The sequence below is a fragment of the Gymnogyps californianus genome, chromosome 1 (assembly GCF_018139145.2).
Source record: "Gymnogyps californianus isolate 813 chromosome 1, ASM1813914v2, whole genome shotgun sequence".
Taxonomy (NCBI): domain Eukaryota; kingdom Metazoa; phylum Chordata; class Aves; order Accipitriformes; family Cathartidae; genus Gymnogyps; species Gymnogyps californianus.
This window is the reverse complement of record NC_059471.1, coordinates 78,669,815-78,958,172: the sequence shown is the minus strand read 5'-3', so window position 1 is coordinate 78,958,172 and position 288,358 is coordinate 78,669,815. Positions and strand designations below refer to the sequence as shown.

The 288,358-nt window shown below is 36.5% G+C and overlaps 1 protein-coding gene across 4 annotated transcripts; it reads left to right on the top strand.

Annotated features, from left to right (window-relative positions):
• Positions 1–136,481: 136,481 nt before the first annotated feature.
• NLGN4X (neuroligin 4 X-linked) lies at positions 136,482–268,416 on the top strand. Of its 4 annotated transcripts, none has more exons than XM_050897745.1 (7): positions 136,482–136,953; positions 180,995–181,054; positions 184,648–184,800; positions 256,478–256,663; positions 258,522–259,311; positions 267,198–267,484; positions 267,515–268,416. In XM_050897745.1, exons 1-7 carry the CDS (start codon positions 136,482–136,484, stop codon positions 268,045–268,047), a joined length of 2,481 nt encoding a protein of 826 aa, XP_050753702.1. In that variant the 3' UTR covers positions 268,048–268,416. The 4 variants fall into 4 exon arrangements, with proteins under 4 accessions (XP_050753702.1, XP_050753684.1, XP_050753676.1 ...); XM_050897727.1 differs by having other exon boundaries at positions 256,478–256,669; positions 258,507–259,311; XM_050897719.1 differs by having other exon boundaries at positions 267,198–268,416.
• Positions 268,417–288,358: the final 19,942 nt, after the last annotated feature.

Here is a 288,358-nt window from a genome sequence, read left to right as displayed (position 1 = left end):
CTCAGAACTGTGAAATGTTCAGATGTCATCACCTACTGTAGTGCCTGTCTGTGTCTCAGAAAGAGTCTGGTTGCAACCTAACTTCAGAGATGCTTTGTGATCACAGCTCATTTCCTGGAGGAGAGCATATATATCACAGAAAGACTTGTCCCTGTATCACAGTATATTCAAAATGAGACTCAGACTGAAGTCAATCTGTTAACTACAGCAAAATTAGAACATTGGGGGAGGAAGAAATTAAGCAGTAAAGCAACTTGGTAAAGACTTCTCAAGGTGGTCATGAAATTACGTTTTATAATCAGTAGTGGCAGTAGATCAAAAAGGAAAAGAAATGCCTGGTCACTTTGGCACAACATGAGTAAATAGATACTTGCACATTTTACAAAGGTGACTAACCAACCTGCAAATCTTTCTGAATATTACTTAGCAACAAACAGGCAAAAAGATGGAACAGAAGCTGGACAGCAGTTTTCTCTTTCTAAATTTCTTTAAAAAGAATAAAAATGGAGCGTGAATAAAGCATCTTGGATAGCAGTCTTCATATACTGCTGAGAAATGCATTGGTTATGAGATCTGAACAGTAGTTTGCAATCATGGAGTTGTCCATCTGAAGCCTTTGTAAGCTCAAGCCCACAGTGTTTTTATCACCCTTAAATGTTGAATAAATCCCAAACATGAAAGGAGTTGGATGCATTTTGTTGGCTATTTATGCGCTTACATTCATTAAACACCAGTTTGCTTACTGCTTTTGAGACAGAAACATAAGAATATGAAAAAAAGAAGCATCTCTCACCCTACATATGACTTCATCAACTACTTCTACTTGTAGGTGTTCCTACATTGTCAGCTTGGACCTTATTTTTCTTGTCCTCTCACTCCATTGCCTACAGCGCTTTCATGCTAGATGACTTCAGGATCCCTTCTGGAATGGGATAACTGTCTCTGAGAAAACCAAGCAATTGCTCCTGCAGGCAGTAAGAACCAGACGATGCCAGGTCTCAGTCCCTCTACCTAACTCAGTCTTCAGGCTTTCTTCCAGCATTTCTTACGGCCTAACATATGGCATGCATCGTGTGCTAGGAGCATGATGTAAGTAGCCACAAAGACCTCCAGTCATTTACCCAGCTAGAAACTGTTCCAAGTGCTTTGCAGTGTGGGCACAAGTCAATGCCCAGGAAACTGCACAGGCCACAGGCTTTTCTCAAAAGGAGTTTGAACCCTGGCACCCTGCTCTGAGAGGGCAGAAACCTTAGCCATATGGACACAAGCTGGATCATGCCACCTAGTCTTGGCAGCACAGGAAAGTCCCTGGACTGTTTTATTTACTTGTATTTATTATGCAGACATAGTATTAGTGACAACTTAACAGGGATGATGATAGTCAAATTATTCTTTTTTAACATATTTTTGTCATTATCCTTATTAACATTCTGATATGATCTGGCAACAAATAACAAATGAAAAAATACAATGAAAGAGTAAAATCATTCCAACTGCTGTAGGTAATGTAGGAAATAATGATATAGACTTGAAAATAGAGCACTTCCTTAGCAAAGGGAAGGGTAATTACCCTGCAGAGATGTCATTCTCCTCTGCTACTCATCGTCACCTACCACCTTTACAAAGGTATCATGAGCAGAAAGATGATACCTAATTTTTTTCCACAATGACATTAAGTTTGATTTGTTAGTTACTGGAATACATGTGAGGAAAGGAGCCACTCATGAGCTGCTTTCAAGTTATGCTGTTTAACGCAAGATCAGAGGGCTAATTATTTTAGTATTATCTTCCATTATTCAAGCATGGCTAAGGCTCTGAACTTGGTGTATAGATATTGCTAAGGGATAATACAAGGCAATTATGGCTGTAGCTTTCTGTCTCATAAACATAGCACAAGATTGTATTCAAGAGCACGCTAATTATGCAGACTTAAAGCCCATAATCACAGCAACAGGACTATCTGGAGCATATGCTTTCAGACTCACAGGACCTTGTATAACCCTACATACTCAACATGGCAACTAGCAAGCACTTTCAGACAGGAATCTGCAAGTAGTCCACTTTGCATGACAACGTAGGCCTTCATAGCTCATAGGAAGAGAGCTGGAGCAGACGCATGTTCTGTTAACAACATGCTATGGTAACGTCTATATATAAACATCTTCTCACACATGATCTTAAGAAATTTTAGCAGGAGCTGTGACTGTGTTTCATCTATATTTAAATGAAGGTATTCTCTTGTTCTGGAAAAAAAAGAAAGTGGAAAAGGATTTATGTCTGTCATACTTGAATGTAAGATGTGGTTAAACACACTTTCTGTATACGTAAGAGCTACTCTGCAAAGTTTCTCAGCCAGTATTTTCCTCGCTGCCTGCTAACGCCAGTATCTGTACAAGCATTCTTCTATGCGAGTTCCAGTGGCCTCTTCTCAGTCAGCGTTAAATCATGGTATTGGTAGTGATATTATTCCATGTTTTTAATATGTATTATGGCAGAACCCATGACACAGCATAGTCAGTGAACTGGCAGGCTAAATGAGAGCTTAATGACTTGTCCTTGTAATGCAATGCAAAGCACATCAACATTATATACCTAAAGTGCAGGTATTCCTACTAAATTAGAAGTTCACAGTCATGTAATGGGATGCACAGCAACACGTAATGTATATGTTCATTACCATTATCATATGAACAAGTAGAGGTCTGGCTTCATGTTTGTCAAGTGACCTCAAATGCTGCATGGGGGCCACAGGGATACTGAGAAATAGAAGCTGTCTATGGCAGCCAGAACAATTTTTGGGCCCACAGTGTGCTGCCCAATGTTTGAAAGTCCTGACAAAAGTCTTTTTGTAACATCCCTGCAAAAACATTTTCATACGTAATTTTTTTTTAATGCAAGTTATCTACCCCAAATGATGTATTTTAGACTTACATTTAAAAAAAAAAAATTAAAATGTCTTGGACAGATTGCAGTGCAGATGCAATGCTGTAACTCAAGTTGTTTAAATAACTTGTTTGTTTTTTCCATTGGCAGAACGAAAGAAACTATCTGGGAATTGCTTCACTTTGAACAAAATATATTACTTTATGCACAGAGGGGTTTAATTAATTCTTGAAATTTTATGGTTTTGTTAGGTTTCTTTTAGTTTTAAGTAAATTTCAGAATGCCATTTACTCCACTACATTTGAAAAAAGTAAAATGTGTCATCTTTTATTTTACTTTTTCAGATTTCCTCTCCCTCCAGGCCTTTTCATTATATTCAGCAATAATTCAGGAAGTCATCATTTGGTTAATGTAATGCTACACTATTTGATGAATGAACCTCAGACCATAAATTTCATCCACCTGTAGTCGTAATCTAAGGAACAATAAAAAGCTAGAGTGGTCAGGTTCTGTTGCAGTATGTAGGGGAGTGTGGTACACAGACTCCATGATTCATAGACAAATAGATTATTTGCACCTGGATACAAAATTTCAAACTTCTTACTTCACTGGGCTATATGATATCTATTTTGTACAGCAGTGTGGTTGGATGCAGTACTGACCACAAGGTGTCCAGGAAACTGCATCTGTGAGAATTTCAGATCTTTAAGTAGTAATTATTTTTTTCATTCCCATCACCTCCTTTTTTTGTTGTTATCTGTTTAATTCTAGTGGGTCAGTAACAGACTATAATTTCTTTTGCCAAATCTCAAATAGCATAACAAAGCTGTGCTAAAGGAACCTCTTCAACAGTATGATGCTACTTTGCAACTTGGAACCATCCATGAAAGAAAAAGGTATACGATAACAGTCAGCTCCAGGCAGTTCTTATTTTTCCACCCCTAGCCACTCTTTTCTGCCATGCTATTCTCATTTAAAAAAAAAAATTATACATCATATCTGAATTGTAGATAAAAACTGGAAAATTGTAGATAAAACAAGAGAACTGGAAAGATGCTGATTTCCTGACATTACTGTGGCCAGGCATTGAATGGCTTTTATTCTGACTGCCCCTCCACATTTTGTCTTCTAAAATACAAAATTCTAATTTCCTTTTCTCCGTAAATTGTCTTGATGCTGCACAAGTTATTTTGCCTATTCTATTTAAAAACTGAGCCTTTTGACTTTTTTTTCTAAACCAAACTTTTTTGATGATGCAGATGTTTGTTAATACTAGGTATAGATCCTAAATAAAGTCCCCTAGGAGAAATGAAACTAGGTAGCTGGTATTTTATTGTGCTTGGAATATTTACAAGCAGTCATGTTTGTATTTGAAAATATCACTTTTACTTGTCATTTCATTTTCAGCATGCAAGAATCAATTAATATGCAAAGTTATTTGCTGGATATGATGGGGGGAAGCTTGTAAAGAATATCTGTTTTGGATTTTTAGACACAAAAAGACATGAACAATAAATCCTAACTCTTTTATTATCATATAATTTAAGTGTTTCTGACACAGATGTTTGTATTTATAATTGAAAATTTAATTTGGCTTCAGATTTCCCAGGAGAATGTACACAATGCTTAGACACTTGGAAAAAGAGAAATTATGTTTGAAAGTGATTATAAAAGAGAAGCACAAGCAATTAAAATATCCAAAACTTTGTTAAATTTTTTATGATTCTTTTAGACCTCTAATTGATTACTGGCTCTCATTTAGTGGTGCAACTTACTTATTAAGCAGAGGATTCCTTCTTTCCTGTTGAATAAAGATTCTAAAATGACATAACAAATATAATTTGACTACAGTGGATTCAATTGCTCGTATTGTGCTTTTACTTTATTTAATTTAACATCTTAATCCTGTTAGAGATTTCTAATCAATTCTGTTTCCTTATGTATGACATAAGCTTCTTTCACTTTATGGTGAGGCCAGTAACATCAACATCAAGTCCTTCTGAACTGAAAGCTACCCAGTCTAACTCTCATCAGTATTCTTTCCATCAAGATCTTTTGTTCTTAAATTGGACCGTAACAGAGAAGAAGCATGGCCAGCAGGTCAAGGGAGGTGATTCTCCCCCTCTGCTCTGCTCTCGTGAGATCCCACCTGGAGTACTGCTGGGCCCCCAGCACAAGACAAGACATGGACCTGTTAGAGCAGGTCCAGAGGAGGGCCACAAAACTGATCAAAGGGCTGGAAGACCTCTCCTTTGAATAGAGGCTGAGAGAGTTAGGATTGTTCAGGCTGGAGAAGAGAAGGCTCCAGGGAGACCTTACTGCAGCCTTTCAATATATAAAGGGGACTTATAAGAAAGATGGAGAGAGCCTTTTTACCAGGTCCTGTAGTGACAGGACAAGGGGCAATAGTCTTAAAGTGAAAGAGGGTAGATTTAGATTGGATATAAGCAAGAAATTTTTTTACTATGAGGATGGTGAGACACAGGAATAGGTTACCCAGAGAAGATGTGGATGCCCCATCCCTGGAAGTGTTCAAGGCCAGGCTGGATGGGGCTTTGAGGAACCTGATCTAGTGAAAGATATCCCTGCCCACAGCACGGGGGTTGGACTAGATGATTTTTGAAAGTCCCTTCCAACCCAAACCATTCCATGATTCTATGACACAGTTCATTATTTTCTTATTTTTCTGCGCATGAAATGGCACAGAAACTCTTGTCACTTTGGCCTAATTGGTGAATTATAAACAGCTGAAGTAATCTTCTACCTCTGCCACAAATGTCCTACTGGCTTGCAGCAAGCGCATTAGACCTGAGTCCTCAAAATGATGTTATGTGTTGCAATACTTATTAAATAACTATCTTTGTGGCCTACTGCATTGTGGATTCCTCAGTTGAACAGTTACACCGTGCCAATGGAGAATTAGATACCTAAGTATCAAATTCACAAAAGCTGCAAGTTAGGAAGACAACTTGTGATGGAAAATTCTGACATAAGTTACTACTTAGAGACAGAGGCGGAGGAGGAAGAGCGTAGTTCTGTTCATAATTCTCAGCAATTCCCTCCAACTGCTGGACCAGGAATAAAGTTTGCCTATCTTTACCTCTATTTGACCTCCACATGTACCATTAAGGTACCTGTATAATTCCTGGTTCTTTTTCTAATCTTTCAGTAACTGTTATGATAACATTATAGAGAGGAAAAGGAAAGGTGTTCTTTTGTTGCTTTGTTGTTTTGTTGTTCTTGGTTTTTATAATTCACAATCATTTTACAATTTAAGAAGTTATGAATTCCAGTTCTGTTTAGGTAATATTCACCCAATTTGTTTCCTTTTTTTCCATTTCACATATTTCTAAGCAGTTGTTAATAAAGCATGGACACAGCCCTGAAATGTAAGCAGCATTCACCACTTAGGATTCAAGATCTACTTCATTTATTATACAGAAAAGCCTATCTTCCATTACAGTCTGAAGATATTCTGTCTCAAGCTTTTTTTTGAAGGAAGGATGTGATAATAAGACATGTTGGATATTTCCCTGTACTCAGATTTTGGTTGAATTTCAGTCTGAAACCCATTACCACAGTGTCTTTTGGCAGTATGAGCCATGGACTGAGAGACTGAGAAATGGTCTCACATGTAATTAACACTGAAGCTAGTCAAGGGTTTTGAAGATTGATATCAAGATATAAAGTAGTTCTACAATCAAGTAAATCATCAGGAACTGAACAAAGTGTTGTGAAATGTTCCCATAAACCATTTTTGTTTAACTACAGGTTACTATGTGCAGTAAACCAAAGACATACTAATTTATACTATTTATACAAATGATAAACTAAAGATATGTACTTCATTTTAGAGTGAAATAAGTTGCAATCATTTTGAAGGAGGGGGCTGATAAGTTATTAAGCAGTGAATCACTCCCAAGCAAAATGGGTAAATTCTCTAGGATAATCAAATAGGAGAAAGGAAATATTTTTTACCTTTATTATTTCTACTCTAAAGAATATCACTATCCCAGAATCTTTTATTCAACTGACAATCAGAGGAGGTAAGATATTTGAAGATAATGCTCTTTTATTACTGATACTCAGTTAATGTTTCATTATGAAGACTTTTATCTCAAAGATTCTTTCAATTCTTTCAAAGATGCTTTCTTTCAAAGATATTTCAGTTTAAGCTTTGAATGATGAGGTTTCTGAAGGTTTATAGATGATGCATTGATTGAAATAAAATGCAGACTAGAGGTTCTATTTTAGGTGCTTCTCAAACATTATAATGTACAAAATGAAAAAAAAAAAAGGGAAAATATATATAGCTTGAGAAAATAGAGGCCCTAAGACCTAAGCAGGTTCTTGCAGGCCAAAAAGCTAGCCTGTTTTCCCAGGTATATCGGGTGGTCTATTGATTTCCCCCCCAAACCTTGCATTGCTAATTAATTCTTTGAATTACAGGCAGTAAGAATTTAACAATCTAGATAAGCTCATGAAGACTGGATAGAGTTAGGTTCTCCTGAGAAAATTCAGTAAAGACATAAGGACATTCAGATTCTGAAGATTTGAAAAGGATTTCAGTGGACAAGACTTAGGAAAAAAAGTAGCATAACAGTGATAGTATTTTTCAGCATCTGGAAAATAACTATGTTACACACTTGCTGGTGTGAGGGCTACTAGACATTTAAACCAGCAAAAAAATCTAAGGTGCCCTCCCTTCCTGTGATAAATTTAAGACACTGAATTTTTTCGTTTATGAAATTGGCAATCTTTCTCATTGTCCTCTGATAAACCCATGACTGGATAGACTGATCTGCCAGGGCAAGAAATTTTAGGTGACATGAATATTTCTGTAAATTTTATGTAACAATCTTTAGTCTTTCTATGATGGTGCTAATGAGTCAGAGAGGTCTGTGAGGTCTGCATTACAGGTTTCTGAGAGGAAAAAGTGTCATTTTTAGTTTAAGATACCACTTTGAATAAGGTTAAACTTGAAATGGAGAAGAAATCCCATCTTTTGCTTGCCAAGGGCAATATTTTAGCAATCTAGATGGCTGCTGCCAGTCATGCAGCTGTATGGGAACAAAATGACAGCCTAATCACACATTTGACTGCATGCTGAATTTTTTTTCTGCCAGGACTTTAATCTCTGAACCAGGAGCAAGGTGGTAAATGTACTACTGATGCCAATCCCCTAAATGCATTTATATCTAATTTGGAGCAAGGGTACATTTCTGATTATGTCTTTAATCCATCAACTGCAGTTGTACTTTCTGGTGCTTGTCTTTGCTAATTAAGTTAGAATTCTTTTAAATTTAATAAAATATTTTCCAATCTAGCAATTAACATAGAGTTCCAATCTGGGAGTAGTACTAGATAAGCTTCTTGAGTGTGTACATAGTAATGTATAATAGTGCATCCCCTAAAATATTTGTCTGTGTGTGTATGCATAGCATATTGGTAATCAAACACTTTTTTAGGGAAGGGGAAGCTTTTTTATGGAAAATTTCTCTGTCTTTGTTAGAGTCCAAAAAGACATATTTAATGCTAATATTGAGCATAATGACAGATTAATAAGTGTCAACATCCGCAATGTTAGAAGATTTTGGAGCCCTAAACCAACCCTCTGCTAACTTTCATAATCCTTCTGAGAACCTCTTTTTGTATTTTGCACCTTCACAGTGTCCAGTAACAATTATCATGAGTTAGATATGACTTAGATTAACTAACAAACATCTTTGTTTCTTTAAAAAAAAAAAATCTGCCTAATAATTTATTTCCTTCTACTTCATGTATTTTATAATTAGCAAATGAGTATTTCCTGTAAACTTTTTACACACGTGATTTTAGAAATATTTACCGTATTTCCCCAACTCCCCATTTCCAAGCAGCAAACATCTCATCATAAGACCATCAGTTTCACCCTACATCCTCCTGGGACATGGTAACCCAAGCTAAAAGCATAGATACACGATGAATGGCAAGTGGCATGATTATATTTTCTTTTTGTTCTCTGTTCCTCTGTTCCCTTCTTACAGCTTTTTTTTCTTCCCCCCCCCCCCCCCCCCCCCCCCCCCCCCCCCCCCCCCATTACTGAGCATTCAACTGTTGTAGTCAGTGCTCTGTATGCAACGGCTCCTGGATCTCTTTCCCAAGTAGTAAAAGCTGATTTACAGCCTGTCACTGTGTGTGAATAGTCAGAGGTGCATTATTTTGTACTTACTGAATTTTATCTGCCACTCATCTTTAGATATGGTTATCCTAAACAAGTTTGTGACATTTGCTCTGTTGTTTCATTTTTATCCTTCTTTTCCAGATAATGTAGGGCTATGTTGAACTGCACAAGTTCCAGTCCAAATATTCAGGTGATCCCTGTAGTACCTGCCTTCCACAGTTGGTAATGGATCACTTACTTCTATACTTTTTTTCCTGTCTTAACCAGCTGCTACTCTGAAAGAAAACCATATCTCTTACTGCAGGGATCCATTGTTGCTTTAATACTTCAGGTAATAAATAAATAAAGGCTTGTCAATTCAAATATGTCATACCAAGTATATTATCTTCGCCCACAACAATCTTAGCCACTTCAAATACTCTTCTGTTAGGTCAGTCTATAGAAACATTTTTGTGTGTGATATTTGACCATCTGTTTAATAATTATGCTTATCATATTTTATATTAATTTCCTTGGTACAAATGACAGATATAATTCTTAGAGTTATTCTAGGAGACATCTTAAAGCTAGATGCTACATTTCTCTTAATTTATTCTTCTGGGACCAACACCAGGTTGAGCCCTGGGCTATCCCACAGTTGTGTTTAGGGGATGTTGCGTGACTTTCCTTTGGAGCTACTTGTTCTGTGTTCTGGCTCCTGACAATCCATTAGCACCCAGTTTATCACTGTGTTTTTAAAACTCTTTCTGTATTGGCACATTATTCCCTATTTACTGGAATACTGCTAAAAGTGCTGCTTACGGGCACTTTGTATTTCTATTTAATTTCATACTTTAAAAATATTACATAATAGTGTATTTAGAGATCATGATATGTTAAGGTTGCAGGTGAATGAAGAGGCCACTGGCTGGGCTCTAAGGCAAAGTAACTGAACGGGACGTGGGAAATGACAGGAGAGGAGAGGAGAGGAGAGGAAAGGAGAGGAGAGGAGAGGAGAGGAGAGGAGAGGAGAGGAGAGGAGAGGAGAGGAGAGGAGAGGAGAGGAGAGGAGAGGAGAGGAGAGGAGAGGAGAGGAGAGGAGAGGAGAGGAGAGGAGAGGAGAGGAGAGGAGAGGAGAGGAGAGGAGAGGAGAGAAGCTACAGGGTCGATGGCTGATAAAGGTGTCAGAGTTGCACAGAGTTACAAGGAATGTCCAGATTTCACAGCTGGTAAAGGAGGGGGTCATGCAAGAGATGGATGAAATCTGTAACTGGAGGGGATGGGGGGAGGGCTCCTTTTGGGGGTGCAGAGCCTTGCAGAACCAGCAGGGACCTGTTTAACCTTGTGAGTAAAACCACATAAGGCCGAGACTGCCTAGGTAGTGGTGTCAAGCTTAACAAATCTGGGTATGGGTGTAGCAAAATGGAGACCAAAGAGGGAGAAGTAATTGTTGATGGGTTATTTGGGAGGAGATTGGGGCAGAGAAAGGGAAATAGAAGACTGGTAAAAAGGAGGGTCAAGGAACGGGCAAAGGGGATAAGAAGTTATTCAAATCAAGTGATGAGTGATGTCCAGGGCTTCCTCACAATCTCTTCCTAACAAAGATTTAGGTGAGTTTTCTGCAATGAGTCATCTAACATTTGAGGGCAGGTCGTGTCCCGTTACTGATGACATTTGTGCAAAGAGATGAATCTCCAGAAAATGAAAAAGGACTATTAAGCAGGCTCTTCAAAGCAACTCATCAGGATAGAGCATCCTGGTATCACTGTGCTAGTGTCCATTCCGGGCCTGAAGACATTGGCATCTCCTCACCTCTTCTTAACATACCAATTTATATAGTCAGTTTATCTTTGTCAATAGTGAGGGAGCAGTGGTATTTTTTTCAATATCTCCCCACCTCTTTAGGAAAAAAAGCAACCAAAATACTTTAACTCAAGCTATTCAGTCATGTGCATATTTTCATAGAATCATAGAAACATGAAATCATTTATGTTGGAAAAGACCTTTAAGATAATCCACTCCAACCGTAAACTTAACACTGCTAACTCCACAACAAAACCATGTCCCTAAGCACCATGTCTACACATCTTTTAAGTACTTCCAGGGATGGTGACTCCACCACTTACCTGGACAGCCTGTTCCAGTGCTTGATAACCCTTTCAGTGAAGAAATTTTTCCTAATATCCAATCTAAACCTCCCCTGGTGCAACTTGAGGCCATTTCCTCTTGTCCTATCACTTGTTACGTGGGAAAAGAGACCGACACCCACCTTGCTACAACCTCCTTTCAGGTAGTTGTAGAGAGCAATAAGGTCTCCCCTGAGCCTTCTTTTCTCCAGGCTAAACAAGCCCAGTTCCCTCAGCTGCTCCTCATAAGACTTGCTCTCTAGACCCTTCACCAGCTTCATTGTTTTTCTTTGGACACACTCCAGCACCTCAATGTCTTTCCTGTAGCGAAGGGCCCAAAACTGAGCACAGCATTCGAGGTGCGGCCTCACCAGTGCTGAGTACAAAGGGATGATCACTTCCCTAGTCCTGCTGGCCACACTATCTCTGATACAAGCCAGGATGCTATTGGTCACCTTCTTGGCCACCTGGGCACACTGCCAGCTCATATTCAGCCGGCTGTCGACCGCTGGCCACACTATCTCTGATACAAGCCAGGATGCTATTGGTCACCTTCTTGGCCACCTGGGCACACTGCCAGCTCATATTCAGCCGGCTGTCGACCAACACTCCCAGGTCCTTTTCCGCCAGGCAGCTTTCCAGCCACTCTTCCCCAAGCCTGTAGCGCTGCATGGGGTTGTTGTGACCCAAGTGCAGGACCCGGCACCTAGCCTTGTTGAATCTCATACAATTGACCTCAGCCCATCAATCCAGCCTGTCCACATCCCTTTGTAGAGCCTTTCTACCCTCAAGCAGATCAACAGTCCTGCCCAACTTGGTGTCATCTGCAAATTTACTGAGGGTGCACTCGATCCCCTCGTCCAGATCATTGATAAAGATATTAAACAGAACTGGCCCCAGTACTGAGCCCTAAGGAACACCACTTGTGACAGGCCACCAACTGGATTTAACTCCACTCACCACCTCTCTTTGGGCTCAGCCATCCAGCCAGTTTTTTGCCATGTGAAGACTATGCCCATCCAAGCCATAAGCAGCCAGTTTCTCCAGGAGAATGCTGTGGGAAATGGTGTCAAAGGCTTTACTAAAGTCTAGGTAGACAACATCCACAACCTTTCCCTCATCCACTAAGTGGGCCATCTTGTCACAGAAGGAGATCAAGTTAGTCAAGCAGGACTTGCCTTTCAAAAACCCATGCTGACTGGGCCCGATCACCTGGTTGTCCTGGACGTGCCATGTGATGGCACTCAAGATGATCTGCTCCATAACCTTCCTCGGCACCGAGGTCAGACTGACAAGCCTGTAGTTCCCCAGATCCTCCTTCCGGCCCTTCTTGTAGATGGGCGTCACATTTGCTAACCTCCAATCAACTGGGACCTCCCCAGTTAACCAAGACTGCTGATAAATGATTGAAAAAGGCTTGGTGAGCACTTCTGCCAGGTCCCTCAGTGCCCTTGGCTGGATCCCATTCAGCCCCATAGACGTGTGTATGTTTAAGTGGTGTAGCAGGTCACTAACCATTTCTGCTTGGATTATGGGGGCTTCATTCTGCTCCCTGTCCCTGTCTTTCACCTCTGGGGGCTGGGTACCCCGAGAACAACTGGTCTTACTATTAAAGACTGAGGCAAAGAAGGCATTAAGTACCTCAGCCTTTTCCTCAGCCTTTGTCCCTATGTTTCCCCCCACATCCAATAAAGGAGGGACATTCTCCTTAGCCCTCCTTTTGTTGCTAATGTATTTATAGAAACATTTTTTATGTTTTTTATATTTACAGCAGTAGCCAGATTAAGTTCTAGTTGGGCTTTGGCCCCTCTAATTTTCTCCCTGTATAAACTCACGACATCCTTGTAGTCCTCCTGAGTGGCCTGCCCCTTCTTCCAAAGGTCATAAACTCTTCTTTTTTCCTGAGTTCCAGCTAAAAGTCTATGTTCAGCCAGGCCAGTCTTCTTCCCCACCAGCTCGTCTTTTGGCACATGGGGATGGCCTGCTCCTGCGCCTTTAAGATTTCCTTCTTGAAGAATGTCCAGCCTTCCTGGACTCCTTTGTCCTTCAGGACTGCTTCCCAAGGGACTCTGTCAACCAGGCTCCTAAACAGGCCAAAGTCTGCCCTCTGGAAGTCCAAGGTAGCAGTTCTGCCAACCCCTCTCCTTACTTCTCCAAGAATTGAAAACCCTATCGTTTCATGATCACTATGCCCGAGATGGCCTCCAACCATCTCATCACCCACAAGTCCTTCTCTGTTCACAAACAACACGTCCAGCGGGGCACCTTCCCTAGTTGGCTCCCTCACCAACTGTGTCAGGAAGTTATCTTCCACACACTCCAGAAACCTCCTAGACTGTTTCCTCTCTGTTGTATTGTATTTCCAGCAGACATCTGGTAAGTGCCCCATGAGAACAAAGGCTAGTGATTGTGAGACTTCTTGCAGCTGCTTATAGAATATTTCATCTGCCTCTTCATCCTGGTTGGGTGGTCTATAACAGACTCACACCATGATATCTGCCTTGTTGGCCTTCCTCCTGATTCTTACCTGTAAACACTCGACTCTTTCATCACTGTCAAGCTCTAGACAGTCAAAACATTCCCTAACATCCAGGGCTACCCCACCACCTCTCCTTCCTTGCCTATCCCTTCTGAAGAGTTTATAACCATCCATTGCAGCACTCCAGTTGTGCGAGTCATCCCACCATGTTTCCGTGATGGCAACTATGTCATAGTTTTCCAGCTGCACAATGGCTTCCAGCTCCTTCTGTTTGTTGCCCATGCTGTGTGCATTGGTGTAGATGCACTTCGGTTGGGCTATTGATCCCACCACCTTTTTTGGGGGGAGAAGCCCTAATTCCGATATGACTGTTCTCAGGTGCTTCTGTGGTTTCTGACACATCAATAATCCTTGCATCTTTGCTGCCACGTGGATCTCTATCCCCTACCTCCACTGAGATGGCAGACTGAAGGACCTTGCTAGCACACTGTCCCTCAAACATTGGCATGCCGCCCCCAGGCTTATCTCTAGCAAGCCTGGTTTTATCCCTTTCCCCCTTCAAATCTAGTTTAAAGCTCTTTCAAAGAGCCCTGTTAACTCCTGCACAGATCCTTTTCCTCCTTTGAGACAGACGTACCCCATCTGTCTCCAGCAGGCTTGGTGTTGTGTAGACCGACCCATGACCAAAAAACCCAAAATTCTGCCGGTGACTCCAGGCTCGGAGCCAGGTATTGATCTGCTGGATCTTCCTGTTTCTTTCCTCATCATTCCCTGCAACTGGAAGGATAGAGGAGAACACTACTTGTGCTCCTGATTCTGAGCCTTTCCATACCCTATACCATTTGCATGTCAGATCCAAGCATAGAAACACATTGCTACTGATTTCAAAAACATTCTCAAGCCTTTAGATTAAGGTGATGTGCTAGTTTTGGCTGGGATGATAGTTAATTTTCTTTGTAGTAGCTAGTACGGGGCGATGTTTTGGATTTGTGCTGGAAACAGTGTTGATGATACAGGGATGTTTTTGTTATTGCTAAGCAGTGCTTACACAGAGTCAAGGCCTTTTCTGCTTCTCACACAGCCCCATCAACATATAGGCTGGGAGTGCACAAGTAGCTGAGAGAGGACACAGATGGGACAGCTGACCCCAACTGACCAAAGGGGTATTCCATACCATATGATGTCATGCTCAGCAAATAAAAGCTGGGGGAAGAAGAAGGAAGAGGGGGACATTTGGAGTGATGGCATTTGTCTTCCCAAGTAACCATTACACGTGATGGAGCCCTGCTTTCCTGGAGATGGCTGAACACCTGCCTGCTGATGGGAAGCAGTGAATGAATTCCTTGTTTTGCTTTGCTTGCGTGTGCAGCTTTTGCTTTACCTATTAAACTGTCTTTATCTCAACCCACGAGTTTTCTTACTTTCAGCCTCCTGATTCTCTCCTCCATCCCACCGGGGGGGAATGAGCAAGCGGCTGTGTGGTGCTTAGTTGCTGACTGGGGTTAAACCACGACAGATGATAAGAACTCTTGATAAACAATTAGTATGTTTGGGAAATAACAACCAGTACAGGCCAGCTTGGTGGGGAAAACCAACAGTAAATCGAGAGCCACATTTCCTGTCAGATTGCTAATACTTGCTGTTTGTATTTCATTGGTTACAATTTGAATTGTTTAGACATAGTGTCGTGGTTTAACCCCAGCCAGCAGCTAAGCACCACACAGCCGCTTCCCCTCCCCCCTCCCAGTGGGGGGAGGAGGAAGAGGGGAAAAAATAAAACTCGTGGGTTGAGATAAGAACAGTTTAATAACTAAAGTAAAGTAAAATACACTACTAACTACTACTACTACTAATATAATAATAATAATAGTAATGAAAAGGAATATAGCAAAAAAAAGAAATAACACCCAAGAAAAGACAAGTGATGCACAATGCAATTGCTCACCACCTGCTGACCGATGCCCAAGCAGCGATCAGCCCCTCCTGGCCAACTCCCCTGTTTATATACTAGGCATGATGTTCCATGGTATGGAATACCCCTTTGGCTAGTTCGGGTCAGCTGCCCCGGCTATGCTCCCTCCCAGCTTCTTGCACACCTGCTTGCTGGCAGAGCATGGGAAACTGAAAAGTCCTTGGCTTAAGATAAGCGCTACTTAGCAACAACTAAACGATCAGCGTGTTATATCAACATTATTCTCACACTAAATCCAAAACACAGCACTGTACCAGCTACTAAGAAGAAAATTAGCTCTATCCCAGACAAAACCAGGACACATGGTAACATTTTTTTCCCCTTTTTAAAATGGTGTGCCACTGGTGTATATTTTGGTCATGAGCCACTTCTGACTTTGGGAAAACAATTCAGCTTTCAGATTAAGACATGTAAATCTCCACATTTGTAATTAAAGAAAACTTTTTGTAAAATCCATGCTCCTGTAAGTCAATGGAGGGGATGCTCCTGTCAGTCAACACTTGAAGGGAGAAGATTTGTCAGGTGGGTAAGAAAATTAAATATTTTGTTTTCTTTCTTTTTCTTTGTCTCCCCCCCCCCCCCCCCCCCCCCCCCTTATGCTTTACATATTTGTTTTGGTTGTTTTGTCATCAAATTTTAAACTTGATGTTTTTGATTTTTCAGATCCTGACCATCATCAGTCCAAGTATATCACTGCACTATGTCTGCAACCCTGGAAGCACAACTGGCAGCTAAGAGCAGAAACAGCATGGTCTAATTTAGCACCGCAGAGAAGAAGAAGGTTGACAGCACAATTAAGAGAGACCAAAGGAAGCTTTAGAAGTCTATCAATATTAATTGATAATGGCTGAAAGCTCATTTAAGAATAAAAGAAAAAAAGCATGGAGGAAGATTAAAATGATTTATCACGTTATTGGCCTAAAAAAGTGTATGTACGAGTTTCTGTGTTCTGTGCCAGTCTTGCTGTTGTTGAGAGTATTCAAGTCCTCACACTCTAAAGAACCTGAAGTAAACCCAAGCTTTTAAAATGTTGTTAGGATATTTTTTGACTGCAGAAAGAGGGGAAAACATGTTGTTTTATTCATGCTTTCAGATATCACAAGCCTCACCTTCCATTTGCTGAAACTTGTTTAGTAGGCCCTTTTAAAGAAACAAAACAGTTGGTGTTATATATTGCTGCATGCCAGAAATTCCATTAGCAATGGGCTTATTGTTGAAATAATGATTGGTCCATTACAGTACTTCTGGGTTGCAATACAACAGCTTTGTGCTGTCTGTCATTCAAACACATGCATAGGAAAAAAAAAAAAATGTCCAACCCTATAGTACTATCTTCTGCTTTCACTACTCATACTGATATGATTATCTGGAAAACAGTTTTATTTTATGTAAGCTTCAAAATACCACCTGATACTTCAGGTTAGTGGCCAACATTTTCAAAGTATCCTGGAGACTTGCATGCTTCATGAGGACTCCTGAAAATATCAAATATCTTGGTTAGGGAATCTGACAAAACACTCAACAAATTAAAACCAGAGACCTAGCAAGCATCAGAGGAGCAATGATAGGTGGCTGAACCCTAATAACTTTATTAGTTAAAACTTTGTCAGTGAAAATTAGGGCACACTGACTTAGCTGCTCCAAAGACTGTTGAAGGGGACCAATTATCTCTTTGCAAGTAACCCACCAAGAGGAGTCAACCAAAAAACTCCCCAGAACACATGCCAGACTGAAGGGGGTTAACACCTAAAGAGATTTAGGGCTTATTATGGGATGCAGAAGGAAGTGCATTTTGGGATTGAGTAAATCTTATTATGGGATGTTTAGGGGAAGGACCAAAGGCAGGGAAAGGGAGGCAACAAGATGGATCAGGGAGGAACAAGTGTGGAAAAACAGAGGGAAAAGGGGATAAAAGGGACCAGATGTATCTGAACAGGTGCTGGTCAGTACAGTTGAGTGAGAGCCCTGCATCTGGTCCCACTTTCTTATCAAATCCTAGTCCTACCTCTCTTCTGTGTGGATGCCCTGTCTATTGTGAGTATGTGTGAACACTCATGAACCTCAAGATGGACAAGCCAGCAAGCAGGAACAGAGGACTGAGCACCGGCTACTGGAGTAGGACCATGAAATACCCACGGTTTGAAGGTCCAGGTGCCAGCAACTGGAAGAGAGAGGTACCTGGGGCTGGGTACTAGATAGACTGCGTGTTGAAGACCAGCTCCTGGAGAAATGTGTGCGTGTGCGTATGCGTGTGTGTGTGTCTGTGTGTGTGTGAGAGTGGACTTCAGTCCTGATCATCTGGAGAGGAAAAACAGGACTAGAGCATCTGTGCTGCTTCTGTTTATGTAGATGCCTGTAAAAGCACTGTTCTCCGCCTGTGTTAACTTTGTGGTCAGCTGTGCTATTGCAGTGCGTGTGGGTGTGCATGTGAGTGTGTGTGTTGAGACTGTGCTCACCCTTGCTGCTGGGTGGACCTGGGGACATGGAACTGCAGCAGATGTAACATTTGGCCAGGGATAGGTAAGCCTACCTTTGCCCCCAGCCCCATAACAATTGGCAACCCTTAAGACTTTACAACTGTATTACATTACTTATTATGATTATTATACACACAATATAAGGCTTCACTAAAAAAAGTAAATTACAACATAAGTTGCTGTTTTGCAAGACTAAATGCTTGCATAGTGTTATTTAATACGTTGATTAAAGAAGAGGAAGAAATACTAAAAATTGTAAAATCATTTCCATTTTCAGTGCTGTTTCAGTATTATTTTGGTTGCAAAAATAGAGGTAACTGGTTACACTAACAACATAGTTACCTGTAGAGATTGGAAGAGTATGTGCAGGAGATAACAAAATGAGAGTTAGCCAGGAAAATGCAAAACAGTAGAAGAGAGATAACAAAAAGGGAGATATGCAAAAGGCAAAAGAGTCTAAAAAATTATCTAGCAATAGTGAAAAACACTGTAGCATACATATTCAAGCAGCTGCAGCAGTGTATGAGACATCAGCCAAAAATGCCCATGGAACTTTGGGTTGCAAATGAGGAATCACACAACAGTTGAAGCACCGCAAAGAAAAGAGGGTTTCTCTCTTTACTGAACAAAACATGTAATGTACAAGATTGGGCAGCTGAATATACAAAATATTCCTAAGAAATGAATTAAATTCAGAGGGCAGCAACTCAGAAACAAAAAGACATCTACGATATTAGCCTAATATGATCTTTCAGTTATCAGTCGTTCAGAACAGAAAACAGTTTTCCGTAACTATATTGTCAAAGATCTATTTCCTATATACCTTGTTCTTCCCAAGACAATGCTTTCATCACACATGAGGAAAGACAGGGATTATTACAAAGTTAAATCATTTTGACTGCAAAATGTATTCTCTTGTTTATAGGTCACTCTAGACATAAAAAGGTAGTTTTCATGTCTTGTCATATTTCTAAACTACTCTGATACAAATATACCAGCTGCATTTTCTGCTATTATGATTGCTATATGCTTCAATATGTGTAAGAATTTTACAGTATACACAAGGGATAGAAATGAAGGGAAATATTTTTCCATACCAAAGTGTCATAAGAGATTCCTATAGATGATGTCTTTTTACCTAATCCTTTTAATTTAAATACATAAAAATTAAGTTCTTCTATTCCACAAGAGCATTAATTTTTGAATGGCAAGGTTGGAAAATCACCAAAGTATTTATAAAAATAATAACATTTTATAATACATGTTTATTACCATATTCTACATGCATTTGGGTAGTGGCTAAAGGCCACATCCAAATCATAATGCCACTATGACAAGTATTATACAGGGAACTAGTATGGTATCCCTATTTTAATCAAAATCCTGATCTCTCATCTGTGAGAGTTCCTTAAGGAGCTTCTTAAGGAGTGATTATTAAGAAGTTAAGAAAAATAGCTATGCCCCAATTAAATTCTGCTAACATCTTCGATATAATTCAAAAGTATTTGAGTAAGATTTTGCAAAGGAAAAGGATGGAATTTAATTTTCAGACTTTTGAAATTACTATGTCAATAGAATAGACTTTTTTTGGGAAGGAGGGGGAAACTCAAGACATAAAGAACACATTCTCTCTCATTTTATCACATAAACTTCATTTGCTTACAGTCTTTGGATATTTTTTTACAATCTACAATAATTCATAATGCGCAGTTTGCTAACCTTGAACTTATGTGACATTTTGTGTGCTCTAGGCTCCTAAAGATGTCTTGGATATCTGGATGGGACTGATAGAAAAAGTTATACTCCTTCTGTGGTTTGTTAACCATATATAATAAACAGTAAATTTCAAAATCTATTAATTTTTTTATTTGCCTATTTCTCAAAATTCAAAATATTCCATAAAATCATGTCTGAAAAAAGAAGTTGTAAGCATATGTGGAAGATGAGAATGTCCGCTTCACAGAGGTGATCCCATCAACGACCTCTTCAGTACAAAGGAGATAATAACTAAAGGGTGAAGTGATAAACAAGAAGACACAGAGACATGAAGACGATAGACAAGGGACAGCAGAGACAGTGGCAAGGATGAAAAGTCGCCAGCCACCAACTGATGGGCCATTGAGAAACTCCAGGCACAGCTTTGGAGAGGAACAGCCTGGGCTTTGTCACTTATAAGAAGGGGGAAACAAGAGCAAGGAAATTTGGGATGTTCGAGGGGAGCATCAGTGGGACTATACAAAACTTAGGATTTTAGCATGTAGGGGAAGGGGATGGAGAGGAGCAAAGGGAGAACAGGCGGACAGGGTTATGTATAAAAGAGTCTGGCGGTGTGCAGACTGTGGCCGGTCAACAAGCTTGTCTGACCCATCCCTGCGCTTCATGTCCCCAGCCTGGCCTGTCTTCTCCTTAAATCCTGTGGTAGCTCTTCCTACACCTCCTCACTCGCTGTTCCTTGCAGGTGTGAGTGCTGTAAGGACAAGGTGCCGGCTGCTGGGGGGGCATGAGAGGATTTGGGGTCAGAGATCAGCAGCAGATGAGGGTGCAGGTGCCCCGGGCCGGTAGTGTCAGCAGACCGGAGTGAGGGAGGTGAGTGAGGGTCTCCATGCTGGCAGCTGGAGCAGGGCAGCAGAGACAGCCTGAGTGCCTGGTGCTGACTGCTGACAAGGTATGAGTGTCTGTATCTCCCCAAAACCAGGAGTGTGGGGGGTACACATGTGTCAATTGCAGCAAACTCCACGCTGGACCTGCCGGTGAGCAGGAAGTCCCAGGTCTGGGCAGGGGCACCAGGCAGGTAGAGGATCAGCTGCTTACAACATCCCTTAGCAGAAAATGTGGCCATAGTTGCCTCTTTATTATTAGTTGTATCTATTATTATTACCTTTAAAAATGATCATTTGTAGGAGTGTGAGCAAAAAACTTAGTCCACATAAAATATTAATGTTAAGCCCTTTAATTCTAGCACTTTAGGGGAATTCTTTCAGCCTTTTTTGTTTTTGAAGTAATCTATTATAAGATTTATTAGATCATATTCCAAATATTTTTAACACTAGTTGATTTCACAAGCTCAAATGCATTACTAATTTTAGTTTTTCATTTCCTCAGGTAATTTTAGATATTTCAAGGTCAGTAACCAGCTTCATTTATTCCAAAAGTCTCATCACCCAGGATATTTTTCTAACATTATTTTACTCTTATATACTAGCTTTTTACAGAGGAATTAATTTCATTTTCTAGCCATAAAAAATCAAAGCAGGAGTCCAGGGACCATTCAAGTTTATTCTAGAACAACTAGCAGGAATTTGCCACATTTGCCAAATGTTCTGGCAGCAATTACATCCTAATCTTGCATTGTTTGAGTAAATCACTGTAATTCTCTGACTGAGCCTTTCCTCACATGAATCTGTTCAATACCCATAGGCACTGAAGGGCAGATGGTTTGCCAGTAATTTTATATTGTTTCATAAGGAATTATGAAGTTATAATGATTTGCTCTGCTGTAGTGTCAAGGAATCTTAGTCTCGAATGATAAATTATTCCTGCTAAATGCTACACAAATATAACAGGTAAAGATAGTCCTTGTCTAAGAGACTACAATATTGGTATAAACTGAAGTTGCAATGGGTTGATGCACACTGATCAAGAAAAGCAAGAAAACATTAAGATCATTGATGTAATTTTATTACACTGGTAGTCAGCTAGTTGTCAAGTTTAAGGGGCATCATAGCAACACAGAACTATTACATTTAAGTAAATTATAGGAGGAACAATCCAGTGAATGTTTCTTAATGAGAATTATAGCTTAGTAGAGTCTTCAGATCCTCCCCATCTCAAGTAACACTAAATAAAACTTTGAGTGATCTAATGAATTATTCCTTACTGAAGTCTTACCATTTCAGCAAAGAAGCATGTCTAAAGCCATATCGATTTTCATCCTGGCACAGATTCCAAGACCAGAACTGCACAGATGTAATTCCTTCTAATGTTTCCTATTCCGACATTTGTTTCTACAAAGAACCATAACAGGAAACCAAAACATACACATATCCCTGCATGACCTATTTTATTTACTAGATCAAACAGATCTGGGTGCTTTTTATCCACCTCTTATTTCTCCTCAATCTATTCTTTCTGCAAAGGTCCACAGATGTCTTGATTCCCACAACATGCACACATATAAATAACTGTAAGTATATAAATCTAAATAAAGATCTTGTGCTTAATTATGACTTTTTTTTTCAAGGTACTGACCTTTTGGTGGAAAAAATGAAAGGCTTAGAATGCAAGTTTTTGATCCAGGTATGCATGAGATCTGAGATACAGGCAAGATTGCTGTGTGCACAGATTGATTTTTTTTTGACAAAAGTAGGTTTCTATCTTGTAGCTGGATTCAAAATCCAATGATTTATCTGTGCTTTCTAAATTTATCTCAGAAATGAATCAAGATGAATATATAGATATCTTGAATTTGGAAGAGGAGAGATAAACCAATTTGTTTTGAGAGGCTTATGTCTGTGTCAATAAAATTATTAAAAGTGTTTGAAATATTAGTGTTGTACTGAAGAACACGGAGAATTGGGTTATTTAATTCATGTAGCTATCTTTAAAAAACTGGGGGTTTTTTTGTTTGTTTTTTTGTTTGTTTTTTTTTTAAATCTGTGCCTCTATCTGTCTTTAGATTTCCAAAAATTAGATGGTCATCTTAGACTCCCTATAAAGTCAGCATGAGGAACTAAAAATTTATTAAGGGAATTAATCTCCACAGTTATATGCACATATTCTAGGATGAGAAGAATGGCTTCCTGGAAGTGGTCACTTCTTTCTACTAACTACTAAGGGAGTCTATAATGATTAACATACATACATCATGTTTAGCCTCCCAGGTTAGGGGTAATGAATCCCATCATTATTTTTCTGTATATTTTCAAAGGAATTTATAGGAGTTTTAGCCTTTAGTATATTATCTTAAATTATTAATTATAATTTCTGTATTCTCTAGTGTTCACATTCTTTATTGCCATGAACTCTGTAATTTTTCTTATGGTTATCTTATTCAAAAACCTTAACTTTAAGTAGGTAAAGGATGTATTTTTTATTGTTTGAAAAGATATTTAGTATAAAATATATACAAAATTATATTTAGTAGACTTTCCTTCAGTAGACTTCTCTAAATAACATTTGTTCATCCACCATCTCAAGGAATGAATTGCTTCTCTCCTTTCCAGTCTCAAAAATACCTCTGTAAAACTACTTCACTCCTTATGAACCCAAAGGTATGTAAGGCTCACAATATATTTACATTTCGTTCTCTTAATGTAATTAAAATGTTAATAAAATCTCACTCAAAACAATCTGTCAGAGAAAGAAACACTGATTTAATTTTCATGGAGCACTCTGTAGGCTGCTAATCTTCCATTCTAGCAATAAAGCAAAGGATATGCATTAGGAGGCTGAAACATTGGTGGATTTATCCACCCACAAAAACCTCAAACACCTTCTGGTGCGCATTTTAATAAGTCTTTCTATATGCCCTTTGATTTTGCTTCTTTTATTATAATATCACATTTTTGAGGTAGAGGCAAATATGCTACTTAGTAACAATGTTGTTGTTAACAGAAATACATAGAGAAAATAAATAGTGAGCATGAGGCATTATGATTTGATATTTTTTCGTTAACAATACAATAGAATGAAGAATTTACCAGACTGCTCATGTTTTTTCTGTTGGGTTGGTTGGTTGGTTTTGGGGTGGGTTTTTTTGGGTTTGTTTTGGGTCTTTTTTGTCTCCTGGATTCAAAGTGATTAATAACTAAGTTCTTGATCTCCTGATGTGGGATTCTCATCTCCTAGTGGCTTTAAAGCTGACCACATGGCCACATAAAAAAGGGCAGGAAGTTAAAAAAGGAACAGGGTTTGCTTTTAATAAGAAACTTACCAGGCAAAACAGAGGACAATGATGTGGAACAAGGAGGAAAGAAAAGAGACAAGGTCATCAGACACAGAAAGTGACTTTGTAACTCTCACAGTAGTTTCCAGTCTTAAAGTGAGGAAAGTTAAGTGTCAGGTTAACACTTCAGCCTCATGACAAATAAACAATTCACTAAAGGAAGAAAAATTGAAAAGTCCTGAACAAAGTAAGGCAATTTTTTTTTCCATGTTGTTGTATACTTCTTGGGTTTGATCTGTATCTAGTCATACCAAGAATAAACAATGTTTTGATAGGAGCTCCTATTCTCGAGATAGACATCCTCCAGCTTGTTATTTGATTAAACTGTATTACATCTGCAGAAGACATATTGTAATTACCAATACCTAAATGTGGGAAGTTAGCCTAATGTTTGAGCTGGAGACCTCAGGGCAGCTTGCGTCTAGAAGTAGTACCAAAAAAGGACTCTAGAGGTAGTAGCTGGATACTGTTCAGAATCAATATTGGGGTTTTGTTTTGCTTTGTTTTTTGAATGAACATTTAGGATCAAGAGGTTTAAGCCAAGCAAAGTAACCCAGTGTGCATCCAGCAAAAGGCTGTGTCAAATAGGCAATTCTTTACTGCCCTCAAGAAAAGTCAGATATCAATTTAACTGCTATATTCTTTGTTGAATTTTTGAAAAAAATTTTCAGTTTCCCTGAAAACACCCCATGTCTTTTCTTTACCTTTTTTTTTTTTTTTTTTTTAGTGTTATTACCCATCTCTCTTGTGCATAAGTGTCTTCCAAGGAAAATCAATATCCTTATCTGTGTTCGTGGCATCTATGACAATTTTGTTTTCCAGGTGAAAATTCATGTGGAATTTTTTGGCTGCCTGGGTTCAGAGATGGGAATATCATCATTGTTAGGATTGTTTTTCAACATTTCTAGGAACTATACTGAAAAAAATAAGATCTTTCTTTATAAGCTTTGCTTTACTGATAGCTTTAGCCTATCACAGCTGCAAAAAAACCCCAGCACAAATTGGAGGACTCTTATGACAACAATACTGCTTTTAAAGAATGCATTTTTAAACTAATTTCTGAAAGCAAGTCAGGTTTCTGTCTACTGATACTGATGCTTGAGCAGTTAATCTTTGTGGCAATAATAAAATAATCTAGACTATTTGTAAAAAGATGGTCACTTGACCCTGTACCATGCATTCTGGTTGAACTTTTTGATTCAGTGCCTCCTCATTTTTCATTGTAAAACTTGGGTACATAGAAGAAAACAAATACTGTCTTTGTAAGCACACATAATCCTTTCTATGTAAATGTTATGCAGTACTCCTACTATTCTTAGCTTATTTCTTCAGGGAAGTGTGGTAAGACCCAAGAAGGTGTGGACTGCTTTAACAGCATGGATTTGAAGAGCTTCACATTTCTGACTCTCTAGGTATAACTGAGATGGCACTTCAGAAAAAAAAAAAACAGAGTTTTTGATTTTTCTACATTGTCATTGTTTTCATATGTATATTCCAGCATTCTACAATTTTTTCTTCACCTTGAGAGTGGCAAAAAACAAAGCAAAAGTTTTTCCACCAATGATTGTCATCAGAATTTCCCAAAGGAGTCTAAGTGAGAAATTTTTTTATAGGCATACCACACAAATTTGCAAGGGAGTCCTGTATGAGACTTGTCTTTTCTGTAAGTTTAGAAGACAGAACAAATTTGATGTATTTTAGAGCTGTTGGCAAGTTATGTGCTGGGTTCAGCATCTCTGTATTTGCTGTTCCTTCAGCTCTGCAAGAGATCTTGCCACACCCAAAACAAATTATCCTTAAAGGCATGACAAACAGTTGATTTATTGACTACTTGCATTTCTGCTTTTTCCTTTAAGCCTTTTTACAGAAATTTGCTAGGACCTGCCATCCTTATTCATAACTTATTTAGTACCTCTTTCTGTACAATAGGGATGATTAGAAAATAATTAGGCCCCAACCAATGGAAAACGGAAGTGGAAATGGAAAATCCCTCTTTCACATGAAAAAAAAAGGAGTTTGGGGAAACCCTTCACATTCTATTTTCCATTCCAGTGACCGACGACTGAAATTCCTTGGCCAAGAATGCCTGAACTCCAAGTCACAGAATAAGATAAGTTGTAAGGGACCCGTCACCAAGCACCTTCCTTGGTTGCCATAATTGCCAACCTTCAGAGATGATAGATGGTACCTTTCCAAAGTCATTATCCAGACCACCCAGCACCTTGAGTGTCCCACTTCAGGTCCCATGAACTTATATATGGCTTGTGACTTGTGATGTATGCCTTGTAATTGCTTAAATACTCATCCATGTCTTCCTCCACAGTGGATTGTTGTATTTTTATTTGCTTCATTAAAAGTCCTGCTTCTACATATATAACTCATATATCCATATGGGAGGAAATACATTTCTATTACTGACTACAACCCATTTTTTTCAGTGTCATATTTGCTGAATCAGGTATCATTAACTCTTTTCGATTAAGCTGACAGAAGACAACTGAATATTCTTAATAACCTGATATGCTAAACTATTTGATAGAAGATCATTAATTTTGGGGTTTGCTTGTTCCAGCAGTGAGGGTATCGTGTTCTATCTGGAAATCCAGATTTTGTTCTTCTTACCCCTCTTTATGTGTTTTAGACTCTTAAGAAGCCTTGGTGACTAATTATTTATAAAGTGACAGGTGCTTATTCTGTAATATTGGATGCCTTTCTTTTAGAAAATTATATCTTTTTTATTAAATCTTAATATATTGCCTACCCTTATTATATTCAGCAGGTTCTGAGTCTTAAAAAATGTTATTTCACACTATTAACACATTTTTACAACAAAATACTTACTTATTAATGTAATAAATGGAGAATGCGAAAATACATGAGAGGATAATTAAACTGATTTGCTCATATTGCTCTGTTTATTTTTAGTAGAATAATGGTGGATTTGGTCATATTTTCAGTTCAGAAAATCAGAAGATTTAGCTGCTTATAGACAAAGTGGTTTGGACTTTCAATTATAAAATTGAAAGGAATTTTTATGTGCTAGAGGATATTTTTATTAATTAAACATGTCCAGTAATTAATGATTAGTCTCTAAAGGGCTAACCTTTGAGAATAATCATTATCCATTGCTACCAATCTTTGCTTTTAGTTGTCTTAGCTTTTGCGATCACATGACCTTCAACTTTAACTTCTCTGTATTTTCCCCAAGAGCCCTTCTGTAGTTATGTGTTCCTTTTCTTCAGCTCTTTATGTCACCTGGCATCTATCCTTTACTTTTGTTCATTTAGGAAGTGACGACTCTATAGCGAAGTGCTGGATTCTCTGGAGAACTAGCTACACAGCTGTTTCTCTATAAACACACAGTGTAAAAGGTGGGAGGTTTTTTGGGTGTGTTTTGGGGTTTTTTTGGGGGGTGTGTGTTTGTTTGTTTTGTTTTGTTTCCTCAGAATTGAACCTGTACTGGATTTTGTGTTGTTTTTTAAAAAAAGTTCTTTCACCGTGTCTCTAACACTGGTAGCATTCCCATTTGTTTGAATTTTTTTAAAGAAATATTTACTAGCCTGGGAAATGAGCCTCAAATATGTTAATCTTAAACTGTTTAAATTGCTTTTGAATCTGTTTGTGCTTACGGTACTTTTCTTCTCTTGTCGTTGGTTATTACTCACAGATTTATTATTTAAGTGGGATTTGAAATCATTTGCTTAGGAAGATGTCATTTTACTTTTCTTTTATGTGGTTTACCACACACACGATTTATACTTGCTCTGATGATAGAAAGAAAGCCTTCAAATTACCAGTATTGCATTATTTTTCTTGGGAAAAGAGATGTCATGACTGCCTCTCAGCACACCCCCAGGAAACACACTAACTTTTATGCCTCTGTTAAGGTCAGCAATACCATGGATCTGCAAGGATTATTAATAAACCTACAATTGGCTTTAAACCTACAAAGTGCTGTATATATCACAGCTCACCATCACTGTACTCATGGGAATAGGTTGATGATCTGGAGAAAATGGCTACCCATCTCAAAAAACAAAAATCAGGGAAAAAAGAAAAGCCTTCCAGTCAAAATTTATGAAGTTACTGTTTTCTGAAACTAATTTCTGTTGTCTACTGTATATTTCTATAACAAATGTTTATTTAAAATCTAAGCAGAACAAGCAAAACTTTGGGAGATAAAGGTTTGCAAATAGTATGAGTGTATTTTTCACTCTTCCAGCTATTATATCATCTTGGGTGAGTTGGACTGAAGCTGGGTGATATACACAGATCACAGGCTGGGAAACCACTGCCTGGAAAGGACCTGAATTCAGGAGACATTTTTATTTAGTAAAACACTGGGACACATGCTTAAGAATTCATACTGTGCTAAACTGAAATGGCCTAAGAATTTGTCCAGTGGTTTCCCTAATCTATGTTCCAGTAAATTTCACTTTCCAAATGCTAATAAACTGCAGCCTCCTGGTATTACATATTAGTTAAGGTGCTAAGGTGCCTTGGTGTGGAAGACTCTATACTGAAATATCATCAGTCTGCTTACATTCAGGAAATACATATTGTTGTGCAACTCTCTAGATTCATATCTGAATATGTCTTGTGTGACAAAGCCTAAATATTCTATGCAACAAAGAGAAGAAAAGAAAAAAAGAAAAAAAGACCACCCTCTACCCCCAAAAAACTGAGATTTAGAAATGTTGCTGATATCTAACTTTTCATACAGTGTGCAGATATCTAAAGCTATTAGCATGTTATTTTTTTTCTTGCACCTCTATAAAGCATTGTACAATGTCATCAACTTCTTTACAGACTCCTAGAAGCAAATTTTGTGTTTTTTCTACAATGCATATATAAAAGAACAAATCAATTGAAATACAACCTTCAACAATTATATTCTGGCAGAGCTATTTTGTGAAGATCAATATGTTGCTCTTCCTTGATAATTTTGAAACAGGACAGATTCAGACTTGAAATACAGTAAAGATTTAAAAAAATGACAGCTATTAACCATGGCAGATATACATTGCCAATGTTGCATTATCAGATTTTGTGGTGCATTCTCTATCAATGGTAAATTTAACATAATGAATAAATATTTTTCTGGTGTATTCTCACTGAAGGGAATTTTAATTTAGGGAAGTCTTTTTGCTTCTGTTATATAGATCAGACAATCACAGTAAACACAGGTAAATTACATATCAACAGATAAGAAAATGCATGCAGCTGTTTCTCAGAATACAGTGCATATTCCATTGTTAGAGTCAATGAAAGGCTTGTTCCAACACGTATGTAGTAAATAGATACAATGGGGTTTTTTAAAGATATTTTGGTTGTAATTATCACACTGATTTAGGTGAGTCAAAAGATATGTAAATGAAAAAGAAAAAAACCACAAACCTCATTCTTTGGTAAAAATAAATTCCCTATCTGCAACCTTTTATAAAAATATCTGTGTGTTATATCTAGTGGAAGGTGGCATTAAATAAACAATGATAAAAATGGGGTCAGTGCACCCATATCAAAGTGCAAATTTTTACATAATGGTTACAGCAACACATCATTATAATTTTAAACATAGAATATTCAGAGTTCCCCAAAGTAATTAGAAATTATGCTGTAATTGACTATTTCATATCTTTAGAAAATATTAGTCTGACTGTTTAATAAAATCTGCATAAATTATATTGCAAGAACATCCTAAACTGCATGTTGTGATTTTAAAAATATAATCATAATTTATATAATAAAACTTATGACCACTAATTATTCTTGTAAGAAATTATCCGTACACCAAAATTGTGTATTGTTTGAACTAGAAAAGAAATAATTCTGTATCTGGAAAAGCTGTGTTATTCAGGTGTTTGTTTTCCTGTTTTAAATGCAAGCAATCAATGGAATTTGACCTTTTTCAGAACTCCTTAAAGAATTAATTTTATAAATGACCTCTGACAAAGAGGATAATGTAAAAACCTATTACTTGCCATGGTTCACTGGCAGATATTCTGCTGCCAAGCCATAATTTAAGAGTACAAAAAGAAATCATAAGGAAGGTTTTTATAAGACACTAGTGGTAGTAGCCAGCTCCCACTTGTGCATTTGAAAAATTTCTTTCAATCCATTTTCCACTTAAGTCATTGATGCATCTATATTTTTACTATTTCTGATACTAAGGATAAAATTTCATGTGAGACAGATGTGTGCCCTAATGACCCTAATCACACAGCCTCTCATCAGTGACTGATGTAAGGACCCATCGCACTGTGGTTGCATCTGATTCAGAACTACGGGGAGGATTCAGTTCCTGCTGCAGCTCAGATATGTCACAGAACAGCTGTTTTTCTGAGATTTTTTTTTACATGTTGGGCTCAAAAGTTTTATGAATACTGCTTACGAGTTTTGGGCCCATATATTTATCTACAAGATCTGGCTAATGAGATGTTATCACTGAAAGGGAAATTTGACTCTGTGCATTATGAACATATACCATAAACTCTGGATTTGTTCCAAAGTTTGCTGTAGTTGGTGGAAAATTTTCAGTTTATTGCAGTCAGTCTTGGACGAGGCCTTCTCCTGTACTGATAGTCCTGCTAAAGAAAGCAACGGAACTCAGAAACTTCAAAAACTCTTCTAAACTAAAATATTTTTTGGAAGCATGGTCTAAGATCTGTTGTCACAGACTAATCTCATTTTGTTTCTTTTCTGTTGCCTGAGAAGGTTTCTACCTCCCTTTCCATTTATCTGATAAATATCAGCTTTGTTCTCTAAGGATTGGGTTGTATTTCCTGTATTTGTATTTTCTTGCCTTACTCAGTAAGTTGGTCCCCCTCTGTACACTATATAAAGCACTACTTAGGATACAAAATAAAGAAGTCATCTCTACCTGGGTGCGACCAGAATCTTTATCCTCTTTGTCTCAATGAGGAACAGTAGATGGGCAATAAGGAGACACACTTTTAATAAACTTTTTACAGGCATTTCTTTTCATGAGAAAAGTACTCCAGGCCCTACCAACTTGAATGGGTAAGAGAGTTGGACATATAAGTCAAATCAAATAAATACATAGTGTAGTGTGGTGTGGTATGGTATGGAGTGGTGTGGTATGGTATAGTGTTATTTGTACAAATCCTGTCACTAGACTCCCAAACTGCTGGGAGCCTTTGATAGCTTGTAGCAGATCAAGGGGAAAACAAGGGAATTTGAGATGATAAGGAAAATTAAAGACCAAATCAGACACGGCTGACCAGAATTTCATCTCAGCCTAGTCCAAAACTAAGCCTGGTCCAGAGAGAGAGTTATCCTCAAACAATATAGTTATTGAACTATGACCAGCACAACTCTGATCTAGAATTGAAGTGTGCTATCAACATAGGTAAATCATATCAACTCCAAATACTTGTGCACTGATCTAAAATCAGTGCCTCAGATTGTTGAAAACTATCTGCCTGCTTCTTGAAGAAAATTGTACATATCTGAGTTAATATTTTTGGAAAACAGTCACCAAATATCATTCTGTGAGGAATAAGTCTTAAGTTCTCCAAGACAAAAGGCCGTTAAAGTGACAAAAGCAACAGAAACCATGTGTTATTGAGAAACTTATTCCTTATGGTTAGTAGAAGAAATCTGTGACATATCTAACTTTTTCCAACAGAAACTGTGAAGGCATTTTTTAGAACAGCATGTAGTAAATTACAGTGGTTTGAAAATCACTTAACAAACTGTCTAGAGCCTCTAAAACTAGTGAATGTCCAACCTTCTTTCAAGATAAAGTAATTGTTAAGCTATCTGTTTTTCTTCCTTCCCTCATGTGTTATATGACTCCTAAGGAAGCTTCTGTTTATGTCAGAGAAAGTAAAGAGTATTAGTGACATTGGATAATGATCTCGTTTAGATGACCAACAGGAAGAGGACATTAGTATTTCTGAAGTAGTCAACAGCAGTCAGTATCATGAACAAATTATTTCATAGAAGTGGTAAGGGCTACTGTTTGATTAACATGTTGAATGAATATCTCATCTGATTACTTCTTTTGCAGTGACAGTAGGGATGAGTTGCTTCCCCTCCAATGTAATTTCTTCTCCTTGCAGTGAAGACTCTTCAGGTTCTGCTGTAACATACTCTCTTCACAAGCAAGCAAAAGGCAGTAGGTTGTTCTGTAGCCAGGGTATCACCATCAGCTACTAATCTTCACTGGAGGCTGAAATCAACAAACGGAAGACAAGCAATGAGAAAGTTTTAATCCAAAGAAGGGGACAGTAGTGATTGATTCTAGTGGTACGACAAACCTTGAAATCTGTTGTTAATGACTAATCTGCTGTACTTTTTGAGGAATACTGGTAATCAAAGAGAGCTTCTGAAGTTCTCTGCTTTTGGACAGTATAGGATATCAAAATTACCTTCTTTCACTGGTGTTTGCTGGAAATGCTATTTATCCTTTAGTAGTTTAATAACTGGGTGTCTGCTTCTTAATGATTTCCTTGCTGAGCTATTGCAAGTCTTTGTACTTTATGTATGAGTACAAAGTTACTTAAAAGTCTGTATTGATTAGTGGCCCTGATTTCCTTCAAGAGATGCATTTTACAAAAATGAAAAAATTAACTGTAACATTTTAGTGACAACAGGACAAGTCCCAGATGTCATGATTGTTAGAACAGAATCTAAAATATACTTATTTATTCTTTCCAGAATACAGCAACAGCAGCAAAAGGAGAAGCTCAAAACAGAAATACACACTAAATGAAAAAAAAGAAAAAAGAAAAAAAAAGAAGGAAAAATGCATCTCAATAACATTTTGGAGAGTAGGGGTAAATACAGTTCACTTGTTCAGCCATATCTTAAATTAAAGTTCCTTTTTATAAGGCACTCAAATACAATAGTGATGTTCACTTGAATAGAACCCACATAGAGAGACCTGAACTTTTCTTGAAGTGGAAATGATTGATGATGTCTGCTATTACAAGCAGGATGGGTAAGTGGCTGTGAATGCTGTTTTATTGACAGTGCTTGAACCTTGACTGATCTCAGAGGAAAAACAATGGATATATAATGTCACTTCATCACACAAGGAGCTTTCAAGAGGCTTCATAAATGATTTGTAACAATGTTTTACCACATGAATTTCAGATACTACTTTACTATTATTTATTTCTTGTATTCAAATGTAGATAAATGTAATTAAGCCTTGATTGACTATTCATGTTTATTGCCTAGAAAACCAACGCCTTTTGAGAACAAATACCATATATTATTATTTTAATATGTACTTCAGAGATTGAACTTTTGATGTATGCTTTGCAGCAATGACCACTACCAGGACTCAATTGCTTTTTACACAAAAGCCCTTTGATACATTTCTCACAACATAAAAAATGGATTAAAGTGAAAATTACTTTAACTTCTTCTTAGATGAAGATATTACCTCACCAGTGGTACAAATGTTACTGCAATAAAAAGAAGACAGTTGTTTTATTAAGGTGGCCATGCTGGTTTTTGCAGTACTATTTTGGCTATTAGTCATGACTGAAAAAAATGATTAGAAAGTTACAGGAGCCTTTGTTAGGTAAGAACTAGGCTGTCCAAAATTAAGTAGCATATCTTGGAGCTTCTGACAAAGTCACGCACTAAGTTTATGCCCTCCACCCATGCTAAGCTTCATTTGAATCAAATGCTAAGCTGTTTAAATTTCTCTTATAATTTTCAAAGGTCAGTTTGATTTTTCTTTGTCTTAATTTTTTTGTCTTAATTTGTCTTTAGTCCATGCAGTGGACTTTAGTCATCAGAAGCTTATCTACAACCAAGTCAGCTGTCCGCGAACAAGAGGATGGAGCAGATGACTGGTAGAGGAGGTAACCTTCTCAATGCACTTGAGCAAAATCATCTTCACTCACCAGCCAGACTCTTAACTGCATGTACAAACACTGGACATAAAATGGTAGTTCCTGCTCCATATCATAAATACAATATCTTGCACTTCTGAACTAGTGAAGTGCTGTTCCTAATGTAGTCACTGCACCTAAAAGTTCATCCACAGAAGGAAAACTTGTTTCAGTTAGTTATCTTAAATTTTTTAATGTTATTGGTTAGGATTTTTATTTTAGCCAGTCAGAGTTAATTTTGATGAGAAAATTCTTAGTATTTTGTCAGGAAGTCTTTCTTTTTCTTTGCTTCCTAATTCCTTTCACCGATGGACATTGATCTCCAATAATTTGAGGTATCTGGTGGACTTTTTATTGAATAAGAGGTTTTGCTTCAGTTTTAAATAAAGTTTTCAGAAGATTTTAATCTTTTGATGTCACTAAGATTTAATCTGCAGACAAAAATGCTTCAGTTTAATTTAATTTAACATTTGTTAAAGTTGTAGATATAGATTCCTACCTCACTCCTCTCCATCTAAGCTCTGGCACAGTTTTGGCTCATGCCGATGAACTCTCTGCCAGACACTACATGAGCATAGTCTGGAGGTTATTATGGGCCAAATGCCATTCTTACTAGGTAGTACGGATGACACCACCTTTTTTTTTCCTGGTTAGGAAGCATGGTGAGAGGGAGAATGTAGTGCATTTTATGAAAACAGGTAACTCTGGCTCATTTCTAGTAATGTAGATGTAACCTATAGAAGAAATTAGGGATTTAACATTGGGGAATTTAGATAGAACATTCTTAACCTTATTTTGACCTTGAAATGAGACTGTGTTCTAGATAGTGACTGTTTTTACAGTGTGTGAGAATGTAGGGTTCTTTCCCTGACTCTCACTCAGCCTTTTCTATTGGATTTTGGTCAGTATCAAAGTGATCAGTTTTCAGGTTTTTTTGGTTTGGTTTAGTTTTTTTCCTGCTTGTCAGACCTATGAATTCAATCTGAGATTAGAAAATCGGTCTATTCTGTCTCCTTTTTCCTGGACTCTCATAATCTGTAATAAGGATTCTTGAATCAGAGTCAAATCTAATATCAACAAAAATAACATCTACATGAAATGGAGTAAAAACCAACATCTTCTGTAGTTGAATTAGTACTCTAGTGTTAGCTATTGTAAAAGCCTACTTTAGACAGGAAAGTAGTCATGGTTTACACAAAGAATAGCCAATATGTTAACGAGCTCCACATTGACAGCCACTTTTCTGACTATAACCACAGCTTTCAGCAGTCCTTTCTAACACTTCTGACAGAAAATTCACCTAGCAGATTGAATTTAATAAGGCAAGAACACTCATCTTATTCTGAAAATACCACTTGCAGTGCCACCAGCATTCATGTTGAGGAGAGAACAGAATTCTGCCTCTGATAGCAATTCATTGTATTTCATAGTACATAAAATACCCCAGAGGCAGGAAAGATTCTGCGAGGTTTGCTGACATAGGTATAGGTGATCAACAGAACCCAACTTATTCATGAACACCTGTATGAAAAGGACACAGGTTTTACCTTTGTACTTTCCTGTCCCTGCTGTAGTCCCTGGATAGTCCTAGTACCTGAGACTGAAGCAGGTGAGCAGCTACTCTCAGTGACCCAGAAAGCACAATGAGAAAGAAATTGGATGGCTAACTAACTTACAGAAGTTTCTGTTTGTAACCTCTTTGCTGTTTGTTACATGACAGGGATAGCACCTGACACAGCCTTTCTCCCCCAGTATGTATGATTCTGAAGTGACACAGTTTTGTCATCCTCAATCTATTAACCCAGATTTAGAACAAAGAGAATGGAAGAAGTGCAGCACCATATCATATAATTCAAGGCAGGGTACATGGTGGTTGCCACAGTTGGATTGTTCAACAGACAATTTCTGTACCTGAGCAACAGCTAGAATCACGGCTTCTCCATTGTACCCTATATTCTGCGAAACCTATTTCTTTTGCAGCTTGAATATCCACTGAGGGCTGGGAGAGTGCCGTTTAAAATTCATTGTATACTAAGAAGTTTTTCATGCTCTCAGCTTTCTAAAACACTGCAGGTTTGAAAGGAAATAATTCAGTGTTGTAAGTGGGTTTATGTCTCATGTTATGTATACAGAGTGTTGTTAGAGTGCTCACCTGAAATACAGGTGCTTTTTTAAAGTGTCTGTTTTAAAGTGTCTTACTGTGTGAGTCCTGTTACATAGTATCAAACAGATACTTTTTTTGGAATGTCAGCCTCAAATTAGATAAGAGTTTATAATGCTGATCTTAACTGAACAGCTTTCAAGACCCGATTTATAAATTTGTCATTTGTATCCCAAGTGCAAGGAAGATTTGTAAATCAAAACCTTGCATTTAGGATTTATTAACATGATTTAAAAATGTATAGTCAAAAATGCATTTTACTGACTTATGGAGCTAGGTTTTATCTAAAGATTATGTTTAAAATAATAATTTATAAATCAAATTCTTCTGTGGGTTTTAGCACAAGGTTTTTATAAAACCTACGGGAAATATATTATTCAAACACTTTAAAGTGTCTACTTTGGGTATACAAACAAAAAATCAACAGGAAAAAAATTCTAGTGGCTATGATGTCCATTTTCCCCTTTATCTGGCCAATTTCTAGGAATAGTTTTTCATATATTTTAAAATCTTTCACATGAGAACTAACTAGCACTGCAAACACTGGCCAAGTTATGGTTGTCTGAATCAGGGTGTTTAAGAGCAATCTTATAAAAGCTATATTTCAAAGACATCCGCGTGGTTACCAGTTTTGCTGTTCAGCAACCTAACAAACTAAAAAAAAAAACCCAAAAGATTAAAGATTCAAATTCTGTTTCAAAATGGTATGCCTTTCTATCCTAATTAAATAATAAAGTTAACAAAGTAGTAAGAAGCTGCTATCTTAATTACTGCTTTCAGTTTATCTTAATTTAAGAATACAAGGATGTTACACTTCTGTTATACTTTCTGATACCAACGACAAAGGACTGATGAAACTATGTTTTTCTAAGAACATTATACAACGACTTGAATGGTACACTAGGAATTCACATTTTCTAAATGCATGTAGCAAAACTCCCACATATACAGAAAAGCAATATAAAGTTATGTCCTACTTAAATCTTCCTCTGCTTTAATATATTTGCATAGGACTATATAATTGTAAAGTTGTTAAATCTCAGCAGTATCAGAATGAATTTATGAAATAAATATTGTCTCTTATTTAAAAAAAAATAAATCATTGCTGTAGTCAATGACTAAATATTCCCAGATCCCAAATCAAGTATACAGTAGTCTTTGCCTTCTGTATACTATCTGAATACCAGCATTAAAAGAGTTTTTTTCCCTGGCTGTAGAACTATATCTAGTATATAGTAAAATCTGGAAGATTAGCAAAAGAGGTCTTTAACTACTTCAACACTTGTTTGTTCTTAGGATTTCCCACCTGTCTTGCGCTGTGATTTTGTCTCTCTACAAAGTTTTCTATTAGTAGAAGGTTAACTTCTACTTATTTCAAATAGTAAGTCGTAGTGTCATGGAATCACAGAATGGTTTGGGTTGGAAGGGACCTTCAAAGATCATCTAGTCCAACTCCCATGCCATGGGCAAAGGCATCTTTCACTAGATCAGATTGCTCAAAGCCCTGTCCAGCATGACTTTAGATACTTCTAGGGATGGGGCATCCACATCTTCTCTGGGTAACCTGTTCTGGTGTCTCACTACACTCATCATAAATAATTTCTTCCTTATATTCGATCTAAATCTACCCTCTTTCAGTTTAAAACTGCTGTCCCTTGTCCTGTCACTACAAGACCTGGTAAAAAGGCTCTCTCCATCTTTCTTATAAGTCCCCTTTATACATTGAAAGGCTGCAGTAAGGTCTTCCTGGAGCCTTCTCTTCTCCAGCCTGAACAACCCCAACTCTCTCAGCCTTTCTTCAGAGGAGAGGTGTTCCAGTCCTCCGACCATTTTTGTGGCCCTCCTCTGGACCTGCTCTAACAGGTCCATGTCTTTCTTGTGATGGGGACCCCAGAGCTGGATGCAGTACTCCAGGTGGGCTCTCACAAGAGCGGAGCAGAGGGGGAGAATCACCTCCCTTGACCTGCTGGCCACGCTTCCTTTTATATAGCCCAGAATATGATTGGCTTTCTGGGCTGCAAGTGCACTTTGCTGGCTGATATCCAATTTTTCATCCACCAGTATGGTGGACATCAAGTCTTTCTCTGCAGGGCTTCTCTCAGTCCATTCATCCCCCAGTCTGTACTGATATTGGGGATTACCATGGTGCAGGACCTTGCACTTGGCCTTGTTGAACATCATGAAGTTCACATGATCCCACTCCTCAAGTCTGTCAAGGTCCCTCTGGATGGCATCCCTTCCCTCTAGTGTATCGACTGTACCACTCATCTTGGTGTCGTTCACAAACTTGTTGAGAGTGCACTCAATCCCACTGTCTGTGTCATTGATGAAGATATTAAATAGTTTTGGTCCCAGTATGGACCCTTGAGGGACACCACTGGTTACTGGTTTCCACTTGGACATTGAATTGTTGACTGTAACTCTTTGAATGTGGCCATCCAGCCAATTCCTTATCAATCTAACAGTCCATCCATCAAACCCATATCTCTCCAATTTTGTGGCAAGAATGTTATGGGAGACCATACCAAATGCTTTAAAAACGTCCAGGTAGATAACATCAATTTCTCTTTCCTTGTTGTGCTGGTTTGGGTTGGGATAGAGTTAATTTTCTTCATAGTAGCTAGTATGGGGCTATGTTTTGTATTTGTGCTGGAAACAGTGTTGATGATACAGGGATGTTTTTGTTACTGCTGAGCAGTGCTTACACAGAGTCAAGGCCTTTTCTGCTTCTCACACCACCCCACCAACAAGTAGGCTGGGGGTGCACAAGAAGTTGGGAGGGGACACAGCCAGGACAGCTGACCCCAACTGACCAAAGGGATATCCCGTACCATATAACATCATGCTCAACATATAAAGCTGGGGGAAGAAGAAAGAAGGGGGTGACGCGTTCAGAGTGATGGCATTTGTCTTCCCAAGTAACCATTACATGTGATGGAGCCCTGCTTTCCTGGAGATGGCTGAACACCTGCCTGCCGATGGGAAGTGGTGAATGAATTCCTTTTTTTGCTTTGCTTGTGCGCACAGCTTTTGCTTTACCTATTAAACTGTCTTTATCTCAACCCATGAGTTTTCTTACCTTTACTCTTCTGACTTTCTCCCCCATCCCACTGGGAGTGGGAGTGAGTGAGCGACTGGGTGGTGCTTAGTTGCTGGCTGGGTTTAAACCATGAGACTTGTCTTCTGATGAAATCACTTCATCATGGAAGGCCACCAGATTAGTCAGGCATGATTTGCCCTTGGTGAAGCCATGTTGCTGTCTCTAATCACCTATCTTCCATATGTTTCAGTATAACTTCCATGAGGATCTATTCCATGATCTTACCAGGCACTGAGGTGAGGCTGACTGGTCAGTAGTTTCTAGGGTCCTTCTTTTTACCTTTTTTAAAAATTGATGCGGTATTCCCTTTTCTTCAGTCACAGGGGACTTTGTCTGACTGCCATGACTTTTCAAATATGAAGGAGAGTGGCTTAGCAACTGCATCAGCCAATTCCCTCAGGACCCTAGGATGCATCTCATCGGGTCCCATGGACTTGTGTATGTTCAGCCTTCTCAGGTGGTCTTGAACCTGATCTTCTCCTGGTCCTAGTAAAGGCCCTCTATCCTTGCTGTCCGTAGTATTTGCAAACTAGAACAGATTATGATTCTGGAGAGAAAAAAAAAAATGCCAAAGTACTTGCAGTATTCCATGCATTCAGTGATCATTTTTTCGGCTTTTTTTTCTGTTTCCCCCCCCGCCCTTGGATATTTCCACTACTGGCAAAGATGACAGCAATTCAGAAAAATGAAACATGGTTAATTTCTAATTGTGTTTATCACACTAGCTCCTAAATAGCAACCAAGAATGAGTACACGCTGTGGTAGAAACTGAACAAATACTTCAGTAGTTTCAAAGAGATGACATGTTGAATAGACAGAACAGACCGAAATATGGGAAGACATATAATACTCAAGTAGGAACCATAGTGTTTGATGGCAGCAATGTTGTGGTTAGGTCATTCATTCTTGTTTCATTATTTGTGCAGTGTAGGGAATTAGTTAGGAGGGGAGTGGTTACATAGAAAGGAAAGGGAAAAGGACATTCTAGGGTAGAGGAATATGCCAAGGAATTACACCTTGGCATGAAGCAAAAATTCTGTTAGAAATATGGTATTAGGAAGGCACTGGGTTGAAAGCAAAACCAGAATTCTCACACTTCTGTGTTTCCACTGATTGGAATACCTTTTTGACCCTTTTAAATCTCCTTCCAAGACCATGTGATATGAGGAGGGGAAGTTGTTATTTGTGGGATTCTAGAGTTAGAGAAGTCTTGGTAGGGAAGGTTTTAAATAAAGTATTGATAATTAGTTTTTAAGGTATACTGTGAATATAGACAACTCTGGGCATTTAACTAGCAAAGAACATTGAATTTAATTTACTCATGTAATAATAGCCAGAGAGGCAATTAAAGACAGAATTCCATTTCAATATCCACATATAGTATCCATGAATATCCAGAGCAGACAATGCGTGGCCAGGTTTATGTCACAGCGAAAAGAACAGGTGCAAAAGCGAGCCAAGAAAATTTCATCAGCTTTACTTTAGTTCCAACAGGAATACTGAAATGATAACCAATTGATTTGTAAGCATAGCAATACAACCAATGAAAGCTGACATGGATTTATTAGGACCTCTAACAAATCTTTTGAATAAAGGAGAAATCGTAAATCTAGAGTTCATCTGACAAAGCACAGCTGATTCTAGGTTCCTTACCCAGTCAATATAGAGAACTAGGAATTTGGGGGGCAAAGTTTACAACATCCTAAGTGTCCAGTTCTGGGCATGAAACTTCACAAAAGATGGTGCTGATATGTGGTCCAGAGTACAGCAGGGAGAATGATCATAGGTTTATAAATGATTGCCTGTGAAAAGAAAATGAAAGACTTATGTCTCTTCAGTTTACAGATGGACACAGGAGATGAGATAAAAAATGAGACAACTATGCAGACATGTAAAAGGCTACTGACATAAGGAAGGGAATAATCAAAGGTAATGAAAACAAAGACTGAGAGGTTTAATTCACAGTCAGAGAGATTTGATTTAATTTGAGAAAATCTTTCTAGTAAGAAGAACAGTGAATTATTAGAGTGGATTGCCTGAAGAAGTTGTGGAAACATTCTCATCATTTACGAAGAGGCTGCACAAACTTTTGTCAGGTATCACATAGATATTTAAGTCATGCCCAGAAGCAGAAGACCAAAGTGGATGATCTTCTGATGTCAGCCCTAGTATTCCATGTTTCTACATTTCTCTATTACCTAATGATGAAACCAACTGTTCTGATAATATTATATATTGAATTAGAGATATTCCAATACATATTGATTTAGGGATGTATATCTATAGAATGCTTCCACCAGTGAGAGAGTGAGTTATTTACATTCAGCTATGCAAGTTGGAATGCTTAGGTATATCTGAGCCAAACTGAACTGAATCTCCTATATCCCACACTGATCTGGTCAAGTCATCTGTTGCCTGCATTTTTCTCTCCCCCTCATCTCTTTTTATTCTGACTATCAATTAAACCTTCAGTGGAAGAAAATACTCCTGATTAAATTTCTGTTAGAGAAGTTTTGATTTAGATTGATCCATACTTCCTTTTTAAAAATCTTATATTAAAAAATTCCTAGCCATTTCTGTCTACAGGATAATGTAATCAGCTTCTGCTGTTTGATTTCTGTAGGAACATTTTGGTTGTGCACTTTCTTGAAGGAAAAAATACATAGAAGAGGAAAGAAAAATACCTTGTTATAACAAATGTCTATAAACCTTGTTTCATCTTTAAAGCTCTCTGAATTATTTAAAAAATATGTCTCTAGTCTTGAAGTTATTAATGTATTTCCTAAGTCTTGTACTTTTTGTGTTTAATGAGGATAACCATACATGTAATGCTAAAGCTATGTAAAGATTTATGGTTCTGATATCTACCTGTACAGTTTTATCTCTAGAACTAAAACACTGAAAGTTGCTTAAGATTGTTTACTTGAAATATAAGAAATGACACTGTAATTTCAGTGGAGAGCTTGAATTTCTTACTACTGCTTCTAGACTTAAGGGTTTTTCTTAAGTTTATTTGGAGAACGAAATGTAGAATCCACTTGTAGACTACAAACAGGCATCACACACTTTTTTTTCTTTTTTTTTCCTCCTATAAAACTTCCCACATAATTTAACAGATGGAGTGTCAATATTGCAGATTATAATATGGTTATGACACTGCAAAGGTTAAAAAGGCAAATATTCCCTCTTAAAAAAGGTCAAAGGAAAAATATAATCATATAGCCTGCATGGGGTAAGATGTTTCCATGATGAAAAGCAACAAGTGTCAGATTTCTGCCTTGAATTATCTGTAGAGAATTCTGTTACAGCTGTGATTTCTGTTAGTTTAAAAAAAAAAAAAAAAAAAAATCTTCAAGATCTCTAAGTCTGAAAAATCTGTTTTTCAATCTGTTTGGTAAATAACAAAAAATATTTCTAATTTGTGAAAATAAACATATAAATTTAACAGTGTTTTTTATCAACACTTGTTATAATTTTATAGGAGAACGCCAGAATTTGCTGTTACCAAAACACTGTAAACCAAATGATAGTTGCAATATTCTTTTACTTTGAAAACTGCTTACTTGGTCTGTTCTGATCCTTTCGCACATTTTATACCACTGCCAAAGTAGGGTGACTAGTTGCTCTTTCTCTGCAGATATTTTTAGTATATTTTTAAAGTTTTCCTTTGCAATACATTATCTACCCAGAAGGTGATAAGAAAATACAATTTTCTTCTATCAATCTGCAAACCAAATGCTTCCAGTTAAGTTGCACTATTATGAGAAAAAAACACAGCTTACACCTACCCACTTAGTTCTTGGATATTGGAAAGAAGAACTGTAGAACCATAAGGGCTTATAAAATTTTAAGTTGCCTCAAAACCTTTAACTTCTCAGCAACGACCTAAGAAAAGTTTTCTGACCTTGTTTTAAGGCAAAAGATATTATTAACCTTTCAGAAAACAAATAGTATTCCTTTCATTTTCTCTGTAGGAAATAAGTTTAGCTGTTAATAAGACTTTCCTGAAAGGAAAAGACGTTAAGAGTTGAAAAGTCTTTAGATTTTAACTGATAGGAGTTTCTCTCAAGGAAAAAAAAAAATTAAAAAAGATAGTATTTTGTTAATGACTAAAAATCTTATTAATCAATACCAGCCTCCAGGTAGGAGAATTGCAGCTAATTTATATTTACAATTATAATAATTGAATATGTAAATTAATTTATCACTTCAGTTAACAAAGTAGGGCAGTTCACAAAGTGGTATTGCATTTACATCTCATTACGTTGAAGATTATATATGATTTTAGGAAACTCAGGTTAAGGCAACAATCATAAAATATTCAGGAGAGTCTAACAACATACATAGAACCAATTTAGTTTCCTTTTTTCATTGTAATTCAGTTGTACTTTTCTTTCATAAAAGCAGATATATCTACCATTCATCATACTTTCTTGACAAGTATTCTGATTTTACCCCCAAAACAGGTAACACTTGTCCAAATGTTCACCTTGTAATTGCAGGAACCTTTGTTACTGTCCACACAAACTGAATTTTGAACATCATAGGCTCCATAGAGGGAGTGGAGGGGAGAAAGTAGCTAAATGACCTTGCATTCAGCTGACACAGCACAAATTCAGGAAGGTTTTATTCCAAACATTGCATAAGTCATCTAGCACAATTTTACGTGTTTGCACCTATTCATGAATACAGCAAGACCATGGTGGAAGCAGGTCAGCCAGTATCATTTTCCCCAATCAAAGATATCACATAGTTAGTATGTTCAGAAACTAGCAAGGTAAAAGCCCATCTCAAAATACCCATTGACTAGAAGTGTACCTTTAGCCAAAATGGATGTGGCCAAGGTTTTTACAAACAAAGTTTACTCTCTTATCCATCTCTCTGAAACAGAGAAGTCTCTCTATTAATAACTCGATTTTGAAGTTTAAAAAACAAGGGCATAGAAAGTTCAAAGGGCTTGTCCCAAATTACTTTAGGATTCTCTGTTATATCCCAGGAATTAAATCAGAACTTGGCATTGAAGTTCACTTCCATAACTACAAATCTAGTCTTCTATTTTTGCTCTTAAGAAGGAAAGAAATTTCTCCCTTATCCTATTGTTATCTTCTATGAATGCCTTGTCAACTTTTCCATTTTTGCTATATTTTTATTACCTATTCTTTTACATCTAGGAGAAAAGACTGCTGCCATGACCCTAAGGGCCATCTTGTCTTTAGGAGTCACAGGTGGAACGGTCTCTCTCTCCTCTTGCTGGTGACTATTTTAGCTGTTGCTGAATTTTCTGTTTCTTCCCTTCCAGAAGAAAAGTAGCTTATCCTTACTAAGGCATCCTTGAAATAATGCGAACACATTATTCACAGCTTTAATTTTCTACAGATAGTAAATGCATCATTTTGGAAATAACCTAATGGCACAATAAAAATGCTTAATTTTAATGGCTACCTATCTCTAGGTATCTGATTATCCTCTGTAAAGTATATGGTAAAACACACAGAGCACATGACAGTTATAAGCCCTCAGTAATTGCTGCAAATGAATTTGCTCTATTTTAAGCGTTAGGAACTTTATTAAATATGGCCTAGGTAAGCCTCAGCAAATTATTTATTGGGCAATAATCCTTAAAATGAATTTACTTTTGCTGGTGGTTGACCAGTTACAGCTGTTTAACAAACCATTCATAATAAAATAAGTGCAGGCATAAATGCTGCATAAACATCAACCAAGCCATATGAAATTAACGTAATCGTCTGTTTATAATACTTGGTTTGATTCAGTGATTATAGCAGCCCGTTACAAGAAAAGAAAACCAGCCAGGGTTATTTTGTTTGGGTTTATTTTGTATATGTACTTCTTGTAGGTTTGTGGGGAAAATATTGAGATAATAATAAGGTCATTGTCTTGGTTTCGGCTAGGATAGAGTTAATTTTCTTCTTAGTAGCTAGTACAGTGCTTTGTTTTGGATTTAGTGTGAGAATGATGTTGATAACACGCTGATGGTTTAGTTGTTGCTAAGTAGCGCTTATCTTAAGCCAAGGACTTTTCAGTTTCCCATGCTCTGCCAGCAAGCAGGTGTGCAAGAAGCTGGGAGGGAGCACAGCCGGGGCAGCTGACCTGAACTAGCCAAAGGGGTATTCCATACCATGGAACGTCATGCCCAGTATATAAACAGGGGGGAGCTGGCTGGGAGGGGCTGATCGCTGCTTGGGCATTGGTCAGCAGGTGGTGAGTAATTGCATTGTGCATCACTTGTCTTTTCTTGGATTTTATTTCTCTTTTTTTTGTTATATTCCTTTTCATTACAATTATTATTAGTAGTAGTATTTTTTATTTTAATTTAGTTATTAAACTGTTCTTATCTCAACCCATGAGTTTTACCTTTTTTTTCCTGATCCTCTTCCCCATCCCACTGGGAGGGGGGAGGGGGAAGCAGCTGCGTGGTGCTTAGTTGCTGGCTGGGGTTAAACCACAACAGTCATGCAACAAACTTGTAAGCCACAGTTTTGATGGGTGCATATTTTTGCCCAAGATAAATGTATGTAACAGCTGTTATCGGCTACTCTTTTGAAAAATGTTTTTGCAAGGAAGACCTTTTCTTGGCTTACAAGAGTTAGCTCTTCTCAACTTTCACATGACCACTGTGGACAGTGAATCCCCAGCAGCTGTGTTGATTCACTTACCTGATACAAATCTTAAAAGGTAGAATACTACTATATTAACTGGTTTTAGTTGCAGTCTATTAGAAGATCCACTGAATTTTCAATTTGTGTTAGAAAATGTCAAATGACAAAATAATGTTCCACAACACTCTTTGAAATCCTGAATTTTAACCATTTTGATGGATATTTTCCATGGCAAACCTCTGCCTCAGGTTGAAATTTTCTTTTGAAAAGTTCTGCTAAAAATAATTAGTTTGTGGATCTATTGCTGATGTTAAGTGTTTTCTCTATATTACCCTTGAATTTTGGAGCAGGGATTTGGATTTTTTAAATGGATTTTTCCCTTTAGAAATTTGGGGTATTTTGTCTATTAATATCTATCACAAAATCCTCTAAAACTTTGTACTTGCTCATATAATTACCTTTTGTGTTCAAGAAAGACTAACTGGAGCAACATGTCATGGCTAGATGCATCCATTAAAACACCTCATCTGCCCCTCTTCCGTACTTCCTGACACTCCTCTTTCAAGAATACAAGGCTCTGTAGTTTCCAATTGCGCGTCCATTTATGAATCAGCATATACTGTTAAATTGCAGGAATTGCATGTCACTTGATTAATGTTAGGTCAATTATTAAGATTGCTTGCACTTTCTGGCACATGTCAGAGGATATCTCTAGTTTGGTCCTGTGATTCTGTCCCTGTTAGTTGTACTACTGGCTGCAGCATACTGCTGTTACCAGCTTCCACAAGACATTTTTGCCCCAGTTTGTGCATCACATGTTTTCAGTTTCAAAATAACTCAGTATTTTGCTTTCTACAGCTTGCATTTACAGTAAAAATAAATGCAAATATAGACCACCAGTTAAAAAGTACATAATCACAGATCTAGCTTTACTTCAGTTTCATGGGGATTTCTCATATCCTTACGTAAGTATTTAAATACTTTCTGCATCACAGCTCTTTAGGATGATTGTCTAGAAATGCTTATATCACTCTTCAGTTTCAAAAGCAATGTTTTAGCAAGTCTATTCATCTGGGAGTTAAGTGCCCTTTGGACTATATATTTTTAAAAAAGAAAACTTCAGGAAAAAATATACTTTGAAGGCAGAAAAGGGGCTCTTTCTTTTGCTATTAGATGAAGTGAAAGGTGTTAGAACTTGACAAAGTTAATCTGGCATCTCAATCATGAAAATTAATAGAAACATTTTCACTTCAATACCAAGTGGCACTTCAAAGGCTTGACTCAGGTAAAGACTTAAAAACAAAACAACAAGGCAGCATTAAGTGAATTTATCCAAAAAGAGGTGGGAATAGTCAGATCTCTCTTACAGATCTAACTTGTGATTAAAATGACATTACTGAAGCACCTCAAGGACTCACTGTATTCACTGCCTTCTTACTTTTATCCCAAATCTTTTTCAGTGTTTGCATGTTGGCTTAAAGAAATGCTCATGGTCATACTGTGTATTGTTTTCTTCCTAGAAAGCTGTCCAGAGGGAAAACGTGATTCTTCTTTGGCTTCTATCTTCAGTAATCATTTGTGCCTCTAATAAAGTGATGTAATATTAGGAGATTAAAAAAAGTCTGCTTTTATCAGCTTTGCAATGTTTTCTGTGCATGTATTTATTTTAAAGCAAGTAATTAAGTCTTTGTATGAGTATAGTCTGTGAGTGTATTATTAGGAAAAACCCTGGAATGCTGTAGAATTAAATGTCTAAGTCTTATGGTTAATTTCATTTAATTCATTTATTTACATGAATTAGCTGAGTTTTATCCAGTCTCCTAAGATTTTATCTGGGATCTTGCAGTACTTTTCACAGTGAGAAAAATGGCCAAAGCAAGCAGGAGATGACCATGCCCACTAGCACTGGAAGATCCTTGCAGCGAACAATTCTGTGTCCCATTTCATTTATTTCCATCACCAGTTTAGAAGCATCTGTAAGGAAGTCAACAGAGTTTTGCTCTTGTAAGTTAGAGCACAATTGGATAGCAGTTAGTTTTTCTAGCTGTTAGCACTGTGTGTAGAGTGCAGAGTACAGTATAGTGTTTTGTCTCACTGTCAGATAAGTTGCCCATGAAGCATACAGAAATCCTGGAGCAAAGCATGATCTCTCGCAGAACAATCTCTAATGCAACAAGCGAGGAGACTCCCACTCATCCTTTTTTGACCCTATTTTCTTATTCTTAACAAGCTTACCTTCTTGACAGAGCATGCTTCCCCCTTCCCACTTGCTCATGCATCTTCTGGGCCCAAGGAAGGAAAACTTTAGTTCATTATCTATATAATAACCTTTGAAGTTAAAAAGGAAACTGTTGCAGTAATGTAAAACTATAATATGTTGTCTTCTTTTTTTTAAAAAAAGATACAGTTAATTTATTTTAATATCGACTTACTGTAATTTCTATTTATATTTTATTTATAAGTTTATATTGATATTGTATATATAACATTTGTTTCATACTACATTTTAAACCAAAGGAGATGCCATGAAAATATGTATCAAAAGATGAAATTTAAAGTTGAATTTCCTAAGTTAATACTATAGTTCTGATACTAATGAATATACTCTGTTAGTTACATGGAAGCTTCAGAAATTTTCTAGCCTGCCTACCCTGTTTATATAAAGCTGCCAAAATCTCATGCTCCTTCTAGAACTGCACGATGGGAAGATGGTGCAGACATGTGAGCTGGCTCTGCCTTAGGTCTGGAAACAGAATGGCCGCATTCAGACAGTACTCAACCTGATCTAATAAATGCTACCTAGAGAGACTATGAAGAGGCTTATAATAAATAAGTGGAATTATGCGTATATTGGATTAGATCAATAAAAGCTTACGGAGACTTACAAGTATGATCCAAAGTGTTAACAAACCCATATGTATATGTGTAAGTGTATATTCAGTCCTAACTAAAAAGGTGTCAGGTCGGTGAAGCAGTACTAAAAGTACATTCATTTTATAAAGTTCTAAGACCAATCCTGCTGCCACTAGAAGTAATGAGTTTTTTCATTGCATCAAGTACAACCATGTTTAGAAACTTTATACAAAAATTGTATGGAAGTTAATTTACATGCTCAACACTAACAGACAGACCATCAAATTTAAGAGTGGGGGGGAAGCCCAGTGAGAAAACAGAACAAGATTAAATTTCTTGTGGTGTGGAATTGGATGAATGTAACTAATTTAGAAGAAACATTGATATTTCAAGAGGAAAAAAATAAAGAAGATAGTCCTAAGTTATTGTAAATGTAAGTAATTTATAATGGCTATACTCTTGACATGCTTCAAACACTAATCAAAGACTGAAGGTGTATAAATATAGCAGAAGTCTTCCTTGACTGAGTTCCAGTGGCCACCACCTGGACGGAATATTTGATGAAATGATAAAGGAGTTACACAGTTTGAGTTTTGTAATGTTTTATTAAATATGGGTAATTCAGAGTCCTATATGTTAGTGTGCAACATTAATTATACAATGGCAACTGGACAAAAAAAAGGAAAAAAAAAGTAAAAGAAGCAATTTTTCTGTGACATCAGTCTTTGCAGAAAATTACAGTGAACAATTACTATAATGCAGATTTCTTGCAAATTCCTCACAGCAGGGAGTTAGTTTCTGAAAGAATACCAAAGTGGATAATAGAAACAAGGCTGTGGAGAAAGAACTGCACTGTATAGTTTTACAGTTATCCCTTTTTATTTTGGCTTTTTTCCTAGCGCCTAACTATAGACAGGTTTAGCTTGCGACAAACTTTTTCCCTACAGTGACTGCTCTGGTTGATCACAATATTCCATTTTCTTTCCTGAAGACAAATTTGTCATCTATCTGAGGCAGGAACTTTTAACATAAAATGAATCCTACCATAGAAATTGCCTTTTTATATTTCTGTTTGACATTTAACATCCTCACTGTAGATAACTGTGAAATCCATCCATCCTTCACCATGGTCAGTATACTGTTCTTCTGTCCACTAAAAGTTTTCCCTGATGTTAATGATTGTTTCAGCTTGTGTTCATTTGCCTGATGGTGAATAAAGATAGATCTCCATTTCTGTTGTTTTCACAGGGTAATTAACTTCAATTCCACGTTGAAAGGGAAAATCACACTAAATTGGTGTCTTCACTATAAATAGTCCCCATGCAGTCAAAAGAGCAGGAACATGCTCTTAAAATTCGGGGGGGGGGGGCAGAGGGGGAATGTAGGGGGGAAGAGCCCTTCAATTTACCTATGATTTACAGTAAAACCCTATTCTATTTACAGGATCACATTCTGGAAGTTAGAAGGGCTTAGGAATATTTTTTGTTTGCTTTCCTATACAAGCCATCAAGCCTCTGCTACCCAATATACTAAAGAAAAGTACTAAAACCTGCTCTTATCATTCCTAGTGTTTCTTCAAATTCTGTCAAAAAGTCTAGGACTGCTTTTGCAGTTTCTACCAGTGCTATTGATAAACCCCTAAAAATTTGTGGGCTGGTGTTTTATCTTCTTGAAGAGCAAGTTTTCAATGAGATTAACTATCAGAAACCTCTAAGAAGAGTTTTTGAAAACTCTTGTTGTGAGGACAGAATTCTGTTCACTTGTGATCTGTGTTTGTGTCACTCACATTTTGCCTTTCTAGCTCAGATTTCTCAGGAAGGTGACTATAGATGGTGAACAGAAGTTGGCTTCCCTCCCCCTATATCATATAGTAATTTTGGTGTGCATATTTATGTGCATAAAAATAAACCAAAATATATATTATACTAATATACACTTCTCTATTTTCTTGCTGTATACACAGAAGTATAAAAAGAAAGAAAATATAGGGTTATTCACTTTTATGACACTGTTGTCTATAATTGCTTATCTTGGTTCTCTGCCATGGTTTAACTGCATTATTGGTTTAACATCCCAAAAGAGAATATTCCCTAGTTGCTTAGTTGTGTTTGCATAACATTTTAATTTAAGTTACTATTTAAGCACACAATGAGCTCTGCATGTTTTAAGATAAAAAATATAACAATGTGCCCATTTTGAATGCTTTGCACAAGAAAGGAGGGTATGTACTTTGAGTTAATTTCCACAAGGTATACAGAGTATAAGACATACTAAAGTGACCCTATTGGTCTATTTGAAAAAGCCATTGTTTTCTTGAAAATGCAGTAACCTCAAGCAAGTCTCCAAACCTTTTAAAGGTCTCTTGTAGAATATAGGCATGAAAAAATTGCATTTATATTGCATGTTCAAAGTTATCTTTGCTACAGAGACAATTGCAAATGGGTGAGTTGTTTTATTTCTAAATTGAAAGAGTAATTTTAGCTCCTTTTATGTATTGAAACAACTAGAGACAATAACAAATAAAAATAGCAGTGGCTAACACCCATAACTTTGCACTGCCCAACAAGGCCTGATCAGAAGAGAAATTGTGAGGGATGTGAGGTCTGCTCTTTGCAAAAAAATAGGAGTTTGGAGCTGTTTGGCAAACTGGGTGAAGATGTGCAGCAGAATTGCTTAGGTACAGAATATTCTGGAGAGATAGACTCAAAAGTACGAATGAGGGAAGTGCCTGCTTTTGATAATTGCATATCTAGGGAAACAGGGTTTATGTGTATGGGTTTTGCACGAGGTACTTCATCAATTTCCCCTCTTAGAACAATCCTGCTAGATGCCATATATTGCTAATCATTATGGACAAAGGAACAGTCATATGCAAAGGGTAAGTTAAAAAGGGCGTTGATAGTGGATGCCTTTTACTGCCCACTTTGCCATGCTAGCAGTGACATTAAACTGTTACAATAACAAACGTGATACATTTGCATTGTAATCTGCCATTAGACAGAGACTGATTTCCTTACCCCTCTATGTATATAGCTTCTAGTGGAATAGAGTCCAAGCACTAGGAAGCACCTCTGTGAAAAGAATAACTATTGTCAATCTGTAGCTGACCTGAATGGCTGTTCAGGAGCCTGATCCAGAACTCTTGTATATAATGGAGGCTGCCAGCTTCTCCTGTATTCATGTGAATAAGGAATCCAGGGTTCTTCTTGCATTTTCAACCTGTAATACAGGTAACACTTTGATCTTCTCAGATATTAGTTTTTTCTAGTTCTTGTACTATTTAGGAAAGAAAGGAAAGTATTTTAAATGTTATAAGTATATTTTAGAATATGCATGTTGACAAACAGGCAGATTTAAAGCCTCTGGGTATGCTTGGGAACATAGTTGGAGCATTGTCTCCATGTTCTCCTTTTAGGAGCCTTTAAAACTAGGGCTGCTTACACATCATAAGACATTCATTCAGAGCAAATCCTCTTTATGTGTGGCTGATCAAGAATATACTGTATGGCATTAATAATAAACTTGTGTAGGAATACTGTTCCTGGGCTTGTGAATCTGGTTCTCTCCAGCAAAAATTAGGGGAATATAAATTATGACTTTCTTTAAGCACAGTTTTCATCTGAGACTTAGGTCAGATAAACCAGCTGATCTTTCTTTACTGAAGAAAATCGAGTGGTTTATTTACTCTTTCTTCAAGGATTTTATATGATTTAATATAGCTCTTAGGATAAAAGGAAACTTGCATGCTGTATCACACAGAGTGGCAAACTCTTTGAGCAATGCTTGATAACTTAGCAAATGCTTCATAATAAGTTATAAACCTCATCCTAAAATAGTAACGGAGAAAGAATTAATAACTCTCTGCTTATCTCACTTTTCAATGAAAAAGAAGAAAAAAGATTGTGGGTCATTGCAGAACGTTTAATGTATGTGGCATTATTAACAAGTATTCTGTTAGCTCCACACTATAGAAACATAAAAAGGTTCAGAATTTATGGGGAGGGGGGGAGGGGAGTGAAGTTGTAGAGCAAATACCTGCAAAAAGCATGAAGAATGGGAATGAACTTTCAGAATGAGAATGAACTTTCAGAAGAAGCTGACTTGTATGCAGACTTCCCTTTGGCAGGATTTACAGATGAGCAGGAAGACAAAATCAATCTGATTCCCGAAGAAAGCTCTACATAAAAAAATATCATTTGCTCAAAAAAGTAAAGGGAGAGAGTGAAGGGGAGGGGTGAGGAGGAAAGCACTCTGCTATTCCTATCAGTATCTCAAAAATAGGCTTTTATTTCTTGATTGTACCTCATGCTGACATGGATAAAGGAAGCAAAAATCATCAAGGCAAAGATTTCAAGAAACAGTCTACATCATTCAGCCTTCCTGTGAACAGGAACATGGACAGAATATTAAGAAGAAAAAATGCTGTCATTAATAAGCTACAAGGAAGTACATGCATACAGAGTACTTCTACATTCACTCTCTGACCATGAGGATGTAAAGGCTTAAGTTACAATATTACAGACCAAAGAATCTGTCCATAGATGTTGCTCAGGAAGCATGACACTGAATGGGGGAGGGAAGAGAACAGAGGGTTATTTCTCCTGGGCAGGGGGGCAGTGATGGGGGTGATAGAGAGCGTAAGTTTTTGAAGCTGTTGCAGCTAAGTAACTGTGCTCAGCGCTTTGAAAACATACCTGCTAATAACACAGTGTAATGCTCAGGTGGATCTATGGTGTCCCTAAGCTAATTGGTATGAAAAATAATACGCATTTTGAGCCTGGAAGAATGAAGAAGTAATGAAATGGCATAAATCATGCCACAGCAAGCCACCGAAATTGTCTACTGTGAGCACACTTTGGAGTTTATTAACTTGAATGTGAGTTTCATTTGATTCCTGTATCTGACTCCAAACACTAAGGAAAAACAGTCTTAAAAAGAAAAAAACAAAACAGCTTTTGGGCAGAGTTTGTCTGGAAGTACTTGGTTTGACAGTCTTAGCACCAGGTGACAACAGAGGAGCTACCTTGTAGCCGTATGAACACCTAAACAAAGCTTACAGTAGCATGCCCCTGAGAGGAAGAAAATGGAGTTGCCTTGGTTCTTCTCCTGATTTTTTTTTCCCTGTTTTGCTACATCTAGCTAAAAGATTAAATAAAAGACGGTTTAATATACCAAGGCCAATCATTGCAGTTTTAGCAACATGGTCATCTGCATATGAAGATGAAGATCTTTGAAAGATCTTCACAGACTTTTTTGAGATGAGTTCTCAGAAATCTATTCTTTCTTATTTTCCGAAGAAATAACACTAGGGTTAAGCATCTGGAGTGCTTTAGATTTTGGAGTAAAAATTATGTGACCTTAAATGTGTTCCCTCACTGTATTAGAAAAGTGATAGCCTTTTCCCCAGGGGAGACTCTTTTCATTCACATGCAATTATTCTTATACTTGTTTATGTTACAGACTTAAAATGTTCACTGTGAAATCTGTGTCAGCAAGGAAACCATTCTGGATTCCCTGAACAGACACTAGTAATCCCACACTGCTTGTAATATTGCCCTATCTGGCCAAAATGTTACAGCTGGCAAGATCAATGAATAGCATTTAGGCCAGACATAACTTAAGACTTTTTAAAGTAATAAATCACTACTGTGTTTTCTAGCAGAGAAATCCAGGTCTATTGTTAAAGAAAAATCTGATGTATTTCTTATGTTTCTTCAATAGAGACATTAGTCTATGTGTTTAAGTGTTTGTAAGCACTATTCTCTGCTCTATTGTGGTATGTCACTTAATTTTCTTTGCACTCTTTTGCTTCAGTTCTCATAGGAGACAATTCTCCTATTGAAGAGAGCTGAATGAACTGCCTTGGTATGGCTTTTTGCTGATATTGATACTTTAATAGCCTAAAAGATGCTTTCCCTGCATTATCACAGCTAGTGACAGGGCAGGGACTTGCCTTGCTTTTTGCTGCTTTCAACAGAAGTCGAAGGCTGTCTCCAACCTGTCTTTTCCATTTTCCTGTATTTCTTACATTCCAGTAAGAATGAGATTTATTTATTTTTTTATTTATCTACTTATTTATTTATTTTGCCATGAGCAGCAAGAACCTGCCCTACATTCAGAACAAGTCTTGCATTTTGTGTTTGTATTGGTGATTGGGGGTGGGAGGCAAAAGGAGCATTTGTTGTGGAAGGAAAAAAAGTTTGGCCTTGAAGATCTGTCTGTTTCACACTTCTCTCATGAACGCTCCTTGAATGAAGAGCAATAGATCCACGAAACATTAATAGTTATTCTGGGGGCTTTGTTTCATCCCAGCCAAGCTGACGTGGAAAGACTTGAAGTGGAAATAATTCAGAGTTGTTTTTTAGATGTATTTGTTGGGCTTTCATATGTAAGAGAAATGAAAAGAGATACTGCGGTAGGAGCTTAATGATATTTAGTGTACCTGTTGATGAATACAACTCTTAAGGGAAAATATTTTATCCTCTCTCTTCCTAGTGGAAAAAAATTAATTCAGGTTTTGTGGTTGCTAAAGAGGAAGTTTAGACAGACATTTTGTATTGAAAGGAGACAGGAGAAGTATGTATAAAATGCTGTCTTGTATGGCCGTGTTTTTAAACTTCATTTTCTCAGCCTAAGCAAGAGTAGGAAGGCAAAAAAGTGTGGTAAACAATATTTATGTTATTAATTTCACACATTTAAGGGGTAATCTTTACTTGAAACCAAGGAAGGAGTAGCATATGGTAAAAACTGTATTGATTTCCTTTGGCACTATTATATTGATATCCAATGTGTCTGTTTAAATAACCACGCTCCTTGTACCTGTACGTTTGTTGTAAAGAAATTCAATAATGAAAGTTTTGTAATCAGTGTTTTGCATATCTTATGAAACAAAATGTGCTTTAATGCAAATTAATTTTATACTTCACATAATGAGTTTCAAAGATATTAAGAAATTAACATGGTTGGAGGAGTCGATGAGATTTACTTGACAGTTAGAGTTTTCTGAATTTGCCTTATCATGGCATGGACTGGATGTAAAAACAGTTTAGAAAACCCTGCCTGGATAACATTGGGTTGTTTCTAGATTTTCTTTCTATTAAAAGTCTGTGAATAGGAAACATGACTTTAAAGTAAAACAAAGTACTTTGAGAATCTCAGAGCATCCATTGTCACTATAAACTCTTAACTTTTAGGGTCTAGCACTGGGTTGTAGGAAAAGTCTGGATTTAAATAGCATTTTAGTCATAAAAATGTACTTTTCCAGATGTTTATTATCATCTCAGGACTATGAAATGAAGTAGCAGAGGCTCTGTTAAGTCTTGCTTTGTGTCCGTTTAGATGAGGAAGCTGATGATCTCAATTGGGAGACAGAGTTAGTTCATTTTGCTAACTATAGGCTACGTAGCAAAGACAAAGTGCTGTAAACCTAGAAGGAATAAGCAACGAAAAAAGAATGCATATCAAAGGTAGCTTTTGTTATTTATATATGGAAAATATCTCCATGGACATAACTGATGTTTATACTGTGATTTGTCTCTTAACTGCTGCTAAGAGCAGAGAAGTGACATTGAACATAAGGGAACCTCCAAATTTTTTTTTTTCTTTTTTTCTTCAGTTTTATTTCAAAGATTCATTACACAATCCTAGGTAAGGTGTAACAGAAAGGAGTATCTTATTTCTTAGTGCTGTAAATAACAAATTAAAATGGTGTGTTATGTGTGTCATCATCTGTTTGGAACTAAACACTCAAAAGAAACCATTGAACATATAAAGGTAACATCAGAAAACTAAATATAATTGTATCGTAAATTGTTTGAAAGAAGGAAGAACGAGTAGTGAATGTCTTCATCCAGAAAGTCTGTCACTTAGACTAAAACAAATAAAAATGAAACCCCTACTTCCCAAAACAACCAAACACAAACTGACACATCTTTTATTTTGCTCTGTCTGAAATTGCTGACCAGGAGGCACTGTGGTGACCTCTGCTCTCAGCCATGATCATGGCATCGAAAAGTGTCATTGTGAGAAATTGGAAAAGCACAGAAATTCCATCAATGACTGAGTGGACACACACAATACAGGATGTGCTTGTTATGGAAAAAATTGACACATTACTTATAAGATAAATGCAACAACAAGGCTGCCACCTGGTATCCTGCTTTTTTAGTTTTATCTTTTTTTTTTTCTTTTTTTCTTCTCTTCAGATGTTGTATACCTTTTAGTCACCAAAATCTGAACAGTTTTAAACACTGAAAAGTATACATACATATATATAAGCTAACACATATGAAGAAGCTAGCTGTATGTGCTCTGCTAAGACAATGGCTTCTGGGCTGCACTGGGGCTGTCTAGCACTGTTGTTCATTTATTATTGGATAGTGTGCTGTAACAACAATTAATTTATACAGAATAACATATCAGGGACAGCCAGTGGTGGTACTGATAGTGGTGCACAAAGATTTTGTTTACAACATTAAGACACAGTATAAATTGTTTGTGTATTCCAGGAAAAAGCGTTGTACAAATTCTTGTTTAAAACCACCTAAGAAAACCCAAGGGTTTTGAAATGGCATTTTTAAGTACACATTATGCTAATATTTGTCTTTTATTTGTGTTATACAACCACAACATTTTTAGGTGTTACCTGACATCCTATTCCTTTCATCATTCATGTCTTGAATATTCTCTCTCAAAATGATAAATATGTTTGCGGTAGTGGTCTTTAATGGTAATTACACAAGACAGATATTAAGTTTTTGAGACAGGATAGTAAAATATGCTTTTCTGAAGAATGAAAGTGTGACAAAACACTTAAAGCACTCTAATCCCTATTAGAAGTAGTTTTCCCTGCATCTCTACCTCTTATGGTCTGACACTACTTTGTTCTGTAACCTTGTCAGAAGCATAAGCTGACTTTCTTTTTTACTAGTAGTGCACCTGAGGTATGTAAGTACATTAAAAACATGTACATCTCAGAAAAGTGCTAGATGAGCTCACTTGTCACTCACTGGTGAAACTCTTGTTCTGCAGCTTAAACCAGTGCTTAAGTAGCATTGCCAAGACTGGAACTCTCCAGTCACACATAAAACAGAAGGAAATGCTGAGGTCTACTTTTTGCAGATGTACCTCAGGCTGCTGTCGCTCTGACTACCAGTAAAACCACAGTAATTATGGTAGACTGAATAACAAACTCAAAGTTGTTCAAAACATTTTTCAGTTTATAAAAATGTATGAAAATACATTTTCCAGTGTATGGAAAGTCCTTAAAGAAAGCATCAGGGGTATTGATATAATGAATAATCTTTATCTGCCTTCTTTTATAGAACTGTATTACATGGAAATACTTGGAGAGCAGCATACCACATCACGTACATGAGACAAATTTGGACCTTTAGTCATATTTGCAGGTCATCACAATACAAGTGTGACTCACGTGGCATAGAAATGGCTTCGATTAATACAATGTTGTGACTATAGTCACTGTGCTCAGTTTCTAGATGGAAGATGAATTGGACAGGGTTTGCTATTATTTGATATATTTAGTAGTATGAGAGAAATAGAAATACTTACCAATGGAGGCACCATCCAGTCTAAGTGTATCATAACGTATCCTTTGCATTTGGATTCAGGATACCCTGTCTGTAATAACTTCAAATATCAGCTTCATGTTCCTATTCAATTTACTTCTACTTTCTATCGTCCTACACACTTGGGAGGGTCATGAAATTCTCTTGGTGGAGAAGATACAGTTTAACTTGTCAGATTTCTGATAGGACATTAGTTGGAGGGGTATCTCCAAGGAATTTTCTGATCTTGTTAACTCTGATCTTGCAGAAATATTATTCCATCTAAAGAGAGGGAAAAGTTCCGACTGACTTGACTGATATTTCATTTCCAAATTGTTCCATTCAAGAGAATATAATTACTAAAGATTACTTTCAGAGTAAAATATTACTCATTGTAGATTACAGCATGGGAATTTTGCCTATATTCTTAATATTTCTCCCTTTTGATGGGAGGGAGGGAAAGGCCATAAAAATGGCAAATTTGACCACACCATTGTGATATTTCTCATGGGAAATACTTTCTACAGATATTAATGTCTAAATGGTGAATCTAAAAAATTTCATTTTTCCTACCCAAACTTTTCAGCATTTGAGTGAGATATGATGCTGTTTGTCATATTTTGGTGTATAATGTGACTTATTAAACTCTTAAGTATCTACATAGTCTGCCTTCAGGGCTGTATTTCACTCACATCAGGTGTTATGTCAGGTGATTCCAGAAGCAGTGAAATAAAAAGTACTAGAAAAAAGCAAAAAGCTAGTGTGTTCCTCTGTTTTTTTTATAATCATGCACTAAATCTTTTTTGTAGTTAGATATACAAGAGAGCTATTGCTTCCATAGAAAAGCAGTGGAAGCTGAAGTATACACTGGGAGAAGTGAGTGCTAGTCATCCACTCTTATCACTCACTTGCTCTGTGACCTGAGGAACCCCCGTTCTGTACTTTTAATCTGCTGAATGAAAACCTGTTAACAGCTGACGACAGCTGTTGTGCGCTTCATGCTTGCACTTAAACAGTGAGAAATGCAACACTGCCATCATGGTTGTGTGTTCTGGATATGAGCGTATTAAACAAAACAAACCAAAGCAAAACAAAACAAAACAAAAAGTTTAAAAAGTCTCTGAGTGAACTGACAAGAACTGATTATATTGTAAAACTGAAGTTTTCCTGCAAACCAAATTTAACTGTACTGGGAACTTCCATCACAAGATTAAGTGATCCCTGAAAAGATAAAACCGGAATTAATCTGGGGTGAGCTAGTCAGATGGTTAGGCAGTAGCTTATTAAAGTTGTCAAATGACTAGAGATCAACAAGTTGTGATGTCACACTGGGAAATACAGCAGAACATGCAGCATTGGAAGTAATAATTTATTCCCAAATTTGTTGATATTTACCTTTAAGTAACATTGATTTTGAAGTGGGATGGTAGTTTCAGGACAGACGTAACTTATTGTTCCCCTCAGAGCTTCATATGCATAAATACTACCCCGCTTGCCAGCCCAAATGGAGGTTCATTTTTTAATAACACTGATTTGTTGCAAACGCAGGTTTCTGGAGAGACTTGCATTGAAACTCCACAAAATTGGGGATAAGGATATTCCCTTTAGTGAGCAAAGAAATTCCAGTATTGAAGGTTCTGGACTCTTGATGTTGACGCTTGCTAGTATTGCCAGTGTAAACAGTTTGTCAGGCATTATCTTGTGTTACAAGTGTGTCAAATATCTGACTAAGAGATCTTAGTAGCAAACAAACTAGGAAGCTTCTAAACAGGAAAGTACAGGCATCTGGGATAGGATAGGTCACCAACATCCTTATAAGTGTGCAACTGCAATTCTCAATCTTTTCAAACTATGATTAGTCATCTAATTGTGCGTCCAAATTTAGTTGGTGCATTTTGCATGCATAATTAATTGATTTCCTGAAGATCTCTCCTAATTTTTAATTACTGCTGAAGCTAGCGTTAAATATGGAGTGAGCCAGTCTGCACACCAATTTGCTTTAGAAACTGGATGCAGACAGCTTGTGACAAGCGTGAGTATTCGTGGAATACGGAAACTGGCTGCTGTCTAGGCTGGGATACGTGAAATTGACCACGGGTTCAGGTTAATTCACTTACTGCCTCACTGAAGTGAAGTCATTCGGTCTTAATTAGTTACTGAGGCATTGCTCAAGTATTGGCATAGGAGGAAAACTTTTTACATTTAAAGAAACTCTTCTGAAGCTCTTGCTGTTTACACCTGTAATTATATGAAAATGTAAAAGCATAATACAGAGTGACAGAAACTCTTATCTAATCTGATTTTCAGTGCTGAAATCAGAAACTGGATGACAGTGTATCTGCCTTGTTCTGGTGCATATTTCCCTACCTTATTAATCAGGTGAAAATCTCTGCATGCAACAATTATCTGAGCAGCAACACTACTGAGACAAACAGGAGCTTTGACCAAGTAAGGACTTAATGATTTGGCCCACCTCTTTCCTCTAATCCATGCTGCTTTGTGAATATGAGGAATTTTTCCTTTAGGTGTGCATCCCAAAGCTCCACAGTTCAGTCAACATACACTGAAAACAGTAATAGCACTTAACTGATGCTCTTTGTGACAGAGCTTTGCATTTTGTTAACAAAAAAGTCACAAATTTGCTGAATATGTCCCTATTAGCAACACCCTATTTCATTCCCCTTTCTCCATCATCTAACAACAAATGGCTTTAATAATAGCTTTGCTGCTGTGTTCCAATTTTCATCTCAGTCTCTACTCTTCTTCTGTAGAGCAAATCTTAACAAACCAAAAATGGAGGTCCTAGCTCCATTTTCCATTTGTTCTTTCTTGCCTTGTTAAGTTAAACTCTTAGTGTGTAAATTAACTTGAATATGCTCCACTGGCTTTTTCTAAAGCAAAGGGGTAGTGTTGGTCAAACAGGAGATCACAGGAAATAATGTTTTTCACTTGTACCGCCTCTTCTTCCTTAACATCCCAAAGCACTTCACAAAGTTTGACGGCATTAAACCTCTTTCATTGTAGGGGGGAATGTTCAAATCCCAAGGAAGTAAAAATATGGAGAAGGAATAACTGATCCCATCGTCTGCAGGAGAGCTGTAGGTAAAGTTTAATTCATATAATTACCAAATGATTTACATGTATTGCATATTCCCAAGACTGAGATTTCTGTACTGGGATGTATTTAAAACAGACTTTTCTGCTATGCATTTTCTCACTATAATCAAACATGCATTTTATTTTATCGCAGCTGTGGTGGTAGATGTTATCAGTAGGGACATAAAGGGGCTAGACAAATTCGCATGCAACAGATCAATAAATGGACATTGAAAGGACCAGTCTGGAGTGTCCTGTCTAGCTTTTCTAATATAACAGGCACAGCTATTGGGTGAGTACAAAGGGAACGAAACACAGAAAGTGACCAAGCTCGTGTTTAAATAGGGTTTCCTACTGGTACTGCCAGACACAAACATTTGGCCACAGAGACTATTGGGCTGCCCAGTAAGGCATTTCCTCTGTTTTTATGTATAGTTTCTTCCTGTTGATATGCCCAGCACCAATCCTTCTGTTCTAAGTAAAAAATCTGACTTAGGAATTAAAAGAAGTATTAAAGGAATTTTCTTTCCTTCTCCTTTCATGAATGTACTACATATGCTTGTCACTTAAACTTATTAAATATTCTAATTTGAATTTTATTTTTAAAGAAACTGTGAAAAGTGTTTAAACAAAAAGTTCAGTAAAGGCTTACAGGTTTTATTTTGTTGTGGTTTTTGTTTTTTAAACTACATCAGGTCTTTGACTGAAAGAAAAACCCAAGCTTTAAACTGAAAACTGATTCTGTTTTTTAGTTGAATGCCTCATCATGGCTCAAAATGGTTTTCTGTTCATACATATGTGGTTAGTAAGTTTTTCCTCCCACTCATCTCTTGTGCTGGTCTACGTTCTTTTCACTCTGCACCTCACTTGTACACTCTCCTGTCTTTAAAGAAAATTATATCCATTCACAGTTAATTGTATTCTTCTATTAGAAGCTAACCTTTAAAAGAAATGGAGACGTCCTTTGAGTCACTTTTAACTTGTTCTTCACACTGTAAAATCTCCTTTGTCCTCCCATGGAGTTTCAAAATTGCAATAACAATTAATGATTATTAACATACTCTTCTATAATTCAACCCTTACTCATGCGCACATTATTATACTTTTCTTTTTGATCTTTATTTTGTTGATTATTTACTGTATTCAGCTACCATATTTATGCATTGGTTTATAATTTAGCAGAAAACACATGCAGGGTGTTATGTGCCCTCATAACTCCATTAATGAAATATATACCATATAAAAAAGCAGTATCTTGTACTGATATTCTTCAGTCTTCCAGTACAACCAAGAATATTTACTATGTTATTAAGACCTGCAGTTTCAATTCTAACTGATGTAAGAGTAAGACTGTTAATATATCTAGAGGATATCATAATAGTAGCTCCACTAGAAGAAGCTCTGTTAGTTCAAAGGCAATAGATTATTTAATAAATGCCTTAAATAATAAAAGTGTAAAAAGTCAGTTTCCTTGTGTCAAAAAACAATAGTATGACATGATTTTCGTTGAACTTTCCAAATATTGTAGTAGAACGAACTTGGGAAAAGTTCATACTTAAAGGCAAACTTTGCCTGCAAGGCTTGAAAGCTTTTCCACATGTATAATAGATATAGCTATATTAATTTCATCATTGGCTTTAGATATTTGACTTTAACTATGTAAGAATAGGGACTTGTCCAGGTGTTTTATGTGACTGTGAGGTTTTGTGCTACAGACAATAAAGTTTGTCTTACTGTCTTGTCTGACTTGCTCTCTTAAATTCCAGACAAATTCTAGTGCCATTTTTCACAGGAAATAATACAATTTTACACCCAGCAGCATGTGGAATTTAAGCTGATGGGTCCATTTGGCCTTCCACTCAGTGCAATTATGAGATTTGGGATGTAATTCTCTATGATGACCAAAGAAGGGATACTGTATAAGAACCACCATTCTTGTACATAACTATCTTTATTACAATTCTCAAATACATCACCCTTCTTCTGAGTTTGCAGAGAATCCTTCTGGAATGAGATCGTGTCTGACTGATACTTCTGCTGCAATAAATACCATGCATAAAAAGTATACCATTTCCATAAAAAAGTATGGAATTGTGATCTTTTTTAAAGGCTTTTGGAGACTTTAGCAATGTTTTCAGTTATAATTTTTCTTTGTTGTGTCTTCTAATTTCTGTTTCTAGCATATAAATCCATTAGTGTAGCATCATGGAAATGTTACTGAAGGGAAGTTTCAGAAACTAATTGCAAGATTTTCTTAACAGCTGCTGCTGGTTACACAACTCTGATTCTGCTAGATTAGGAGAGGCTTATATGCCCTGCTCATAATGCATCCCCAACCAGCTCTTTCCACATAGATTGGACCACCAGTTGCACACTGTGGTTGTGACAGGGTAAGGCATGAGGAGAGATTTATTTGGATACATTCCATGTCATATAGGAATCTATAGTATATTTCAAAGATTTCTGAAGTCAGATTCTGAAATCCTTCTTAAAGTTTCTTAAATCACATTATTCTTCCCCCTCACTCAAACACATCCATGAACAGATATTTCATGTCCTTAAGAAAAAATGCTGTATTGTACAACTGGGATGGCACATTTTGGACCCCCTGAAATTCTTTACTAGATATAAAATATAATTTCAGAATGAAAACCAATAGACATCGTGCAAAATTGGTATTCAAAAGAAAAGATATTTAAAAACTGAAAGAAAAATACTTCTCTTGCTATAGCTACTATTTGTTGTTTGTTTTTTTGGTCTGAAAAATGTAAACTTAAGTGATCAATGCCAAACATATACCCACTGTTCAGGGTGAAACTATTAGTCCACTTCCTAGACCCTCTCTCTTCTCAGCCAATAAGCATTAATTGGTTTTTTGTCTGGTTGATTTTCTGCAGCCATTTCTTACCCTTGAACACCGGGTAATCGAATTAAGTGACACAGACGCAACATTGTAAGAACTGATTCAGAATAGTTAGATTACCTTACATTCAAAAATTAAAACAAAATTTGGTGTGATTGTGAGCTTGTGTACATGTCCATACACACTCTTGCATATCTGTAACATGTATGTAATTGCTTTTAATTACAGGACAATATGCCATTAAAAAAAACTTTAAAATATTTTCATTTGATTTTCCTACCTTAATATTACTAAAATGTTAGATCTTTTCTTCACATGAGATAGAACAGCGACAACAGGGACCACGAGTGTCCGTAATATTACTGACACATAAGATACATCAACAAGTATATGTGTGTATGTGTATATACATACATATTTGTCTACACTTTTGCTTGTTCAATTCAGTAATAGATAGAGCATCTTTACAGGCAGAATCTGCTTGTTCTTAACCTAGTGTGTTAAGGATCTCATTTTTGATCTGGGAGCTCCTTGTGATAATGTAATATAACTAGGTTCAGTCTTGTCCCAAATAATGTTTCTCTTTACTTTTCACAATATTCTATTCATTATTTTGAGGGCTGGGCAATATCAAGCCAGCCTATGCTGAACAAATGTGACTGAGAGAGAAGCCTCTGCTCTAAAGAGCTAGCTTATAATGTAAATAGAGAAACAAAGAACATGTTCTATTATCAAATAATGCAATGACTCACAGACTTAGTATTTATTTCAGAGGCATGACCTTAAAGAAGTCATTTGACTTCACAAAGATGTTTCCATGTATTTAAGCTGACGTGTCAGAGTGGAGGATTCACACTGACAGGAGGTTGCTGACAACTTTTGGTTGATATTTCTGAACTAGGAATCAGAAATGTGTTACAGATTCTCTAATCCATTTGGCAAATTGAAAAGTCAGCATTTTATCTTCTGATACAGCTGTAAAAGAGAGAGAATGGGAACTGTCTTGTGTTTGCTTTTCATTTCTGCACAGTCTAAACATTAACAATGTCCTGTACACTCTATGTAATAGGGAAGTATTGCAGTAAATGAGATTCTTTCATTGGTGAAAAACATCTGTATTCGTCAAACAACTTCTGAAAGCTTCTAAGTGTTATGAGTAGAAATGCAAAAATTTCAGAGGATTTTATTTTTAATATAGTGTAAATATTTTTACACACACACAATTGTATACCTATATATGATGCCGGATAATCATACACAAACAGTGCAACATTTTAATTTTATGAAGAAATAGAGTACAACCCTCCGATACTGAGCAGGCCAAATAACTGGAATTTTATTTTGTCTCAGTGTTTTAGTGACATGCACTGTACTTTCATCTGGAATGCCAGGGGTACTACACAGATTGAAATTCTCCATATCTACTCATGTAAAAAGGTCATTCGTATTTGCTTCAAGACTCAGATTAGATGATGAAATATGTTTATTGGTTAAATATGGACTCCAGGAACATTTAGAGAAGGACATCACAAAATTTCCCATGGGTATATTTTGGCAATGAAAACCTGCAGTATCAGAAACGGATGTTGAATACTATTAACTGCCATGAACCTTTCTCTATAATTTCCTCAATTTTAAGTATGATGGCCAATTAGCAGAGACCAATGGCCAAAATTAAAGAAAAAAAGAAAAAAGTATGTTTCTACAGCAGAAGTCAGTGAAAGACGGTACTTCATGATTTTTGATATTCGGTTCGTGACAATCATTAGCCACAGTTGGGACCTACTAATGGATCTGACCATGCTATTGTTTATCTTCCTTTGTCAATACTTTATCTGAGCTTTTGTAAACTTCTCAGAAAGGAAAAGAGTACAGCTGAAAACTAAAAGACTAAACTTGCTTTACATGAGCAACAACTACAGAATTACCTTAGACTGATTAGGTGAGCATCCCAGAGAAAAGACCTACAGATCTGGGGACATATTTAGTTTTTGTATCACCGAATCCTTATCGTAAATATCAGTTGGTCATTATTGTTTTTAATTTTTATAAAATGAGTGATTCCTATAATAAAATTTTTTTTCAAAAGGTATGAAAATATGCCTGGTGGAAAATCATCTATTATATCCAGAGTGACTGATAGTATGTTACAGATACTCATTTGTATTCTCTCTCCCTTTTTTTTTTTTTTATTTTGGTGTAAAGAACTATTATATTTTTTGACAGTCACAACAAAAGAACAAGTGACAATATTTGAAGTGTTATAATTATTCATGACTTAGGAGGAAGAAAGCCCTCTTTCTCTCTCCACGTTCGCAGGCCCTCCAAAGCATGCACTGTTAAATGATCAAACATTCCAGTCATACTTAGGGGACAATTTAATGTGTGCTAAAGTCAATGGGAATCTTTCCACTACTCTTTGCATTAGCTTGTTAGATCATAGAGTTTTTAGGACAGGGATTGTCTTTTCATTAGCCACAAACCATGCAAAGCAAATATGATCTCAATCTTGATTACTTAGTACAGATACAATTATCATAGAAAATAGTAGTGGGTTTTCAATCCAATGTGTCAATGTGTGGCCTATGTGAGGAAAAAAAAAAGAAATAGTAATCCTTTAAAATATTTCCCTTTTTTCTTCCTCTTTTCAGTGCTAGGTAAAATCCCAGCCTCCTTTACACTAACTTGCCTTAGGTACTGGCTTTAATAGTGCCAAGATTTTTCCCAAAATATCAGTTTAACAGATAATTTAACTTAATTTTATTTAAGGTAATTTGATACTATAACATTTTGCATTCTTTGCTAATTGATTCCCATTGGCTACTTTCTAACAAATATTTGACTAAAACAAAATAAAATAAATGTTAAATATTGAAAGATAGATAAAAGTAGATAAATTATTTTACAGTACTTCAGATTTGCAAATAATCCATAGGATTCCTATAGGTTGGAGCCTGTTTACCGGCTAGCTCCAAATGTTTACTGTAAGATATATCGTTAGTTTTCTTTTTTTTTCCATACTCAGAAGAAGTATAACCTATCAAAAGAATATACCTTTTGCCTGGAAGTCTAAATATTTTTAGGTCAATTGATTCACATCTATTGCTTACTGTGTGTTATTAGGTTAGTCAGCTACTGACAAATGTAACACAGATTCCAAATAAGATTATTTTTATATCACTGTTTACAAATCTGAGTTCTCAGATGGGATTAGGGAGATTAGAAAGCACAAACCATTAAAAAAAAATCATGAAGATGTGTTACCTTGTGGCAAACCAGCAAATCTGTTATCATCTTTGATTATCTTGTCTGTGTTTTGAACAGAAAAGTTGCCTATGGCTGAAATTACTCAGTAGAGACAAACAGTAGACACACACGGCACGTCCATACCATGCACAATGTTCAACATACAAATTGGATTTTGGGTGCTGGCTGGATCCAGCTGGCCTCTAGCAGAGCCTTAGGGCTTATGTCATCTGCACTGACAGACAGAAATGCCCAAGGGGCTGCTCTGCCAGAAAGAATCATTCTGTGCCCAGTGTTCAAGCCCCTTCCACCTCTGACATACCATCATGACGTCTGGAGTTGGCAAAAACTCAATGTTTGCTTGCATCAAGGCATTCCTGCCTGAAGATATCGTTCACTTCCTCTACATTGCCAGACTCACACAAGTTGTATTTGTGAGGGGCAAAGCCTGCATTCCAAAAGATATAAAACGTGTCTGCAATAAGAACGTAATGCTCCCACAGCAGATCGAGTCAAGTCCAAAGTGATCCATAAATGGGAGGTTTTTGCCTTATTCACTCACAGCCCAATGTATAAAGGTAAACTGTTGTAAACTGTTGTTCTAACAAAATTTGCCACTTACAATAGTGAATGTTAGTCTCAGTTAACAGAAAAATGGTAAACTCTGAAAACTGAGGAGCAGACATGCTACCCATTCTGTTGACCTTGCTATGATATGGCAGCATCTCACAGAGCAGCAGGACAGACACCTGTATGTAATAACCTCCTGAATAATCAGATCTTGTAAGCCAGAACAGTTAGAAACCACCTTCTGTATAGACCTGAACAGCCGCTTGTATTATTCAAAAGTATTGGCTACTATTTGAAAATTTGCTTCCTCCAAACCAAACTTGCAAGTGAACACATATTCTTTTCAATTTTCTGTGACCTTATCAAGTCACACTTCACTTCATGTAACCTCAGGGCTTCAACTTGATTGGTTTTGCTTATTTATTTATTTATTACTACTGTAGATACCTAAACCCCCAGCTACGCTGACTTCATTCTGTGGGTTAAGTAGGAGTAACAATATAGTTCACTGAGAGCTAAGCCACGGCTTTCTTTGGAGTTCTCTCAAATTATTTGACGATAATACCCATTGCTAACACAGAGTGCCACTACAGTATCACCGTATTCACTATGATCTCCCAAACTGCAAAGGTCAACCCATGTGGAGACACAGCAGCAACAGCGTCAGTGCTAGCTGTTATTTTACATTTCAAGGAATCCAAGTTTAAGCAATTATTTATGTAAGTTATCATCTTTAAAAATAGCCATCCAAAAAAGCAGGAGACAAGCTTTTTTAAAGTATTGAACCAACAATTATTCAAAATGTGTAGGAAAATTATATGCACACTCTGTTAACATTTGCCAGAATACAGCATTTCTTTCCCAGCTTCCTAGCTTAACTGATTTAGTTGAAGTAAAGAGGCAAACTGCAATTTTTTCCAACTTTGGTCTTGACAGGTGCACTTTTAGAGGTGGGTTACAAAGTGTTTTGTGCGTCATGTTAAATAGCGATAGAAATCCACCACCTTCACCTTGCTCTCTTGAGTCCAGTGAGTGATCAAGGGGTGCTGAGAGACAGTAAATGCATTTGATCATAGCAGATTGTTTTCACTCACCCTGCCAGCTGCATGGAATGACTGACAACCATATCAGGAAATAATAAGTGCTAAAAGGGGCAATGATATGTTGGGAGAAAGGAAAAGAGAGAACCATAAATCACTCTTTTGTTAAAAATAAATTTGTAGGTGATGGTTGTGATAGTTGCTTACCACTTTTCGAAAGTGTTTTTATTGTAATCTTATGTAACTCCGCTTCTGCCTGCTGCACCCACCTCTTGCCTCCCATGTTAAATACATGCAATAAGGGCTTCAGGGTAGACATTGCCTTTTTTATGTGATTGTACTAAGCCTCAAGGGATGGAACTGCAATAACTATAATTGTTAATGCAAATAAGATATCAATTAATATTACAATTTTGTTAATAGTATGAGGTCAGGAGGGGCAGGTGATGACCAGTTAAGCCTGTCGTTAAGGATGGCATTTTTGCGCAGGTCACCTTTTTTAACAGGATAATACAATGCATCTTTTTTTTACAGTCCTGTAGAGCACACTCTCTGTGTTGCTGTTTGACAAAGAATTAGGAGATTTTTTCAGATTGTCTAGTCTTAGATGTATCCTTCCTCCTCCCTTTCCCAGGCTGTCACGTGTGTAGACATGTAAGACAAAGAAACTAAGCAAGCCTGACTTTTCATTACTTGGCATGAATTTAACACAGCTTTAAGTCAAAGCAAGCAGCAGAGCCATAAAACTAATGCAACATATGGTTAAATAAGTGTGCTTAGTTACATTTATTACATATAGCCATATTAGTTTTAAACATGTGTACTGTGATGGTGTCCAAAGACCCCTATCAAAGTTAGGACCTGAGTGGAGATAGATAAGAAAATATCTCTCCCAGAGAGTTTATATTCTAAATGTCACACAAGAAGATGAAGTCTGAGAAGGATATGACCTACAAATAAATGAACATGATGATGACTGACACAGTTTTATTTATTAAATATGTTTGTTATTGCTGCTTTTCCCTAGATAACTTATCCTGAGGAATTATCTTACAAACTTACTGAAAATAATTAGCAGAAAAAATATCCATGGCAGATGAGGCTTTGAAAGCTTTTGATAGATCCTGTCTAGGTCAGTGGAATATTTTGCCAATGAGGACTTTGATAGCGCTAATGGAAGTCCACCTGAGCCCCTACTGATGATAATACTACCAGCAGACAGACTGATAAATTATAATGGGCACAGCGGCAGCAGCAGCCATTCCAGAAAAATCCTTAAAGTGAATTTCCTTTAATGGCTAGGAAGACAAATGGCTCACATTTTATCATTGGATTCTTCCTCTTTCAGAAAATTGCCAATAAACTTCCTGTTCTTAGCTGAAGATTTGGCAGTGACTTGGACATAACAAATTTAACCCATTCAGTGGCTTTCATCTTTTTATTTATGTCAGTTATTTGTTCAAACTGTCCTTCTTAAGGCAACCGATCTTATGTCTTTTCATATCTGAAATGAAGATAATTTGTTTTTTAAATGGCTCACAAACTGAAGTAGTGTTTCTGAGGAGGTCAGACTCCTGTAGAGTTGTTATTCAGAACTGATTGCCTGTGCCGTAAATACCTAAATGCATGAGGTACTTCCCATTTAGATTTGGGAGTTTCTCTCTGGTCTTTCCAGACCCACTCGGCATGAACAGCTTGTACCTAACTCTTCCTAAATCCAGCCAGAACCCCAGAGCATTAACTGGGGGCACACAAATGTCACCAAATTTCTGTGGCTTAATGAGCTACCTCACATTGGCCGAGCTTGTGTGCTCTGTTAGCACTCCGATTTCTTTCACTTAGCAAAGAGTTGCAACAGCCACAGTTTGAGACATTATTCCCCCATCCTAAGGTTTTTGCTCTTGTTCTGCTGCTGAAGCCCATCCTGGCAGCCAGCGTGGCAGAACAAATACTCCTTTTCTCTTACAGGTTAGTTTAAACTGCTATTCACTGCTCATTTAATCTAGTCTGTTGCCTTATACTAAGTGGTTAACATATACGCAGACTTTTCTTCTGCTGATTTAATTTCAGGGAATGATGATCTCTGGCACAGGTATGGCGCTAAAGCTGGAGCTAGTTTCACTAGTGCTTGTCTATAAATGCCTTTAGCTCTTTTAATTACAAAGTAAAACACATTACTTGAAATCTGTGTGAAGGAAATTGCCCCACATTTGGGATGAATAGGTGGCTCAGCTGACAGGCAGAACTTGATAGTGTTCTCGTAGCTTGGGGATCTCACACCCAGGTCTGGTAAGTGGCTTGATACTTGAGGCATTTCAAAGAATATTTATGCATACCTAGATCTTATGAAAGTCACTGTCAGAGTCGTTAATGCTTCCAGAATTGCCTGGTCACTTTATAATAGCTCTTTTTGCTCAAGCATTCAGTGAGAGAAGTTAGGAGACTTGGATTCAATGCCTTCATCAGTCTGCAGAGTTTCAAAAATACATTCTCAAAAGACTGCAGTACAATAGAGATTAGATTAGGTAGAAAGCACTCTCAACATTCCAGTTGAAACTGTACTTTGGGTAGCAAAAGAAACAGGATTATTTTGGCGAGGAAAAGCATGAATGATATAATCCAGTGAGAAGGGCATTTGGAAACAGATATCACTACCTACTACTGAGACCGTCTTTTATGTAATTGTTTTGCAAAGAGGAAACTAATTCCAACACTTCTGATCTTCTAATTGTCTCTCTTTGTAGTCCAAAAGCAGGAGATTTTCTACTAACTTCCAAGAAATATTTTTGCAGAAAATGAGGTTTGCAGCTATAGTGTTCTTTTGAAGTCCACAGGTCTGTGAGCAACGTCTTACAGACCACCAGTTGTCAAAGGAGTTACCTGCAGAGCTATTATGTTTGGTTTTGAACATCCAGATCCTTAACATTGTGGCTGTAGATGAAACCTGAGTTGCTGAAGAGAGCTGACTTGTGAATGAATGTGAGCTGTGACATTAGTCTTAGGTATTTAGGGACTGCATTTCATTTCTCTTTGCTTTCATTTAATGATATTTCTGCTCTCCTTCCTGTGCTATTCAAGTGCAGTTAAAGTTTAAGATGCCCATACATACTGGTAAATGGGTTTTTGTTTCTTATACAGTGTTAGGCATATGCTTTTCTGTAATCCTTAAATTATACTATAAATAATTCTTTCTAATATTAATAACTTATCAGTCTGCATAGCACTTTAAAACTAAAAAGGTTACACAGAGCTTGTGAGATCTGACTCGAAGGCACTTTGTATCTGTTTCTAATCTAAAAGAGAATGGAAGCAGGGGCGGATAACTAGCCTCTGGTTACCTCAATCTTTCATATCAATGAAAGTTACAGACCACATTTGTCAAGATCACATCAAGATTTCTATGGGTATGTAGGGCAAACTGCACTTTCAGCGTTTATGTGAATGGTACATGGAATTCCCCCAAAATTATTAATCTGAATCAAAATCTAACCATATAAACCCTTAAAAAATGGGCTGATGATATAGCACAGGGAATAATTAGGCTTATTATTGAAGGAGACACAGTTTTGTCTGTTCGCCTGCGGTAGGAGCTTTTTTAATGCTGTTAATCTTATTAACTACTGTAGCACTCGAGCCTGATTGCACTGTACCTGTATAGTGCCTAATACAGAAGATATAAGGGTCCCTCCTCCAAAACCGCAGACCTAAATGGCAATAGGGATGTAGGCTGTGAGTATGCATAGGGATTGTCTTGACTCACTATAGTTATAAATATGACTTCAGGCCTTGTGCTCTGTTGATTAGATGCTGTGGTTTCTGGGCAAACTGCATGGGTAGAGCAAGTTTTCAACCGTCCAGAATATATTAAACAGAAATATGCTGTATATCCTTTTTGCATGTTTCCAAACATGCAAAATGAAAATAACTGTTAAATTAATCTCATGATTAATTTATTTGTGTCTGAGTGATATTTTGAAGATTAAAGACACTACGCTATAGAAATGCTGCTATTGTGGTGTTGTCAGATATTGATCAGGAGTTTGACTCCTTAATTAGGTCTAGTTTCAGATAAAAGGAAAAACCTTGTTTTGAATGATCATGACTCATGAATGATCATGAGAGGATATGCAAGAACAGGAGTCAGTTTCCAGTTCAGACAAGCACATTGATAACTGAGGGAGGGTCTTCACACAACAGGTATTAGTTTTTTTCATTATTATTCTCTTTTTCTGATAGAAAAAATCAGCAAAGGCTAAGCATGTAAGATCTTACTCAGGATCTCAATGAAAACATTAAATGATTGCAGGAAAAGTTTGCAAATTCTATCTATAGTGAAAAATATCAATGACAACCAAACAATTTTCCATAGATGTTAGGAAACTTCTATGCATTATAAATTATCTCTTTATAGAATGATATCTGTATTAAAACTAAGAACACAGGTCACTAAGATGAGAGAATGCGTTTTTGTAAATCAGGGAAAAACATGTTGAAATCATGCTTAGTAACCAGGAACACGAGTTCTCAGCTCACATAGAGGCCAAGACCAAATGTGATCCTTGTAAAAGTAAAAATGAGAGTTTGAAGTAAAATACTGCATTAATACGACTCCGGTGACAATTCCATATCCTATTCCAGAGTTTACACTTATAAAAGGATATTAATAAATGGTGAAGGTTGAGAAAAGCCTTGCAAGGATGAATCATAGTCTGGAAAGCCTGCCTTGTAGTAAGAGACTAACGAAACAGAATCTAATTATCTCAACAATAAGAAGGTTAGAAGGTTGACTAATCATGATCTGTAAAGTATGTAAGTTGAAAAAAGAAGTTAATACTAAAAGGCTCTTTAATTTAATAGACAAAGCCAAAGTGAAGTTCAATTTTGTAAGACTACAAGTCAGGAACGTGACTTTGACAGTGAGAGTAATTATGTACTGTTAAAATTTACTCAGATGTTGTAGAATGTGCACAACTTGAAATATTTACCTTTTTTTTTTAAAGAAAAACTCGCGTACTTTAGTTCAACAGTAACTAGATAGCTTTATGAAAAAAAAAACAAAACCAAAAAACCAAACCCAACAAAAAACTAAACTGATGAAGCACTTCACCTAAATGATGTGAAAGATCTCTGTAGATAATTATAATGATTTCTTCTAGCTTTTACTTTACACAAGGAAGTCCAGAGCTCAGCAACTGTTTCCACTCTTCCAGGATTGAAACATTGGCTCTGTTAAAGTCAATGTTTGTACCCTCCTCATAAAGTTTAAGGTTGCATCTCAGAAATTGTATAAATTCAAATTCCTGTATTTTGCTGTCTAAGAAAGACCTAAATAGGTAAAGTGATCTTTCTGTGCTATTATCTATGTCTACAATATTTTGGGTTTCGACCTTTCTCAGAAGGAGAAAACAACACTAAAATTTTTAGTAAAAAATGCTAACGAGAATGCAATTAGAATGTAACTAAAAAGTCAGGCACATATGACAAACATCGTATCTTTGGGAAGCTCTAGTGAGTATTAGTTCTCACAGTACACTGCTCTGAAATTATCGTATTGGCCATGCAGGTGGGACTCTACAGTATGTTTCTGATTTATCTGGCACGTAACATAAACAGCAGTATAGTGAGCATTTCAGTTTACTATAAATGAAAGATTTTGAATTTGAAAATATACATGTGATTTTTCTGGGTGGTATTTTTGTTAATCTGTGTAATGTTCTGTGAAAATAGTTGCAGATCAACTTTTCCTTTTATCAGCAAACTGTAACAAGATAACCCACATAGGAAACAAATTTCTTTCTTGAAATTCAGTAAACAGCATTTTGGAGCTACTCAACTAGGAAACATTTACTATTTCCCCCAAATCTTAATTTTCTGCATATTAATTTCAAAATAATCTCTGGATTTTTCCTGTTTACTTGGTGGACCTGGTGGACTCATTCTGTTTCCTTTTAATTCCTTTCTGTTCTGCAGTTTGGCATGAATTTCTTCTGCAATTCTCATTTACTTTAAGTCTTACAAAGGACTATACCTGCTATGTATTATCACCCTTGTACCCAGCAAGTGAGCTCATCCAGTGACCTGAGTAAGGATTTCAGTCCACTGAAGAAGAGCCTTTTGCACCATGAAGCTAGTGAAATATCCCATTCCAGCTGCATTAAGTGTATTAGGACCATGCTGGCTCATCCTTGCATAAAAGGGAATGGAAGTCCACTGGCATTATGAATATTTGAGTAAGAAGACCAAGCAGACAACAGGGAGGGGTAAAGAGTCAATTGCTGTTCATGCAATTGTAGAAACCCCTTCTTGTCCTGCTTCAAGTTTGCATTTTGAATATTAATTGTTTGGAATGAATAACTAACCAATCAAAATTTGAGAGGCACCTTTTCCTTTTTTCTTTTTTCTTTTCTTTTCTTTTCTTTTCTTTTCTTTTCTTTTCTTTTCTTTTCTCTTTTCTTTTCTCTTTTCTTTTCTTTTCTTTTCTTTTCTCTTTTCTTTTCTCTTTTCTTTTCTTTTCTTTTCTTTTCTTTTCTTTTCTTTTCTTTTCTTTTCTTTTCTTTTCTTTTCTTTTCTTTTCTTTTCTTTTTTCTTCTCTTCTCTTCTCTTCTCTTCTCTTCTCTCCTCTTCTCTGCTCTTTTCTCCTTTCCTTTCCTTTTCCTTTCCTTTCCTTTCCTTTCCTTTCCTTTCCTTTCCTTTCCTTTCCTTTCCTTTCCTTTCCTTTCCTTTCCTTTCCTTTCCTTTCCTTTCCTTTCCTTTCCTTTCCTTTCCTTTCCTTTCCTTTCCTTTCCTTTCCTTTCCTTTCCTTTCCTTTCCTTTCCTTTCCTTTCCTTTCTTTCCTTTCCTTTCCTTTCCTTTCCTTTCCTTTCCTTTCCTTTCCTTTTCCTTTCCTTTCCTTTCCTTTCCTTTCCTTTCCTTTCCTTTCCTTTCCTTTCCTTTCCTTTCCTTTCCTTTCCTTTCCTTTCCTTTCCTTTCCTTTCCTTTCCTTTCCTTTCCTTTCCTTTCCTTTCCTTTCCTTTCCTTTCCTTTCCTTTCCTTTCCTTTCCTTTTTTTTTGAACAGTTATACTTTCTTGCTAGTAATTCGAGCATCAGTATGCAACATACTATATCTGATTTAGAAATGAACTCGTGGAAATTTTACAGTGATTGGACATGGGAGACCAAATCATGCCTTGGTTTGACTGACACAAAAAGAGGTTGCATGGGATGGAACCCAGCAGAGTTTGGCCTGTCTTCAGTCAGACTGTCATGTACTCTGATTTCTTTAGATTTCACTGTTTACAAGTAGAGTCAAGTTGGGTTAATACTAGAACACAATGCCTCCTTGTAAGAAGTGATGGTGTTACTTAGCAAGTGGCATTCTTCTCTCTGAATGATTGCTCCTGGACTCCTGCTTGCTGTTATAAATATGCAGTGGATTGCTGCAGATACTCTCCCAAATAACCCACAGCTTCCAATTGTACATTTAGCTTTTTGAAAGTTGTAAGAGCAGAAAAGTGCATTCCAGTGTTCTGACCAAACGCCTTTTACTTAAATCCTTTGATCATACAGTTGTGTAGAGTCTATGGAAAGTTTAGCTTTATCACTGTGTTCGAGAATATTTGGGTCATAGTTGCAAACATTAGTTGCAAACATTAGAGATGATCCTTTGGTAACCTGTAATAAATTGTCTCCTGATATTACAATACAGGTGGGAGATCATTATTCAGATTAACTAGTGCATACTTTAATATCCTCCAAATTTATCTTGTAAAATGCATGACATACTCATCAAAATAAAGACTGTCCTGCAAAATTTGGGACAGATGGCTGTGCAAGATGACATCTTTTCTAAATGTGTCAAAATGTTCACTCAGTCAAGCAACATGATTGGTTGCACATTCTGGGTGCGTTATTAAAATAACAAAAGCAGTAAAATTCACTTGCATGAACACCTGCTGCTAGAGTCACTTAAAATTAGTAAGGCAAAACACATAATTAAGTAATATAAAAATAATTATTTCACTGACAAATAGTTTAACAGTTTAATGTAGCTATTGCATTGCTTGAAATGTTTTAAGTCAGTGAATTACACCTGTACTTTGATTTACAACATTCAAAACCCAAACATGCCTTCCTAAGTGATACTGAAGGAAGAAGTATCCTTCATACCGTATAACAAAACACTATGTAAGAACAGACACACAACAGGCCTACTGTTGTCTGCTAGATGGTATCTTTAAATCAGTGTATATTTCTTTACCACTTGAAACAGGAGAGCATAGAAGTGATTGATAAGCCTGATATCACAGCCAGAATTCAGATTTGAGAAAACAAAGCACTATCTGCTCTCTTCTGAGGATCTGACATGGTGGTAGAAACAAAGCATCTAGAAAAGAAGAGCTGCTGATTTATTTTTTTCTTTTTTTCAGCATTTGAAAATGTCAAAGACTCACCTTATGAAGTCTAATCTAAATCTTGTGGCAGGAAGTCTCATCAAGGCATGAATATGATTTTTGTTGCAAATTACAGAAAGATCTTCAAGACATCTTTATTTTGTTCTCTGCTTTGTTCTCGGAGAACTCGGCCAGTCCTCACCTGTTCTCAGTACAGGGTCTCATGCTCTGGGTAATGTTAAGTGCTGTTATTAAGCTGATCAAAGGCATATGCTATGGACTGAAACAAGGCATATCTGTTGGAGGCCTGAGCATGTATTTGCTACACCATCCTCAGTCTGAAATTACACATAGGAAGTGAACCAGGGACCCTGTGTTGTAGTACTTAGCAATAAACACAGGGCCCCCTCTTCAGCCCTTACACTCGACCTTCACAACAATGGTTAGCTAACTAAGATATGGACATTAAATACCTGGTCTGCTTGGGGCGGGGGGGGGGGGAATCCGTTTAAAATGACTGGGCATGGGACAAAAGTCTACTTTGCTATTTTTGTATGGGAGGAAGGGGAACAGGAACAAAATGCTTCAACGGTTGGTATGCAATTATGCTGTTAGCTCCGTGTAAATGCGTATGGGTGAACACGGTAACAACAGGCTGGTACTGTAGAAACTGCGGCTTTAAAGGGTTACAAAGACTGCACTTGCTGTGTACGATCATGGAGCAGGGAGAGCGACAGTCTGAATTGTGTGATCCCCCCGACACACACACACACACACACACACACACACACACGCACACGCACGCACGCACGTTTACTTCTCCGTGTGCGAGGTGCCCACCTGTTCAGCCCCACGGGCCTCCGGCCGGGCTCTGCCACCGCCGCTTCGCGCGGGGATGCGACGCTCCTCGCAAGGGGCTGTGGATGGAGATACGGTTTCTGTAGTGATGGGGCTGAGTGCGGAGAGCTATTGGCTGCCGGCTTCGTAAATTTCATTCAGTTTGGTCCAATAGCAGGAGGAGAGCGCCTGGTACAGCCTGGACCTCTCCCCCCCCCCCCCCCCCCCCCCCCCCCCCCCCCCCCCCCCCCCCCGCTCTCTCTCTCTTCCTCCCCTCTCCCTCTCTCTCCCAGCTCGCCTTGCCTTGCAGATCAGTCTCTCCGCGGCTCGGTCTCTCTGCATAGGCAATCACAGCTCCTACTCGCAGACCCAACTCTCCCTCTCGCACTGATTGCAATGAATTTTCTGCCTGAATGTAGGTCGCTTACAACCGAGAACACGAGTTTCCTTCAAATCCAGTGTTGTTGTCTTTCTTGTTGTTATTTTTAATTCTCCCCCCCCCCCCCCCCCGCCCCCCGCTTCGTGGTCGTTGCATTCCTTTGGAGAAGCGAATCGCGTTGGATTCCAAAAAGGAGAGCAGGAACCGTGTGTGAATAATCCCGGCTGCATGATAGCCCGAGAGGATTTCCTGAAAGAATCTGGCTGTGTAAAAAAGACCCCTATGCTTCTGCAGCTATTCCAGTGTTAAGGTAGGAGTACTGGATTTGCCGTTTGAGTGTTCATTTTCATTTTTTCTGTTGCTTCCCCCCCCCCCTTTTTTTTTTTGGTGAGGGTGGGGGAGAGAGGGAGAGGTGTTGCAGTTGGTACTCTGGCAAAGGGCGAGCAGTTTGCTGCAGTCGTCTGTGCTTTTACTTTTCCCATCATGATAAAGCGATACTTTCTTTCTGCCATCTCCACCATCATATGCGATCTCGTTGTCACATGCATATTTATGCAAATTTATTTCTTTTTTATCCGCTTCGGTCTCGTCCCCTATATCCCCCTTGCACCATAATTTGTTTGGAGGCATTTTGCTGCAATCAGCTATTTGGAAAGGCTCTGGGGTTCTGTGTGAGATGTTTACAAAGTAGCTCTGCCTTACAGCCAAATAAACAGAAGAGTGTGGAAGAGAGGAGGGAAAAATATCTGCAGTACAGGCAGAGAGAGAAAGAGCGAAGCCACAGTTTCCTGCAAGCGCGGAGAGGGGCAGGAGCGGTACCTCATGCTCTGTGTGCGCCTGTGGTTTTCAGGGAAGCACAAAACCAACACGTAGGTTTTTGGTTAACCACTTCCCTCGCCACTACCACAACCACAAAAAAGCAAAAGGGGACGGGGGTGGGGGGGAGAACAAGGGAGGCGGCTGTTCAGAGGAAATCTTGGCTCTTCTTGGATTAAGCGGTTCACCCGCTTTGGCTTTAGCTATTCCGTGATGGGTTTTTCTTCTTCCCTCCCCCCCCCTTTTTTCTTGGTTTTTTTTTTTCTTTCTTTCTTTCTTTCTTTCCTTCCTTTTCTGGGATCGAGTAAAATGCCCGCTTTTGTGATGGGCATGGGTTTCCGCACGTGATGGAGCGGGGACTGGCACTGGGGAGAGCCAGCGTGCGCGGAGCGGTGGCGGGGGGTGGGGGACAGGGCAAGAAAAGAAAAGAAAGAAAAAAAAAAAAGACACGCATCACCACCACTCCCCCCCCACCCCCCCCCCCCCCCCCCCCCCCCCCCCCCGCCCCCCAGCTCGACAGTAAATCGGCTTCTCTGCAAAGCTGGGGCGGGGGCGGGAGAGGCGAGGGCGGGCGGCGTGAGGCGCCCCCGCGGCCCCCGCGGCTTTGCCCCTTCCCCAGGGGAAAGGCTGCCGCCAGCCCCCACCGCCCCGGGGAGCGGGGGCGGCCCCGATGCAGCGGCCCTGATGGACGCCCGTCAGACGGGGGGGGGGGGGGGGGGAGCGGGGGCGCCAGCAGCCGCCGTTCAACCCGCCCACCCACACGCACATTTCCGCGGGCGCGCAGGGTCGGGGCGGGCAGGGCGCGCCCCCGCGCAGCCTCTGCGGAGGGGTGCGGGGGCGCAGGGAGCGGGAGTGGGTCCGGAGAGGGGGGGGCGGTGGTGTCCCGCCGTCGTGCCTTGAGCGGGGCTAAGAATAGATGGCGGCGCGGCCGGGAAACTTGGCCGGTTTGGGAGCTCGGCGCGGAGCGGGGGGGGAAGAGAAGTTTGCGGGGGACGCGGGGGCGGCAGTGGCGGGGCGCGGCCGCCAGGTGGCGGTGCGGGCCCTTCCAGCCGCGCCGCCCGCCGCCTCCCGCGCCGCAGCGCCGCGCGCCCCGCCGCCGCGGGGCCGTCCCGCGCCCGCCGGCGCTCGGCGGCCGTGCGGAGCCCCCCTCGGAGCGCGTGCGAGAGCCCGGCGGGCCAACATCGGGGTTTGAAAGGGAAGTTTGGGGTTTTTTGTTTCTGGGTTGGTGTTTTTTTTTCTTTTTTTTTTAATCCGGATTGGGGTGGGGGTGAGAGCGGGGAGGTGGGAAAACGTGCGGGATTGGAGGTGGGGGGCGCAAAACTCCGTCAAAGGCAGACTCGGATGCGAAGGAGCACCTCGGTGCTTGGTTGGGCAGGTCGAGTGTGCCAGTGTGGACTGTAACAGCCTTGGTAATGCGGTGAGCAGAGGCGGATGCTAGCCATTTAAACTGTGGTGCAAGGTGCCTGGGTTCAGCTTTTTGCATCTGTAGGCTTTGTGGAGGCACTGCTTGTCATAAGGATGGCCGAAACGCATACGCAAGTTTAGATGTTTTGTATCTAAAAACAAACCACCACAAAAAAAAAAAAAAAAAAAGACAAAAGAGCTTTAGCCGTGTTTGATCAGTGCTGAAAGCAAATGCCTGTAAAATTCTAGACCGATTTTTGTTTTTAATGGTTAATAATGTTAAGGGCATATATGCATATATTTAGAAGTACGTGATCAGAAAGCAAAGATTAATTGGATGAATTTACAAGCAGTTAATGGAAATCTCTGATATTTTTTTCCTCCTAAAACATAACTATAACTGCCAATTTAGAGATCTCATACAAATGGAAGGGCAATAGTCCACATCCCATGGGACATAAATTAAGTTTGTTAATTATTAGATGTATAAATCCTCTGTTGGCACTAAAGAAATAAACTATTTTTCTGTAACCCTAAGTAAAGAAGTAATTATTTCCACTAATTTTAAATCCTAGATAAGAACACAACTTTGCTTTGTAGAAGTGAGCTGATTCCATATGTCAAATGAACCCTGCATTTTATTTTCATTTTACTTACAAAATATGCATTTGATATTATAGTATTAATATCACCTACGTAGACCTCTATATAGGTAACACCCGTATAGATGTGCGTTAAGGCAGGACATTTCAAATATTTTTTGCTTATACTGCTGAGTAGAAGGTTACATGTATTGTCTTATGAATCATATTCCAATGAATCATTAAAGGCTAAGAACATGAAAACATGGCACGCAGTTTCTGGTAACTCAAACCAGCAAGATCTATGATGACACGTAATTTTCTAAGAATAATATAAAATGAAATTTAATTTTGACCTACTCATTTTTTATCATCTTGAAATTATTACCCTTTTGTGTATAAATACAGCTGTTATTGCTCTCTCTCTTCTCTATTCATATGCCTGTATATCATATAGGTGCAATTATTGTTGGTATGCTGTGTGCAAGTACAACCTATTAAGTTGTACCAGATACTAAAACTGAAATTGAGTTTGGCATCCAAAACGCCTTGGTCCTCAAGAGGATTCTAATTCAAAGCTAATTTAAATCCTTTTTTATTATTTTATTTTTTTTTTCATTGATTTTAATGGCCCTTAGGTTTGGTCTCTACTGGAAAATATTCGTGTAGCCAAGAAAATACATTTTCTTCCTTCTGCATTGCTGGAGTGAGTGATTACTTGCCTAGTATTATTTTAAAATGCAGTGCTGCATCACAAACATGTAGACTGTAAATTCAAAAATTCCTGATGTTTTTTCTTGATCAGCAAAGTGCAGTGGTCAGTGATGAAGTATCATTTCTTTTAAAGACGTCACAATGCAAGCAAACAAAAGCAAGCCCCATAGCGTGAATGAAACAGGCCAACTGGATTAAATTAAGACAAGTGACAAAACTGGTAGGTTTACTGGAGACGCCGTGGTATCCTATATATTTTTTATTCTTACAAAGACTTTATCTTTTTAGCTGATCCCATGTTCTTGGGCAGATCATTCACCTGACAATTTTTACATTTGATAAAAATGTCAATCTTAATAGGCATCCTTCAGCTGAAGACCTGTCATGTAGAGATGAAGGCAAGAGCCAGAAAGCAAAGATGTTTAACTGAAGCTTTGTATTAAAGATATCTTATAGAAACAAGGATTTGTTTGGCTTTTTTTTGACAAAAGAGTGATTCAAGGAACATTTACTGACTGCTGCATAGAGGTTTGCACGTTTGTTTTTGACAGGTTCTCAATGCAGCCTCCTCTTGGCCTTTCAAACACGCATGCTGCTATTTGATGGCTGAATCACATAGTGTAAAGAACAGCTCCACCTGGGTAGGACAGGAATAAGCATCATGCTATAACCAGCATATAATTTAGTCATTCTGTCACTTGAAGACTTGTCATCGAGATTCAAGATCTCTTCTGCATGAGTAAGATTGGTCAGTTATGTGCACTGAAATAAGGCTGTGAGTCTTTAAAAAAAGGATTAAGAAGTCTAATAAAACCAAAACATAAGCATGAGCTGCACAAATCAATATAAGTCTCTCATGTCCAACTGCAGCTATCCTCTGTCATAGTTCAAGTCAGGTGCTCTCTGGCAATATTTGTAAAGCATTTATGCTGTGAGCCATTTCGATCCTCACACCTGACAGTGTTATGTACTCAACTTTGTCACCTTTTAATAGTTCTCTACTTCTCATTGTATTTGTTTTAGTAGTCCCCAGATTGGATTTGAAAGAAAAAATAAAAAAAGCACCAATAAAAAACCCCCAAACACCAAAGAAAAAAACAACCTTGCTGTCTAGTGGAGGAAAAACAAGTTTTATAGACAACACTCTCGGAAAATTTTTTTGCAATGAGATAGGGCACAATGCTAATCAACTTTTTACAACTTGAAAATGGATGTAAGGGTAGAGAAGAGAAAATTGAAGAATATAATTTATAGACAGTTTGCAGTGATTGAATTTAAAAGGTAGGAAATTATTCTGGAGATGTTACAGGCAAACTCATCCCTCTTTAACCCATGTAAACTAATGGGGATGAATTTTGACATTAAAAATAAGCTGTATATGAAACAGGGTTACTTTATGGCTCGCATGCATAGCTCGCATGAGGATCTGAATAGAAGCAGCCCTTGTAGAACTCCGGCTTTTCCTGTGAGATCTGCAGTGGGGCTTTACCAGTGGCACAGCTAATTCAAACCAAATGCATGACCACATGCTGGAACGATCCCTAGCTAGGAATGCTCAGATTTGTACTGTAATAATCTAAAAATAAATTGTAGTCACTGATGTCACAATGTATGATTCTTTCTTTCGGCTGTCTTCTGTGCTGAGCCCACACACCACTCAGTGTCGTAGGACATATTTCGGTAAGTGTATGCCACTGACTAGCTTCAGTAGAGGGTTAGGATTTTCCATGCTTGTCTTTCTTCTGTTATTTATGTGCTCACTGAGATTTGCAACTTGATGGGGAGGCTGAGCCTTTCAAGAGAGGTAAGCTTTGAAAATGAATGGCACTCTTATTAGAAAAAAATATTTGAGACAGTATCACAGTGGACTGATTCAGTTCACTCTGAAAACTAGAGGAGTGCTTAGCTGTCATAATTTAATGTTATTCAAATAGCTTCCTTTAAAATAATTCTTTTTCATTGCTTATAGAGGGACTATTTTTAAATATTGCATAGATTGAGACAGAATCATACTAAAGAATGATTCTTTTGTTAGATAGAATGTAATATTTTCATAATAATGTAACTACATAAGAGATTTGTAGACTAAAATGTTTGGTTTTCTTCCTAGATTAGCCAGTAGTCAATTATAGCTAATTCTGCAGTGGCTGTTATGATTTCATATATAGAATGAATTAGCTCATTTTTATTTACTTGTATATGAATTTATTGTTAAATAAACAAAAAAATAATTCTGAGATTTAGTTACAAAAATCATTGAGACTAAGCCAGTTCAATATTTCACCATAATAGATGACAGATGAAATAGTAGTGGCATGATTTGAGGGTAGCAAACTTCCATCTAACAGTCTCTTTCAGGTGCGCATCTGTTGAATGCAGTAGACAAAAATATACAGCCTACTGCTTCTCAGTGCAAATAAGTTCAGAGGTAAGACCTTTCCTTTGTCCTCCAAGTGGAGGTAGCCACTGTCATTTAGGAGAGGTCTAGTACAACCAGAAATGGAAGAGGACAGTCATGAATAGGATTTCTGTCCCAAAGTGTTGCTTGAAGTGGTCTAATGGCTTGATTATTTTGAAAATGCCTATTGCTGTAGTGTCTGGGTCGGTTACAGGCCCAGTACAGACCTGGAAGGAACAGATTTTCAAACTCTTGGGACCATGCTCTGTAGTGTTGCTGTCAAGTTAATGGTCTTTTCAAGTAAGACTGACCGGCCATGTTGATCAGTGCCATCATGTCGTGATCTTGTGATATTGTTGCCAGACATCTCTCAGTTGGTGATCAAGCTTCTTTATGTTTTAAAGTCAGTTTGGACACTTAGTGAAAAAAAGTCAGTTTAATGGCAACAAGTCTTCTTTCAAAAAAACTGTTTAGAAATACTATGGAGAGGGCTCAGATAAATTAGTTATATTTTCTATAACAGGATTTCTTTTATGCTTTTGAACTCTGGTGGAAAGTAAGTGGACGAACTTCAATAACGCTTCTGTTTGGTGTTTTTTTATTCCAAAACAGACTGTGCAGTAATCAGCTCCAAATACCTATTTGTTCTATTACAATAAACAAATACTACATTATATGTCATACTTTTGACATCTGATATATAAAAGCTGTACTTCCTATCCATCCAAATGTAATGAAACAAGGACAAAGCTGATAGCCTCATTTTGAAATAAAGAATTTGGAATGGAACCAGATTCTTGGTGTTTCTTTCTATATCTTCATTTCGTACTGATTTTTGTAGTCCTGATTTTAGACTTAATTTTTAAGATTTCCATAAATCTTAAGCTTGCCAAGTAGAAGTGCTGGCGAGTTTTTCTTCTGTTAAATAAAGTTGTTTGCAGACACTACATAGAACTCTGCTATTAAAAAGAGCAGCGAATTGCTCAAAATTTATCAATAGTATAATTATACATCTAAAAATTATTTTTCTGAAAATAAATAAAACTTTTTTTCCTTTCTCTCTACTGCTTTACTTACTTTACTCCACCAATCTATATCACTTATCCATGAAATATCTCTTTCGAGCACTTGGGCATATACAGAACAAATTACCTGAAAATTATATAGGGAATATATTTATGCTTTGAGATATGATTCTACCTTTTCTGATCTACTGTGAATGATTTCCAGATCTGTCTTTTCAAACAAACAAAATAAGTTTATTATTCATATGGGACCATGTAAGATATAAGCCATATGCTGTTTAACGCACAATAAATTTTTACTCATTTTCTTACTGAATATATCATAAATCATTAATATTAACAGACTTGTGTAATAGGACTGAGACTAACAGACTTTGACAGATTAGTGTCATGGGACCAGGTCTTGTTGGATTCAGTGCAAAGATTCCTGTTAATTTCAAAAGGCTTTTGGTCAGGTCCTATGAGTAAGTAGTATTTGGATTGAATTGTATGGGGTATTTGCATAGAACTGGCAATGTCATACAGCTTAAAAGTTTTCTCCCAACTACCTGTTAAGTTCTGCTAATGAAAATGCCTTCAAACCTTTGTTTGAAAAGTAAAAAAGAAAGCAGTAGGCTCTGAAAAATAATGCATCTCCATCCCTTCCTTGAAGAGCTTGTTATAGGTGTGGATGATTAGGTACACTAGAAAAGTATCCTAGATGATACAGGAGCACGTACTGTCTCAACTCATGCTCTGTTGGTGACTGTTTATAAAGACAAATGGTTGTACAAACTTGTTACTATCTGTGATTTCTTCCTGAAGTTTCTTGGATTTGCTTTTCAACAGAAGCTGCGTAAGTGTTAGTAACCAAACTGATGGAGTACTCACATTCAGTTCATACACCTTTCCATGCAGTCATCTCGTTAGCTGTGGTTGTGCTGAAGAGCCAGTTTTTGCCTTATCTCCAAACTAGCTCTGTAGTACTGTTATGTTATCTCCCTGGATGTTCAGTGGTACTGTTTTTGGATCATAGACTTCAATATTATTTTATAGGCGATTATGACAAAAAAGGGCAAAAATCCTCTCCTGGATGCCAGAGGAATTGTGGAAGAAGATGTGAATCTTTGGTACATCATCTGCCATTACCAAACCTCGCTGAAGTTTGTGAAGTAATAGGACTGTATCTGGATTTCATGGGATGTCTCAGGCAAATAAAGAAAAAATATTCCAGCAACAACCAGAGGAAGCAGCTAGTGAGTTATTGTTGTGTGAAATGTACTCTTCACCCAAACTTTAGAGCAGATAGTTCAATGCAGTACTTCAAGACAACCTTCATCAGTCAGAGTGTTGCTTCCCAGTCAGGTACATAGTCACTGATTTGTTGGCTGGAGTCTCCCAAGCCAAATGTATCTCTATCACTAATGTAATTATTATAATGTCTGCCTACTGCATTTTACATCATCTACATGAAAGCAAAGATAAGTTCTCAGGACACAATGGTGTGAGGGGAAGTAGAACTTTCTGCAAATTATGCACAGCTGGACAGATGGGCATTGGTGCATGAGGCTGTGAATTTGTATTAACACAGCCAGCAGTAGGTCTGCTGCCCGAATTAGAAATATTCAGTGTGTGTATTTTCCACTGTGCAAGTGGTGAATTGGGGGACAGATGATGTAGATCCATTGGTTTTGACAGATTAAATAATAGCAATTGGCATAACTGGAAATTAATCATGGGGCTGGAGGAGATCTCCTTAGGGAAGAGCTAGCATATTAATTTCATGCTTATTGTGATAATACTTTGCTTTGGTTCAGGTGCACAAGCTATAGTGCTGGATAGGTGGACTTATTGCTTCAATCTAAACAGGTTAACAGTTGTTAAGAAAATACATTATTTTGTTTAATCTTAAATTTGTTATGTCTTTTTTTCTCAAGAAAAAGTAACTGAACTGTTTGAATTATGGTTTTTGAAGATAAATGCTTAGTGTTTATATTGGTTTGATGTCATCTTTACATATAGATAATGTTTCAGATACAGTGCCTTAGGAATTTGATAATGCAGGCCAGCTGGCACTTATATTTAAAGAACAGAGTAAATTAGAAGGGCCAGTAAGATTTTGATACTACTGGACTTTGAAAGGCATGCTGCATTGATTTGTCTGCCCTGATCTGGTACAGAGGTGAGATGTTACTGAAATGCCGTGGGTTAATGGTGCAGTTAGCATGTACCATTATCTTACATTGAGTTGTTATAGTCACGGAGTGACGTGCAAGCACAAGCAAAAGTAGCTCCCCACTAGAAGAGCTGGCCTATCTTAATTTGCGCTATAGTGTAGCAAATAAATATTTCTCCTTGAAATTGTCAGTCTGTATTTTGCTCTCCCTGTTTGCTTTGGAAATAAGATGTTCTAGTGAACTGTCCTCCTGCCCAAATCTGTCTTGTCTGAGAGTTTTGGCTTCAGAAAACTGAAATTAGAACATGTAGTTAGGATCTTTCATTTTCTCTATTTCTGCCTTTCCTGCAAGTTTTTTTTGTTTGTTTGTCTGTTTGTTTTTTCTTTTCCTGTAACTTTGTAATTTGTCTTAGCATCCCAGGTCCTGTGAAGTGCTTTCTTCCATTCATGACTTATTAAAGGTGTAATACTGGTCAATATGATGACGATGGCTTCAATAGCTAAAGCAAAAACCCCATTATTTCTTGGGTAATTTACATTACAGGTTTTGTTATGCTGAATTTGAGTACCTTTTTGTGAAGGATTTCTTGTTCTGGCAATAAAAATTATATCAGCAATGTAGAAGTTATATTAGCAATGCTGTAGAAAGGACAGGAGATAGGAGCAGTTGTAATAGTGGTAGTGTGTTGAATTCTCTTATCTATTAGCTAGGTAAGAATGGAAAGCTAAATAAATCTTGCATTTGGTATATGAGTAAATGATCACTGGACCATAACACTTCACAGAAACATCCTTCTGTGGTAGATTTCAGTTTCTGTTTGCCCCTGGAGGGTGGTCATTTGGTTAGGCTTGATACTTCACTACTTTCTGAAACCAGTTAGAGCTGGTTTATTCAAGAGGAACCAAAATGTGTAAAGTTGGAGAAGATACTGTCTGAAGCCAGAGGCATCAATAAGGGTGATGGAGAGATGGTCCAGTTCCATTTTGGAAGAAAATTCATGAGTTTCTTAACAGCAATGATAGCATTTGTAACACCACTTCTGCCTCTTAAGGCCTGAAAGCTAAGCACTGGGCATAATTATGTCTAAGATAAGGAGACTGCATATTCCAGTTCTTACCTTCTCCTCTATGCAAGATGAGGATGCTTCTTAAATGATCCAACCCCTCCTTCTCTTATTCATCATCCCTAACTCAGTGCGGTGTTTTCCTTCTCTTACTTCTCATCGCCTCAAGATGGCCATCCTAGTCAGAGACCGTAAACAGGCAATGAGTTGCAGACAGATCACCAGTTTCAAAGAAAGGTTAACACGATTAGCTTTCACAGAAAAAGAATGATAATAGAGAAGAGTGAGTGGGATGAGGTAAGAAGTCAGTTGCAGTTTTGGTAGAGTCTCAAAACAAACACAGGGTGCTCACTAAAGAAACAATACGAGAATGTAAGAAAAGGGATAGGAATGTGGGGATGACACATAGGGACAGTAGACATACTAGAGCATAGAAAGTAGACTAGTAAGAGGAGTGGCAGTTCAAATACTGGATTCTGGAGAGCTTGTAATAGTGGGATATGAGTCAAGGCAGACTTACAAGAGGAGGTGATGCTTTTGGACATGAGAGTGGCTTAGTCTGAGGAGATACAATATATTAGAAGAAAGTTCACTGTATGGATCAAGGCAAAAAAATGATTCTTAGTATCATCATCACTCTGTAGGGATCTAGATTGTACTCTTTGAAATTGAGTCTGTTTTCTTCTGAATAACCTTTTAAAATATTTTTTGTCCAAATAAGGCATTTATTATTAAAATATCACCATTTCATTTTAAGGAAACCATATCCAGTGGTGTCATCACTGAATATATTTCTATTTAGGATTGTTTGTTTGTTTGCTTTGTTTTTATCCCATTTTTCCCAAGAATCAAAATAAATCATCTTTTCTGTTTCATTTCAAATACATGGCTTTTTTGGGTGTTGGATTTTTTTCTTTTTTAGTTTGTTGGTTTTGTTTGGGTTTTTTTAATTATTTTTCCCAGTATGGCAAATTTTACTATTAACCTGTGGTTCATCAGAGAAATTAGTCTTGCAGAGAAGTGCATGCAGAATGTGGAGAAATTTACCTGGGATTATATAAAGGCAGGCTTAACAATCTATGCGGGTTTTTGATGGTTCTGTCACTGGTACATGGGGGGAGGGAGGAAGAAAATTAGAGTAAAATGTATCTTCATCCTACTCATACACATCATTCAAAGACGTTAATGTAATAGTTGATGAAGAGTCTGTGAAGAGGCTGCTGTATCATTACTTCACATCTAAGTTATATTCCATAGTTACAAATCTTTTCTCTGATCAATTTTTAAAACAAAATAGAATTGATGTACCTCTGCCTAGCCCAAAATGTCGTCTTTTAAAATAGTAGATCTTTGGTGAGAAATAAAGCAGCCAGAAGAAATGAGTTTTTCCTCAGAGTATGCAGAGTACTAGCTTTCCTTTCATGTCCTTAATAAATAAGCTTCCCCTATACACATAATGCATACATCATCACTTTTAAGAGATATTTTTCTTCACTTACTGTGAGCTGTATATTTAAAAGATTACCAGCATGACTAAGATCTCATTAACGCTGTTTTTACATTGGTTTATACCATTGTCTTCAGTGGCACAGTGCCTAATATTTGTCTAGAAGTATTAATTTAGTGCTTAAAAAAAGATAGTCAGGTTCCAGGACTTTTCTCCTCCTTTCACAGCTAACATCTCGTAATTTAATGTATTAATTTGGCAGAGGTGTCTTTTCAGCTAAAAAGAACTTGTTCTCTGTGGAGTAAATTGTTTACCAGCCAGCCATATATGTTTGCCCTAGTGAATGTGAGTAAAATGGTCCATCACAAATTCATGTAACTGCATTAACCTTCTTGATGCTGTGACTCTGAAAAGTTAAGACAAAGATAGAGGTGAATGACAGGAGGTGGTGAAAATGAGATTCTTGAATATGACACATTTTACTATGTGTAAATAGGCTTAGAACTTAAGCAAGTGATTTTTAGAGATAAAATTATCTTTCAAATGTATTTGTCCCCTTTAGATGATTCTTGTTAAACAGGAGGATTTTGTTTTATCAGAATTTAAAGTCAGGTGGAAATATTTTAAATTCAAAATCCATGCTAACTTCTAGTATGTGCTCAGATTTTGTGTTTAGACAGGTAAAGTTTCATGTACAGGAGGATGAAAAATCAAACGGAGGAGGAAAAAAAATCCACTACAATCTACTTTATTACCTTATACCAATTTCTTTTTCTGCTCTGACATGCACCAGGATTGATTATTTATAGTATATACTTTCTATGAATAAATAAGCACTGAATTTTATGTAAGGAGATATCTCAGCCCAGAAGTAGTTTTCTAAAGAAGATTGATAAAAAGTTTGGCTGAAGAACTCCATTTTTTGTAGAACAATATTTTGTCTTTATTTGCAAAAACATAAACATTTTTCCACAAAAAATAAATAGAATACATTAGAAAAAGATAAAGGATCTGGACTTTGTCTAGACTGTTACATGCTTTCCAGAGTCTTTCATATATCTTTGAGAATAGGTTTTTTTGGGGGGGGTGGGATAGAGGCACAAAGGAATGAATTTCTTGTTGGGTTTTTTTGGTTTTTTTTTTGTTTATTTAGTTTTGATTTGGTTTATGTTCTGTAGGAGGGGAAATGGTTTTCAGGTATCTAGACTGAGAAAAGCCCAAACCTGCAACACCACTCAATCCTGCTTCAGAAACGCACAAGATGGCTACTTTGGAAAGGAGAGGAGAAGGTGAGAATATGAGCCTTGCCCAAATACAGAATCAGGATATAGCTCCAGCACTCAGACTGGGAAATGCTTCTGGGTTCTCTGATCTGGGTGTAACTAAATTCATGCCAGGAGTCACTCTGGCCTACCCACCATGATTTTGAAGGTAGTAAATTGACTTCAGCTCTTTTCTTTTTCCTGGGCTGGCAGCCTAGAGATATAGCAAAGAATTCTCATTCTAGATTTTCGTAAGTATTGTTACACAAAGGGTGTTGGGACAGGCTTACATACACAGAGTTTTATTAGTGTGGTCTAACGAGGAATGTTACTTTAGGCAGAAAATACAAGAAAAATAGGAACCGAATGGGAGAGAGGAAAGAAAAGGGCAGACTCTCCCCAGCAGCAGGCCAGGAAAAGCAGTGGCAATGGTGGGGAGCCCCTGATGAGCACCTTTCTCTGGGGTTTTTCCCTGGTGCAGCAGGTGGAAACAATGGAGATGAAAAGTTTGATGATATTTTTTGTCATGCTTCTCCTCTCACACTGTATACTCAAGACCATGTGAAAATTCCCACTGGTTGTTTCAATTCTTGATGCTATTAGTGCTGATTGGAGTACCGTAATTTTTAGGTTCAAGTGTTGCACATTGGTTATTAAAATTTATTATTGGACAATATTTACTAAGTATTTAAATGGCTATTACCTGTTTTGCTGTGCACTATATTTTGATTTTCTCTATTATAAATTAAAATCTACAAAACAAAAAGTAAGGAAAGCTGATGTGGGAGGGTGGGCAAAAGAGGGACCATTCTCACTGTAGTGGTAGTTGTTTCCAAGAGTGCCTACCATAGCAAAACTATTGGGATTTGCAGTTGCAAGACTGTGAGAATAACAATACAAGAACTAGAGTTTGAGAACATCAAGGGAAAAAGAAAAATACTGCTATGGAGGCTCTGGAAAACACTGCCTCAATGGCTTGGGGAAAGCTTACAGAGCTGCAAATTGCAGACCCCTGGCATTACTAAGGCTGAGGTGCTAGCATACTCAAGGCAAAACATGCCTTAACAGCACTCAGGAATCAAAAATTCCTGTTAGATCACTTAGGCTTAACATCAGAAGTGTGAAAATTAGGATCTTGTAGGCATAGCTTAAAACTTTCTCCTGAATATTGCTTTTTCCTCAAAAAGGGAGAGTAGAGAGAATTCCAAGGGTCTTTTTGTTTGTTTAGCTTGCTCTAGGCAAAGGCATAGCATATCAGTAAATACCTTTATTTTTAAACTATTTAATGAACTTTTAAGACAAAAAAAGTGGATTTACCTTACATTTTGCTCTATTCATGTAACTAGAACCAGCACTTTTTTGTACACTGTTTCGAAGTATGAGATGACTTTGTATCCCCTTATAACTTCTAGTATTTCATAATGTATCCTTTGGAAGGAAGGGTGTCCTCTCTTCCTAAGACTACATCATTTATCAAACAATAATTGCCATGGTACATTTAGATGCACTGTGACTTTGTAAATCACCACAAGAATTGCCCAATATCCACATTACCTAATGCCTCAAGGTATTCCAAAATACAAAATCTAGCTACAGGCATTAACAACACATACAAAGACTGCTGTCACATCTTGGTGCTATTCCCAGAAATGCCACATTCAGAAGGCTGTACTTTGAGGAATGATGTTGCAGGATCAGATGGCTAAATTCATTAGAAGCTGAGGTACCACAACAACAGGGAGTACAGAGCTATCCTTGATGATCTTGGCTTTTGTAGTGGCAAACAGCAATGCCCACAGAATTTCTTGAGCTGGATACCAACTGACTCAGTCTTCCAAACTAATCCCAACAGTGGCAGATTTTTTTCATCACATCTTTAAGCCTAGCTGCAGTTTTCTTTCCTGAAAAAGCTATGCATTGAAGGAATGCAAAAGTTTCTTAATAGTCCAAGTAACTACTTCAGCTCATGAGATCAGTTGTCCAGTGGCTGATGTCTCAGACTAATTATTCTTAGAGGTTGGCTGGTGCAAACTGAAGAAGCTGAGAAATTGTGACTGTGTAGACATAAGAACTGGGGAAAAACCCACCATCACCCTCCCAAAAAGAACCAACCCCCCAAAAAAGCAACAAAAAAACCCCTTTATTTTACCATATGCCTCACTCACTTATTAGAGGTTGATGAAAGATCCTTGCAGGCCTGCTACTCTGTTTCCCACTGTGAGCTGTATACGTGTTCAGTAAGGCTGTGTTTAAAAATTTTTATCAAATACTTATTAAATGTATTACACAAACTAGGAGAGCTAGGAAGGAATACATTATATTTTTAGGTCCACATATTTTAGATAATCAATTCATTCTCACATGTGCTGAGCTGTATGACAAAAATTTCACGCTCACTTTTTTTTTCTACACCTGGTTCAGTGAAAATGACTTTGGCGTGAGACACCAACAGTCTCTGGATTTCACTGATTTCCCTACTGGTGAATGAGCATCTCTCTCTCAAAAATGTCTCTGTCAGATCAGTGAGAGCTCTATCTGTCTGCCAGTGCCCTTTACTTCCTAAATCAGGCTATTATACCACTAGTTGAGCTCAGATGCCACTGAAAACCAGTACCATAGTTCTGAATCTCTTGGAAATGCAGTGGGTTTTGGTTGTAACTAAGAAAAACTATAACTAAACTTAACTTGTTTTACACTTCCTTCAGTCTAGATACTATCAGATGCTGACCAGATTAACTGTCTAGTAGGATCATTAAAAGTATATGCAGATGATTGGAAAGCAAGAAAAGACCTTGCTTGAGTCCCCTGTGGGATGGTTCATCTTGCATAACACAGAGGTCTGCTTTCAAACTGTAGACAGTTGTGTGCAAACTAGCTATTCTAGGCTCTCATTGCAATTTCTGGGAAGAAATAAGAATTTTGGGATGTAATTTACCTTTTTTGAGGTCTTCTTTAGAATGAGATAAGCACTTGTGATTAATGTTTGTAAGTAATAAATTCATTTGATCAGGTGAAACCTGATCAATGAATGTAAATGTGAATTTGGTCAGTTTATGTTGTTCCACAGATTATATGCTGTTGGCTTTCCTGTTCTAAGGCCTTGTCTGAGACACCCATGTTATTTCTGCAGCAAAGGTCCCTTACAATTGTGCTTTACCATTATTTCTGTTATGTAAAGTTATGGGTCTCCTTTTAACATAAAGGACTGCTCTTTTCATGGCAATACAGTTCTTGACATTTGACCATTTGTGTCATTTTCAAACACGTTTTCCGTGTGAAGGTGTGGGATTGTTGGATGTCTGATATGCTTGAATGCCATTGATAGTTTAGGCTCTAGCCTTAATTTGAGGTTATTACTGCACATATCAGAGGCCTGAATGATCAGACTATTGTCCTTTTTGAACTTTTGCATGTTAGCAGGTTTTTCACAGTTTGTTGTGGGTTATTGGTGTCAAGAAACTTCATTCTTCCATCCAACATTGTCATTCAGTTGTTTTAGTCATATGTGAAAAATAGAAGCTACTCAGTTATGATGGATGCAGATCATTATGGATGCAGATCATTATGGATGAAAGAAAGAGGGTATTTTATATACTGGTTATCTACAAGTACATTCCGTGTGAGACATACTCTTCAAAAAATGTGTGGAGGTGTTTCATAGGGTTTTCAATTATTCTGAATTTAAAAGGCGTGAAAAAAAAATTATAGTAGGCATAGCATCTATTGGAAATAATTATAATGGATATGTTTTACTGTGGTTGAGGTTTAAGGACTCAGACTGCCAACTCTTACTCCTTTGCAAGTTTTGCTAAGCAGAAAACAGTGGAGATGGCTGAATTTTTGGGGGCTGGTGAAGTGCAATGTAGAACACTTACATTTAGAGTTCACAATATAGTCACTGGAAATTTCATAGGTGTTTCAGAAGGAAAATCCCCACGAGTTGCCTGCCTAGATGTTTTTAACTCAAGACATAAAATTTAAACTTCCAAAAGCAGCAATAAAAACAGCAGTTTCCATTTCTAGACAATCCTGAACGTTCTAAACCCCAAACTTTTTTTGCAATTATTAATTGCAATATGAAAATTTGGAAGCAGAAGACTAGCTTCATTATTTACAATGATGGTTGAGCATATTATATAACTCTAATTAATGACAAATATTTCAATTTTATTTTAAAACTTTACCAAAGGGTACCAATCAAGGGAACAGCGAATATAGTGGTTGTTGCAGCACAGATCTCTCAATTCAGCAGCAAGAGTTAATATTTCTCACATGAAAAGGACTAAAGGATTAGACATGTTGGGATTTTTTTTAATTGAAACTCATGTTAAAAAAATATTTTTCAAATAAAAAATGTTCAAGTTCTAATAAAAAAATAATATATATATGTATATGTATACTTATATGTATTCTTCAGCTCTTTTAAATGTTTGGTGGTTTTTGTTGTCAAACAAAAGATTGCATGTATCCACTTGATAATTTTGAACGGCTTTTGTGAATAACCATTTTTTTTTTTAAATGAGTGATTTTAAAAAAAAAAAATTGAAACAAATGCAAAGTCAAATTCTAAAAAAAAATTACCATCTGTAGTGGTTCATTTACTGTGAACATCTGTCTCCTGAATACCAGCTAGGGAGGTTTGTTTTTGTGAAGGCATACATTCCAGTTGGATTCTTGAGTGAAACAGTAGCATTTCCTTGTGCATAGATTATCAGACAGTGACAATTTCTGTTTATGTGTTTGGAAGTGATTACTTAACAAGAATCTCATTTCAAAAGAATATGATCTGTGTTTTCTATAGGTAGGATTTTCTCTCAATATCTCAAGTTCAGTTTCAACTTCTGAGAATATTAGCAAAAAAATTTAAGGCCCTCCCTAAAATACTGCAAAGCTAAGAGGTCTATTAAAAAACAACAACAACAAGAAGCTTTTGCCGTGATGGTCTATTCTTTACTGAGGGGATTTAATAACTGAATTATTAACTGAAACCAGATGATGACTACAACAAATGTAGTTATCACTTGTCCGTCTATGAGTGTCAACTGCATCTTAGACACGTTAGTAGAAAAAAAGAATGAAAAAGAACTGCAAACTGCAATGCTTTTATGTGTTTGTAATATAGATTATGTATTAGTAGAAAACCTAGTGTATTTGTAAAAACTTCAAATGGTTACTTGCATGCAGAATATCTTTGTTAGCATAGTTCCCTATGGTGAGAAAATTTTCTACAAATAGGCAATTATTTTTTGAAAAATAACATACACAATATTTGGAGTTTGCAGTTCTTAAGAAAGACAAGAATTTTATTGCTGCAGTGGTTTGACACCAGAGGGGTCTTTTGAAGTATTAGTTTTTCAAAGGTTTTGAAAATCAGGCCACTTAGCTGCCTGATGTGAACTTACACTTTATCATTATCCTCCACATTAATATTGACCGCACATGTATGTTTCTGGAGTCTGCGTGTACTCAGAGTAGTACTTCTACAAATGTTTTACAGCACTATGCAATGCGTAACTCCGAGTTACTTGGAGAGCTGGATTCAGTACACATATCAGCACAGTGACATGGCAGTGCTGTTCAGCCCTCCAGATGCTGGATGCTTTGCTTGGGCAGAAAGTCCTCTGACATTCAGCTTCTGGGACCTGAACTGTTGTCTTCGCATAGCACTACAATGTAATATGTGATATATCAGTTTGGTAAGAGTTAGATTTGTTTCTCTATATAACCCAGGGTATATCATCAGTTCTTACAGCTTTTTGAGGTAAAATTTGTCTTGTGGTTTGCAAAATGGCAGCAGTTTTGCTTTTGTGCAAGAGACTTCTAAAATGGGTTTCTCTTCAATGCTGTACTTGAGACCTTGTGATAGTTATTGTTGTCACAACCATGCTCTTAGGGGTGATTTATAATTTTCCAGTAGCAGCTACCACTGAGTAGAGTTACCTATGTCCTGTCAGAATTTCCTCCCAAAATTATGTGTCCAATAGGCTGCAGCCAAGTATGAGACAGCAAATATGAGACATGGATACTTGGACCAACTTCTGCAGTCTACTGATCTCATGAGGACTTTCATTGACTTCAAAGGGCTCTGGATCAATCCTTTAGTTTCTACTTAAAGCAACTGTAGCCTTTCTTCGATTTTGGGAACTAAAATACTAAAAGAACAACATATTCATAACTCATTCACTCCTGAATATCTCTATTCTTCCAAGTAACAGCAGGGCAGAGAAAAGCAATTGGCTTCTCAACCAGGTAAGTGGAAAGAGAGTGGAGATATTGGACTCATGACAATCATAAATTTGTTTTTCTTATGACCTGTAATCAACAGCATATGATATAACCTATTGCTATTGCAGGCAGGAGATCTAAGGATGACTGACTGCCTTGAGCAAGCAAGGTCTAGCCGAAAACAGAATATTCTAAATACAGAACAATGACTTTATATATAGCCCTACAGTGAGAGAAATCTTTTCATTTCTCACTCTGATGGGAGACAAGAGAGGATTTATTAGACTTTTGGGAAGCTTTAGAATCTTCAGCAAATATTCCAAGACACTGGAAACATTTTAGGCAACTTAGTTCATGTAATGGAGTTTAAATAAATTTACCAACATATTGATTTCCTGCCCTGGGGAAATTTAAGGGCTTTTATTATTACTTTGTTTGTTATTAGCTTGTTCAATTAATTATTCTGCACTGTCTGGTGCTAATTTTGGAGAATTCTAAATCTAATAGATTCAGTTAGTATATGGAGTGGTTGATTAGCTGAGGATTGAGATAATCCAGCATCAGGGGCTCATGCTTCTCTTGTGGTTGTTCCAGGATTCTATTATCACTCTTAACCTTTATCTAATATTTGCTACATGGTTCATTCAACACAATAAAATTATAATGAATGATTAAGTTATAATTAATGAATTTAACTTTCTGCATTTGACTTAATTCTTAATAGAAACATTAAACAAAATGCATTTTTTGCATAAATATATTTTGAATATGTCAAACTTATCAAAAGGATTTAGGGCCACATTCTTACCTATTATATATGGTTTGAAGACAGCCTCAAGTCATCAAGTGCAAGGGAGGCACATAGAGTTCTCTACTAAATTCTTGCCTTGGTGGTTACTTGTCTAAGATTTGTTTAAAGAACTTGTGAATCAGTTTGCTACAATGAGAATATATAAGCGGGTATACGTAAGTATAGATAGGGAGACATTAGTTTTAAAAGAGAAGATAATATTCAAAAAAAGGAAAGGGATGAAGGGAAAGCTCTTACACCATTGCATATGTTCAGAATGTTGATAGGCATATAGTAAACCTTTTTCGGGTTTGGGTTTTTTTTTGGCTCTAGCACATCCAGCAAATTAAGAAGATGAGGTGAGAGAGAAATTATCAAAATAATTTGCACTGTAGAAGATGTACAGCAAATGACAATAATGAGTTGAATGGTGATAGGCTTTGTTATTCATGTTATATTAGTCTGCAAGTATAATTCAGATGAAAAACATAAAGCACTCAGCAGCTAAAAGGTAGCATATTTAAGGTTGCTTAGGAAAACCACAAATTCTTCCAATTTGTGCATCCAGAAGGTTAAGTTTAAAAAAATGTAATTTAATTTCAAATTATGTCTTTTAATAACATCAAATCATAAGGGGATCAAATTAAGATTTCTTTGGTACATTCAGTTCAACTTTTGAATTCAAAACTGTGCAAAAATGAATAATGTTCTTTAAACTTTATGACTTGGGGTTTCGGTTTATTTTTTGTATAGTCTTCACAGAATATTGTAAGTTATAGGAAAAGAAAACCAAAACTCATCCGATGCTGTTGTGGTTTAACGCCGGTCAGCAGCCAAGTACCATGCAGCCACTCCCTCACTCCCCCCCCCCCCGACTCCCAGTGGGATGGGGAGGAGAATAGGGAAAGAAGGCAGAACTTGTGGGTTGAGATACGAACAGTTTAATATATAAACTAAAATATAATACTAACAATAATAATAATGAAATACAATAATAATAATAATAGTAATGAAAGGGAATATAACAAAAAAAAGGAGGCGAGGGGGAGAAAAAACCCCAGTGATGCACAATGCAATTGCTCACCACCCGCTGACCAATGCCAGAGCCACGATCCGCCCCTCCTGGCCAACTCCCCCCTGTTTATATACTGGGCATGACGTTCCATGGTATGGAATATCCCTTTGGCTAGTTCAGGTCAGCTGCCCCGGCTTGCTGGCAGAGCATGGGAAACTGAAAAGTCCTTGGCTTAAGATAAGTGCTACTTAGCAACAACTAAAACATCAGCATGTTATCAACATTATTGTCACACTAAATCCAAAACACAGCACTGTACCAGCTACTAAGAAGAGAGTTAACTCTGTCCCAGCCGAAACCAGGACAGGTGCTAAGTACAACATTTACCACACCTTCTGCAAAACACCTTAAAGTCAAACTTTCAAGACTCAACATGGCCTGTTGCCACTTGAGCTGCAGGACTTCATATTGTTCAGCTGACAGCAGAGTAATCTGGTAATGAAGAGGGAGGTGGGGCTGCAGGTGCCAAGACCCAGTTGTAGAGGGAACCTAGTTTAGTTTTCTGTCCCAAAAAATCCATCTCACCCCCTGTCCCTGCCTCATTTGTCTCTTGAGATCAGGCAATGGGGTTGGTCATGAGGTTCCTGTCAAGACAGGATCCCTTCTCTTTTAGTCTCCTCATGCACTCCCAGTGTAATAGTAACACTGGTAGCAGCTGCCATCATTGCTGTTATGTCACATTTTGGCTGTAAAAAAGGATACACATTTTAAAATATTTGCTTTTTTATATACTATGATTTTGGTAAACTGCCAAAACTTTCCTGAAAACAGATAGCGAGAGAAGGGAAAACTGATAGTTTCAAGTACAGCCCAGATAAGCCAGAACGGAATTTAATTAGAGGAAGGTTTCCAGGAAAAGACTTTTCTCCTCATTGAATTTGAAGGAAGAGAAATTAGAACCTTAGATATAAAATCTCCGTAATTTTCTGTTGTTGTTCTTTTTTACCACAGTAAATTCTGGCTCTATTCAGATTGCAAGCTGGGATAGGATTTGGAACAGTTGGTGCAGACTGGGCTATGGGCTGGTTGAGCCATGATCTGGAACTCCTCTGTAGTCCCTTTTACTCCTCTCTTCCTGTTTAGTCCTACTTACAGATATTTTATCTGTTGGAAGGAAATCCCACATACGTAAAAAGGAAAGGAATTGTGATTTTACTAGGAGGCCTTGTGATGCGGACAACTGTGGGAATGAGGCCTAGGAGAAGGCAACAGAGACAGAGCCATTAAGCTGCAAACTTAGAGGAGCTCTCATAACAGTCATGTGAAACACAGTCTTACGGGTTTCAAATGTGTTTTTGTTTGCTCACAAGGCTATGGTAGCCAGATAGAGACTTGAGGTAGGGAGGCTAAAAGAGGTGTAAGGGTTCCTACATCCCATTTCATGTCACTGAGTTCTTTGTAGTGCTGGAAGAAGATGGAACTGTTTCTTTCCCCTTGTTCTGACTCTGTGACTTTCCATTGATAGGCAGGTGATTCTGTATCATGATTTAAATAAAGTGGGAAAGAGTTAAAATATGTTTCTTCCCTTGTCTCTTTTGAGGACAGAACAACCTCTGGAGATACAGGACTGTAGCAATCCCTGTTCTATTTGACTTGTATCAGGCTTTTACTCGGTTTTACACTCGGTTTCACTTGAGATGTGGGAGACTATAGTTCAAGCTGGTCTTCAGTTGCTAATACCAAATGACACTGCTCCATAAGGAGAAATAATGATCTGAGTAATTGATGAAGTGATTCACTGGCATGAATTAGACATAACCAAACACTGAACATCTTCTATAACCTTTGCAACAGGAGTCTGGCTTCTTTGAGTCAGGCAAGACTCTCATTTTGATGGCATATTCTGTCTTTCTCGAAAAAGGTACATATATTTACAGATCACAGAAGCACAGAATGACTGACTGGTTGAGGTTGGAAGGGACCTCTGGAGATCATCTTGTCCAACCCCGTTGCTCAAGCAGGGACACCTACAGCTGGTTGCCCGACTATGTCCAGTCAACGTTTGAATATCTCCAAGGAGGAAGACTCTACCACCTCTCAGAGCAACCTGTGCCAGTGCTCGGTCACCCTCACAGTAAAAAAGTGGTTCCTGATGTTCAGAGGGAACCTCCTGTGTTTCAGCTTGTGCCCATTGCCTCTGGTCCTGTCACTGGGCATCACTGAAAAGAGCCTGGCCCCGTCCTCTTTGCATCCTCCCTTCAGGTATTTATAAACATTAATAAGATCCCCTTTAGCCTTTGTCTGCTCATCCAGCCCAGACGTCATCAGCTTCTCTATGAGGATCTTATGGGAAACAGTGTGGAAAGCCTTACTGAAGTCCAGGTGGACCATATCCACTGCTTTCCCCTTATCTACCAAGCCAGTTCTTTCATCATAGTTTATCAAGTTGATCAAGCATGACTTGCTCTTGGTGAATCCATGCTGATGGCTCCTGATAACTACGTTGTCCTCCATGTGCCTGGAAATAGATTCCAGGATTAGTTGCTCCATCACGTAAAGTTTTGAATTAAGAAAAGAAATCTAGAGAAATCTATTTAATCAATACTTGAATGCTTCTAGCCACACTGGTTGTTTTTAAAGACTGCTAAGATGATCTTATCAGATTGCTGTTGTACCTAGGATTTGTTGCTCTCTACTCCCCAACTCCCTCACAAGTTATTTTTGTGATAATATTGTTCATTCTTCTTCACCAAATATTTTGAGACAAGTAAGGAGGCTGAAAAAACACATTCCTTGCAGTTTAAATTGTGTGGGTTTTAGTCCATAGGCCTATGTAGGATGTGATTATGTCTGCCCCTAGCTTGTGATGACAATCTTTACACAGGTAAAACTACTTAGAAGAAATAAATTATTAAATACTTTTGGAAGGGGAAGGGACAAGTGACAGGGAAGGAGATAAAATGTCAAGGTAAATGAAATGTCTAAATAGTCTGAGGCTGTAGTCCAGTGATGACCACCTCTATATATTTATTGCAGTTTGAGACATTTATTTTCACCTGATGATTTAATGCAAAATGCAGAGAGATGGAACCAGTAACCTCATTGTCCCTTCTTAATATGATGCTTTCTACTAGGATGAAAGCCATCCTTATTTCATTTTTGATTGCTCAATTTTAAGGCAAGTTCTTGTGTTAAAATTTCAGTTAGGTAATCTCAAAGTTTAGCAAGGTTTGTAAAGAGAGTTAATATCACTCATTTTACCAACAGATATACTCGGAAAAAATGATGAGGTTCTGGATGCAGAAGACCATCTCCTAAGGGGCTGAAACCAAAGCAGCAAACTTTACACTGAACACTTGCTAGCAACAAATGTTCTAAGCATTACCTCCTAAGGAAATGTAGATACAACCCCTTTCACAACATGATTAATCTATCACCTAGACAATTTGAGAGGCAGCACCTCTGTAGCAGGTAAAGGTGTTAAGTAGGTGGCCCAGTCATCTAAAAAACCGTGAAGACAGGCTATAACAAAAAATGAGGGCTTCTCCAGAGAAAAGACATAGAGACAATAGCAAGATTCCTGTCTCTGTGGAGTCTGTAATTTTGAGTACTCATTGGAGTTAAGGAATATAGTGCTTAGGTTTATCTTGGAGGTTTTAGTTAGTCTGGGTGGAGAAACAGGAAAAGTTTCAGTAACAGAGGAATGATATAAAAAATTCAATGGTAACTAGTTGTTTCCATTCTTGATTGATTGTGTGAGTTTATTCTGCTGCAGTGTTTGGTGTGGGTTTTTGTTTGTTTGTGTGTTTTTTTGCTCTTAATCCACACAGTTTCCATGAAGATGACTGGGGAAAAATATATCACAGGCTTAGGAGATGTGGATTTTGGTGATTCTGTTAAGGGTGGAATGACAACTGCTGCAAGAAGGATGTGCTCCTCATTTGTTTCTCATCATGGGTCTGGTTAAAGTTGGATTTTTTTGCTGCATGAACATTTTACTTGCAGTTCTGAACGTGGTAATGTTGTGTCATGGCATCACAGCGGCCAGGAGTGTTGGGGGCTCCCCATGGTAGGTCAGGGCAGGGCCTGGCAGCCAGGGCCTGTCCCACCCCCAGCCGGGAGCAGGGCAGCCTGGGGCACCGGGGCAGCCCCAGCCCCGGGCATCGGGCACCTCCCTGGGGATGGGCCAAGGCCCAGCCAGGACGTGGGCCTGTGGATGGGCCCAGTTCGGCTGAGGCCCATGGCTGGGCAGGGCAGGGCTGTGGGGAGCTGGAGATCGGCCCTGCTGTGGCATCTCTGGGGCAGGGGCTGACAGCCCGGGGGGCTGCCATGGGGTTCTGGGCCCTGGGCAAGGTGGGGGGAGCCCCAGGGGGCTGGGCAGGGACAGTCAGGGCTGGTGGTGCCCTTAGGGACATGCTAGGCTGAAAGGTTTTCTGCAAATATTTGTTTTGGAGATGCAATATAGGTGGGTCGCATTCTATGATTTGGTTTACTAACATTTTAATTTCATTCTGGAGAACTTGGAAACACCGTGAACATGAAAATGAGTAAGAGCTCAGTTTTCAAGAGAAGAAAGTCTCAGAACTTCTGGCGATGTTGCTGTCAGTTGGGGCCCTCTGCCTTGTATCCCTCGCAACTTCTCAGTTGTATCGACACTGAACTGGAATAGCCTCCCTGTGCGTGTCCTATCCATCGGAAAGATGTTTAGACAGTATAGGAATGGAAATTTATGCAGCTAGATAGGTAAAGATCTAAGTGCAGACAGATTTTGATGTGCTGATTTCAGTTTGATGGCTGGGATTGCAATTTCTCTCACCTTACACTACATTTTTGGGGGGAAGTTGTGTGAAAAACAGCTCAGTGGCTTATATTTTGACTGTGCATTAACCAACAATGATAGTATCTGACACATCATTTGTGTAAAGATAAAAGCTTTTTCACTTACGAGAGGATTTTCATGTATGAATTTTCACTGAATGAATTTTCAGTCATTCCAGTCTTTCTGACTATGAAAATTTTAAGAGAATTTCTTCCTGAATTACCTAGGCTCTTAAAAAAAATCATATGGGAGAAAGGCAGATATATTTATCAGAGCTTGCCTGTGCACAGAGAGGCATATATGATTTCATCAAATGTAACTGCTTTACAAGTAATAACTTGGAATTGACACAGATAGTCAACGTTACCTTAAGCATAGCAAGATCCTTGCTGTAATAGCTGTTTAAGTGCCTTTTGGTACATTTCTTGCTGTTAGTTTCAGAAACACAGAAATAATATTAAAAGGCCCAAGGAGACTTAACTATATACTTGAAGTGAGGACTGAATAGATGATCTGAACTTCATGCCACTGGGTGGATTATTTTGTCTTCTATTCATCTGATTCCCTATCTACGTTCTCTGAAAGCTGTACCTTGACAGGCTTGAGGGTTATTATGTGGAGCTCTTGCTGTTCCAACTGATCTTTAATTTCAGTATGCCTCAGCATGGTCTTGAAGCTCTCTTTGGATTCTGTTCCTTTGACTTTAGGTTTGTCCTTAATCTTTTTTTTTTTTTTTTTTTTTAAATTCTGATTGGTCTTTTCCCTTCCCCTTTCTGCTGTCTTTCTCCTTTAGCTGTATCTTGCCCTCCTTTTCCTCCTCCTCCTTAATCGCAGGCTTGGCCTTTCTCTTATCCCTGACTTGAGAATCAACCTTTTCTTTTGACACAGGACTGGCACTCTCTCCCCTTCTCTTTGACCTCAGACTTAGCCTTTCTTACATCCTTCGGTTTTACTATGTCTTATTCTACATGCTTTCTTGGCATTGCTACTTTCTGGCCTGGAGTTCCCCTGAGGGGATTTATCGTTCCATTTACCATTCAGAATTTCTTAACACAGCAAATCACTCTCTTCTGCATCATCAGCATTTCTCTTGTGTGTGTTGCTGTTTTGGGCTCAGGCTTCATGAGTTTAATTCTTCCTGACTTCTCATAGCAGTTTGCAAATTCTTCAGAAGGTTTCTTTTGTTTTGTTTTGTTTTGATTCAAACTGAGTCTAACATCTTTGTTTTCAGCCTGCTTGTTATGTTTTGGGGGTTTTTTTTGTTTTGTTTTGGGGGTTTTGTTTTTTTTTTCCCCTCAGCATATTTTTTTTTTCTGGAGCTTTTCAGATTTTTGACTTGCAGTATTAATTATTAGGTTTGTTTGGAACCTCATTGTACTGATATTGTCATCCTTTCATCCTTTAGATTTCCATTTATTGGTGTTGCAAAAATCTTCAAATTTTCTAATGAAATGTGTATTACATGCTATTCAAATATTTACCCTCATTCATTCTTCTGATGAGGAGTTTTTAATCTGTCTGATCTGCTGTATCACACATGATATCTTTGTTTTGATAGGTAGTTCATGGTGATTCTGAGGTAGCCCACATGAGAAATAAACTTGTTTTGCCAGTCTTATTAGCAAAGATTCATATCTAAATACTTTTGAAGGCAAGAAGATTTTTCAAGAAATGTTAGTACTTTTTGGAAAAAATAGGGACCTTTGCAAATTCACTTCACTTGTTCCTAGCTGCCATCGTGCCTTACAAACAAACAGCTTCATTCCTCCTCCCCAGTCTGCATCCTGTGGAGATGGTCTCAGCCTTTCCATTTCTGTGTTATCGTTCCTCTGCTGCTGCAGTTGTATGTTTGGTAGCAGCCCATTTTCTCTGAAGAGCAGTCTCTGGTTGTCGTTTGTGTTAGGCTGTTCTGCCTGCTTTCTCTGTTCATCTCTGGTCTCTGCTAGGGTTTTTCCTGACCTTGTAGACCTTGCCACAGATTCATACATTCCTATTCTTTCTTTTTCTTGTAGTTTCTCTCTGAAGCCACCCACCTGTTCTGTGGGAAATTCTAGTTGCTTGTGGCTGACGATACAGTCCCTCACCTCTGACTTCAGAGGAGTGTCAGTCTCTTTTTCCTGCTTTCTCTGAGTATGCTACCACAAGGGGATCCTTATGGGACAGGCAGGAATCAAGACCAGAGGCACAGGTAAGTTCATAGGTTTAACTATTTAAAGCAGAAAGAGATGAGCAGAGAATCATGAGGAAACTACTATGTCAGAGGGAGAAAGAAGCAACACAGGTTCCACCATATCTTTCTGATCTGCTTGAAGACAAGGAATACAACTCAGAATATATTCATTTAGAGGGAGTGTGTGGATGAGAGGCTTCCTGTCTTCTTGTGGTGTGCTGCTTTTGATTAAAGTTGAAAAATGGGTCCCCAAAATGGGAGTTTTTTCTTGTTGGTGAATTTCCTGCCTCTAGGCAAAGAGAGAATTACTGCACATTTAGCAAAGCAGAAGTTATATTTCACTGCCTTAGCATTATTTGATACTTACTTTTGTTTTAAGTAAAGAAAATAAGATATCACCACTCATTTCTTAGGTATCTGTAAGTCAACATTACCTCAGTTGGTCTATGTGAAGAGTGGGTTTTTTGTTTTCTTACTTAAAGCCCACACCCTTTGACTCATGGAGATAAATAAGCCTTCTACCATCCGTGATGCCTATTTTTTCCCACTAAATACAAAGGAAGCCTGAGGTCAGATTTAGTTATTTAGCTTTCAAATACCTAAATTAGGGAAAAAGTTGATTTCATTTGCATATCTCTGATACTTCTCTAGCTGGTCTGTGTCCATTTCCTGCTGTGAGATCTACTTCTAGCTGGCTTTCCTGTTCTGAACACCCCCCTCCTCCTAAACTGTCCAGGCAATAAACAGTTGAAATAACATCATCTGCTTATCTAATATTCTGACTTCTGGTCCATTGATGCTGAGAGAACATCACAGAACTGCCCAGATGCATTTACCCATAGTTCAAAAAATTTGTAAATTTAACTGCTATGGAAAGTGTCGCTACGTATGAAATTCTTGAATTTAGCAGTGGGGAGAGCTTATTATTAAAATGTTCAAAAGAAAGAACTTGATATGAATCTGAATCAATGGGGAAAAGTATGTAAACACTGTAAAAGATACAGATTTAAAGATGTATTTAAAGATGCTAAGATTGCATTTAAAATGGTACATTTTCTCAGAGAGACTTTGTGAACCTATCTGCTCAAACTGAAGTTAATTACAATAGTCCAGTCATTGTGATGAATAAAAATGAACATCAAAGAATAAATGAATATTTTTAGCCTATATCTGGCTATTGCCAAGAGCTGTCAGAGGTTTTCGGGATAGCTGGAGAGAGTGGGTCATCATGTTCAAAACAAAACGAAACAAAATTTTTGTGAGACAGAGATTTTATTTCTCAGGTAAAGACTAAGATAACTGTGTAAATATGATGACAGAACATCAGTCTTAGTTGCTTGTTGTTGTACCACCTATAAAATCAGAGACTGTTGTGATAATTCTGAGAAACAAGCCAATTAAGTAAGCTTAAACTGAGTAACATTAAAACTAGGGTCACTATAGCACCATCAGATTTAAGTTACCTGTGAGTCTGTGGACTGGCGAGAAAATCTGTTTTAGACTTCAGGAAAGTATGCTTAGAAGGACTGCTAGATTCCCTTAATATTTTTATTAAAATTTTATAATTATGAGGAAATCAGTTGTCACAAGTACGGAGATAAAATGACACTTTAAAAAAGAAAAATATATGTAGAGGACGTCTATATTTTGTCTTAGAATTTGACTGCTAGTCTTTTAACATGTGTGCCCATGCTTCCTGGTACAAAGTGCAGTATTTGCAGTTGGTTTTTTGAGAGCAGTTGCCTATTACAGAGATAAAGTCTAAACATGATCCGTAAATGGACAAGAGAGAACAGTGTGGTTTACTAGAATATATAAAGTCTAAACTATGACCTAGTCATCTACAATTAAAATCAGTCTGGCAAGGACAATTAGAAGATCTGTAAGACAAACTGAAGATGAAAAGGATAAACACATAGGTACAAAGATAAACTTGGAAAACCTAGTTCATCAATAGCACTTCATTCATTTTTACGCTTTAAAGCTAGACACTGCTTTGATGCTATGGAGGGACACTAAATGCAATCCCCGTGTTTACCAGTAAAGCCAAGGTGAGTTTTGTTCTCTTCCTGTAGCAGAAATAAAGCTATAAAGGATGCCAAAATAAAGAAATGCAAGTTTAAAATAACCGAGAAGGGAAGCTGTGTTAGCCTTAGTGGATTTTCACTGTCCAGCCATTCCTTAAATCCTTCCTTATTTCTTATGTCCTAGGTTTAATCACCTACTACTGTTGGAGAATTGGAATGGCTGTCAAAGTCTACGTGAGCAGTGAAATCTCCAGTAAAAGTGCCACTGTCATGTGGAGAGATTTAAGACATTACCATAGCTTGGAATAAAGATTGCCCTAAACTTCAACATCTGATTCCTCAACGGGTGTGTATGAAAAGTTGCAGTGTTGCCAGGCTTCCCCTGCAGCAAGTGTCCAGATGGACACTTTCACAGTTTAGCTAAAGTGTTTCACACGTTCCTTATTCATAAGGCATTTTGCTTTGCTTCCATATTCCTGAATTTCTCCTTTTCAGACGTATATTCAGATAGCCATCCGCTGGTATTTATTTCCAATTTATAAAGATAACCACTGTCTTTACACAGAATTGAGGCCTGTGTTTGCAGCTGTTACAATGAATTGCACTTATAGGGAGTGGTTTGGCTCTAGTGAGTCAAAACATTCATGAGAAAGAGTTATTCAGTGTGGTTAAGATTGAAGAATCTGCCAGTAGCAAGTGTTAAAGCCTGATTTCTTTTACACCACTGATTTTGGTCAAAAGTCTAAAATCTGATGTTTTTTTCTTTAAATAGTATGAGAAAATTTTCTGAAATACAAGATGGAAACACAATGCCATGATCCTTAGGATCCTTATTGCTAAAAATGCATTTATTTCTTAAAATACAGCATAAATGCATACACATACTTATAGAAAATGTGTTTTTATGCACGTGTGTGTATAGATAAATTGTTTGTGATGATATTCCATACTTTATCAGTTATCTAGAAGTCATGTCTGTTCCTACTGATGAATAACATGCAGATGGACCCCGAAAGCAATATAAGCTTGTGGAACATATTTGTCAGCTTATTGCAGAAGTGTTTCTAGCATTCATAGGCGCTATACTGTGGCCAAATGCATTGTGTGATTTTTCAGAAACGATAAGTTTGCTTGACGTATTTGCAAGCTAATAGGAATACTTGATGACCTCACCCTTGCTCCTGTAATTTGTTTTGAAATGGCATTTTTCACACGAAGTGCTTCTCTGTGTTGATCAACTTATTGAAAATAAGAACAAATTATATGAAGTGCCTTGGTACTTTAAGACAGATACAGAAAAAAATATACCAGCAATGCATGAATTTCCCCTGCAAAATGTGTGCACCTATAAATGCCATAAAATCAAGTCTGCTGGCCTTTCAGGGAAGAGAAGTATTTCAGCTAATACAGTCTTGGAACCTATGCAAATTACCTGAAATAACTTTCTTAACACTATTAAGGTTTGAGTTTTAAATTGCAGTGTCTCAAGATAGTCCTGACAGAAGAGACTGGTGGTAAATATTGGTATTTAGTCTATCTAAATAGTCTATCTAAAATGGATAGACTATTGGTAAATAGTCTATCCATTGAAATGTCATTTGAAGTATAAGCTACAGTTTTGAATTACCCATAGGAAAGAATAAATAATAGTCAAATGGCTTTTAAAAAATATTTGAATATTAATATTTTAATAGATTTTAATATTTGAATTTTTATATTTTATATATGAATACGTATTATAGATGTTTACAGAAATATTTAAAACCTAAGGGTTTTGTGGTGATTCTTTTTTTTCTTCTTTTATTTTGAAGTACTTGCCTTAGCTTTTTTCCCCAAAGTATATACTTTTGTGGTATATAGGTTTAAAGACAATTCTATTTTTGTAGCAGTGATCAATCTGCAAAGAAAAAATATTGCTAATAATTTTTATGACAGAAGTCAATACACTATGATCAAAGTATTTATTCTCTGGGTATCAGTATTATGATTTTTCTTTTTTTTTTAATCTTGAGAAACAACATTACAGGTGGTTTAATAAGTAACTTTTTTTCACCATTTGTGACTCATAAGCATGCATTTTCTTTGTTCATTTACTGAAGAGCACTATATATTTCTTCCTAACAGGAAAAACTTCTGCTGTAACTAAAATGACATCATGCTACCTCCTATGGGGGAATTCTGAAGCCTTCTCAAAAATACGACACAGTGGTAAGTACTAAAAATATGTTCAGAACAATTCTGTTTTCTGTAAAAATATATAAAAGAAATGAGAGCAAGTGTCTGTTGCTGGTGTTCTTAAATGTGTTTGAAATATATCTTTGCAATGTATACATCCAGTTAAAATGCTTGTTTGCCGTGTGTTCATACAATGAGACATGGAATACAATCCATTCTAAACATTAGTGCTGTTTATGTGCTTATTCATGATAAGCATGAATTTTTATTATTTTTCAGTTCTGTAAATATTGACTGATAACTCAATCAGTTTGTAGGTAAAAGACATGGGATTAAACCTGGCTATTGTGACACTGCTACTCAGTAAGGTTTGGGGTTTCCAGGCCACACTGTACCAGATAGAGCTGACAGTCTTCAGTTTGCAAAACAAGGTTGGGTTCCAAAGTTCTTATGGGGCCGTATAAATAACAGGGCTTGCTTGCTGTTTCATATTGTTACCATAAAGATCTATCTTTTCCTCTCATTTTGTTAGCAAAATATGAGATAGCATACTTTAATATATACTGTACACACAGACACACACATAGATAGATGTATGTATATGTATATGTATACACACATGTATAAACAGTCTTATGATATCAATATGAAATATGTGACAAGGATTTAGTTTAGAAATCTAGGCGTAGAATATATACTATTTATAAAACACCTTAGATATTAATTTAATTACCATTCTTTCATATTGTGCCTGACACGTTGATTAATGAGAAGGGAAAGACATATACAAATGACCAGAAAAGTTTCTCTGATGCATAGTTCTTCCTTCTCATTTTATATGGTCTATGAACTTTGAAGTAGATGTGACTTCTTCTGTAATCATTGCGCTAGCTGCGGTACAATGACGTTTCAATTTAGTGTTATCATTGGATCCTAAATTCAAGGAGAAGGAATAGTAATATATCTGATGTGATAATAAAGTTGTGAATAAGCACTAATTCAAAGTATGACGGGTTAGTTATAAGATCCAAGGGTACTATTATGTGAAGTGTAAAAATCAGACAAAGAAAATAACAGCTTTGAAAACTCCTGTGATTTTTGCATCACTGAATCATGTTTATTCCAATTGGTAGCAATTTAAACGTAATTGAGTAAAAAACACTTTAAGAACAGGAGCCTGTTTAATAGTTTAGCATCCATGATCATAGCTGAACTCTTATTGGTTATTATAATGAATAGTACACATACGCATGAATACCATACATAGGATTCAAGTACTTACTCTCCTCAGAGAACTAATGACTTTTCTTCAGGAAAAAGGCAAGTAACTGATATAAAGAATACAAGGCTGATATAAAGAACACAGAGCTGAAGTCAAAGTTGAAATAATCACTTAATTTGTTTGGAACTAACAATTTGTGGTAGATTTACATTGTCTTGCACTAGAATTAGCCTTGCTCCAAGAAGGGAGAGAAAGTCTCATCTCAAAAGCTATCACAGTACACTGAGATAAACCACAGAAGCTGGGAGAGTAGTCTGAAGGGGAAACAGGGATGGTGTGATTTTAGTTTTCACTGTTTTCTCAACATTTTGTTTGTTCTTCTTCATAACACACAGAGGGAAAGTTAGGGAGAAGGAGAAGGGAAGCAAACAACATTAAAACAGAAAAGTGAGATAGAGCCTATTGATGTCTGGTTTTTAATTCCCACTGCAAGTTAGTGGACATCAGAAGTCAGCTGTGTCTTTGAAAATTTCCTTGTTCATGTGAAGTGATAATTGGACTATACATAAAAAACCCCAGGAGAGTAGAAAATAAAGTTGTAAATCTGCATCAAATTTATTTAAGCTTCTCTGCGTGCTAATTTCCTGAAGTATATGTAGCCATAAGAATATATATTTAACCGCCAACCTCAAGGTATTAAAAAAATACACAACAGAAATATGGCAATATATGTTAAGGAATTTGTTCTTTTGTCTGGAAAAAGGTTATATTCTTATGAGAAGTTTTTCAAGAGACAAATTGAAATGGCTCTGAAGGCTTTCAGAAAAATGTACATCCCAAGCCAAACTAACTTTTAAGATGTGTTTGCAGCGGACAATAGGGATACATTTGGATGAACAGAAGAACTCTGAGAGTAGTGTGTATAATTATCAGTGTTGGTTTAAAAAAATAACCAGATATGGTAGCTCGTGCAGATTGTAACTGTGACTTTGCTATATTGTACTCTTATATTTAAGATAAATACAGAAAGAAATCCCCAAACGTTGATCACTTTTACTTTTTTCTTTCTATCATTCTCATCTAGAACTCCAGCTAAAATTCTTCAACATAAATCAATGATCTTTCTCAAGAAGAGAAAACTGCAATTTATGTTTAGAATATGCAAGAAGTACCTGCTGGCAATGCAGAATATAGTAATAAAAATGAAAGCAAACAAATGGCCCATGCTTTGTCCTCAGATTTTGATCTTACATCACCGGTGTAAGCTAGTTTAAATGGTGGGATTTCGTTCTAAAATCCCGACCTGACAGCTGAGTGTGCAGATGGAGCCCTGTGGTAGTCCGTGGGGTGCTGTGTAGTTTCTTTGATGTAGCCACATACTGTCAGATTCTTGATCATGTTCTCAGACTCTGATCAAGCCTTCTGTCTTGTATCATTTATGATAACAAATGTGAAGGAATGATAAAGCCTTCATATTAGAAGGCAGGAATAAATCGTTCCAGCTCCAGTCTTCGGAGTTTTAGGAAATGGATCAGCTTTTAATTCTCTGACGAAAATCAGGGCACAACATAACTCTCATTCTTAGAGCTGTCAGCTCTCCTCAGCCTACTTTTCAGCTCTCAGGATTCAGTCTTCTTGATCAGAATCTTTACTTTGCCTCCTCTTGTCAGGGTTTATGGCTGTAAATGGAAGTGTGCTCAGCTGAGCGGTCCAACTTCTGGTTAAGCAGTGTCTTCAACTGTTATTTCTAGTTTTCTTTTTGCGTTCTCACTGTATTTTACACTCTTAGATAGAAGAAAAATACTCCCCAAATTTTTTCTCTCTTGGTGAAGTATTAGCATAATTTTAGCATGGAAATCCATCAATTAAGTAGGCTCCTAAGACCTGTACTGTGATATAGAGGCTGTGCTGACATTATCTATAGTGTACACTCTTTCCACCAATTCTCTTAATTTTGAAACAGAAAGAACTCAATTTTAAGTTCTTCCTTTTATAAAGAGAGCAGGTGAGTTTTCCACACTGAAACATAATGATAAGCAGGAGCAACTAATGAAGTTATCAGCTGAACATCCCAGAACTGATGGTCTGGTCATGTTAATTAATTGAGGCTGATACTCAACATGTCAGTAGGTTTCCAAATTGGAAACTGCATCTTCTTCAAGAAATTCAGTTAGTGTAAATTGAGTTGATCGCCTACTGTCTGGGAATTTAACCAGGATTTAACCAGAGTCTGTCTAGATGTGGTTGCGGGATATTCCACGTCTGTCTATGCAGCTATAAATTTATGTCCAAGGAGAATATTCTGTGAAATCCTAAATCCAATGTAGTTAACTGTGACGCAGTTGATCTAGAAAAAATAAAGTGGCATCAGCTGTTTTGTTCTGAGATATTACTGGTAAATCAAACCTTAGCAAATTCATTACATCACTGATATTGTGGTGTGTTTGCCATTAAAGGTAGAGACCTTCTGTGAATACTGGAATCAACACGTTGAGATTCATTAACGAATATTAAAGATTCCTTATCTCCATTTGAATTCGAAGTGATGTTTCCATTCATTTTTTATTGCAATATTTAGTTATGTGTTTCAGTATGACTGACCTAAAGTACTTAAACGTAGGTAAACTCTAATGATCTCCACCAATATGTGGATTTCTGAAGAACCCAAGTGAGAAATAGAAATGTGAAGCATTTGCAAATATTATTGAAATATGAAATAACAAACACCAAAACTTCCCAGGTTCTTAAATTTATTTTCAGATGGCAGTGTAATTGAATAATTTTAACACTTTTACCTAAAATCATTAACTTTACTAAAAGTTTTTGGGAGATAGTTTAACAGTATTTTAGTGATTTTTTTGTTCAAGTACAATTTCACTGGTGAGGTCCATTGGAAAATAAAAGTATGAGTCATGACGGCCTTTAGTCTTTAAGAAGCATAAACTATTCTTATCTAAGTAACAATTCCATAAATACAATTGATTTTGCAGAAAATTAATTTGAACATTACATTACATAAAGCATTGTACAACAATAACGAAGAACTGTTAAAATTGTGTAATTTCAACATTATGCAGACTGGATGGCTAACGGGAGTTCACTGAATCATAACATCGTGAATAAGCAAGTGAAAGCTAAATAGAAAATAATCGCACTGTGTTTTGCATAGGCAGCTCATTTGACTGATTAGAGGCGTTTTTTAAAGTTGAGTCATGTTCAATTCAAAGAACTGGAGTGCAAATTTTACTATCTGCAATGCTCGAACTTGAAAATGTTTTATCATTGTGACTCATATAATTTAAATCTACTGTACTGAACAGCAAGTAGCAGTGTTATATCAGTTTCTACAAGGAACTTTTAACTCTTAAAAAAAAAAGTTCAAAAAACCTCAAAACCTCAGTGTTGTTTTTTTCTAAGAACAACAGTAAAGCTTTTGAACATAAAGTTCCAGTGTAAATGAATTACAAGTAAGCAGTTGTCTTCATCCTATCAAGGTTCAAAACACACTGCATCTTCATTATTAACCACAAGACTGCGATATGTTATGTTTGTTTTGTTTGGACAACTCAGTAGTATGGCAAGGGAAGACCATCTATGTCTTTTACTAAATATCCCTTTACCTTCCCATTAGCCATTCAGCAGCTACCTTCCTCAGTATTTATATAAAAGGAATCGCTCTGTGTAACAGCAAAATCTTGTGTCCTCCTGGAGTCCCCATGACTTAATTCGAGCTCTGCACACTGCAGTTTAAGTTGCTTTTAGAAACAACTGACAGAAGATGATCTCCGGGATCATCAACTCCAGTTTCTAGGACAGGAGACAACTGTATCATGTAATCCTTCTTATACAGGTTATAATGTAGGTTATGAAACCAAGGGCTACATTGGTTACTGGTGGAAACCAGTAATGAGTGGTGTCCCTCAAGGGTCCATACTGGGACAATACTGTTAAATATCTTCATCAATGGCATAGATAGTGGGAATGAGTACACCTTCAGCAAGTCTGCGGATGACACCAAGAAGAGTGCAATTGATTCACTGGAGGGAAGGGATGCCATCCAGGAGGACCTTGACAGGCTTGAGAAGTGGGTCCATGAGAACCTCATGAAGTTCAACAAGGCCAAGTGAAAGGTCCTGAACCTTGGTCGGGGCAATCCCCAATATTAGTACAGGCTGGGTGGTGAATGGATTTAGAGCAGCCCTGCAGAGAAGGACTTGGGAATACTGGTGGATGAAAAATTGATTATGAGCCAGCAATGTACGCTTGCAGCCCAGAAAGCCAATTGTATCCCAGGCTGCATAAAAAGAAGCATGTCTAGCAGGTACAGGGAGGTGATTCTCCCCCTCTACTCTGCTTTCGTGAGACCCCCACCTGGAGTACTGTGTCCAGCTCTGGGGTCCCCAGCACAAGAAAGACATGGACCTGCTCAAGTAGGTCCAGAGGAGGGCCATGAAGATGATCAGAGGGCTGGAACACCTCCCCTGTAAAGAAAGGCTGAGAGTTGAAGTTATTCAGCCTAGAGAAGAGAAGGCTCCAGGGAAACCTTACTACAGCCTTTCAATATATAAAGGGTGCTTACAAGAAATGTGGAGAGCGCCTTTTTAGCAGGTCCCATAGTGACAGGACAAGGGGTAATGGTTTTAAACTGAAAGAGGGTAGATTTAGATTGGATATAAGGAAGAAATTTTTTACAATGAGGATGGTGAGACACTGGAATAAGTTGCCCAGAGAAGTTGTGGATGCCCCATCCCTGGATGTGTTCAAGGCCAGGAATGATGGGTCTTTGAGCAACCTGGTCTAGTGGAAGGTGTCCCTGCACGTGGCAGGGCAGTTGCACTACATGATCTTTAAGGTCCTTTCCAACCCAAACCATTCTGTGATTCTATGGTTTGTCTGTCTAATATCATACTGTGATTATCTATGCATGCTTATAAAACATGCAAGAGTATTAAAGTAAATGGCCTAGTACATACATAACTGATTAGTTTTTAACTGACTAGTTTTAACACACATATAGCACTATAGGTAGCACTATATGCAGCTCAGCATCGGAACTGGAATTTGGGGATAAAATAGGTGGAAAATCAGCAATGATAGAATCGCAAAGTTATTTTTATTTTTTTCTGAATTTTTGGGAAATTATATAAAGCTGAAACCCTTTTGAATAATGCTCTCATTGTGGCTATTTTCAGCTAATTTCATGGATGTGTGCACTAGTCATGGTGCGAGGTTGTTTATCAAACAGCAAATCAGGAGAATTAAGGATTTTGGTTCTTTGAGAGAGATTTTGGTTCTTAAAAACAGGCTTCTAGTACAGTTTCAGGAATAAAACTTCCAGCACTACTCCAGAGGGCCTGGGTATGCCAGAAGTCCTATGTCATATCTGCTAGCTCTATGTAGAAGGGTTGCATACTCAAACTTACGCACCTGTATTTCCATGTTCTGGATATGTTTCTAGATTGCATTAACTAAAATGTCTAGATCCCTATTGATTTGCTAGACACCTAGCTCACAGGAAGACTACTTCATTTAGCAAAAAAAATAGGTGTCTACTATCTAGAACTGAAAGTTGCCCATAGTTTCTGATCTGAGAAAAAACGTGTGAGATGCTGGACATCTGGGCAGGTACAGAAGCGTATTTTTGTGTGTCTAGAGAAAACTGAGGTTTCAGTGAGCTTTTCAGGTGCCAAGAATATTTCCTGGGATTTTGAGTGTTACATCTAAAAGTTTACCTGGAAATTACTGTGGCTCTGGACCTCAGAGAGTATTAGAATGCAAAAGAGAGTGTCTCTGAGTTTATGCACTTCTGAGGTTAACTAGTAAGTCATATGAAGACTATTTGGATACCATTCTGAATATAAATCTTGTGTTCGATATCCAGGATTCTTTGGATTTAACCTCAACCCTCTGGAAGTGCATCTCAAGAGAAGCAGAAGACTGAAGAGGTCTTCAGAGGTCTTCTTAGTCTTCTAGGTGAAGTGAATGCTGACGTGCATGAATGGGTTGTTCTGTACTGCTAGGAATGAATTTGGGAATGTTGGTGTTGCAGAGAAGGCTGGAGGAGAGCAAAATAGTCTGGGTTTTGTTTTTGAGAAGCTGGCCGGGTACTTCATTTGATTAAGTATCTTTAAAAATCCTAGTATTGCATAGCTTGGGGAAACAGTGTAGCATAGTGTCCAAAGAAGACCAACGAAGCTGGTGAAGGGTCTAGAGAGCAAGTCTTATGAGCAGCAGCTGAGGGTACTGAGGTTGTTTAGTCTGGAGAAAAGGAGGCTGAGGGGAGACCTTATCACTCTCTACAGCTACCTGAAAGGAAGTTGTAGCAAGGTGGGTGTTAGGTTTATGGTTGGACTCAATGATCTTAAAAATCTTTTCCAACCTAAATGATTCTATGATTCTATAGTTCTTTAATGATGAAAAATATTGAATTATTTCTATTCTGTGCCAAATGCAAGTAATCCACCACAATTATGCTAATCACTGCTCTGTAAACAAATTGATACAGCTGTTGAGTGACTAGGGAAGATGACAGCATATTTCTTTCTTTTTCAAAATAAAAAAAAAATACTTTTGCCAGCAGGAAGCCAAACTGCTTGTAGAAATGTCTTAGAACTGAAAATCACTATTTGATTCTGAAGGTAAATGTGTTTGTTTGTATTTGTGAATATAAAATACATTTAGCTTTAATCGCATGCCAATTTAGACCCAGATATCTGGTACTGTACATTTTAGAGCAGTATTTTGTTTTGATTTTCTATTGACATTGTGCACAAAATACATATATACAGCATTTTTCTTTTGAACCTTAAATATGGAAGCTGAAAGTATCTAAAATACTCTTTCTACAAGGTTCATTATCAAAAAAATACATTTTCTTTCATATATACTGCTTTGCATTCTGTTGTTCTTTCCCAAGGAAAAAGCCAAAGAAAGGGAACACAACATAAATATGGTAATATTGTTATCCACTACTTGAAAAAAAGTTCAGAATTATTTGTGTGTAGGTGAAACTACTCAGGTCAAGTAAAATTCAGATCCTGTCTGTTTTCGGGAGTTATAGTCTCTACGTCTCCTGAACAGGTATGAAATAATACTACCCTCTTTTTCACCTGGTTGCAGCTGCATTGATAGTGATGGAGATTTGCCTATCTGCACTTACAGCACGAACATGGATTTAAAGCTTACACAACTATTCACAGAACGTTAGCAAAACCAGCTTAAATTTTTATGTTTTAATATGACTTTAGCAAATAACTGACAAAATTTGGTGCTTAGTTATAATCTTAAAAATCTGCAACTTTTGTTGGTGTAAGAAATCAATAATCTGCAACCAAATATCTATTAAAATTGTGTTTTGGCTCTCCATGGTGGAAACAAAACTCTTTTATCTAGAACTAAATCACGCATTTAATTCTAATGTAGTTTGCAGTCACTGGAGTTAATTGTACTGAAAAATTGTGTTGCTTCTATCATTTAAGGCTTTGTGCTTTGCTTTAAAGGTACGTAGGTGATATTTCCTATGCTATGTCATATCACTGTGACTAGTCTTTTGGGTAGAAATATGTCATGAATTTGGTTCATAAAGATGAGATGCAAATCCTTGAAAATTATCTATGAATAATGAGCAATCTGTTACACTGAGTTGCAGTCTACTCTTATTTAAATAATGTTACCAAAACAGGATGTTAGACTAAAAGACATGTATTTGGACTGCTTGTAGACAACCTTTAAGATTAATATTTTTTGCATGTACAGTTACAGTGCAAGACTCCTTGCAAAGAGCATAACTTTGTTTTAGCTATGAAATATTACTGAAGTGTTTCAATAATCTGAATTCCCTTCTTTCATTGTAGCTATTTCTAATTTAATAAAATTTTTCAATATAAAATACACAAAGCTTTGTGTAAAGCTCTAAAAACTAACTCTTTTTCCATTTGTCATGCATACCTCCAAAAAAAATACACATACACATAGAATGACTTGAAATGTAAATCCAAGAACAGAATGCAAAGAGCTCCCAGATATAACACATTAGTAGGCAAATGAAGCACACCTGCTTTGTAATGAGTGGTATAACAGAAAATAACTATTACTATAGCTAATTTCCAATTAAAGTTACCAGTTAATTTTCACTGCATAGAAAAACACTTGCACCATATTTATAGATTATTGAATCAAGGAATAAAAAAGAGGGTTTTTTTTTTAAGCAAAAGTTATCTCCATGTCTAGGTTTGCTTTTCTGAAGCTGATCTGAATGCTATCCAAACTCATGTAATAGCATTCCTGTCCTTTTACACTGGGATGGTTTTTGCAAGGTGAGTGCACGCACATTGCCAAAATTCTTTGGGGAAATTAAGTTATCTGTACATATGAAATTCATATTATTCTGGTCCAAGTACTTTGGTTCTGTTGATTTTAGAGAATTAAAAAAAAAACAACCTCAAACCTCAAATTCAAGACTTTTGACAGAGTTATAAAGATCTATTAGGAGAATTATTAAAATTGGGAAACCTATAAATATAACAAAACTTCTAAAGAAATTTTTCTATTCTGCAATGCATGCTAACTAAAATCATGTTGCAGCATAAAGTGATCATAAACTAACTTTAATTTAGCTATAATTCATTTTTTAAAAGATTTCTTTCAAATGCTGTATTTCTATGTCATTTTGCTTTGAAAACGCAAGCTATCCTTGGGGAATTATAATTCTTTTATTTTTCATTTGAATAATAGTTGATTGGCTTGTTTCAATGACATTTTATTTTAAGAAGTGTCTAATACTGAATTCTTGTAAGAAGATAACATATATTCAACAAATCAATTGGAAGGCTATTGTTTGTTAGTGAAAATATTCATGTGAATATTGTTTCTAGGGGTTATGATACACCAATCATGAGTGAAAAATACTATTTATTGCATGTGTCCCAATCTTTTCAATATATTTACTTTTAACCAAAATAGTAGTTTATCTGGGTAACAGTGTTACATATTGAAATTTTTTTGAATTTTTTTTGTCTGAACATCAGGAGATACTTTTTTACTGTGAGGGTGACTGAACAGTGGCACAGGTTGCCCAGAGATGTTGTGGAGTCTCCCTCCTCGGAAATACTCAAAAGCTGTCTAGACATGGTCCTGGGCAACAATCTTTAGGTGTCCCTGCTTGAGCAGAGGGGTTGGACCAGATGACCTCCAGAGGTCCCTTCCAACCTTAACCAATCTATAATCCTGTGATTTTCATTTAAGAGCAATTGAATTTTTCTTCCCATGGATTTAAAATAACAGTGTGTCCCTTTCCCTTTTTATTACCTGGAAGTATCAAAAAGGAGGGAAAAACAAACAAAGAGAAAGTTATATTACAAGTTTGTATAATGATGATCAGTCACTTGAAAAGTTAAGGGATGGACAATTAGAGACTGAGAGTCTCTATTGTTACTACAGTTCTGTTTAAAGGAAAGTGATTGTAAGCAATATACTTTATTTGGCCAAATGAAATGGAAGTAAATATTTTAAAGGCTACTGAAATAATTTTTAATTCAGATTTTGTAAGTATTAGTGAAATACAACTTATTGAGTGCAATGGTGCGAGGCTACAATACAAAGTTCAACCAATGGCAGAACTAGAATCTGTTTTCCACACACTTAAAATCCATCACAACTAAAAACAAAAGTGTAAACAGTGAGGTAATAAGCTACATAAGGGTACAAGAAATTCAGATCTGCTATTTTCAGCATAAACTGTAAATTAATTTGAAAGTAGAACTCATTAAAGAACACATATGCGAAAGACAAAGCTTTGGTGATAGTGCAGAAACTAAGTAATCTGATTTTATTAATTTACAAAGCAAGAGTTTTCAACAGATGCACTTGACAAAGAAAACAAATGTACTAGCATTTCCACCGTGGAAATTGGAGCTGGGACAGAGCAATCACAGTAATAACACTAAAAGATCACTGTCTTGGCAGCCTCGTTGTCTTTTAGAGTATGGACTTTTCGGTGCTCTTAAATATTAGCATAGTATTAGTGCAACAGGGTTCTGAGCTTGTTAACTTTGAAATATTACCACAGTAAGTTATGAATTAATTTTAAAAAAGGAGTTAAAGAGTTACCAAAACTTTTGTGCTTCTTATGATAATGATGTTCTGGACTTAAACATCAGATTTTTTTTTTTTCCAAATGACCTGTAGTTAAAAACAAATTTGGATTCATTTGTTGCGGAGGTTTTTTTGTGAAAAATTATCTCATCGAGAATTTAATTTAAATCCTTAGCTGAACATTTTTTACCTACGGTTGTTAATGGTTTAGTGTTTGAAATGTATAGGCAGGAAATAATCAAAATCAGAAAAAAAATGAAATAACTCAGAGTTGCTGGTAGTGCAAACCTTTTTGTTCGAAATATGAAATATGTAATCGATATTGCTAGAATATGACAACAGCACTTACAATTTTTAGTATTAGCAATGTAAATCTGACATCCAGAAATACAACTATCTTGGTGCAAGAATTTAGGAAAGATAATGGTTACAAATATGCTGAAATTGTTGTAAGATTTCAATATGCTAGGAAATCGGAGCCAGAGAAATAATGAATCAGGACTCCTGGATGGTTATCTCTCGTGCATATGGGAAACAATATTAAATTCCAAAAAGAAAGTGGTTAGCAACTTGCCAAGGTGATAGTTATATCATCCTTTTGGGGGGCAGACTTCAAGGAGAGCAGTAGCTGTCTAAACAAAAGCAAAAAAGATATTTGATTTTCTTGTTCTAGGAATCAGTAAAAATACTGCTGATAAAACATATATGCACTTCCCCACCACTTTAAAAATAAATAATTCTATACAGCAGCAAGCAAGACCTTTAGATGATGGATCTTTCTCTCTCATGCCAAAGGCGGCATTATGGAAGGAACTATTTTGAAGAACAAAAGTGTAAGTCAGATCAGACAGGAATTACTGACATATCTCCAATATGAGGTAGAATAATCTTCTCCTCTGTCAAAGGGATTTAATTGTCTGCCCTGACCTCCATCTGTTCTATTAATTGACTGCATTAGTTTGTGGTAGATATTTTTGGTTGGTATTATATCTTATTAGTGAGATTTCTTAAGATGGTATAATAGAAGCACACAGGAAGCCATAACTCCTGCCATGTGACAAGGTATATTTTTTTTCAGTCTTGACCTAAATCAGTTGACTGAGGGCAGGAAAAAATAGATCAGTTCTTCCTAGTTAACTTGGCAGCTGCAAATTGTCTTCAAATCTATTTTTTCTGCAATATGATCCCATATGGATATGATAAAAGAAAAAAAAGAAAAAAAAAAAGAAAACCAGAAATCCTTTACAAAATAAGTAAAATAAATTCCCTTTACAAAATAAAAATCAATTTGACATTGATTGAATTGATGGGCATATATCTTTCTCTATATATCTTACACATATGTATAAAGAGACGAAGGGAAGCTAGAAACAAATGACCAGGGAGAAGAAAAGGTCTGTAGGAAAAAATTATGATTTGGAGATGTCCTGGGAGGGAGCATAGCCAGGACAGCTGACCCGAATTAGCCAAAGGGGTATTCCATACCATGGAACGTCATGCCCAGTATATAAACAGGGGGGAGTTGGCCGGGAGGTGCAGAACACAGCTCGGGCATCAGTCAGCGGGTGGTGAGCTATTGCATTGTGCATCACTTGTCTTTTCTTGGGTCTAATTTCTCTCTTTTTGTTATATTCTTTTTCATTACAAGTATTATTGGTATTATATTTGTATTATTATTGTTATTATTATGTTTTATTTTCTTAATTTTAGTTATTAAACTGTTCTTATCTCAACCCATAAGTTTTACTTTTTTTTCCCGATTCTCCTCCCCATCCCACCGGGAGCAGAGAGGAGTGAGCGAGCGGCTGTGTGTTGCTTAGTTGCTGGCTGGGGTTAAACCACGTCAGGAAAAAAAGAACAAGCTAGTGGTGTGCACTCTGTGAGAAAGATTTGAGAGTTAGACAGGGGACTGAGAAGGCCATGTACAAAAGAGGAAAAGGATGGAAGATACTTTTATAAGAGGACACACTTTCAAGCAGGGGAGAACAAGAATAAGACAGATCTTGGAAAGATACTGAGGCATAATGTTTTGTCATGAAATCATATTGTTAAAAATTATTTCTCCTCATTATAAAAGGTGCTAGTGTATTTGCTTACCTTCTCCTGTTCTCTTTTTTCAACTGTGATCAGAAATTTATACCAGGTATGAATCTGCAGTGCAGTTAGTGTGAGTATTGCTGTATGTATGTGTTACATGGTAAAAAGAATCTGTGAAAAATCATATGATTCATTTCTCTATCTGTTTGCAATTTTGAAAGTGCCCATGTAGTTTTGCAGTCCTGTGAAAACAGGTAGAGTGTGCTAGATAATATGATAATACTAGTGTTGCATGGGTCCTGTTAGAAAGTCATTCATGAATAGTACTCATTGCATCAAAAAAGTTATGGGAAATGTTTTCTGTCAAGTTGAGAGACAGAAGCAAAATAACCATACGTTTCTAACACAATGCTGTTTCTCCACAAACCTATCAGTTCTATGTTAGTAAAGATTAATGTTAGATGTAGATGGTGAAAATGGATAAACTTGTTCACTGAGATATGATTTTGCTTCAAGGAAGATACCACGCAACAGAGTTTTCAAAATAACACAGAGATGGCTATAGGAATAATAATAATAATAGTAATTATAAATTGGAGGATAAAAGGAATTGAATGGTAGGCGAGAAAATACCTGAAGTTTAGTCTAAACTCTGTATACTGAATTTCTTATCAATGGATGCTGCATCATCTTTAATCAACCATCAGCAAAACTAATGAAAGAACAGACAAAAGCTGTTAGAAACTCATAGCAGAATATGCTCGTCCTGATTTTAGTCATGAGGACTTGGTTCATGTATGAAACTAACAGGAAAATTACAAGTTTTTTAACTTTGTGTATCGTGGTTATAGAGATAATTCTGTATATATTGGTAAGAGGCGAGAGGAAGAATCATCTTGCTGTACTTCAGCTATCAGACAGTTAGCTGTCTAATCTAGGTTAATGACTTGGGCTCCTTAAACTTAATCTTCAGGATGTTTTCATAGTGATTGGCTTCAACTAATGTTTCATGTCAAATACCTACATTACAGTAGGAAGAATTGCTGCCTGAAGTGTATGCTTCTGGTTTAGACAGAATATCTAACTTTTTCACACAAAGTTAGTGAGACAAACATGAGCTTTAGTGATGTGTCCAAAGTAGAGGAGGTACCTTTTCATTGTGCTAGACAAAGATGGAAACTTTCCAATAATGGGAGTGGAAGGGTGAGCAGGAGGAGAAATGACAATTTCTACATTTGTTGATGGCTTTCCTTTTCTACTTGGATACCAGTTCTACAAACTACAAAGCAAATACGACATATTATCTTAGAGTTCTGAAAAGCCTTTGATGCAAGAAAATATAATTAACTAAATGTGAGATGGCTTTGAAGTTATGCATGTAGTAGAATGATAGGGGCTGTCATGCAGATCATTATGAGAAATTTATTTTAATTTTTTTACCTAAGAGAAAAACATTCACTTAGCAATTCTGAGATTTCTTTTGGAATTGTTAAAAGACCATGAAAGTTGATCTGATTTTTATCATTTGGGGAGGGTGGGGTTGGAAATGGAGGACCTTTTTAGCTGAATAGAAAATTACCTACAAAACATTTGATTTTTATACTCTTTTCTTTTCCCATCCAAGCCTAGATTTCTGTTCTTTTCCTGCTGCCCTTTTTGGCAACAAACAGATAAAGTTGAAAAAAATAATGATTAAAAAAACAACCCAAAACTCAACTAACTGATCTCGAGACATCTTTTTCAAGCTTGCGTGTGTATGGAATTATTCTTTGTTGTATATCTTCTTGTTACTTTGTGAAACAATTTTAGAATTTGCATTTCCAAAGAAAAGGAATTTCAGAAGTCTGTTTCTTAGGTTTCTAGATTTTTGCTGTTGGATTCTGCTTAATATTTACTCAGCTTTTATTGTTGTTTTACAAATTAATCCCACTTTTGCTGCTGTTCTTGTTGTGTACATCCTGTCATATTACAGATTTGTCAACATATCTGATGTAAGATGGCAGCCATATTTCATTAATTTCCTGGGTGAACATAACCTCTATTTTTCTACTAATTTTCCATATTTAAGCAAAAAATGTACATTACATAAAGGCAGACACAGTCAACCTTGGACTTCAGGCATCCATTAGTGGGGAGGAAAGATATGTCTGGTTCTGCCCATGAGGCTATGTCTCTTAGTAAATAAGATGGTCCAGGTCCTGTTCTCCACCCCTGAGGCCACATAGCATAACACAGCTTGCATCTCTATAGTGAAAATCTTTCTAAAAAAACCCCTCACAACATTAAAAAAACAAAGAAGAAAAAGGTTTGCCTTATTTGTTCATTTGTACTGTCTGTTGAGGAGAACCTTCTGCCTGTCCTGTTCCCTGGTCATGCCTGTGCATTGGCTGGAAGGTATGAATACTGTGGCAGGACACTGCTGGACCCCATGCTCTAGCTCTAGTTTACTGCTTAGACCTAAAATTCCAGTGTTTACTGCACTGATCTAAAAACAGACTAAGATCTGGATCCATAATGGGACTTCTGTATGGTAATATTCTGCTTAGCTTTTAGGGGTCCACAGTATATAATACAATTCACAACTCCCAGTACTTATGTCAACTAGAAAGTTAAGAATTTCACACTTCATTATGAATTCAGCATAGACAGGACAGTAAGCAGAGCATGTGACGTGGCCTCTCTTCTGGGCAAGCTTTTAAGTTCACTGTTTGGCGGGGAGAGGGGAAGGCAGTAGGCAGCATAGGAATGGTTGCCTTGTTATTGTCTCCTAAGACCTAGCGAGTGATTCTGGTGATCCCATCCTTCTTAACATTTTGTGGAGACTTGTCTTGCTGAGACAAGCTCTCTCTCCTCTTAAATATAAGAGGCTCAAGCCAGCATTTAGCAGGAGAAAGTCCACTAAGTTAGGAGGAGAGCAGCACAGGAACAGAAGTTGGAGGACATTCTTCCCTTCTGCTGGTGAAGTTGTCCACTTTCTAGCAAAGAAAGAAAAATTAGGGGGAAGAGTAAGTTGGAAAAAGTTTGATGATGTGATAGCATAGTAAAGATAATCCCGAGTCCCAGTTTGTATTTCATGAAATGATTCTCCTACAAACTGCATAAGGCTTGCTTGAAAGTGAGAGTACCTGTCCAGGGGAGTTTCAGCTTTATGGGGCTGCAAAGTTACAGTTTTCTCATAGTCCAAGGGTGAGAATCTCAGAGCAAAAGTCTTTCAGTTTAGGATTAACAATGCAGCACACAGTCCTCATAGCCATCCCAGCCTTATTTGAAATCTAATGTTTGTAACTTGAAAGATGGGAGGTGTGGGTTTAGACTTCTTCAGGTTAATGAGGGTAGTCACTCAACTCTCCCATTTCCAGGATGAGTGCATAATTGTGACATTATCATATGAATGAAGGCAGCATCACCGCCTGGTAACTGAACTAGGTAATACAATGAAAATGTCATGCCTGTGTCTCCTGTGTAATTTAGTTCTAGGAATTTGTATAATAGAGCAGCAACTGGGTTTTTTTGGCCATATAATATATTGGGGGGGGGGGTACATGCCCAGCTAGTTTAAATTGCTTTTCCCATCCTGTTTTTGATTATTGTAACATTTGTAATGTTTCCTCTTCTTAGACTGGAATGCCAACAGGAAGATATCAAATTCTAATCATTAAATAGCTTCAAGAGATCGAATTGCCTAACAATCAGTCCCTCAGACAGTCTCTCAGTTGGTTCAGACAAGAGTTTTAGTTTCTTCCATCCTTGAGGACTGCACACACATAGGCTTAATGGCGAAGAGAGAAAGAGAGGAATGAGACCTGTGAGTTTCCCTGTTTAATATTTACACAAAACCTGACAGATTCCCTTAAGAATTTTCCTTTTCAGTCATTTGACTTTTCTTACTGGAGAGAAGCTAGACCCATTCCATGTTAGAAATGTTTATTTTTTGTGTCTTGCAGTGGTAATAGGTAACGAACTTTGATATTTTGGAAGGTTTATTCAAATTATAAAGGTCTATTCTACAAACCTAAAAAAATGTATAAAATAGTGATGTTTGTATGCATATTTTCATTTTTTTCATATACATAAATTATTTTTTTACTCCAGGCATAAGAAATTTTACTCTACAGGAGCTTTTGCCTTACAGAAACTCAGGGCTGAACATCCTCTTTCAGATCATAACCTTTTCTTTTGGAGTAACACATCTGAATTTAAGAAAACAGAGGTGCAGAAAAGAAATAAAGAGAGACCCAGAGAGCGTTACATTTCTTTTACAAGGTCATATCAGAAGTAAAAGCTGGAAATGAAGTCAGCAGTTGTGCTAGACGGTACTGATGCTATTTTTTTTACATTTCCCTAAAATATGTACTTGAAGAGTAGTATTTTCTTAAGACTTTGCAGCCACAATTAGACACAGACTATTAAATAAATACATGTATCTTGTGATCATCATCCATGGTCATGTTTTAGGCATTAGACTCTTTCTAAACAAAAAAGACTTAGCACCCTGTCACACTACGTTGCAATCAAAGTTAATTGTTGCTTTATTATTTGAGAGTGTGTCATGACCTCTCTTGCATTCTAATTTCAGACTTTTAAATGGCTACAGTGTCCATTCAGTCATAGGAAGCTTAAATTCATATCATGAATGGTCAAATTTTGATCTGAGTGGAACACACCTGGAATTTTGGGATAATTAATAATTTAAAGTTTATGCTTGTAAACAGTTTATGCCATATTTTTTCCCTCCTAATATTGGCACTTCATATTTATTTGCAATCTTCATCAATTTATCTCAAGAAGCAGAAAGTATCATGAAAATTGTCTAACCACTGAAATTTTTCCATGCTTCTTATGTGCAATACCAGTTGAAATTAGAGTTCAAAAGTCAGTGAGATAAGTGCAACTGTCTTAACTGAGCATTTCCAGTCAGTCTTGGGTCCTCCTGGCCATAATGTTTTTTTATCATTTTAAATACAGGAAAAAAATAAGGGAAACCGTATCTGTGATTGTTCAACAATAACTTTTTATAATTAGATCCAAAGACCTGATTTTCTACAGAATGCTTAAGAAGTGTATATCTTTGGTTTTTCTTGAAAAGGAGTGATGATCACACTTTTTCTTTCCCTCTGCTTGCTTTTCAAATTGTTCTCATTATTGAGAGACTTGCAGTTTTCAAAAAGAATGTAGGGACCGTACAGCCTTTTCTTATAATCCCGTTGTTCTTTTTGATAGTGTATGAGACTTAGAAATTCAGAATAAGAGTGGTAGCTGCAGGCAAGAAGTAGTGATATGAAATAAATGTGTGTCCGTTTTCGGAAAAGTGAACGGTGATTGTAGTTTCTAACCTGAAGGATCTACTGATACTGTCTAAGCCTGAGAGACTCACTGGAGAAAGTCATAGGAGGGTAAATGCAGCATGTTATTTGAAAAAAATAAAACTGGTTAATTTCATGTTTGTATATGACTTGTATTGCTTTTCAGGCTTTATTTCCATATTTTAAAAAAAATAATATAAATGATTTACCTTTGTCCTCAGTCATTTCTGACCATAAATCTAAGATCAACTTCAAGGTCCATAGTGATATTTATCTAGTTGGCATTTATTTTCACTTTAAGAAAAGATACATCATAGTTCTTAAATTTGTATCACTGATATTTTACTTTCTCTTCATTTCTAATCTTTAATTCTTCAAGAGAATATTAGCTGTGAATTAATAAGAGATAGATTAGAATGTGATGTAAAAGACAAATGGCAGTATTCTGAATCACTAAAAGCCCCTCTGTTCCCTATTACCTGCTGAATTGCTGTGGCTGAACAGCAGTGTACTACCAAAGAAATCTTACTGACATAACTTGGTTAATCCATTAATAATGTAGATATGTAGTTCAGATACTCACCCCTAGTGAAGTTTATAATGTTAAGTTAGGGTTGTTATAAGTCTGGATTGGGTTTTTTGGTTTTGGGGTGGTTTTTTTGTTTTTGGAGGGTTTTTTCATTTGTTTTTTTTAATAATAATTTAATAATACATTGTTGAAATCTATTCTTACTGGGAAAATGCTTACAAAAATCCAACAAAATAAACGTATAGCTTCTATTAGGAAAAAGAATTTCTGATAAGACTCTGCTGCATGTTAATTTGAAGCCAGGCATTACTATAGTTACAGTTCTGAGATTTAAAAATATCTATGGTTGGCCAATTTCAGTTAATAACCTTCCCACCAACCTTCTAAGTAATCCAGTCCAGAAACTGCACATTAGTTCATGATTGATGTTCCTTTGTGTTGTTCACTGTGACTTTGTCTGACTTTCTGAATGACTTTATGTACCATGAGGAAGAATGAAGCTTAGCCCATTTCAGTGTATCAAGAAAATAGTCCTAGAAGCTGGGAAAAAAAAATAAAGAAATTATAACTGTTCTTTTATTTGAAAGATGGTAGACAAAACCAGTATGCATTTACTGATATTTGGAAGAACTGTTCTTTTGTTATTGAACAAACATTTTGAATACAGTGACGATTAAGAGGCTGCAGTGCTGAATTTGAGGTAGAGATGCATTTAAACCTGCTTTGGGAAGAGTTTTTACAGAAAACAACTGTGTGATTAGTTTTCTGCTAAAGTTCCAAATTATATATATTTCTTGCTAAAATTAATACTGTAGGCATATTCACAAATTGCTAAGCCTTGGGTAGTTCTTATTTACAGTCTCCTGGCACTACATAAATTTATTATATTTATATGTATGTTTAAAACAGGATAATATTTTTTAATTACTTGTATTAAAAAAAAACCCAAACAAACAAGCACACACACCCCCAAAAAAACCAAAACCAAAAACCAAACCACCATAAAACCACTTTACTTCATAACTTTTGAAATGATATCTTTCAAGGGGAGGAAGAGAAGGGAAAGAAGAAAACCCACAATTCATGTTCTTGGTAAATGAAATATTTTTGAAATCCCCATATTCTGTGAAATGCATTAAATAATACTGTACAAAATATCACTAAGGGGACAATCATTTATTGATTACATCATTTGTTATTTTTGTTCTGATGACTAGCTAGTGACTCTTAGGGTTCAGCTAATCAAGCCGAGTGTATGCTTTCAGAGCATATGTCTAAAGAGGGGGATGTGGGTGTTTAACCCTGATTCTATATTGAGATGAGACCTACGTACACATCAAAAACCTTGCCCCAGGGAATTTGAGCAGAAGAGAGGGACAGAGACTGAAGGTGGTCAGTGACTGAAAGCTGAGGTGCAGAGTTGTGCACTAGTTGGTTTAGATAAAGCCTGAGAAACCCTAGGAGATCTGTGCAGTCCTCAGTCTCCTGTGCTCATATAATTTATATATGTGTTTGGTTTTCTTGTCCATGATCCGGACAAGCAGGTCAAAAAAACTTGAAATCACTTTAGAGTTTGCTATTCTACCCTGGAGCAAAGAGGACTTTTAAGCCATCTCTCATATTTCCCCAGCAGGTACAGAATTAGCATAGAGCTACTGACATACTCATCTGCTCAAGTTGAAAAAGCGCTAACTGCAGATCTTGGAAACCATCAGGTTAGCCCTGAAGGCCTGATGCATAAACTATTTAAGCATCTCTAAGTGTGGCTTGGGGCATAGATTTACGATCAAGCACAAGTTTCTAGTAGATGCACATCCATGTTAAGTTCAATATGCATTTACTTCAAAGGCCCTAAATGTCTCATTAGCCTCAAATTATACTCCTCTGCCAATAAAGAAGTCCTGTATGAATGTATGTGATCTCAGATCTTCTTTGACTTCTCTTTGTGTGTTGTGTTACCAGAATTTGCCATTTTAAACTGAATATTTTGATTTGGATTGATTGTTTTTGATTGTTTGAGTGGGTGATGCTTCCAACTAGCAAGTTTTTGCAAGCAAGCTTGTACACATTTTTCTAACGCTTGAAGCATTAAAAAAAATAATAGAAAAAATACAACATTATTAGTGATAATAAATAAAGACATGACGAATACATTTCTTCTTGTAGACTCAGTATGTAAAGGTGTATTAAATAGCTGACTGGATACATACAGATGTGTATCAAACTGGTTTTGGTATAATATCTAAAAACATTCTAAAATGCATACAGTTTTCTATTTAAGATTAATCTCTAATTGCAATCTGTGACTCTCTGTTTACTTCTTCCAGCCTTGTTAATGATGCACATAGCAAAATCAGCTAGTTCGTGAATGTATAGCTAGCATGCCTTCTTCCTTATTTCTTGATATTCTTACTGAAAATTACTCCATGTATCTTTCTTTGTGTATGAATGTGTATGTATTTCATGTGTGAAACTAACCTTATGAAAATGGTAATTTTTCTAGTAATAAGTCAATAAACTGAAAAGTGGGATATTTTCTGCCTAATACTGTCTTTGCAAAACAATTTTCTTCATGAGACTTCTGTTATAAGACTTATTGTATACAGTAGTCATACATAATTTATTACTTATGTAAACTTTTTGAAGAGACCTGTTTAATAAGAAATTATTAAAAACTTTGATTGCTTCTGTTGCCGTTTAACTGGCTAACAACAATAACTTTTAATAACCAGAACATGTTACAGTGACTAGTGGTTTTACTCTGACTTATCATCTTAGAATTGCTCTTTTATCGTGTATACCTTGCCTGTGTTAATGCACTTGTCACTGTCTGCTGTTTGTTTATGTCTTTGCACTGGCTGGCAAAGGCTGCAGGTCTGTTATAGGTCAGACAGTGGGGCTGAGAGAGCTGACTGTATTCTGCGTGTTAGCCAATATTTTGTTTCCTTATGGATTCAAGATCCTTAAAATCTAAATGTCTATGTGTGCATGAATCAGAAATACAAACTTTGTTTATGCTCCTGTTAGGTACAGGGGAAAATAAAACACACTGTATGAGTGGATTTAATACCCACAAAACTAACTTTTGTTGGTCTTATTTCCTAGATAAGGAATCAGATAGCAAATTCAATTCCAGGTCAATAATGAATGTTTCCCTTTTCCTGTCCTTTCACTCTATTCAAAACAATGGCATATAACCAGATATTTGATCCAAAGACACCCTGTAATTAGTATGGAAAAATATTATTTATTAAGTCACTGTTTCAACAGTTGTATATTATCTCTAGTATGTGTATCAACTGAGGATTTCCACTTTCCTTCATGTTGTCATTTTTCATTCTCTCCATGCTGGTAATGTGTTCACTCTTGTTTATTTGTCATTCCCATTTTCTTTTCTTGTTTTGTTTCCTCTTTTTTTCATTTGCTGTTTGCCCAGACAAGTTTTTTCTCTATTCATTTTTCATCATCTGGATCACTGTCTTTCCTTCCACCTTGTCAATTTTCTCAATGCTTTATTCCACATTTCTTTTTCTAATAATGTTATGTCAAACTTCTGCATTGTGGGTATCAAGGGAATAGGATCTGTTGTTCCTCCCTGAGCACAGATTAAATCCTCAGCAGGTTACAACTGGAAAATCTGCTTTGTGCTGCACGGTCAGAAAAGTGTACCAAAGTCAGGAGCATGAGGGAACACTACCCAAAATCAATTGCCTGCTGCTGACTTCTGTTGTTAAAGAAAGTAGCAGAAATCAGAAGGGAAGGTGGTGGTTGAGGAGGAATTTCAGGTAACTGGTAGCTGGCTGACCACTCTGAGTGCCAGGGAGCAGCCGGAGTGGGGCTGCCCCATGCGGGAGGATGAGCCAGGAGCTGCAGGCACTGCAGAGCTGGCAGGGCAATACTCTTGCTGACAGGGCATCTTCCTAAAGCACCCCATCGAGGCTGGGCTGGGGACAGGGACAGGACCCTGCCACCACCCAATGATCATCAGGCCAGACAGGGTGAGGAGCCAGGTCCAAGGTCAACCTGGGGACCCCGTCAGGGCAAGATCCAGGCTGGGCATGGGTCTGGGCCTGGGGCTTCCTGCAGCATAGCTCAGGCAAGGACTGACGGCCCTGGTGGTGCCCTCGGGGACATGACACTTAGAGCTGTTACTGATTCGTCCTTCAGAAATTACGCTTAAATTGCAAGTCCTTTGGAGTCAGCATCTGAGCCTATTATCTACCAGTGAAAATGTCAATAGAAATTTTGGTTCACCATAAATAATATGTATCTGATATTTTTCTGGCCTCTGGTGTTCAGGTGTTTCAAAAATTTTGTGGTACAAGTGCTAAAATGAAGTCATTGAAGAATTCCAGGGGTTTTGAGACAGTGAAATATCTTTCTTCTAAATGCCTTTCCTTGTCTAAAAGAATCAGCATAGATGTCTCCTGTGGTTATTTTGGTTTGTTTTTTTTTTTTTATAATTTGAAATCACTGTCAGTAGCTACTTACCTTGTTTTTTCCTGCTCTTGAAAACTGATTTTATATCTTCATGAGACAGAGTCCTGACTGAAAACAGGAACTGGTAGTCCACTTATATAAGTTTTGTATATAAATGTATCCTATCAAATGTAACGTATCAGTATCAGTTTCCCATAACAAGGATTTTTTTAGCTGTGCAATTGTTTTCTGTGGTTTTGAGTTGAATAATGGGTAAAAAGGAACTCCTTCATTTCTTTGGGCAGGGAGAAGACTGTAAGTATTAACAAGTGCTGTGTGTTTATTTATACTACTTGTAAAGGTTAGCATATATATATGGGTGACTTATATTTCATTAAAAATTAACAGAATTATTGTATGAGTTGCCTTCTGTCTAAAAATTAAAAGTAGGAGCATGCAAGAAGGTTGTAACACTACGTAGGTCAAAATCTGACTTTTGAGAGATTGTATCACACTTGTTTTTTTTCTTTTCAGTTTCCATTGTTCCTTTTTGTCAGACATAGAACAAAGAAAACAGATATGAAAACCAATAACTTCGTATCTGATTTTGACTAACAGTTCTCATACTTGATTTAAACTAATGTAATGCTATTACATTAATTGAAATTTCTGAATTAGATGGAGGTAAATTACGTTGTCATACAGAGGAGTAGGCATACCTGTGAAAAATACTATAAAGAAGTGTCATGTTTTAAGCCAAGCCAGCAGCTAAGCACCACGCAGCCGCTCCCTCGCTCCCCCCGCCCCCCGCTCCCAGTGGGATGGGGAGGAGAAAAGGAAAAAAAGGTAAAACTCATCGGTTGAGATAAGAATGGTTTAATAACCAAAGTAAAATATAATACTGACAATAATAATAATGAAATATAATAATAATAACGATAATAATAATAATAATGAAAAGGAATAGGGAAAAAAAAAAAAAAGAAGGGGGGAAAAAAAGGAAGAAAAGAAAGAAAAAAAACCCAGTGATGCACAATGCAATTGCTCACTACTCGCTGACCAATGCCCGAGCAGCAAACCACCCCTACTGGCCAACTCTCCCCTGTTTATATACTGAGCATGACATTCTATGGTATGGAATACCCCTTTGGCTAGTTCAGGTCAGCTGCCCCGGCTATGCTCCCTCCCAGCTTCTTGCACACCTGCTTGCTGGCACAGCATGGGAAACTGAAAAGTCCTTGGCTTAGGCTAAGCACTACTTAGCAACAACTAAACCATCAGTGTGTTACCAACATTATTCTCACACTAAATCCAAAACACAGCACTGTACTAGCTACTAAGAAGAAAATTAACTCTATCCCAGCCGAAACCAGGACAAGAAGTCATACCATAACAAAGAGAGATTACCCAGTGCAGCAAAACATTTAATGAATGTTTCCTGTGGGAGTGCAAATATGCTTAAAAAGGAGATGCTGTATATTTAGGGCAGAAAATACCCTGGAGCTAGCACTTAAATGTGATATCCTTCCTGAAAGCAGCAATGTTTGGGCTGTGGTTTGGTTTGGAAGCATATACAGAAGCAGAAATGTTTGTTTTGTGGTATAACCTCTGACAAGCTTGTGGCTTCAATTTTCAGCTCTCTTACCTTAGGTATCTTTGGAAATACATAGCTAACCATGGTGCATAAAGTTCATAAAACATTTGTGGGCCTTGGCATGGAAGTAGTGTGTGAATTGAATTGTTTGGTTTGGGTTTTTTTTTTAGATTTATGCCAATATGAATGTGTCTGGTGATTTGAATTGCTTGTTTTCTCTTGGCCACAGGCTGACTGAGTGGGCTGGACTTCACTGGAAGGAGCCATTTCACTGGGAAAGTGGAATAACTGCAAATCTCTCCCCCCGCTACTTGCTGGGAAGTGCTGTGCATTGCCAGGGTTAAGCCAAAGCTGAAGTCTGGGATGGGCCTTAGGGGCAAACACTCCCTTGTTTCTTCTGACCTTGGGATTTGTCTACGGCCAGTCAGCTGAAGCACCTACCACACATCAACTTTTGGTTTTCCGCTGCCTGAACAAGGTTACGTTTTCCCTCACTTCATCTCCTTTTGACTACTTTTTATTTTATTAGTTTTCATTTTCCTTGACTGATTAATTTTCTCCTGGCTGTGGAAAAAAGATCCCTGCTGATGTTGATTTAAATAATGTCGAAACCAATGGGACTCCTATGGCTGCCTTTGATCTTCACCCCAGTGTGTGTCATGTTGAATTCTAACTTCCTCCTGTGGATAACTGCACTGGCTATAAGATTTACTCTCATCGATGGCCAAGCACAATACCCAGTCGTTACCACGAATTATGGCAAAATACGTGGTTTAAGAACACCTTTGCCTAATGAGATCCTTGGTCCAGTGGAGCAGTACCTGGGTGTTCCTTATGCCTCTCCTCCAACTGGAGAAAGGCGGTTTCAGCCGCCGGAGCCACCGTCATCTTGGACGGGTGTCCGCAACGCCACACAGTTTGCTGCCGTCTGCCCGCAGTACCTGGATGAGAGGTCACTGCTCAACGACATGCTGCCAGTCTGGTTTACAGCCAATCTGGATACTGTGGTGACATACGTTCAAGATCAAAATGAAGACTGTCTGTATTTGAATATCTATGTGCCCACAGAGGATGGTAAGTACTCTAAGGACCACACTGCAGTGCACTCACCAGTTCTGTACATGAGTAGTAGCCAAGTCTTTAAAGCATCTTGCTCAGTTTCCTTCATGTTTTATCTGTGGAAATGGATCATGCCTCTGAACACGCATTATAAGTAAAACCTCATAGATTGAACATGCTTGCATGAATTCTCTCTCATGTTTCGGTGTAACACCGAACAGTAATTTCATTTGCAGGCAGTGGCCAGGGTGTGTAAGCCAGCCGTAAGTTTACATCTGAACTACAGCTGAGCATCATTCACAAGAGAGGAAAAGGGAAATAAACATTAACCAGAAGTAACATATTTATTTTCCCATGCATGAATGATACAAATACTGCCACATACTAATTTTTAAAGGAGAATTTCCCTAATTTTTTCTTTAATTATAGTATCTCTGAGCCTACTGTTAACTCTGCTTGATTTTAATAGATAATAGAAAATTGTTATGGTAATGCAGTCTGCGGTTTTTTCTCAGGATTTTTACCTATGAAACTTTTCAGTCCAACTTATTTTTTTTCTTCACTAAATTTAAAATGAGGTAAACATGATTTTATTATGCAGAGCTGAACAGGTGGCCTTAAACTTTCATCTGTTTTCTGCAATCCTTTCTCAAGAGGGCTACTTTAATCCACCTTCTATAGACAAAAAAGATGAACACAATTGGTAACACACAACTCTTTGAACGTTTTTATGATCTCAGTCTTAAAAATTCTAGATTTATGGCATGCTGAATGTATCTTTTGTCATTCTGAATGGTATTGCTTCCTACAGACAAGAAGACCTGTTTTCATCAGGCCCCAAATGAGTTAAGTTTATTCTATATCACATGGAAATAAAAAATTCTAATGTCAATTATATTTAATATTCTGCTAAAAGCCAGTTCTTTCAGCCACTTAGAATGTAGTTACCGATGCACAACATGACAGATTTCTCCCAGATATGCAAATCCCTTCACTTTAGCTGAGGGTTTGATTTGCATAACCAAGGCATTGTTATTTCTCAGTAACCGTACTCTAAATATGCAAATTTTGTACTTTGATTATTATAATTCTTCTGCCTTGATTGGCTTCTTTACTCAGAATTTCCAAGCTGTTTGCCAGCAATAAACATACCACCTTCTTTTCCTGTTCTCATCAGCTGAAGCAAAAACTTGAAAGCTAAAAATAAAGGGGTAAGGTTTGGGAATACTGGGAGCTCTGCAAACATAAATACTACCAAGCTGCTTAAATGAAAAATGCTCTGAAAGAAAAGCTGTGTGTATGGGGGCTCTGTGTGCGTGCGTGCGTTTGTGTGTGTGCGCGTGTGTGCGTGCGTGTAGACAAAGGAGCAGATCTTTCCACCCAGTTCTTTCTCTCTTCCAGTCTTGTTGCACTGCATCTCACTCCTTGGATAACAACATAGATAATTCTTTCCCAAGTTTCTTTATGTTCTGGATTTTATCTTGCAGCTTTTACTTAGTCACTAGGGTAAGCTTGCCCTAAGAAAGCATTTCAGGTTAAGATTTTATGTGTTCTCACTGAAGGAATATCAGCTCTGCTAACTCAGTCTTATTTTAAAGCTCGGTGTCAATAAATTCATAGATTCCTCCAATCTAGTAATAAGAAGTTTCATCCATTAATTAAGGAAGACAGGAAATTAGACATGGAAAAATATATACAAATGTCTAGGAAAAGAATATTTGATATCAAATGGCTAATAATAAAATACCATGTGCTTAATGACTAACAACTTATAAAATTCCTCATCTTGCGTGTAATAGCTAATGGCATTTGCTGTTAGATTAAAAATAGATAAATTTAATTTTACCTGTTGTAGACATTTTTGTCTACTTAATTCTGCAAAAAGTGTGTCTTACTCTTCCTCCTGGTTTTAGATTTTTTTTTTACACTAAATAGAATGTAAATGGAATCTTTTTTCTTTTATATAGCCTCTTCAAAATATAAACCCATGCACAAAAGAGTATATAGCTGAATAATGAGAGACAAGGTTTGGTGTCAGTGATGAGCTGAAGGCAAGATTGTTCCTGTATAATATGACATGCATTTTTAACAGGTTCCAATAGGGAATGAGAAACTTAAAAATGAATAAATGGAGTACATGATGTTTTAATTGTATGCTGTATATGTTATCACTAGTTAAATATAACTCAGTGTGGCTTTTTTGGTGAGGAAAATATGCAACCTTTTGCTCATAAAGTTGATTAAGGAGAACTGACCTACAAATCACATCTCCTAAGTTAGTGTGTCTCCAAATCATAATAAACATAAATAGCCTTAAATTGTAGTCTCTACAATCTGATTAAACACATTATGCTTATTATATGAGTCTTAGTTGGCAAAAATAAGCTACGTTGTTATGGAGACAGACCACGAAGTTAGTTTTTGAAGCAAGACCTCAAAGTGAGTGACTTGAAGTTAAACTCACATTTTCAATTCTTTCTCAAGTACAGATTTATTTAAAAGAGCTTTGAAACTGTTTTGTGTCTGGAACAAAAGGTGGATGGAATCATCCAAACCTAATTAATGTTCTGACTATGAAACTTAATCTGAATCATTTTATGCTACCTTTTTTTTTTTAAACTTCAGTGAAAAGAATTGATGAACAACTCTAATGAATTAACCGTGGTCACATGCAGTGCTTACTTCAAACCAATTCTAGTGAATAACTAATCAAAATGCAACTCAGGTTTGGTGGGGTTTTTTATTTTGTTTTGTTGGGGGTTTTTTTGCACTATATAGCACGATCTGTTTCTTATCACTTGCGTGGTTTGGTCAAAGGGAACCAAATTTTGATCATGTACTTTGAATAAAGAATTGCAGAATAAATGCACACATGCATTCATCTGAATTCAGAATTGTTTCACTGGTATTCTGCCAGTATAAACTAATGGAAATAAGAGTAGAATATAATCCCTTTAACTGGGTAGATACATTTAGTTACTTATAATAAAATAGTTTGAAAAGTTGCTGCTTCTGGCTGAAGAAGTACACTGAAATTAAATGACATAAAATTCTATGTTCCTTAAAATAGTTGGAGCATCTACATAAAGAAATTAGGATGCCCTGTTACACAGTTTATATCTGTATTAATCATAGCCTTTCTTTTGACCCATAAGATTCTGGATTTCAAATGTCAAATAGCAGCAGAATCCTGTCAGAATTTTCCATATTAAAATGTTCTTACAAAGCAAAAAGTATCTTTGTTTTTTGGGGCTTTTTTTTTTTTTCATGTTAGGTGAAAATATTATTTATGATAAAAATCAAAACACATACCTAACAGAATATTTCTGTAATTCTGTCCATGTGGATTTTTGTTCTTTTGCTGTTGTTCACTGGACAAATGGTTTGTACGGACACTTTCCTTGGAGTAACACTTATATTTCAGAGAATCTAGGGTAGCTGGAGAATTTCAATGTTTATTTTCCTTTGCCTTTGTAAGGGAAAGAATTGCAACCATTATAATCCATCGAGATTTTTTTTTTTGTCATGATAAGTATAAATAATAATGCAGTTATTTTAAAGATACACAGTACAAGCAATAAAGATAAAATTTAGCAAACTGCTTTTATTTTATATGTCAAACCTATAATCATAAGAAATTACTCAGAACTGAAACAAATAAAATATTTATAGTAAAATTATCATTTTATACAAATTGCTTTCTAAACATTTGGCTTGATCTTCAGAATCATTTGTGTGGGTATATATTGTCTTGTCTGCTTTTCCAGTTACTATAAACTGTAATTTTCCACAAGAATATTTGAATGTCAGTTTTGAGGAGGTCATCTAGGGAAACGATATTGAGGACAGTCTGTTTATTATAACTTTGGTCTGAATATGGGTTTATCTACAGTGGAAATGCTAGATTGAAGAGGACACGGACTGTTAATCGGCTGTGCTTAATCCCTGGCCTTTATCATTTGAATCTGTGGATGCTGAAGGAGATTGCTAACTCCTATCATAACTGGGAAAAAAAAATATAACAAAAAACAAACAGAAAAGACCCTTAATTTGGATTTCTTTCATGATAAACCTCAAAACCGTATTAATAGCAAGGCAAGATAAAAAAACCCAAAAACCAACATGAACGAATCTTTTTTTGCTTGTTTAAAACTTGCTCTGTTCAGATCAAAACAGAAAATAAAATAAAAAAGATTACTTTTTACTGTTTTGCATGATTAATAGTAAGAGTATATATTTTACTAATTTTGGTATATGGATAGAGGGTACATTTTACACAAGTGGGTAGCTACTCAACCACTATATTTCTGTTAAGGACTAACTAATCAAGTATTTAGCATCTTCAGAGGTTTGCTCACTAAAAATGTTCTGTGAGCTCTTGTCTCATTTACATCACAATAAATATAGCTGAAGCGACAACAAAAGGTGGTAGGCCATGATACTTATTAAGGCTGAATGGGCAGGTCATAATTTTTTCATTAGATTAGGGAAACTGAGAATATTGTCCGGGATTAGTGGTATATTTAACTGTGGGCTACCAGGAAGAAAAAAGTCTTGGGCAAGAGCAAAGAGATCAACAGTGTTCCTTCTTTGGACAGTGATGTGAAGGAAAGGTACTTGCATCTTTAGACTCTGTGTCTATTTGACTAAGAAGTAAAGAAATGACAAACTTGAACAAAGCTGACAAAGAAGATGTGCCTTAGGTGATTTCTATGGCTTGCATACTGTGCCACTTTTTCATATTAGTCAGATGTCTGCTTAGTGTATAACTGAGTGCTTGCAGCCTTCTCCTTGTTATTGCTGTTGAATTGCAGTGTCTATTTAACTTGGAAAAAGTCTTTTTATCAAAATTATACTGATAAAACTTAATCGATAAAAAATTGGGTTTTTTTCCCATTTTTTGGGAGGGGGAGAAAAATAAGGTAGAAAGATGAGTTCTATTTTATAATTATTTGATGGCATGGAATAAAAAAAGTAAGTTATTCAATGGCTTATTTATTAATATGAGAAATAAGGGTCCATACATAAAAATAGTGACATAGTGTGCAAGAGAAGCACAATATTGTACAGCATTATTTTTGTTGAATGATTAGTAGGTGATAATAATAATAGTAACTTTTATTTTCCAAATAAATCTGAATTTCTATACAGTAGATTCTCCTAAACTGTATGTAGTTTCAAGTTTCAGTATATGCATATCTGACATTTATCAGGTAATCTCAACATTGCAATTGTTCTATTATTTCTTCACTACATCTGTAAATTTATGTAGCTACTTAAGTAATCAAATCCAGGATTTTTCTATATAGCTTCAAGAAATTAAGAATCCAATATCTCTTGTTTACATGTTTACAGTTTTGATTCTTCCTCAAAATCTTTATTATGTGTTTTTTAAAGTAAATTATAATTTGTGTAATTGGTATAAGAACATAGAGTTTTACTTCTGTTTTCTGAAGTATTTTTAAAAGTAAATTAATTAAATTCAGTTTTATTTTTCAAAATATTTTAGATCTGTTTTAAAACATATTTAGGAGTGGTTTTTTTAATAGATGATAATGTGTGAAGAGTTTCATATTACAAATAATGTTTTTCTTAGACAATACAGAATATAACAAGAGTTTGTTCTCAGTTTCAAGATTGTCTCAGTTTTTGTCAATGACTGGTTTATTTTTAACCTCCACCTTTTCAGTCAATTCTTTATCTTCTTTGGAAAAATACAAAATCATTATTAAAATTCTCTAGTTATTTAAATGCATTTCAGCTTATACTGTACAAAAATTATACACAATAAGACATATCCTTTTGTAAAATGCTTCTATCACTTTCCAAAGTGAGAGGGATTAATAGTAGATAACAATTACAATACGGAATGATAATGTTGGAATTATTGCATATAATCCCAGTTGAACACAAACATAAACTTTTTAGCGTTGGAGAGAAAATCGCTCTTCATTGTGAAAGATGAACTCCCCATTGAGTCAGAGCGCCTCAAGTCAATTCTTTCACTGTTAGGGTCCAATATATATCCCCTCCTCCTAATCCAGAAATATTGCAGCATCTGTGAGAAAAAAGGCGGCATATGTCTGACTATCCTTTGCCTACCAGGATAAAGCTGTGGGTAATCCAGGCCCTTATTTCACATTCTTGCTTTTAACAGTCACAAATACCTTCTGACACCAAAGAACAGGACTCTAATCTAGGTAAAATAAAGTTCTTAAATCCTTAGAGTTAAATTCAGATTTAGTTGCTGATTTCAAAATGCTGTCCTTCCCTCCAGGAGTTGCCCATTCCACAGGCACTTTAAAGGATTGCACCCAAATGGCCTTTTCAGGAATTGATATGCAGTGAAGCCTAGCGAGAAGACTCAGCATTCAATATGACATTATCTAATCTGAACAGGATTTTTGGCACAGTTTCCTAGAGTCTCATCATTGCCTCATATTGAAAAACCTGCTAGAATGGGGGGAATGTTTTTTAAAACACGATGAATTAATGTTTCTTCTGCAAAGACAAATTAATGTTGTCATCCTTTTAGTGAAAGAACAGTGCCTTTGGAGTTGTAGAGGCTGTGCCATTTGGCTCAGTGACGCAAAAGAAAGTCTTTAGTCATGTGGGTCATGAGACAGATCGGATAGGCAATTTTACTTCATTCTGCCCATTGACTCCCACTTGTCTCTTCGGGGTGTTTTTTGGTTTTTTTGGTGTGTTTTGTTTTTGTTGTTGTTTTTGTTTTTTAAATGTAGTTTTCCTCTGCACTCCTGCAAAACATGTCTTCGTACACTGCTGCTTTTCACTATGTGTATTCTTGCTTTCTGACAAAATACGAATCAACATGACACCTACTAACACTGAGGCAGTGCCTCTGTCCCAGGGCAGTGCAGTGGGTCCTCGGCAGACTTCTGAGTAGCGAATAGTGTGGAATATGCTAGGATCTTAGCACTGTCACGGCTATACCATCTGTATTAGCTTTGATTTCTTATTAAGGTTTTGTGACCTCAATGATCTTCCTTCAGGTATTTTTTGCATAGGTCAGAAAGTTTTGAAAGTTATTTGTATCTTTTCATTCAAATTTGGTTCAGTTACCCTTACTTAGCACATTAATTGCAGCTTCAGACAAAACTGACACTTGCTGAGTAGCTCAACTAACTCACAAGGCTCATAAATCAGGCCTCATCTGTGGAAATACTTAAAGGAATTCTCCCCATATCAATGTGATAGTCATATGTAGTGTGTGAACCAGGCAAATTTGCAATTCTGTTCTAGAAATGTTTAGGTATTTCCAAAATAAATTAACACAAAATTTGAAATAAAGCAAATGCTCATCATTTAGCTCCTCAGAATTCCTGACAAAATTGTTGACAACTGAAATGAAGACAAAAATTTCCCCTGAACGTAATAGCTTTTTGCACAGTACTTTGGTTTGTCATCCTTTTTAAAGTGAAAGAATATCTCCAGCATTCAAGTCTTTACATCATGATTATGATTCCAGATAAAATTCTCAGAATGGCATATAATCAATTACATATGCTCACATTTTGTGATAGTATTAGTTGAATGTATTAGTTGTTATCCAAATAGAAAAAAGAAAAAAAAAGAATGTTAAAGATAGCATATTTCATTTGTGTTTGTGATATTATCATTGTCTGAGGGAATATGGATGAACTTATATTCATAGAGTTTAGGGCTTTTTTAATCTGGACATTGCTCATGCTACCCAAAGAGACAAACAATAAGAAATAATTATTATAAAACCGTGAAAATGAACTAATGCTTACAGCTATCTGGTGCTGATGTGTTAAAAATCCATTAGAGAAATGTTATAATAAAAGGAAAATTTGTCCTTTACAGTTCTTGCTGTAGGCAAACTTATAGTGAAGAATAAATTTACTTGCAATGCTAAACCAAATTCCTACACTATATATAGGGAATTTTAGTCACAAATAGAATTTCTGGTGCCTCATTCCAAAATGCTTATTATTGCTGAGTTGGTGTTAAATGGATTTTTAATTCACAGGGTGTGACATATTTAATCTAATGGAGAGAAATTACTTTGTGCTGACTCAAATGACTATCCGATTAATCACTGGTAATGTTTACAAGCCATCATAGCTGGAAATCATGGATACATTGTCTGATTTATTAAATATGCAGTAGGGCAAATGAAAACCCAATCCAAATATATACATTTCATCCTCTTACAAACAAATTAGAATCAAATTATCTTTTATGTGGTATTTTTAGTTGGCTAGGAAATTTCAAATAGTAATTCTGCATTTGTAATACTGCCCCAATGGTTATACTTTTGCTTGCTCTTCATGCTTTATTCAGCCAGCAGAGGGAGCACAAGTTACCAGCAAACTAATTTTTTCTTTCTCTCGATATCGAGAACACCACAAATGATTCTGGTGAATACAGTAATAAAACATGCAAACAGGTGCTGGTTTATGCCCTTTAAACAGATAGGAAGGGATCCTATCCACCTTTCCCAAGCTGAAAATTAATAACATTGCAAGAGTTGGTTCTATTTTTGTGGACTGAGGAATTTATATATGGAATAAAACCTATCCAAGCAAAACATGCACTCACACTGACAAACTTACATAAACCTAATTTATTATTATAAAATAATAAAGGTTTAGATGAGAAGCATACTGGGAATGCACCAGTTTGTAATTGAATAGCAAATAATAATACTTATTTTGAAATTCTTACAAGGCATTCGATGGCAGAATTGATTTCAAAGTAGAGAATCTGATCTGTTTGGTTATGGTTAATTAGTAGAAACATTCCTACGTAAAAAGGAATAATTTTGTCCTTCTAATTTATAACCTCAACTTAGACAGAGGCAGATTTTTTTTTTCAATGAATGCCAGTGACTCTCCATTTTCTGTATTATAGTTATACAACTGAATCATGCAAAATGCCAAATGTGTTTTGCATCCTCTTATTTCACTGAGACAAAAATGTTAAGCATGCTGAAGCTTCATCCTCACTGACAGTACACGGTGTTTAAAGTTTTTGCTATCATCAGATTGGAATTAACAGTATAACTAAGGTATATTAAGTCACCCAGTGCCAAATTACACAAATTTTGGAGGGCTTCCCCTTCAAATACCTTGCTTCCAGGCATAATGTGTCTGATTCAAAAGGACTGGTACATTTATGGTCTTGCTGATTTGAGATGCTTTTATCATCAGGACTCCCTCTACCTAAGCAATAGATCTTGCGCTGTCTTCAGGGAATAGGTACAATAGGCTGAGTTGCAACTGATGTCTAGGGTGTGGCCTTGGGAGTTGGGTCAAATCAGATGTTTACTTTGATGATGTATAAAACCATCTATATGGAATAATTGTTATGCTTTGTCACTAACGATTACCTCAAAGTGTATTTAAGTCAAAGAAAATGACACAAACATTGTACAGAAGAGAGCAGCTTAGTATAACAATCTCTCAGTGGGAATATTTTAATGAAAACAGATTGAAGAAAGAACTGAATGCAAATAAATGCAGTAATATGAACTTAAAAAATGGAAAAAGTTTCTAAAAATCATGATGGATGGTTTATTCTTTATTTTCATTATCAAAGGATTATCTATAATGCCTTCAGTCTTATTCCCGGAACTAAACCATAGTAGATGGATTGAACAGGTAAATTTTTGTTCTTAACTGTAGCCATTTTCACAATAAACCACTGAGGGATGTTCAAGCCATATTTCTTTTCTCTTTATTCAGTTTCCTTGCAACAACTTGTTGTTACTGACTTTTGCCACTATCTCTTTGCTCATGTTACAAGTGAATACCATAAAATAGATGTAGCCTCGGTTTCCATTTCCACAAAAGGTGTTATCCAGATATTCTTCGGTATCTTTTTTTTTACCAAAGTTGCACAAAAGAAGCAGCAAAAGGTGAGGAAACATCTTAAATAATTTTTGGAAGGGAGACAGCTGACAAATAAGTGGACCAGAAAATTAGCTATGCATGGGTGAGAAAGGATCAGGTGAAGAGAGAAAGCCTGATTCTCTTTCATGTCTTAGTCCTTCTGTACTGGACTCCTTCAGTGGGCCGCTCAGCTATGCCTGGCAAGCTGCATTTGGGCTGTAGGGTACTACATGAGGATCCTAATGTACCCCACGGTGGTACGTTAGGGTTTTCTTTAATTTAGTTGTTGTTGTTTTCATTTTTCTTTTTTAGCGGAACAGCTCTTGCTTGCATTTTGGTTGTCATCATGAAATGCTCGTCCCACACCCCATTGTATAAATACGCCCAGCAAGTATTTGGGATATTGTAAGACTCAAGGGGGGGATAGTGTTCAGATGTTGAAAGTGTCAGTTCTCTAAATGCATACAGTGGCCTATAAAAATGCCTCAGCATCTAGGAAGTCAGTGAAAGATCTCCATCGTGTAACACCTATCTTGCTTTAGTTCAACCAGTCATTTTCAGCTTTTAGCATCTTTGAAAATGTGGCCTGTAATACTTAAGAAAATTTTCTATTATTCTTAAGTAAATGAACTTAGTAAGTAATGACAAGTTTAGAAGGTACCAGCATGTGTCAGGTTTTAAAAATATTATGAAATGAATAGTTTATGCCATTTGTGAGTGCTGCTTCCGAATGTGTTATTTCTTAATATTGTATCAAACTTCTAAATGCATGCTATTTTACCATGCTTGTTTTGCATATCTAATACAGTAAATCAGGATGGCTTAGTGTTGGGATTATTAACTGACTTATTTCAAAATCCAAATAAATAGCTTGTGGATTTGCTTGTCTATATTAGTTTTTTTCTCTTATGATCTTTTTCCTGCTTTCCCTCAACAGAAAGGATAAGATAGTCATCATTAGTTCCTAAAACCAGAAGATAAACCAGTTATTTCTGCATTATAAGTGGAGCTAGTTTAAAGAGTGTTTTTCTTCATGAGGTACTTAGTGAATGTGTTATTTTACCCCAAGTAATCTTTTTTTTTTTTCTGTTTTGTGACTTTTCTATTTCTTTTGTAAGCATTAGTTGGAACCACAAACACCTACTAATTTACCTTCCAATTTCTCCATTTCTTGTACAGATTCATTACAGATTTCTTGCTTGATACAGAGATGTGAAGCAAAATCGCCTGGGTTTTTGTTCTTCTTTTTTTTTTTTTAATCTACCAAAAGAATTGTATTGCTTAGGTACATTGGGACTGAGGTGGTCTGAGGGCATTTCTAACAGAAAAAGATGTGAGACAGACTATCTGCTGCCTTTGTGCCTTGTTTGTCTATTTAGAAAATGAGGATCATATTGATTTTCTCTGATTAGGGTTAGAAACAACTGCAAGAAGGAAATGCCTCTGGGTGATAAAAGGCTTATGTTACTTCCTATGTACTTACAACCTAAAAGACTGCATTCTTACTTTTATATGTGTGCATATTTTTTTCTAGGCTCTATCTTATTCCCCTCTGTGACCCATTTACTGGCAGCACTTTGCATATCATTGCATTGTATTGTAACCTCTAAGCAAAACTCTGGAAGGTCCAAAGGGCAATAGATTTGGGAGTCATTGTACCATGATGACTTTAAAAATTCACTAAGGAGTTTTAAAAATAGGGCATCTAAAAGATGATCTGACTCATTTACCGATAAAAGAGTGAAGCCTTGCTATCAAAGTTTACATTTAATTCCTTACTCTCAATCTTCACAAAGTAGAGTCAGAAATGAGATGGCAGAATTTTTCCAAGAGATAAGAGACATACAGGAAATAAGACTTATGCCAGAAGAAGATCCTAAGGCATTCAAATATTGAAAGATGGGAAAAACTTTGTGATTGGGTAAGGCATATAAGCTGGCAGTATAATGTATTTAAACTCACAAGGGATCAGATAAATTACTGGTGAATGAAAAAAAGCTGTTACTAATACGTGCTGCATAGTAAATAGGTTTCTCTCATAAAGCTTACCAAAAGCATGAAGTCAGAAATGGATTTTGGAAGAAAGTATGCTGTTTGCAGATGCAACATAATGGCTTGGAATGTTTCTGTGAGTCCTTTAATTTTCTTCATTATGTCTCAACTAATAAAGAAATTACTCCTGAGTACAGTATAAAGTGTTTGCTCTAGCAGATCTGCCAGCTGGCTATGACCTAGTTGGCATAACCTTTGTAGATCATTCTGAAATGAATACTTCGCATGACCTATAAACACCGTCCTGAGACTGGACCTAATGGAATATGTACTTGTATGCTGGGTCCAGCACTTTGGGACCGCCAGATGCATTCTTTATGCACGACACTTATTTAGTGCCCTTTTCAATCAGCTAAGACTGTGTAGACCAGAGACCCTAACCCATGCTACTTTCACTTTCTTGTGGCTATTAAACAACCCTTACAGGGAGCAACCAACTACTTTTGTTTTCAGAGCTTAATTGTTCAAAGACATTGTATTCTTTTTGCATGCAGCACACTTACTTTGTGTAAAACTAGAAAATGTTGTTTTGTACATAACCCAAGAGGTGGTTATCACTAGAAAATATCACACCTTTCCCTGATTCTCATTTCCTTAATAATGCATTTGGTTGTGTATTCCCTAGCTTGTTTTCTCTGATCAGTTAGTTGTAACCTTGTCTGTAATCTTGTTTTGATTTCAAAGTCTAAATGATTTCATGGTGGATGTGTTCCCTCTCTACCGGCAGGCACATTGCTCTGTCTTCCCCACAACTAAGAATGACTGAAAAGAGTTCAGACACAATTGGGCTATTGCAGTATAAGAGATAGCTACGAGTTGACTATATGCACATTCTTAGTCTGTCATAAATGCCCTGACTTTTAACCTAGATGTAAAAAGCATTAATGAAGGATGCTTAAGCTAATGCATCTTATCCTATGTTTATTGGGAGTTTAAGGTACACATACGATGAACAGCCACTGTTTATCTAATGTGTTGTAATGGTAAAGATCCATACCCTGAGAATTTAAACATGTCAGCTCTAGTACTCAAGATGACATATGAATATATAATTGGTAATTTTATCCTAGTCCTATCTGAAGGTAATGTGAACTTCAGCTGAAACAAAACAAAATAGCAAGGGCTAGCCCCTTTGTATGTTCATCAGCATAAACCAAGGGTGATTCTTCCCACCCCCACATGACACATTGATCAAGTGAATTAACAAAGTTTTCTGTTTTCTTATCAATAATATGAATCTGGTCACTGGGAAATCACAGATAGATGGTACCTGTGATTTGCTATGTTCTTTGTGGAAATTCTGAGACCAGCATTTATCAGCACTTTTTTTACCAACACAGAGTGACATACTGCTTCAGTCTTGATGCCACTCATATATAGCCTATGATAGTTCCTGAAGTTTATGAAGAAATAATTTTAAGAGCCTTATGCATTGTTTTCAAAAAATATGTTGGCTTGCCTATAGCCCAGAAGGTACATACACTCTTGTGAATTTTTCATGAACAATGAAAAAGCACTAACCTATTTGCCTGATAAATTGCTTTGAAAATTACTTTCATATTTGACTGATATTTCATGCAAAATTACCTGTATACACTGATAATTTGCATTACACTTCAGTACTCCCTACTGCACAATCGGGTAGCATAGATAAGCTCTCAGGTAAGAGAGCTAAGGACAAACTCTACATTTTTGCTGAGAAGTTACACTTCATAGCTACAGTTGCTGGCCACAGAAATGAGTAAAGAAAAATAAAGTGTTCCTTTATTCTCTAAAGAGGGCTGTCAGTGCTGTAGCTTGGAGGAAAATAGTTTAAGGAAGCTGGTAGACCTCTCGATTCTCCCCCGAAAGGAAGACTTGAGCGCAGCCCTTACGATTTTAGGGGGGAGTTGTATGGTCTGTTAGATGTAATATAAGTACTGTATTTGCTTTCTTAAGTTCAGCAGACAGTAGGTTGAATCTTGCCCAGTCTGCTGTCAGAACACCCATTAAAGGAATATCTGATAGCAGCCAAGTCACGCAGTGTGCCCAAGTTAAATACTCGGGCTTAATGATGGAGAAAGCTGAGTACCTTTGGGGAGCAATCCAAAGCTCTAGCAAAGTGGGGAACTGCTAACAGTTAGCAAATGGCCATGACAATACATTTCTCTAGTTTGGGCCTCACTGAGCAGGACTGACTTGCTTAGACAAGGTTGCTGAAGGAGGAAGCAGCAGCAACTGCCAAAAAAGTCAGTAAGTTTTACAGTCACTGGGAAGCCTGGCCTGAATTCCTACCAGACCAAAAAGTACACAGCATCGTTCACCCTCTCTGGTGAGACTAGACCATGGCAAAGCAGATCTAAGCTGGTAAAGAAAACCTACATTTTCCCAGAAATAACAGTACAGATACCAATGGATAAATGATTAAAAAACAGTTATGATGGGATACAGACATTTCATTATGACCTTTCCTGCTTTTTTTTTTCCTAAATAGCGCAACACCTTCACTATTTCTTAGCTATACTCCCTTTAGTATGTTTATCTTCTGCTTTCTCTGTAAATAAGGTACTTTTCTACGTCAACCCTTAGCTTTTTGTTTTCTCCTTTTTGGACTTTTATTCATAGGTCTGAATAGGTGTATTTGGTAGTTCTTTTTCCATCTTTTAGTATAGGCCAAAAGCAGTGCTTTGTTTAGTTATAAGTGTATTTGTGTTTTCTAGAAAAGTCCTGATCTATGCTATGATTATGTTGAGATGTCTTCTCAGGGTTTTATATGCACAGAGACTAGTTTTGGAGCAAGCTGAACGATAGGCCAGCATTGACTTGTAAAGATTTTGCGTCATACTTTAAAGGTTTAATTATACTGCAATAAGTGGAAATGAGGTCCAGGCAGTTTTTTGTATTAGGTTAAATGTATTTGTTTCAAGAGCTGTTAAAATGAAAATAATAGTGCTATATTTTGTTGCACACAATGGCTGCCTGCTTATCAGTTGCACAACAGTAGCCACTTATTCGTCCTTTTCTTTACTGTTTCTAACTATCCAGATGGATGTTCTTGTTAAAAAAAAAAAAAAAAAAAAAAAAAGACTCATCAAACTTTTTTCATCATCACTTCTAATTGCCTACTTACTTATTGCACAATTACAGCACTGCATTCACTGGAGGTTTCTGTAACAGCCTGTATGCTTGAGATTTCACTGGACTGCTAAAGAAACACAAACTTAAGCCCTTACAAAACTGATAACTTCCTTAGTTAACATTAATTAGCTTGGTAATTCTTTGTTTATTTCTTTTACCTCCATTTCTTCAAGCACAGACATGTAAGTAACTGGAAATAAGTATTTGGAAATAAAATGCCAGTGTCATTTTACTGTTTCAAGTATCTTCACTATAAGAAAGAAATTCCACTCTTTGATCTGACTCAGTACAGTCATACTTACATTCTTTTGCTGTACCCATCCTGTAGATAAATAGAAAATTTCTGGTTTTAGAGCTGTCAGCATAGCACATTCATTAGCAATAAATAGGTTTAAGCTTTTCAAATTAGCAGACTAACAGCCTCAAAGCCTGCAGAGCAGCATCCAAGTTGTATGGAAATTTAGCTGGCTTTTAGGAAGGCTTTTCTATAATTTAATTTATTCTGTCATTTTTGAATGAACTCTTAAATTTGCTGTATTTGGATATAAATAAAATTTCTCTTTTTACTCCTCCCCCCCAATTATTTTCTGCTTAAACCACAGAGCATATAATGCTAGTACTGATCTTTTTTATTGATAACAGTAGGTCTAAATTTAGCTTCACAATAAGCAGAATAAACTCCAGGTAGGAAGTCCTTGTTTTAAGCATACACATTGCCAGTAATTAGTATACTCCAATAATTAGTATATTAGTAGCCATGTGACTTGTCAGGTATTTGTTCAATTTGATATACTTGGAAGCTATTGCATTTTTTTAAACATTATTATTTTTTTTTTCTTTTTCTAGTCATCATTATTTTTGTATTTTATTATTGTGAAATACAATAACAATTGTTTCAGTTGGTATTTTCAATCTCAATATTTTTTAGGACACAGAGCTTATATTTTTAAAAATTATGAAAGACTGAAGAATGCAGAAAAGGGCTACTTAAGAGCTAGAGGCAACGCCTCACAGCAAAAGATTTAAAGTACTCAAACTGTTTAGCTTACCAAAAATAAGATTGCAAGTGACTTGATTACAGTGTTTAAGTACCTTCATGGGGAGAAAATAGCAAGTACTAAGAGACTCTTTAACGTAACAGAAGAGGCGTAACAAGAACCAAGGGCTGAGATTTTGAAGTGAGACGACTTCAAATATTTCAAGCATCCCAATTTTGTTTATTTTATTTTATTTTGTTTTGTTTTGTTTTATTTTATTTTATTTTATTTTATATTTTTTATCAGTAAGGGCAATTCAATCTTGTAACAAAATCTTAACAAAAGTGAAAGGTTATTATTCATATCAGGAATGTATCTGTTTATGGTGTGCATTAATGTAATGGAAGTCATTGGGCTCACAGAGTTTCATAATATAAAACATAATAGTAGAGACTTCATGAATATGTTGTTAGATTTTTTTTTTTTAACTTTAGAAGCACATTTTTAGTATCTTTTTTTCTATGATTCGGAAAATGCTTGTTAGATGGCTAGCATCACCTTCCCATTACCAGTCTGGCTAGACAATTTATTCCTACCAGAAAGTTTTCAGTTGGGCTGTGGGAAGCATGTGTGGGACTGCACAGGTGGCATTTGGCAGGCTCAAAGGGGAGTGTCAGAGGAGAAATCTACCTGCGACCATACATTATTGTTGTTGTTGCTGTGTCCACTCAGCTTTACTTCTTGGAAATACATGCGATGTATTTCTTTTACTGACAGGGTCAAAGCAGCATGTGTGGAATTATTTGAAATTAATAATGTCAGAGTAGAAGAAAAAGCAATGTTGTACAGAGTGAAGTTTTATTCTATGCTAAGACCATATTGTTTCAAAGTATATCAAATAAATCCTAAGTCTAATGAGTCCTAGAAATGGTGATTTCATTGTGTTATTATTGGTGCATATGCAGATTCCAGTGGTATTTTGCCAATGGTGTGGGTTTGCCTAAGCCAACCTGTTTTTTAGGAGTTAAATAGCAGTTGTCTAAAATGGGAGAAATATTTTTTGATTTGTATTTTATGTACGGCTTTGCCACCAAGGGGCAAAGTCCCTTTGTTGCATTGCATACATTTATAATATGAACTATGTTGTAGCCTTTAGGCTAATACGAGGTTTAAAAGCAACTATTCTCAGACTTAACACTTTTTTTCTGGGGTGGATTCAGGTAAGAGGAAAACAGAAGAGAAGTGGATTCTCTTTCATTCACTATCAACATTTAAGGCATTTATCTAGAGTATGGCAGGCAATCCATCTGTTTCCTCTGCTAAGGGAACATGAACCCACATGTTCCTCTCAAGAGGAAAGTGCTTCAACCACCATACAATAGGGTATTCCAGAGTGGCTTTTCTTAGCCATTTCCATTTTGAGGGCATCAGATTGTTGAATATTTGTAGATCTAGACAGCATCATAGAAAGGGTTTTTCAGGTGCTGTTGAGAGAGGAAGACATCGGGTTTCTAATTCCTTCTTCTGTGATACCTATTGTTAGCTCTATGTGTGGAAAATGAAACTGCCTCAACAAGGAAGTTTGGAGTTTTGAAGAAATAGAGTAAATACTTCAATATAAAGCATATCAGTTACAAAAGCAGCTAAAATCAATTTCTCTTTCTTTTAAACCTCCTTTGACACTGTCAAACTCTTCCTCAAGTACTCTATTTTTTTCTGTCTTGCACAACTTTGTTGGAATGCAAGTAAACTTCACTGCACTCAGTTCTCACTGGATTTCTCATTAAATCTTGTTTGTTTTTTTTTTTTTTTTAATACTAAATAAATAAGACTTTCTTTCTTCCCTGGCAATTTTCACTGTGCAAGTTTTATGGTTTATTCCAACCTAATACAAATATTTAATGCATTTTCACCCTTCCATTGTGTGGATAGTATTGTTTCTTTGCTGCCAACAGCTTTTGTGTGGGCCACCAATGCTAAACTGTGTGAGCAAAACACTACTACCACTGTGTATAATAAGAAAAACATAAAAGCAAAAGAAAATCACAAAAAGGTTTTCATAATATAAGTTAGAACTAGCTTTTAATTTGGTCCTGTGGAATCACCATATCTTAATTTGTATATATTAACAGATGTAATTCATATGAACAGACAACTGTGCCTTCTCCCTGCCCCTGCCCTGCCCTCTCTGGTATTTAGTGTTATGAGAGCTCTTACATGGTAATAATAAATAATAATCATTTGGATACAAAATAATTAATACTTGTTTCTTAGATATTTGTACCTTTGGTCTCCTATTCAATCTCTCTGACTCTCTGCCTTTCACAATATTCCCATGTCCCGTGTGGCAATTCAAGGCAGCAAGAGATGGCTTTTTAGGTAGTCCTGACTTACACACCAGCTGGGCTGGAATGGTTAATATGGTCATGCTGGTTGGGCTGCCAATTGTTGCAGTAGAGAAGGTAGAGTTCCTGAGTCAATCCTTCTGTTGAGGATTTTCTCTGAGTCTGTTCCTCAGAGGCAACATTAGTTTGGATCTCTGCTATTCAGACTGCAGATGTTTTTTGCAAAACTTTTAGCAATATAAGGCACTGAAATTGAAGCTGAAATTAATTAACAGTGTAATTATTTGTAGAGAAGGAGAGACATAATTTCAGGAGGCTCATTGGCCTATGAAACCAAGAGAAAAACGTAATTGCAAAATAAATTTTACAGTATTTCTCAGAAAAATTCTAGACCAGCTATGCATATGGCAGTCATAAAAATGAAGACCTTCCATCCTGGTTGTCATGGGATGTTTCAAACCAATTTGTGTAATTAATAAGCTTGATAAAAGTGTTGTTATTTGTAAAGAATAACATATGTACTCTAGTATAAATACCAGCAAATTGTCAATATGCATGGAATACAGGGTAGTATCGGTTAGCACTAATAACTAACAGAGAGCAGCAAAACTCCCATGGACCAAATTTATTGTTTGACTGTCAAGTAAGAACAGCATTGTCATATAAATAACAACATTAGATATTGAATAGAGCCAAAAAGACTCTTGTTTTCTCTTCTAGAACCTTAATTAAAGCAGCAGAGTAAAATATTTTGCATAGAAAAGAGATTTAATGGTGCAATTGGAATAAGAAAATGGTTTGTGACTTTCTGTATGAGAAATCTACTGTGATCTAAGGATAAATTCTTGGGTTTGGACTGAAATTTTGGACTGAAAGTTTGTTTACAATTGCCTATTTCGGTACAAAGGTATGACATAACTAGTATTTTCTTATTAATATGTTGTTCTTGACCAAACTGAACACAACAATAATCCTAATGATGTAGCTATATGTCAGATGCTTTGGAAAATTCATTTTAGCTATATTGCATTTTCAGAGATAGTTCGTTTTGTAGCAAGTACCCAGTATTACAACAAAACCAAAACATTGTGGGGATACCAGCTTCCTTCAAAGCTTGTCAGGATGGTAACTTTGTACAAATGTTCAACTTGAATGGTGCAGGTATTTCCGCAGAAATGAATGCTAGTCAAAGTTGGATGAAGAAGGACACTGTGGATTTATAAGAGGGTATACTGAAGGTGTGTCCTTCACGCCCATGTGGCACCCTTCCATGTTGTTTAATTGTATCTCTCTAACCGGATGTAGAATTTGGCTTTTTGTTGTTACCCAAGAATATATATCAGAAAGTCTGAGATTTCCTCAGACTTGTCAACATTAGAAATTAAGAACATGTAAGACCCCACATGAAGCCTGCACATGAAGTCCTAAATAGTCAGCTGTGGTGGAAAAAGTCATGACAGCAGACGTGATCATTGCAAATGTGGATGTGTAGTTCAGGGCAGGAACCAGTGGACGTGCACCCCGGGCATGAGCCTTTCACCCCAGACCACCTTGCAGATTAATTTCCTAGGCACAGCTTGGTGCCAGTGACGTGTGAGGTTATAATTGCAACAAGGGATTGTGAGGCCAGGATGACTGTCACGAAGAATTGTCAAAAGGGCATGGCATTTGGGACCTCAGTGGTCTGAAGCTGTCTGAAAATAATAGAGATAAATAAATGGTATGCTTACTCTGAGGAATAGGAATAGAATGGCACAGATGAGGTGAATTCAAGTTCATTATCTTATATTTTGGTTGTGCATTTTCAGTCATGTTGAACTATTTTAGCTGAGTTTGCACAACTATATATATATTTTATTTTTTTGTTTAACTATTTTTTTTTTTACCTTTGAAGACAATTCAAGTAAAAGGCTACCTAAAGTAGATTTTATCAATTTTTATTTGGAAATCTAAATTGTAGTACAAGTTTAGGCTTCTGAACTATATTCGTCTGTGATGAAATTTTTGTAATAATGCAGCTTGTTTTTACAAGGGGAAGAGAGGAACTAATCTGCTTTAATTTGGATTTTTCTTGTTCATAATAATTAGAAAAAATAATATTTCATTTAATGAAATAAACCAAATGATAGCTTAATTTCTTGTAAATAGTAGTAATTAACTTTGGCAGTATTGGAGAGTCATTAGAAACAGATTACTCTGTGTGCAGATATTCATTTAAACTAATACTACATTTACCTCAGTGTATCTGACAAAGAAAGCCATTGTTGTACCACTGTATTGTTTCATTAAATTGTAACAAAAATTGTACATTTGTAAAACTGTAATAAAAAGGATTTTTTCTCCTGTAATTTTTTTTTCCTATGTAAACATTGCTATTTGATAATACCAAATTCCTGGTAAATATTCAAAGCAGATACCATCAAAAAGAAAAGGATCTGTTTAATTGGAGAATTTAAATTTCTTCATTTTGTTTAAAGAGGTTACTTTAATAATGACATGAAATTATATATATATATATAAAAAGCAGCCCTTAGAAATACAAGATGTTTCAGAGAATGAATATAATACAGATGAGGTTCAGCTACTAGAAGCTAAACCTTGAGAGGGTGTTTTCACTATAAAATACAATACTGTTTTAAATATTCCTACGGTTACCCTAAGCTTACCCCAAATAAACCTATATATCTACAGTGTGCAGTGCTGTGTGGGGAACATAATGAGTTGTTCCACCTAAACTAAGTGTTGTTGCCACTTATCAGAGCTAATTATCTTGAGTAGGAAGAATGTGATATAGTTTTCCTGCTTCTAGTCGCCAAGGAGCCTGTTTGGTGCTAGCTCAGGGATCTCTGTACACTGCTACTTCACACATTGCAGACAATCTCTTAGGGACTCATTTAAGCCATTTTATTTTCCCCCGTATTTGAAACTTCTATGTGTTGCCTGGATTATGTATTTATTAATGTAACTTTCTTTATTTTACAAGTATGTTACTCTTCCGAAAGCTAATCTGCATTTTAGTATTATATTTCAAAGTTTTTTTCAGTTTTCTATCTAGTCAATGCTTTACCATTGGGTGATGTAATCTGTAGGGTTGTTTTTTTTTTTCTTTAAGTGATAGGCTGGACAGTAGAAACTGTGTTTACAAGAGAATTGTAGATACGTGTTTTAGAACTAAACTACTTAGTGAAGGCTGATAAATCCTGCCTATCACTGGTGGCATAAATTGCTTCCTGGAGAGACTTCCTCTCTCTAATGCCTGCTGAGGCCCATTTTTTTTTCTTTTTTTAGGGGCCTAAGTTAGGTTTTGAAAGTCAAAATTTTTACAGCCTCTAAGTATATGTAGATAACTAGGGTGTAGTTCTCTGCTCCCTAGTTCTCTGTTCTTTTTCTAATATTGCACAATTAGTATTTACTTCTGTGAGTAATCACATTGATTTAAGGCTATTACTAGTAATTTAACATGTCGTATATGGAAAGACAACAGAAATCTCACTTTGAGTTTAATTAGGGATTAAACCATCTTCACAAAGACAGTGTTATTGATGTGTGTAGGAAAAAAACTACAAAACAGTTAAGGATGTGAAATCTGGAGTCTGGACTTGGAGCTACTCCTAGTTTTCACATTTGTTACGTTAGCTATAAACTGGAGAAATCAAACATAACTTCCTTAACTGGGGATTGACATGCATCACAGGATCTACAATATCTAACGATATGCAGTTTGCTTTTTCTGAGCAAATTTATACCTCACATCTGGATTTTGGTCAGAAGCTGTATAGCTGTTCAGGATGCTTTGAAAAAATAATGAGTCATTAAGTATGCTCTGTTTGTTATTTTAATTAATCTATTTCTTTACTGATATTCTTCATTTCTTCTCATGAAATTAATATTTTGCAGGTTTCCAGTTTATTTGAATGAGTGGTTTATGTACTCGTGCGTGGATTTCTGACTTTTGTTGCTCTCTGACTCTTTCTCATGCCTTTGAACATAGTATAAAGCATGAAAATATTCTACTATGACCATTTATTATGAAGTTTGCTCAAATGGTTACCTTTCTTGCTCCTTCAGTGTTTCTGATAGTTTATTGGTTTCCTGTTCAATTCCTGCCCCTCAGGCAATACAACTACTTTATATGATATTAGATGTAGCCGGGTTATTCAATCGTGTGTGCCACGTATGGACCTTGACTAAGCTGGTCCTGGATTTTCAAAAGTAAACTTGACAGCAGCTTTTGACCCATAGCCATCACACTGTTTCCAGAATGAATTCCCAAGGGAACAGGATTGAAGTTAGTATCTTGCAGTGTGGTCTGAGGCAACTAGGTGATAAAGGAAGGTAGTCAAGAAGAACAATCATTTCTTTCTTTGTACACCACATCAGGGAGTAATAAAGGTCTCATCGGAGGTTTCACGTAAACAAGGTTCATTTTTTTTATTACCTGAACTGTTAATTAAGCTCCTGTTGGTAGGACTTGCTGTCTGCTTTCTACACATTCTCTTCCAGTCATGTACGGCAACTTTGGAAAGGGACTTTAAGGCTGGAACTGTTAAGGGTAACTTATATGAGCAACATGGTGTACCTTGTCATGGATTTTTGGGACCATGTTCTGCTGTTTAAACAGCTTATTCAAAATTCAGTCCCTAGAAAATAATTTCTATTTATCTATAGGTATCCCATTTATTTGGATGGACCACCAGAAGTGATGAGTTAGCAGCACAAGTTGCGCAGTTTCTTCTTGTAGAAATTCAATGTTTTTATTTCTCTTTTAAATTGCAGGTGGACTTGAGATTATAGTTCTGTGTTAAACTCATGCTTTCCTTTGTATTGTTTCCAGGTTTCCATTTGCAGTATGTGTATAAGCAATGGAACAAGCAGTACCTGGATACATACCTATGGTTTGTCATTCTAACAATGTTTTTAGAATAAATATGACAGTCACCCTAACAGGTCTTATGGCAAAGCTCACATTATGCTTGGTTGTACTGAGAGTAAAGCAAGGACCAAAAATTAAATAACCTATTTGCCTCTCTTCTACCTGTTGACCCTTTTAGAATTTTTAGGATCCACAAGCACGCACTCATGTGCACATACAATAGAATCCATTTCAGAAAAGAGAAGATGCTAAATTTAATGAGGGCTGAGGAGGCAGGATTTTAATGTACTTTATCCTTTTCTAGTTCATTTTTCCTAAGCTACTGAAGGCCTACTTTTTCCCGATATTGTCTTATTACAGCAAATGGATACGATAAAATAGTCTTCATCTCACTCCATCTACACAGAATAATAATTATATTTTATGTGGAAACAGACATATTGTTTCATAAAGTTAACGAATGTAATCTGTGCCTATCTTAAAGTCAGTAGTTGTTTTTGCCACTTACATGAAGATGCATTTCTACAAGTGCAAAAAACAGTAAGATTGTCGTGTTTAAAATAGGGATTAGGACTTCAGTATTACAGCAGTGCAAATACTGACAATGTAATGACTTAGGATAAATCATTTTCAGTGTTCTATTCAGAGTATATGAGGTGAAAAGACAATATCTACAGCATTCAAGATAGTAAATCATGTTATGCAAAAAAATTTGTGGTAGGGTCAAAACTCCATGAGACTGGAACTTTTAAAGGCATTATTAGGTTCCACACGACCCTGCTGTATCTCAACTAGTTATGTACTTCATTTTAAATTTGAGATAAATTTGATATTGTGGTTAGTTTGCAAATATTTGATTGTGACTATAAACAAATATCTGTGAAGCTGTACATCAGTAAAAAAAAAAAAATACACTTATCTACTCAGAATTTATTTTCTTATGCCAGGGTGCATTTTTGCAACTTCTAAATTGTAGAATCTACTCTCAGACTGTATATTCCACCTGTTTTTTTCATTGCAAATGTGAAATGTGACGCCACAAACTTCATAAACCAAGACATCCTTTTGCCAATGACTTCTGTTGTGGGTGACAAACTGCTGAAGTTTTCATTCTGCTAGACTCTACTTATCCCTCATTAGCAGAAGCCTGATTATTATAACTTAGCTTGTCACGTCATGAATTCTTGCTGCTTGGTTGCAGGAAGGACATAATAATTTTCACTAAGGTGGTAGAAGATTCCAGAATAAATTGTCCTACTAATTACAAGGAAATGTAGATGTTTTAGCATAAGCCTTAGAGCAAGTCCATCCATAAACCTAATTTTTTCCTTTAAAGGCTTTACATAATCTACAAAGGAAGACTTTTCAGCTTACTTAATGTTTATGAGATTCTGACCTGATTCAGAGTTTAACATTCTTTCTTTAGAAAAGAATGAGTCTTTGCTGGAGTCAGTGATACGAATAATTATTTATGGCTAGATAGTGCCTTTAGGCAAAGCCTTGAGTGAAAGCTGATGCATAATTAGCATTGTCCCAGAAGGAGCTCTGGAAGGTATAATGCCTTAGGGACAACCTTCAAGCTCAGTCCCCATTTTCCTCCCTTCTTGCTTCAGGGATTCAGTTATTTTAATACAGCAGAGTTAAAAAGTGATTGCTTTTCAAACACAGCATCTAAAGATTGTATTCTCCATGTAAACCTACCCATATTAATACAATTACTCTGCCTGCACCACTATTTTTACATTACTTTTTCTTTTTCCTTTAGAATGGGTCACTTAAGATGTAACCCTTTACTCTTATTCTACTTTCAGTGAAAATGACTCCAAATTGACCTGATATCAGAGGGGCTATATGCCTGATAAGTATATAGACTTTTCCAAAGTACCAGAATCAAGACCCCATTCCAGAAATGTGTTTGTCTTTCTTTTGTCAGTAATAGTTAGTCACTTTGACTGTGTTGTGATCTGGTTCCAGGCATTTCATTAGTATTTTTTTAAGATAGGGGTATTTGATTTGATTTATGTGTAGCATGTCTTGTCATTAAAGGACTAGGAAGAATATGAACAGAAATCAGATGAAATATTTCTTTTGCAACTTGAAGTCACATATTTTTGAGAATCATCTGTACTGAGTGTCTTGAGGCTTGTCATTCGTTGGCATCTACTCTTTTATCAATTGTAGCTCCTGCTTCCTGATGGCATAACACCACTCTGCTGACTCCGTTCTTAGAGATTAAATTAGTGTTTATCTTTCTCCAGCAAATTCTTAATCCTTCCTTCTCTGCTAATGACTTCTCACCTGCTTAAATATTTCAGAGAAGCAGATACATCCTTTTCCTACTGCAGCTGTACCAGTAAACAGTCACTGCTTGTTTCCCTCCAAGGTAGAAATTGCTGCCTCTGCTAGTGAAGCTACTCAGACGATTGTCTCCAAACCCATTTTAGTCAGAGTGTTTTAGCTTAATCAGTTTAAAGAGTCGTTCTTTGTTAACTTGACACATTTTTGTCTGAGACGAGCTCTGGAGAAATCACATGTGGAGTTGAATTAGCTTCCGGCAAGAAGACAGCAATAAGCAGATGACAGAAGGTGCAGAAAGGGCGGGGTTTAGTCAAGAAACGGTAAACACTTTCATGACTATAACTGCCAATGGAAGAGGATGCATATTCACATGTAAATTGAAGACCAACCTTAAAAAACACTCCATTTACAATCAATTTTTCAAGAGAAAGTGATATTATCTGTTCGTGTGTGTGTGTGTGTGTGTTTGTGCAAGCTATGAGCAAAGTGTGCAAGGTGGAGAGCAGAGTAGAAAATCAGCAAGACTCTACACACCCTCTATATACCTTTTGCAAAGATAGGCAGAATGGGAGAAACATTAACTGAACATAAACAAAAACAAGAGTGAAAATGCAGTGTGTTCAGTAGATTAGATACAATTTATGCTCAAATCTGGCAACAGAAAAAGCAAGAGCATACTGGCATGTAATGACAAACTCTCCTTCCCGTTTTTTTTTCATCCTACGCTAATGGCCATTTCTCCATCTAAACCTGAGTATTAAGGAGTATGGAATTAATAAAAAAGTTAGTGGTTTTGTGAGTATGCTGTTCATCTCTCCTATGTTTAAACATTTAGAAAAAAGAGTGCTTCCCAAGGAACAGTCTGGAAAAACAAAGTCGGAAAAAACAAACTTACTGTGGTCTATGACAGCGAAAAGCTACAACCGTGCATTCAAATATCTATCAGATTTTCAAATAGAAGATATCTGGAAAAATTGCCCATAGCTAAATCCAAATGCTTCTGCTCAAGCACTAGAGATTGGCATCAAGGCTAGACTAAGAAAAAAAAAGAAGGGACAAGGTGAGGCAAAGATTAGTCTTACTTGATTTTAGTCTTATCAACTAGGCAAATGACTACTGTTGGTGTGCAATATTTGGCTCTAATCACAGTTGCTGCTGCTGCCCCAGCTATCTGAATACCTCACCGGGCACCAGCTCCACCATCAACCACAGTTTAGCTGCTACAGACTCCAGCATGTGCATTGGAGGCACTGGCAATGGGGCTGTTTTGATACCTTCAGTAGCCTGCTGCTGCATGGAAATCATTTCTTCACTTAGGGCCGAAGCCTAGTTTGGTAGTACAAGAGCATTACACCCGTGACATATAGGAAAAACTTATCCTAAAACCTTACCTTAAAGTTCTATTTAACACATTCCATAAAAAAAAGAACCCCTGACTGAACAGAAAGATGTATTTTATCCTTAAAGAGGAAACATCCTTAGAGTGAGAGTGAAGCACTATTTCTCCCCTGATTTACTTGCTCCTAAGTTTACTATATAATATATTCATGTGGGTGGCTTTTCATATTGTCATCAGACCAAGCCTATCTGCATGTCTACACATGCGTTTTACATATTTAGAATACATTTTAGTTCTATTTACCTTCCTTCTTTTTCTTAAAACAAGGAAATTTCTATTCATGAACCACCAGAAATACCATAGAAATACAATAATTTTAATTAACACAACCAAACCTCTCTTGGCCACGGTGATCATGTGGACAAGCTGAAAAAGTGCTGACTGAATGCGATGTGTGCATTGCATTGCGACGGGTTACATCACTAGTCGTAACATGATGTAACCCAACGCAGCATGATGTAAGCGTCGTGATACATTGGAGATTTAAAGAAACGTCATCATTCCCTTGTGTCCCTCTGCCCCTTTACAGGAACGTGCTGTCATTCTTCATCTAGTAATTAATAACCCATCCCCGTTGCCAGTCTGTGAATGCTCATGTCTTATTCTTACTTATATTAATAGTCTGCCTTCTAATTACGGGCAATGCAGCCTCAATCCTTAAAAGGCAGATGTTAATTTTTTTTATATGTACATATAGGTACAGTTGCTCTCTGTCAGTTATCATAGATTTCTGATGAAAATTTTTAAAAAAATAATCATGCAATGTTTCACAGATCTGAAAGGTACAAATAATTTATTCCAATTTTTTGATTGTGTAGCTAAATCTACAGAGTTGAAGTACTTTTTATTTGCATTGCCAGTTGCATGTGGGAAGCAGTGTCAGGCTCACAGCTTTTCTTTTTTTTTATTACAACTTGATGCATTTTTTACAATGCCATTGCAGCTCTGAATCAATTCAGCCTGTCTTCTGTGTGGATGTTAGGGTGATTTGCCTCATGCTTCCTATTGCCATTGCTTCTTTCAGGACAGATCTTTGTGTATTCCTTTTATTACTGTGTCCATTCTGAAAGTAAGTTAGCAGGCACATACACTGCAAATTTGAATTAACCTTAGAAACTAAGATGCACTTCTTTTGTGTACTTGTGTACAAACAATTGTGCGCTTGGCTTTTATGTTTTAAGAAAGTCTGTTTTAAGACAACTGTGAAACACACATAATTTTCTAAAGATGAACAGAGGCCCAAATTTTATCCCCTAACAAAATAGTATTTCTTTGATGATGCTAAAGTTGGAAGAGAATATAATCAAATAGTACAGCAAGTTTTAAAGGTGGAATAAAAACAAAGCAACAAAAGAAACTTTCAGGAAACTTGATTCTATGTTTCTAGGTGAGGACTAGGGACAGTAACAAGTCCTGTCTTTGATCCTAATATCACTCTAGCACCTTTTTTTGATTTCACTGCTGTCACATCTTGAATAACTATGTTGTTATAAAAGTCAATTTACTCCATGACACCATTAAAAACTGAAGTTGAAAGTGTTGTACAAGACCACACCAAAAATTTTTATCCTGTTCTTTTCTCAAACTAGCATCTCTCTCATGCATCAGGGTAAGGAATCCTGATGGTGCAAGAGACTTCTGTCTCAACCAAACTTCACTGGAATTTTCTTCCCAGATAGTTTGGTGGCTGATCTATGCTGTGAAACACACAATTCATGATCTCTGGCCCATAAGCTTAATTTTGAGCATAAAGTAGTCCTGCTTATCTCAATAAAATTAGACATAACTTTCTATTTTGTCTTTTGCTGTGTTGTTGATGTCAGTTATATGGTGTAACATGCTTAAAAATTATTACAAAATGCTAATAAATGTTTGGTATTTCTGTGCATTATGACTTCATTGCTTTTTTTAGGTATCTACCATTGTTGTTGAGCTGTTGAAGATTAATAGCTTTTAAATATATTCAAGTATTTAGAGGAATTCAACACTCCTTGTATTCGCAGAAAAGTTAAGTCTCACTTCACACATTCTATAAGTGAACAATACAAGAATGGTATCCCTTTTATTTTTCTGTTCTCTAGAAGTAATTGAGGGTTCTCGCTGAATCTCTTTTCATATAAAACCATTTTTGTCTTCCATCAATATAGAGTACTGATGGAAGACTTTCTATTTTTGCTATGTTCTGTGTGAAAATGAAACTGGATGTGAATGTATCATTCCTGATAAGACCTGCCATACCTGGTTTACTGTATAAAATTACTGTATTTTCAGAATTACTTCATGCTATGCTTTGACATTCTGAGTGTTGTATTTGGATATTTTTTTAAGGTTCTTATTGCTATGACTGAAGTAATGCCCAAGCCTTTTTCTTTGAAAGTTACGGATAATTTGGAATCTAACAATTGTGTATCTATCTGGCTCAAGTTATTGTTTCCGCTGTGCATGACTATTAGTTTTAAACATACTACTGTACAGGTACCTCCATCTCTGTGCTAAGCTTACTTTTTATTCAGAGAGAAAAAAGAGAAAAAAAGCACACCTTGTTTGCAATTCATCTTAACCTGGGGGAGACTTTCTTTCTCTTCATTGACTGCAGAGTGAATAGATCATATTTCATAGGCATTTAGATGTATGTTTGACTTTTGTTCAAAAAGGAGCACCTTAAATGTCATCCATCATTTATCTAGCTTTATAAACTCTCTTTGAAGATATTCACATTCTCTCTGGCCTTGGCTCATGTAGTTTCTATTACTGGAAAATTGTACAATATCATATTTAATCTCTTTTTCCAGATCATTAACAGAATGTTAAACAACATCAGATTAATATGGAGAATATTTCACTACACCATTAATCTTTTGCTACGTTGAAAATTGACCTCTGGTTACAACTTAACATACTCTGTGTATCTTGTTTTTAATCCATGACATTACTTCACCTCTTTCTCTGTGAATAATTATGTTCTCAACATCTTCCCATGGAAAAGGATTTATCAAAGACTTTTTGAAAACCCAAATAAATTTTATCAACAAGTTTATTTTATCGAGTATTCTATAGAGAAGCCTAAAGATTTCTAGCAGATCAGAGAGCGATGCTTTTTCTTTAAAGACAGCTGTGGGTTATTTTCTATCAATGTATCTAAATGCTTTATGATGCTTTTAATTGCTCTTTTCATTAGGGTATAGTAACATTATTTTTCTTGATTTTAATATGCACGTTATCTGTTCCTACTAATCTTCTATTACAGTATCTTATTTTAATTAGACACAGAAGTATTTCACTGGCAGATCGATAATTTTATCCTCAAATCCTTTTTGAGAATAAAATACTGGTTTATCCTTAATGCATCTAAGGATATAGGTGCTAGTGTTTACTCTTCTGACACTTCAGTTTATCAAAATATGGCTTGTTGTAACTCTCTTTTATGTATCTTTAATTCCTGGGTACTCTGAAGAGAAATTCATATTGTCTTGTTGCTTCTTCTAAAACCAGATACCTAGAAAAGAAAAAGGGAGTAAAAGTAGAACAAAGTAAGATTAACAAATATGAAATCAGAGAAACTGAAATAGCATTCAATTATTACTGAATGCTGAAGATGGGCAATAACTGAAGACAGCATGGGGTTGAATTAATTTTGATAGTCTAGGGTAGTAGACTATGTATTGTGGGTAGTTAAGCATGACCCCAAGGTAAAGTTAACTGAAAAAATAGAACATCATGAAATAAAAGAATGAGGGAAGAGAAGGATCAAAGTCTTGTAAGGAAGAAGAGCATCATTTTAGAAAGCTGATCAGTGTGAAGACAAGGATGGTTCTAGAGGATGCAATAACATGTAAAGGAATGAAGAAAGAGTTGGAAGAAAATAACTTGCCAGATGATGTCATTTTCTTTGTGTGGAAATCTGTGAGCTAGTCTTGAGAGAGGGAACATTATCAACTATTTTAATGGTCTGGTTTGTACCATACTGCTGATATTAATGGATTTGGAACCTATTTTCAAAGGCAAGAGTCTGAATCACAAATTAAAGGTTGTTACTGGAATTGCTGCTTTTTACAACAGAAATTCATAATAAAGGGAAGACGGAAGCCATGTAGAGATCTGTGAAATGAGATACTAAAATGAAATGTGGTAAAGTCAATATAGGACAGAGAAGGGCAATGTATTTTGATCACTAGGAAAATTATATCATCAGAGTTAAAATGTGGGTGACAGCAAAGGTTTATTTAAATGCTAAAATGTAGAAAGATGTTGAACTCTAGACGCAGATTCTGCAGAATGTCCCATCATAGTTTTGTTGCAGGAATTATTACACATATGCCAAAACTAATGAGTCACAGATTTTGGAAAACGTGCAAAATAAAAATATACCCCTCAGTAATGCTGGCCATGCTTCTTTTTATGCAGCCAAGGGTACGAATGGCTTTCTGGGCTGCAAGCGCACATTGTCATCTCATGTCCAATTTTTTTCATCTGCCAGTATCCCCAAGTCCTTCTCTGCAGGGCTGCTCTCCCAGTCTGTATTGATACTGGGGATTGCCCCGACCCAGGTGCAGGACCTTGCACTTGGCCTTGTTGAACTTCATGAGGTTCACACGAGCCCACTCCTCAAGCCTGTCAAGGTCGCTCTAGATAGTATCCCTTCCCTCAAGCATATCAACTGCACTACTCATCTTGGTGTCATCTGCAAACTAGCTGAGGATGCATCAATCCCACTATGTCATTGATGAAGATATTAAATAGTATTGGACCCTTGAGGGACACCACTGGTTACTGGTTTCCAGTTGGACATTGAGTCGTTGACTGTAACCCTTTGGATAGCAGCCATGCAGCCAATTCCTTATCCATCTAATAGTCCATCCATCAAATGCCTATCTCTCCAATTTAGCAGCAAGAATGTTGTGGGGAACCATACCAAAGACCTTACAGAAGTCTAAGTAGATGACATCCATAGCTTTTCCCTTATCCAATGATGCAGTTACTCCATTGTGGAAGGCCACTGGATTAGTCATGCATGATTTGCCTTATTTGATTTTCTTTCTTCTCCTTCCTCCACTTTCTATGGCCAATTTTATCAGGGTTTGCTGCTAAGAAGTATGGAATTACCCACTGTGGTGCCTGCAAAGCAAAACACAATGCAATGGACATTCTCATCATTTTTCTGTGTTGTTAAAAGGTCCAGGCATGGAACATTAAAAAGAGTGTGGAGAACATGGCAAATATCACACAGACACACATGTACAACTACAGACTCACACAGTGAAACTAATTAAATTTGCCTTTTGGCAGTTTCCCAGCAGAGCAACAACTACCACAAAAATCACCTTTCACCTGGTGCTTTTTTTCCTTTCAAATTTTGCCTCAGGTGAAAAGCAGTTGGCAGAAATTGTGTGTGCTTTACAGTGAAGGGAAGAGTTCAAGGGCACCGAGTAAGTTCATTCTGCTACACCACGTAGTCTTTGTCAGAGGGCTTTAAGCTTGGACAGGAGGTTTCGTTGATGCCAGGAGAAAACTGAAGTAATATCCTGAGAGATTTGATCACAGCAATCTTTTTTTCTGTGTTTTTAAGTCTGATATACCTTCTTGTTGTTGCTGTTAGTGGTAAGGAAGTTTGCTGTGGTGCCAGTATTTCTGTTTTGTTCCTGTAAGCGTATTTCAGTACTGATATGACTGACAGAGTAGCGACAACATACAGGCAGGTATAATTTGGACCGATGCTGTGCCAGTTCTACTTTCAGACACCCTCACTAACTCATTTTGTCAGTGACCTTCAACACACTTAAGCTCTGTGGCTTATTTTCCTAAGAAAAAGTGCCAATTATATTTAATTTCCTCAAATAGCTGGTAGGTGTTTTAAATTGTAAATTGCACTGATTGAGACAAGGAAACATTCAGATCTCTTTTACAGCTGAATACAAATGCAGTACTAAGTTTTTTTTCTTTTTTTTCATGTAGGAACTGAAGTACATATGACAACAGATAACACCAGTACACATACAATAATATTGCTTAAATAAACCAAAAGAAGAAAAGCTTGACCTGTTCCTTTTCACAAGAACTATTCATTTATATTTAGCCAAAGAAGTCTGGAATTTGATTTCTCAGTAGTAATTGCACATACAAACTGTATCATTTCAGATATGATTCTATATAATTCATATATGATTCCCTTTAAATGCAAAATTCAACTTATCTTTCTTCAGGTAGAATAGTAAAATCATATTATACTGTATTGATATTATATCATTATATAATATCATATGGTACCAAATGGCACATGCCATGTAGTGACTATATCATATAGGACTTTTTATTATTTGCTTCTAACTTTCTCCTTTTGTCACATAATGATAATTTACAAGCTACTGTGGTTCCTTTCTAAATTTTAAGTGAAGTGTGAAGCATTAACCCAAACATTCAAAATACTAAGCTCAAATTATGCTTGGAACATTGCAAAATAGAAAACCCAAATGAGACATAAATTCTCATTAACTTTGGTCTATAGAGAAAAGATTATTCCACCAGAATAGATATATAATCCACAAACATAGTATGCATCAAAACCAGCTAACTGATATTATCAAGTAATGGAGATTGGATGGATCAGATACTAGTGAGATTGATGTTGTGGTGTTGAAGTTTGAAAGTTTAAATCATGATTCTGACCAGCTGTTTTGATGCTAGCTTAATATAATTAATAATTATAGAGCACATATGAATCAAAATAATCCTTGTTCAGCTTTAACATTCATAGATAAAATATCACAATTTCATAATGTGCTCAGAGCTTATACTTTGAAGCAGTTAGAATGTAAATAATATGGAATGATGAAATTTCAGTCTGTGCTTTCCCCCTCCTCATCCCTCTTCCTAATATTTTTCTGTGAAAACATCCAAAAATCTCACCAAGTTGAGGACAGAAAAGTATTGCCAGAAATATTGTGTTTTCAAGCTCCAACTAGTATGGACTGAATGCATTTTTTAAAGTTATTACTAGTATAGATTCATGAAAATCAAAATCCTATGATGACTTCATGCATAAAGTCCTACAATTGCTTAACCCTCATTAAAGCTGCACGCACTCTCTGCATGCCACAGGCTGAAACCTCACAAATGGTAACATGAACATAAAAGAAATTTCTGTTCTGTTTGTAGATTTTTTTTGTTTATGTCTAGATCTGCTCCATTTAATTTCCAGGATCTTAGTGAGACTGGGAAGTGGTCTGCTCATGAACTCCTTGCTTGTTACCCTCTAAATCAATATCTCCTGACATTTGGATAGAGTTGCACTTTTTTCTAAGTGGCCCAATCCTAATATCTTGTGGTCTTCAACTATCCTTCTGTGGAAATAATGAAAAAGTAGAATGCAAGATTTTCTTCTTTAAAAGTATGGTTTCTGTGTGTTTTATTTAGAAGTCCTGGCAGTCAGTGTTTCCATTGGTATCTTCTCACAGCATAAGTTCTTTGGGACAAGGACACTAATTTTTGTTTGGCAAAGTCATATATGTTTTCAGTATTGAGTAATAATGAATAAAATGTTTAAATGAATTTTCCTTTCCAGCTTCAATCTTATTTCCTAGGCATCTGCTGTTCAATCCTAGGGAAAATCTTTTCTGTGCACGTACTATTTTTGGAAGTATTAGAATAATTAAATATACATGTTTCAGATATAAAGCCCTTCATCATATCCACCTTAGAACTGGTTTTCCCTGAAATAGCTATAGTATATTCTATCCCATCCCATCCCACCAGGACATCTTTTAATTTTTAAATTTTAACTCCTTTTATTAACATTTTAGTTGTTTGATAATCTAATTGTTTAGTTGGTTTGATATTGCTAATTCCAGTAGGAATTAATATTGTTGTGTGTAGATGAAGATGTCATTGAAATCTAGTAGAGAAAAAATTGAAAGCACTGGATTATGTGCTAAAAAACAAACAAAAAACCCTAAAAAAAACCCTGAATGAAATTTTTCATGTATCTCCTTTGAATGTCTTATACAGACCTCCTACTTACCTGTGACTAACACTTCCATGGTTCCCAAATAAAAACTAAGATGTCAGAGATCCAGTAAACATCAAAATTAGAAGTGAATATGGTGCCAAACTATTATGTTATCTATTACCATAGAATAAAATTACATTCTCACAGGATCCACTGAAATAACAAACACAATTATTTCCTGAATTCTCTAAAGGCAACTGCAAATTGAGCTTGTGTTCAAAATGAAGAATTAAAGTAGCTGCATCAAATCATTAGAGGTATTCTTGAGAGTTGATTATTCAGCTCACAGCTTCTGGTGGCGCCTACAGATGCCCAAAGGGAGAGTTTGCACAATCAACTTCACCAGAAGTTGTTAAACGCAGAGTATGTGCTTGCGTCGTTCAGCTGTCTGCAGAGAGGGTGTAACAGTTACCTTTAGTTATTAAAACTGGTTATTAATTCACTTTTTTTTACACATTCATTCACTCTCATTTCAAATGGGACATAGGTACTTATCTCTCTTAAGCTTATTTGAAAGTATTCACCCTTTAGTTATAGGTAGTGTTAGCTCAACATTACTGAATTCTTTCTGCAAAGTCTAGTTACCTAGATTACCTAGAGTGTAGTTACATCTAGGCTTGGGAATTTTGATTAGTAACAAATGTTGATTTGTGCCTTCTAATTTAGAAGTCCTATACATTCTTGGAAACTTAACTGTAGTATAATTATCATGCTAACAACCTTATACCTCTCTGCAGCTAATTGTACTCTACCCATATCTTACACTCACTGACTTGCCCATGCAGTATATTACATATACTTCTGGACAAACTTTTCAGTGGGATTTATATATCCTACAGGGGCTCTCGTGTTCTTGGATCTTTGCTGTAGACTTACTCATTTTCTCAGTCCTCAGACAGGACTGAAGCCAGCTTCATCACAGTGATGAAGCTTATGCATACTGGTATTTTCTTTGAAGCCAACAGAACTTCTCATGTGCTTAAAACTATGCATATGCCTAAGAGCTTTGCCAGCACAGAGCCAGCATATGTAACACAAAGCGAAAGAGTGTATTTTTAAACATTTCAGTACATCAAACTGATTGTTACATTTTGGAGGTTGTAATTCAAGAAAGTAGCATGCAGGTATCTTTTCCGAATTTCAAAATGGCTTCACCGATGTGGGAGATGAGATGGGTTAAAGCAAATGCTGTGCTTCTACATGGCAGTATTGTGCACTCAGACATGTTAGAATTTTTACATTCACACCTCATCAAGTGCACCAATTTAGCAGAGAAATGTAAGATGTTTGAGGTCACACTTTCATACCAACAGTGTTCCTCCTGATGCTTGTGCAGAAAAAAATGTACTTCTATCTGAATTAATTTAAATAACTATATGGTAGATTTATGCTTTTTAATGAACGTTTCATTATTTAATCACTAAGCATTGCAGGCTCAGTGCAGTCCTCTGTCAAATAGAGCAGATTCAGTTACACTGGAAGTGCAAGAAACACTCCCCTTATCTGTTGGAGGTCACTGAAAGGATAGGCGGCACAATGCCTTCTTTCTTTTGAGCCGCTATAGATGGTTTTGTCAAAGCAATGTACTCTATTCAGAAGACTTTAAGTTCTAGATGTGGTGTAACTTGCATAACAAAAATACTTTATAAAAAAATACAACTGAATTTATGTGGCTACCTTATTTCTATATTAGTTATTAATCTTCTAACATGATAATGATTTCTATATTAATAATTATCAATAAAAGCAATCTGTTAAACCTTAATTTAACAGTTTTAAAAATTATTATTTTCAGTAATTTTTATTCAAAGCAATTTTTTTGGTAAAAAATGTACCGCAATGGATTAACACAGGATGAAAGATAAAACTTATTAGTTTTATATTTTTTTCCAGGATGAATAAATACAATCTAAACAAATACAAATATTTTCAGAATAAGAAGTAGCTTTCAGGTGTGTTTCTTTTAGTAACTGTGACAAATGTCCAGTGTAAATGCCAGTGTTTATCTTCATCATAGACCAATATTTAACAACCTTCTTAAAGCGAATGGCTCACTTCCCTAAAATGATATATATAGGAAGCTTTGAAAACTTTGACAGAAGGGAAGGGATACCCCATTTGTCCAAAGTTACATAATTTAAGGTTTTATCTTTTGATTCTTACTTGGAATAATCTCCCCAGGGAAGTGGTGGATTCCTAACCATTGGACGCTTGCAAAATTCACTGGACAGGGTGCTGGGCCATCTTGTCTAGACTGTGCTTTTGTGAAGAAAGATTGGACCAGATGATTCTTGAGGTCCCTTCCAACCTGGGATTCTATAATTCTATGATTCTATGAATAACAGTCAATAGCAATTAGCTGCTGAATACAGAATAGTATGATCAGAATGTAGACAGGCCAAAACTACATCTAACAACAAAACTCCTAAGTGATAACTGTCGCTACTTTTTGTAAGCTCTTTTTGGTCCTAACCAGTGATCAGGATCACATATCATCTATACAGATAGTTTGAAGATTTTCCCTACCCTGGAATCTGTGTGAATATTATATTTTCTTCATTGAGATGAATCCATATCAACATACTGATGTGGAATAAACTTGTAAGGAACGGAACTCCCATATCAATCACAGAACTAATAACTATTGTTAAAAAGTAGTAAACAATTATTTCCACAGCATTCCTACTTTTGAAAAGTGCTTGCATCCTTCTGTGGAAGTACACAGGACAGCACGATCACTCTGTGTGACAATTAATGTATTCCACTGCCCTGTATTAACTTGTTGAAAGATATAACCTCATTTAAAGCATGTGAAACTGCATGATGGACTGATTTAATGTACTTATTGTTGTCCAGAGAAACAGCTTGTGGGAAGCACATAATTTAGGGCATGGAATAGTCATTATTTCTGTCTTTATTTGAGTGGAACAGTATACAGAGTACTGCCATTTGTAAAATATTAAGAATGTCATCCCGCTTTCATTCTCTGTACATGGAACAGTTAATGTACAGAGAGATGCAAACAATCTTTCTGGAAACAAAGGTATGTATAATCATGTAATTGAAAACTATAGGCAATGTAGAATACAGACAGTAATTAGAATTTCATATTTTTTTTGCAACGCCTTTTTCAACCTTAGATTTTTCTTTTTCAATAGAAGTGACTATACAAATTTTTTTATTGGTTCTCTAACGCTATTTGAAAGAAGCCTGAGAAATAGCATTTCCTTTTTGTTTTAATCCTCACTAATGCATGGAACAGAAAAATCTGTAGGGATTTTTGCTGCATTTTCTTTCAGTTCATCCAATTTTGAATATGACACAAAATTACCATTTAATTCTCTTTTCCTGAAAAGAAACATTTCCTGGCTATATAGCAACATCTACACATTTGCTGTGGTCTGGAATTCTAGCGATTATTTTTGTGTGTGTGTGTGTTGCAGCTGGAGTCATTAAGAACACAAATTCAATTATGTTGCATGTCCTTTAGTTAAATGTTGCTGCTATACAGAGCTAGCAGTTGCAACCCAAATGGTTTTGTTGTTGTTTTTGTTAATGGTATCAGAATAATGGCCACTGTAATCATGTGTTTTCTGCTATTCAGTGGAACTAAATATTCTGCTATTTAGGAACTAAAACAAAACCAAACAAATCTAATTCAGGCAAATTTAAGTAAAATTCTGAGCTTTCATTGACTTCCACATTAAAAACTACCTAGAACAGTAGGAAGCTAAGTCTTCATATTATTTAGGAGAGAGATGGAAAGCATCTAATTTATGGGTAAGGACTGCTTTGAAATCATTGAATGTGGCTGTTTGTTGGAGTTACGCACACTGTTGACAGATTATAATTTCATTTTAACACCATTATGGGAAGGGAGTGCCAGAGAATAAACCTGTGTTCTTTCTAGAAGACTATTAACTATATAGAGCATTTTCATGTATATATATGCGTATATATTTGCACATGTATACACCCACACACAATTGCACACACATGTTGCCAGTATTCAGTAAATAATTAAGAAATAATGGTTGTTTAAATCTAGATGATATGCATATATTTCTCTTTCTTCAATTCAAATCAACAGGTTTTTAAAAATACAGGTACATCGATAGATGTGTTGCCTTTCTTTATGAGCTCTCCTAATGTAGGTTATCTACAGTCATCTTCTAAGACACTTTGACAAGCTGTAATTCTCAAAAATCTTTTTCCTCCACTTTTATCTGAAATGCCTACATGCCTCTTTTGATCTTTCTTCAGCTGCCAAATGAGACCTTCTTGGTACAGCTATAAAGGTAGCTGGAAAGCCTCGGCCATAGCAGTGAGCCAGGGATAGTGTTATGACAGCCAAACTCTTCCACTGACTGACCCCTCTTTTTGGATGTGAAATGACTTAAGGCTTGTGCACGAAGTGAGACTCAAAGTAAAGCTAACCCACCAGTCTTGGGAGAAATGCAAAAAGAAAAGTACAGTTCTGCTTTCCTATTGCTCCCTCGAGACTGTAATGAACTGTTGACTTGAGCTGATTGTAAAATTGTAATAGTTATCATGGGATGGGAAACCAAGAGCTTTAGAGATCTGTTGAAATGGCTGTATAAATATGACATATCACTGAGAGAATGACTATTAAATCCTGTATTAATCTGGTTTGAGCTGGAAGTTTCCAGAAGGTTGAGCATGCTCTTTGTGAAACTGGGAGGTCATACAACTAATAATGTGCTGTGTGATTTCTGAAAACTGAGTGCTTTCCCAAAATTAAATAGGGTCAAAAGGTATACTGTGTGACAGATGGAGCAATTACATATAAAATGCAAAGAAATGGCATCAGCTTAAGCAGTAGTTGATAATTTTTTGCTGCCATTAGAGGCTTCAGAATGGATACCTAAAATGCAAACACTGGTAAACTGCATGCATGGGACCTGGCTACATTACACATATATGATACATATTATCTTATTGGAGGAAGATGTAGTATAAATTGTAAACACATCTGAGAAGACTTGCAACCCCAGAAAATCTGTTTCTGAATGAGATTTTTATTCATTATGAAAGGAAATGTGAGCCAGAGGATGTGCTTACAGTGGAGTGACTTCTTCATTTGTGATAGATGCATGCATGGCATTGAGAATGAATCTGAGAATACAATGTGAACTTACATCCATAGATAAATGAAATCAAGTATTTTTTAAAAATTAATTAGCAGATGGGTCAGTGTTTCAGAATGAAAAGTTTTTAAAGAGAGATGCTTACTGAATTAAAGTTTACAACTGCATTGCACATAGAGCTTCTTAGGGAGGAAAAAAAGCAGCCCACATGAAACCTTGCTTTATTATGGCTACGTTGACTAGCACTGGTTTGGAACTGGCTCATATAAGCCCACGTTATTCTGCATCTGTTCTATCACACTATATCCCCCCCAAAAAAACCCAAAACCAACCAAAACATTTTCGGGCAAGCAAAAATCCTTTACAAAAGAGGTTTGACACAGTCCAGTGAGGAATTACACCATACCTTTTTCACTCAGCAATGAATGGAATTGTAGGACAAATGAAAAGACGTCACCTGGCATTTAATATATACGTTATGAAGTCACATCTTTTTCTAGTCATTAACAGTGAGGTCTCTTAGAACTTTCTAAAACATGAACTTTTATAGAAATGTAATCGTCAGTAGAGCTACTATATCTACAGCATATTTAATATAAGTAATTAAATAGTTCCTGGCCTTGACAATTAAGAAAATAATTTCCCGTCCTATTAATGTTTTGAAATATTTTTCTTTGTTACTTTTCATCGGCATGAAAAGTGAAACAAACCTTGCAAACCAAGAACTCCAGTCAAACCCTAGGTTGGTCAATAGAGATACTCCTGGAATTCAGTCTTTATTGCGCCAGATCACCACTGCTATCTGCCCTGCTCTCCACTCTACTGCCAGTTCCAGAATAGCTATTAAGATTTACCATCTATGTTTTATGTGTGATGAATGAGTAAAAACTTGTTAGCCTGCAGAAGGGCCAATCCTATAATGCAGTGATAATGTTCTCTTGGTGTATGGGAATCCAAGGCTAAAATTGGTGCTCCTGTGATTTTTATATATATGGGGAAGAAAAATACCCGAACCCTGAACACCCCAAAAGAAGCCCCAAAGCAGAGGGAAGTACTGGTCTGTGGGACAAGCAGTTGGTGCAGATAGGGAATTCTCCTGAGCCATGGGAGATTCTGAGTCACATTCTCATTCTGTCTCCTAGATTAATGACTTGAAGTGCAACCTTATGCTAAACTTAGAGGGATAGCGAGTCTTTTTTGTTTCTTATGACAGGGAATACCATCTTCTTCTAGAAGTTTCAGGACAAATGTATTAACATTTTTAACAAAGAACAGACAATGTGGTTGAAAAATTCCAGTTTATCTTCTCTATATGAGATAATATGTTTCTGGAAGCTGATATTTTCAAAAGATCAATAGAATTTTGCTAAACAATGCTCCTGAGTATCTTATGTGGTTTTGGTGCTACTGAAATAATTCCAACAATAACACTTCTGTTCTCCTCAAACAGTTCTGTACCAACATTACTACCCACATGGCTTGCATCAGAAATAGTGTGGCCAGCAGGACTAGGGAAGTGATCATCCCTTTGTAATCTGCACTGGTGAGGCCACACCTTGAATACTGTATTCAGTTTTGGGCCCCTCACTACAAGAAAGACATTGAGGTGCTGGAGCATGTCCAAAGAGCAATGAAGCTGGTGAAGGGTCTAGAGAGCAAGTCTTATGAGCAGCAGCTGAGGGAACTGGGATTGTTTAGCCTGGAGAAAAGGAGGCTGAAGGGAGACCTTATTGCTTTCCACAACTACCTGAAAGGAGGTGGTAGCGAGGTGGGCATCAGCCTCTTCTCCCAAGTAGCAAGTGATAGGATGAGAGGAAACTGCCTCAAGTTGCACCAGGGGAGGTTTAGATTGGATATTAGGAAAAATTTCTTCACTGAAAGGGTTATCAAGCATGGGAACAGGCTGCCCAGGGAAGTGATTGAGTCACCATTCCTGGAAGTATTTAAAAGACATGTAGATGTGATGCTTAGGGACATGGTTTGGTGATGGACTTGGCAGTGCTAGGTTAACAGTTGGACTCAAGGATCCAGCGGGTCTTTTCCAACCTAAATGATTCTATGATTCTATTCTATGATTCTATGGCTAGTACCCACAGTATAAAAAAAAAAATCCAATGAGGTAGGAACACAGAAACCCAGTTTGAGAAAGGATTCAACCTTCATTGGGCTAAAGCTAATTTGGAAAAATATTTTTAAAAAAGGGTAAAGCTCGGACGGTGACTGAGATTTAGAGCCTGTATCTGACATTTCTCAAAGAAAATGATAGATTAGAGAACATCTGTATTTCATTGACAGTGATATTTTACCTAGTTAATTAAGTACTGAATACATATAACTGAATACACTTATGTACTACATACACAATAACTTTTGTACAACTGCATTGAAGATACAGGCTTTGTGTGGAGATGGAGTCTCAGCTACTGCTTTTCACATTTTGACTCACTAATCTCTGTCACTTCATATATAACGGCAGTGTTTCCAGAAAATTTCTAAGAAAACCTGTATTCTGTCTGTATCAAAAAGACGCAAGCAAATCAGTGCACAGAACCCAAAACTGTCTATATTAACAAATCTTAAGTACTTTAATAACAATTAACCACATTCTGTCTTACCTACAATTATGGACTGAGTTTTACTTGAAACCTTGAATTTTGAGGGATATAGGGACATTTTAAATAGTAAAATAAAAAGAAGTAATAAAATAATTATTTTAGCTAAATATGATGTCTCTGTGACGTATGCAGACCTCATACACAAACTCATACATAAACAAGTTAATAAAGTATACTGTTCTTTTGAAACACACTTCCAAATAAAGACAATTCAGGAAAAAAATGGTTAGAAAGGTGACCATTTTATTTGTTTAGTAGCCATATTTCTTTTCTAAACTAAATTAGAAATTGAGTTTCCTATTCATGTTTCACTCTTTATCAAGTAACCTTTTACATTACAGAGGGCTACTTGCTACAGGAGTAAGCACAGTATAATGAAATGTTGGGTGTAAGGATAGCTTGGTGTCATTTTTTTTTTAGTCAGAAAACAGAAGTATTATCCAAGGAGAGGAGTGGGGAAAATGATGTTTATTTCCTCTTGCTCCCATAAACACATGCTATGGCATGTATGGATGTGTGTGTGTGTCTGTGTGTGTGTGTGCACATGTATACACCTCAAAAGTATTTTGAGAAAGCATATTGAATACAAATTAAAATATATTCTTTACCAAATCTTCTAATAAGTAAGTGCAAGATCTTTATCATGGTAAGTAACTGTTTTCAGTTAATTTCTAGGTTTTTCTAAAGAGCATGAAATACGGGATAATATGAACCAAGGCTACTTTTGGACCAATTTCATGTCTGGGATTGACTCAACTCTGTTTCACCTTTGTTTACAGTCTGTCGTTTTAAATATCTTTTTGCTCATATGGGAAGCAAGATTAAATTTTAAGGAGATCTATATGGTTTTTCTTGGTCCATTCAAGTTTTGTAAGACTCAATGATAATTTTATTTACATTGGTTCCATCTAAAATTCAGGTTGTGGCTAATTCTTCATAAATCCTAATGAGGATGTATAAAATGTTAAGTCATTGACGATAGTGACTGAAGGCATTATTTCTTCAAGGTTACAGAACAGAATGAAATAAATTGCATTTCTTATGTAGAAACCATAATTTGGTAAATTTTTTAATATACTTTTTTGGTTTATATTATTCTTTTTTAATAGCACATTAATTTTGTTTTTGCAGAAATCACTTTTAACTGAAGTAACTGCATTGTCACAGACTATGATACATTTTTTCAAATATTTTCAATTTGTTCTTCTTGACATTTTATGTTTACGTGCAGTTTGCATCTTTTTTGTTTTTCAATTTCAAATGTAACAGATTTTGACATTTTTGTTACATTTTTCTTTTTTTTTTTGTACTAGTGGTTTTTTTTATTTTTGAGAACCTGCTGTTTTTGAATTCTCTTTTTTCCCTTTATTCTCCTCCTCACTATGATCCCAGGAGCCAACACAAAGAAAAGCGCAGATGATATAACCAGTAATGATCGTGGTGAAGATGAAGGTATTTTTTGTTTTTTCAAAGCTCCACCCTGATGCATGAACATAAAATTTTTAATTTTTATTATAATAATAATTATTATTGTTATTGTTATTGCTGTTATTTCAACATGATTTTTAGTCCCTTATTTGCAGAAGCACACTTCAGTGCGCTTCTTTATTTTCTTCTTTAGAAATTACTTTCATTTGTTTTCTTTTTAAAATCCAAATTAGCATATAGATGACTGCAGTTCCCCTGTGACATAGGTGTAAAGGTGATTCCTAAATATGCGTGAAGTGAGTAACATAAATATTATTTGAAACCACATACTTTTTCCCCCCTATTCTTTCTTAGGTTGAGAAAATGGAATTTAAAAACATGCATGTGCTCTTTTCCCTCCTACACATTTTGTGAATTCACCTGTTTGAAATTCATGAAAGAACTCACATACATCCTTCCTTTCACTGCCACTGTTTCCCCAGTGCACATGCTGTACACTGATGCAGTTGAATTGTGCTTTGTCTTTGCTATTTTTATTTACTTATTTATTTTTTTCTCACAGGATGTGGTTTATTTCAGGACACAAAAATAAAGGAAGCTGTTGATGTTGCTTTATTGTTTTTTCCTGTAATCAGCTAGCCTCTGAGATACATTCGTTCTGACTCTGACCACATTCTCACTGAAAACAATGACAATCATTTTTATTGACTTCTTTCAGAGTTGGATTGGATTCCCTGAAAGGAAATGTTAAAGTTCACAGTGAAGTGCCCCAAGAAAGTTTTACAAGGAAATACTTTTTTCTTGCCTTGGCACAGCAAAGCTATTTAGGATGCACCGAAATAGAAAGCAGTCATGAAATCTTCCTCTATTCTCACCCTTCCTTTTCATGTTACACTGACAGTTTATTGTACTTCATATATTTACCAAATTAAGAAAAATATTTTCAAATTAATTGAGAGGATAACAACCTTGGGTAGTTTATTGGTCTGATTTTGGAGCAATGTTTTTTTTAATCCTCTCATGCTTGGCCAATTTGACATGTTATTCCATGTCTTTTTTTCTGTTTTCTTCTACCTGACATCAGTTCAAATAACTTTGAAACATTTGTCCTCTCTGTTCCCCTTAGAATCACGCATACTGCAGTGAGGACACTATCTCCTCTTTTCCTGGGAGTTCAGCTCAATTGTTACTACTCTGTCTATGTATCAAATATTGTAATAAAAATCTCTGGTCTTTGATTCACACTGGTTGCTCTCTACTGTACCACCTTCATGCTGAATTACACTATTTCTTATAACACAAAAATGCTGTGCAGAATACTCCAAAATTACTCTGTTATTTTCTGAATATCACCTTCCTATTTCCGTGCAACATATGTTCTTGTAAAATGATGGTATCATCATTTTCTATACCAAATTCTGTAATTAATTTTAAAGCAAAAGATAAGTAACAAGCAAAACCAAAATTGCTTTAAAAACTTAAGATAGATCTTGGATTATGAATACATTATTATTCAGACTTCTTAAAAAATTATAAAATGTTAGGGTTTCATGATTAACAAGGACATCCACTTTAGATCTAAGCACATAAAACATGGAGCTCATTTCCTTTATGTTGAAGCTAATCACATTCCCATTGAAGGGGAAGAGGAAACCTCCCATTGAGCTCAGCACTGAAAGAATCAACCTTTAGGTAGAACTATGTAATAAGGAAAGATTAAATACAACAAATCATACCATGAGACTTTGGAGAGAGAAGGGAAAGGTAATTCAGTAACACAAATAATTGTGTTAAATAATTGTTACTTTCGTTTTTTGAGGCTTAGCTGTGCCTTCACAGAAGAAACACTTTCATGTACTTTGTTGAAAATGCTGAGAATAAAAATAAATACATCCACTAGAATGCACCTCATCGCTTTATATGATCTGTTTAATGGCTGCATTACTCTTATAGTCACAACAATTAAAAAGATCTTATCACAAAAACTTCTGTTCTGTTGCTCAAGTACAACACATAAAATACAACATGTAAAGTATGTATTTTTTTATGTAAAGAAGGCGGATTCTACGACAGGCCTTAAACTCTGACAACTAGACAGGTGTACATTGGAGCCTGAACATATGTTCCTTGTACTCAGCTGACAATTTTTGATATTTAGGGTACTGCTTACACATGAGTAAAGTAAAAGCGGGCCATAGGAATGTGACCAGTCAAAATTTATCTTTAAATATGCTCCAATTTGTTCCACATACACAAAATATTATATATGTGGTACCTCATTGCTGATCACATTTTTAGTATCTTAAAGTATTTCCTAACAAACCTGAGGAGAGGGAAGTGTTTTGGAAGGTTTTCAAACCCAGGTCCCTTACCTTTAGGTAGTTAGCTCAGCTTTTTCTTCCTCCACTTCCCTTTTCCACTGTTGAATATATGCCTATCTTACCCAAAAGAGAACATTCTTTTTTTTTTTTTTTTTAATCCTAATTGAATAATTAGAGACTCTGCTTTCCCTTGTATGTTGTACTGTATGATTGACAGAAGTGCTCCTATTCCGTATGCAGATACAGTGAATTATTTGTAAGAGGTGTGTATATCTAACGGCAGCTTGCTGAATTGCCCTCTGCTTTTTAAAGGAGTTTAGCCCTTGTTCCCACTGTTTCTGTAGAGAACGTAGGTTCCTAATTTAGGTAGTCTGAACCACTTCTGGGATCAGGAGCCTAACTTTTTGTTTATTGGAGGAAGAGAGATGAATCCGGTCCTAAATATACCCCATAACATTGATTAGTGCATCTTTATAACTCATTCTGAAGTATGAAAATATTACAATTAATTTCATTTAACTTTCTTTTAGAAACAAAGACCCAGCTGTTTACCTGTTTGAAAGTAGTCAAGAGCTTTTCTGTGCATAAAAAAGATCAGCCATACCATTAAGAAGCATTAATTCAAGGCTGTTCTTTAAGGCTTAGCTACCATGACAAGGAAAAGTACAATACAAAAGACATCGTTTGATTTAAATACAAAAAATCTGGGCCTTGAATTCACATAAATTCTCTTTGTTTGTTAACTCCTAGGCTATTTAAAAGAAGGAACAGTTTACTATGTTTACTTCTATCAGAATAATTTGATTTTGTGATATTATCACTTACTGAACTATTGAGAATATAATTTCAACAATTATGTCTCAGTGAGGAATGGGAAAGTATGGATCATTATTGTAATTTTATTATTAAATGTACAGATATTTCAAAATTGGCATATACTTGAATCAGAATATTCTAAAAAAAGACAAGATTATTCCATAATTTGATTTTTTTCTTTAAGCTTTTAGACATTTGTATACAAATTAAATTCCTTGTAATATTGAAGTAATTTCAAGTGTTGTGAGAACATTTCAGAGGAAATAGTATTTGAAGTAACCAAGAGAAATATTCAAACTATAAATATTAGGCTTGTAGGACAATCCTGAACTGTGTAAGCTAGCTTATTAAAGTGGTGGTAATGACAATGAAAACATAGGAAATAATTAAGAATATTTTTAGCACAGTTATAAATTGCTAATGCCATGTTTCCTTATTTTTTATTACTTGATTATGTTTTCCTTACTTGAATTTTTTCAGACATTCATGATCAGAACAGCAAGAAACCCGTTATGGTCTACATCCATGGTGGATCTTACATGGAGGGTACTGGCAATATGATTGATGGCAGCATTCTCGCAAGTTATGGAAATGTCATTGTTGTCACTCTCAATTACAGGCTGGGGGTTTTAGGTAAGTGACTCTTCTTCATCACCAATTTAATAGAAATATTTAATTGCTTAATTTATCTACTGATAGATCATAGATCCTTGGTCCAGTTTTGTTTTAAAAACAGAACATTCTTGCTGGTGGATTTTGAATTCTGTTCAATATTTTATGGAAACTGGGCTAGACTACATTCTTTTTGACAGCTGCCTTCACCTTAGACAAAAATGACTGGATATTTATAATGATTTTAGTGCTGGTTTACATTAAATTTGTCATCAGATCATACTTGCTCTTGGCTCAGTGATTTAACAAGTTTTGAGAACTTGTATCTTTCTTATTAAAATCTCGATTTCATGTGAAAAAAAAGGAAAATTAATCAAGAATGAGTACTTATCAGTTTCAAAATGGTTGGTAATGGTAGGAAGAGGGAAAATGTTGCTATTTATCTGTATTTATTGTTTTGGTGTGCAAATTGTTTTTTAGGGCAGAAGATGTAGAGATAATACAGACAAAACAGGCTATATACACAGATGAATTTTATGTTGCAGGTAATATGGAGTCAAGGGTTTTAAAGGAGTAATGTAAAATTATCATCCTAAATATAAGAAACTCCATAATCATGAATTATAATATTGAGAGAAATTAATACTTTTGTCTTTCAAAGAGAATAAGAACTGCATCTTCTTGACATTATAAATATTCCTCTGTCAGCATTAGATTGAATAACAAAATAACCTTAGATCCATGACAATAGATCAAAAATCTTTTCTGCCTTCTTTGTGATTCCAGCTCCTAGCTGTTTACATGTACCAGGCTTTTCTCCAAATGAAGGCTTATTTTTTGAAGTTCTACTTTTCCATAGAAAATTAAGTTAAAAATTTGCTCATGATAGCAGACATTAGAAATACTTTTTATCTTAATGAAAAAATGTATCGTTTGTATAGAATAGCATATAGACTGCTCAAATGCTCATATTTCCAACATTTTAGATACACAAGGTAAAGTATAGTAATTTTGTTTGTGTGGTTTTTGATTTAAAATGCCTTTTACAAAGATTTTTAATCTTGTTTTTCTTGATAGCAAAGCTGATCTATATTCTTGACGTGCTATTTTGGAACACAGGAAACTTCTTTTGCTGAGTTATCTATTAATGTGGTTAATGTGTTTCAACAATGTTCTAGCTCATCAGAGTACTGAGAATTTTTTTCTTGTCCTTGATTTTGACTCTTGTTTAAATAGAAAAGAGCATTTTCTTTTTATGATAGAGTCAGATTTAAACATAAAGCCAGGAATATAAAAAGATATTTTGGTATATTTTGCATGCAATCTTGGTACGCAGAAACATCCCCAAAAAAGGAAAAAAAAAATATTGTTGTTGTTGTTGTCAAAGTGTATACCCAGGAACTTGGTAATAGTTATTTATCTGTAAAAAAGGTTATTTAATGGATCTCTTAAAAGGTTTTCTATTGGTTTCTTAAAACTAACATGTTGAAGGACATAGATGATTATAAGTAGTTTAAAATGTTTCATTGTCCAGCTGCCTCATATCAATCTAAGGGAAAAAATGCAATATTTGCATTGATTAACTATTTTATGTATTTATATTAAAAACAAACAAAAAAGAGAGAAAGAGACAGAACGCTATATTTTTATATTGTGGCATTTAGGAAAAAAGGCAAAATACAGAGGCATTAATATAAGAAACTGAAAAGTAATAACTGAGTATTTTAAGTGGACTGGGAGAAATACAGTGTTATATATGGCATTAAATACTGCTTCTCAACAGTGGCAAATGTAACTTTTGAGACACTATGGTATTTATTCTTTGTTATAGAAGGTATTTGTTTGAATCTGAAAAACAGAAGATATTCAGAATATGCATATAGCACTTAAATAATCAGAGGAATTGTGTTTTATGAGCATATTTCTGTTTTTTCTTCCTGGGTGAAATGTAAATGTGATCCTTGAGAACTCATTAGGTTCTGCCTAGACATTGGAAGATGTTAGGTGAATTCCATGTATTTTTGACTTTCTTTGTAAGTTAAAAAAATGAAAGAGAGAACACAAATTTCTTCAGGTAAAAAACCATGTGGAAAACAAACATGATTATTCATAAAAGTTAAAGAAGTAGTATAATTGTTATGACATACAATTTGAAGATTGACAACATTTGTAACCATTTCTTCTAGTCCGGATTATCTTCTTTTGAAAGATATATTTATTTCTGTAAATCTAGTGTGTTTCAGTTGCATTTGATTTGTAAGAGGACACAAACAAACCTGATTTTAATGACAGAGATGTGTAATTCTATCACTATTATCACACCCTGTGATGGAGGAATATGCGTTGAATTGATCACAATGATGAGTTACTGAGGACCCTTTGTATATATCTTTCCTTCCTCTGGAAAATTATCACTTGAATGGACCTGAATACTGGATGTTACACTTACCATAAATGTTAGTTCTGTTCTTGAGCCACTTTAAATTATTTTCCTTTCAGTCTATATTGTGTCATTAATAGCAGTAGATAGAAAATCTATTAGGACTGCATAGATAATCACTGGATGGTATTAGCCAGACAAATCATAGAATTATAGAATGGTTTGGGCTGGAAGGGACCTTCCAAGATCATCCAGTCCAACCCTCCTGCCATGGGAAGGGACATCTGTCACTACATTATGTTGCTCAAAGCTCTATCCAACCTAACCTTGAACAATTCCAATGATGGGGCATCCACAACTTCTCTGGGGAACTTGTTTCAGTGTCTCACCACCCTCATCATAAACAATTTCTTCCTTCTGTCCAACCTAAATGTACCCTCTTTCAGTTTAAAACCACTGCCCATTGTCCTGTCACTACAGGCCCTGGTAACAAGTCCCTCTCCATCTTTCTTATAAGCCCCATTTATATATTGAAAGGACCTTGCACTTGGCCTTGTTGCACTCCTCAAGGCTGTCTAGGTCCCTCTGGATGGCATCCTTTCCCTCTAGCACATCAAGTGCACTACTCACGTTTGTGTTGTCTGCAGACTTGCTGAGGGTGCACTCAATCCTGCTATCTATGCTGTTAATGAAGATACTAAATAGTATTGGTCCCAGTATGGACCTTTGAGGGACACCACTGGTTACTGGTTTCCACTTGGACATTGAACCGTTGACCGCAACTCTTGAGGATGTGACCATCCAGCCAGTTCCTCATCTAGCTAACAGTCCATCCATCAAACTCATATCTCTCCAATTTTATGGTAAGAATGTTATAGGGGACAATATCAAATGCCTTAAAAACATCCAGGTCAATAACATCAGTTGCTCTTTCCTTGTCTACTGATGTAGTCACTTCATCGTAGAAGACCACCAGATTGGCCAGGCATGGTTTGCCCTTGGTGAAGCTGTGTTGCTGTCTCTGTCTTCCATATGCTTCAATATAACTTCCATAAGGATCTGTTCCATGACCTTACTGGACACAGAGGTGAAGCTGACTGATCAGTAGTTCCCAGGGTCCTCCTTATTACCCTTTTTAAAAATGGGTGTGATATCTCTTCAGTCACTGAGGACTTCCTCTGACTGCCATAGCTTTTCAAACATGATGGAAAGTGGCTTAGCGACTACACCTGCTATTTCCCTCAAGACCCTGAGATGCATCTTATTGGGTCCCGTGGACTTCTGTATGTTCAGGTTCCTCAGGTGGTCTCAAACCTGATCTTCTCCTACAATGGGAGGGACTTCATTCCCCCAATCTCTGCCTTGAGGTTCAGGGATTTGCCAGATGTGGGCAGAGAGATTACCAGTGAAAACTAAGGTGAAAAAAATTGTTGAGTACCTCAGCCTTCTCCATGCTGGTTTTCACTAATTCTATCTTATTTATTGGGTGGAGTACATCTTCCTTGTCTGAGCAACTGACCTGTAGAAGCCCTTCTTATCATTCCTCGCATTCCTTGCCAGATTCAGCGCCAGCTGTGCCTTAACTTTTCTGATCCCATTCCTACACACCCAGGCAGCATCCTTTTGTTCATCCCAGGATACATGTCCCTGGTTCCACTGCCTGTGCATTTCCTTCTTACACTTTAGTTTGACCAGGAGATCCTTACTGAGACATGCTAATCTCCTAACTTCCTTGCCCAACTTCTTACACACGGGAATCAAGAGCTCTTGCGCTCTAAGAAAAATGAACCTTAAAGAGCTGCCAGCTCTTTTCTGTTCCTTTATCCCTGAGGGCAGTTTCCCAGGGGCTCCCATCTACTAATTCCTTAAACGACTGAAAGTTTGCTCTCCTAAAATTCAGTGTCCTGACACTACTCTTCACCTGGCCCCTATCCCGCAAGATTGTGAATTCCACCAGGGCATGATCACTGAAGCCCAGGCTGCCACCAGTCTTGACTGCTCTTATTAGTTTATCTGTGTTGGTAAGCAACAAGTCTAGTAATGCTTCTCCTCTGGTTGGGCTGTCTATCACCTGGATTAAGAAATTATACTCGGTACACTCCAAGAGTCTCCTGGACTGCTTACAGCTTGCTGTGCTGCTTTTCCAGCAGATGTCAGGGTGATTGAAACTCCCCAGCAGGATCTGAGCCTGCAAGTGTGATGCTTCCTGTAGTTGAAGTAAGAACACTTCATCGATATCTTCCCCTTGATTGGGCGGCCTGTACTAAACACCAACCACAAGGTTTCCTTTGTTGGCTTGGCCTCTAATTTTCACCCATAGGCTCTCAACCTGTTCATCGCTGTTTTTCAAAGACGGTTGTGTGCAGTCAATCAATTTTTTTATATAGAGTGTTACCCCTCACCATCACCTCTCCTTTCTTGCCTGTCCCTTCTGAACAGTTTATAGCCATTGATTGCAGTGCTCCAGCCATCTCTATACCCATGCTGCATGCATTGGTATAGAGACACTTCAGTTGGGCTATGTCACCTTTTTAGAGGAAAATGCCCTAATTTCTTTGGGGCATTTCATAGGTGTTTCCCTGTTGGTTCCTAATGTATCAGCAGCAGGCTTTTCTCTGTTACCCCGAACTCCATCCCCTTCCCCTGCTAAATCTAGTTTAAAGCTCTCCCTATAAGTCTGGCCAGGTTGTTGGCAAAGAGGCTTCTTGCCTCACTTGATCAGATGAATCCCTGCAGAGCAGGCATCAGCCCGATCACTGGCAGACTGGGCAGCACCACCTGCACGACCTGCCTTCATGAACTGCCGCACAAACTGCTGAAGCTGCTCCCAGCCGACGCCGTCCCTGTTTGTACAGCCTGTTCGCGATGCTCCTGGTAGCTAGCGTTCCCCAAGGGCCGGTTATATGCAGCTTCCCAACTGGCCCCAGGGACTGCCAGTACTGTTACACTCTGGCCCACCCCACTCATGAGACCTGTCTCCTGCTGGCTGGTACTTCCCCCACCAGCAGCCCAAGGGTGCTGGGGGCCCAGAAACCCCCGCAGACATCCCCTGGGGACCTGATAACCCTAGCACTGCTCTCGGCAGGAGGCAAGTGCTGCTGCTGCTGCTGCTGCTGCTAGAATCAGCTTCCCGAGGTTTAAACTGCAGGAACAAATCCCAGTTTGAGATCCTGGGAATAAATCAATAACAGTGATTACATATGTTTAAGAAAGCCGGGATTTTGGAAATGCATCTTCATAGAAGAGGGAAAATGAAAATTTTTAGGGACCACTTACTTTACCTGACTATTCTTCACTGAGTTTGGCCTCAAGAAATATCTGTACAGCCATGGAATATTTGTCAAGGTAATAGAATATAAACTATATGTGTTTGTTTTAGTGCTTTCTGATATAATATAATTTTAACTATATTTAATGGCATCTGTGATCATCCTATAACTTAGTAAAAGTCTTATGATTTGAAAAGACCTGGTTTTGACACACAACACTGCACCCTTTGAATTTTAAAACCAGATTTTAGCAGGCATCATAAAGACAAGGTTTCTCCATCTTTTGTAGGCAGAAGTCTGGTTGCCTGTTGGCTATAACTGAAATCCTGAAAATTCTAGTCTCAAGTTAGCCAGAAAGCAGGCATCCTAGACAGAAAAAAGACTTTACTTATGGTAGCTGAAACATGGTGACCTTCAGGGCTATAAAACATTTTAACCATTTGATGATGACAAATATCTTCATCTCTGTCTTTTCTTCTTCCATCTGGCTAAAATATAAGCCTTTAGATAGTGCACTGAACAATATTTATCAGTAACTCCAGAATACAGAACTACGTTTCCTCTCTGTCTTGGAGCACTGCAGAGCTGCTCTGGGAATAAGTACCTCCTCTCTCTCTCTCTGTATGTTCAGGTAGCACCATGGCAAAACAGCAAACAGCTGGGCCCAAGACTTTCTGACTTTTTGATTATCCCTCTCTATCCTTTGAATAAAAGTACTTATGGAATTATTCTTCTTGATATTTCTAGACTCCCAACCATACATGCAACAATAATATGGGTTGTTGATATTATTTAGAAGGCCATATTTTCCCTTTGAGTATAAGTTTGCGTTTATCAAAATATATTCCATGGATAGGATCCTTTTGGGACAATAAAATAGAAAGATTTAGCTTTTCCTTTTACTTATTGCAGTGGGCGCTATTCAAACAGTGGAGCGCTCTGGTGCTGCGTTTAATTTCTTGTGCACTTTAGGGTTTGGGAGGATCCTGCCTCCGCCCAGCTCAGCAGTTTCTGTTCCTACTCATACCTCACCACGGTGACAACTGAAGACACTGCTGGAGCCAGAGGAAATTGTTAATTTGTCCCAGTGCAAGGCAGTGCTCCCTTATCTTGATAAATTCAATACTGTAACACACAGAAGTACTAAATCCCTCTGTCTCCCCACTCCCACCCCATGCTTTGAGCTCTGTGTAGGATGATAATATTTTTTATAGTACGATTAAGTTATTCAACAGTTGAGTTGAATTTTCAAAATTCTCAAACTATTTAGGGTATTATTTACCTGAAATAATGGAAATTCAGCAGAGTGGGAGGATTAGGCAAAATAGATATCCTAATTCAAAGAATGTTCTAGCATTACAGAAAATGGGATGTTTTGAACGACCTGATTCACTCAGTCTAGAGACTGCTCAATTCCTCTTTATTATCTACTTTCTTAGTCTTCACGGATATGCTTTAAGAAGTAGTAACATCTTTCCAGCCTACCTATAAACACTGTTTTAGTGTCTTTTTCAGGATTATGTTGGCAGGCAAAATACTGAAGAGGGATTTATGTTTATTATTGTTTTACAGTGACATGACCTGAATTGTCTGTCTCATGGTGAGACTGACATATGTTGAATCCCTGTTTAGCTTGTGTAACAGTAAAAATTAAATCTCACAAATCACCCTCCCTCCAAAAAAACCCAAACCCCAAAAATAATGAAACCAAAGCCCCAAAGCCCTAGCACAATTTTTTTTGCAGTTAAATTCAGTCATGGTGTTATACACTTTGAAGAAAAAAATCTTAATCAATCTTCAAAAAAGTTATCATATTCAAATATGAACTTGGTGTTCTTGTGTGAGCTATTAAAGGCAAAACCAGAGATGAATTCTAGAAATATGAATCAGGCATTTTGGAAGAGTGTTATTACAGAAAAAAAGGAAAAAGCAAAACCTGAGGTGAATTCTAGAAATATGAATCAGGTATTTTGGAAGTCAGAGTTAAATGAAACATCTACTGCAGTAAATGAGATGCACTCAGAGTTCAAAATTGTAAAATTGACTTAGCATTTCTGAGACCACTTGCAATTTAACATTTTCTTCCTCTTAGAATTCCAAATCATGCAGATAAGAATAGTCTATCTCTTATCTATCTCTTTTTTGGCAATAAGCATCCATTTTAAGTACTCTGTCTGAAAAGGTTGGACTTCCTTTTAGTAGAAATTATATTCACATGCAATTATAGCTCTCTATAAGAGATCATATTAGGCAGTGTAATATAAATCAGAGTTCAGTTTACAAGGAGGCTCAGTACTTCTGCCAGTTACTGAGAACCTTAGCTTTCTTTACTTCACTGAGTGCCTGGTTTGCAAGTTAAAATATCAATGCGCTGAAACAGCGTATGTTGTAAATGAACTGCTTAGGATTTGACTGACCATTGTAGGTCCCTTCCAGCTGAACTATATTCTATTCTGTTCTGTTCTGTTCTATTCTATTCTATTCTGTTCTGTTCTGTTCTGTTCTGTTCTTCGGCAATAATCAAAGCAAGTAAGTAGTATATGACCTCGCGAGCCAGATTCTTTCATATTGGCAGTGTACAATAGTCTACAATATGTCATATTTTATCTTCACTAGTGTAATTGTTGTACAGAATGACTCTCTATTTTAAATTCAGACATGCAGATATCTGTTCCCTTTGTGCCTCCAGACAGCCCTCCTCTACCTCCAGTGCATGTGATTCCACAAGTACAGGAAACTTAAAGGTGAAAAGGCCAGAAGCAGATTAGTACACAATGGGAATGACCTAGGAGCTGGAGTGTGCTAAGTAAATCACATTCTCATGCTTATACAAGAGAGGAGGTTTATTTAAGCTCAATTTACTTTATAGTGACTGTTTGCATCACTGAAGCCAATGCAAACTTCACTACATTGCCTCACCTACATCTCTAAGCTTCATGGAGAAGATTTCCTGGCCAGCTTGGTCCCTGGCCTGTCTTGTTAGTTGGCCAATAATTGTGGCAGCTAATGTCAGTTGTAACTGATTTTCTACTTCAGTGGAACTCCTAAATTCCCAGCAATGACGCATAAGTGTTAATTCCATTGCTATCAACATGTTTTTGTAGACATCAGAATTATGCTCTTTGTTAATTATTTTTTGTAGATCTTATCTTTTTCTCTTATTTTAAATCTATTGTTAATTCACAGAAATTGTATTTGTGTAAATGCAGCTGATGATTGATTGATAAACTCCATCTATATCCCATTGGTTTTGGACTGTCATGTCACTACATCTTCTGTTTCAAACATCAGAAGCAACAAGTACATAAGTTACAGTGTCATCAGAAGCTATGTGTACATTCACAGAGTTTCTAACATTAGATATGTTCCTTTCATAGAGTGAGTACACAGTATCACTGTGATTGTGTCTTACAATCACAAATACACTTAATAGCTTGTTCTGCTCTCATATGGCTTACTTTTATAGCATCTGAACTTCCAACAAGCTTAGATAACTTCTATATAATTCTGTAGTCAGGGGCAAGTATGGAAATTCTTAAAATGTGATTGTCAAAACTGGAATTTAGCAAGAACCTTTTGACAGAGAGTTCCTCTTAGCTAAATGCAACAAAATCTGCTTCCTTCAGGCTTGATGGATTGACCCAGCTCACTCAGCTAGTAAAGCATACTCTCAGAAAATAATTTTTTAGCATAGCCTGTATAGTCAAACAGAACAAAAAGCTACAAGAAAATGTAAAAGAAGTAAAAAAGGTATGATTTTTAGGTAATTCACTGAGTAAGCTGATGCTTGTTCATCACTCTGAGTATACTTACTTTCTTTAAGAACATTTTGTGTTAACTAAGATTTATAATATATTCTTTTAACAAGTTTGTCCCTACTGTGTGTGAAAGAATTAGAGGTTTGGTTTTTGAAATTATATACTTATGCTGGTATTTGGGCAGTGCAAGAAGAGTGTCCTGATTTGATAAACAGTGTCAGAAATTATGAGTAATGGTTAGGTGTTCTGTCTCTTTTTGAGACAACTTTTTGTATTGATGTTCAAATATGGATAGAGTACCTGAACTTCAGACGGACAATGGTGAGGACTTCTATATCTTTATAATAAATATGTGAAGGAATACCAATCAAATGTTGATACTTTAAAAAAACAGTCTGATCTCATGCATTAGCTACTTCCAAAGGAAGTATCAAATGCACAAAATTCTGCATGTATTGATATAAGCGTGTGTTTCGTGCAGTTTTGAAAATGAGATAAAGTCATTTAGAATCTTACAAACTAGAGTTATTTTTTTAAAACATTCCATGAGGTTGCCTGTGCAAATAAACTACAGTGAAAGTATTAAACATGCTTGTATAGTAAATATAACTAGTTCGAATATCTATAACTCATTTGAAACTCACAAACATTTAGACACATTTTTGTGAGGTATATTTTTATGTAATTGAAAGCTTATTTGATAAGATTTCTGAGCATAATAAGACATATATGTATCAGCAAATTACTGTCAAATTGATGGATGGTCAAAATTCTCTTTTCGTGATATATTTCAGTATTAAGGTGGTTTTTTTATATAATCCATGTAAATTTTGTGGAGATTCCATAGTTAATCAATTTATACAAAAGGCATGTTTTTATAAAATGTAAAAGACATTTTTTCGGAATCTTATGTAAAGAAATGTTGAATCTGTATTCCCTATTTTTTCCTTTGATATTTTGAATTCCTAATATCATTAATGATACTCCAAAATATTTATATTAATCAGTGACCTATTGGCACTAAATGTTAACATGCTATGAGGTAGTTCCAGATTACTTAGTTTACATCTCTTAGTATTGCTTGCATGTGGAAGCACGGCAGTCATCACTTCAACATTTCTGGTAACATCAAGGTAAGTGTGACTTTATCTAGATTAATTTAAAAAAGTATTATGAAATGAAATGTGACTATGAAAATGCAACAATTTTTTCATAGTATATATTAATTTAGTTATTAATTCAATAATTTCCTTTTTTTCTCTGTAATAAGACTGACAAGTAAGAATTTCCTGCAGAGTGTAATTTATTTTTCAAATATCATGCTTTTAGATGATTTATCTGCATTTTTCTGTGAATTCCTAATTCCTTCCTTGAAACTGTGTGGTTTTATACTTATTTGGGCAGTAACCATTCCATATTAGTAATATGCCTCTTAAAAAAGATTTGAAGAAAAACAAACAGGAATTATTATTTCAGAATTTGCAGACAGGCAATAGTGAAAATTTGTACTTTAAAAGTAGCAAGCCTTGACCATATTAGTATTTTTTTTTTTTTTTTTTTTTGACTGGAACTATATTTAAGTGTAGTTTCAATTGTTAGTAGTGAGCGGAGCTTTTGCCTGAAAGTTTGCAAGAAGACATCAAAGTTAGGGTCAGTTTCCATCCTCACATATACCTGTAAAGCAGGCTGAGTGAATTAAAAGCTTGGAGTATAACCTGGCATCTATTGTTCATTTTTTGTATTTAACTCGTGGATTTTATGTTACTATTACAAAATCAGAAATTAACTCAATGGCAGTGATAAACTGGTATAAACCTGAAAGTATTGCCTTACTGTCATTGTCTTAATCAGTGATAAAAGAAGCGTAACAAGCTATTGAAATAACCCGAGATTAAGCAACTGTCACTATAAAATGATAGTTGGTAAAAGAAGAAAGTGATTTTAAAGTTCAAGTGAAGTTCAAATTTCCTTCAACAACTAATACAGTATGTACTGATTGAGGAAAAAACCAACTCTTGCTATAAAACCTTCCATTTAATCTTTGTGATTGGCAAATCTATTTAAATCTGGAGTTGCAGTTGTTCTTCTCACAACTACAAAATTTCAGTATAAATTCTAAAGGGAGAAAATGAAAGTTACTGGTTGCTTATGCTTCCAAAGATGTGCTGGCCTGCTCTGCATTTTCTGTCAAAAATCTAACCTTGCAGAAATGAATGACTTAATAAATTATCCAGTTGATTTTTCTTTCATACTTATCTAAGGCTGTGATGGCCAGCAGGCAGTTGTGCAGGACAATTTGTGGTAGGGACTTAGAGTTTACTGTTGTTCTTTTTCTTCCCTATGCAACTAACATTCCTTTTTGCAGGAGTTAATCTGACTAAAGTTTCCAGTTTTGGGAACACTAAAAGAGGTTGGAAGCCACAACATAGCACAGACTGGAGTGCATACCATAAGGGATGTAAAGCTGAGCTTGCATTTGAAAGTGACAAGTTGCTTTTAGCAACTTGCATGAAAGCCCATTTCCAGCTACATTTTGTAAAGGCTTACTGGCAGCTGTCAAGTTTCGTATTAAGGCTCTTACTGAAATCAGATGCTGCTTAGGTTTGCTTGGTATTTTCCTTTGCCTATACCTTGTGAACAGTGATAAAAACTCTTACAAAAGTATAAATTATAGTCATTTTTTAGCAGTTAAGGAATTATAATGTCCACAAGAGAAATGAAAAAATGGTGGAAAGAGACCGTGGGAAATCTGAAACACTCTTGAATCCGTGCAAGAAATCTTTGAGTGGAAAGGGAGGACATCATTGTTTTCTGTTCTTTTTCTTCATATTCTGGAGAACCAAGTCAGTCAGAACATTGGACTTCCTTTATAATGCTGTTCATATCTATGGGCTAGATCATGTGGTGGATCATAAGGACTCTACTGGATATTGCCCATAACATCCATTTCTCACTTATTTTTTCTTTTTAAAATTTGTTATGCAATATACATAAGTTTTCTTGTCAGCTTGGATCATAAGGATTTTATTCATCGAAATCTGAAATTTTAAACTTGACTTAATGTCAGTCAAAAGAAGGTGAAAGGCTTGGAATGCTTTTATGTAATAGAACAAGCATAGGGGAGAAGGAAGAGTCCACCTGTAATTTAAAATATTGTCTTAATATGGATTTAAATATTTTCACAATATTTTTTAAATTCTCAGACTTTAACAATTCTAATTTAGAGCATCAGGCTGGAATGCAATGATGATATAATGATACTACATACATTGCCTATATTGTAGCTTACTATAGAAAAAGAACTGTGGATGAAGTTCTAAGTGCATTGAAGTGAGTAAGAGATTTACTAGTCAACTCAAATGGGTCAAGATTTCAATGTATTTAATCCCTTTATTTCATAGGAAGCCACCAACATGATAGTCTGTGTTTTTAAACAGAGTCTTGTATAGTTTTCTCAAAAGTGTAAATGCATTCTTTTAATACTATTATAAAGATTCTGGCTGACTAAAAGAAATGCATGTCAAATATTTCATTTTGTATGAAATCTTCCATAATTGCAGGGGGTTGCAATATTTTATACAGAAATTAGAAGGAAAAAAATCTAAAGTGTAACTCAGTCTAAACATCCTTTGGAAATAAGCCTGATAACAAAAGCAGAATGGCAAAAGTGTGTGTGAAGTAGCTGGCAACGTCAGTATGCTGCTCATGAGGAGGCAGGGGAACATTGTGCAATGGTTCCTAAAGTTGCATGATTGCACCAGCCAATGAGATGTACTCTTGGAAGGATAGCACAAAATAAATGCATTTTTTTCTGAATTATTTCAGACTTCCATGTCATTCCTTGCAATCACAGACTGATGGGCACTGAAGGATCAAAATATGTTTACTGCTTTACAATGCCCTATCAAGTCTCAGATCTGTTGGACTAGCTACTGTATGAATATACAGTATACAGAGCTAAAAATATGCTCCCTGTGTGTTTTTGGGGCTTCCATTTCAGAACAGACAATGAATTTTTTGCTTTAATAGCTCCAAAATCCTGTATAAGGTATCCAAGAATATTGAATGAATAAAGCTTTTCCTGGTGATGGATGTTAAGTGCATTCTTCAATAGATGTCTGCAGGTAAAGGTTAGCAGCTGAGACAGGCCATCAATTTTCATCTTTTCACTTCTGCTTTCTAATTGAAAATGATGACTTCCATTTAGGGAATCAAAATAATGTGTTCTTTTGGCATTCATTAGTGCCAGGTCTCCTGCGATAGCACTGTTCATTTAGAGCTTACATTGATTAGGAGAATGTATAGCAGTGCGAGACATAATAAAATTACTGTTGGAAAAGTGGGAAAACTTATAACAGGCAAAAAAATGGTTTCAGAATTTTCCATTTTTATTTTTTCCCACACCATCTGTGGATTGTATTGTGTATTTTGCCTAAAACTAAGTACCTCCTTTGGGATCTGGGAAAAGGTAAAATAAATGCTTATACTTTAGCAGAACTTAAGAGGAGAGAATAAAACCAGAAGGAACATAGGTTTCTTCACAGATACAATGTTAATTTGCATAAAATCAGATTTTAGACATGTAAAGAAAATAAAAAACAACCTCTGTAAGTATTCTGCTTTCATTTCTGCTAGAAAAGTTAAACTAATGTTTAACATTTACTCAGCTATGTGACTATTTTTGAAACTATAAGTATGCTTTTTCACATTTCATTTGTGTTCCATGCATAACAAATAATGTCTGATTGTAAATATTTGTACTCAGTGAAAATATTTTTATATTTGAATAGTGAGTAGCTACCTAACTGCCTCATGTCTCTGTTATAATCTCATCCATAACTAATCGAGTTTCTATCAAAATGTATTTCAAACCACTAGAAAGTTATCAAATAATACATTGTTTTACACAGAAGATTGTCTAGCCCACAACCAGTAGCAGATTGAGACTAATTAATCATGACAAAAATTTCATGCCCATATACTTTCAATGGAATTGAGTTTGTCCTAGCAAGACATAATCAGTGAAACTTTTGTTCTGTTGAGAATCATTTAGGGAGAAATATCGCCATTACAGCTCTATGCCTTCGATACAGACAACTTAGTTACTGTAAACTTTTAGGAGATTTGACTGTGAAGCTTCTTAACTTCTGTATCCATTTTCCTTTTACCAAAGAAGTATCACCAGAATTCCTGTTTCTTGGACAGAGGGGAAAAAATCCAAAACCAACCAACCAAAAAAACCACACACTCTCTACCTATCATTTTTATTTTATTGTGACAAATAGGAGGAATCAAACACACATTCTGCTCTAGGCTCTCAATAGTTTTTCATCAAGGACTTGGATTTGTCCTTGATAAAAATACAAGGAATTAAATTCTGAATATCCTTGAATAAAGGGTAGCTTACAGATGTGCTCCCAAAATAGAAGAAAGAACAAGCTATGACTCATAAGGTCCTAATTTCATATCTACTTTTCCCTTGCTTTTGGGAGGAATTACATTGCTTCATTTGATGACTTCTCAAAGAAGCAAAAGATTTCTTCTAACCTGGATTACAGGTTGATAAATGGGGCAAACCTGTTTGTTCATAGTGGTAGAGTGATAAGAGGATAATTGCTTTTCTCCATACAACCATAACCAGGATCTCTGAGCGTGACTACCCAATTTATATCATAAAGTCTCTGAGGAAGGAACCATCTTCCTGATGGTTGGTTTGTCCAATGCAACCGCTGTCCTTGTCTGTGACTGCAGATCCTAACTGTTAGCGGCACAGAAATTATTAAAGTATGAAGAGAAAAGAGCTTCCTTTCTGTTATGCATGAGACTAAGAGCTGTCAGAGTATCATCAGTCAGATTGGCACCAACAAATCCAGGGAATTCTGAATGGCTTTGCTCTCACACCTCATAATGAAGGTACAATACAGCTTCCAGCTTGCAATCTGCCTGCTCAGACCTCGTGACTGCATCTGCTTGTGTAGATGCACATGGTCTCTACAATGCCAGGCTCACCATTTTTTTCTTTCATTTTTTTCTTTTTTTTGCAAATGCTAAAAATCTGTTTTTAAAGGAAAGACATTTTAATCGCTTATCTTGGTGCATGGAAGTTTCTGCTGCTTGTCAGAAGTGCAGAGTTTAAATTGCTTGGTTATTTTACCAGGAAAGAAAAATGGGACCTTTGTGAAAAACCTATGGACTTTTATTTATTTGATAGAATAAAATAGAATGGAATGGAATGGAATGGAATGGAATGGAATGGAATGGGATGGAATGGGATGGGATGGAATGGGATGGAATGGGATGGAAAGGAATGGAATATTTCAGTTGGAAGAGACCCACAATGATCATCTAGTCCAACTGCCTGAGCAATTCAGGGCTGACCAAAAGTTAAAGCACGTTGTTAAGGGCATTGTCCAAATGCCTCTTAAACACTGACAGGCTTGCAGCAACAACCACCTCTCTAGGAAGCCTGTTCTAGTGTTTGACCACCCTCTCGGTAAAGAAATGCTTCCTAATGTCCAGTCTAAACTTCCCCTGGCGCAGCTTTGAACCATTCCCACATGTCCTGTCACTGGATCCCAGGGAGAAGAGCTCAGCACCTCCCTCTCCACTTCCCCTCCTCAGGAAGCTGGAGAGAGCAATGAGGTCACCCCTCAGCCTCCTTTTCTCCAAACTAGACAAGCCCAAAGCCCTTAGCTGTCTCTCATAGGACATTCCTTCCAGCCCTTTCACCAGCTTTGTTGCCCTCCTCTGGACACATTCAAGGACCTTCACATCCTTCTTAAATTGTGGGGCCCAGAACTGCATGCAGTGTTCAAGGTGAGGCTGCACCAACACTGAATACAGCGGGATAATCACCTCTTTTGTCTGGCTGGTTATGCTGTGTTTGATGCACCCCAGGATGCGGTTTGCCCTCTTGGCTGCCAGGCCGCACTACTGACTCATACTGAGCCTGCTGTCGACCAGCACCCCCAGATCCCTTTCTGCAGGGCTGCTCTCCAGCCACTCCTCTCCCAATTTATATTTGTGATTTTTCTTGTGATTTTAGTCAAGGCCCAGTTGAAATGCAAGTTAATTTTACTGACATCTTCACAGTGCCTACTGAAGCCAGCTAGCCATGCCTGTGTCTGATAAAAGAGAATCAAACCTAGCTAGCTTTCTACTTTTCTATGAGTGTTGCTGATTTCTTTTATCTCTTAGGCCACTTTAGGAAGTTATTTAATAAAAATCTATCTTCATAAGGGATATTTTATTAAAACTCAGTAGTTTGCTCCCCCCTTATGACCTTCATAGAGGATATGTACATGGACAACATTAATGAGAAAATATTCTAGAGATTTACTTCAAATACAGTCTTCTGAAAGAGAAAATTTATAGAGAAGAAAAATTCATTGTGCATGCCTGCTAAAATAACACAGAACTTGAATTATTATTTCTTCTTCATAACTGCATTCAATATATTCAGTAACCTGTGGGACAAATTTTTCTCACATTCATGATGACATCCTCCTGCTGTTTAAATCAATAGGACTTCTACCTTTCAATTTAAGGCATCCAGTTTTCACCTTCAGATTGCTTTCCTTACAAGGTAACATTTTCCCTTACTGCAGAGAAGGTCTTCCTTTCATTTTAATAACTTGACTCTGTCATTTGCAAAGATAATAACAGGAAGCAAATCATTCAGACAAAGGAGTATCTCAGTCTGGTAATCAGTTACCTATATAGCTGACTCATCAGGGACAAATTGCCTGCATCTTGGTATCTGTCAAAAGATGGTACCTAAAAGAAAACTATATTAAAATTCCCATATCTGGAAACATCTTCTGTGTCATCGCAACGATGAAAATTTACATTTAGAAACATAAAAAGACAAGTTACCACAGAAGTTCTAAAGAGTACGATAACTCTGTACTCAAGTGTATGATAACAGAAGTTAGGCTCTGCTCAGCATGCTGGTAAGCAAGTTGGGATTTTCTGACTTTCTTTTTTTTAATTTGTAAGGATAACTGCAGGATCAGCTTGAACTATACCCATATTCAAAGAACTACATCCAATTCAGTGTGTAAGTTTGTATTCTAAATAATTGTTTTCCATGTTTCCCGTTTTATTTTTCATTGATACTTCCCAGAAACAGAATAATCAATGAAAAATAGTTAACAATGACGACATCCTACAAGTGGCAAGGCTGACCTGCGGATGTTAAACAAATTTTGTTAAGTTGCCTGTAAGCAACTACTTGTACTTTAGTAATTGGGACACATTACAAAATCTTACAAAATATTCAAAAATATATTGGTTTAAGGTAGGGGTTTTGTCCATGTAACTTGAATCCTGAATACGTAGATTCTTTTAAAGGATAGGAAATAGCACAGTTCCCTTCATGTTTAGGCATGCAAGACAATAGTCTGGAATATTTACAAAATACATGGAAGATGTACTAGAAGGGCTATCAGAACTTCAGCTTGAAAAAAAAAAATGATCAGGGAAGCAGTGCTTGCAGATAAAAATTACTTTTTAGTTTTCTTGAATGCCTTGTGAGCTACAGTTAAGGGGGTAACCCAGAATTCTGAACATTAGACACTCTGAAAGTTATCACATATTTACTTCTATTGTTTTATAGTGATTGTGAGGTGGAATATTATTAAATAGCTTCAAATAAAATTCAAGACAATAAAAGTGTTTAAAGAAGTTTATTTAAGCCAAACTCTGAACTTTGTACATCACTTAGGAGATTAGGAATCAGAGTACATCATCTTAGATAAAACTGTTCATTTACTGAGCTTCCGCACAGAGAAATGCATATACTTACATTGAAAGTAAGCAGAATTAGTGAGAACATAGCAAGAGGCAATGACTTCATAAAGACATTCAGAAGATCAATGGTGAATTCAAGAATACAAGTCCCATTCTTTGAATCCTAGGCTAGTACGTTCTGTAATAGGCACTGCCTATTTAGAAACAGCTGCTATAGAAACCTTCAACATGATCAACACATCAGCTATGAACAGAATCAATTCCACTAAAAAAAAAAGATTTCAGTATGTTTATTTTGCTTTTATTAAAAGGATCCCTAGGTGACCTTTTCTGCCATATGGGAACATTTAATTCAACTGGAAACTAGTTTAAGAGGTTTTTAATTTTTGTCAAGAAAAAAAATATACTCTTTTAATTTAATACAAATGGAAATTTTTTAAATCTTTCTCTGCTTTTCCCCCTTCCTCTTTGGTTACTGAATAGAGAATGAAGTATTTGCTTGAACCTAAGCAGTTTATTTTTCAAAGTGTTATGCATAAGACTGGTGCTTATCTGAATCTGAGAAATTTGTTTAAAAAATTAATAAAAAATGTGTAAATATTGCCACACTTTTAGATAATAAGCCTTCATTACTTTAAACAATCATACATATTTTAATTAAGAAAACCCACAGTTTTGGAGAAATTGCAGATGTGACTATTATATAATTTCTTAATAAATATCCTCTAATATATAAAGAGCACATTTCTTCTGGAAAATATGGGCTAGTTAAAAAAATCCCAACATCTGGTATATCTCTTCTGGGCCTAAGTTGTAACATCTTTTACATTTTTATCTTTCAGAATAGGATAACGTTGCCAAGCAGAATGTATGGTTTGCATATACAGTGATTATTAAAATACTGGCCATTTTAAAATATGATGATCTTAATAGCCAAAATAACAGAGAAGTAATGAAGAATCTATTGACTGGAATGTTAATTTCTTCCTATACTCCTTTTACACTTTTTTTTTTTTTTCAGTTTTACACAGTTCCCTAATTTTGGCTACAGTCGAAATAAGGTCAAACATTTCTAATAGCAGCTGTTACAAGAAATTTCTTCTTATATGGACATTTCCCTAGGGCACTGACTCTTTTCTGTGTCCTATAAAATAGGAGATTTCCTGATTAAAGTAACACTTTAAATATTGAAGCATCTGGCACTAGCGCTGAAGATAACAATTTGTTATATTGTAAGGCCAAGAAATTATTGAATGCCAACAAGTATTCCCTATTTGGAATCAACCAAAAATACGAGTACTCAAGGAACATTTTTAACACTATTTACTGTTTAGCTTAGGGAAAAAAATCTGGTTCTACCACTCTGAAGTGTAAGAGTGAGATCTTGTGTAAAGCCATAACTCCTGATTCTTGATTCTTTCAACATACAGTAATTGCTCTGTTATTCTGTATTTTATTTTTTGTTATATGCAGCTTTAATTAAAAGTTGTAGCTTGGTCATGATCTTGTCTGAAAATTTCAGACCATATGAAGTACTTGCTGACTTTGAAACCCCTTTAACAGTCTATGAGCACTGTATTTTTCCTGCTCCCATTTCCCTTTTAATGATAAATTAGGACACAGGATGGGGATCTGGGAGGACTTGCCTTGAACTGTATAATGAGTAAATCAGAGGTAAAGTTCCTTCCTTTAACCAGTTCTAGCAAACATGCAGCCATGGGCTGAGAGAAAGCATTTCACAGATCTGATTGAAAACAGTTTCTGCAAATGATAGTTGTAGATTTCAGCAAACTCATCCATTTTACCTATGGCCACATACACATTAGAGCTGGTGTAAGCAAGGGAACAGGAATGTGAGCTGGTGTATTGCAGCCAGAAGTTTAAAACAATCATGAAAGTAATAGATCAGAGTTCCATTCTCAGATATTTTCAATACAATAAATATAAATTCACAGTATCTCTAAAAAAAATGATGACTGTATTAGAAACTGTGCAACCCAGGTTTCTGAAATGGTAGCCTTTTGATACAGAACTGGTCTGAAATGTGGTCATCAGACTCTTTTATCACCTGCTTCTTCTATCTCTTTTTCTGAAAGATACTGCTTTAACTTTGTCATATTCCTTATAATGCTCCCTGTCTTCTTGTGATGCCAAGTAAGTTGTACATAACATCCCTGAAAAGATGATTACTCGAATGTAATCAAAGTGATCATGAATGTAAAGTTCATAAAAGATGAAAAAACACCTTTGAAACAGTGTGATTTTTTTTTTTTTCTCTCTAGACTTGGCCATGCTTTGGTCTGTCTCATTACATATTTTTGTTGTGTGTAGTGTTTTTTGGGTAGTACTCAGACCATGTAAAATGGTGGATATACCAGTTGCAATGCAAAAAAGAAAACAAAATTAAAAAAGCATTTCTGGCTCAAGCTCCTGATACTTTTATTCTTTAACTCTACTCAGTGTATTCTATCGCCTATGCCACACAAAGCAGTAATCTTTGACCCATTGATGCAGGAACATAAAATGTCATATTTCCTTAAGTTGATTGCTTTCATGTATGCCCCCTATTTATAATGTGTATCATTGTTCTTCCTGGTAACCTGGGAATCACATTCACATCCTCTTAGTCAGAGCTGACTCTTTTTCATATGTATGAGCATCAGATGTTTCTTGAATACTGCCTAAGGACGACAGGGCTGAAGGTTACCTTTGACACGGTTCAAGGTCTGATTGCACATTGTGCCATTATCATTTTCTGAAGCATGTTGTGTATTTTGCACATGGACTGCCTGGACAGTTATGTTCAAGGGGATGATTGGCTTCTAAAAAAAGAAAAATTAAAAATTGAAAGGGAAAGAGCAAAACTGAATGCCAGGAGCAGAGAAAATACTCAGATGCCAGGTGAAAGAAAAGGCAGATACAACCAAATCAGAACTAGATAATTATCCTGCTGAATTCAGGCTGGATTTGTTGATGAGTCTTAAGACAGAAGGACCTCCAATGGTTAGCATAGTTATTAAGTATTTAAATATTTTTAAATGTATTGTTTTAATATCATGCCCTTTTAGTTACTATGCAGATTGCCTCCTGCATTTTTTGTAACTGATTAATTATCTAAAGCTTCAATGTTTTTATATGACAGAGGCTGAGCGGCAAGAATAACTGAATAATGCTATAAGCGTACACTGAAGGGAAGGCTTAAATCTGTGACAGAAGTACTGTGTTTTGTGGCTATCACTAAACTGGATGTGGACTTGTCTAGTAAAAGCTCTGGTGGTATGATTGACAGGCTTGTGTATTTAGAAAATAGTCTGATCTGGAAAACCTAGCTTGAGCCAAGAACAAAGACCCAATTAAAAATACATAAATACTATTTATTTTCAAAACAGCTTTCTTAAAGAAAGGCATAAATAAATAACAACACATTATATTTGCATATGTTTTCATCTGTATTAACTTTTCTAAAGTCATGCCTGTTCTAGTGCTCAATTATGTTTGAGAGCTTTCCTTATTTTTCATATTCTAACTACATTGTGTTATAAATTGTATTTATCTTTTTCTTTAAATTAGCTGTTTTGAAATACTCTGAAATTTTTTTGGATAAGGGTATTCAAACTTAATTTGTGATAGTGGAAATCTAGGTTTCATGTAAGCAAGTTCTAGACTCTGTATGAATGTGGAAAATAGAACAGGTGTAGTATTTTTACGTATACCTCTTGGCAGTAATATTTTGCTTTCTTAAGTGATTCTAATACTCATCTACCCAATTTGTTGGGCTCAAATTTCACTTGTTTATTTCTCTGTCTATCTTCCATACACAGATATGTATGTAACTTTTTACAAATGCCTTTACAAATTATTGTGGAATAGGTTGAAATAACATACATTTATTTCCTCATGGAGAGAAAAATCTTATCAAAGACCTTGACAGAAATAGAAGAAAAACAATTACCTGTTTTGGAAGAGCAGTCTCTGGTGCAGTGGGAATCATGACATTCCTCACCGGTATTAACAAGTAGCCTTTTTGATGAAAAACAGTTCTATATATTGGTCCTTGCACGGTGTACAAAAGATCAGTGCACTAACACATTGTAATAATTCTAAAATGCATTCTAAGCACATTCTGAAGTGTTCTGTATTTTTTGCCATAAACTACTTTCTCTTCTGAATTTTGTTTTTCCCACTTAAATGTTAACACAAAGTTGAAGGATCAAATTCTGCAGTTTAAGTTTTCCCATGCAAGATTTTCAGTGAGGAAGTAAGGATTTCAGTGGTAGCTTTAGAAGACAGAACTTTTTTGTAGTCATGGAACAGACAAACAAAAACTATCACAGCAGTGTCTATACCAAGCTCTGGCTATTCGAAGTAGTGGTTCCTTAAGCATGAATAATAAATGGAATACATGTTTGTTTGTTCATGAATGTCTTTGTGATCAAATTAAAGTGAATTGCATTTGAATATCTTGAAGAAATGTCCTTTTCACAATCAATATATACTTAATTTATCTATTGAATTGTCTTATTAAATTCTTGTCTAATGTTTATTGATCATTGCTTACTTAGTGGAGAATATGTCCTAAAATCTAATCCCAGCCTTCAAATAGAGCAGAAAAGACTGCACTAAATAATTACCAGTGAGAACATATGCTTTATAAACACAAAGGGAAAGTTGGTTGAGTCCTCTTCAGTGCTATGAATACTGACTGTGTTTGTTAGTATATTATAGCTTAATAACAAAAAGTGATATGGCATATATGTTTCTTATAATTTCTGTTCATTAAGTTAGAAAATATAGTTTATCCTTTTATCTTGCCCTGAAGAATGTACTCAGTTGTGTGTATGTGGTGATGTGTTCACATAGATAACCACATGAGCTGATCTGCACACTAGACAAGAAGAGGGAAGTACTGGTCATATACTGCATGGAACTAACCGCAGAAGACTAAACTAACTGAATCCAAAGACAATTGCCATGCTAAAGATACTTAATGGCACCTTGTCCTTCAAAATAAAGGAGACTATGGGTGTGAATGAAGTATAGCTGAGGCCTGAGGTCTCACAACTGAAGTCAGGAACAAGACTACATGGAAGTGGTTCTGCACAAAAGGGAGACCTCGCTGCCAGGACACAGGACATATGAGTTATAAGTGGGTCCTGGGCCCTCAAATGGATGCTGAGTATATAGAAAAGCTCTGAAACACACATTTTTATTTTTACTTTCTCTGTGGATATATCTAAGGTTTCTCGGGAAAGTCTTTGTTTTCTTATGGCTCCCAAAGAGTTAAAGTGTAAACAGTAGTAGCCCCATAAAATTAGAGATCTTGGTCTTTCCATGAACATATTCATACTACTGGACCATCATGATTCGTACTGAAATCCCCCTTTATGGCTTTCAGCAACTTTATATCCAGGGGCTGACTGGAAAACAGTGAGGGTGTGAAGTAAGCAGAAGTCTAGTCTCAGCAGGCTCCGTACACACTCAGTGACGGAAAGAAGCTCCTTCAGGGAGTGCTACAGAGCAGGAGCCCAGTTCAGGTGAATCACTGTCGTGGTTTAACCCAGTCAGCAACTAAGCACCATGCAGCCCCTTCCCCCTCCCCCCTCCCAGTGGGGTGAGGAGGAGGAAAGGAAAGGAAAAAAAAAGTAAAACTTGCAGGTTGAGATAAGAACAGTTCAATAACTAAAGTAAAATACAATACTAACAATAGTAATAATGAAATATAATAATAATAATAGTAATGAAAAGGAATATAACAAAAAAAAAGGAAGGAGGGGGGAGGAAAAAAAAAACCAGTGATGCACAATGCAATTGCTCACCACCTGCTGACGGATGCCTGAGCAGCGATCAGCCCCTCCTGGCCAACTCCCCCCTGTTTATATACTGGGCATGACGTTCCATGGTATGGAATACCCCTTTGGCTAGTTCAGGTCAGCTGCCCCGGCTATGCTCCCTCCCAGCTTCTTGCACACCTGCTTGCTGGCAGAGCATGGGAAACTGAGAAGTCCTTGGCTTAAGATAAGCGCTACTTAGCAACAACTAAACCATCAGCGTGTTATCAACATCATTCTCACACTAAATCCAAAACACAGCACTGTACCAGCTACTAAGAAGAGAGTTAACTCTGTCCCAGCCGAAACCAGGACAATCACCCTCTAGGAAAGCCCTCAAATCTCACTGACTGCACTAGGAAAACAGGAAAGACCATGTTGCTTATATAAATACTTAAATTCAGTTTCTTCATTTAAAAGAATTCAAACACCTTCCTTCTGGGGAAAAAAAAAAAAAAAATTCCTCCCTTCTGCTTTTAGTAATTGTAAAACAAATCTTCATTTGTGATTTTTTTATTTTTTAAGAGCCAAGAACTCTTAAAAGAGAGTGGAGGAGGAAGATTATAGGACATAAAGCAGTGAGAGATACTGACAACATTTATATAGGCTTATATATTTCTCTTGCAGCTATAGTGGGCACAAACACCAAAAAAAGAGAATGGAGAAAACAGGGAGAATATAGTGAGATGATTACAGAAAAATATTTTAAGTTAGTAACTGAAAGAAAAAATCCTGTCCAAATGATAATGACTTGGTCTAAAATACACTGAACTTTTAAGGTTGTACTCAGATTTTGATTTATTTCTTTTAAATTCTGAAAAATGTCAACAACTCTATAAGAAGTTAATCAAATGGGAAAAAATGAACAAGGTCAATTAAAGATTGGTGCCACACAGAAGTTGGAAGTGGCTGTCAGGCTTGGCGGGGCCCAAGAAATGTTTGGTGTTGTAGATACAAAAGTATACCTACGGGGAACTGATGGAAAATATTGTCTGGGGGCCGCAGGGTCCAGGAGCGTTGGGGGCTCCCTGTGGGGCTCAGGGGCTGGCAGCCAGGGCCCGTCCCACCCCCAGCCAGGAGCAGAGCAGCCGGGGGGGCACCGGGCAGCCCCAGCCCCCGGCATCAGGCACCTCCCTGGGGATGGGGACGGGCAGAGATGTGGGCCCGTGCGTGGGCCTGGCTTGGCGAGGCTCATGGCCGGGCAGGGCAGGGCTGTGGGGAGCTGGAAACCAACCCTGCTGTGGTGTTGCTGGGGCAGGGGCTGATGGCCCCGGGGGGCTGCCATGGGGTCCTGGGCCCTGGGCAGGGTGGGGGGAGCCCTGGGAGGGCTGGGCAGGGACAGTCAGAGCTGGTGGTGCCCTCATGGGCCTGACAGGCAAATTTCAATGTAAAACAGCAGAGTGGCAAATAGAGAAAAAGAAAATTATACTAATATGGAAACAGTAAGATTACTTTAGTCCTCTTGTTCTCTCCAAGGCTGTTTCACAGTCAGCTGTGTCAGAGCATTTTACCAGATGATCTGAACATAAAGATATTTATAATTTTTTTCTTTTCAAAATGGCAGGCTCAATCATCAAATAAATTAATTTCACACAATTCTGTAAGGTGCTGAGCAGTTGGCTCTGATCGAGCGAAACGTTTCACTTCTACTTCAATCTCATGAATACCTCTGTTCATTTAAAATGCACTGGAATTTCATCGTTAGAAAAAAGGAAAAAAAAGCCTAAACAACCTCTAAACCCAAGATTCGTTCATCCAGTGAGGCATTTTAGTGTTTTGTAAAGATCTACTTTTAAACCTGCAAAGGATTGCTGAAAATTTGATTTGAAATATTTTAATTTTTGTTTATTGTGGAAACATTGTTATTTCTTTCCTTCACTAATTTTTTTTTTTTTTTTTGTAAGATAGGTAGGAAGGTATTTTCTCTCCTTCTCTCTTTTTTTTTTTTTTTTAATTGGTGTTACCAGGAATAAGCCTGGTCTTACCTAATTTTGATAGTTCACAGGAGGATCACTCTATTAAAAAGATACACAGTGTATCAGCGTTAACGTGAAACGTAAACTCTTTAATGAAGTGTTCTCTGATTCTCTGATTTAGAATATTTGGCTGGTTCAAGTCTATCTAGACTCAAGGTAGGAAAGAGTCAAAAAACGAAGGACTAAGTCTCTAAAGGTCAAGTAGTACTCAATAGAATAGTATTTGTGTATTTTCAGTGCTTGGGAACATGAGAGGTTATAGGAAAAACAGAAGCTGAAAAATAAACCAAACAAGCAAAACACCAAATAATAACTAACCACCACCACCCTCCAGCGAGCTTGAACTCACAGCAGCTGTTTTTCTGACTGTAAACAAGTCAGACAGCTTTTGAGAAACAACAAAAAGAAAGGACCACCACTAAACCTAAGATTAATTGGGGGTTGAGGGGGTGGGGGGGGTGTCACCTCCTTACCTACCTGCTGCACTGCAATCCAATACAGGCAGGTTTTGGATAAGGGTCTGAGGACCTAAATCTCTTGGGTAAACCTTAGAAGCTAGACGATGTCAGGACTATAACTAGCTTCTTTTGACCTGGTGGTTGTGGTGGGTAACAGTCTGGTGGTTACAGTATTCACTTCAGAAGAGTGAAACTGGGATCCTAACCTGTACTCAACATTGTGGAAAATGTAACCAGTAATTCCGGGCTCAGGTGGATTTTAATCTAACTTCTGCCCTTTTCTACCCTAAATTTTGGCTTGCTCTTCTTTTTCTCTGCTATTCCTGAAATCTTGCATTCTCAGCTACATATTTTCTCAGGGAACAATGGAGAGTACTATGCAAGGATTCAACATATCATGGTGGATAGGACACTTCTGGAAACAAGGTGTATTTGCGTTTTCTGAAATCACCACTTTGTTTTACTTAATTTACTTCTTGTCTTCAGAAGAGGACACCTTAACCTGAAGTTCCAGTAAATAACATTGCATGGTATTTCCCATGCTTGGTGGATAAGGCTCCTATCTGACATGGGTAGACTAGATCACCTTTCTGAACCTATGAAAAGGGCCTAAGTTAGATACTAAATTGAAAAAAGCAGATTACACTTCTTGTCTTTGAAACTGAATTTCATCCAGAATAAATAGAAACTGGTTGTTAAATAATTTGACTATAGAAGTAATAGACTACCTGCACAAAATTTCAATACTAAAGCATGAAAATGGAATGGAAGATAAATTCTCAAAGTCTTTTAACCTTAACAAAAGATCTGGTCATTTTTACGGTCCTATATGATTCTCAAAATGGCAAAATAACAACCTTTTTTTTTAAGTGTTCCTATTCAGAATTTTTGTTTTACTTGAATGTTTAATGATGCTAACTGTATCTACAAGCTTGGATTTATGGAGTTGGAATACTTTCTCCATGAGGCAACAAAGTCACCTCTTGGGGACTTCGGAGGTGAAGTCTAGTTGGGAGCTCAGCTCATTAAGTAGACTGGGAACATCTGCAGCTTGGATGTCTATCTATATGTGATGTGTTCTCTCCACATAGTAGAGGTAGGCAAAGCTAATCTGATTTAATTTTAGGTAATGAATTAGGAAGTAAATAAAGTCTTAGAAGTGCATTCTTCTCTGAACTTACTGCAAAGAATGTCTTGGCAGCTCAGATAGATGTAAAAGTCTATATTTTTAGGTGAATCCTACCTTATATTTGCAAATAACATTCTACTGAGATATTGTGACATTCTTCTGAATCACATTTTCTGCTTCGGTTTTGGCCATTAAAAAATCATTTCAAGGTGTTGTGGTATCAGGAAAAGTTGAGGTCTTCTCGTGATGCTGGGAACTGTTCACAAAATGTTCTTCTGAGTCTAATCTAGTGTCTAGTTACAACAGTTGTGGTGTTTTGAAGTTACTTTCACTTTTTTGTGTGCATGCTTTTTAATAATTGAAACGCGTACCACATATTTGTTTATTCCTTTGTAGTCTTGCCATTCCTACATGAATTAATGTTAACAATATAATTATTTTAATTGCTTTAGTACAGTCAAATACATTCTATAAAACAGTTTGTTGTTCCATTTTATGTATGTTATTTTAATGAGACTTTCAAGAATAGACAGCTTACATGAAATCAGCAGTAGAAGGTGAGGTGTGCATAGCATCATAAAATTTGTAGTGAAAGAGATATGCCTTTACTGTTGGTTGTGAAAAAATACTTAGAATGCTTTAGAACCAATTAAATTTCTAAACCAATGTCCTCTATACTCCTGCCACGTGTACAAACGTCGTCTTAGAATAACTCTACCATCTTCAGGGTGCAAGAGAACAAACAAACGAACAAACAAACAAAGAAAACAAAATCAGTCCTCAAAGTTTCTGGCTTTTTGATAGGAGATGGTGATCTAAAAAGTGACCTTTTACAATCAGATGATAGCTTAAGAAAAAAAAAATATTTGAAGCTTGTCTGTCATTAACTCAAAACACGATCTCAGTTCTAATTAATTTTTGTTTCCTGAAGGGTTTTAAAAAATAATAGGAATGAAAAAACGTACCACTTTAAAAAATAAAAAAAATACTCTAACCTTTTTAATCTGAAGGAATTCAAAAGCAGTTAAAATTATATCAACTGACTTTTAAGGAGAATAATATTCTTACAGAAACTTATTAAGAAATTGATAATTACAGCAGATAAAGCTGATTATATTCAGAGAGTAGTCAGAAAGTCTATTAAAAAAAAGAAAGAGGATATTTTTCATGTGCTAAATGGAATACAAAAATAATAACAAGCTTGCAAGCTACAGCTGTTGAAAAAGAGTAAAAAATCCCTTTTTTCAGCACTGTCACTTTCAAGTAATGGTGACCAACAATTTGACTCAACATTCAAGTAACGGTAACAACTATTTGCACTACGAAAAACCTTACTCTGTAGGACTCCAAAAGACCTGAAATGTTTAGGGGATTACAATTTGTGTGTAATGGAATTCAAAACACAGGCTAGTCACTGGAGACGATAGCTCTTTTCAGTTTCTTTGTACGGGGTAACCAGCAAGACAAGGGTAAGGACGGAAGATGATACAGAATCACTTGTTAAGGCGATGATTCTGAAAAGTAAGTTTCTGGGGGTGCAAGAAGAAGGTGCTATTTCTTGCACTACTTCCTACACTATTAAAATAGTATTTCAGACTGAAGTTATCTGTTGTTTGGGGGTTTTAGGCATCCTTTTGGTTTTGGTTGTGCCTTTTTTCCCCCTGTAACAGCCATGTTTTGCTGGATTTTAGAATATGAAAACTTTGAGAAAAAAACATAATTGGCCTCATGGAATATTTATTTTGTCTATGATGTGAACTGAGCCATGTCACTACTTGACACTGCAGTGTACGTACAGGCATCATTTCTTCTGTTAGATTTTTGTTATGAGGTAATCTTATAACTCAGATAATACCTTTGACATTCTTTCTTTATACTGTGTGTTTATTTTCTAAGTGGAACTGTTTAGAGACTTGCTTGAATAAGAAATCGGGAAATATAGTCTTTCTTAACTTTTGGAGCTCTGTAAAGAAGGATTTGGTTTGATCTCATTAATCAGATAACTGTTCAACAACAAAGGTAGAATCATAACTTGCATTTACTTCTGATGCTTTTGGAGGCAGTCTCTGGAAAGAGTTGTTGTTCATTATCATGGTAAGTAATTTTTGTTCCTGGGAAATAATTTGTCTTTTTCAAATAGAAAACAAACCACAACAGCAAAATATGCAAGCATATTAAACAAACTTTATAAGTTATTTTAGAGCAAAGTTATCCTTTCTATGCTTGGCAATCTAGTAAGCACTAATTAAACGGGATTCCCAAGAATATGGAATCTTATTATATGACAGTTATCCAATATCCTTAGCCAGCCTTCTCAACTATGTATTCTTTCCTGAGTTGGTTGAAGGAATAGTGTTAACAAGGTGTGTAAACTTGGGAGATAAAAATTACATTATATGTGTGAAACACCAAATAAAAATGTCATAATGACACACACACTGGTGTCGCTTACAATGCAAGACATGCTGAATGAAAGGAATGCTGACACAACTCCCAGAGGGGACAATGTACACAATATATAATGGGAACACTTCACTTCAATTCAGAAACATGGAGAAGACCTGACAGCACTAACAGCTTTGGCAGCAGAAGATGTAGCTCCAGTGTATGGCATCTGACCTTTAAGAAAAAATCTGTCTCCCTAGTTATTAAATGCAAAGAATAAAAAGGATTTGTCAGAATGGGGTGACTGAGTCACTGTTTCCTTCAGCATGACTAAATCCAGGACAGAACAGGACACAAATATGTGCATATATTGGATTTTCATTTTCTTCCTTCCAAAGTTGGCAATTTACTTTATTACATGACAAATGAACATTATACCAGAGGAACAGAATATTGAAAAATACTGTGAAATTTCATATACTTTGAAAACAACAAATTGAAATGAGTTTATTTTTCACATGACCCCACTAGCAGCTATGTCTTATTCACATAATGGTCTTGTAGACAGTTGGATTCATGGCAATAAAACCAATGAATAAGAGAGCTCTTTGTATGGCAGAGGAGAATATCTTCATTGTAACCAAAAGGTCCTGAAAAGATATCTAAGGGCAGTAAGACAAATTAATAAGATTATGTACGTAAGACATCGTTTTCCTATTTTGTCATGAATGTGTAGCAACTTCCACTTTGTAATTGAGAAGTTACATGCATGACTTTCAGATGACATTAGATATTCTAGCATAAGCCACCTCAAAAATGTTTTTGTGTAAAAAGTAGTTACATTCAATTGATGCGTAAGATATTGGAGGAGCCTGAGAAAGGAGAAAGGAACAGAAAATCAAAGTGAAAAATGAAACACAGACTAAAAAGGAATCAGAATATTTATTTCTCTATTTCGTGGCTTGTTCAACAACCTGCATTTCTATATACAGCAGGTTGTACTTGCTGCTATTGTTTCATTCATATAACGAATAAATATCTTCCCTAGAGAAACAAAGTCTTCTAGCTTGTCACTTGCTTTGTAATAATCATGTGAAGCTACTTTGACCACCTAAGTCTAGTTTTTAATTACTGAAGCTACTAAAACTGATTTATCTTTTCATGGCCCAGTGGGGAAAAGGATGGAGCTACTGGTGAAAATAACAACTTACAGTCATGAAAAGGAGACATCATTTTGCCATCCCTTTTGTTCTTCAAATGCAAGGCAGTATTTCAAATAAATAAAAGTAGACTCTATGGTATAGAACAGTACTGAAATAATCTGAAATTTCTCTAAAAGATGTAATTTTAGTTTTCACAGAAATTTTTTATTGTTTCAGTTATCAAATACCTAGATACATAAAATATTTACTTCCAGAAAAGCTACTGTGATGAGATTTTATATACTTTACTTTTGATCCCATTCTCCTCAATTCTTCTAATAGACTTCACCTACTATAGAGTGAACTCAAACTCTAACCATACACTGTCTCCTTTCTCCAAGTGGGAAGTTATTTTGATTTCTAGCACATACGCAGACGAAGACAAGTGGCCTTTAAAAGGGAATGAAGCTATGGACCACAATCACAACAATTTTCTTTTAAAAAAAAAACCCCATAAATATAGTTTTGGCTAAAATGAACAACTAAAATGGAATTTTGATTGATAAATCTGTGTGTGTTTTTCTGTATAAAGATGGATAATTACCTAGATTTATTGAAATGTATGCACAGTTGCAAGACAATTATTTTTTACCCATAAGATTCCTGGAGGAAAGTTATGTAAGTGCATGATACTCATGGAGAAAATGGGTGACATTCTGCATTTCCAGGACAATGAGATTTATAGCTTCACTGCCACTTAATTTGCTCAAACTAGAAACAGCGTTGCTATGCAAAGTATTTAATGCACTAAGATACTCTTGAGGCAGTCAACAAATGGGAAAGAAATGGAAAAAAGCATCAGTGTACACATCAGCTACTTATGTAAAGGGCATATTAATGAGTATTTGAATTTTCCTGATTTAGAAGACATCCTCATCTTTGTCTGCAAGTACAGGACATATGGCAGAGACAACCATCTGCACCATAAGTCCTTGTCTGCAGGAATAACTTTTATCAACATTGTAAACAGCCAACATGATTTACAGGAGCTCAACAACTGCTTATAAAGGGCATGAGCATGCTGGATGTGATGTCTCCATGAACAAACCTTTAAAGACTGAATTCAAGCTCTACTTTGCATCATTATTGTGTTTCTTTATATCTGCCACCTGATTACGCATATGGCCTGCTCAATTTGTAGCAATACTCTGACAATGCACCTCACTTATCTCCTTTGTTTTCACACCAAAATACCAGCAGGCCTTACTGTCCCTCTTAAAGGTTTTCAGTCAACGTCTGTACAGGAGATGCCCTATACAGGTATTAGCTTGTACTAGGGAAAAGAACTGGCAACTGGCAAAATATTGGCAACTATTTATACTCATTTCTCTCTGCAGTCTCCTTATCCCCTTGTTTTGCCTACAGTTGGCATGTGCACCTGGCTTTCACATAAGATCAACAAGATCAGAGATAGTCCTGCTCTGGGCTCAAGCCCAGCATACATTGTACAGGGCTACGATATTCTCCCTGAGCACTAGCCCAGCAGTAATCCTGGAAGGTCAGAGCTTGGCAACTGGAAAATTTTTAATGAGTGAACCTTTAATTGCAGGGACAAGCCATTTTAAGGTGCTTCGGGAATTTTAGCTGGGAGTTAAGTTGTCTCTATATATGTAGCCACTGTTTATATAGCACAATACTCAAAGAAATACATGTGGTTTAAAGCTATGTTTTTGTATGCAACTATTGTAGGGTACCTTCACCATATGAGTAGATGGTACAGGGTTTGCTATGTACGTTTTCAAGGTAGTTTAGTTGGACAGTTTTCAAAACTTTCATCTGTGTCTAAAAATAAAGATAAAAGGTTGTAAGGTGAAAGGTGTCATTTATCTTCTGGGTTGTATAAAACTATATAGTAATGTAGTAAGGAAAGGGCAGCATGTGTCTATATGTATTTCTGATACGCACAAGTCAGTCTGTTGATATAAATAGTTGTGAACTGTGTTCCGTGCCTTTTCCATTACATATTATAGGCGGAAATTGCCTAATATTTCAAATTTCCGCTTGAAATTTATATTCAAATTAGAAAGGAAAGAAAGACTCTGAAAGAAAAGAGAATAAAAATATGATATATTTTCTTCATGTCTTGGCTGAGCTTTTGTTTTAGGCAGTAACATATGTAACTTCTGAAGTTGAGTTATTTTACCACCTTTGAATCAATTAATGTTTTACACACAGTGAATTTTACATGAACAAATTGCATATAAAGAAATAAAAATATTGAGTAGTCTTTAATTAGGGGAAAGCTAAAAATCATTGTAGCAGACAGGCTAGTGTTACTGGGAGAGGGGGGAATTCAGGGCTAGATTCAAATAGCAAAATTTAAATGTCTTCACTGTGGGTTTTTGAATGCGAGTTAGGTCCAATCAGTGATGTCAAGGGAGCCATTCAGCTCTCACTAAAGTAGATGCCTACATTTGGCCAACCAACTGATACACTGAATTCCATTGAATGCATTGTTTAGAGCTCTGTTGCTTACAATGGGCATGTAGACACCTATCTTAGATGTTAACCTCGACCCTGAAGACATCTGAATTTAATTTTTTTTATATGAAATGAATGAAGTACTGAACACATAAATACTCTATGATATTACTGGAGTGAACAGATTCATGTGATTATTATTAATATCCAGGGATAGGACACTGACCATTCTAAAGATAACATCAACTTAAATAACCGATTTTGTCCTTGCAATAACAGAGTAAAATGAATGGAAAGAGAATCACTGTGTGGTAAAGAAATGCAGTCCTGAGCCTTTTTCTTACTCTCTGACTGGATCAACATTTTACCACCAAAATGCAAAAATGCAGTCTAAACAGCAAAAGGATTCGGATATAATAAAGATTCAGATAGCCTTCATAAACATTATAGATTGGCAAGATCTTAAATAATATTTGATTTCAAAATCATGTAGCAATAACTTTCAAAAATTCTCAAAATTGGCCTCTGCTGATAGCATTGGGGGTGATGTTTTTATTTTCTTTTTGATCCTATGTGATTATTTTTTAGGAATAATTTTGAGACTTCTGTTGATTGGTGTACTTAGAGTCCAAATCTTATTTATGGGAAATGTACCAGCCACAGTGATGTGAACTAATCTGTCTGTTTCACAAATAAAAATGTTCATCAGTGGGTTTTAAGTACTTTAATTCCTAGATAGAAATATAACCCAATAGATTAGACACCTGAGATCCTTAGAACATTTTTTGTGTGTTCCCTTCTCCGGCTCTAGTGACTCGCCTTTGCTGCCTCATGCCTCTTGAATTCCTTTTTGTTCAGCTTGGTGTCAGTAGGAAAACAAATTCTGTAAGAAGGGTTTTGCCTAGAATACTCTTTGGCCTAACGTTTGGAACACTCTTCTGGAGTGCAGGAAATATGATTTCAGTTCCTGTGTGGTTGAGCAGAACTGAGAGTCAGAGAGAGAGATACTGTCTTAATTTTCTGACATCCATCTCAGCTTCCATTGATACCCTAAAGATGACTGAAGAAGTTCATCCAGTGGATTATAGAGGATGGATTAGATGGATGGAATTCAGTCTATCTGGCAGAAGTACTGGGTCCATTAAATTTTGCATGGCAGAAAGGCAATCTAGTTAAATGACTGACGTTTTCTTGGAAATATCAGGAAAATACAGAAATCTAATCCTTATAATACATTCACTTTGCATGCTAGAGACGTCCCTCTCTATCTCCCTCGGTTTTGTTGTTTGGGGTTTTTTTTGTAAAAGATTATTTTTGACTTCACTTTATGTGAATATAGAGGTCCCATTATGTTGTTTCACAATCCACATATTATTTACTTTGCTTTGAAAAGATCTCTGACTCAACTATTGCCACCAGGCTCTACCCCAATTGACCCCTACACACTAGCTTTATTTTCTGCATTAGTACTGCATTACATTGGCATCAGTATACTTGGCTTGTCTTTGGATTTTGCCTTATGATATTGTAAAATGAGAAACATTCTCTGCAAATGTAAAATAAAACAGTTACACTGATGTAGCTGAAGTATTGCTCATTTACATCAGCAGACGATTTGGCCAAATTTTTAGCCATTTGTATCAGAAGATTTGTTAAGAAATGCAAGGTCATTGCCTCTTTTGCTTTATCAGAATGCTGAACTAAAGCCCCAATATACTTGATAATTACATTAGTCACTCATTTACCTACACAGAGTGTTGGTCTGATCCCTTGAATCTATGAAGAATATCTGCTGGCAATATTCAGCAAAATGGTATTTCCTAATAGAGGGATTTCCCAGCAGAGTAGTTTCTCAGTGCTACTGTTAATCATTATGTACAGTCAGCTACTCTATTGCCACCATCTTTCACATAAAAGGAAATGTATGTTTCTCCCCCTCAGAGACAGCACTGAAAATCAACAAAGTCTTCACACCTTCTATAAATTCTTTATGAACATGTGAACAATTGCTAAGGATTTCTATTCTACTAAAAAAATAGTAAGAATTTTCTTATATAAAATCATATGAAATATACCCATTGAAATAAGTCAGCATTTAAACTTTAAACTCCCCTTAAACTTAAAGTGGATGCATATTTAGTTGTAGAGAAAACATTTCTTCTTCCTTAAAATAAAGACATTAAGCGCTATGAAGAAGAAATGTTCAACTTACACCTCATTTTTGCACTTATATTCCATTTTTATTGCACAAAATTGTTTAACTTTCAGGTGTGGCTTTGGAATTTAACTCATGAGTATTTATTATTTTGCTCAGCTTTTGGACGATGTGCCTACTCACAACAGTTTTGAATATTTTACTTTTGTGATTATTTGAGGAGAAGAAACAACACAATATTTTAAGATGATCAAATAATTCATTTAGAAACTGAAAATTGGGTTTTTTAATCTAAAGGACTTTCTGTGTTGTGACATGAAAGAATTGCAGGATTAGAGTAACATCTAAAACTTTTGTTTTGTTTTGTTTTGTTTTCCCCCCCTCCCCCGCTTCTGGAAGATGTCACATAAACAGGTGTTCTAGTGCATAAAATGCCTTCCTAATCTTACCAAAATATTCTGAGTGTCTAAGCCAAATAAATTGTGTGCATTTTTTATAAATATTGCGGGTAAAATCCTGACCTAACAGAAAAGAGTAACAAAATGTTTTCCTGAATTAAATAAATCTTACTTAAAATCTATTTATTTTTTACTATTACTATTGCTATTGCTATTGCTACTATTACTGATGCTATTATTATTATTTGCCATGCAATATTTTGGTGCTAGGTACACAGATTTCCATTGATAATCTCTGAAAATTGAGTCTAATTTCTTATAGATGCAAGATTCATGTACGATACATTCTAGCTATAGGCAGGAATACATATTGCTGTTTCTCACAGTCACTAAACATTATGAAACTCTGCTGATTTTCAAAGATTATCCCTTACTGTAAATGTTATTTTTACACATTTTTTTATAAAATTTGCAAGTGCAATTTTGTCTTTTGTGTTTGCTTATGAACTTGATAAAGATAAATTTTGTATGTATTTATTGCCCTAATAATCCTATGAGAGATTCATCCTTTATATGATTCATTTTCCAAAGTCTGAAACTACTATTTTCTTGTTCTGCTTTGTGTTTGTATGCTTCTATATAAGCCTTTGACCCACAATATTCTTAGAGATGACTGCTAATATCATGTTTCATAGCTACTACAGAACTGATTTGGGAATCTTTTGAAAAAATGTAGAAGGACTGATTTTTCCCTCTTTAATTTCACTAAGAAGGGATTGTTGTTGGTTTTTGGCTTTGCGTTTGGTTGGGGTTTTTTTTGTAATCCTGGTATGTAGGCTGAATATGTGCCATGAAATAAGAATAACCTTTGGTGGTGTCAGGGGAGATATTTGTGCTCCCTTTAGACAGCACTTGCCCTTAGGATTAATCATGTTTTCTTCCTGTGGGACTTACAAGAATGATACCAGTCCCTGTTAAAGAATGCACAGACACAGAGCAGTAGGCCGTCTCGCTTCTAAAATCTTATTCTAGAGAGGCAGTCACAGGCTAATGAAAGGAGGATAACAGAGGCACATAGAGAATATGAAGGTGGGAGAAGTAATGGATGATAATTTATTTGAAGAGAAGACATTCTTAGGAGGATAATCTAGTGCAAAGAAATAGGAAAAAGGCAGAGATGAAGGATGATAAACTGAGGTGAATATGCTAAAGAAAGGACAGCTAAGAAAAATGAAAATGGAGCAGAAGATTTAGAAAAATGTAGACAAAGAAATCTCATTCAAAACCTGCTAATTATTTACATGCCCGAATTAGGCTTCTACATAGCTGCTTCTACTAGTCTGATTTCTCTGTTGGCTTGTCTCTGCTGTCTTGTACCAAGTGTAGGACGGAGGAGAAATGTGCCATTTAATGTCTTTACATCTGGGAACAGCTTCCTCCACTAGTTTGCATCAAGAGAATGTCAAACGGGAGGAGACTCTAGGCAGTGCAGCCTTTGGTTTGGTTGCTTGTGCTCTTACCAATTTCAGCTAGTTCTTGTCTGCAGTCTTTTTTTCTGTGTCTGCTTTGCCTTATTTGTTGACTTACCCAATGATTATCATTCCTAAATAGCATAGGAATGTAATGGAATAACATAACATGGAAAGGTGAGTCAGCTACTGCCTGTTACCAGAACAAACAAACAAAAAAAGTGATTTTCTGTTTTGATTCAAATGGTTTAACAATTTATTTTCAGTGTTATAATAAATCTTTGCTATTCAGTTGTTTCCAAAACATTGCTTCCAGTAAAACTGACTCAGTGCTCCTTGCACATAACAGTACTTGAAAAAGTAAGAAAGAACAAGGAGATACTGTTTTGAAAACACATTACAAAAAAAACAAGAGGTAAAGAAAGATAAATCAGATGACAAAGACAAAGGGAAAGATACCATTTGTTTATCTGTACTTATAAAAGTAAGAGCTGTACTTTTTTTTCCGCTTATGAATGTTTTAATCACATTTAAGTTTTTCTCATTTTGTAATTTTTCTTCTCTGTTGAAAAGATACTCTTCATTTCCTTGTAGAGCTACAAGTAATTCTTTTTTGACAAGAAGTCAAGTCCACAGTAAAAGAGGCTGAAAGACTTTGCTATTTCTCTCATTTGCATACATTTATTCAGACAAATATTCATAAATTCTCTACAGAACTAAAACTGGGAGGAAAGCCATAAATCAAATACAGTTTATTTTATGCAATGAAACATGTAAAAGTTGGATCTGAAGAACTGATTTTCTGACCAAAATCTCTCTCACTAGCAAGTCTGATGGTATTGTCACATATTACTCTGTCTAATCTCCTCCTAACAAAATGTTCTCATTCTCTGAATTGCAGTCTTTCATAATGTACTATCAAACAGCATACTGAATTTTATCCTTGATTTGGTAGGGATCTTTTAATTCGTCCTTTCCTATCAGAACACTGTATTGAGGGAACTGATTTGATCTCTTGCTGTTCTTATCTCTGTTGAAAAATTTACGGTAATGTTTCATTTTATGGAAATAATAAAAATGGAAACGATATTTTCATTTGTAATCTGCAATGAATATTTTATTATAAATTAGCGTTTTCCTTCAGTGTTTGGGTATCCAGCCAATGTAACATCCATTGATAATACTTAACTGTCCCAAGGACTGATCTACCAAAGCAGGTTTTGGTGATGTTTCTGGGAATTTGGAAGAGTTATTGAACAACAGGAGACAAAGCCTATAGTTTATAGGAAGCTTTTAAGAGTCTCTTGTGGAAAAGATGTTTTAGAAAGATACTGTAAAAATAAAATAATATCTCTTCCACCACATGTTGTTTTTTAAAAGTCATGCCCATTTTACATTTATTTAATCATTGAAATAATTTAGGTTTGCATAACAGCTTCACTGTGAGAGCCACAATACTAAAATGAATCAGAGGGCATTGGTATTGCTTTCTTTTCTGTGAAATAGTAAGTGAAATATAGAAATAAACTGACCATGAGTCCTTATGAGGGATTAGGTAGCAAATAAAGTGGGAATTGAAATAAACATTTTTACCAAAGAAAATAAGTTGAGCAAGAACAAAATGACTTCTGAGCTTAAAGACCACTAATAGTGAAAATGGATTAGACGTCCGAATATGTCATTATTGTTAAGCGTATATATTATTCTTCTGTAGTGTCAGTTTAGACTTGAACTAGAAATGTGGCTGATAATGATCCGTGTAGATATTATAAATATTTGTCTAGCCTTGAGTGCAACAGATTTATTGGCAATCTCACAAAATAATCTTTTTCTTGCAGTAAAATTTATTTCCAGGTTTAAAAGGCATGAATGATTTTTTTGACAAGTTTATATTCCCATCTTCATAAATGAGACACTTTGTGTTGATCTGAGAAGAGTAAATCTAAAGTAAAAGAAAAAAACCCACAACTGGAAAGAAATAGCCCCATTCCCATGTCAGGGTAAATGTGTCTGCAGAGGGAGCTGTTTTGAGATACTGAAGAATACTTTATAACTAGCATCCAGTTGATCTTTGTGCAGACTTCTTAGCTTCTTAGCTGTTTAGATGACACAAAGAACCTCAATTGTCCTCAAGATTTTTTTTTTGCTTGTTCTTGCATTTGTTCTTTTCTCCTTTTTCCAGACATCATATGGACACTCTGGAATTCCTGGGTACACAGTCATGATGATGAGAAAATGATATCTTTTTATAGCACTGATTATACTGCATGCAACTCTACCTCTGAGTTTGCTTGGGTAATAGGATGAGAGTATGAAAGGGTACATCATTCAAAACATACTGATATCAATTACAAATGCCAATCCTTTGGCTGTACTGTCCAGTGCAGGATTATGTGAGAGCTCTGAAGATCCTGTATAAAACCGGTCTTATAAATTCTGCATTTCTAACTGTGTAGATGCTCATACAGCATTCACGTGTATGTAGCTGCTGGAGAATTTAGGATAAAATAAGTGACTATATTTTACATAACCATCCATTTCAGAAATTCTGAGAGTCTGATAGTAATCCCCTACTATTAACTGCAGCACAGAAGGACTAAAACAAAGGCTCATAACTCAGCCTACATAAAAAATGGGCAGAGTTGCCGTTAGGCAGTTTCCAGTGACTGACTAAAAGAAGAACCTAGATGATAAAATTCAGCAAGGTCCTTAACCTTGGTAAAGTTAGATGAAGAGGAATCCTACTCTTAAAAACTTCCCTGACATCTCTAAGTTTGGTTAAGCTTCCTTAATACCTTAATACCTTCAGTTGAGCTTAGGTAGACATGTCATCTTCATCACTACCTAAGTGAGTATTTTGAGGCCCACTGTAGAGAAGAGAATTCAGCTCTGTATCCTCCTTACTCTCTGCTGTGTATGTGTTCAGACTGTATGCATAAGAAAAGTCTCATAAGCAGAGCAGGATGGTAAAAGTCCAAAAGGAAGACAACAATCTAAGATATAACATTTCCAATTTGATTTTCACTTGCTATGTTAAAAAATATTTGAATTAAAACAAAAAAGACTTCCCAAAATGACTGAGAACACACCAAAAATGTATTGAAAATTTGAACTGGCTCAAGTTTTTCAATATTCAAGGCAAAAAATGACTTTTCCAGTGCTAATGAGGCTTCAAACTGACATTGGCATTTTAATGTATAAAGTTTAGCTTTTTTCACTCCTGTGTCTTCTGTCGATGGCTGAACAGACTTTTAACATATTTAATGCTCTACATAACGCCACAGAACAGAGTCTGTTAAAGCTCTAATTTCATATTTTAAAAGACTACTGTTGTGCTAATTGTATGGTAACTCTTTATAGATAGATAACTCCTGTAGTCCCTGTGCATAGTTCAGATTACTAGTACTTATGGTCCTTAATTTTTTTATTCAGAGTTTTAAACGAAACTCTCATTGATTTTAAGGAATTTTATCCTGAATGAAAACTGCTGCATCTGTTATTATGGGGTTTTATCCAGATCTTCTTGAGTTAATGGGCATTTTCCTATGGACTTGCATGGATTTGGGATTTATGCTTTTGAAAAGGAAGGGTGCCCTTTCAGTTAAACTTGAGAGAATGGGGCTCACTTCCAAAGATTTGCAGACTTCATGCCTGATCTTGGATTTATTCTCAAAAGAATATAAACACCGAACATTTAGTTTTCTTGTGTATTACACAATTCTGTCTCATTGCCCTTTCTGTATAGAGGGATGATTACACTTTCTCTCACCAGTTGTTTGACTTATCTGTCTGAAGTCTAGGGACACAATTTAAGGCAGGTAAGTACTGGTGTTAATGGCTAACTGATATTTTTGAAACCCCTATTCAGACACTGCCTAATCCTTTAAGAAGTAAGATCTCTTTAAGTTCTCAATCTAAAGTTACACACAGAAAGGGTTTCCTAGATTTTCTTAGTAATATTCAGAAACTTTTTCTCCATTTTTTCCCCTTTCATGCCTTTTTCTCAGCTCTTTCTTTAAGCGGTCTTAAAATACAGTGACGATAGTGGCATAAACAAGCGTTTTACTTCATTAATTTAGTCTGTTTGTTGTAAAATGTATTATTATTGAAATAATAAGTTTTTTTTTTTTAAATAACAACTATCAAGCTAACTTCATGCTGACCATATATTAGTAAAGAAATATTCTTAAAATAGCTATAGTGTGATTCTCATCTCTACCACAGTACCTTATAGTGTCAGAACTAGAAAAACACGGCTTTGAAAGCTGAGTAAAACACACAAACATGGATATGGAACCTGTTTTGAGATGTGAAAAGAAATAAAATATATTTAAGCATAAGAATTGAAATTATTCAAAGCCCTCAGTTATACGTAAACACATAACCTACAGTATTCTAATCTGTCATAAACACTATCATTTTAAAACAGTAACATGAAATTCTTTAGCTGATGATCATAAATCCATCTATATCCAATCATATGCTAGAAAGATCCAAAACTGATCTTCATGAGTGTATAACTTGACCATAAATCAGGAATTTTCTTTTGTTTTGGGCTGTTATGCCATTCATTTTCTGTATCATTTATTTCACTGAAAGAAGCAAAATTTTTTATATGCTATCGGAAAGAATATGAAGACAAACATACAATGCAAAAGTATAGATGAGGTGAGTAGGAGAGAAAATCAAAAGCAGAATTCAATATACCACAAATATTTCTTGTTATCTTGTTTCCTGATTTGCAAATAACCAGTTTTATCTTGCTGGAAAGTTCTGGTCTGTCAAAAGCAAATCTTTTCATTAAAATCCATTTATTCAGAACACAGTTCACTAGCAAATCAAGGACAGAATGACTGTTTGGGATAGAGTCACTCAACAGTGCAGCTGAAACGCACGTAACAAGGTATCATTTTTCTTGGGGGTGGAAGAAGTGGGACGATTACATAAGGGAGCCAGTTTGAAATCCCTGCTCAGCGTAATTTGGAGAAGAGAAATAAACTTGGGACTACCGTTACCCAGAGGAGTACACCTAACTATCAGTCCTAACATAAAATGACATGAAAGAAATCCTGTGTGCATGGACTAAATTATATTCAAAAGTGTCTAGAGAAACACCTGAAGCAGCAATGGTCATTCTAGCTTGAGGTGAAAACTGTTTCTCAGTTTATTTTATGGCTTCCCTAACAGAAGTAGGCAGCACTGTTTACATTGAAGTCTATAAGGATAGAGGGAAAAGCTCTCCCTAATATTTTTTCTTCCTTTGTCATTGCTGACAATTGGGAAAGTACATATTTTTCAATTGCCATCCAGTTCTTACTAATCACCAGCCTTTCATGGGAATAACTAGGAGGAGAGAGAAAGAGATGTGAAAAAGGACATATGAAAGGCCACTAAAAGCTGTCCAATGACAATGCACATTGCCTCAAAGCTCAGTATGTAGTATTCCACCTATTCTTCTGCATTGTTTTCAGAGCAACAACAAGGACTAAAATGAAATCATAATAGTTAAAATTACAAATTCTCTGTACTAGGTGATGTTTTACTATTACTATGGATGAGAGGAAGTTCTTACAGGTTCTCCCCTTTGTCCATAACTCTTAGATCTGAAAGGTTAATAATTTATTGCTATTTCACATTCATATGTAGTAGTTCCGTGAGGTTTTTTCCTTGGAATTTTGAGGGATATAGTCCTTATCTGTAATGGGATCTGTACAAAACCCTCAATATGTTGTTAATAATATTTCTGCGTGATTTATTTATACTATTATTTCTCTGTCTCAGAGTTCTCTTCCAAATTGTTGCTTTTATATTAACCTTTTCCATTGATTCTCCTCTGTTTAGGGCTTCTTCCTTCATGCTATTGTAACTTGTAAATATCTTTATATCAAATGTAAAATAAATCTTATATAAGACATAATATATATATATCTTACTATATTCTACATCATTATATCATGATTCCAATATTTCTTTGGAATTTTCATATAATACTAACTTATTCTTTTTTATAAAGTTTTGAGTTTGAGTCATTTTCTTAGCAATGTTTTTCATTCTTTAACTCCTATGATCTCATTTACTTACCTGTGAAGCTTTTTATACCAGCAAAGTTCACTGTGAAAGGGATGTTGTGCTATGGTGCTTATCCTGAGATCTCATAGATTTGGTTACTGCTGGAGGAGCCATGCTTCTTAACTCTGCCTTTCGGTTTGATAAACAGGCTACCATCTGGGGGAGTTGTTCCTCCTGTAATACAGATGTGATTGCAACTGGAGAAGACAGTTTCACATCATTTAGTTTTAGACTAATCAGGGAAATAAGTAATAGAAAAACCTCTTCTCTAGTGGAAAGTGCATCACAGTCTGGTATTTTTAGATAAAGCCTAGTTTGCTGGCAGATGGTAAACATTAAATTTACAGCTACTGAATTTTGCATTTGGGAAATGGTTCCTACAGGAAGTACAGTCTGATTTTGCAAATAGTTGAGAATGTGAGTGGGTCCATTGATTTCAGAAGACCTAATCACGTGTGCAAAGCTACCCTTGTCCATAAGTATTTGTAAGACTGGGATTTAAGCAGGTTTTCTGCCTTAAAACAAAAATAAATAAAAAACCCAAACCAAAACAAACCCAAACCAAAACAAAAACATGTTATCATAGCTGTGTTAGGCTAGAAAGGTTAGGGTAATTCTTCATTTCAGCATTTTATTTTGCTTCACACAGGAGGCCTATTGAGTCACCAGTGAATCTGTTGTTTGTTTTCGGCTCAGTTTTAATTTAATTTCTTTGCATTCTCATGGCAATGTCCTTTTTACTAACATTGTGAGGCATTTAATAAGTAGGCAAATGCGTGTAAGTTCCAGTATGAACTGCTCAGCTTAAAAGACACAATAGATTAGTCTGTGCTGTTGTCTTAAAATTAAATAACCAGATGCTGAAAATGCTGGTTACAAATTCATTCTTTTTTCTCTGTTGTTCATTCCATGACATTTCTCTGCATCTCTTGGTTCCTTGTAACAGATTAGTTAAAATCCAATTTAAGATGCAGATTTGAGCCATATTTTTTCAGTGATTTACACTTGTGGTCTAACCAGTTACTGTCTTTATAATTGTGTCTTATATTTAAATGTAATGATTATTTTTAATTTTTTCAGTTCTCTTTCTAAAATAATCTTTTAGGAAAGGGCTAATTTCTGTATAAAATCTTTTTATCTTTTTTGTTTACTTCAGTGGCAGGAAGAACATATAAATGCGAACATTCATGGCATAGCAACAATGTAATTATATTGTCTTATATTCATGGCACAGTAATAACATAGTTAGATTGTGTTACATTGTTTCTATTATTAAAAATTATTAATTTTAAAGGAATATGGGCTTCTTTACCAGGCATCAATTTAAACTCTGAATTACCCCCCTCAATCCTCCTGAAATATGTTACAAACTTAGTCTATGAATTTTTCATTTCCCAGAACATTGACTCATTCTATATAAAAAATTGACTCACCATTAGAAGAAAATAATCCTCAGCTGCAGTTGTAATAAATAGCACAGAATCCCTATAAAAGACACCGGGAAAACTGGGTTAGCTGTAGCATGCATTCAGAGGAAATCATAGGCAAAGCTAATATCCACTTTGTTATGCAACTTAACACTTTTCATTTTAAATGGAATTACCAGTTCGTGTTGTTGTAATGAGAAGGCAGCAGAGATTCTGAGAAGCACAATTTCTTATAGAACTGTTGATTTAATGCCATGGTGGAAAGCAGCTGAACTGCCATCCTAAACGAACTGTGCAGGACAAGATGAAGGAACAAATTGTTCCCTGGTTGTTGTATAGGTGATCAGAAGTTCCCACATGAAAATCACTCTTTTATCATAGAGTAACAGCAATACACATTCACAACATTGTGGTCACCTGCCTCTGTTTAGGATGTGCAATTCAGGAAGCTGAACTGAATAAATCCCAGCGCCTGGCCTCTAGTACAATTAATAGTATAAGGGAAGGAAAATTTTGTCAGGAAAAACATAGCTAAAAAATAAAGTAATTGCAACTTAATAGAAAAATTGCATGGAAATAAGAAGAATTGTTCCTTCCTTGTAAGAAAAGGAGCTTCCATCAATCTACGAAATTGAAATACTTAATCAAAGGGTCAAGTCTGATGCGTGGTTTCTTATGCTAGTACTTTGTTTAGTGCTGCCAGTTTAATTCTCAGTCTATAAGGATGTAACTGCTACTGGTGGGTTCCTAGTTATCTATACCGTTCACTTGTTGTACATAGGAGCTTATATGTCATTTTTAATGGGTATGCAGAAATTTAAAATGAATCATCTCTTGGTTCTAGACTAGAACATAAACTTCATTTCCCTTCTTTATTGGCAGACTGAAAGATAATCTGTGTTCATTGGAATTGTAATAATATAGCCACACAGCACCTTCAAAGTTACCTTTCAGTAGGCAAAGGTGTGTTTTGTGAAATGAAATAATTCCTCACTTGAATTTTAAGCTACTAAATCTACTCCTTAGTGGGGTTGTATCAACATCATGCACTAACCATTAGATTAAAGTGTGATCATTACCCGCTCTTTTTAAAAAACCTGCATGATTTATATCTCATTTGAATTTGTCTCACTTTAGCTTATAGCCTTTTTGTTGTTGTTTTTATGACTTTTCCTTGCTAAATAAGTGAGTTTTTGTGATCAGAAGGTTATTTTTACATTGCAATTAAGTCTCAATCTTTTTTTTGCAAAACCTCAGCAGACTTGGGTTCCAAAGTCTAAAGAATAGCATTACTTTTATTAAATGTGTATGCCTAAAACGTAGTAGATATTTATTATCATTGACATTAAAGGGAGAGCTAGAGGACTAACTCAGCTGTCTACACTGACAATCTTTGAAAGTAGGAGAGATGAATGCTATTGTTTTTTCTCTGTCATTTTCCTGAGTTGCTAGATTTTTTGGCTTATTCCTCATTCGCACTGATGATCTTTTAAAATAAAAACCTCAGAATGGATTACAGTGTTCTTAACAGGGATGAAGTCATCCCCCTTTTCTTACAAACTGCTTCCTCCTTATATATCCAAAGATAGCATCAGTCTATCACACTGGAGTCGTCTCCTCAGTTGCTCTAAAAAAACCCCACCCCCCTAGGGCTTTTTTAGTCATTGATTTGTAGGATACTGCCCATTTCTCCTCTCACATTCACATACGTTCTGTGGCTTCCATTCCTTGTTCGTGTATAAATCTGTGCTTTGCTTTGGATAAAGCATTTTTGTTTGAAGGAAAAAGAACAGAATAATAAGTGGATTTGTATCACGATGCCTGGGTGTTTTATCCTCATTGGATCAGTCATCTGTAAGATTTATTCTCAGAGATTTTCTATTTACTTTCAGATCATTGATGAAAACATTCACTTTACAGCATGCTGAGCTTAGGGCTAGGAGCCATGGACTTCTTTATTCTATTATTAATTCTAAAAGTGGTTTCCTCTGTGTCTTGGGCTTTCAGTTTCTCTGCTCCAGTTTCTTCATTTGTAAAATAAGGATAATTCTACTTTCTAACTCTCAAAGGAATGGTACCAGTAAAGTACGATGACCTGGCACCAAAAAAAAAATTAAAAAATAAATCCATTGGAAAGAGAGAAGAGGTGAAGAGAAGGCAGGAGGGAGTGAGATAAAAGTAATCCTACCACAGAAATTACTATGTAAGCCTATACTCAACAGTGAGTATTTATGGTGTGGTTAGAGAGCATTTATACACGCTTGTATGTCTCTCCCATAGCCACCTTTCCAGCAGTCCCTTTTCCAGAATAGCAAAGCAGTAGGGATTTGTACACTTGTACTTACTGCAATATTAATTATCTGGGCAATACCAGAAGAAACACTGACATAAACTTGTAGTAATTTCAGATAAAGTCCCTTCATATTAAACTGTCAAAAAAGATCTGTTTTTTTTTAATCCAAATTCACACCATTTATTTTACTTGATTTGAAAAGAGTCTTAGCTTCTTCAAAATTTTGTGTAAACAGGATTTTTTTAAATGTAAATTATGAAGTGAGGGAGTTGGGAACCTGGAAGTACAAGGGAACTTGGAACCTGACACTTTCAGATTTTTATCTCTCTGTGTAGCTGAAAATTTCTGCCAAATGGCATGGATATGACCTAAAGTTTAAGACCCTGGAAGCAATAGATACGGTGCATGAAAATTAAAATCCTTGTACCCATCTATCTTCTCACTGGAAAGGAGATTATGTATATTTACATTTATGCTTAATTTTTGTTTTAATGTGTGTGTGTGTGCATGCATGTTAAATTTTTCAGATCAAGCAAACTTACTAAAAATACACTGAGCTTCTGTCCAGGAGGTTGGATATTTTCTTATTGGAATTTTCGCTCTCAGACACTATGCTCTGGTATTAGACAGCACAGATAAATGTATCCATGCACTGATGATACGTCTCTGCAGCTCTTTCCCAGGAGACTATTAATGTGATGAAAAATCTTGGATAAAAATAGGGAAAAAAAAGAAAAACTGTGAATGAGCTCAATGACCCACTTTTAAAAAATATTTGGTGACCTGCCATGAAATAGTTAGAGAATGAAAAAAGCACTATAAAAATTCTGCATCCTGTTGGGAGCTCTGATATCTTCAGTAAGAATATTGGTACAAAGACTTCTTGTCGCAAACAGACAAATAGTGCTTGTGAGTCATTGCTTTGATCCCAAAGTAGCATGCAAGCAGAATTGTCTCTTTACATAATGCAACAAATTCAGCAAATGATGACAAACAACTCACCAATTCACATAAAAGAACACTCACAATATCCATGCTGCTTTAAAAGTTCTACTAATTGTTAGGCAAATACCAATTACCACTAGCTGCTTTACCGCTGCTCATGTATTCTGTATACATTTGCAATGCAAAAACAAAGCCCTCTGTCTTACAGGTGTGAGGGTCTAAAACAGGGAGCTTTCTAAAAGTACTCAACAAGTTCATTTTTTTTTTAATATTCTATAGTAAGCAGTGCTGGAAATTATTTCTGGGGAGATTATTTTATATATTTGTAGAGATGTTGAGATGTTTATTTAGCAGCCCTGCCTTTTAGTTACTTGTACTTGATTAGATGCTCAACTCAGACACTATCTCCATGGAGCTTGCAGATGCCTGACTCCACAGTTAGGGTCTATTCTACAAAAATAAAGTGTTTAAGTTAGCAGTGCAGTCAGTGGAGAAAGATAGGCTCTGAAGACCTTAGGAAAGAGTGACTTTTTCTAATATAGGTTTCTCCTAAGTTAAGACAAAGCAACCAGCCTACAGAAAGGGGAGCCTTCTCCTGAGGAATCAGTCTGACTTGCATTCAGGAGCAGGCAGTGTATAGAAACAGCTGTTTCACATCTTACCCTGGTAATATTCATCCAAGATGTGGGAAACCTATTTTACAGACTTCCTCAGCCCCAAAGGAAATATTCCAACTGATGATAGACTCTAATCTTTCTGGTAAACCAGGTAACTATTCAGACAGGCTAGAAAAATCATGGGGCCATAAGATGACAAGGCAAAAAGAAGCTATGCACATGAATGATGAAAATATTTAGAGAAGGGAAAATGGTGGGATCTGAGTAAATATTTTTTTATTTTTTTTAGATTTCATTTGTATTACTGTTTAAATTTCCATGGGAAAAAAACAACAAACAAAAACAAAACAAAGCAACCACAGTCCAGAGAGTAGGTTCTGCAACCTTCTCCCAGTTTAGCAAATTGTTTTTCTTACATTTCCTTTTCTAGCAATAAATACCACGCAATGGGTTGAAGTGTTTGACAAAAGACAGGTTTTTTTTTTTAATTGTTACTTAATGAACACTAAATACACACACACATACATATATATATATGTAGAAATTCCACTGGAGACCAGTATGTACAGAAAACATACATAAGGCAAAAGAGTACAGTTCAATTTAAAAACATGAAAAGGAATTACAATTTCTGCATAACAGTGAGAAGTTATGCAGTTCTGAAAACACATATTTGAAATAAAATATTCTTCTATTATTTTTCATTTTATGATGACCGTTTTGAATAAGAACAGACTTAGAGAAACGGTATTTAAAGTTGTCCCATGATGTAAGCTGGAAAATACAATTTAAGATAATCTTACAGGTTTTTCAAGAAAGACATTTTGCATCATATTTACATCCAAATAAAACTAGAGCAGTAAGTAAAGCTAGGAATGTTGAATGCCATAGCTTATCCTCCTCTTAGTGAATGGGTGCAATAATCCGTTTACAAAATTAGCTGGTGAAATGCTTTGAATGTAAAAGGAAGACCATAAAATCCTACTAGAATTGTAGGTATCTTCAGTAAGAATGTTTTTATTGTCACAATATATGAAGCAATGGTAACAAAAAAGGGCAAATAAGGGTAAAGAAAATAGTAGAATAAAGAATAATTTTCATCTGTGATTGCTTTGTTTGTTCATGTCTATTAGTTATATAAAGTAGCCTTCTGTTCTGTATCTAGGCAACACAAAATAGTTCCATTTTAATAGTGAAGTATGACAGTAAATAGTCATTTTAATAGGCACATACTGCAAAAGAAATAAATGACTCGTTTACCCTTCTGTTAAGGGTGAAGAGAAGCAAAAAATATATTTTTGAATAAAAGGTCAACAATAATTAGATTTACTAAAAACTTTCAACAAAGTACAAGCATAAATATGAATATGTCCTTTAATTTTGTCTCTAATAACATAACATGAAGAGGCTTTTGTACAAAGTTAACCTCACTTTTGCTCCTCTTCATTGGGAAGAATAATTTCATTCCTATCAATACTGTATGTAGACAGATCAGAAATAGCTACTTCTGGGGATCCAAATATGAAAACAAATTCACAACTTTTTTTTTGCCCCAGATTATTTAATACTTAACACTTTATTGTCAGTATTCTTTACAAGCAGGATAGAGTGGAGGAAAAAAAAAATAATGTTCTGTCTAGTCATTCCTGGATATTCTTCCTTCTGCTAAGCAATAATCTAGGGACAGATAACATGCAGTGAAAGTGCTTTTAGTGTGGTTAATGGTAACTTTTTTTGTTAACTTTCAGAGGATTGAGAGTCTTTTAATTTTAGGATTATGTTCTTGAATACATGATAGCAGGGACAAATATGAAGTATGAAGATGGTTTAATTTTGTGCAAGCACTTTTCCTCTCTTTTCTTCAAGCTTATGAATTCCTGGAATCAAAGGATAGGAGGAACCAATCGTCTGTGGTTTTCTGTAGAAACCAGCACAAAGAGCTTAGCCAAAACTACAGAATATGAACTCCTAGTCTTCGGAACTGGTTTCTAAAGAAACAACTATTTCTGTTACATTCTTTGGTTGAAAATAACTGTTGTGGTTTAACCCCAGCCAGCAACTAAGCACCATGCAGCCACTTGCTCACTCCCCCTCACCCAGTGGGATGGGGGAGAGAATTGGGGGGGGGCAACCAAACCAAAAAAACCCTCATGGGCTAAGATAAAGACAGTTTAATACGACAGAAAGGAAGGGAAAAAAAAAAAAAAGACGATAATAATACTAAAAGAATTAGAATGCACAAAACCACTGATGCACAATGCAATTGCTCACCAATCGCCAACCAATGCCCAGTTAGTTCCCGAGCAGCGATCCGCCCCTCCCAGCCAACTCCCCCCACTTTATCTACTGGGCATGACGTCATATGGTATGGAATATCCCTTTGGCCAGTTTGGGTCAGCTGTCCTGGCTGTGTCCCCTCCCAACTTCTTGTGCCCCTCCAGTCTTCTTGCTGGCTGGGCATTAGAAGCTGAAAAATCCTTGACTTAGTATAAACACCACTTAGCAACAACTAAAAACATGAGTATGTTATCAACATTATTTTCCTACTAAATCCAAACCACTGCACTATACCAGCTACTAGGAAGAAAATTAACTCTACCCCAGATGAAACCAGAACAATAACAAATAGGAAATTATTATTTTTATAATACTATTTTGAAACATTCAAAACATGAATATTGAACAGTTTCTAACCCTTTTTTTCCTCTCCAAAATAATATCTGTTTCATAACCAGAATAATACAAGACAAAAACAACAAAGTCTATGTACTCAACATTTAAATTTCATAAAATAAGTTGTATATGTGCAAATCCAGAAGCAATTTCAGCTTTTCTGTATATTTAATACATGTTTTAGGACTTTCTGTCTTAGTCTTTTACTATCTTAAAGAATGTGAAGCATCAGAATGGTTCCAGGTAATAAATATTTTCGGTTTTATAACGAAATTTAATCAAAGATTTTCAGGCCTTTCAGATACATTTTCTGCTGTGGAGAATCATTTCAGAAGATCTGAATTTATCTCACCTGAGTAACCAACCTAAAGTCTGGAAATGGTCATACTACCCTTTATAAAATACTTCCTTATTTTCTTTTGCTTCAGATAGATTTCTTTCTTCATCATTTATGCCTCATACTGTTGGGTTATAGTTATCATATTCTCACAACTATTTTGCTTGATTTTGAGCCCTACAACCTCTTAGCTTTGCTTGTTATGTAGAGGATCTGAGTTAACTTCAACACATTGAGGGTCATTTGGAGTAGAAATTGGTAAAGATTCTCATCTTTTACTAGTGACATATTGAGTGTGGGTGTATCAAGAGTGTTTACTGCTTTAATGCACGCCAGTTAATGCCAGAAGGAGAGCTGGATTGATTCTGAAGGAATAAGATTCATGTGGGAGATTTTGATAGCATGTTTCATTTTTTTGTAAAAGAAGTGGTAGTACAAATTAGGATGTGAAATACCGTAGATTTGAGAAGCATGTTAACTGCCGTCACAACCTTGCCTAGCCCCAACAGGCGGCAGCAGTGTTTCCAGCCATCCCTCTGATCTGTGCTGCTTCCCAAGGGGAATCTCTGTAATTTCCACCTTCCTCTGAGTTTCTTTAGAGATCAGTAACTGATCACCTCCTTCCCTGCTCTTTCAACACCATTTTGCTGGATTGGAAGATGAGTCCCGTCTGATACACTCCCGTGGGTGCTTCCCTTGCTTGCCCCTGGTGGCACGTATCAGGAGGTGCTGAGGTTGTGCTTGCTGTGCCCTTAGAGATTAGTCCCATTAAACTCCTTCTCTTGACAGTGTGATGAGTGATTACTTCAGTGGCAGTTCAGAGCAGCAGTGCAATTCAGTGTTTTAATTTGCCCTTCAGAAAAGGTGGGATTTTTTTTCTCTCTCTCCACCCAATAACTATAGAAGATTTTATGAAGATTAATCTTCCTTTGAAAAAATTTGCCCCTGTGAGTAGGATCTTCCTACTATTCCTATCTCTGTCTGAGAAGCCAAATTCTCAATACTGTTATGAATATTTTCTAGCAACTGATCAAGGGTTTGTGTTATTTTGTTTTTGAAATGTGTTGTTTTGAGTACAACAGCAGTGTGCATTGGGGAGAGGAGGGGGAGGGTATCCCCAAAAATCACCTCTGAGAGTAGGGGATTGTCACTGCATGATTTCCAGTGGTCTCTCAGAAATCAGCAAAACTAAATCCATCCTGAAGAAAAAATGAAGTGCTAGAGCGTAATTTGGAGATGTTTAGAAATCCCAGAATGTGTTCTAAAGCCAATTCTAGTTTGATTTCTTTATTCCAGTATTTCTAGCTTTCTTACATGGTATTAAAATCACTACATGGATACATAAACATAAACAGTGTAATTACTAAAACCATCACGCTGAACAAAGTAAGTTTATCCTGAGATTCATAAAAAAAGATTTTTAAAACTAGAGAAAAATAATTCATTATTGTTAGCCTTTATAATGATTTAGTGCTATAAAACATATATTAATTAGAGAAGTAAGCACAGCAAAAAGCACCAAAACCCAAAACCAAGTACAAATATACTAGTGGGGAAAATCTCACATTACCTGGAAGATTAAATTAAACAAATCTAATTGTCATTTCCTTTTTCTAAATTATGAATGTAATAATTGAAAATCTAATTCCTCCCTAAGGCCCAGAGTAATTCTATTAGGAAGCCATTATATACCACTTAGAAGAAGGAAGTTTATGTTATGCCTATGAAATGATGGCTATTGTAGCATGAACTCAGCTACCAACAATTGACTTTTATATTCAAATGTCCAAAATTTTGGTTGGTTCTTTCATCTTATTTTTAACAATAAGATTTACCTCACCTGTCATTACAACTTTAATAAGGACAAAAAATCAAAGAAAAACGCTAAAGACATGAATAATTAGATACAAAGACAAAAATACTGCCAGATAAGTAAAAAGGGAACAATGAGTAGGACAATCTCCCATCAGGACCACGTGTCATAGAATAGTTGACTTAATATGTCCCTTCCCCCCTCTAATTTATTTTTATGGTGTCCTGGTTTCAGCTGGGACAGAGTTAACTCTCTTCTTAGTAGCTGGTACAGTGCTGTGTTTTGGATTTAGTGTGAGAATAATGTTGATATAACACACTGATGGTTTAGTTGTTGCTAAGTAGCGCTTATCTTAAGCCAAGGACTTTTCAGTTCCCCATGCTCTGCCAGCAAGCAGGTGTGCAAGAAGCTGGGAGGGAGCGTGGCCAGGGCAGCTGACCTGAACTAGCCAAAGGGCTTTTCCATACCATGGAATGTCATGCCCAGTATATGAACAGGGGGGAGCTGCCTGGGAGGTGTGGATTGTGGCTCTGGCATTGGTCAGCGGGTGGTGAGCAATTGCATTGTCCATCACTGTTCCCCCCCCCCTTTTTTTTGTTACAGTCCTTTTCATTACTGTTATTATTATTATTATTATATTTCATTATTACTATTAGTATTGTATTTTACTTTAGTTATTAAACTGTTCTTATCTCAACCCATGACTTCTGCATTCTTTCCTGATTCTCCTCCCCATCCCACCGGGAGCAGGGGCAGGGAGTGAGGGAGCTGCTGCGTGGTGCTTGGCTGCTGACTGGGGTTAAACCACAACATATGGTTATATTGTTATTTATATGTTATATTTTATGATCATATAGTTATTATTTGTGCTTATATATAGTATGATTGAGAATAACTGAATGCCACGTAAAATCTTGAAAGCAATACTTAATTTAAAACTAAGAACTACAAAGTTGAATGAAAAGTATATATACATCTTCTAAATCATCAGATATTGGTCAAGACTGGTACAAAATAACAAAAATATTTCACCTGCTATGATAATGTGGTAGGGCAAGACTGACCATGACCTTCCAAATTTATTCAGAGCTTTACAGAAAACTTATGAAATAATGTGTTAAAACAAAGAGGCAACTCCACATTTTCATTGTTTTGATCATAACATATTATTATCTTCAAATCTCTTTTTTTTTGAAGTTTAAGAAATGCCTCAGATTACCAAAAAAGCCCATCTAATTTATGACTACACTTTATGAAAGTTGTTTGGCAAACATCATAGTTATAGATATTTAGCTTGATGTTTCTCCAGGAATGCTCTAACTTAACATTGTCAAAGTATGCTTTAAAATATTTAGGATCTCTGTGTGTAAATGATTGGATTACTGAGGCTATGGAAGTGATAAGAAGAGGTTTATACTTGCTTTTTTCTTTTTAAGAAGAGTAATTGTGACACATAATAGTTCTACTGTTGTGGTAAACTCCTCCTTAGAAACACTAATTCAGAATATTCTGTGTGTTTGAATGTGCAGCAGAATTGATTTGGTTCACTTTGCTAGAACAGTGAATGCTGAGGCACATTATTTAAATCCATTTATTTCTCACAGGGGATTCATGAAGTGCAAAACCAATCTGAGACAATCCATTTTAATATATTCTGTGGACTTCAGTGTCAAAGACTTAGAAAAGATAGTTTTGTCAAAAACTTCTTTTAAAAAAAAAGAAAGTAAATTTGCATACAGGACTTTTTCCTATCAGGAGAAATCACCAAAAAAAAAAAAAAATAGAGTATACTACTAGGAGTTCTAGAAATCTGTTCATGTAATTCCTGAAATATTACCTTACCTTATTCAAGTCTTCTAAAGCTCTACTTTGAATAGTAGATGGAGACAGAAGCGCATGAACACTTTTATCTTTCTAAAAATTTCATTTTAGCCATTTCTGAAGCTGTGTAGTAGACCACTTAACACAGAAAACACGTACGAGATGTGAGGGATGGGAGACACAGTGGCAATGTTGCTCTCGTGTGGCTTCTGGTATTGGGATAGTTCCTGAGGGCCCTGTAAATCAGCAAAAGAATGAAATTTAAGCTTTATCACAGCCTAGTTAGCCCACCTATAGCTGCAGGGTCATAGGGTCTAACTTTGGGATACAGATACCTAAGACATCCTTACATGCTAACCGGACTTGTGAAAAAGATGGCGTACACCCACATGTGATCTTCCTGAACACTGCCGTTTTGGTAAATTCAGCAACAAAACACATAAACTTTGTAGTCTTGTTTACCAATTAGCTTTGATTAACCATTTATTGAGCATGCTAAGAAGGAACAAAAACTAGAACACCAGAAGATATGTTATTTTTCTTCAAGCCTTTCTTAAAAACTGATGCCAAAGGAAGTTTGGTATTGGCATATGCCAATATCCTCCGGCGTAAAAAATGATACATGTTCTATGTAATCTGCTGCTTTAATACATCATGATTTTGTTTAAGTGGGATACTTTGCCTGCCTCCACTGACAGGGTTCTTCAGCAGGCATTTTAGATGTTGCATAGGAAATTTAATTTTAAGGGAGCATTTAGTACAAAAAAACTAGTGGATCAAGATAAAGAATTATGAATACTCTGGTTGAAAACCATTTGTGCTATGCCTTTCTCAAAGGGGTCTGTATAGTATAATTATTAATCATTTTTAGAAGATATGTACAGAGTATGTAGCATAAAAAGACTTTTAATAATAGTCTCACTTTTCAACTTTATTTTTGGCTCCCAGGAATTTTATTAAAGGTTTTGTCAGTAATTAGTCACTGTCAGACTAGCGAGTGGTAAGGTTCATTTCTCCCCAGTCCCTTTCCTTAGGGCTTTGTCAAGGAGCTGAGCATTTTTTCAGATTATTAAGGATATGAAGAATTCTAGTCAAATATTATTGACAGAGCTGATTTGTCTAATTTCTCAGAAAACCCTACTGCATGTTACATGAGCTTTCAGAACAGCATGCTACCTAGTTTATAGGTTATTGACACCATACTTCATAATAGTATGCACCACAAATAAGGCAAGGGCATCATCAGCTTTTTTCAATAAAGAAGTCAGAATGTTATTAGCTTCTCAGAACAACCATTTGTTAAGATTAAAATAATGCAACATTCCTGCTCATTTTTAACAATTCACTATTAACTTAAAAATATGTACTCACAGTCTGACGATTTAAAAATCCACTGCACTCCACATCATGAAAAGTTCAACTCTTATGTGAGCCCAAACATAGCATTATTTAAGATGCAAAATAAAGGTTTATGATTTTTGTTTCACTTACTAGTAGAATTTTTTTGGAAATTAAATCACAATGGAAGGTAGAGAAATAGTGCAAGTGCTTTATTTGTGCAGAGTCAGTTTAGCTTTTCTCTCAGTACCATATGTGCTTGTTTTCTGTGCTTATCAACAACGAGCATTTTGCTTCACCAGTGTTCAAAGTGTGTTTTTGAAGGTAATGTCTAGAATTGATCCCTAACCAATTGATAGCCCCCGCACGGGGCACTGATGGGTGTCGAGGCTTCAAGCCAGCTGAATATTACCAACACAAAATCTTTCCTGAAAGAAGAAGAGTCAACTTGGATGCTTTTTTCATCATAGATTAACTGGCACTGATGCAGTAGCAGAGTGAATAATAGCTGATGCATTGGGCCAGGTACAGTTGTTGTATTCCAGTTCTGTGCTTGTAAGCACACTCTTCTGCTGTAAGCATAAGAAAGGAAGCAGCAGCAGCCACAAATAACTGCATTGAAGTTCGTGGACATACCATGAGGTGCTCTGTTTGTGACCAAAGTCTTTCTCTCAAGTTAATGGCTAAAAAGAACTTGCTCTTTAAGTGTATATATTTGCTATTGTTATAGATGGCAATACAGTTATTCTCCCTTAAAGTCCTGAACTCTGAAACAAAACATTATGGAAAAAAAAAATTCTAACTGGAAATTGATGAGTTTGTTCTTTTCATCTTCTTAGCTACATAGTTATTTCCATTCTAACTAAAAAAGGATAACTTTAATTTTAATAGGCTTTTAATTCTGAAGCTAGTATTCTGTGTTCCAGATGTATGATATTTTACTGTCTTTTAAGATTTCTAACTAAAAAAAAAAAGAGAAAAAAAGCCCAGTTAATTTTCAGTTTTATAGTTTAAGCTGTCTAAATGTTATGCACTGTTTGCTAGTTTAGGGGAATGGAGTTTATACCTGAGAACAGGAAGCAACGCAACCCAATGAGGTAACTTATTAAGTCTGCTTCTTGCGACTGAAAATGGTGCTTAAGAGAATAAGACAGTTGTCCATGGAGCAGAAGACAAATGAGAGCATTGTTAATGATAACTTGTTAACCATCACCCTCTTCCAAGTGGTCAGTCCTCATAAGAAGTCTGCCATTTGAAATCACATAGCCTTTTATAGTACATTAATGATGTCAGGCTACCTAGTAGGAAAATAGTTTTTATTACATCCTGCATTCTCTTCCTTGCATTGTCCTACTTTTTGCATTTAAAAGTGCTTACCTCTTCAAGTAGTCCATTCAAACTAAACAAATTTAAATATTTTCTTTTTTTTTCTTTTTTTCTTCTTTTTTTTTTTAATGATGTGGCTTGTGTGGTATGTTAGTTGTTCAATATGTGTTGCTCCTCTGCTTTCTGATATTCTGCTGCATTTGTTCTTCCAACTATGCATGCAGTCTTAAGCTCAAAATGAGACACACAAAAAAAAACGTGAAGAGAGGCACGAAAATTCAGCTTGCCTTGAGGGACATGAATTGTGGCTTGGGGACGAGATCATAACTGATCTTTGTTTTCCTGTTGATAGTGGGGCCACTCTCCTATCAGATTGCCTCACTGGAAGTCACAATTTGTGCCAGCTACCTGCATGTCGCTGACACATTTTTGAGGCTTTTTTGGTCACTGAAGATTTTTCCCAGATCATCTGTTCTGCACATTCCAAGGAGGATGAATGGTGCTGATCTGTAAATGCCTAGGACAGGGTTAAGGGTGTTACAGACACAGCTGCAAGAGGTCATTATTAATCCCAAACTGGAGTGACCCTTGCCACATTTTCTTTGTTCTGCATGACTCTTTTCCCACTACAGGGCCAACGCAGACAATGAGCATTATCCTACTTCCATTTCTTTGCCATCCATTGAATCCTTACGCTCAGCTCATCTGCCAGCAAGAAGCTCTATGAGCTGGATGTTACCTGTAGGGTATCTGTTGCATCAGTATGCATTTGCCTTGACTTCACTGAATTCACAGAATCAAGGTTGCTCTGCTATGTTTATTAGATAACATAACAGTGTTGTTATTTATTTAGTTATTTAGTTTATTTATTTACAGAAATATACAATTTCAAGTGTCTTTCCATTGGAGGTAGTAGGCATGTATCTAACTAATGTTTCAGGTCAGACAAGTTGAGTGAAAAGGATTGTAGGCAATGGTAATAATGCACTCTGATTGGCATGCTAATGGCCCTTATCTAACGTGTACAAAATGCTACTTCTATGCAAAACCTCATTTTCTAATGATTTCATTTACTCAAGACAAAGTGATTCGTTTTGGTGCTGCTAGTTGCCATCCAGTTCTTACATAAGACAGCAAAGAACAGTATTCTTACTGGAGAAAAGGTGGCTATGGCATAAGAAAATAAAACTGGAAATAAGAAGATACATGCCAGTGCTGGTGACTACTTCCTAAACTGCCAACAGGATTCACTGGAGGGCCACTTGGGGTGACTTAATTTGGTTGAATACTAAACTGAATATTTGGCTTAAGAGGGCACCTGCCTTTTTTCAGAGGTAATAGTACCATTATACTAACAGCCTATTAACCAGCAGAGAAATTTATGTTTCGGTAAGCTTCTTTACAGTTCAATTAAAATTTATGGTTTTACAGTGCAATTTTATTTCTCTTAAAAGTAGCATTACATAAAAACAACAAAAACTGATGGGTAACTTTGTTTTAAATACTAAACAAAAAAAATAACCAAATGAAGTTCTTAATCTTGTGAGCCCTTATTTCTCATTTTCACAGCGACTTGTAAGCACTTGGTTCTTGACACCAGTATATTAATGCAATAATATTCTCTGCTTGGTCACTTGGCGTTTTTCCTAGCAAGAAAAAATTATGCCTAATCTCCTATAACCCTTTTATTCAAAAGATTCCAATCTTTTGAAGCTGATAATTGTCGTGATTTAACCCCAGCCAGCAGTCAAGCACAACACAGCTGCTCCCCCCTGCCCCCTCCCAGTGGGGTGGGGAGGAGGATCAGGAAAAAAAAGTAAAAATTGTGGGTTGAGATAAGAACAGTTTCATAACTAAAGTAAAATAAAATACACTACGAAGAATACTACTACTACTAATAGTGTTGAAAAGAAATATAACAAAAAAAAGAGAGAAATAAAACCCAAGAAAAGACAAGTGATGCACAATGCAGTTGCTCACCACCTGCTGACCGAAGCCCAAGCAGCGATCCACCCCTCCCGGCCAACTCCCCCCTGTTTATATACTGAGCATGACGTTCTATGGTATGGAATATCCCTGGCTATGCTCCCTCCCAGCTTCTTGTACACCTGCTTGCTAGCAAACCATGGGAAGCTGAAAAGTCTTCAACTTAGGATAAATGCTACTTAGCAACAACTAAAACATCAGCGTGTTATATCAACATTATTCTCACACTAAATCCAAAACACAGCACTGTACCAGCTACTAAGAAGAAAATTAACTCTATCCCAGCTGAAACCAGGACAATAATTAAAGATAAAAATCCCCTTGCTGTTTTTACAGCAGGTTGCCACTTATGCCATGCAGGTTAACTTTCCTGTCATTTGTAGCTGTAAACCTAATGTCTTTGCTTGTCTTTAAAATATGTAACTTTTTTCCTGTGTCCTATCAGGTTTTTTCTTTTAGGGATGACCAGCTAAAGATGTTGTCCCTTCATCATAATATTGATCATTTAGCTGAAAAAATCAAAAGTATATTAATTTAGTCTTAGTTTCATGTAGGTTTCATCTATATTTTATAATAATAATTAAAAAATTATTTCCCGCTTTCATGGACCTACAACACAACTCTTCTTGATGAAATAGGCACTTCTAAAAAGTGGAGGTTGTGCCACAACTGTGGAATAATGTACTGGGCCTGACTGGGATGGAGTTAAATTTCTTCAGAGCAGCCCATATGGTGCTGTGTTTTGGTTTTATGGCTAAAACAGTGTTGGTAACACACCAATGTTTTGGTTATTGCTGAACAGTGCTTGCACAGGGCCAAGGCTTTTTATTTTTCCCTCTCTACCCCAGAGCCAGTAGGCTGGAGGTGGGCAAGAGGTTGGGAGGGTGAGCAAGAGTCAGGACAGCTGACCCAAATTGGCCAAGGGGATATGCCATGCTGTATAACATCATGCACAGAGGACATAACATCAGAGGAAGAAGTGGGGTGGATTTGGCTTCCAAGTAGATGTTGTTCAGAGACTGGCTAGGCATCGGTCTGCCTGTGGAAGGTGGCGAGTGATGTCCTTTCTTTCAGTTGTTTTTTTTTTCTTGCACCTGTTACACTGTCTTTATCTCAACCCACAAGTTTTCTTGTGTTTGTTCTTTGCATTTTCGCCCCATGTATTTCTTGGGGGGGGGGCGGGGTGACCGCATTGTAGCTTTGTGGGTGCTTGGCTGCTGGCCAGGGTCAACACACCACAAAAAAGTAGTGGCTCATTCAATTGTTTTTCTCTACTTATAGTGCATTTCTCTTGTTCAATGCCTTTGGATTCGATCACTTAGATGAGTGATTAGAGAATATTTTCAAAGCATAGGCTGATTGAGTACACCAGGTATTTGTCAGTCTCTTCTCCAACACACATAACTTTTTTTTACTTTTTTTTTCCTGGCAATGACATTCTTAGAGCAATTGATTGATTTTAGCTTGTTTTGGTTTGGTTTTAATCAGGCTGTTTATAATGCATTCAACAACAATGGTTTTATTGGACCTGCTGTTTTATTGATTGTGTTTTGTGTAATGGCAGGTTTGACTTGTGAATATTTGGATAAATAGTAAGTAAGAAGACAATAGATCAATTAATGTGTTCTGCAATGTTTGTTGCTGTCATCTTTACTTACTATTTTTTAAAAAATCTACATTCATAACAATTGGCAAAAGCTTCTTCAGTGACACTTCATATAGAGTTATGTGTTACTCATCATGAATGTTGAGAATGCCTTCAATCTCTAATGCTTTAGATAACATTCCTTGGCCTAATCTCATTGCACAATAGTTTCAGAGCATTTTACAATGAACAAGGCAAATTTAAAAGCAGTTAAGGTATCATGTACAAATTTCAATTGGATTCATTAAAACTATTTCATTGTAGAAATACCATAATGGTTTAACTGAATAAAACTTGTTGACCTCCCTAGTGCTCTGATAAATTTATGCTCTCTAAGAAGCTTTTCACTGTTTAGAAATGGGCATAAAAATAGGTTTTAAATCTTGTTAAAATGCATCTTATTGTCTTTTCTCATTCTTTTCCCCCTAAGTGTTCTTATAAACATACGCTATCCAGGACATTTTCAAAAGGTTTTTATGTTTTTAAGACTAGATATTCTCCTGACTTGTAAAGAAGACACTTTAGATTTCAGTACTGAAGCAATATAGAAACAAATAATAATATTCTCACTTCACCCTCTCTCTGACCTATTCTTTTGTACTCCATGTGGTTCTTTCTAGACAAGTAGATTTAGGTTTTGTCTTCACAATAGAGGTAACTTGAAAGAATCTATCAAGGTAGAATCATAAGAGACTGTTTTCTTGCTTAAGCCTGAGTTAGAAAATTGGATTAAAGGCATCACTATCCTTTATATTTTAATATAATCTATTAACTCATATGAAAACTGTAAGCTGAGTTGTCTTCACTACATTTTTCTCTTCACTTATCATATCTTGAGTTAAAATTTAAATGAGTGTTATCTGGAGCTGGGTAGGGTAAATAGCCATAGCAGGCAGAAATTTCTTTCTGTGACCACTACTTTAGAATAGCAGGCCATACTACTGCTTGAGTTGCTGACTATTAAAAAATTTGCTTTGACAGTAGCCCCTGCAAATTTCAAACCATTTTGCAGCTGAAGGAAAAGTATTATTGTTTTGTTTTCAAAATGAAGAAGTATCTGTTTAACATTATTTCTGCAAGACCTATACACGGCCACTCCACAGTCCTCCCATTTGTCTTAGTCACTAGATATCTGTCTCAGACTCTCTCTGCACAGAATGAGTCTGTGCGGCAGTGATGCTTACTCAGCTTTGCATGGGCGATTCATGCTGCAGGAAAAATTCAGCAATGTTTTTCTTTCTGCTAAACATGTGCCAAGGACACCATCACTCCATCTTGCATCCCACCATCTTTGCAGTAAAGTTTAAACGGTACTGTTAAAGTTACGCATAGATTCAAAACAAAAAGGAATATACAGTTATATTGATTCCAAACAAAACATCATCCAGCCAAGCATCCTGTCTCCAAACACTGTTGGGGATGTTTGGGGACGGTTAGGGAAGGGTAAGCATAGGACAAAATTATACGATAATTCCCTCTAATACTTCTCTATCCTCCAACTATTTATATCTCAGAGACTTCCTGAACCAACTGTGGTCTCTATGTACTCAGTAATCCCCAATGGATTTCACTTCACATTTGAACACGTTAACATTTGAGTTCAGCAGGTACACTTTTACAGTGGTATATGTGATATGTACAGACAAAAACTATTAGAAAATATGAAGACTCTGTTGTATGCTTGCTGTTTGCTCTTTGCTTTAAAAAGGCCCTCCTCTGGCATTTCACAAATGAAAACAAAAAAGACATGATTATGCTTCGAAGCATAGTCTCTTGTATCTTATTTATATTGCTTATGTCGTATTTCTGATCAGATGCTGTACAAATCAATCTTATTTGTGAGAATTTTGCCTGACAAATGAATTGCAGCAGGCTATACAGGTCTGGGCAGCAGTCGTGAAGAGGCATAAAGATGAAAGAAATGTGAGGCCAGACAATACAACAGAGGCTTAAAAAGGAGGAGACAAATAGATCAAAATGCACTAGCTTGTTGATTTTGTACAGATTTCCTGATGATTACTTTCTCATTGTGATATCTTGGCTTTTCAATGTGTCTTATTAAGTTTGGCATTAGTTCTTATATAAGGGCTATGTCTCAGAAATTAAACATTTTGTTTTTAAGAAAACCTGTGAAGGGCAGAAGAGGAAGAAAAAGTACTTTATTTGCAGTGAAGAGTGTACCTCATTTCAAGATGCACTTTTAAAATTGATCGTAGTAGCTACTAAAATGTATGATAGAATGAAGTTTAATCTTTCATTATTTGTATTTTTCCCCCTTAAATAGGAAAAAAAATCAAATATAACTGGTTAACTTTCTGCTTTGTGGTTTTATTTAAATCTTAAAGTCAGTGCAATTTACCAGTACCAAATTGTATTTGTAACTTTTAATATTGTTTTGAACCAGTAAGAAAATACTGCACACCAAATCAACCTTGTGTTTCCACTGAGAGATTTTATACTATATCTACTGCAGTATAAATTTAGAATTTAAAAAAAAACTGTCCTAAGAGTTACTAGAGTAGTGCAAAATATTCTTCCTTGAGAAAAGGAAATATTTTTTATTTGTTTGTTTGTTACTATTGGAAAAAGTTACTGAAGTAACCCCACTTGCAAAAAATCACAACAGGGGAATCTTTTGCATTTGTAGTTTTCTGAGCTTCCCCTTAAGTTTTTAATAACTTATAATCTATTACAACCCGGCATGGACTACAGAGAACGATATTTCCACTCATGTGACTATGCATATGAAACGGAAAATTTTAAGATTAGAATTAAATGAACTGTCCTGGTTTCGGCTGAGGATAAAGTTAATTTTCTTCTTAGTAGCTAGTACAGTGCTTTGTTTTGGATTTAGTGTGAGAATAATGTTGATAACACGCTGATGGTTTAGTTGTTGCTAAGTAGCGCTTATCTTAAGCCAAGGACTTTTCAGTTTCCCATGCTCTGCCAGCAAGCAGGTGTGCAAGAAGCTGGGAGGGAGCATAGCCGGGGCAGCTGACCTGAACTAGCCAAAGGGGTATTCCATACCACGGAACATCATGCCCAGTATATAAACAGGGGGGAGTTGGCCGGGAGCGTTGGATCACTGCTTGGGCATTGGCCAGCAGGTGGTGAGCAATTGCATTGTGCATCACTTGTCTTTTCTTGGGTTTTATTTCTTTTTTTTTTGTTATATTTCTTTTCTATACAAATATTATTATTTTATTATTATTATTATTACTATTATTCTTAGTTAGTAGTGTGTTTTATTTTAGTTTAGTTATTAAACTGTTCTTACCTCAACCCACAATTTTTACTTTTTTTTCCCGATCCTCCTCCCCATCCCACTGGGAGAGGGGAGGGGGAAGCGGCTGCGTGGTGCTTGGCTGCTGGCTGGGGTTAAACCACGACATGAGCATACAGCAGCTCATAATTAAACTGAGAAAGTAAAAGAAAGGAAATAAATATTTTTGAAAAATATAACATGGTAAGTGGTTTTGATCGTTGTTACTACTGTTCCACTCTTCACGTAGAGCAGGAAACTTTTACTTCCATCACACATGCTTTTGTTATACAAGCTTTCCTTTACACCTGGTGTTGATATAGGAATTCAAATGTCATTTCTAACCAATGTGGAAGGGATAAGTAAGGAAGCAGTGGAAAAAAGTCTGAAGGTAGAAGTGTGGCTCAGTGTCTAGTCTCCTGCTTCCACTGCTTTGGAAACAAACAAACAGAAAAGAGAAAGAAAGAGAGAAGGAAAGAGAGAAAGAAAAAGGAAGAAAGGAAGAGAAAGAAGAGAAAGAACGAGAGAAAGAGAGAGAAAGAAGAAAAGAAAGAAAGAAAAAGAAAGGGAGAGAGAAAGAAAGAAAGAAAAGAAGAGAGAAAGACAGAAAGAAAGACAGAAAGAAAGGAAGGAAGAAAGAAAGGAAGGAAGAAAAAGGAAGAAAGGAAGGAAGGAAGAAAAAGAAAGAAAGGAAGAAAGGAACGAAGGAAGAAAAAGAAAGAAAGAGAAAGAAAGAAAGAAAGAAAGAAAAGGTGCAAAGCAATGGAGGAACAGTCACAGTTGAAATACAGGCTTTCAGCCAGCATTCAAATTGTTTTGATATGGATTAGGCCCAGGGGCCAAAATATGAAGATAAAGAATGGGCTTTTCCTACAGTGATGTAATACTGGGTTTTACTGTGTGCAAAATAGCAAAGGAAAGTTGTCACAGTATTTTATTTTTCAATAATTTAAAAAGAATGAGAAATCAGTACATAGGAATAAAATAAATGCAAATTGCTACAAGATTGCAGTTATCTTGGTGATTGTATTTATCTCTAAGGCTGAAGCCATAGTTCTCAGATCGTAATTTACTGTATTTAACCTAATGGTGTTGGGTTTTTTTTTTCCTTTGTCTTTATTTTTTCCTAAGTGTATGTATTTTAATTATTTTTTCTGTTCTTTTTAAAGTGAATTTAGTATTCATGCCAACGGCTAGGTTAGCAGTCCCTGAAAGATAAAACCTCCCTTTTTCTGCACAGCTACTTCAGAGCAAAAAAGAGCAATGAAACATGTCCTCAAATGGAAACAAATTCCTCTTCACTTTCTACTGGTTAAATCCAGGAAAACTGGAGTGAAGTTAGGGGAGTCTTTCAGTATTTTCATCTCAATAGCGGACAGAGCAGAGTCTGCCCTTTTGGCAGTCTATCTGTCCTGAGCAAGAGGAGCCATGAGTACTAGAGATTACTTTATTCTCTAGGTAGGGACTGATTTCACCTAAACTTGCCTAAAAGGTAGGTGTCAGGTCTAAGCTGGTCATCTACATTTGTCTATTTTCTACAGAGAAAGAACATTACTTTGATGGGAATTCAACCAATCCAAAGCTAGATGTCTAAAAAGCTGAAGCTACTTTTGGAGGGTTTTTTTGTCTCTCCACAGTAGTTGTCAGGTTAGTACAAAAAATATTAGATTAGACACAGAGTTTTTAGGTGTCTGAAGTTAACAGTGATCCATACATCCTTCCATATCTCCCCTGAGCTGGAGCTCTACGTGACACAAAGTTGTCAGTTATGATTGACGTTGCTTCTTGACATACTCATGTTATTCTCCTCAAACTATCTATTCAATGCCCATAAATCACCACATAACTTTCAGTTGAAAATACTTTTGTCTAAGTACTAGGATAGGTTATATTCCAATATTCTATTTAGTGTAAGTGAAATGCTTTATAGTTGTTAAGCAGGCTACTAAGTTATTCGCATATCTGGACAAAGTGCATAGGTGAAATGAGGCTGCACCTGAGCCTGCTCCTTGCAAATTGAAATTTTGTGGTTGGAAGTATATAATTTTGATCCTGAGCGTGTCCATACTAGCATTTTAATTCAGATCAAGAGTGCATTTCAACAGACATTGTTTCACATTGCAAAGAGGTTCTGTAAAGTACAGCCTGGACCCTTCCAGGTGAACCTCAGCTAGAAGATGTGCTCCCCCTTATGCACGATGTCCACCAGTGGTCATTCATTCAGCCCATGAGACCAGACAAGAGTTAGGCCATGTACAGTGTGGACATGAGGTCCAGCTATTCTGTTCTAGACTCACCCTTGCAGGTCTGCACGGTATGCTAATGTAGGGATGGCCTCCAGCCACGAGACAAGGCTGGAGCTGGACAGAAGTAACCTGTCTGGGTGGATTTTATAGATGTTGGCCCCTGCTATTTGTCACTGCGGGTCCCCACATAACTTTTTAGTAGTAAAGGGGAAATATCCCCACTGGTTTGTTGGAGTTTGTTTAGTCTCTCAGTAAGATTTCTGTGACATAGTGTGAAAGCCAGCTATAAAGATAGACCTAGGGATTTCCTCCTGTGTAAGTGGGATCTAAAGGAGCTTTGTGTCTTCACTGCATTATCAAAACAGTGTAAGTGACAGCATGTAGCTTGTGAGTCCATTCATTTTTAAAGGGAGTGGAAAAGGAAAATTCCCAGTAATTTTCATTTGTAGTCTTCTTTCTCCTTGAGTGTAGCTAATCTAGTAGGCTAAAACTAAAGCATTCATCTAGAATGCATCCCTTAACACAATCAGAGAAAAATAAATAAAACTGTTACTTCAGAAACCTCAATTTAAAGAAACATTAGTTTTCTCTACATGAAAGAATGTAGAAAAAATGAGATGCCAGATTAATTACAAGCAATACATCAAAATACATTAAGAATACTTTATGTTTCCTCTTATAAAATTATGCATTTTTATTTATTTTTAAAGAATAAACCGTCATAGGGAAAAGCTGCTCAGTTCATGTGTTTCAAATCAAATCAGAATCAAAGCAGTTTATTAATTTATTAATGACATATAACTAGCCAGCAATCACTGAGCTATACTTTCAGGATCAATATCAGCAATACAAAAGATAAACTGCAGTACTAGACACTTAAGAAAGGTTAGTATACAGTTGCAAATTTCTAAACACCCTTCTATAACTAATCCCAAAAAGTTCTAATCACACCCACAAATGCACAGAGCTGGGTGTGCACCAGGCTGCCGCCGGGGTGCGTGGGTCACCAGCAGCCCCATCGAGGGGGAGTGGAAGTTCCCTCATCCTCTGTGTGGGACATATGGCTGCTCCAGCATCAGGTGAGCTCCTGCCACTCCCAACCACCCACTGACCCACACAGGTTAAAAAACACCCCACGAGGCCCCACACATGCCAAGGGGGTCCCTGTGTGCCAGCCCACATGGACAGCCCCTGGCTGGGTGCAGGCACCCTACAGGAGGGTGCTCTGTCCAGGCTGGAGGGAGTTTGCGATGTTGGTGGCCACTTCTCGCAATGTCAAACCATGTCCAGCTGCTGCCCTCTTCCCACCTCACTCTCTCTACTTTTACAAATTGTCGTGCTTCTTTTGCCTTTCTTTTCAAGCTGACCTTTGCTTCAGAAGACTTTAATTCCCTGGTTACTACTCAGTCCAGCTGGTGGTCATCTTTCCCTCTGGCACAAGTTTGGGGCAAATGTCCCCTAAGACAATTTGGGGTATTTCACTCAACACACGAGGGATGTACTCACATTCTACTTTTTCAGCTGTTGCTGTCCATGGCATTTTGCAGTGGGAGAGTCATGTGGTCACCCTTCCAAATCATTATTTAAGGGAAGACAGATTTGTGAAGTCAAGAACTGAATATTACTGTTAATGCCTTTCTGTAGCATTATGTGAAAAAAAAACCAAAACCCAGAGTATAAATCCCCATTTCAGAAAAAAAGCTGCATTCCTGTTTGTTCAGGATTTTAGGGTGACACATGAAGATACTGTTCTGAAATCTTCACAGTGGCCACAGGAAAAAAAAAATAAATCTCTTAGTGTTGTGTATTTCTGGACAAATAGTTACTCCTTTCCTGAATTTCTTGAAGTAGCTTTGAACAAATATTTTGATCTGGTATTCAGAGCATGAAAGAAATTATATCCTCATCAAGAAAAGACAAGTTTATGAATTCAGTTTGTGTCATGTGGGGCTGACACTTTGCCATGATGATTAGTTTTTAAATTAAGAAAAATTGTTCTTGCAATTAATGAGAATCAGCAAAGAACTGTGGAAACAAAAAATCTTCATTTGTCTAACATCAGATATTCATTGACTGCAGTTTTACTCAGTCACCTTTTAGTACATTTGGAAAGAATTCAAAATCACAAAGATCAACTAGCTTTAGCTTGATGCTGCTAGAAGAGCTAAAATGTGTTTAGGCTCTGAATATTAATTACCATGCTGCTTTAAAGGTTACAACAGTCACTTTCTCCCAGGGAGGTCATAGTTCTGATTGAATAAAGGCTTAATTATAGAATATTATAGAATATTGCAGTGAGCTGCAGCAACAAAGCCAGCAAGTGCGTTATTCTTTCTTTGACAGTCCTAAAAAGATAATAAATGCATGTGAAAAACACATCTGTTAAAAAAATTGAGGCAATTACGGATTAATAGTTTGTTTGTTTTTCCCCGGTTGTATAGAAGAGAATAAAGAAGATGTTACTGCTGTTCTAACTACTGTGTTTGCCGTTATTAGAGATTTTTTATGAGAAAGCCATATCAAATGCTGTTTAGCAATAAGGATATGATTTGTATTACTGCAATTGAAGCAACGGTTTTGTGAAAAATACAAGGACTCATCAGACACTTGCTGACATTAAATACCTATTAATAATTACTAATTAAACATGAAAAAGATTCTTTTGGGTGCAAGGTAATACACTCCATTAAATCATGCCTAACCTTACATGCAGAAATTTATGCCACCATAACACAGGCCATATAGCATTCCATATTTAGAGTTTAGTCCTTATGTGATCTTGCTTTTAAACCTTGAGGCTGGATTTTGCATCTCATTGTAGGAATTTTACCACAGAAAACATTACGGTGAAAGTCTGACAGGTGTGAATGTCTGACATATCTAATTCTTCTTTTCTCTTGCCTTTCCTTCTCTTCCGCTTCCTCCATACTGTGAATCCCTTCCACCTTGTGAATTTTCATTCTTCCTATCACTGAAAAAATAACTACAGACAGTGCAAAGAGATCTGTCCCCCTTTGCCGAAGCAGGTGAAATGTACTGCAAGGCCTTTTTTTCCCTAGGGACCTCAGACTTCCCTTGCAATCCTTCCTAGGAGCATGAACGTCTTGCTGCAGCAGGCTGAGGTGGCTCAAGATTACAGACTCTCATCAAAAACTGCTCCAGGACTGCAGATCTCCTGAGTCCTGGGGCCCTCTTCTGGCAAATTTGTCTCCACTGATAATTAGCTTGGAAACACCAGCCAAGTGATTTCCTTGTTTTGTCTTGATAAGCAGCTGTCAGCGGTGCCTAAATCAGTAATGTCCGTCTGAAAACTTCCATATGCTGTAAGGTATTTCTAATAGACTTCTGACTTCCAGTTGTCTGACAGGAAAAGGTCTGTGGGAGTTAAAAAGAGGAGTGTGAGTACATGGCTCGATGTGGTAATTTGGACGTAGCACAAGGTCTTAACTGTGAATGATAGGCACCATGGATAACTGCAATGTTTCACCTTAGCTGGTTTCAGAAAAACGAAGTTAATCTCAGTCCTAGTCTTCCATTCATTTTGTTCTCAGTTGCAAGACAAGCAGCAAATGTGTCATGCTTTGTTTCTAAAATCTGATAACCACAGTACAGGAACAAAAAATAGCAGCGCAGCTTTCCCTGCAATTTCCAAGGAAAGAGACAAAACCTGATTTGTTCAAATAAAATCTCCCTACCAAAGGCTGAATTGCTGAGGATTCACCTGCTATCTTCCTAATAAATATCCTCTGTGAAATTGGAGTGTAATTTTTTCCTAGGCTTTTTCCTGTTCCTTTTACTATTTTGTTCATCCTTCTTTTTCTGTTTCTGAGTATGTCTATCCATATCACAAATACAATAATTTAAAGAGCTATGTAGTTCAGGACAATTCTGGTCCATGGTAACAAGCATTTAAATTAACGTGTTAGGGAGCCTTGTTCTCAGTGGAAGACTGGGTATCTCACTTTCTCTTTGCACAAAAATGATTTCCTAAGTTTTTGTACCTTACTCACATACAGTTATCAAATGTTTAAAATCTTCAGTCTGTATCGTTGCATTGATATAGAATTATTTCAAAAGGGAAGTAATGATTTTTCACAAACGTGACCTCTGCAGTAGGGGAAAACAAACCAAAGCCAAAGAGCATACAGAATGAGTTCCACTGCCTGCACTGGAGACATTTAACTAGGACCATGACCTTTAAAAAAAGAAGAAAAAAAAAGCCCAGAAGATGAAAAGATGGGAAGATGTGTTGTGAATATGTGGATACCCTGTAGCTAACTCTGTATCTGGTGAACTAAAATTATCTTTTTTTGCCTTATAGGTTTTTTAAGTACTGGGGACCAAGCTGCAAAAGGCAATTATGGATTGCTTGACCAAATCCAAGCTTTACGTTGGATTGAAGAAAATATTGGATCTTTCGGAGGAGACCCAAAAAGAGTTACTATTTTTGGATCTGGGGCAGGAGCTTCCTGTGTCAGTCTCCTGACGCTCTCTCACTATTCAGAAGGTAACAATCTTCTGAGCAAAGCACATTTTTTTTAAAAAACATTGTAGTGTAACGAAAATGGACATATCAGGGAGGCTGAATTAGAATTACATGAGGTCTGTAGTTTTTGTAAAATACCTACTAGCTAGTATTCTGGATTTGTATTAGTCAACATAAATATTTTTATATGAAAAAATAAATGCTAGTATAGCAGAAATTTCATGCGACAAATGCCATGGGCAATACGCTTCTTGTAGCTTTACCAACAGTCTCCACTGCCTCTTCTATCAAAGAATTTGCCCTAATTAAAATGGAAAAGGGCAGTGACCTTTTTCATTTTTTACACACTCTTGTCTGCACTTTCAACATGTATTTAGATGTTTTCCTTACTTAATAATAACATAACTTAACCTTATTAAAAATGTATTTTACTCCCCACAAGTACTGTGTGATTCCACATAGAGATCTTAAGATTTGGTAAGTGTTTGAGCTGTGGGATTTCTACCCTCAACACCTCACCCCCCAAAAAAAGACCCCCAAGAATGTATGGCACCAGTACTGAAGAATAAATATCCCTGGTGATAAGACCAAATCTGCAAAGAATTTATAAAAGAAGACAAGACCAAAATATCTATTGTATTTATAAGTCCATGGTACTTCTATCACATTAAAACGGACAGAAACCTGTGACAGAAGGCTAAGCCTTAGCAAGCAGTTGTAGCAGGGTGGCTGGTAAACACACCCTATTTGGAAATACATAGAATTATGCCTGACAATTCACTCTATTGATACAAATAGGGTGCAGTGAATACCTGTTGAAGCCATTCCAAAATCTAGCAGATGGAACCATGAAAAACTTAACTAATCACATCACTGAAATTTTGTAGCGTGTGCAGTAAGTAATCATCACAAAGGTATATCAACCACACCTAGTTTTTCCCATAAGGGCTTCAAGGTCTTTAAATGTTTTTGTAGCTGTTGCTGTCTTTGATGTTTCAAGAGCTTGACAGTAGAAACCATGTGCAGAAGAGGCCCAGGCATTTTAGTTTAAGTATAGTTTAGTTTAAGTGATCTCACCAGGAAAAACCAGATGGGGCAGATTCACCAGTAAGCTCCAGTTGCTTTTCAGTGCTCTGACACAAAGAAGCTCTTCAGACTGGGTCTTTCATCTCTCTTTATATTAGTACATATAAAACAACCAGAAAGAACTACTGAATCTCATCTTACTCTCTTCCGAAAAATGTAAATATGTTTTAATTCAACATATAGGCAGTGCTAACACACACATGCACACAAAATAATAATAATTAAAAAAAATTAAGATGGTAAAGAAAAAATGTCAGAGTAGAAGACGCAAGCCTATTAAATTGATTTTAGCAGAGCAGATTTTTTCAAATTATATGATGCATGGCTTCTGTGAAGGAAATGAGAGCGTGTAATTTTCATTTGACCTTTAAACTACTGAAGAGCGCATTTATGAGAGTCATTTACATGGTGAAGAGGGTCTGATTGCTTGTAGCTGCCACTCCTTTAAAGAAATTTTTACAGGACTACCACTATGCTAAAGCCAGGGGACTTCCATTAAAGATGCAAGAAAACTGCAGTACAAGCATGAGTTTTGTTCTTGAAACAGTAACCTGAAACCTTCATGCTTTATGTGTGTGAGCATCAAGAACAAGAGAGATTTTAATTAGTAGTCTATTAGAGATACTATAAAAAGGGAGCAGTGACTAGAATATATGGAAATTGAATTTAAATTTAGGTACGTGCATCCTTTAGTTATCGTATAATCAAAGCTTTCTTTGCTTAGTGAAATCTGCTTTTAATTTTTTTTTTTAATATATAATTGGATTTGCATTTAAACAATTTGCACCTGCAGGTTTGTTCCAAAAGGCAATCATACAGAGTGGAACAGCCCTGTCCAGCTGGGCAGTGAACTATCAGCCTGCCAAGTACACTCGGATATTGGCAGATAAAGTGGGCTGTGACATGCTGGATACCACTGATTTGGTTGAATGTCTTCGGAATAAGAATTACAAAGAACTCATTCAGCAGACCATCACTCCAGCCACGTACCACATTGCCTTTGGGCCTGTGATAGATGGAGACGTGATTCCAGATGACCCTCAGATTCTCATGGAGCAAGGGGAATTCCTTAACTATGATATAATGCTGGGCGTGAATCAAGGGGAAGGTTTAAAATTTGTGGATGGCATTGTAGACAATGAAGATGGTGTTTCCCCCAATGATTTTGACTTTTCCGTCTCAAATTTTGTGGACAATCTATATGGTTATCCAGAAGGGAAAGATACACTGCGAGAGACCATTAAATTCATGTACACTGACTGGGCAGACAAAGAAAACCCCGAAACAAGACGGAAGACCTTGGTCGCTCTTTTTACAGACCACCAGTGGGTTGCTCCGGCTGTTGCTACTGCTGACCTGCATGCCCAGTATGGATCTCCAACATATTTTTATGCATTTTATCACCATTGCCAAAGTGAAATGAAACCCAGCTGGGCTGATTCAGCTCATGGTGATGAAGTCCCTTACGTGTTTGGGATTCCTATGATTGGCCCCACAGAACTGTTCAACTGTAATTTTTCCAAGAATGATGTCATGCTCAGTGCAGTAGTTATGACGTACTGGACTAACTTCGCCAAAACTGGGTAAGTTTGACCCCCAGCATTCCTTTTTGTTGATAGCATACTTCTAAACTAGTCAGTATCCCATTACAGTGGCTTCAAACCCTGATCTTGCAGCAGTATTACAGCACTATTTGATTTGCGTAAGACAAAAGGTAACTGGGGCTTATTCATATTTAATAGATTTTTAATTAGTGTGTTCCCTCAAACTATTTTCTTTCAGTAGCTTAGTGAGAATAATAATGCACTGTATTTTTGATTCAAAAAATAGGGCAATTATTAAGACAAAGCATGTCTCAGAGAAAAGGCAGCTCCCTAAGATACTGAAAAATCAGAGGCAACGTGTCTGCTACTTGAAGAAGGAACTGTCAAGCAGATAACACTCATCTGCTACAAAAGAAAGGAAGTTCTTGTTTCTAACGACCTTCACAGGGATGGGTACTCAGGGAGGAATTGGAACAGAAAGGCAGACACTGGAAAGATTTTTCCCTCTGAGGGCTATAATGGCAATAATAAGTACTTGACTGGAATGAAGAAGAGACTCAGATATAAATTTTGCTTTGAGAAGGTTAAAAATTTAAATTAATTCTGCTTATGAAACAAAATAAAGACATCAATGTTTCGCTGAAATAGAGTTGTAAACATCAAGGAAAGAACCCTCAAAGCAGCTTAATCTGTGAGTGCTATTAATAATTTCTGCCCTCTTCCTATAGCATTCCTTTAAAGAGTATTGCGGTGTTTTACTTGAGCAGCAAGGGCTTTTTTGTTAACCTTGAGTCTTTGGTACTGTATTAAAACAAAGATACTTGTGGCACAAAGGGGCTGTAAATCTTTCCAATGAATGTTTAATGGCAGGATTGGGCTCTGGAAACTGCAGCTTTACTGCACTGCAGTGAATGGTATGCAGCTATATAAGAAAAATTCAGAGATGCCTACTGTGAAACATACAGAGGCTTCAGCAGCTCTTGCAGCCTTTAATGAATCCAAATGACGTTCAAGGGAGAGAGATTTTGCAGTCTTAACAAAAACCTCAAGCATGAATTGAGTAAAAAACAATCAAATGCTTCAGGTCAATTTACAAGGCAAAAAGAAAGCTTTTGTTGCAGTGCATTTTAGACAAACAGGTACTTTTGCATGCAGAAATCCCACAGTACTGCAACAATAGTGAATAAACTGTGGAATATTTAGATGTATTTGGCAACAAGAAGTCATCAGTTCTGGGATGGGCAAACTTCAGGATGAAATCTTGGTTTATGGACAGAGAATGCCGCATGCTGGCTGTACTGCACACTCAGAAAGATGATTATACCATCATTCTGTCTTTATTTTTATAGATGAAATGCCACATACACATAGAGGACTTCAGATACTCACAAATATACATCATTGGAATTATTATGGAGATGCAAGATCTCCACAGTCTCACTATTATTTACAATTACTTTATGACTATTCCCTGTAGAATAAGAAGTCATATTTAAGCAATTTTTTGAGGCTGACAGGAGCTTCTCACAGTCCCAGCTGCCACCATTACTCGTAATTGCAAGCACTTTCCAGCTGTTGCTACTTGAAAGCTAATTTCAGCAGGCTATACACGCTATCACCCAGTTCTCTGGTTATGAACCCATTGTCATACTACAACTGAAGGCACAACAGGTGCTTTGGGAGAGCCATTAGTAATTTCTGAAACTTTGCCATTGCTGATGAGACAGGAATGGGGTATATCTTCTATTACAAACTTGCCCCTTTATAGACAGTCTGAAATATGTGTCATTAAAAATGACCTCTAGCTGTAAAATTTCAGTGTTCACAGGGAAAGGAAGAGAGCAACACAAGATGCATTATCTTGCTGGGTTTTTTCCTTTGTTTATATGAACAATGATTAATTGTTCTGGATAATACAAGAGAATACTTGGAAGGAAATAATATTTTAAGATTACATTTGCTCTGCACGTGTTATGCCTCCAATGGAAAAGGGAAGGTTGTAGCACCTCAAGCCTAGAGCAACAGGGGACATATCTGGGGTAACCGTTCTCCTCTCAACCCTCCCACATGCAATCTGGAATCCATGTGCCCATTCAGGTCCTCCAACTCTCAAGAAGATTGATATGGTTCAAGACTGCATTTTTGGGGGCTTTGTTTTGGTTTTTTCCCCACCTTTTTTTAAATTGATCATTTCCCATCCTTATTCTGATAGAACTTGGCTTACTTTGTGTTTATACCCATGGCAACACGTATGAAAAATCTGTTAACTGAAAGATTTTATTATTCCACATTTCCCTGTAGGTGAGCCTTGAACATTAAAACTGCAGATTTATTTATTTAATTTTAATGTCTCTGAGACTTTTCTAATCTTGATGACTCTCCCACAGAGGCTGCATCCAGATTCTTATTGTATAATTACGGCTCAGGTGGTGCATCGTTCTGATGGACTGTGCTGGGCTTTTAACTGACATGCCACCTGCTGCTAAAAAACACACATTGTTTAATGAGCCTACTGCCAAGGCTGGGTTTGGAGGGCAGGTCAATCTTGTAAAATCGCTAGGTGTTAAAGACACAGCACAAGGCACAGTGCTTTTATTGTGTTTTACTTTGAAGTCTGTTACTGAAGCTAGCAAATAGGAGGTGACAATTAAAGTGTTTAATAGCAAATGGATCATGCTTGAAATGAATACTTGGAAGCTGCATTTTGCTAATCCTCCATTTTCTACCTTGCTATGACTTTTTTTTTTTTCATTAGCAGTCATTTTGGCCTTTTCAAAACTATGTTTCTAACATGCCTTAGAAATAAGAAAGCAATTTCTTACAGAGTAGGTGTGAGAAATTACATTTGAGATACAAAAATAACATGAAAATACAGCTTTTGATTCCACTATGTACAAAAACTATATGTGAGCGCTTCATTAAGAGGTGCACTTAAAGCTTCAGCCTGCTGCCAGTAGTACTATCCTAACTGTAATCGTAATTTTATATGCTCAAATGTTCTGTTAGTTAGGGCCATGTTACATCCTTCGCAGATACATCAGCAGGGGGAGAGTGAACGACATAAGGGGATGTGTGCCGGTTCTTCACAGATACTCTGCCAGCTACACTCTTGTGAAGAAGGATTTGAAGTTTCATAGAGTAGATACAAAGCCATGCTCTCATTAGAGGCATCTGTCGCGTTTCTTTTGAGGAGTTACAATACTCTCTATTTTTGCTCCCATTCATCCAGTTCTACCTAGGTTGGTGATGGGAAAGATAAACACCTAAAGGATATATCTTTGTTTTCTTTGTAATTCAGATAAATACTCCTGAATTATTTTACTACCATTGATTCTGAAGCAAAAACCTAACTGAGTTATTAAGGATGTTTATGTTTTATATTCAGTTTGGCTTTCTAATGGAAGACACAATTAAACTTACAATGATTAAAGTGTATTTTCAAATCAATTCTCTGTGACATCCTTTATGAGGCTGTTGCATTTCTTTTTGATGTTTTTGTCTGAAGAAATAACTGTCTCCAATGGCCAATCATCTGTGTTAGTCAAACAAAACAGTGTACTTATGGTTTGCTTTCCTTAGTAGTTATAATAGCTGACTGGGAGCATGACAACAGTGGGAGCTGGTGATAAGTGAGGAAAGGAGGTAAGGGAAAATATGCTTGTGTACCAGTGCTTCAGGCAGGAATGGCTGTACCATTATTAATATTGTGACAACATGAAAAATCAGTGGAAGCATGAAGAAATGCCACACAATTTTTCTCTTCCCCCCCTCTTCCCCCCCCCCCCCAGAGAAAAGAGGACTGCTGAAAGAAAATAAACGATCAAGGGGCCTTTCAGTGTCTTGGAGACAGACTCAATATGTAACTGTTAAGACCTTTTGCTCTCCAATGAAGTTAGAGAACGACACAAAAGAATAAAACACTTTAAGTGCATTAACATAGCAGTTCCATTGTCCTGAGTGATAGTTAATGCTGTTGCAGAAGTAGTTAAAAGATGAATGATATTTCAACATGTTATATGGAATTCAGGATAAGAGAAAACTTCTTAAGACCCCATCATTCTTCCCATGCCAATATCACCAGATATGAAATACTCAGTTCCCTCATTTGCCCTCCAGGTCAGCTACTAATTCACCTTGTGAACAGGAATGTGTGTTGCTCTTCAGTCAGCATCTGTTGCAGACACATTCACTGTATATCACCTGAGAAAAAATCAATGCTTTGAATGTACATTTGTAGCCCATGAGGTGTGAATTTAATGACAATAAACAGCAACATGTTAAATTGAGCAAAATCAGTGCAGACTGAAAGTGGGGGGAAAAAGTGATAGGTGAAACCAGATGATTCTGCACATTAATAAAAAAATACCTTAGAAAAGACAAGAAAGACCATCATATGGTCTTCTATCATATGGAAGACAAGTTCAGGCATTTCATGATGGGGGCATTTTTTGATGGAGAAGCTGTTTAAATTGAATTCTAAAGGTGGTGAAAATAAACAATCAGAGAGCAAAATGAACAACAATAATAATCAATTTTGTTCTAGCAATAGGATGAAGGAAAAAAAAAAGCCTCCCTGCCAACTAGTAGGATTGGGAAACAAGTTATCTAGTCCCTATGAGAGCCATTACTGGAAGAAGGACAGAACTGAAAATATATTATTCAGATTATATTTTTATCACCATGATTGCAGTGGGTGTTTAAAGGAAAGTTTCCTAGCAGCCTTTTGTTTTGTAATTACACACTTGAGCCTCAAGAATGTCCAGAAACACAAAGGTGATGTAAGAGGTTAAAAAAGGCAAAAGGAAATTTGAAGTTGAAGTAAGAGATCAAAAATTTTGTCAAACAGCTGATTCAATAGGAGAAATGATTGTATATACATCTATATTTTATGCCTATCTATAATACTGGAAAAGTGTTCATAATAGGTTAAACTGCCCAACTACCCAAGAAAAAGACTTAACATGTCATAAGTTGTAACCTTATGATTTTGTGAATTGTCTTCAGCGTACATTGGAGGAGGGCCAAGGAAAGTAAAAATCCTCTTATTTATATCAACTGAATATTTCTGGTAAATTATCATTAGTCTGTAAAACCAAGATCAATGCATTATTAGATCCTCTATTTAGGACTAGACTTAGTTACTTCATTTTCTTGCGGAAAAAAAAATCATTTAGAGATCTGTTCTCCAAATTCAGGGAGAATATTCAGACCATTTATTCAGTTATTAAGTGATCAACTCTAGAGTTGATGTCAATGGTAGAGTTCTGATACCGTCAGCAAAAAAATGACTTGTCTGTAGGGCTGGCTGATTTTTTTTCTGTTCCTTGTTCCAATGGACAGCTTCATGCCCACACATAGCCGTGTAAACAAATCCTGAAATACAAGACTAACCTCATGTAATATAATTTTCTCTCTTGTGTTTGGAGGAGACGGCAGCATAATTGGCTATTCCTAATAGGTACAGTTAAAAAGGGGAGAGGGAGGTAGAGAATGGAAGAGAGGGAAAGGGAGGTTGATATTTACTTGTTTTGTATGCTGTTTGTAGGGGAAGGGAATGCTAATTGAAAAAATGTTTGGTTGCTAAAATCATCATCGGCTGTCATTTTTATAGGGCCATTAAAAAAAAAAGAATTAAAAAAAAGTGCATGTCCAGCTTGGCTCATTGAGTGCTCAGCTTCTTCTCCTGTACTGTGTATCAAGTGCAACTCGTTTCCATAAGTTAGCTTAATTTATACATTTTCTGTAGGACTCTTCCCAGAGTCTTTTGTGCTGTGAATCAGAACAAGTGGGGAGAACACAAGATGGATTTTGTGCTGTAACTCTTGTAGGATTTTGAGTTTCTGACAAGAAAAATGCTTTGCGTTTTGATAATCTTGCTGATTTTTAACTTACTTTAGAATTTATGTGTTGAACCCCAAAGTACTGTAGTAGTAGATAAATTGAATTGAGCAGATATCTTCTCCTCTGGATTTGCCAAATCTTTCAGTCTGTTCTTTAAGAACAAAAGAAATACTTTTATTTCCTTCTTGAATGCACGTTAGAATCCCTCAAAGTAGCAGCATACATCTGCTGCTGTACTGCTTGGAAGTGGATATTACTCCTCTGGCTTCAACTAGGATGAACAATTACTAAGCAATTATCTTTTTGTTCAGAATTAACACAATTTGGCTAACTATTACTACATAAAATGGAGAGAGAGAGAGAGAGAGAGAGAGAGAGAGAGAGAGAGAGGTAGACAAAATAGCCACCATTCTGGAACCCCTACTTTATATCTTACTGAGATGGGAAAGATTTGATACAGTACAATACAAAAAAACCCGACCAAACCACCCAAAAAAACCCCAAACACCTAAAACCACAAGCATAAGCAAACCAAAGTACCAAAATTATATAAAAAAAAAATTCTTCCTTTCACTCAAAAAAAGGTAAGATAAATTCTTTCAGGTAAACAGATGAATACAAGAATCATAAGATTATTAAAGTCAAATTACCAGTCTGGTTTAAGAACTAAGGAATAGCTTTTTATGAACAGCAAAGGAATGCTAAACTAGGCAATCATGTTCATGAGCTTTTGAAAATGGAAAAAGAAAAAAAAATAAGCTGCTTTAAAATCTGTAGTGGTGGGTCTTGGTATTCCCGTAACATACATAACAGTGTATTGGAAGAAAAGAAAAATATTAGAATCGTTTTCACAGGAAATAAACTAATGCATATGGGAATGGAAAGGAGAATGGAAAGTTCTCAGAGTAATGCACAGAAAATGAATCATGTACTCTCAGTATAATATATCACAAAGTCCCAGAAAATACTCTTTGCTTCAAAAGAAGATTTGAACTCATGCACAAAAGAATATTAAACTCAGTATTAGTAATTTTAAATTTCTGTATTTTTTCATGCCAAGAGGAAGTCGTATTTACGTAACGTTTACCAAAATTATAAGGACCCATAGACATTAACCACATTTAAATACTTTTTGTGCTATTGGTTTGCCTTTATTCTGAACCTATAAGAAGAAAAGAAAAAAGAAAAGATGGGAAAAGCATAATTTCAATTAAATATTTGAGTTACCAATTTTGAAATTATCTCTGAGTAGTGTACTACTCTTATCTCAACTACTGCTTATCTACTATAAAACTTGTTGATCTCAGCTAATATATTTCTCATCCCTACAAACTGGGACAGAATTAAGGCTCATTGTCCTACAGCCGTTGAATGTAGTTATTTAGTAGCAACGAGCACACAAAACTTTCAAATAGCAATCTGCTAATGCAAATGATGGAAAATATTGTGACATACAAATACTTCAAAGGTTTTTCCCTGAAGTAGATATTGGAATGAAGGGGGACTAATAGCTCAGTAAAGGAACACAAAGAGAAATATTTCCCTGTTACATGTATTAGCCCTGCTACTTCATGTTTTGAAGTTTTTTATGTAATATACACAGCTAGTATAAATTCTTACGGTCACATGGACTTCCAACATTGCCATAGGGAGTAGATGCCCATATTTACTACTTACAGCAGTGGAAGTGGTGGTACCTTAAATGAGAAAGGTAATGTCAAACCTTGAGAAGAGCTGAATCTACACCTTTATTATGGGGAAAGGTAGATAGTACCTCTCTAAGACAGTCTTGGAGTATGATACTGAATCACAGAACTTCAGATGAGCTTTTGGGAGCTGAAACACAACCCTTTCTCCATGTCATGTAAAAAAGTATTATAGTGTCTGAAATGCACTGTACAGTAAGTAATTTTTCTTTTGTTTATTTATTAACATCTGTTGTTAAGTTAGGGAGGTTTTTTTAGCTTCTGTTTTTAGGTTAATTATGGGATAAACCATTAGCTAAAGGATGAAGAGTTTTTTGGTTTTTACTTTTGGTTTTGTTCTTTTAATGACTATAATATTGCCTGTTTTTATTTTTGTAGAGATCCAAACCAGCCTGTTCCACAGGACACAAAGTTCATCCACACAAAACCCAACCGCTTTGAAGAAGTGGCCTGGTCCAAATACAATCCTAAAGACCAGCTGTATCTGCATATTGGCCTGAAACCCCGAGTTCGTGATCACTACCGAGCAACAAAAGTTGCTTTCTGGTTGGAGCTCGTACCGCACCTTCACAACCTGAATGAAATATTTCAGTACGTTTCCACAACAACTAAAGTCCCCCCTCCTGACATGACATCATTTCCTTATGTGACACGACGTTCTCCTGGTAAATTGTGGCCAGCCACCAAACGCCCAGCAATGACACCTGCCAACAATCCCAAACATTCAAAAGACACCCATAAAACAGCTCCGGAGGATACGACAGTTCTGATAGAAAACAAGCGAGATTACTCCACAGAGCTGAGCGTCACCATTGCTGTGGGGGCGTCCTTGCTGTTCCTCAATATTTTAGCTTTTGCTGCGTTATATTACAAGAAGGACAAGCGGCGTCACGAGACTCACAGGCGCCCTAGCCCCCAGAGGAACACAACCAACGATATTGCACACATACAAAATGAAGAGATTATGTCGTTGCAGATGAAACAGCTAGAACATGACCACGAGTGTGAATCGCTGCAGGCCCATGACACACTGAGACTAACCTGTCCACCTGACTACACGCTTACTTTGAGAAGGTCCCCAGACGACATCCCGCTAATGACACCCAACACCATAACCATGATTCCAAATACATTAACAGGAATGCAGCCTTTGCATACTTTCAACACCTTCAGTGGAGGACAAAACAGTACGAATTTGCCCCATGGACATTCGACCACTAGGGTATAGCTCAGCCCTTCCCCCTCTACCCTCACAAGCCACTTGGAAGAAAGAAAAAACAAAAAAAAACAAAAAAAAAAGAAGAGGAAAAAGTTATAATACCATCCATTGAACACCTTGTCAAAATCTAAAGTAAAAACAAGTAAAAGAGAAGGACAGTCATTATTTTCTTAATGATCCTTCCCACAGAAACTCTCTGATGTTAAAGATCAACTACAAACCCTGTGAAATGTGAAAAGTGTACATTGCTGTTACGATACTGCTTTAAGATCTCAGCCACTTTGATTGAAAGTTGAGGCCAGAAGAAGTCACTTAAAATGGTGTTTTGAGTGTAACAAGCAAAGCAGAGTCTTCTGGAACACAGAGCCAGTGACTGTACAGGTGTTTTGGTTTGTTTTTTTTTTTTAATAAATAAAATAATAAAAAAAAAATTCTTTATGTGCCATACCATGAATGGCCCTTGTTAAAACAAAGACATCACCATGGGCTTTTACCCAGCATATGAAGCTGTAATCCAGATGGGGGAAATAGAATTTTATTATTAAAAACAAAAATGAAAAAAAAAGAGGAGGACTGACTATGCAGTAAAATACGTATAGTTCTGTGCAAAGAGATGACTTGCCAGCCTGAACTATATTTAAAGAAACTTTGTAAAAATGTACATAGCTGTGAGTTTAAAAACAAACAAAAAAAGAAGCTTTTATTGATGTTTTCAGTTTGAAAAGAGCTTTTAGAAAGATTGTGCATTAGGTTGTGACCTATGTGTATATACATTAGTCATATCACCTCTGTTTCCTCCAAGACCAAAGGAGGAATTTCTTCTTAATTACTAGTGGTAAACAAAAAACATGAGTTTTTTCTAACATGTTTCATTTATATGAGGCCATGGTGTCATGCAGAGGATACAGTTGTCTGTGTGACCTGCGTATTTTCTCTTACAGGTTACACTAGTGCATGTTAAAGTATTCATAGGAGATTGTTGTTCTTTTCTGAAACTTTTTTTTCTATAATTTAATTTTGTGTTAGCCTTTGTTAAATTGCAACACAGCAATGGATTGGAAAATGGAGGAAAAGAAACACAAAAGAAAATAATTATTATTTTAAGCTTGTTGAACTGAACCAAGAAACATCCAATAATATATATTCAGAGTCCAGTTTGTAGTTCTTGGTTATTGTGATACATTAGGAAGAGTTTTGTGCCCTGACAAAAGCAAAGAAAGCCTGTGTTTTGGTCAGCCTTTTCTGAGGAAAACTAGCTCTATGTTCACCAGCAGTTGCAGCAGAATCTCAGCTGAGAAAGCACGTTCTTAGCTTTGCTAAATGAAATAAAACCACAATTTGAAAGTGGGGAAATGGTGGGTTGGTTGGCTGGCTGTTTTTTAAAGTGTTCAGAAATGATCAGTGTGTAAAGAACTTCTCTGCCCAGTATCCTGTTTTGTGCTTGAGAGTGTACCAGTCAGAAAATACTTTTTTTGCTGATTTATTACATAGCAGTCCCATAGTCAGTGAACATTATGGAGAGAGAAGCAGAGATGTCGTCAGCTGTTCTGCATCTGAATAAAACTGAAAATCCCAGAGAGCATCACTCTCAGGAAAGGCAAAATTGTTAGCTGATTATTCCCTTCTGCCCTTCCTTCACTAGGAAACCAGGGGCCAAGCGGAGCTATCAAACAAAGGAACTTAGCAGTTTGATTCAAACAAATGATTTGAATGTGAAAAGCTAGAAATAAGTTCTCACAGATGAAGATTGCTTTATATTTTGTCTTTGAAAGTTACTCCATCATCGAGAGATAGTAACCAAAGATATTTGAACAAATTGGTCTGCACTTGAACATGATTATCCCAGACGTATTTTCTATTATTAATTCACAACTAAGCTGCATCAATATCATATGTTCCGTAAGTATCTAACACAAGATGCCTTGTACCTCTTCTTGTTTTCTATGCTTTTTGTTTTCTAATAAAATGTCTTGGAATAGTCACCCCTACAAATAAAATCAAAGACAAAGTGATTCACTGAGGTCTATTCATCTGCACAACTCCTTGTTGTAGCAGGCAGTAAAACAGATTCTGAAGGAAAGAAATAAAAAGAAAGTTAATGACATGATAAAAATGCAACATGTGGCTGATATAATCCTTTATCTGTAATAAATGTGCTATAAACCTGACCTGGATGCTCAGGTTGGAATGTGATGAAGCAACAACCCCAAAGTACAACTAGTAGCAAATGGAAACTGGGTTTTTTTCACTGATCCATCACATAATATTGATTAATGCTGACTCTACACCAGGCCATTTCCACCACCTATGTAATGCCTCAGCTGAGATGCAGCAGTTCATAACTCTTTAAAAAAAGGTAAAAAAAAAAGAAAAAAAAAGAAAAAAGTAAAAAAAGGTAATGGTGCTTGGCATCATAATCAGTTGGGTATGTTTGTAATGTGAATTACAGTATTTGTTTAGTACTTCCAATTGTCTTCTGCTAGCAATATGTACAGTACTGTGTCAGGCTTGTGACATTTGGGTAAAAAAAAGTTCCTGTAAGTGAATGATTTTAGCTTTTAAAAGTAATTACAATCAAGTTGATTTAATAATTTGATACATCTGGACTGAGGTATGATTTATAGAGGGAACAGATTTATAGGGTCTTCATAGAATTCTATAATAATGATATCAAAATATACTTTGCAAACTGTAAAAGGAAAACAAAAGTACTTTCCCAGGCTTATATTCTTGACCTTAAGAGGCACACAGGGTTTAATGGTTTCTTCTGTTATTGTTTTGCAATTTTTTGTTTTTTGCCTTAAGTAATGATAGAAGATATATATGGCTGGACACATATGTATAAACTTTTCAGCAGCATTTTTAATAATAAAATATCACAGTATTTTCTAATGCTTTGTGCAAAGAGCTACGTGTTCATCCTTTTGTGTAGAAAGTCTTTCAGAGGTGTGTTTTCTGCCTCATCTCCATTTCATTATCTAATGTAAACAATGCCTTGATACACAGTACGAAAATATTAAAGTAACAGAGGTTGCACTTTTAAGTTAGCATTGAGTTTTCATGGCTTTTGTAGTTCTATAAGCCTGCCAGTAAAAGGAAAGAACCTCAGACAATGAAGATATAAGAGAATAAGCTCCATATATTTATTACCTGTATGCACCGCAACTCCCATTGAAGCAACGGTTTAATTGTTTTGTTAGTATTTTCTGTAGCACTGAAAAAAAGCTTAGGTAAGCAGCTTTCCATATTAGTGTATAGCTTAGCAGCTAAAAAATGTATCTTCCAAATTAGCGATCAAAATAATTCAGATAAATCTAACACATCCAGCCTCCACAAGTAAATATACTTTCATTTTATATTTAAAATTTAGATAAACAATGAGTTTTGTCAGAAAAAATATGTAGGAGTAGCAATGTAAGTTACTCATATATATTTAAGGGATTTACATATATTGCAGGTATGTTAATATCATTCTTCCTTCAAAAGCTGAGTAAGTAAATATAGTTTGTTCTTTTATGCTGTTAAATTCCATTTATCAACCAGGTTTCCTTTCACTGGAAAGGTACATAGACATTTTAGTAATTTGAGCTGGGTATTGTTTGCTTTCTGTAACTATTCTGCTGAATAGAGGTACTAACAATAATGTTTGATGAATTTTGAGCATATTATTGAAGAGTATTTGCAAAAAGCAAATTCTGAATGATTCGTATCAGATTTTTGATATGAAGAATCAAACTTCTGAGATAGAAACATTTTATGTGCCTACTGACCTAATCAAGCAGCTTGAATTTTGAATATTGAATTTGTATATAAAGCTTTTGCAAATAAACTGCAGATTTAGAATTGTTCAGCAAATATGTCTAATTACAGGTACACTTTGAAATTCCACAGCTTGCTCTGAGATAATTCATACACAAGAAAAGGGGTTACAATTGTGTCATTTCTGTGAATTGTTCACCTTAAATTGCTGGGTGAACTCAATAAATTACCTTCTTTTCAGTTAATCAATTTCACATTAAAAAAAAGAAAAGCTTCAGAACTTTGTTCATGTTAACTAAATATTGTGTTGTTCTATTTCTTCACTGTCTGAAATATAAATCTGCAGATTAGTATGTTTCTTTTTTGACTTTGCTAAGAGTATGACAATTTAGTGGTATTTAATATCACATAAAAATCATATGAAATAATACCATGACAATTATGTGCTTGTCTCAGATTTGTAGTTTTACATTTGTATTATTTAATTATTGTCAACTGTTTCTCGTATTTTCATCTACAGCTGTTTGACATCACAAACCTCATCAGCCTGAATCTCTCCAGAGGCCATTAGCAGCTGGTAAAAACTGGGATTTTCATCCCACTAGAAATTATGATATTATGTATTTAATATCATAATATGTTAAAATGCTTCTCAGCACCTCAAATTAGCCTGAAAAGCAATATATTAACTTTTTATTAATGCAAATGAAAAATAAGGAAGGGGTTTGGAAATGTCTAAACATCTTGTTTGAGCTGTAGCATAATAAATAACATTTCACTTTGGGATGAAGTTTTGATTCAAACCATTTTGTTTGGTGTTCCACTGTGACCACTAAGGTCCTCACTGTGTCTTCTAAAAGTTATGTTTTAAGGAAGTTGTGCTTTCTCAGTCTTTTATAGTCCACCCAGACTACTTTATCCAAATTTTACTGTGGTAAAGAAACCCAGATCACTCAGGGATAACATAGAAGCAATCCAGTCACAAAGTCCACACCAGAGAAAGAATTTTGTCATAAACCAAGTGAACTGCAGCTCCCCTGAGACACAGTGGTAATTAAGGAGAATATGCATTAATATTGCAACAATTCAAATGTAAAAAAAGCGTGTAATAAATTAGGTACATTCCATTTTTTTCAATGGAAAATTGATAAATTTTTGCAATACTTACATTTTCCCACCTTCATTTTCTACCCCTTCCCCACAAAGAATAGGAAAACCTTTTCGGCCAGTTCTAGTCATTTCTGGAATACCCACTTATGTAAATGAGAAATGAAATAGATGAAATCTTTTTGTTTTCCCTCCTACATGAAGACCCTCAAGTATTGAAAGCATAAAAAGTTCTTCCTCTACTGCCTTTTATCAGAGATTATAGGTTGTCCAGATGCTTCAGAGTAGTCCCATTCCCAAGAATCCAGGTCTAAATGAAAGGGAAAAGACAGGCACAGAACTGGCATATATTGACTTTGACTTAGACTAGACATCAGAGTTATGTTTCACTCCAACAGCCAAAGATACGTCACAAAATATAGTGAACTTTATCTACATTTTATTTTAAAAATATTGCATTTCTAGAGACGACTTTCTCTTTTTTCAGCTTTTGATCTCTGATGTCATGCTTTTTGCTGTACCTAACTCACAGCCCTCACTCATTTCATGTCATCTCATATCTTTTATCACTATTTTATCAGATACTTCCCCAAGAGGTACAGATATGTTTTCATGTGTTTTTTTTCTTTCACAACAGTTAAGTTTGGCCCCAGATTTGTTCCATTCTGTGCTGTATGACTGTGAGAGAGCATTTTTCATCTGACATTTTCCTTGCTACTTTTAGTGTTTAAAAAGTTCCACTGAAGGAGTATTTACATGACAGTATTCATCATCCTTGAAATGCATCAATCTCTATGGCTGTCTGCACTTTGTGCCAGCCTGACAGCTTTGGTTTGACATAGTGTATGTCTTAGTGGGAAGTGTCAGCTTGGAGCCAGGCTCTCTTGTTAATCTGCAGTTTATATTATTGTTATTATTCACTGTTGGCATTCATTTCTTTTCTATATTGATCTTTAATCAAGGATAAATTAAATTAGTCTGTCATTTTATTCCACAGCAAGATTTCTCAAACCCTAAAAGATTGTTGTTCTTAATTCTTGTTTAGATACAGCTAATTACACTGTACCATCAAAACATAAAAACCTTTCTAAGCCATTCATATTTCCTGATTCTCTCATCAGTGCAAACTAATAGGGGGCTGGCAGAGTTAGCCTTGTACGACAAGAATTCATGGTATACTGCCTTCCACTTGGTGAGGACTTGTTTCACATATCTGGGGAAATAAATACAGTTACCATTTTCATGCATCAAAATTTCATTACATCATGTCAAAGGTAAGCAAGACCTAAGGTAAAATTAATAGAAACTGCTGATATGGAGGATCACACTCTAGTATACTGCACTGGTGGTTATTTTGTAAAGGCAACAATTTGCAGGTCTATAGAGAGAAGCTGCATGAGTGCTTAGTACACTTCAGTCACTGGATATCTCACTTCAGAAGCTAGAGTGGAATTTGTGGATTTCAGGAAATGAAGATGATATTGCAAAAGTATTTTTAATGGACTTTGTGCTTTCAAGAATGCCTACAAGCAGCAGCAAAGAAACTGCAGGAAGAATGGTTTAAAATAAATAGGAATCAAAAGCAAATTGTTTCTAAATGAATTTGACAGGAAGAAATATGATATGATGTGATATGATATGACCATACAATAATGTGATGAATTTCTTCTGTGTGAAGGGCCAACAGAAAAAAGGACAAGTATCTCGAAGAATACATTTTTACAGGGACTAGTCAAATGAAATCACTGCAGATAATGAGATTATAATGGGACTTTGAACAGAGATGTTGTGTCATAATGCTGTACCATATGGATTTAGATATGTTGAACATAATCTACAGTGCTCATCTGGGTATTGAGAAGTATAAAATTAGATCCCAAGATGCCCTACTTTAGCCAGACAACAGTGCTGCCATGGTAGATAATACAACAAAGTGAAATGTGCACTTGTGTCAGGGAATGACAAAAGAAACATTCAACTCATTTTATTCTAAGAAAGGCAAAGTGCCAGACTCAGTAAATATAGGGAATAATGACTGTACAAGCCAAGCACAGGTCCTGCCTGGAGAACCATCTTGCATGTAGAGGCCAATAGAGGGATTATGCTCCAAATCTGCTTTTTTCCTCACTTTCCTGGTGGGGGGGCATGGAGAGGGAAGGTCCCTGGAATATTCTGTGTTCCAGTAACCACTGGCCCTTGAGCCCTCCAAAGTCACTGACAACTGATACATGTTAGAGGTCCCTCTAAGCTGGAGCTGGGACTGAGAAACAAGGAATAGGAACTGTTTGCTTATTACTAGCCTTTTTTTCTCTTCTCAGTGAAGGACAGTCAGGAAGAAGTAAGGGAAGAAGAGCAATGTGCTGCCAGCTTTCTCCAGTACTCAGGGAGAGCCAGCCAAGCTCCTTACTCAGTTTTCAGTAGGGCTGCCAGCTGCAAAAAAAACAATGGAAGCACTCAAGTAGCAGTGGTCAGTGAGGGAGTTGCTGAAGATGGGACAACAGTCACTTGCTGAGTTGATTTGTGAGTCTTGAATGCCTCTCTCTCCCCCATTATAATGGGCTTATTGAAAAATGTCCATGCTGCTCCCCAGACTGTAGATTCTGCACCATTAATTTAGCAGAAAGTCAGTAAGAATGTGATTAAAAATTAATCAAATAAAAATTTCATTACCAAAAATTAAAGCTCCAGCATGTGTAAGAGAAGTAATACTCAGTGTTGCTTGAATCTTGTGATCTAAGTGCAGATGTGTCACTATATCTCCAAATCAGACACTTACAATAAGAGAGTTTTGATGGAGGCACCTGTGCATCAGGTGTATACGCACATAGCTAGGATGTGGTGTTTTGTTTGCAACAGCTCTATAATGTGCCGCTTCAATAAATAGTAGGTTTGAAGTTACTTACCTTTTCTTGCTGAGTCTGTGGGATGTGAAGTAATATATGCCAAGGACACACAGAACAACTGTCAGCAGCTCTCAGACCTGCAGCACACAGCTAAAGAAAAATGAAGACCTAAGTTGCTGGAACTTGGGACAGCTGAAAGCTGTATTAGGAACCCGGTCTTCTTCAGCTCCTGCTACCAATACACCATCCAGATCTCACGTGTAATAAATTTTCCTGTGGAGAACTGTTTCTTCCTCCAGAAGTCTGCCATGTAACTAGGGACTAACATGGATTGAAAACAAAAAATATCTCCTCAGGGTGGTGATAATATCTCAGTGACTGCACTGAGCTCTGCAGGTTTACAAACTTCCTTGGCATTCAGCAGTTTACTAATAGATGACCAATAAGAAATGGAAAAATCCATTCAGTAAGTACCATGTAAGAGATAATACCAACCACAAAACAGAAATGCAGATAATTTCTGTTAATAAGGTCACTGTGGTTTAGAAGCACTTCAGCAATTTTCAAAAATCCTCATGAATCTGGCATATCACACTTAATAATCTGGAGACAGCAGGTAATCCTGGAGGAGTAGGTAAACACTAAAAAGAACAGATGTGTGCATTTGTACTAAACTGATCATAATTCTCCATTTTGAACTCAAGATCTGACCTCATCTCTATTTGTCACCTGGAATTATTTGGTTTTATGCCTTCTTGCATGGTTGGGGAGTTTACACATTGTGAACTTGTACAGTTTCACTGTCATCTCTGCTTTCCTTAAAAATAGAGTAATTAACAACAGGAAAATTAGCGCATTTTAGTCATCTCAATGATTGCCTGTAGGAGACAGTAAAGTTGTTTGAGAGACAATACATTTGAGCATACAGCTTTTTACAACTGTCAGATTCTTACTGATATTTATCACTGTAAGTAAATTCTTTCATGTTTTCCAAATGATACATTTATGAGTAGGTAAGATTGCACTGTCCCTTTTAATTTCACAGGAACAGTTGCTTTAGGTCTGAAGCAGATGACAATTCTTACTTTCTGTATTATTTTCTTTTCCAGCTGTTAAGAAAACAAAGTTAAGGTATAACAGCATTTTTCTCCTTCTTGATGGGATGGAGTCTCATCCAACTTGACATTTCTTAAGATTGTCATTTTTTTCCTCAGGAAGAATTTACAAACTTATAAATCAAATGCAAACTGATTCAAAGAGGTAAACAAAAACATTTATCTTTTTTTTATAAAGTAGAAAATTTTAATTTATGAAAAAAATAAACCAAACTGTATTGCTTTTACTTCTGGGATTATTGTATGCCTCCACAACTTTAGCAATTGGTTTCAGAGCAGTTTCTGCATTGAAAGCTTTGAAATGTTGTGAAAGTATGAAAACAATATAATTTTATAGGATATTTAATTGGGGCAAAGAAGGTTTTTGGTAGATATACCATTTCAATTATTTTAATAGGTAATATGATGATGTATGTGCAAATACAGAACCTTTGTAGGAACTCTTGCTAACTGAGTTTTTTTGGATCTAGAAGTCTACATACTTAGATATCTGGTATGTACTTCTACGTCTATCTATATGTGCAGGTTTAATTATGACATATATATATATATATGGTTATTATCTGCTTCCTTGCTGCCAGTTTTCAGTGTCAGAATATAAAAGCTATTTTCAATTAGTTACGAGTCACAGAATATGAAAAATACCAATGCATTTCACAGGCATTTTGGAACTGGTCCTTTTAAAAACATCTTTATTTCCAGAGATATACACAAGCTTTTGCTCAGAAGACACACACACAAATGTAACTGAGGGAAAGGTGAGAAGATAACTTATCTTGTCTATTTTCACTCGCTTGGTGAAAATAACTCCTCAGCTGCAATAGTTCTGTTTCAGAATCTAGTCCTCAGTTGTTCCTCAGAGAAAAAGAATGACTCCTATTCATCTGCGAAAAATGAGGTTACGGAAATGTGGGTAAAATCGAGTGATGCCCAATGGACAAAGCCGAGTCAGGAGGATGGTAGGAACTACAGAAGAAATGTGGCTGTTAGCCAAGGACACACGAGGAAGAGCTGGGAAGTGATCTGAGCCTGGATCAAGTGAACTCAGAGGGAGTTCAGAAGAAGAAAAGTATAAACCAGAAACCAGGAAGAGGAAAGAACCAGAAAGCACATCATACTGAGAATAAAAGTTCAGAAAACAGTGCACAGGACAAAGAAGTAATACTGGAGTGCAAAGATGTGTTTACATTAGTATTTTTGTTTGGATCAGGAATATACTGTTAAAGGAAATCTCCCAATCCCCATTTATCAAACTTTCCTCACAAACTAAACTTTGGTGTGCATTACAAGCTATCTTGGAGCAGATGATCTGGATTCCTTTTGCAGGTATATACTGAAAGATATGATCTAGGAGTGCACTCCATGTCTCCAGGCAAACCACTGAGATTTGTGGATGCAAACCATTCTTCGACACTTCCCCACAGCCCTGGCACCAGTCCTTGTCCCTCTTCTATTTAACGGGCTAGCAATGTAGCAGTATGGCCTATGGGTATAAAATGATAGACTTTTCCCACTGCATCAAGGCTAATTCATCCTGCTAAGTTCAGTTTATGGCTCAGTGCCTTTGATTTCAATCCCAAAATACATCCTAAACTGCCAAGTCCTAAAACCAGTTGCAAAACACTTACTCATTTTTGAATTCTGCTCAACACCATGAAAAAGGGAAAGGGCAGGTCCCACCATTGACTTTGCACAGCAAGTTATGCTGACAAAAGGATATTTCTTTTCCCTTTTCCTTTAAAGAAAGCAGGCACATATTTAATACTTAATCTAATTCTGCTCCCGGTGGTTTAAGGATTCAGCAGTGCACTGAAATTTACTTGTTGTCCACTTCAGAACCTGAAATCTTTTGTTAAATATTTTAGTGGGAAAATATGTTAACTAAGAAAAGGACACAAAACAACACATGCTTTCCATACTTCCATGACAATTCTGATATCAGATCAAATGAGAGAACTCCTAGGATATCTCATCATGTACCGCAAAGCCTAAACTTTGAGATTTTCTCAATTTAAAAGTATGCAGGAACATACCTCTTTCAATCCATAAGTTAATTTGCAACAGCCTCTTTTTGCAAAAACAAAACAAACAAAAAAACCAACCCAAAATATTTACATATTTATGAAGGACAAAACTATAGAAGGCGTCCTACTCTTGGAGAAAACAAAACTTGCATCTAATACTGAATCTGATCCACATCACATGTGGTAGCCACTAGTCTAATGACAGGTCTTCTATGGTCTTCAGAAGTACAAATTAACAGAGCCATTTTTAAAATAGATTCTCCATGTTGAGTAAGATAGAGATTAAGTTTGATTAAAGTAAAAGTTTTTAAAGGTGGTATTTTAAATCTCATTTCATTCCTCTTTTCCTCTTTTTTGTCTACTGAATAATCATTAGCTTAAACTTTTAAAGGCTCTCAAGACTTCCTATACATGTGAAATCTTTAGAAGAAAGAATTTATATAAAATCACCTATCCGTCTAAAGAATCAAAGTCAAACAGCTGCTTACATAGAGTTATCATGTTTTATACTCTTGATGAAATTGCATGAATTAAAAAAAAAAAAACAAACAAAAAATCCATTGACATTTGGTACAAAAAGGAATTTTAACCTAAAGTAATATAGCTGCATTGAGTTTTTAATGCAGTTGTGAATGAGGGAGTCAGAACATCAAATTATCTTGATTAAGCAAAATGTCCTATGCTTCATTTTAGCAAATCTATCTCTCCATGCAAAATTTTAGGATTAGAGGGGCTAAAACTGCAGTTTGCATAAAGTAATTTCAGATCAAGCAACAAAATTAAACAGGATTATCCTCAAATCTGAGGAAAATATTTTCTTTTCTTTATTGAACAGTTGAATTATGTCAACTTGATCATTATTTCGTTGTGAATATCTGAATCTCCCATGTATGCATAAAATTGTTTATTGCAATGTTTTAATTAGACTAATTTTCTCAAAACTGATTTTGAGGTGTATTGAATAAAATAATTAGAAATGGTAATCAAAAAGAAATCAAAATAAGAACTGAGCAAGGTGGTTAGTAAAAATAAGAAATACTTGATTGTTTTAACATGGGTATGTGCGAAAAGTATGAAGTATTGTAATGCCCCACATAAAAGCTGAAGTCATGAAAATTATTGCACATTGACAAAGAAGATTTGACCCTCAAACGGCAAAGTTTCTGCTGTGGAGATATTTTATTTTCTGAAGTTCTTTAAACATTTCTGGGATATCTTATTTGTAGCCCCTGTGAACACATTAGCCAAAGTAGAATAAGAAACAAAAATATATATATTGCATCTATATGTATAAAAAAACCCCTCTAATAAAAATGTAATATTTAGTTAATTAGAAGAAAAGCAAACCTATTTAGTTATTATAAGACATTCCAAGAAAATCAGAACTTCTGTATCTGGATGTCAACATATTCTTAGGTCTGCTTTTCATAACCCAATGCCCTATCACAATAAGATAATCTGAAATTATTAAAGCGCCTTACATTATGAAGGGGAAGCAGATAATATTGTTTTAAAGGAGGCAGTGAAAACAGTCCTTGTAAACTGAAAGTGGAGTTTGCAAACATGAATGGAAAAGCATTCTCACCAGATGTTCAGAAATGTAGTTCCCATAAAGAAAATGCTTTTATTGCTGTTGAAGCATTTGGAAAACATAGATATTCTTTAATTCTGTCTCTTTATTAATAGCTATTTCCATGGCACTTAGTATCAACAAATGACATGATCTGCACACTCAAATAGCTGATACTTAAATACTTCAGAGCACAGTGATTTGCAGATTTAGGAAATACAGATATTAGTATGACAGTCTTAGTGGTTTAGGAAATTGCCTCTTACTGACTGCTTCCTTGTTTATAAATGAACAAGATTATTGCACCAGGCAAGTGGAGTTCCTTCTTCTTGTTCAGCTGCTCAGGCTGGGAATAAGGAGGAAGACTAGAAAGCATTCAGCAGCTCAGGACTGCTCCATTCTGGTTCAACTGCAACCATCCTTCAAGCTATCCACACCTGTGAATGAAGAAATAGTATACTGATTTCTGCTCTGTGTACCCTGCTAACACCTAACCTAAGAATAAAGAGTAATAGGATAGAGAACGGAGAGTGTCACGGCAGTTCTGTCACTCTGCAGTCATTCCGCTATCAAGAAGAAAAGGAAGAACAGAAAGACATAAAAGGAGAGTGAATCCCAGGGAGAAGAGGCACCTATGGAGGAGGTAGGAGCAGAACAGATAAGGCACTGTGCTTGGAGAAAGAGATGCTGGAGCAGAAAAATGAAGGGCTGTGGTCTAGAGTTTGTAGAGCCAGAGGTAAAACTCATGGAGAAATTGAGAGGGCAAGACTGACCTGGTGTTTAGGTAAAGAATTATTTTTCAGTAATGAAAATTGAATTGCTAATATAGATGTCCAATGTTTTTTTCAGACTACTGTAAGCACAAGAATTTATGTACTTGCAGAAGGTTAAAAAAAAATTATACTTATGCCCAGCTCCAATTGGAACAGTGAGTTGCAACATTGAAGCCTGGAGACTTTAAGACATAAGTGTATACAGAGTGGGACAAGAACCGCACCAACATCTGGATAGTTTCAGGGCATTACAGCTGTAGTGGTTTTGCCTGGTATCAAGCAAAAAGAGTGATCCAGCAATGCACAGACTTCATCTAGTAGACCAGTCTTAATGTGCATGGTCTTCAGCAGAGCAGGCTAGGCAGGTCAGTAGCCTTTCTCTATGATTTTCATACTCAGTGAATCAGTTTTCTAGTGGCCTGTTCCACCAACAGTAATTGAAAAGACCACAAGGACTTTTGGGAGAGGAATTGAAAATGGAAGCTACAGTCATGGACTGCCTGTATCAAGTATCTCTGAAGCAGGGTTCTGTGAGCTCAGTGTTTGTGCTGAGATTTCACAATGAAAAAGAAACTGCTGTTGGGACAGGGGGTAACGATACAAAAGAGCTATGACATAAAAACTCAGAGGAGGTGAAAGCAGGGTTTATATTTACAGGGGTGTGATAATGGCCATGCATAACAAAGCAGAAGAATGAAATATAGTGTATGAGAGAGATCATGAGGGAGATAACTGTTAGAAAATATTATATAGAAGAAGACAAGAACAGAAGACTAGAAATAAATAAAATAGCAACAGATAAACAATGGGGCTGAAAAAAGTTCCTGCATTCTTTCTTTTACATTTAGGTACCAGTTGTAGAAATATTATCCAGAAGTGTTTAATCTCTGTGTTATAAATCTGTATAATCTGTACATAGTAGCTACGGAATGGGCAGCAGAGGCTGGTGAAATGTAGATATTGTGAGAAGGTGCAAATGTGATAATATTGTGCAAAATGCATGCATTCCTACATTATAAATGACATAGTCATGTCAGTTCTGGCATTTTCTAGAACATACAGACTGGTTTGATTCTTTCTTCTTATCTCTTCTGGTAACGTGTGGGCTGTAGTAAAGTTGGTGAGTCCACAACCACACAGTCTGAGCTTTCCATGGAAAAGGTGAGTGACTGCAATCAGAATATGAAAAAGTAGTTTTTGTTCATTCTAGAAAGTAAGGTACTGTGCTCTGCTCCGAGTTTTTCCTCTAAACATACAGCAGAATACCTTAATGTGTCTTCATCATCACAGTCCATTCTTTTCTCAAGCTGTAGAACATTATAATATCTTCTACATTACCCACTACTGAAAGCCAGCTATTCCAGCACACACTTTGTGAATAATAAAATCAGCATTCCCATTCAAATATATTTTTTTTTTTCCTTTCTAATACTTAATTGTGGAACATTTAGGTGGAAGAGAGAATAACCAAGTTTCTGCTTCCTGTACTGTATTTCATTTTGTCACTCTTCTGAGAACAAAAAAACCCCAACATGCAAGATTCCTATCTTGCAAAGTGCTTCACCCACTAGGCTATGCTATATAACTAGTATTTAACTGTCCTGCCTTTCTTCCTCCTCCTCTGTGCACACACATAGAGGTACACATTTTAGCCTGTGCCTTGGGGGAGTCAGATAGAGCATGAATGTAGACTTAGGAATATATCCAGAGGCAGTTTGGATATAATGTATGTGACTTGGTTTGCCCTGGCTTGCTCACTGTCTTCCCACCACTACCTCAAGGGACCTACTAGATGGGTCCTCAGGTGCTCCTTGGCCCACTGCCAGGCCATGACCTGTGAGGAGCAAAAGCAACCCTTTCCTCTCCGGACCATTTCTGGGAGAAGAATTCATTGACTCGTGCACCTGCAATCACAGCTCTCATTTCAGTTACCTGGACAAGCATTCTCAAGCAGTAGAAGGTCTAACAGATGGTGGAATAGCGAAACACTATACCAGAGAGAAAGGACTGAATGAAGAATAAGAGCCTCAAGTATGAAGAGGCACCTTATGCTATGAAGACATGCCAATAACCCTGTGGTGATCTGTCAAGGGTTCTCTTGGCCACAGGCTGTCGTTGAGAAAATTCCCCTCTAGCTCCCTAAGAGGATGAAAGACATAATTCCTTAAATTGGACTACTTTGAAAATACCTTATTTTCCTTCCCACCCCCTTCTTTTTATAGTCTATTTAATTATCTACTTCAGAATTAGAGTTAATTAACATGAAAAGACTGCAAACATTCACATCAAAATTCACTCTTGAAGACAATTAAGTGTTGTGGAAAATGTTTACCTTTGTTCACTCAGCTATCATAACAGGTTTTCTCACACAAGGTCAAATGAGCAAAAAACATTTAGACATAAGGCTTGCAAGAGCTAGGTGCCCATTTGTGACTTTGGAAAGCACTATGTGTTCTTCTGCAAAGCTTTAATTCCACTAGTTCTTCAATCACAGATGTGCATATTGGTCTAAATCTCTTCCCTCTAAAACCGATAGCAACATTTCCACTGAATTCAACACTGCTGAACCAAGAACAACACTCATGCTTTCTTAAAAATAAGACAAATGCATAGCAGTTGCTTTCTCATTTGTAAGCTGAGGTCTTTTCTGTGTGTTTTTCCTCTCTGTTAGAAGCTGAAAAAAATAATTGCTGGTGCCGTATTCATAACACATTTGAACTTTAGCTTATCCATAGCAAGAAGTTTACAGTTAAGACAGTATTTATCATGTATTTGCAGGATTTACTTGCATCTGTCTAAAAAACATTCGGCAGTCAAGTTTTTTATTAAAAATATCACTAGAAGTGGTACTCACATACTAAGTCTCCAATTTTACTCCATACTAAGTCATGTAATAGTTTGAGTCATAATTTGTCACTGAAGATTGGGAACAATGTTAATTATTACAAAACAACACCCAGTTTTATGAGCACCTTGCTAGATAAAGTACTATAGAAATACCATATTCAAAAAAGAAAATGAAGCCCCAGGCAAAATTTTCTTTCTCAAAGAGCTGTTCAGATTACTTCACTAACATCAAAGAATAATTTATCACAGTGTTAGCAAAACTTATTTTTTTGGTTAATTCATCAAAGATTTCCTATTTATATAAGAAAGGCTTCCTATTTATACAGGAAAGATTTCCTATTTATACAGGAAATCTCTTAGTTGGATACATATTCATAATTCTGACTTTTTCTAATTCATAGTAAAATGGGGTGACAGACACATGAGGGAAATAACAAAAATCACAAAATTAGACTAAATACAAATTAAATGTCACTTTAGATTTTAATATATGCCTGCTTCTGTCAGTGTGTACATTTCACCATTTAGATTCAATTCACATATAAATAACATATAATTGTCTGTAAGAATGTCCTATTCTATTTTTTAAAAAATTGAGGGAAGGGGGAATGATAAAATGATTGAATTTTTATTATACTAGAAATTTTTCACTGAATTGTATTCATATTGAAATTTTCAGTATATTTTTCCAGAAATAAAACAATAAAACTTGATTATCTTTGAAAAACATGAAATCAGAGTGACTTTGATTTTTTATACTTTGTAAAATCAGCTTTCTATTTTTTAAACAGCATGAGACATAAAGAAGGCCAAGATAAATGAACTAGCAATTTACTCAATTTGCCTTGTGGATTGTACACAATCAGTAAATCATGCTTATTTGGCCCAAAGAATTAAGCAACGTAAATAAAAGTGTAAAATGTTGTACCAAAGAAACAAAATCACACTCGTAACATGTTATTAACAAACCCACATTGTACCATAACTTACACACAAGTGCATTCTTAAAAGCTTCAATACAACTCACAAAAGAATAAATGGAAAAAGACATGCAGTAGTTGGTGTATCTCATCAAATTGCAGTTGAAAAATAAATTAATTTAAGCCTCAAAATGGACAAAAGAAGAAAAATCACATATGACATGATATTAATCTGAGAGTTGTATGTTTGTTTGCTTCAAAGTGAGCAAGGTGAGATTTTTTTATTATTTAAATTTGCAATAAATAAATAATTGTCAATGAAAGAAGAATTTGAGTGTTTCCTATGTGACACTGGTGACATGTCTAGAAAAACAATTATCCTCATTAACTAGAGTACATTTTCACTTTATGCTTCTGATTTCACAGAAAAGGTTGAAAAGTAGGTTTCATTTGATATGAACATTTATGCTGCAATAGCATTTAATATAGAAGCAGAACAAAAGGAGCAAAGTAAAACCAGTTTGTGCAAGCAAGAGCACAGTACCTTTTCTGATAGTGATATTGAAATAGAATAAATCCCTCCATTGAATTGAATGGAGCTTTGTCCATTTACGGCAGATAAAGATTTGTCACAACAAGTCTTCCTTGTATGTTTTTATTACAGATATTTTTTTTGTTGTTATCTACTTACTGTTAATGAAGATAATAGAATTGCTTTTACTCTACTCTGTGCTTTGAAAGCAGTATAAACAAATGATTGAAAATGCTAGTTCCCATAGAACTGCAATTCTCAGATCAGTTTTTGCCCCTGTGTCATTACTGCCCCTGTGTTTGTCTTAATTTAAAGATAATTTGGGATACTTGAGACAATTTTAGCTAGGCTTCTTTCCAAGAAATGTACAGTTTATTGATGCATATTAATGTATAAAAGTAACAGGAAACTCAATTGAAAACTTGCATAGCTTTCAACAGTGATTTTTTTTTCTTCCTTTATTTTTATAGTACAAAGTCAGCCTGACCAGACATATAAGGGCCACATGTTTTTCTCTTCAATGTAGCAGCAGTGCTGATATTATTTTGTATCTCTGCTTTTTTTTACCTTTTCACTGTTACATGGCTATTCCTCTATACTGTAAATGGCACCGTGCATGGTATAGTATTGTTCTGTGTGGTTTTTTTGTTCGTTTGTTTGTTGTTTCAGTTTTGTTGGGGTTTGATTTTCCCTTCACCCCCCCCGGGGGCTATTTCCCTTTTTGTTATTTTAGTGCTATTTCAACAAGTTTTCAGTGAATTTTCACTCTTTAAAGTCAGCTTCTGTCAGGAGTAAAACACGTTATCTCTTCCCTAAGCACTTCAATTGCCTTGGTGTTTGCCTTCAAATTAAGTTGCCAGCAAAATATAAAATCACATCAGGTAACAAACAAATGATCATGACTTTTATCATATCAAGCTACAGGAAAAAGTGGGAAACACTGCTAAATAACCACCCATTCTCCAAGCAACCTGGTTTGAGGATGGAAGGAGATGAAATATCTGTATCTGGATGGAAGTAATTGCTGTGCTTGTTCTCCAGTCCTTCTCCACATCTAAGTTTCAGGTCTTGAACCTATTCTTACTGACAATCTTCAAACCAGAAAACTGTTCCCTAATAAAATACTCATACTGCGCTTTTTAGGGAAGAGTATACTCTTTGCTACAGACTGTTGCTGTGGACTTCACAGAATCAGAGGATCATAGAATGGTTGAGGTTAACTTGACTTGGTTAACCTGGCATCTTCATTTTTTTATAAAAGCCAAAGCTTCACGGGAATGTTTCCCCTTTCCCATTTCTACTGAGAAGTTTTTCTTTAGAGACAAAACAAAATATATTCCCATATGGAACCTACAAGGTGTTTTGAAAATATCAGCTCTCCTGGATTTCTTGATACTTTTGAAAGGAGAAAGAAGACTGCCTCGTTTGCCTTTGGGGTCTTTGTGCTTTGTAGCAGAATACAGAGAAAATGTATGAATGAACAGCAGGTAGAAAAATTTTTTTGTATCTATAGAAATCTCTTTTGGTTTTCTTCACCCAGACTTTTACTTCATCTTCCCCAGAAGGGAAGAGACTAAACTACTTTACTTCCTACTGCTAAATAACTACATTTCTACACTGTACTTTCACACAGACACTACTCTCTGTCTGAGCGAAACGAACAGCAAAAACAGTGAAAAAGAACATAAGGAAGAACATGAATTTCAGTATATCCTCCTTGATTTGTATCCATCACCTTTCTCAGTCATGCACTACAGGATTTTTCAGGATTCAGTCCATTACTTATAAAGGATCTATCCCTTTTCTCTCCAGAGCTTGTTTTGCAGTCTCTGAAGAAAACTGATGACCTTTCTTTCTCTCAAAGAACTTCTCAAGAACCTGAACAAATAAAGTCTGTACTATGTTACACTGCTGCTAACTTTTACTAAGGCCAGGTTCATTGGCAGATAGAATTTGGGAAAGTAATGCCTTAACCCATAGTTCTCAAATTTTGTCCTGTGCTTTTTCTTTAAGAATTTGCAATGACTTCTTTTTATGTTACTAGTAGAGTCTACTACAAGTCAGAGAACTATTAGCTCTACTTCCTAGCAGGGAATTGAGTTTTCTTGGACCGTTAGAACTTGTAACTTAAGATAAGACCATGAATCAAGCAAAGCCACGCAATCTAACCTGAGCATCATGATATTAAACTGTATAATTTTGTAATCCCAAAAAACCCCATTTTTAGTTGTCCTTATTAAAGGACAAAAATAAAGTTACGATAATTGGGAAAGAAGCAAATAAAAGGATTACTGTATCTACTGCATTCTTTTTATTTTTTTTTTCCCTCAAATAATTCAAATTAGCATTACCATCGTCTACATGCTTCTGGTCTCACATGCCGTGTTACAATAATGAAATTTGCTAAATTGACGCAATGCACTGACAATAACAGCTTGGCAGATCAGTTGTGATGGTAATAATAAGAACAGCAACAACAGCTTCCTGCCTTCAACTGACTAATGCTATTAATCCTGTGACTTATCATTCCACATATTCGAACAGGACAAAAAATATTCACAACCTTAATGTTATCGTTTACCCATAGATAAAAAACAGTCATTTTAGATAGTGGGAAACTGTTGTTTTCTTTTTATTCCCCGTCACCATGTCCCTCAGCTCCTTAACTTTCTCTAAAGAAGATCTTAAGTCAACCTTTTTACATCAGTTTTCCATGTCTACAAGTGATGTTGGTTTACTTTGACGAAAATAATGCCTGAATAGTCTCAACCAGATCTCTGAAGTAATCTATCACTTGTCAGTATCGCTGAAAAGCTAAAATACGTAAAAA

Bases quoted from the DNA above. Each gene is read 5' to 3' on its own strand.
- NLGN4X (XM_050897719.1), top strand. From the start codon at position 136,482: ATGTCGAAACCAATGGGACTCCTATGGCTGCCTTTGATCTTCACCCCA. The intron at 136,954-180,994 runs GTAAGTACTCTA...CTATGATCCCAG, and splicing joins CTATGTGCCCACAGAGGATG to GAGCCAACACAAAGAAAAGC. The intron at 181,055-184,647 runs GTATTTTTTGTT...GAATTTTTTCAG, and splicing joins TGATCGTGGTGAAGATGAAG to ACATTCATGATCAGAACAGC.